Raw genomic sequence first — 249,280 nt, forward strand, 5'->3', positions numbered from 1 at the left:
TTTTGAAATAAGCTTTAAGGATACATACATAGTAGTTAGCTCTGCCTCTATTTTGTTATGTTTTTTTCTATTTTTACCTTGATTTCTGTGTTTTAAAATTGTTACATTCAAGTTTTTTAATTCCCCTAACTTGATATGATGAAAGTTATAGTCATCACTAAATTCTAACTATTTTACTCTTCGGGTTAATCCAATTTAAATTCATTTTTTACTAACTTTTTTTTTGTTAATTATGTTTCACAAAGGAATAAATTGGAAAAGAATATAACTAAGTTGTCTTGAGGGATTTTTTTATTAATAATATGTATTTTTCATTCTTTATTTATTATTATTATTTTGAAAATACAATGAAAATTTGAAGGAATGTTTTTCTGATATGTAATTTTCTCTTTATCAATTAACAACTCATTTAGGAAGAAAAAAAAATGTAAGCAGATGTATCAATGAGGTATTAAAACTCAATACACAATGTATGCACATAAACCTCCATTAATACTATTATTAATTGAACATTAAAAAAATGTTATTGTCAATATTTTGAATTATTCAATATGATAAAGTCTGTGATAAATATTTTTCTAGTAGGCAAATATTTTGTTTTGATTAAAATGACTATTTGTTTTTATTTTTGTGATTCAATGTTTTATAATATTATTTTGGGTAAAGTTAAAAATATTTAAAATCTAAAGGCATTCTACTGCAACATTAGAAATGTTTTTGTATTGGTTTATAGGATATTAACATACAATGATAATACATTATTTTATTGCAATAGTTCGTATTTATGCACTTGAGAAAAAAAATACAGCTTTATAATGAATGTATTAATTTTAGTGACATCTTTCTATTTTGATATGATAAAAAAAATGTGATTTTGATAAAAATTACTGCTGTAAATACTTGAGTAGGTAGTAAAACAGTAAACAAAGCCTATGAAATAATTATGTGATAAATTGGTGCTTTTTAGTTTATGTGTTTTAATGATTAGTATTTAGTAGCATTTTCAATGTACTAATTTTTACGGGAGTGATTTATAAAAAAAAAGTAATAATTAGTATCTGAGATAGCTTAATGTTAGCAATATTTAGTGCTATTCTATTCAAAAACTTTGTCATAAACTCACTGATATGTAATGCTACTTAAATTAGAATCTTTGTCACTGGGATTTTACTAATCTGAAAAATATATATGGTTAACTTATCAAACCATTATTGATGTTTAATGAAAGATATATATTGCTTTGAAATGAATTCATATTATATCCTTGTTTGTTTAACAATGCTATTCTTATATATATTAATTTTAAAAAGAATTAAATCATAAAAGGTTCGTTTATTAGAAAAGAAAATTAGATTCACCTCATACTTTATTTTTATGGTCTTTTTAAGCTCATTTTAACTATAATTGTATAATTGCTTTTTCTTAAATAATGAATTACTTTATTATGGAATTTAGTATTATACAAATTAGGTTTCTCTATTGAAAAGTGAAACTGATTAATACACTTCAAGTTTGAAAACAATCGTTTTACTTACAGATTGTTCAAAAATTATCACCCAAAATATGTTCTATTATGTCCTCCCAAAATATATTGACCACCCTAAGTATATTGTTCTGTAAGGACCACCCAAAGTATGTTGTTCTCTGCAATGACCACCCGAAAAATATATTCCTGTAATGACCACCCAAAATATATTATTTTGTTAAGAACTTTCAAAATATATTGTTCTGTAATGCCCTCCCCCCCCCTAAAAATATAGAAATATATATTTAGAAACCTTGAAGATGTTATAAAAAACTAGTATTTAAGTTGAGGGAAAAACCAATTAAAGCATGACAAATTAGCATTAACACTGGCAGGTGTCAAAGCCTGTTTGTTTGTTTAGTTGATACTTAATGTGTTTCTAATTATTCACTTTCAAGCACTCTCTGTTTCCTCCATAGTCAAACTAGTTTTGATGTGCATTCACTTTCTTCAATATTAATTTAAAATTTTTTGCTACTGTTTTTTTTCTTTCTCTTCCCTTCTTTCTCTAACTTAAAAATTTATTTGTAACTGTCAGCGTGATGTGTATACCATTTGTCTTCATTGTTAAAAGATTCAATAAATATATATTAAGTGCTGTTATTATGAAATATCTTGTGTAAGGGGGAGTTAAATATTATATTTTCGAGTTTAATGTCAAAATTCAATTTTCAAGCATATCAAGTTTGTCTGCATATCAAATTGGCATATTTATAATTGGAAAAATATGAATTTTTTTCCTCCAAAGACATGTAATTTATTTGAACAAAATGTGAAATATTTTTTTTTGAAATTCAAATAGAATTAAATAATATTTTTCTAATTTCTTACATCTTTAAAAGACACTAATGAATTTAAAAGATTTCTAAAATGTAACTATATTCTACAGAATTTGTATTTATTATATTCTTTATAATTTTAATTAATTTTAATTGTAAAAATAAAATGTATTTTCTTACACTTATTTATTACAGTAGAAAATTATTATGAGTCAAAATTCTTGAACCATGACATAAAATTAGTATTTTATGAAAACTTGTGCTTTAAATATCATTAAAAAATATATGCTGAATTTTTCTGTATTTATTTATTAAAATTATCTTTCAGGAATCATCAAACAAAAATTTCAGATAATTATGAAATTGTATTTTTTATTTCTTGAAATTTCTTTTAAACCAAAATAGCAATGCTACTATATTTTATTTTAAAACAAATTAACTTCACCCCCATATGGAGAGAAAATTGAAGCAGTGATAATTACGGAATATTGCTAAATCATTTAATGACAAAAAATTTCTCCAAATGAAACCTGTTAATTTTTTTATTGAATTTCCTTTGGTGACTTTAGCAATGTAATTTTTTAATTAATATCTGCAAAGAACTTAATTGCTTGCAACCAATTTTTTTGGAAAACCTATTTTTTTAAACTATTAAATGTATAAAAGTTAATTTAAATCTCTTCGTTTCTTAAAATAATATAAAATTTTGAATTCTTTTTTTTTTTTTTAAATTTAAATATCAGGAATTTTGACTCTTATTTATGTGTGCTCACCTATAATTGTAAATTATGCACTTGTGATTATCCATATCTATATAATGCCATGTATTATTGGAATAAAATTATTTAAATGAATATAAGTGAGTGTTATTGCTATATTTTATTATTAATATAATGAATAAAAAATTTTATCTGATGTTTACTTGCGTGAATGAGTTATAGATGTTTATTCCCAAGTTTTGTGATAGTCATACATGTGATTTTTAATTCACAAATAATCTGCTTTATATTGTTAATGAATTTTCTGGAGCTATTTCAGTATTATTTTTGTAAATTGCAAACTGAATCTTCCAGAAATCTGTGAATGTTGTTTAAAAGTGTAGATTTATTAGCTTGCTGTATTCACTATAGGAATTTCATTATGTCATCTGTGAAAATAACATTTGCAAATGTCTCATTCATATGAATAAGTAGAATAAATAAATTAAAATAAAGCTGTTTTATGTGTATTTTAATGTCTTAGCTGTTCTTGCTCAGTTCTGCTTGGCTATCAAAATGTGATAAAATATTCTATTAATATGCATAACTGCCAACCCAACTGGAATTTCCCGGAGCTACTGGATTTTACGCGAATATCCTGGATTATTTGTAAAAATTCTTCCGAATTTTTACTAATTAAGAAAATATCCCCATGTTTAGGGATATTTTTTTGTAAAAAATCCCTTAAAAGAGGAAAAAGGTATTCCATTGAATCTGAATCAGGGTGATTAAATCTAATTTAAGATTGATTAAATCCAATAGTTTTAAATTGCTTCCGTTCGTAAAATTTAATTTTTCTTTTAATTTTTCCGTTCGTAAATTCGCAACGAATTTAAAAAATTCAGCGATTCGGTAAGAAATGTTCGAAACACAAAACTTGATCTGGTTTAACTGAATCCGAAGCAATGACGTTTAAACCGCTCTGACTACCTTTTTCTGATTGGCTGGATTTGTTTCCTTTGAGATAATAAGGGAAAGTTACGTTTCGGAGTCTTGTAATTTTTTTAAACACTATGTAATCACAATTTTTTTGCGTCTAATACAAATTAATTACTAAATTTAAGAATTTTATTTCATACTTTATAGATTATATAAATATACATTTTAATGCATTAAGTCCATGTTTTACTTAATTTATATTTTGACCTGATTATAAAGGATTATTTTCTTGCTCAACTCTTTTATAACTGCTTGGCTATCTGAGTATGGTCAAATATTCAATTAATATTTAATATGCATTTTTTTTTAAAAAAATTTGAGCACTATTAAAATAATTTTTTGAATCTAATATAAATTAATTTCTAAATTCAAGAATTTTATTTCATATTTTATAGATTATATACATTTTAATAGAACAAGACCATGTGTTAATAATTGTTAAGAGATAAAATAATAAAATATCAATGATATATGGATTATCCCTTTTATATATAAATTTTAAGATTTCCCTTAGATATTTCAAACTTCGTACTTTATTTGTATTTTACTTTTGTTGTTTCAGTTATAACTTGATTCTTCTTAGATTAAAAAAAATTTCTTATCTCGTTTTTTATCTTTTATTCTGATCTAAATTTTGACTAGTTCAAACGATAAACAAAAGTGAAGTAAAATTTGTGAGATGGTTTGCACTATCGGCCATCAAGTTCTAAAGGTTTTTCGAGGATGGAATTATTTAGTTCCAACAATGACTAATGAATTAAGACAGTGAAGGCGGATGGAATTAAAAATAATATTCGGATTACCGCGATATACTTACAAAACTAGAAAATTTACTCTTGCCAAATTTTAATATTAATTGCTACGTTCGTTAATGACGTTTAGTCAAAGGATCTGCAAAACTTTTTAAAGTAACCACTTTTTCTAGCAATAACGTTGGCACAGACTCAAGATGAAATTTCCAAGCAAGGAAATATTTCAGTATGACAATCAGCGATGTTTTTTTTAATTTTTTATAGCAATCATAGCCATTGAGCCTCCCAATGTGAGGTGACCAGGTTCGAATCCCACGGGTGCTTTGTTACGAATTTTACTCCAGGTTCGCACCGATACAGTGCCGATAAAATATTTTCAGTGATAGACGGATCATGGATTAGAATCCCCTTGCCGTCAGGCTGACTCTGGGAAGTTTTCGTGGTTTTCCTTTCTATGCAACTCTGGTCATTTCCGTCAAAAAGTCATCCACGAGGACTAGTTTGTCCTGTGCTTGATGCAGGAGGGTCTTCTGGGTTGGGTTAAAAATTTCATGGCTACAGAGTTGAACATTAATAGATGAAAACTCAGAATTGGATCATCTGTTAAACACCGGTTATCAAATAAAATCAAAGCCATCTGTTGAAAAAAATTGTAACTAACTGCGGAACTTGAGAATTAATTTTCTTGAGTCCTAAGCGGAAGGTGACCATACACTTCTCTTTTCTTCCGTTTTTCGTTTCATTTTACAAATCTTCCGTCAATTTTAGAAAGAGAAAAAGTTTTTATTTGCAGGAACTTTTCGCCAATGTTTTTGCTTGTTAACTAAGGGAATGAGAAGGTAAAATATCCTTGAATTTATCACAAATTAATCAGCAAAAGATACCCACTTATGCCAACTATTTTTTTAGTTGATTACTTCAAAACAAATAATTAATCAAGTTTAAAAATTCATCATTTTGAAAATTTATTAAGGGTTATAAAAAAATATAATAAATTTTAAAACGCGAGAAACTTTTAAATTAAATATTAAAAAAATTAAATTAAAGACAATTTCTGTTAGCTTAAAATTGCACTAAACAGTGTGAAATAAAATAATTACATGATTTTTTGAACAGGACACTAAAAAACTGTAATAAAATTTATATTAAAATACTGAGAGACAAAGAAATAGGCTGTATCCAGCTCTTCGTAAGAAAAGCATTTAATGTATAGGCGCAGTCGAGGTGGCTCAGGGGATAGAGTGCTTGCCTAACATTTATTTTTTTATTTTATTTTCAAGATTAAAATTATGACTCTTAACATTTCGATGCGAAAAATTGCAAGTACGTTTACATAAAACAAAAATAACAATCTAATGAAAAAAGGGAAAAATTAAATTAAAAAATTACTCTTTTCTGATAATAATAATGTGCAAGTATCGTAGGTTGACTACACTTATTAACACTTTATATTGCTCTCTGCTATTAAATTTTAAGGGAGATTCAAGCTAAAATCATTGAACAGAATAATAAATATTCCTGATATTCTTCCTTCCATTCTCATATGTTTCTTGAATACGGAATTAATGATCCATGGGACCATCATTTTGTGAAGCAACTATCATTCCTACCCCAACATTCATTGCGTGCGAAATCAATGATTAAATGAAATGCATGTATGCTGCATCCCTTTTCGTTTTGCACTTTTTATTTCATTTTTGTCACTGAAAAGTATTGGAAAACAAATGGTAGAAATAAAAGTGTTATAATCAAAATAAATTCGACTTACAATGTATGGAAGTTAATTACGTTCCATTGCTTAGCTGCGATTAATTCTTAACATTTTAATATAGTAGCTCAGAGGGTAAAATTTTGTGGTTTTTTTTTTTGTTAAATATGGAGTTTTTCTTTTCTTTTTTAAAAAATAATTATTATTTAATTTACATTTTTTATTTAATTTTTGTTACTGAAAATCTGGAAAACAGTTGGAAATGCAAATGGTAAAAATAAAAGTGTTATAATCTAAATAAACTTGACTTATAATGTATAGAATTTAACTACAGTTCCATTGCTTAGCTGCATAGTAGCTCAGAGGGTAAAATTTTGTGTTTTTTTCTGTTAAATATGGAGTTTTTCTTTTCTTTTTTAAAAAATAATTATTATTTAATTTACATTTTTCATTTAATTTTTGTTACTGAAAATCTGGAAAACAGTTGGAAAGGCAAAGGGTAAAAATAAAAGTGTTATAATCTAAATAAACTTGACTTATAATGTATAGAATTTAACTACAGTTCCATTGCTTAGGTGCATAGTAGCTCAGAGGGTAAAATTTTGTGTTTTTTTTTGTTAAATATGGAGCATTTCTTTTCCTTTTTAAAAATTAATTTTTATTTAATTTACATTTTTTATTTAATTTTTGTTACTGAAAATCTGGAAAACAGTTGGAAAGGCAAAGGGTAAAAATAAAAGTGTTATAATCTAAATAAACTTGACTTATAATGTATAGAATTTAACTACAGTTCCATTGCTTAGGTGCATAGTAGCTCAGAGGGTAAAATTTTGTGTTTTTTTTTTGTTAAATATGGAGCATTTCTTTTCTTTTTTAAAAATTAATTTTTATTTAATTTACATTTTTTATTTAATTTTTGTTACTGAAAATCTGGAAAACAGTTGGAAATGCAAATGGTAAAAATAAAAGTGTTATAATCTAAATAAACTTGACTTATAATGTATAGAATTTAACTACAGTTCCATTGCTTAGCTGCATAGTAGCTCAGAGGGTAAAATTTTGAGTTTTTTTTTTTTTTTTTTTTTGCTAAATATGGAGTATTTCTTTTCTTTTTTAAAAATTAATTTTTATTTAATTTACATTTTTTATTTAATTTTTGCTACTGAAAATCTGGAAAACAGTTGGAAAGGCAAATGGTAAAAATAAAAGTGTTATAATCTAAATAAACTTGACTTATAATGTATAGAATTTAACTACAGTTCCATTGCTTAGCTGCATAGTAGCTCAGAGGGTAAAATTTTGTGTTTTTTTCTGTTAAATATGGAGTTTTTCTTTTCTTTTTTAAAAAATAATTATTATTTAATTTACATTTTTTATTTAATTTTTGTTACTGAAAATCTGGAAAACAGTTGGAAATGCAAATGGTAAAAATAAAAGTGTTATAATCTAAATAAACTTGACTTATAATGTATAGAATTTAACTACAGTTCCATTGCTTAGCTGCATAGTAGCTCAGAGGGTAAAATTTTGAGTTTTTTTTGTTTTTTTTTTTGCTAAATATGGAGTATTTCTTTTCTTTTTTAAAAATTAATTTTTATTTAATTTACATTTTTTATTTAATTTTTGCTACTGAAAATCTGGAAAACAGTTAGAAAGGCAAATGGTAAAAATAAAAGTGTTATAATCTAAATAAACTTGACTTATAATGTATAGAATTTAACTACAGTTCCATTACTTAGCTACGATTAATTCTTAACATTTTAATATAGTGACTCAGAGGGTAAAAAATTTTTTTTCGTTAAATATGGATTTTTTTCTTTTTTTTAAAGAAGAAGTAAAACATTTTCAGAATTTTTGAAAAATTTAATAAAATTTTTAATAAATAATAAAATAATTAATAAAATTTTTTGAAAAACAGCGTTCTTATGGCATTTTAAGTAATATAATAATTAATATAATATTTAATGAAATTTTTGAAAAACAACGTTCTTATGGCATTATAAGTAATATAGTAATTAATATAATATTTAATAATGTTTTTGAAAAACAACATTCTTATCGAATTGAGAAATAACACATTCGCCATGAGAAAATAAATCTGAATGTATTTTCACCATAGAAGAAACTTCGGATAAATTATTACAAACGGGGTCAACTTTGTACTAAATCTGCTAAATGAAACTAATTTTTTTTTGTTTTCAATTTTTTACTGTGTGAGATTATTATTTTTGCTTCACAATAGCTTTTATTTGCATCAATATGTTAAGAGTCGTATTCCATATTTTGATTGTTTAAAAAAAATTTTTCAAGAGAAAAGGCAAAAGATCTGCAATTTGTGATCATGTTTTCCGGGAAAAAATTTACTCGCAAATTGTGGATTCGTGCGTGGTGAGCACCAGGGCTAAAGAGAATAGAAGGGCTAGTTCACTCCGCTCTTAGAGCTGAAGCTACGATTTCCCTCCTTATGACGTCACTGTGTCCACAGATCTCGGAGATCGCAAGCAAAGATATGATAACTTTGCATCTTTCTCTTTGTAAAAATAAGTTATACTTTTTCTGGTTATTAGCCTTCAAACTTTACGTAATTAACACATTATTTCCGTTCATAAACATAGTTATAAAAAACTTTATTGGTTATTATATTAAAAAAAATACCATTTTAAACTTATAAAAATGTTTTGCCAGTTGGTGAAAATGACACGATAAATACTTTATTTTAACTATTAAGAAAAATGAAGGCATATATCGAAATTTTTTTTATCTACATATTCTTTTATAACGATAAGTTAAGTTAAATATAGAATCCCTGATTTTAAAATACGTCGTTAATAGCAATTTGTTCTTACTTAATCATTAGGAAACATCGACCTTAAAAGCTAATTACTGAAACAAAATAATAATTTAGGTTTATAATGACATTAGAAATTTTACAATTGTTTATAGACATTTAAATTTACGATGATATAATTTATAGATATTTAAATTGAAGAGAATATAATTTTTTAAAAAAATCATAAATATTTAGAATAACTACATTAAAAAATATGTAATGAAATTAGGAGAATTTCAACTATATACTATATATTTTATTTATACTTTTTATTTACATTTTAATTTTCTTTGACTTTATCCATTTTTTAATTCTTTTCACCTGCCTTTCCTTATGAAGTAACGAGGCGGTTTCTATTTAGATAATGAATTTTTATAAAAGTTCTTTACGACAGAATAAACGTATTGCTGTTTTATATTAACTGTGTCATTTCAGAATCCATTCTTTACATAGTTGTTTATTTACTTTAGGGAACACGAGAAAAATTATACTTTTTCCTTTTGTTTTTGTATCAGAATTTTTGCAAGTTGCAATCGCGCAAACTGGCATTTCGATAATAGTTTTAAATTCTTGTAAATTCACTGCAAAAACTGAGGAAAGTCATTATAGAAAATAACAAATGTCTTAGAATATCTCGCAAAAAGAAATGATCCAATATTAGTTAGAGCTAGTAAGGCCAAACGCTCCGTTCTTGAAGTAAAAGTGCGAGCTTTGCGCCAAAGTGACGTCACTAGAGTGACGTCGGAGGATCGGCGCGGCGAGATATACTTCAAAGGAGTGAACCAGCCCTTCTATTCTCTTTTTCCGAATTAAAAAAAAAAATAATAATGAACTTAAAATTTATTTTACTAGGATAGGCTCCACCATATGCTCGCTGCTCTCGCCATCTCCTGTATTCGAATCTTCTTCATTGTTTATTTTTTCTTGAACTTCAATATTTCCCCCACTAACACAGAAAATTTTGGTTTTATTATATACAGTACAATTATTTTAGCTTTATGAACGAACATTTTGCTAACATGTTAATCGCAACGAACTAGACAATTACCTCTGTATTTGAAGAGATTTGATAATTATCAGGAGGCAACCATTATTTTTTTTAAATAGAGAGATAATATAATATTTTATGATATATTACAAAATTGCAAATTTCAAAAAGAAAAAAAAAATTAATTAATTATTAATTTTTTCAATTTTAATCATTGCATTTCTTTTCTAAGTCAAATACATATGATATATGTTCGCAATTATTAAATTACTATTTGAGAAATCACATTTCAAAAAATACCTATCATTACGAGGCTCAGATGTAGAAGTATCATGCGTTGGTATCTCCTTGCCATTGGGCTAATCGAGAAAAGCTTTCGTGGTTTGCCTCTTTATATAACTCAAATGCGTATAGTTCCATAAATAAGTCCTTCACGAATACTACTTTGTTCGAAAGCATGATCTAAGAGTTCCCCGTCTTCTGGATGGGGTTCAAATTCACAAGGCTGGCAGTCGAACATTGATAATCGTACACCCAAAAATGGATCAGCTGTACAATGAAGTTATATAAAATAAAATCGCTACTTATAACAAAATAAATATATACTTGTATGTTTCTGAACTGGATATAGAGTGATTTACTATTTTTGTAAATCTTCTTTTTGAGCACAACAGCCTTTTACAGGTCTTGGCTGCCTCAACAGCACGTAATACGTTTTGTAAATACATTTAAAAAAAATAAATCTCCGGTTTTTTTTTCCATTTATTATTTTAAAATATTTTATCGATTAGAGTCTAAATTATCAGGTTTGAAAATAACATGTAAGATGACACACTTTTTTTTAAAACTTGTTTTAAATATTAGTGATAAATTTGTATTATACTTGTTTTGGAATTTATAGTATTTACAAGTATTTATCACGTATCTTTAAAACTAAAGTTTAATACCCAAAATATCGTTTGTCAAACATATGATCTGAAACTACACTGGTTTTCAGAATAGTAAAATGTTATTAAAGAATACTTTTTAAAAAAAAATATCTTCTGATTCCGACTTATGATAATTTCTACAAGGGGCGTTAACTTTAATCTGAATAATGGAACACAACGTATAACAGAATCGTGCAAAATGACAGCCTCGAAATTTCAACAATGCATCTTTTTACGACTTATTGTAAATTTAAACAAAAATTCTATACGACCGAAATGCATTTTTCAAAAATATCGTTTGCTAGTTAAAAATTCTGAAGCTGCATTATCCCCGTTATGTTTGGCCTCCTACCCATTTACTGAATGGCAAATCTCTTTTCAGGAACAGAAAGCAATTTCTTCAAATATTTTCTCAACGCATGAAAAGGAATGAAAAATTACATTTGAAAAAAAAAGGAAAGCAAAAGTGTATGCTTCTTTTTTTTTTCTCCAACGCCAAGTGGCGCTATGGAAGGAATGGTTCCAGAAAAGGACAAACCAGTGCTAGAAGGCAAGCCTTTTGTTTCTACCATCGTTTCATTTAGCGAGGAGGGAGAGCATTGTTCCAGAAATGCAGATAGTTCCAGAGATTAATGGTGCGAGTCTTTTCTCTGCCCTCCAGTCCCCTATCATCGCCTGAAAATAACAAGAGGCGAGTTGTTTAAATGTCAAGATGGCGTCTACCGACATTTTAGTTCTCTCATGGGAAATTTCGAATAGATTTTTCCATTGTATTTCACCTAAGTTCGCTCTGCTTTATTGTATTTGGCATTTATATTGATCGTCTGCTTCTTAATCAGATAAAGCAAGTTGTTTTATCGCTTCATTAATTTGTTTGAATTTGACATTTGTTTGTTTATTTTTTGTTTTAATGAGATAAAATCTCGTTGCTACAAATAGTTTCTCCATATTAAGAATTATGATTATTACGGGAGAGACTGCTCATTAAAATGTTGATTAACTGATAAAATGATTGCATGGATTTTTCTACAGGCATTTTTTATTTATAATTAATTAGATTGATAGAAATGAGAAAAAATTAAATAAAACATCAAAAAAAATTTCTCTATTGAAATCTTTTTTTTTTATGCTTAATTAATAATTTTCTTTTGAACTCAAAGGACTTTTGAAAATTTCTCAGAACTCTTTTATTCTCCAAAAAAATCAGCACATTCAGAATTATTAAATTCATTTTTGATTTTTTTCCATCAATAACTTAAGAAATATCGCCCTTGTATAACCTAAATTTATCGAAGATTTTTAGCATGAATGCTTAAAATCTTCGTGGTAATAAAATAATATCATAGCAGGAATGCGATTTTTTTGCGAAATTTATAGTTTATTAAAAGATTAATACGAAGCTTTAATTGTTCTCCAAAGGAATGGTCTACTTTCAAAACAGAGAAATGTACGTATTTTTTTCTTACTAATAGCTCTTACCAAGAAGAAGTGAAACATTACATTATATAACTGTTTCAAAAATCTTAATTACACTGATAAGCCGATACTGAAGTATCCGATGCATTTTTATGACAATTTAAACATGCCAATTTAAAATATGCATGACATTTATCTCTGTAACCCACCGTTTTTTTTTTTTTTTTTTTTTTTTTTGCTATATTTCTTCAATCATTATCATTTCTCTATAGCTATTTACCGTTAAAGTGTATACACATATGTCATAAGCTAAGAATAGTTAGATTAAATTCCATAAAATACATACAAGGCATTTTGTTTGGAAGAAATTTCTATATATTTGTCCTATCAGTTTTCTAGAAAACTGAAAAAACGGAAGAAAAACTGGAAAATTAAAGAAACTGGCCTAGATGAAAGGAACTTAAAATAACCAATACAATTGTTTATCAATAATTAGTGTCAGAATAGATTAAATTTAAACTTATTTAATTTGATATTGTAGTAAAGAGTTAAAATGTTGAACTAGCACCTTTCAAAAAAAAAAAATAATAATAATAATCCTATTTGTTTTACATTTATGCAGAATTTTAAAATCTAAATATATTTTTTGAGAATAAGTTCTTACATTTATACTTAATAATTTTTAATTCTAAAGATTTTGAAAGTGCTTCGATAGGGATTTTGACAAAATCTACAATAAAACTTGGTTTCATAATTTGTGATAAAATTTGATAAGCATGGCAAAATTTGGTAATTTTATTATGATACCTTAGAACATGATATAAAAATAATTTATCTGGTTAAATTTGTTTTAAGTGTTCTACCTTTTACTAAATGTGTAAATAGAAATATAATTATAAGAACTATAATTTTGGAAATCTAGACTTTCCAGTTAACCGTTACCATGTGAACGAAAAAATTACCAAGTTAATGGTCTAAATACAGTATATTTTGGTTTTATTATTCAAAATTATGGTTCGTTTCCTTTTAATCAAAAATGTCATAACTCTAAAATATGCTAATTTTAGTAGATTTTTTTTTTATTTAATAGTATGAATTATATAGTTTAGTTGTATAATATACAATTTGAAAAATAATTCAAAATTTGCATTAAAAGTTTGTTTTCGCAAACTTCAAATTAAACTATGTATCAGTTATTAAAGGAGTTGTTAACTAAATTTTAATAAATATTTATTGACATTGAATTCGTGTTTAACAGCCTGAATCAAATTGATCATTAAATACATGTAACTTTTCAAGTAGTACTGTTTCCGATGCTTTTTTCTATTACCTTTTCCTGTTTTTTTCATGCAGAGCTTTTTTTTAAGGCTTTTTCTCGCGCGGTTTTTTCAAATAGTGTCACTCATTGAAAAGAACGTTTCAAGGTGTTTGTTTCTGCGTCGAAAATGTGCAGTTGTTGATCCTGTATCAAGCAAACTCCTTGAATATTAACGTATTCTAGTAATTTTTTTTAATTTCAGTGTAATATTCCCTGTGGATGCTTTTCTTGTGACAGTAAGTCAGTATTTACAGTTTGCTCCATTAGTCAGCCTTAGTTGCTATCTTTTATTTACTGATGAAGTCAAAATGAGCTGAAACTTAAACTATACCATCTAAATGAGTGAGACATTGTTTCTTATGTATTATTTTATCATGTTTCGAATGGGACCAAAAGGAGAAGTCAAAAGAATTAGAAGTTAAGAAGTTGTAGACAATAAAATGGACATTATGGAGTAAAATGTGACTATTATAGCTATTGACGCATGCGTCCTATATTCCGATCTACCCATGTAAGGTATTGCATGCCTGCCAACTTTTGATCCCTTCCATTACGATTTTTCCCAGTGGTAGTAAAATGGAATTAAAAATTCAATTGTAAGCAAAAACATACGTTGTGTTTGAAGAAATATCAGCTGACAACCATGATAGTAACGCATATTAATATATATGCCTAATTTTTTTAAGAATAGTGGTGATCAAAATCATTTAAAAATTAAGTTTATAAAAGAAAATATAGTATATATTTACTATCACTTTAAATATAAAAATAAAATTTTACGCCAAATGCGTAAAAGTTGGCAGGTATGGTATTGTTTCTTAACACTAGGTTTACGGGACGCGTCATTTTGACGCATTTCGAATTTTATTAGGAAAATTACAAAACCCGTTTGTATTTTTATTTTATCTCCTGTAATGACTTTTATCCATTGATCGAAGTAAATATATATTGAAGTCTATTTTCTTCAAAAGCGTTGAAATATTGAAATTCTCTTTGTGGTATATCTATCTCTACGGATATGCGTCAATTTGACGCGATCGTTATTTAGACAAAATTTTGAGTAAGGGTGCAAACATCACACCAATAATAAATGGGAATGTACCGACAATACTTCGACCCGTTATCGTTATCTCAAATGAAACAAGCGACTGTTATCTCAACTGTTGCCGATAGGCAATAATAGAAAGAACAAACGCAGAATGTCAGATTTTGAAAGTTTCAGTTGCTTAGTTCGAGTGTTAAGAAATAAAATACTGGAATATCTCATAAATATATATATCATACTTTCATTTTTTTCTTATAGTATATAATTACAGGGCTTTCTAAGTGTGCAGAGATGCCAACTGCTCCTGAACGCCAAAATAATTAAAAAAACGGAAAAAAAAAACCAAATTTAAAATGGTGAATTATATAAGCCTACGAAATATTTAGAAATAGTGGTGGATAGAAATCTACTAAATTGAATTTAATAAACCAAGGATCACAATTGATAAACTACCACTTTAAAATATATATTTGCTGTCCGGAGCAAGTAAGTGCTGTTATATGTATTCGTTTATGCTTCAAATTGACGCGTGTTCGTAGATATAGGTTTATAAGAAACGTCCGTAAACCTAGTGTTAAGCATTTTTTTTTCAAACTTTCATTCGATAGAGTTGATAATTTTATATTTATGTGACTAATAATGCTATTCAGACAAACGAAATATTGTTTCTCATCTGCTTTCTTAAATCTAAAAGTCATAGGACTTATTGTTTAAAAGTTCGGAGACTTTTTTACTCTATGTCTAAGTTAAAAATTATACTTTTCATATTCTTTTCTAAATTAATAATTTTAAAAACTTTTTTTGAATTAACTAAATTTACAGTAAAAAATGCATTGGAAAATTTTTTTTAATTATCTAAATACGATTATTAGGCATTTAAATAAGAATAAGTAAAAAAAATATGTATTTTTTATGCACTCTATATAAACGAAAACAAAATATTTATAGCTTCTAAATTGTCCTTCATTTGACTTTCGTCTATTCCGGTTTAGCGTTAAACAATATTCAAGAAACAATATATATCGCTCGTCTAAAAAGCAAAGTCAGACGCGTATTAGTATTGTGTAGTCTGGAAAATTCGTGTCGATTTTCGATAGGCGGAGCTCCCGAAGGTTCGCAAAATTATTCAAGTAATCGGAAAATTGTATTTTAAAATATATTTCTTAGTTTTTAAAATTATTAATTAAATTTTCTTGATCACAACGAAGATGTGAAAACTTATTGCATATATAAAAGTCAGATACCTGCACGTTTAACATTATGGGGAGAAGGTGAGACAGAGGGATGATGTAGTCGACTCCCGTATTAGTCACTGATTTTGATTATTTGCGAACTTGTACTTCCTTGTACTATCTCATTCGGATCCATACTTGTAAATGTTCGATTCGCTACTTTTTCGTTCTAGTAAATATTATATTCTATTATTCGGATTTTTTTTTTGTTGTATATAATTCATATTATTGTACTTCAATAACTCAGATTTTACTCATTCGTTGCTCATGGCAAACAACTTTTTTAACACATTGAATGCTACGGACATTGCACATTGAATGCTTTTTTAACACATTGAATTGAATGAATTATTAGAAACACATAATTCGAGTAAATTTGTTATGTTTTTATATTATTATCGTTACAAAAATGGTTTGAAGAAATTAATGCAATATAGAACACACAAAAATAGTTTCATTTATATACACAGTGATGCCAACTTGCTCCGGACGGCGAATAAATATTTTCAAGTGGTAGTTTATTGATTGTGATTCTTAGTTTAATAAATTCAATTTAGTAGATTTTTATCCACCACTATTTCTAAACAATTCGTAGGCTTGTGTATAATTTGCCACTTCTTTCATATATGTCATGCTAAGCCTTTTCAAAAACAAGCAAAATCTGTCCAATATTTGCAAATTTGGTATGTAGTTACGTAGCTGCCAACTCTTCCGGATTTTCCGGAAGATTTTATTTTCATATTTAAAGTGGTAGTAAAAATTATTTTTCTTTTCTTTTATAAACTTAATTTTTAAATGATTTTAATCACCACTATTCTTACAAAAATGAAGCACATATATTAATATGCGTTACGATCATGGTTGTCAACTTAAGTTTTTTCAAATGCAACGTATTTGTTTGCTTAAAATTGAAGTTTTAATTCCATTTTAATACCACTGGAAAAAATGATAATGGAAGGGATTAAAAGTTGGCAGGTGTGTAGTTATCTACCGTTTGTCCAGACGGGCAAGCCATGTAAAATTAGCGTGGCATTCAACGTGTTAAAAGGGCAGATGACGTGAAGCAGATACCTTGGTTTTTACCTTGAAATTTAAGCATTAAAATGCTTAATATTATTTAAATTGATGTGGTTGCGAAATTAGGAAAACTTCAAACCCAGAATGATGAGTGTCAAACGGGTGGGCATTAGAAAGAAAAAAAAAAATTTTTTTTTAATCAAACTGTCATGAAACAAAAAATAAAAATAAAACGTAACGTCACGTATAACAATTTGTTTACTTCACACATTTAAATATTTCTTTATACAGGCGCATTTTATTTGTAGAACAGCTGTAAAAACAAAACGTGATAAGATTAAGAGTCAAACGTACAAAACGCCATCTCTAGTATTTCAAAATGGAGGATCAGTTTCTGCTTTGATAAAACAGAGAGAATGTTAAAAACAGAAGGCACTTTATTACTTGCTACAATTCACACACCACGCAAATGTCGTCACCTTTATGGCGAACATTTGGAACAAAACAGCCATGAATGCATGCCCATAATTCCCCTGTTTTTCATCTTTTGGAAAACTCCTTATGGCTGACTAAATTCCCCTTTCTTTATCCGGTATTCTAAAGAACTTCTTGAAGTCGAAGAGGGACGAAAAATGGAATATATGTGACGTGTTCTGCATTTTTGTATCTTAAGAATCTTTTGTTTAAGGGACAGTTTTAGATTTTTAGAATGGAGTTCGAGTGTTAAAGATTGGTTCTCTGATTGATGATACTTCTTTTTGACCAAGTTAGAGCTAAAAATGCTATAAGGCTGCAATTTAATTTTTAGGCTTTTCTTCCTTTTCTCCTTATCTGGGGCAGAAACTATTATTTATATTTCATTCTTAGAAAGAGACTTTTTAAAGCAACTTCATGTTACTGTTTGGTTAGTATAATTTGCTTTAAATAAAAGATTTTGGATATTTTCACACGAATATCTATCTATCTATTTTTCTGGCAAAGGCGCAATCTTTGTGTCACCACGTACTATAAGAGATTATTTTTTTAATGAAATAAATCAGTAATAACTTGGCTGTATCCTTAGACAACATTATTTTAAAAATAAAAATTAAGCTTCAAGTACTTTAATCCCTTTAAGCACAGCAACTTTTGGCTGACAATTATAGATAGGCATACCTACCAACTTTTACGCATTTGGCGTAAAATTTTATTTCTATATTTAACCCTTTGCACTCGAAACTTGACTGTCAGTCACCACTGTCACCTGTAAATTACCCAAAACTCTAAATGTGAATTTTTTTTTCACCTTAACGTTTAGTTACCACTTCATTCAGTGATCTCCGGGTATTATAAGGTAAGTTTGTAAAAAAATCTTTCAAAATGTTAATGGTTGCGTCCATTTTTTTAACAGCTGAAAGAACATTGAGTGCAAAGGGTCAAAGTTGTAGTAAAATGTATGTTTTCTATTTATTCTTTGCTCTTATAAAATTAATTTATAACCTTTTTGACCACCGCTATTTTTAAAAAAAATTGAGCATGTACAACAATATCTAACACTGTTCAGGTAGTCCTCATAAGTTCTCCCAAAGCACGATGTATGTTTCTACCTAAAAATTGTCATTTAAGTTCCATCCTTGTAAGGACTCTAAGTTGGCAGGTATGGATAGGTATCATATTAGCAACTAGGAACGTAAATCATAGATATGTAAAGAGATATACTTGATCTCTATAGTGTCTAAAAATAGTGGTTGCAAAACACCGGCTGGTGTTTAGATTTACATTTTTGATGATTGCTATATTTTGGTAAAGTAAAAGCAGGGCTGAAAGCATATATATACCAAGACCGAAAAGAGCAAAAACTGGTAAGAAAGGCATTTTATTCTACCATTTTTTTCGAGAAACATTAGATTTCTGCAACTACCGAGACAATTATAGCGTACATAAGAAACTGCTTTGTTCCTGAAAATAAATAGATATTGTTGAATAGTTTGAAAAAGAGAATAGGTTTACTCCTCCCTAAAACAAATTAAAACTGAAATGGTTTTACTACCAGCTTTTCTTTTTTTCAGTCTCGCCTTCAACTATGAGTATAAGTCCTAAAATTTGTATAAATTTAATTCACACTATAGATTATTAAAAGTAAAATAAAAAATTCTTAAACTATTGTCACCATTTTTTAATTAGTGATTTCTTAATCGAAGCCAGAATATGGTATTCAGAATCAGAAAAAGAGTCAGATTACCACGTATTACTACACTAAATTAACATTAATGAAGCATAGATAACGTTACAAAAGCAAACACGCCTGCCAACTACTAAGCTTTTTGCAAAACATTTTATAGAACGATACATTTAAAAATCAAAGCTTTTCAGAATTTTCGGTAACTTGCCAACATTTAAAAGTTTCACCACGAATGAGCTGGTCCTAGTCCTAGTGTTTTGATCTTATTGGGCACCTGGGCCGCGAAGCGGCCCCTATCCCATTCATCTGGAATTTTAGAACAGTTTTGGTTGAGCAATGAGGTAAGCAGGCAATGGAGTTGCTTTTATGAATGTTTCAAGCTCTTTGCTTGAATAACTAAAAAGGAATCAAAAATAAATTGAGCAGCTTGCTCTAAACTGCGTTTGTTTGATTTTGGAGTTGTTCAGAATTGTATCAGCATGAGTAAACGTTATTTTCAGAAAGGTTGATGAAATTATTTGTTTTGATAGTTATGATATGAGGCGTCGGAGGTGAAATGTGCAGCTATTGGTCTGTAGTTTTTATCTTTGATATAATTTTCAAATTTAAAGATTTCATTAAAATTTGCTGTTTTACATTCTATGGCTTTATCGAAAAAATCTGCGTTTAGCTTGTATATATGCTGTGATAGAGTTGGTATTTTGAGGTCTGCATGTATATTGGTATTCCGGATGAACCATCTTGCACAGGTTATTTTTCTAAGGATCTTGTTTTGGCATTGGTTTAATTTCTTCAGTAGATGTACGAATGAGCTGGAACAAAGTGGCTTTGTATGTGAACTTCTAAATCATTTATATGTAGTGGTGGGGAAAATAAGTACAAGTGAATAAATAATAATAAATTGAAACATAAAAATTGTTACCACTGGAATAAATATTAGCAAAAAGCATAGAAAGTTAGCAGCCCTGAAATTAACAGTTACTTTCATTTTTCGATATCATACCTCCATTGCCTATTGGCAAATATTTTCGAAGAGGCAAGTGTCGCAAGACAGGTATCTCGCATAATACAATTACATTAAGGCATTAACATTAATTAACAGTTGAAACACCCACATTCAATTTTTGGAACATGTCTCGTTTTCAACATATTAGACACGGATAATTCAAATCTCTCATTCTTTTTACTTAGAGCTAAACATTCCTATCAACCAGAATAGAATAATAATATAAAAATATAATATTTTTTTATATGTTTTGATTTTCTTTATATGTTATGAACATAATTTGTTATTACAGAAGAAAATTTCAATTTAACTTAAATGTAAACTTGATACCATTATTTTCATAAAGGCTTTTTTTTACTATTGCGAAATGGGAATCTGGCAGGTAAATGGATAAGTAGAAGAAGACTTAATATTAACCTTGAAAACATATATATATATATATATATATATATATATATATATATATATATATATATATATATATATATATATATATATATATATATATATATATATATATATATATATATATATATATATATATATATATATATTTGATTAGATAAATTTATAGTCTATTAAAACAAAACAACATATGAAGTAAAACTTCAATATACAGGCCTGCCAACTACTACGCTCTTTGTAAATTATTTGACAGAGTGCTAGACATCTGAAAACCAATTTTTTCTGGCGCACTGTTCATATATATCTTTTAATTATAAATATATTTCCTTAGAAATATGTCTTGGTTTGTAGAAATTGCAGTAAAAATTAATTCATTTCTTCAATCGTTTTTTGAGATTTTTAAAATTTGTGGCTGCGCTTAATTAACCGGTTAGCTTATAGTGTCATATTCAAGATGATTTTTTAATCTCAAAATGACAAATAGCGGCAACGCGTTTGTATTATTGCATTTGACAAGGAAAAACACAGTGATAATTTAAGTATTTTGATGTCCATGTTTTTGAAGCTGATATTTGCAGCTGTAATGTATCTCTAATTATAAGATAAACATATTTCTATTACTTCTTAAATTTTTCATAAATCAATGATATTTAATGGTGAACAAATTTCTTATAATTTAAATTTATTAAAGTATAAATACCCTTGCTATACCTTTATGAAATATATTTTATGAAAATGCAGAAATACCGCAATAGTTGGACTGTTTAAATATTAAAAGAAAATATCCTGCAAAATATGTTACATAATAAAATTTAAATTCTCAAATTTTATGCTTCTTGATTTTTTGGCAGTGGTAGTTAACTAGTAACTGATTTAATTAATATATGCAGATATAGTGTTAAAGCAACGCCTCCTGTAACTGAAAGCCTCCACACGGTTTCTTATATGTAGTCCGATCAGACCACTGTGAAAGTTATCCACTTTACGATCGAGTCATTTAATACAAAATTTAGATCAAATAAGAAAGTGGTAGTAAATATATGACTAAAAATTTGTTTTATTTATGAATATTATTGGTTTACCTTACTCACTTGTCAACCACTACATATTCAATTCTCAAATATATATGATAAATCTCACTCAATTACTTTTATGGAAGGTTTTGGGTTCATGCGCACAACTGGTTCACTACTTATAAAAGACTGTGTGGAGGCTTCTTGATGTAGGAGGTGATGGTAAAAGATATTGAACCGCAGCTAAAGGTTCAATAAATTCCCTCTGTTATCGGATAATGTGGTCTTAAGATATATTTTATTTTTCAACCACGAAAACCTCCCACGATTAGCAAGGAGACTCTAACCCATGATCCGTCTACCTCTGAGGATATTTTACGTTAGCATTGTGCCCAGTGCGAGCATGAAACCAAGGAAAAAACTATTCTTAATTTAGTAACTTTTCTGCTGATTAATTTCTCATAGTTACAATATTACAGGATGAGAAAATCTTCCCTATGCGACATTTGAAATTTATTTATACCAAATCATTATACTGAAGCTTGCTGGGTATTGAGCTGAGCTAAGTCTTGGAGTCTTCAAGCTTATCAAGAAGGAGCTCAGAAAATAAACACTTCCTTTCGAATTTTCTGTTACGGCAATAATATAAGGGAGATTCACGCTTAACCCATTTCCCTCATTAAAAGGGGGGTCTTGTATCATCTGAAGCACAAAGGCTACGTGTTCAGAGCCCAAAAGGTGAAGAGGATTGAGTAGGGGGGAGTTGAAAGGGGGTAAACGAATTCTCGGTCGCCAAGACAACCATTCTACCCTTCTCTAGTAAATTAACTCGATTAGGAGAGCCACAACCGACTCTTCCCTGGAGCATTTTTCTCGGGAAAAGATTCCCGGAACCACCCCTACCCTACCCATCTCCAGATCCTTTTATATATCCGGACGGATTTAACGCCGCTGCTCCTGACACAATTTAGACGTGCTTCTTTAGATCTCGTCGAGGGAAATGGCCAAGGATTGAGAGTGGAGGTGGGTTGAGAATTTCCTAAAGCCAACGGACATTGACCAATTGGGAATTTTTCCTGGATCTCTTCATCGCACGATAGGGAATTGGGAAAGATACTTCTTGTAATTTTCGCGAGATATCAAAAGCCGGAACGACCTCCCGATTTCGGCCGATGTTGCTCATTTGATGAGAAAGGCTGTTGTCTTAAGGATTTATCGCTTGAGATGAAGGTTGGATTAGCAACTGTTTCCGCTGCTAATGTGGCGATATATAAGCGTCTTTTATCTGTTCCTTGAAGCAGTTAATGTCGATAACTCAAATAAATGTTGGTTTACCAGTTTTACATTCTTGAGGACATTAACAGTAAGGTTATTCCTCTCTAAGACTTACGTGGCCTTATTTTTAATATGCGTTTATCAACTGAAAGTCTGCTGTTAATCTAATAAAGTTCAGACGCGACCTAGTTTCTGACTTATGTTTATCAACAATATATTTTTAAAAAAATGGAGTTTTGAGTGATAAGCACACAACTAATTGCATTCATTCTTTAAACGGGGTTCTAAAAATTTTTACTTTTGCATGTTTGTTGAAATGAGGTTTTTAGCTTTTTGGCTTAATCATCACCTTCTACATCAGAAATCCTCCATACGGTTCTTATAAGTAGTCTGCGCAGATTATTTAAAAAGCAGAGATGCCAACTGCTCCGAACACGACAAAACAATTAAAAAAACGGTAAATAACAACAAAGTAAATTTTGAAAATATTTGACTATTTTTGCTTGCTTTTTAAAAGGTGTAGCATGACATAAGTTTTATAAGGTGGTGAATAATATAAGCCTGTGAATTATTTAGAAATAGTGATGGATAAAAATCTACTGAATTGAATTTATTAAATCAAAAATAACAATTGATAAACTACCACTTTAAAATATATATTTGCTGTCCGGAGCAAGTTGGCATCTCCGAAAAAGCGAACCACTTGTGCGCATGAACCCAAATTCTATTTTAAAAGTACTTGAGAGAAATTTATCATATATATTTGAGAGTTGAATCTGTAGTGGTTGACAAGTAAATAAAACAAACCAATTATATTCATAAATTAAAATTTTTTTAGACATATATGTGCTACCACTTCCTAATTTTTAATAGATTTAATATTAAATGGTTCTTTCACTAATTGGTTTACCTTCATAGTGGTCTGATCGAACTACCTACGAAAAACCGTGTGGAGGCATAATCGTATAGTTATATTCTGTTGATAATTCCAAAAATCCTTATTGCTAATTTGAAATTAGAAAGAAATTCATTTGAAATTGGATTTTATAGTTGCTTTTATGTATTATTTTGTGTTCTTAGACTAGCACATTCCGTGATATTTTCGGAGGAAAAGTTTCCGTTTTAAATCAAAATTTGATTGAGTAGGATTATTTTTTTAATGATTTGAACTGATTTAAAGTAATTCATATTGAATATGATTTTTATCATTGAATCATTCAAGAAAATTTGGATTACTGGGTATGGTATGTTAAACCAGACATATAAGCTCAATTGATTTTTTTAATCAGTAATTCTTTATTTCATAACTTCTGTTGTGGTTCAGCAAAATATTGGTATTCACCATAATATCTTATTTAGTTTTGAATAAAAAATTTAACATGAAACGAAATTAAGGTAAAAGACTTTTTTAAAAGACTCTTTAGGGGTAGTTGATAGAAATAAAAAGTTTATCAGTTAGAGTGCAACATAAATACAAATTTAAAAAGAAGAAATCACAGCTACCAACTTTAACGTTTTCTGCTAATTTTTTTAAAATATTAGTTATTGAAATGCATATCAAACGCATTAACGTTATTAGCAATTATGAAAATTTTGTGAGGTTTATCGTACCTGAAAACTAGTTTCGGGATATAATAATTAGTTTTAAAATCATTTGTGTTGTGATGGATAGATAAAATAATTTTAAATCAAATTTTTTAAAGCATGGAATGATTGAAAGCATGAAATTTGTTACCTCCTGAATATATAGTCAGTAAAAATCGCTAAAGATGGCAGGTAAGAAAGCACTTAATACATCATTGCAAGCATATCATTGCTATCTAAAACTTAGGGCGTTAATGGGTTAAAATGTTAGGTCTCCCGTAAAATACTGTCCACGAAAGAACACGCTCCATTATACAAGGAAATAATTGTATATATATATATATATATATATATATATATATATATATATATATATATATATATATATATATATATATATATATATATATATATATATATATATATATATATATATATATATATATATATATATAACGTCGTTGCCGAGTGGAAGGATTAAAACGGGTCATAGGTCGGGAAGGAGGGTACAAAATTTATTTATTAATTATTAGACAAGAGCAGTCATGAGAATGAGTGAAAGTGCACACGAAAAGTTGCGCTCCTTGGTTACATGTTAGGGAAAATCTTGCAAAGTAAAATCCGTAAAATGTCTTAATTTAGGGAAAGAGGGAAATCTTAGTAGTTGCTATTGGTTTATGAAAGAGATCGCGCGTTTCCCACACAAAGCAAGGGAAAAATGTCCTGCTCTTAATTAAATGCATACTTGAGCCAAAAATAGATTTAAGAACAGGATGTGGCTTTTAAAAGTGTGAGAAAGTATTTCGATTAGAATAATAATTAGGATGAAGTTTTATAGCAAAGAAACTAACATAAAAAGATTAATTGAAGCTTTTTATGTTACATCCCCCTTCGCCAAAATTGTTTAATTAGAATCCAAAAATTTTGAAATTATCCAATTGCAAAATCTTCCCTATGGTAGAAGTACAAATAAAATAACCAAATTTGTAATGGTAACAATATATAAAAGTAATATGAATTATAAAACATTTACATATGTTCTCATTGTAAAAAATTTAACACAATCAAAAATCTGTAGTAGCATTATCAGCAATTTTAAAATTTTCATTTTCAACAGTTTTTTTTTTTTTTTTTACTTAACAGTTTTTTCAGTTTCAAAAATCTTTTGTTTAAAAATCACAACACAGCTTTTTCACTATAAGAAGTATTCTTCATAAAAACACTATTTAAGTTAATTCTTCAATCATGATAAAAGTTATAAGCATCTTTTAAAAATGTGTAAGTTAAAATGTAAGACACAAAATGCAAAAGACAGTTTTACAGGAAAAATTTCAATCTGAAATTAGATTTGAGTATTGTTTACCTTGTCTGAAAAAAAAATGACACAGTGGTTGTTATTCTGAAGTCCAAGATTTCAATATTGTCTTTATTTCACTTTATTTACCTTTCATTTTTTGTCACTTTAATAGCAAAATATTTGAATTTTTTTTTTTCAAAATCACCTGAAGTTAGGAATTTATTAATTTTCTTGGATTTGCACAATTCTGTCAACATATTTTTGACAATGTTACGCACCATTATCATATTTAGTCTCAAGAATATTAGAAAACACAAGATCATTTTCAATTCTGCTATTTGAATTTTTTTATTTTATTTTTTTTTTTTTATGTCCAAAATTTGCCTTCTGTAACATTTTTTCTTCTCCTTTTCTCTTTTATTTTTCTTTCTTTCTATTTCCTCTATATTTATTTATACTTTTTCTTAATTGGTATTTTTATTGCAATTATTAACCCGGATTTCAGGAAATGTGTAAAGACAAATTGCTTTTATAATCAGAAAAGATGATCAGTCTTCTCAGATTTTACATTACAACCCGTTTAACACAATTTATCGCTAATTGAAATCCAAAACAAAGCTTTCAAATTTAATATGGTATTAAGGTAAATCAGTTTTTAATTTTTGACTGATCTAGCTATTTTCCTTATTTTTAATCTGAAGTGCAAGTTTGGTTAATTTGCAAATTACCTTTTATTAATTTATTTTTTTACATTCATATCTTCCTTTTTTTGGACATAATTTTTTTTTTTTCAAAAATTTTAGTTCGGACATTTTTTAAAGTAATTTTTGTGCAGAGATCTTAATTAGTAATTTAATTTGTCACAATTGTGTGTTAGAAAATTCAAATATTTTATTTCTATTTCTAACGTGTTTTTTGAAGTGAATTTGGTTACTAAATTTTTCAATTTGTGTTTGATTATTTTCCTATCTGTATGCTGGAATTAAAGTTCAGAAATAAAGAAACGATTTGTTTATGGAAATTACTGAGCTAGAACAAAGCTTTAAACTAATTACCAACGTTGGAATAAAGCATTAATGTCTGGTTGTACTTCAATTTAAATTCTAACAACAAGTATTTTATTCATTTTTCCAAACTATTTGTATTAGTTTTAACATTTCTTGATTTAATTTTTGCCACACCGTAATTGCATTCATATATCAATATCTATACCAAAAATCAATTTTTAATAATTATTGCAGTTGAATTTAGAAGAGAATTTTTTTTTTAAATGTTTTAATTGCATTTTTATCTTCACCCTAAGCACTAGAGTAAAACAAAAACATAAATTCTACTACTCAAAAAATCATAGAAGCTGTAACACATAAAACAATAAATTTGAAAATAATTTCTCGAAACAATTCTTATGACAATCAATTCACTGAAAATAAATATTTCAAGAAAAAAAATTTCAACAGTAAACACGATTAATATATAAAAAATAATTTTTCAATTGAAACATCAAAATGAAAAAAAAATTTAAATAATAATCAATAAAAATTCAAAAAATTGTTTTATGAGAATTGTAAAAAAAAATAAACACAAAAGGATACATGAAAAATTTCGAATTAGTCCAAGATATTTTGAAAATCACAACATCAGAGATGAGAGTGCGTTGAAATTCCGTGAACACAATTCCAAAACCAAAGACGAGAGCTGCTAGGGAAAAAATTTGTTTCTTCGTTAAGATGAATCGTAAATTAACACTAATAGTGACGGAGAAATTGAAGCTTATTTTTCTTTTGAATGTCGAACATTTAAGGAGACCATCGTAAATTATTCCGGGGTGTGAAAACAATTCATCGACGATAAGATCCAGCTCAGCACTTAAGAGTGGTAAAATCAACGCTTTCTCAAAGGGATAGGGTTTCAATAAAACATTTTAATTATCAGGAATTCGATGCAGTTATTCTTTTTAGTCCAAGGAAGGAAATTGAAGCTCAGCTTTCTAGTAGTCTCAGGAACGTAGACAAAATATGCAGCTTAGACATATGGAAAACCGATGATCGTTTTGTTCCACTGTGCGTAGGTATCATTTATAATAAACAAAAAGTTTTGAAGAGTTTATTTTTTTTTTGATGAAGATACTGGGTGAATTAATTATTGTCTTAAGTTGAAGAAGAATTTGACTGCTTATTTACCAAATGTCCATTTGAAAAAATGATTTGAAGTTATTCCATATTTTTGATGTACCCTCTTCCGAAGTTGATTTATTTAATTTCAAATGAGAGATATTCCATATCGTTGATGTACCGTACCCCGTTCCCGACCGTTCAATCCTGGCGACTTATAACGTCGTTGCCGAGTGGAAGGATTAAAACAGGTCATAGGTCGGGAAGGAGGGTACAAAATTTATTTATTAATTATTAATTATTATAAAAATAATAAATATCTATTAATATTTATTAATCATATCAAACGCATTAACGTTATTAGCAATTATGAAAATTTTGTGAGGTTTATCGTACCTGAAAACTAGTTTCGGGATATAATAATTAGTTTTAAAATCATTTGTGTTGTGATGGATAGATAAAATAATTTTAAATCAAATTTTTTAAAGCATGGAATGATTGAAAGCATGAAATTTGTTACCTCCTGAATATATAGTCAGTAAAAATCGCTAAAGATGGCAGGTAAGAAAGCACTTAATACATCATTGCAAGCATATCATTGCTATCTAAAACTTAGGGCGTTAATGGGTTAAAATGTTAGGTCTCCCGTAAAATACTGTCCACGAAAGAACACGCTCCATTATACAAGGAAATATATATATATATATATATATATATATATATATATATATATATATATATATATATATATATATATATATATATATATATATATATATATATATATATATATATATAACGTCGTTGCCGAGTGGAAGGATTAAAACGGGTCATAGGTCGGGAAGGAGGGTACAAAATTTATTTATTAATTATTAGACAAGAGCAGTCATGAGAATGAGTGAAAGTGCACACGAAAAGTTGCGCTCCTTGGTTACATGTTAGGGAAAATCTTGCAAAGTAAAATCCGTAAAATGTCTTAATTTAGGGAAAGAGGGAAATCTTAGTAGTTGCTATTGGTTTATGAAAGAGATCGCGCGTTTCCCACACAAAGCAAGGGAAAAATGTCCTGCTCTTAATTAAATGCATACTTGAGCCAAAAATAGATTTAAGAACAGGATGTGGCTTTTAAAAGTGTGAGAAAGTATTTCGATTAGAATAATATTTAGGATGAAGTTTTATAGCAAAGAAACTAACATAAAAAGATTAATTGAAGCTTTTTATGTTACATATATATATATATATATATATATATATATATATATATATATATATATATATATATATATATATATATATATATATATATATATATATATATATATATATTAAATATATATGAGTGTGTGTGTGTGGTAAGGCACTTACCCTTAAATGAATATATCAGATGTATCGTTTAGTTCTATCGGATACAAGTTTGCATTTGCTCTTTTGTGTCATATATACTGCGTCTCTTTAAGCAAGAACATTACCATTGAATTAAAAATTAAATGCCATACTACCTTCTTTCATAAAAGAATTTTTTGCACTTCTGTAAATGGAGGCTTGTACTTAGGAGGACGTCCCGCAGTGAACTGATTGTTAAGACACGGTTCCCAGCAAATCAACCGAAGTCAAGCATCACTGGCTGCGGTTAGTGTGCGGGTGGGTGGCCACTTGGATTAGTCTGCGTAGGGACCGAAGATGTGCGGTATTGGTTTTCGTTAAACTGTTCTACCGTAAAGGGCGCGACTTCGCGTGAAGGTCATCGGGCAACCGGTCCCCTCTGCAGAGGATCAAAATTGTGATGGCATGTTTTCGGATCATCCTCAGGAATGTTTCCCAGACCTTCGCCAATAGCCCATCGTGCAGCTCTAGTGAGATGTAAATGAACTACAAAGTACTTCTGAGGACAGAACTTTCCGGCAGAATATATATATATATATATATATATATATATATATATATAATTAAACAGCTATACAAAACCAGATTTATCATAAGACCTGAGAGTCACCGGCATAGGGCCCCCGAAATGTTTCAAGTCATTTCTTTCTTTTAATTGCTAATGAATTGTCTAATCGAATAATGAGTAAACAAAAATTGCGCTAAATATAAGTTCAAATTTACTAATATATAGTAATTTACTCATGTTACAAATAATTTAAAGGAACTTCATAAATACTGAGCAAGTAAATTTAGTGGGAGACATTTTTAGATCTGGCCCTACAGGTGTTTGAAAGAGCAGATAGTCTACGAACAGGGTTGAAAGTTTTTATATATGTCAGGACGGGGCTGGAATAGCCTGGTTGGTAGGGCACTGCGTCCTTGTCCAACAGGACGTGGATTCGATCCCCTCCAGACGAAGACTCCCTGTGTAGTAATGGTGAGTGATGCACGCTAAATCGGTCCGGGTCACAGAGTCATTCAAGTTCCCATAACAAATCAATATCTCTGAGGCTACTGATCCAGTAGCTCCCTTGTCTTCAGGATTGGGATCAAAATTACAAGGATACGGAGTTGAACATTGGTAGTCGTAAGCTCAGAATTGGATCAGCTATTCAACGACGGTTATAAAATATATATATCAAGAAGGAAATGAGCAAAAAGAGGTAAAAAAAATTTCAATTTAGTTAATTTATTTTCGGGAGGAATAAAATACCCATGACTACCAATTTTTTTTAACAGTTATAACAAATATATAAATATCATCAGATATAAACATAACACATTATTACAGCATATATATTTCATATATGGATCCAGCGAGGACAGATACTGTCCTGGCAGGAGATTAGTAATACAAAGTATGTAATTTAATTAAGATTTCTGCCTACTTAAAACCACCAATTTCTGTCCTAGCAGGAGTTTAGTAATACAAAGTATGTTATGTAGATAAGATTTCTGCCTCCTTAAAACCACCAATTAATAATTTGGTTTGTCTCCTAGTTTTCTTTATTTCGCATGTTACTTTTAGGCCCGACTACGAAAGATTTTTTTATGACCTGAAAAATGTTATTAGTTTTAAAAGTTTCTGTTTCAGTTAACTACCACTGGAAAAACTTCGCAAAAAACCTCAAAATTGATTATTCTGTTGCCTACCACATTAGTTTTTAAAAAGTGTTGCGTTACGAGTTCAGTTTCAAGTCTAAATATTAAAATTAATGTATTATGCGTTTTTTTTGTTAATATATTATAGCAATTTTTTGTTTTCAGAATAAATCTTAAAAATGAAACACTCATGTTACCACTCTTTAGTTTTATTAAAGAAAGAAACCCTCCTTTTAAAAGGAGGCTAAGTACAAATGGGTTAAAACTTCTCATTTTAATTTGCATTTGTATAACCCCACGATTGGTGCTCGACTTTTCTCATTTCTTCATTTTCAAACAAGTATTGCTGACTTGAATGGCAACAACTCTTTTTTCCCATAATCCACCATTATCATTGAAAGAGGGTAGATGAAATGCTGAGTCAGAATGGTTCGTTTCTGGACTCAAGTGGTTACCTTACGGCTTCCGGATTCCACCCCCCTTTCCTTTCTCACCCCATTTTTGTCCCCCGATTGTTTCTGCTGTTGATTCCCTAACTTCAACTTCCACTTTTTTTTTTCTTCTCCTAGAATTTACATTCGAAGCGGCAGATTTTTCCCTCTGCAGTTCGGCAATAAAATAAAGCGTCAGGGAAATCGAATCGGAGGCGGGTGTCAATGGGGAATATATTATTTGTCAAAGTGAAGACTTTGCCTTAATGTTTTGGACTAAGCCCAAATGCTACACCTCTTTTTTATTTTACTTGAACATGTTTTATTTTTCAGCTGCTCTTGTTCTCAATTTGTTCTTCGCCTGAATTGCTTTGATACCTCATGGTCTAAGAAACTGATTTTATGAAATTTCTACCTCTCGAGAAAATCCCAATCCTTTTCTTTCCCTCTACGACGTACATTCGTAAATATTGAAAAGTATGATTTGGCGGAGTTGAGTGAAAAAAATTGCGTTCGTAAATTTCTTTCTTCCATTGCTTTTCAGAATGGGGTTATTGATCAATCTTAGGAAAGGAAAAGAAATCATGTTTTATTGCAGATTTATGCATTTTGTTGTGTGGCGTTTGAGTTCTTTGGAAGAGTACTTCCAATTTGCATGTGCACATATAAAACATGAATAAATAACGTTTTCAAGCATAAATTCTATTTTAGAATTGATAAATTCAAGTCAAAAACTAGGTTAAAAGTTTTGAAAATTAATGTCAAGAGTATGAAAGAGGTATTATTTACTGTTGTAGGAATTGTTTTGTTCCGATTTATGCATTGTTTTAAAAATATTAAATATTATTATAAATATTATTATAAATATTAAATATTTTTTTCAATAAATAATGTTTTCAAGCATTTATGAATTGACAAATTCAAGTCGAAAACCAGGTAAAAAGTTTTGAATATTAATGACAAGAGAAAGAAAAATGTATTAATTACTGTTGAAAGAATTGTTTTGTTCCGATATATCCAATGTTTTAAAAACTATTAAATATTTATTTTATATATAAGAATAATGTTTTCATGCGTAAATTCTACTTTAAAATTGATAAATTCAAGTAAGCTAGGTTACATGTTTTGGAAATTAATGTCAAGTGAATAAAATAGGTACATTTACTGCTGAAGGAATTGTTTTGTTCCGATATATTCAATGTCTTAAATGTTAAATATTTTTGTAAATAAACAATATTTTAAATTTAAATTCAATTATGATAAATTCAAATCGAAAACTAGGTTAAAAGTTTTGAAAATTAATGAAGAAAAATGAAAAAAATTATTATTTACTGTTGAAAGAATTGTTTTGTTCCGATATATACATTTTTTAAAAAAATAAATATTTTTTTCGACAATTATTTGACTTAATATTCTCGAACATTGAGACCATGTAATGTACTCTTATAGGGATACCAACTGCTCTGCTTACTGCAAAAGTATTATTATTATCAATAATTTGTTAGAGAATTAAACGAAAATTTTGCAAGATTTCCACAATTTCGTTACTTTAGCATATCATCCAACTGCTACGGAATTTCCGTAGTTTAAGAAATCTTCTTTTCAGACGGTAGCAAAATTAATGTCTTAATATTTAAAAAAAATTAATTTTAGCGTAACTTGTCCACTATTACTTATAAAAGTGCAGGCCATATGGCTAGATTCTTAAGTTCTGATAAAAGTTTTATGAGAGATCCATTTGCTTTAAAAATTTCTACTTTGGTTCGCTACCACTAGAAAGAATTATTTTCAAAATCTTCATAAGTTGGAGGGTATGCTTTAGTAAAAAATTGCTTTTAATATAATACTTCGAATTTTTTAAATTTAGTGGTGGAGATATTACAATATAAACGAAAAATACTATGTCAATATAGTTGTAACTTGATTACCGCTGTCAAATATTTTTTTTACAAAGCCGAGCAAGTTGGCATCTCTGCTTTGATGATAATGACCTGACTTGTTTTATGAACTGGTACCTGGGCATCACCTCCTACATCAAAAAGCCTCCACACGGTTTCTTATAAGTAGTCTGCGCAGACTATTTAAGAAGCGAGCCGGTTGTGCGCATGAACCCGATTTCTGTTTTAAAGGCCTGTTTACACGGTCAAATTTCTTGAATCCGAGAAATTGGACGGATTTCTCTGTCCAAGAAATTGGATGATTCGTTGACACTATCCAAGTTCTTGAATGTCGCTGATTCGTTGAAAGAAAAACTTGCGCATGCGCTTTGTTCATATTCAACATTATAAAATAATACTTACATACGTTTAAAATTACTAAATAAATTCAAATAAAATCATAATAACTCAAATAAACCTCAACAGATCAATTTATTTGGACTAAAATCTATGAAAACCCACAACAAAATGACACAATTTGCTGCCAGCTTGTTGACGTCACAAAACCTAAGACGCTGATTGGTTAAGGGAGAAAAAACTTGGATGGAAAGTAGAACATGCTCTACTATCGTCCAAGAAGTTGGACCAAGTTCTTGGATGTTTGTTTACACGATCCAAGCTCAAAGCAAAACAAGTTTCCATCGATATCAATCAATCTCTGTCCAAGAAATTGGATCGTCTAAACAGGCCTTAAAAGTCCTAGTGTTTTGGTTTTATTAGGCACCTGGGTCGCGAAGCGACCCCTATCCCATTCATGTTTTAAAAGTGACTGAGAGAAATTTCTCATATGTATTTGAGAATTGAATCTGTAGTGGTAGACAAGTAAATAAGACAAACCATTCATATTCATTGATTAAACAAAGTTTTAAACATATATTTGCTACCACTTTCTTATTTTTACTAGATTTTCTATTAAAAGGCTCATTCGTAAACTGGTTTATCTTCATAATGGTCTGATCGGACTACCTGTAAAAAACCGTGTGGAGGCTTTCAGTTGTATCTGTCTTTGATGATATCATAGCAGGGGTGCTAACTTACACAGCCTTGACAAATCATTCTTGTGTTAGTAAAATTCGTGTTTGAATTTAAAATTCACGATTAATCAACACGTTGAATGCACACGCTAATTTTACATGGCTTGCCCGTCAGGCCAAATGGTAAATAACTACTAACTAAATTTTCAAATATTAGACAGATTGTGCTAGTTTTTTAAAAGGTTTAGCATGACATATCTGAAAAAAAGTGGTGAATTTTTTAAGCCACAAATTGTTTAGAAATAACCACTATTTCTAAATAATTCACCACTTTATAGTACTTATGTCATGCTATACCTTTTAAAAAGCAGGCAAAAATAGTCAAGTATTTGCAAAATTTACTTTGAAGTTATTTACCATTTTTTTTAATTATTTTGGCGCTTCTGGAGCAGTTGGCATCTCAGAATAAAGTCTCTTTCCATGGATAAAAAGCACTGTATATCAAAATTGTCCACCAAAAGAAAAGACACTATTCTAAAGTGTGTGTTTTTACATAAAAGAATTGAAGAAGTTTTTTGGCGTTTTTTTTTTTTAATCTGTGCGTTAAGGGGTTAATAAACACATTCTAATAACCCGTCTATGTAACAAAAGTAATAAAATCGTCTTTATAAAACAGCGGTTCATTTCTGTAAAAAGAAAAAAAAGTGGTACCACGAGTGCTTCATTATTATGATTTATTTTGAAGAAACAAAATAGTTCTGTCAGTCATAGTATTTAACACTAGGTTTACTGGATGCGTCATTTTGACGCATTTCGAATTTCATAAGGAAAATTGCAAAACCCGTTTGCATTTTTATTTTATTTCTTGTTATGACTTTTATCCATTGATCGAGGTAAATATATATTGAAGTCTATATTCTTCAAAAGCGTTGAAATATTGAAATTCTCTTTGTGGTATATCTATATTAACGGGTACGCGTCAATTTGACGCGATCGTAATTTAGGCAAAATTTTGAATAAACATGCAAACATCACGTCAATAATAAATAGGAATGTACCGCCAATACTTCGATTCGTTATCCGATATCGTTATCTCAAATGAAACAAGCGATAAACAACTGTTAATATAATAGAAGGAACAAACGTATAATAATAATAGAAAGAACAAACTCAGAATATCAATTGATGTTAGAGTGTCAGATTTTGAAGGCTTCAGTTGCTTAGTTCAAGTATTGAAAAATAAAGTACTAGAATATTTCATAAATATGTATCTCATATTTTAATTTTTTTTTCTTATAGAACATGATAACATTACTTTCTAAGTGCAGAGATGCCAACTGCTCCGGACATGTCAAAATAATTTATTAAAAAAAAAGGTAAATAACTACTACGTAAATTTTGTAAATATAAAGTGGTGAATAATATAAGCCTACGAATTATTTGGAAATAGTGGTGGATAAGAATCTACTAAATATAATTTATTAAACCAAGAATCACAACTGATAAACTGCCACTTTAAAATATATATTTGCTGTCGGAGCAAGTTGGCATCTCTGCTTGGGTGAAAGCGAGACGGAAAAGAAGGAAAACTGGTAGAGTAAAACATTTAAGCTTAACTAGTTTTCGGGAGGAGTAAAATTATTCTTTTTCTTTTAAACTATTTAACAATATCTCGTTACTTTAGGAAAAAAGTAATTCCATATGTATGCTATATATATACAGAGATGCCAACTTGCACCGGACAGCAAACATATATTTTAAAGTGGTAGTTTATCAATTGTGATTCCTGGTTTAATAAATTCAATTCAGTAGATTTTTATCCACCACTATTTCTAAATAATTCGTAGGCTTATATAATTCACCACTTTAATGTAATTATGTCACGCTATACCTCTTAAAAAGCAAGCTAGAATAGTCAAATATTTGCAAAATTTACTTTGTAGTTATTTACCGTTTTTTAATTATTTTGGCGTGTCCGGAGCTGTTGGCATCTCTGTATATAAAAAAAATCTCGTTTCAGTTGTAAGGAAGTTACAGACATTTAGATTTTTGTCGAAAAAAAATTGCTAGAATGAAATGTCTTTCGTACCAGTTTTTGCTCCTTTCCGTCTGGGTATATACCGACTTTCAGTCCCGCATCTATGTTGTAAACAATATCTCAGAGCCACCTAATTTGGATGAATGGGTTAAAGCCGCTTCGCGGCTGTGTACCCAGATTTGAACTATTTCTACCATCTATGTTGTGCTGTAATTTGTATTCTTTCATGCGCCAATTTAAGGGAATTCTTAGAGATAGGTATATAAGAAACGTCCGTAAACCTAATGCTAATATATTTATATTTGGGTCTAAAATTAAAGCACGGTGTGTTTTTAAAGCTAAAGTGGTGGTAGCAAAAAAAAAAGAAAAAAATCCATTTGTAAAAACAGATAATAAGTATTCTTTTTGAGGTTTATTAAAAAAACATAATATTTCAATAACCTGTTAATTTCCTGCTAAAATATTAATAATATCTAAAAAAAAAAATTTAAAAGAAAAACGTTCTGAAAGGTGATAATATGCTTTTGTTTGTGTCAAATGAATCTTTCTTTCTGCTACCTACCACTTAAGCTTTAAATAAGCATTACACTTTAACTTAACATCCGTTTTTTTTTCTTTTTGAAAAAAGAAGAATTCTTTTAAGAGAACGCTAAGAACATTTAGGCTAATTCCATTTAAATTTTTGAATTTTCGTAAGTTAAAATTCCACTCATGGAAACTTGTCTATTGCATTAAGTAAATGAAATCGTACTTCTACTAATTAAATAAATACTAAATCATTATCTAAATATAAAAAAAGGTAAAACAGAGAATATAAAAACTAAAAAATATCAAGAAAACCTTAGAATAATACCAAGAATAATCGAAAAAATATTGCACTTAGGTCTTCAAAAGGCTATCATTAGTACTCCCCTTAATCGCTTTATTGAATTTTTGGTTTATTAACTTCAACAAAGAACAAAAGATATTTTCGTATTTTTCTTAGAACACATTGTTTTCACCATTCGTTGACTATGTACTAATTACATTTTTCGCAGAAATTAAATTATGCTTGTTCCATAAAAATTAGCGATTCTTAGAGTAATTGAAGAAAAGAAAAGCAAATCGTTTCCAAGTTATTGTCGATACTTCCTTCAGAACCTTATTTTCGAAATAAAAATAAAGAGAAAAACATTTTTAATTTGCATAGCACTTTAGGGGAATGGAATAATTGTTATTTGCGCAGACGATAACTGAGTGAATTTCCACTTCAAAAGATAATGAAAAACAAAATTGGCGAGGCGGCTTATTCACTAATGGTCCATTGTTTTACAGATTGGAGATAAATTAATTGAAAACATAAAAATGACTTTCTTTTTGTCATTGGCGAGTTCAAAATTGAATTTTGAAAGAGAGGGTATGTATAATTGTTTGGGGCGGAAAAAGGTCATTTCATTTATAAATTTAATTTAAAACTTTGACACTTGGATCGTTAATTACAATTTTAATTAAAATCTTCTAAAGCTTTAGCAATAATTATTAATTAAAAAATCTTAATATAAATGAAATGATTTTGAGTATCGCTTATTTAGGAAAAAAATTTAATGAAAAAGGCTTCACACAAATGAAGTGAGAAATAAAAATCTTTTTAAATTAATAATTAAATGAAACGAAGAAGGATTTAGAAAACATAGGGTGTTTAAAAAATTCTGCTTAAATATTTTGACCTTTTTTTCTTAACTTTAAAAACCGATTTCTTTTGGAATAGAAAAATAAGCGTTTCATTCTAATTATAACGTGTGATATTGTGTAATTAAACGGTGTTATTATTATCGTTATATTGATAACTCTTATATCGTTACTACACTGTTCATTGTCATATTGAACTAAAGATACTTCGGTGAACACAAGCTTTAATTGTCACACAAAAAAAAGGAAGAACTTAGTGGAAGACCCAGGTGAGAGTTTTAGGGTAATTAATAAATCAGAGAAAATAACATAAAGTAGTTGCATAAATATGGGTACAATAATTGTTTTTGCTTTGACTTTAATCTTAACATAACTAATTCACGTCAGTATTGAGTATATTTACATTATTTTCTTTAAAATTAGGCAGTGGTCAAGAAAATGCGGCTACGAATTATTAGCCCCAAATTCTAATAAATCTATAATAAAATAGTTCCGATACCACTTTTTTTTTCTTATTCTGATTATTGCTTCTGTAAAAATAAAACTTACCACAACATCTTTCTATGCCTTTATGTAAAAATTGTGTTAATATGTAAAAAAAACTTATTCTAATGGTATCTAACTTTAATGCCTTTTAGAAAAACTTGTTCTAAGCTATGGTTTAGTGTATTATTTTTTGTTTTGAAAATTTCAGTTGTCAACTTCCAAATTCAACAAAATGTTTAACAACAATAAAAAGGCAGAGAACTACAAATTAAAACATTCGGTTAATTTTGCTATATTTTTAAATAAGCCTTTGAATCATTTAGGAGTAGTGGTGAGTAAAACCCTATAAATTGAATCTACTGAACTAAGAATTTTACATTAAAAAACAACCACTTGAAAATATTTATCCTCTTTCCAGAGCTAGTTGTTACCTCTGAAATTCGATTTAAAGGTATTTCCACACCACAACACGTAAATGATTCAAAAGGTCATATGAAAAAAAAAACATTTTTCCTTGCTCTTCTTTGTTGAGGCTTCTAAAATGGTTGAAAATTACCAAAACTTCTGATGGTTTTAGTTTTTAATTGTCTACCACAGTGATTCTCAACCACTGTGCCGCGGCACTTTTGTGTGCCACCAAATATTAGAAATGATACAATAAAAATTATAATGCTTTTTTTATTATGAGTAAAGTTTAAATTAAAAAAAAAGTGTGTGTGTGTATTTATATACTTTTTATAATTTTTCCACGCTTTAACCGCGTGAACATCTTTCGATTGTCTTGTCTCTGACAATCTTAAAATAAGATGGAAGTGTTTAAATTGTATATGACACACAATTTTAAAAAATGTTGTAGGAGCTAATCATTAAAGTAAGCTATGCAATTAACAAACGTCTATGCAATTAATAAACAAATTAACGAAGAATATTTAAAAAAAACAAATATATAAAAAAGCAAATTAACAATGGATCACTAACAAAAATTAAGCTAACAATTAATTATTAGCAAAAAAACTAGTTAACAAGAAATCACAAAAAATAACTGTTAATAATTATAGAAAACAAGATAACAATTAATAACTAGCAAAAAAATAAATAACTGTTACTAACTAATAAAAAATTGGTCGAAAGAAATAATTAATCCCTTAATAAATGTGCTTTTGTAGTACATATAATTTTTTTCACATTCAAAATTATTATCACAAACTATTTAACACAGTATAAAATAGGTAAGTAAACAACTTTTAATCTAATTTTTTTCATTGTGTGCCGTCAAATTTCGAAATCGTTAAAAGTGTGCCTCAACAAAAAAAAAGGTTGAGTATCACTGGTCTACCACTTAAAAAAACATTTTGTGAAAAGCGAAATAATACAGCAGCCTTGTAACCTAGTTCTTCCACTTAACACTTCAATTGCGTGTGAGTACAAATGGTGATAGTTTAAAGAATTGCATACCTGCCAACTTCTACGCATTTGGCGTAAAATTTTATTTCTATATTTAAAGTGGTAGCAAATTTTATGTTTTCTATATATTCCTAGCATTTATAAACTTAATTTATAATTTAATTGACCACCACTATTTTTTAAAAAAAATTAAATATATTTATAAATATGTAATACTGTTGTAGTAGTTTCATTTATATGCAGAACGCCTGCACGCTCCCTGACCCCCTTTCCTCCCTTATTGTTAACTCACTATTCGATGAAAGTGTAGATAGCCCTGCGGGCTAGGAGCACTGAAATTTAAATTTTAAATCGGTAAATCGGTAGTAGTCCGCTGAAGCTTCTTTAAAATACAGCATATGTTTCTGCATGAAATTGCAGTTTAAATTACATTTTACTACCACTAGGGAAAATTATCCTCGAAAGGATTAAAAGTTGGCAGGTATGGAATTGGCTTCAAATTTGCGAAAGAATTAGAGCCAATAATTAATTTTGGTTATGAAAATGAATTCAAAAACGCACATTCTCTGAATAAACATACATGTTTCTTCTCTGACATGTTTCTTCTTGATAATCTGAATCTAAGGAAGTAGAGATTTGTGATTGCTTGTTAGCAGTGTTTTTATTTTTAAAAAATGAACTGGTAAGTACCAGAGGGAAATATTTCCGTGATAAAACAAATATTTACTACCATTTTTTGTCATCCTTTTTTCTAACGTATTGATCGCTTATTGTTGCTCAGCATAAAATGGGAAAAGAAATCACAAACCACTAAAGTAAAAAAAACAACATTCCCACGGTCTGGAATTTTTTTAAAAGTGGTAGCAAAAGTGAGGTAAATCTAGATGTTTTGAATTATTAATAACATTTTACTTAAATGAAAAATACAAGGGTGCAAAGAAATACCTCATGATAACTTCGTAATTCTATAACGAAAGATAAATTTAAGCAATTTTTAGTAGTCTCGAAAACATTAGATACCACTCTTTTTATTTACTTTCTCCAGGTCGTGGAAGCCCTGAATGAGAACGAAGTTTCGATCACCTGATTTGAAAAATAAATGAAAAAATTTTAGGATTAAAAAAAGTAAATATTCCTTTCAGAATACACAGATAACATAATGCAATAGATTTTAATTTTATTCCAATTTTAAATCTTTCGAATATTTCATTTTTATAATAAAAAATGAAAATTTCCAGCTCTGGACTTTTTTCATTAAATTTAACAAAACTCTATAAAGTGTAAATAGAATTCATGTTTTCTAATATTTTTGAATTATAATTCCAAACAATAAACACATTTTAATCATTGATATTGCATTAAAATAGCTCAGATTTTTCAATTGTTTACTGCAAATACTCTTCCTGCAATGTTTTTCTACAATAATAAGAGGATTTGTTGAAACTATTTTAACTCCGCAAAATTTTTCAATTATGTTCTTTTAAATAATTTTCAAATAGGTTTAATTTTCTGCTATAATACATTCCTTTTGAAATCTTCTAACAATTTAATGGAAAGCGAGAAAATAATTATTCATTATAAATTTAATCCTATTTTTTTTTGATAATTTAGCTTTTACCTGAATGATGTATACACAACCTTTATTTAAAAATATTTAAACAAACATTATATTTAAATTATTTCGCTTGGGGAGTATATTTTCTTTAAAGTGAGATACAATTTTCATCACTCTCGAGATGTTATCATTTTAAATTGAAAAGAATTCATTAAATATTTATCTTTGAGTAAGCTTTGAAAACGACACGATTCTAATTAGAAATTAAATTCTTCAGATATTAAGCTTAAAATTGTGAATAATTAATATTTCATTAATTTGTGATCAAAGAAACAATTTCAACATTTAATATTTTCTTTATCGCCGTTTTATTATTAAAATTTGGAAGTAGTAATGATTAAAATGAATTAAAACTGTTGTTTAAAAACTGTTAAAACTGATTAAAACTGTCTATCTAACTAACTACTGTTAAAACTGATTAAAATGAATTAAAACTGTCGCTTAAAAACCGCTAAAAATGATTGAAATGAAATAAAACTGTTGAAACTGTTTACCTAACTAACTACTGTTAAAACTGATTAAAATAAAATAAACTATTAAAACTGTTTACCTAACTGACTACAGTTAAAACTGATTAAAATGAATTAAAACTGATGTTTGAAAACTGATGTTTGAAAACTGTTAAAACTGATTAAAGTGAAATAAAACTGTTAAAACTGATTAAAACTGTTTATCTAACTATTAGTTTATTATAATTTTACTAGGAGGCTCCGGCCCCTGCTCGCTAACGCTGGCCAACCCCCGAGAATTGCTACGCAATCCTATGTGGTTCACGCCGTGAACCATGGCTCGCTGCGCTCGCTCGCCAATGAACACAATGTTCTAGCACAAAGACATAGTATATTATCATCAAAGACATAGTATTTTATCATCAAAGACATAGCATTGTACTTATGTAGAAGAATTCTACCAATGTTCTTATTGGCTTTTAAAAAAGTATATTAGCTATTTAGATTGCACATGGTGAAAAAATCAAAATGTTAGCTAAATGAGAAACATATTAGCGAAATAAATTATCAAATATTGCAGTTACTCACCTAAATTCAACTAAATGTGTATAATAAATTAGTTAATGCTAGAAATTCTGCAAGTTTTAGAAAAAAAAATTTATTATTTAAAAATATAAACTTTAAACCCTAACTTTTCCTTGTGAGATAATAACCCTCAAAAAGTCTTTCATTTTCAAGAACACAAAAATTTGTTTTATCGCCAAATGAAATATTTTTTGGTGATCAGCATTATTGAAATCAATTTCTATATTAATTAACATTTGTGATAAAGTACATAACATTTTAGAACAAAATAAGGATGTTTTACATACAATAAATTAAAATGCATGCCTTTTAGCATTACCCGAGAAATACCACGTGGAGGTCGCCATGCTGCATTTCTAATCGGGGAGTTTTGATTTTGGCACTTCCCCTTGACTACTGCCAATACTTAATATTGCACTTGATCTCTGCAATCTATGTCTTCCATAACATTCCTCAACACTTTCTTGGGCTCTTCGAACACGTTTCATTACGTTTAAAAGCCCTAGCAGCTTCACTAATATTCTGCATTTTAAAGCGTGAAAATTCAATGCATAAATAAACGCGAAATAAAAAAAAATTCAATGCATTCAATACAAGCACTTAGACGTTTTTTAGACGTTTAGGTAGCTCCCAGTAGAAAAATATCAATTCAACAGCGGCCTTTTAAAGCATTCTCACTTCAATTAATTAATTAATTCCTAATTGAGTTTAAATTAAATATTATCATGTTTTTAGGGCATGAATCTGAATTGAACAACCTGATAATGCTCACTCTGGTTATTTTTTCCGTTTTTAAAAGCGCTATATGTTGAGCCACCTCATGTGACATTTGCCATGTGACATTTTTAGCAGCAATCATTGGTCAATTTTCCAACGTTGCCATTCGGGAAGTTGTAATGAGGCTTTTTTTTGGTGCCGTGTAAGAGAAATATATATATAGATTGGTGTAACTATTTTATTAGAAAAGACACAATTGTCATAATCGATACCATTTACGAGATCAAGAAAAAAGTACCTCATGTTGATACTGATAAAAAAAAGAAATAATATACATGCCTTCCAACTGCTGAGCTTTTCGCAAAACATTTTAATGAGCGATAGAGATTTAAAAACCAAAGCTTTCAGAATTTTTGGCAATTTAGACAGCATTTTAAAAGCTTCATCACGAGAGAGATGCATATTAATTTTTAAATCATTTATATATAGTGGTGTGAAAAATAAGTTTAAATAAATTAAAAATAATTCATTAAAACATAAACCTTAGCTATCACTAGAATATATTTTAACACGTTGAATGCCACGCAAATTTTACATGACTTGCTCGTCTGGCCAAACTATAAATAACTTCAAATTAAATTTGCAAATATTAGACAGATTTTTTTTAGCTTTTTTAAAATGGTTTAAATTAGCTTGACATGCATAAAAAAAGTGGTGAATTATATAAGCGTTCGAATTGTTTTGAAATAGTGGTGGATAAAAATCTATTAAATTGAATTTTTTAAATCAAGAATCACACTTATTAAACTACCACTTGAAAATATTTATTCGCTGTCCGGAGCACGTTTGCATCTTTGTGTATATAAATAAAATTGTTTTTGTGTGTTCTATATTGCATTAATTTCTTCAAACCATTTTAGTAACGATAATAATATAAAAAAAGGTAAAAATGTACGCGAATTATGTGTTTCTAATAAACTTGGCTTCACCGATCACCGGTGACCCTGTGGCTCTACGAACAAACTCAGTGCCGGTCACCGGTGACCGCCATGGCATTCAACGTGTTAAAATCAAAAATAGCAAGTTGGTAGTCCTGAACATATTAAAAATTTAAAAAAACACGCAGCAATGCGTTACTTATACTAATTCTGAAATCTTTGGTCTTTAAATGTCTACCACTGTATAAAATATTTCACAAAAAATGTGCCTACTTGTTGGCGGCAAGCTTGTATTAACAGGATACGTTTTTTGTAAAATATTTTACAGAGTGGTAGGCAATTAAACTCTAAAGCCTTCAGAATTGTTGATAATTTTGCCAACATTTTAAAAGCCTCAACACCAAAGAGCTGTGTGCTGGAATTTCAGTATTCGTCTGTACTTGTTATCCTATGTTCAAAAGTCATAAAGGAATTAATATCTTACGCTGGTTACAGTAGTAGTGGTGTTTTATATGAACTTTTAAATAATTTAAACTTAGTGGCGAGGAATATAATTTAAAATCAAATTTACAAAATAAAGAAATCATAAACTTAGTTGCCACTGGAAAGAATTTTCCTCAAAAGCGGAGACAGTTGGCAGCCCTGTATCAATACAAAATACGTAAAATAAGATTTTTCTTGTCTCTCAACTCCATGCACATCATGACTCGATTTTGTCTCGTTCATGCCTAGGCACAACAGGCCATTTATTTACAGGAAACTACTAGCTGAAAAAAGTGGCAGTACATATATGATTATACCAGCGGTTCCCAAAAGGTGTTCCGCGGAATCCTAGGGCCCAGAGGAAGGATCACAGGGGTACCAAGAGTTAGAATATTTATATCCAATCAATAATTTATAATTATTTTTTTAGTATTTCGGTTGTTTATTCGGAATTAATTGTTGCTAACGAATAAAAAGTATTAAAATTAAAAATATATATATATATATATTTTAACACCAATATATTTAATATAGCTGCCAACTCCTATTTTCCCCGAAGGTTTTATCTTTATATTTAAAGTGGTGGCAAAACTCATGATATCCTATTAAACTTTTTGAGTTATAATAAGAATTATATAAATGAGTTTGACCACCAATGAGTACTTATAAATAATTATAACAACTAAACAAAAGCATAATGGTCTCCAAGAAAACGAATTTCAACTTGGCCAAAGTATAAATATATTTTGGGTCAAATAATTTATCGGTAATTGTGTTACTACAGTTTGTTGTTGTTGTAGTTCAGTTACGTCGCACTGAAGCTGACAATGGGCTATCGGCGACGATCTGGCGAGGAACATCACTGAGGATTTTCCAAAGACATGCCCTCACAATTTTGATCCTCTGCAGAGACTTTCAAATTAAGCTTTCATTTCTTTAATAAATAGATTGCAGCTCTAAAAATAAAGAACATTTCGGGAGCATGATTCACATGCATTGGTACAGAAGAATTCAAGTGGGCACTTGAGCATCGGTAGTTGTAGGGCGTATACGGTTCCTCGTTAAATTAAAGTAAAGCTCGTAAGGCGTTCAAGTTAAGCTTCTTAAAGCTTAACCAAGCATTTGTTTTTTAAATTTTACTCGTAAGACCCGGTATCTCTTTATATTAGGTTTCGGAATAAGATAATTCAGCTGTACAAACTACATGAAATTTTCAATACAGCACTATGTGAAAACTCCAATAATGATTTAAACTATTAGGACTGAACTTTTTATATCAGAACTAATTTTTCTCATAGCATTAACACTCAATTTATAATTTTTTATGTAAACCCTCATTATTGGATAACAAACATTATTAAAAATAAAATTACATACATCTCTTTGAGTGATAAATATATTTAGAGCTCTAATTTGAACTCGCAGTTAAAAGAAAAGTCAATAATATTGCAAGCAAAGAGTCGATAAGTTTGTAAATCATATTTCATAAATGTATTGTTTATTATTTGAAGCAAAAATTATGGGGTAACATTATATTTCTTAAAGTCATTAAAAATTCAGATTTCAATTTGAAAAATAACAATCGAGTTTTCTGATTGCCAAAGTAAAGTATTGCACTTAATTCAAAGAAAATAGAAAGCGCAAATATTTTTATAACATCAAAAGGAAATGGAATTTTGATAAGCGCATTAGGAAGTATGTTTATTAGTAGCTAAAATGTATCTCTATAGATCTCAGAAACATGCGAAAATTGTTTTCATAGAGGTAGAAAAAAAGGAAGCATAGATTAAAAGCATTTGAAAGCTGCACTTTAGATACCATTGATGCCGTTATCGTGCATGCGTTGCTATCACAGAAATTACAATAAAGTTACAATGCAAATTGTAATCAAAAGGGAAAAATTTGAATGTATCCAAACACCACGTGTACCAATTTAAAATTCGAATATTTATAAAGTGTTGAAATCACGCAAACCTCTCACTTTGGGCAAATCTTTGTACCTCATCAACATGAGAGCACGTTTAAATCTTTCTCAATACCCTAAATATGCAAATTATGGTGAAGAGACGGGGGGGATATCTTGAATGGGGGGCGGAAAAGAGTTTCGTGAAGAGAAACAAACCCAAACGAAACCACTCTAGTTGCTAATGGCATCTGTGTTTCCCTCATTCACCCACCCACTCATTTACCCACCATCCCCGGGTCCCACGCATTGCCAAAACTGCTAATCTGCTCAAATATTTAAATCGGTTTCGTCTGCGCGTTTGTGATAAATAATGGAGCGTGGCAGGGGTGGTGGAGCTTTGGGGGTGGAGCAATGGTGGAGCTTAACGCCTTACATCTCGAAAAGCAATAATTGAAGTTCATTCTTAACTTAACAACCTGCTCCGAAAGGCATTTCCTATTATCTGCCTGTCAGCCAATTTGAATAGAAAAGAGCATTTTTGAGAACATAGGAAGGAAGTTAGGCTTACTGCATCTTCTGGAATCAGAATTCATCACGTCCACCATCTTTGGTCACAACTGTCTCTGTTGGACTTTGCTAATTTTAATTAATTACTAATACTACTTTTCCAATTTTAGTCATTTACAATTTAATTTCTAAAAAATGTAAGTTGTATTGCGCATTCAAATAATTAAGGTATAAGTATTTTATATTACGCATGATAACAACACGATTCTCTTTTTAACATCTTTTGATCTAAGATATGAAAAATAGTCCTGGAAATATTTATTAACTAAGTTAGTAAAATTTTGGAAAGTACACAATTTGACAAAAATTCTATAATTCGACTTCAATTTACGTAATTAATTTAGTCTTATCACATTCATATGCTGGCAAAGATAGCCTATAGGTCCTTGTGAAATTAAAAAAAAACGACTAAAATAAATAACAGTAGGGCATCTCAAAGATACATCAAAAGTTACGTCGGGAATCGAATTAGTTACCTCTACGCGACAGGTTTTTTTTTTGGCGAAATTGGTCAGCCACAGAGGCTTCAAATGACCATTCTATGTATGACTATGCAGCGATCAAAACTTGAAAATTGTATAGATAAAACTAAAGTGAAAGTTAACTTTATAAATTTTTAGTAGTTATGACATATGTTTTGATTTATTTATTTTAATTTTAAAGTCTTAGGTTATCCTATATTTCTTATATTCTATTCAGTCTATAGAAGTTAAAAGTTGCGTTTCGTATGTAATTATTCTACTCATCAACTCAATTATTCTACTCGTTGCTAAAGATTTTTACTAGTGGCAACAAAGTTTATAGTTTAATGTATGGTACTTAGTTTTAAAACTTTTATTTAAAATATTGTCCACTTTCAGTGCATATGAATGATTCATAAGTTCATATAAAATGTTGGTTTGCAATAGGATTTTCGTCATTAGATTTTTATTTTGTTGGTACAATTATTTGAAATTCTAAAAGCTTTAATTTTTCATTTCCTATCGTATTATTAACCCAGAGTTGCCACGGGCGCCTAAAAATGCAAAAAGTGCTGACTAATAAAATTAAAAACTTTTAATAGCACATTTTTTCAGCTTACTATTGCATACCTGCCAACTTGTGCGGTCGTTGAAAAAGATTAGGATAGTAGTTTAGGATTATTTTTTAACTCTTTAGGAACGTAGAAAAAATGATTAACACGTTGAACGCCGCGTTAATTTTACATGGCTTGCCCATCTGACCACAGTAAATAACTACAAACTAAATTTGCAAGTATTAGACGGATTTTGCTATTTTGTTAGAAGGTTTATCATGATATATCTAACAAAAGTGGTGAATTATATAAGTCTACGAATTATGCAGAAGTAGTGGTGGATAAAGATCTACTCAATTGAATTTATTAAACCAAGAATCACAATTGATAAACTACCACTTTAAAATATATATTTGCCGTCTGGAGCAAGTTGGCATCTCTGAATATGTATGGCACCCCCAATCTATAACATAACTCTTAATCGATAAAATAACTTCTTTAATTAAATTTTGAATAAATTTTCTGCAATTCCATAAAAGAGTGTAAATTTTATAGTACTTCACTATATCAAGTTATACGGTGTCAGTCAGCTGTTTTTTGCGGTCTATGTTAATGGTCTGCGTCAGCAAGTGGTGGCAGACACAGCCTAAATGTAATTTCAGTGTCAGCCACCGGTGATTGACGCGGCCTAAATGTAATTTCAGTGTCAGCCACTGGTGGTTGACGCGACCTAAATAGAAAGTCCAGTGTCAGCCACCGATGGCTGAAGCGGTGCTCAATTTCCTTAACCCCTTGGGGACGGGTGATTCATAAAAGCATTCGTATAAAATCAGTTTCAGGATGTAAATAAATAAAAAGCGGTAGTAACTTAAATGTCGGCGTTGCTAATTTGACAGACTTACTTTGACTTTACTTTATTTACTGTTAGTTCAATAATATATATAATCAATGCTAGTTCAAAGTATAACTAAATAATTTTATTTTGAACTAAGTAATGGTGAGTTAAATAAAGCAAACAATTATGACCCCGCTCACAAATAAATTGCTAAAGAACTACTTTGGTTACCAGTTTTATCTTTTTACCCTGATTGATACGGTTTTATGCATAATTACCCCACCACAAATGTTCTTTAAAGTGAAGATTTGGGATAATTATGACCACCGACTATTGCGCATTCTAGAACTGCAGTTGCAGGCCTGCCAACTACTACGCTTCGTGTAAAATTTTTTATAGAGTGGTAGCAGTCTAAAGCTTTCAGAATATTTGAAAGTTTTACCAACATTTTAATAGCCTCAACAAATAGCGTTGTACATGAACTTTTAAATCATTTATATGTAGTAGTGTGGAAAATAGTTTTTAATGAATAAAAAATAAAAAATTCAAACCTAAACATAGCTACCACTAAAATAAATTTTTACAAAATGCGAAGAAAGTTGACAGCACTGCAGTTTACCCACTGTCATACCCTCCAAGAATCTAAACTCGTACTTCTTCCTTATTTTATGTATATGGGAGAACTTTTGATTAAATCCTAGTTCTTCTGTATATAATAAAAACTAGGGTTTGAAAAATAATGTGAGTTTTTCTTAACACTACTCCAAATTTTTTTAATAATTTTTTTAAATAAAAATTGTGGTCAATCTCTAGAATTATGATAAAAAAGCACAATGACTGAAGATTTTACATTTCTTAAAACTTTTTTTTAACAAGAATGTATCTATATGAAACTTATATTAGAATATTAGTCCTCTCTTGGCTTGCCATATTTGAAAGCGTTACAAATCGAATTTGCTTTAACGTGTGATCTAACCAGATGATTATGTTCTCGCTTGTTATTAGGATAACCAAGTCTGGCTCTTGACAAAAAACATTCTACAAGTTTCTGTTTTCATTAAATGCTAAAAATATTAAGCGGCTATTTCCTTCACACTGATTAGCAGCAGGATTACTGATTTTAGGATGGCATATTTTAAATCACAGAAAGGATGCAAAACTCTGATCTCTTAAAATTTGAATTAGAAAAAAATATTTTGTGAAAAATGGGAGAAATAGAGCTAATGTATTAGGCAAGACATAATCCAATTTTTTTACTCACTTTTTTTTTAATTGTGTGACTTTTACTTGGCATACTGATGTAAAAAAAGTAAAGGCCTTCCCGCTATAGGCCTTCGTTGGCCAGGAGGCTCATGGAAGTTATAAAGTTTCACAATTTTAAGACCAACCACTAGATGGTAGCAATGTGTTCAGCACTGCTCGCAGCTCAGTGACATATTTCCTAACATACGCAACAACACTAAGTTGAAGATATATGTACAAATATTGTTGCGAAAATATTTAACTGAAATGTTACATAAAGATATTATTATCTAAATATTATTTAAAATAGCCAATATGTGATGTAGCCCTTTGATTTAATATCTTTCAAAAGTTGCGAAAGGGACACCTGAAATTCTTCCAAATAAATCTATGACCTAATTTTATTGGTTCTCTTAGTGATGATATAGGACACTCTCAGAGGTAATTATGTCTCAATATTTTCTTGATGACATATATCACCTCACGTATAGTAGCTGTCAAGGAAAAGTGACGCATATTGAAATAATATTGATAAGCTCCCTCAGATATTGTTCTTATGGATAAATTATTTTGGTGTGTTAACACTTCTATAACTGATCCCGCGCCAGCGAGAGATGAAATTCTCCCTTCCATTTAATGCCGATAAAACAGATCATTTGCATACTATCATCCTACTTTTTGCAGAAAGCATGATTTTTTCTGCCGAGAATAACACATTATTTATTGAAATAAATTTATGTTGAATTATGAAATCTAAAATAGTTTCTAAAATAAGAGAATTTATCTTTATCGATCATCATTCTTCAGTGATAGACACAGCATAAAACTTGAACTCAGCTGGTAGAGAACGCGTTGAAATGTTAAACGTTGCTTTAAGAACTACAATTGGTTCCCCCAAAACTGAAATAAATATTTATAAAAATATAATAAATTAGCTTTACGCTAGTGTTGTTTTACATATCTTTTTCAATCCATAACCTTTTACACTCTGAGTACTTCAAAATGATGTTTGAACTAATGTAAGCACTAAATCATTTAAAATACATAGTACAGTATTTTTTTAAATATAATTTTTAAAATAATTATCGATTTAAACACAGAGTACGGAGTACCTAACTCGAAAGACTATCTTCTTTTTTTTTAATCAAAATTGAATGAAATAAAATAAGCAAAGAGGGAGGTTTTTTGAATTATGTGGCTACTTATTATTAAGATATAAAATTTTTAAATTTTAACTTACTGTTGATACTGACATCGGCGAGCAGAGGGTTAAAATATCCTTAACTAAGATTTAAAAAAAAAATAGTAGAAAAAGTAAATACGTTTATATTTCACGCGTACGACAGCTCATACCTGGCAACTCTTCCGGATTTTCCCGAAGATTTTATTTTCATATTTAAAGTGGTAGTAAATATATACTATTTTTTCTTTTATAAATTTAATTTTTAAATGATTTTGATCACCACTATTCTTACAAAAATTAAGCACATATATCAATATGCGTTACTATCATGGTTGTCAACTTAAGTTTTCTCAAATACAACGTATTTCTTTGCTTAAAATTGAAGTTTTAATTCCATTTTAATACCACTGGGAAAAATTATAATTGAAAGGAATAAAAGTTGGCAGGTATAACAGCTAACTAAAGCGCTTTTTGTAAACCATTTTATAAAGCGGTAAAGTACTAAAAACTAAGGCATTCATAATTTTAGTAATTTTGCTAACGTTTCTGAACCACGTATGTACAGAATTAACGTATCGTCTTATAAGAGCTTTTAAATTATTTCCATGAAGTGGTGTGGAAAATAGCTTTAAATCAAATTTACATAACAAAGAAAATACGTTAAAACTTAGACTTAACTACCACTGGAAGAAATTATCTCAAAAAACCTAAAAAATTGGCAGACTTGTATACAAAACGCACTCAATATTTATTAAACAAAAACACGCCCGGATATTTTTTCGTAACTATTACCTGTTACAATTTTTTAAACGTATTGTGATGTACATTACATACTTACTAAGTCTTAAAAGTTTAAGAACGAATTTAAATTTTTTAATTGTGGAGTAGATGCTATGTGGTTGAATGGTTGTACAACGCTCATAATCACCTGGAAAAAATTGAAAAGTGGTAGTAATGTTAATATATTTTTTTATTTTACTATGCTTGTAAGCTTTCAGAATATTATATTTTCTGTAAGCAAATATAGATCTGAGGAGGTGGCAGACATGAAATTTTATTTTAATAGTGAGAGTTTTAAGAAATTTTCAGCTTCTTAATAACAAAATTAATACTAGCTATTAATTTTTTCCCAGTGTGTACTAACCTTGTTGTAAATCCTGTTCAAAGTGTATAATTATTTGTATAATCCTTTTATTTTTCAACTGAAAATTGCACAACTGCCTTTGATGGTGAGGTTGCTGCTATTCGTGTAGCTCTGTCGCAACTGCACTGTGATCTGAACAGTTTTGTTAAGACAGTTATCTTTTGTGACTCAAATGCGGCAATTTTTTCTGTGAATTCACACACTACTCCTGCCTCCTTTAACATTCTTGAGTGTAAAAAGCTCTTACAGGGTCTGTTCGGGCTTTCTAAGGAAATTGTTTTGCAATGGATCCTGGGTTTTTGCGGTGCGGCTGATAATAAGTTAGCAGACCATCTTGCAAAACAGAAAGCTGTCCCTCTCACCAATGCCAAGCGCCTAATCTAGAAAGAGATGATGGTTCTCACTTTAAACCAATACACAGAGAAAAATTCTGGTCTCAAAGATCTTCTTGTGTGGCCAAGACGTAGGGCAGTTGCTGAGTTTCGACTGACTACCGGACACGATTGCCTCCTCAAACATCTCCACCGAATTCATGCTGCTCAAGCCCCTTTCTGTACCCTCTGTGACCTTCAAGCGGAGATAGATGCAGACCACCTTTGTCTTTGTCCAGCACTGGGGGATTGTGTGACCGTTACTGGCGCGCAAGAAACTTATTGAGTTCATAGACTTTTCTTTCCACGTTTGTTTATTTTTGTTGTTCCTCCCTTTGTGGTGAGTGGTCTTTTGTAACCTTGGCCATTGGAAATTTAAAAAAAACCAACTACAATGTATTATTTCAAAAAGAAAGCAAATTTGTAAGCAAATTTTGCCCATCCGGACCTCCACATGCTGCAATAGTATCGTGTCCACAGTAGTATAAATATGTTAATCCTAAATGTGTCGATTTAACCGAAATTGTGATGTCATCTTCGCCTAAGTTGTTCTTCTCTACCATTGAAGCACTTGTGTGGCTTGGTCTGGGATGCCACAGGCGACTATTTTTGTAAAAAGTGTAAGAAACTCAATTTTCTTTTATTCATTTATTATCTCTTTAATTATTCAATCGTATCAACCACTATGATTTACATTTCCTATTATTCATATACACACATTTTCGTATTTACTTTCAATAAACTGAAAGGATTAGCTGGAAAAAGTTGCTAATTTTAATTTCTTTTAATAAAATTTTGAAATTTATTAGTCAGCACTTTTTACAAAAATAGTCGCCTGTGGCATCCCAGCTTGGTAGACAATGCACCCTAACGCCTTTGCAAGACAGAAAATTTGAATTAAAAAATTTAGATTTGAAAAGCCAAGGGAATCGTGAAAATTGCAGGCCACACAATTAATGACCGATCTTATACACTTCAAAAGTATGTGGAAGGTACAGGGATGCCAACTGCTCCGGACACGCCGAAATAATTATAAAAACGGTAAGTAACTACAAAGTAAATTTTGCAATATTTAACTATTTCTATTTGCTTTTTAATAGGTACAGCATGACATAAGTATTAGCTAGATCATGTAATTTGGCAAGGTACCTGCCCGCGCAAGCGGGCACTAGACCTCTGATCTGTGTTATGCCCTAGGGCGACTGAGACTAATGGCATTGGAAACATAAGTATTATAAAATGGTGAATTATATAAGCCTGCGAATTATTTAGAAATAGTGGTGGATAACAATCTACTAAATTGAATTTATTAAACCAAGAGTCACAATTGATAAACTACCACTTTAAATTATATATTTGCTGTCCGGAGCAAGTTGGTATCTCCGTGCCAACCGCTCCTCTTTCTGCAAAACATTAAATAAATTGGTAGCGATTTAAAAATTTAAACTTGTCATTTAAATATTACAAGCTTGCGGTTTCGCCACGAGAGGAATTATTCGTTCGTTCGTTCGTACGTCGTTGACGAACTTAGCATAAGAAGCTTGAAAAGTCTTTTCGAGATTTACTACACCAAGTTGTGTTTTAGATAATAATTTTAATTTTCGATACATAGTGGTAGAAAAAATATTTAAATTGAATATTTTAAATTAAAATAACTTTAATTTGGTACAACTAGTAAATATGTTTTTGAAAAGCAGATCAAGTTGGCACCTCTGTATACCTGCCAAATTTCACTCTTTCCGAGAATGGGTTTTCATAGTGGTTGTAATACAATTAACAAAACACAATCTGACTCAAAATTATATTTACATTTTGATCCCGTTGAAATTCGCTTGCTCAAGGATTATTATGCTTTTATATATTTATTGTAATTATCTATATGTAGTGGTGGTCAAACTCATTTATAATTATCATTAATATCTCAAAATAAAATCCCCCAGGAATTTTGTTTAATGATCAGGTTATTGTAAACTTAATGTTAATATCGGGGGTGACACAATTATCTAAAATTGCAAAAAGTAGTACAAATTCAATTTACTTTTATTTATCTCTCTGATAAATAAATCGTAACTACCAATATAACTTACATATCAAATTATTCATACTTAAACAAAATCGCGCCTAGTGCCTAAATGCGTAAAAAACCATAATAAATGTGATAAAAGACGTTGGAAAGGCGGTGGAGAACAACTACATTCTGAAATTGGAAGATTTTTGATTATTTTGCCAACTTTTTAATAGGATCAACACGGCTTAACTATGACAAAGTGGCGTACCACGTAAACTTTTTATTTATTTAGAAGTAGTGGCGAGTAAAAATCGAATTTACTAAGCCAAAAATCATAGATTAAAAGATTACCAATAAAAAATATTTATCTGCTGTGTGGAGCAAATTAACATTTCCATAAATTATTCAAAAAGGATCAATTACCCTTAATACATACAAAACATACAACTTTTAAAACAACGTTTAAAAACATACAACTTTTAATTTTATCTGAAATTGTATATTTTTTTATTATAAATTTGACATAATACCAAAGTAATTTTTACATAATTCTGTTATATGCAGCCAGAGATGCCAACTTTCTCCGAACAGCAAATATATATTTTAAAGTGGTTATAAATTTTAATAATTATTTATTACACAGATTTTATACACTGATATAGATTTTGCACTATTTCAAACAAAGTAATTTTAAATTAAAAAATACGAAATTTGAAAGAAACCGGACAAGAAATATCTAAATAACTGAAATAAAAAAAAACAATTATTTTTTTAAAATTTAATTTCTTTGAAACTACTAAACTGTCTTTCATTATTTCAAATCGACTATTTCGTTCAAATGTTTTTGGGTATTTAAAATTACATTATTTAAAATGTCAAAATTTGTATACCCTACAATTCAAATTTTTTTTATAACCATTATGAAATCAGATTATTTTTTTTTAAATTTATTTTCTTATGTAGAATTGTCGTTGAATGAATGAGTTTTACAATTGTGTGGAACAAGTTTTCAATTCGAAAGAGATGAACAGGGAATTAACATTAAGGGGCCAAAACTTTCAATCGCACTTCTGACTAAGCAATTGGGACCATACGTTCTAACACCATATCTGAGTGGCTTATATCTAATTTCACTGAGAAATAAAGGCATTTTTATTCAAACAAAGTACGGTTATGTGTCTGTCTCAGTAACAAAATTAATAGTCTGCACTAATCAATTATGTCCCAAGCCATCTTTTAGAATCATACTTAATATTAGACACCGCTAACGTAAGTCAGCATATTTTAAGAGAACATTAGACCCGGAGCAGAAGACCTGATGCAGAGCACGTTGAAAGATTTGGATATTAATAAATATTTAACTAATATAGTGGTAACAAAAAATAATTTTAATTTATATTTTAACAACATAAACAGAGATGTCAACTTGCTTCATTTTGCGAAGTAGTATTTTTTAGCGGTAACGAAATTTAAGATATTTTTAATTTGGTTATATTTAGATATTTTTAGATTTAGGTTTTAATTTAGATATTTTTAATTTTTTATGTTTCCACCACTAAATATCAAAAATTATAAGAATCATATGACATGCGACCTAAATGCAATAATTATTTCGTTACTGATTTTCTAAGTAGGCGTAAAAATGCTTATTTTACAAGTTATACTATTTAATTCGCTACCTCTTCATTAAAATTTTTCCACAGAGCGGAGCAGTTGGCATCCCTGCATAAATAATGAATCTGTAAATGTTTATAATAAGATTTTTATATCTTTTAATGTTTTCATAGTCATAATAACAAAGGTTAAATTACTGTTTATAAAATATTAAAAACAGTTGCCGAAATTTTTTGGTAAATATTACAGATAATTCGATTTCGTTTCGATAGTTTTTTTTTTGCTACTAGAAAGAAATTTAAAAATAACTTGCATTCAAGTTTTTCTTATTTTTAATTTTTCGCTCTTGCAGTTGGAAAAGCTGAACATTATATATTAATATACAAATACATAATTTTTGATAAAATTAAGAGGCAAAGCTTTTTAATTAAATTAGTAATTACAGAAGAAAAATTCCATTTAATTTATATGCAAACCTGCAACTATTCCTTTAATACAGGCAATCTTTCCTCCACTACCATGTGAGAATCCGGATGAGAAACGGCTATACGATTAAAAAACGTCATGTGCAAATGGTGAATACAGTTTTCCGCTTTTCATTATTAGTTGTTTTATTGAAGTTATACTTCTTATGCGACTTCCAACAAAACCTTGTTGGAAGTTAAAGCGTTAAACGTTTAGCGCTACATTTTTATTGGCCGGGAAATCACGTGGTCGGATCCAGTTTTCCCTCATTCATTTCCATATTGTTTTGGTTCTCACTAGCATGAAAATAATAAAAGTCATAAAAGTATTGTTTTTCTATAAATATTTTTTTATTTTGTTTTGATACACATATAATTTAATAGGATAGTATTTTTTATTTTCAAATTTAGTGGATAACAATTGTAAAAAATGAGTGAAAACAATCCCACGGACAATGCAACGAATTTAAGGTTATGTTAAGGTACGTCTCTTGTGAATATCAATAGATTATTAGGTTGTCTCTTCTGAAATTACATTATGACGCATTCACATACATTATTAATACAAATACATTTTCCAGGGCGAGACGATGAGGCAACCACAAGCACTGGTTCAAGAGGTCTACGAGGTAAAAATGCACAATATTACCGTGATTACAGAGCACGGAAGCGAGCGGAGCAGGAAAAAGAGTCATTGAATAGAACTAGTGATCCTTCTACGACTGCTGATTCTTCTACAATTAACGTCGCAGGTTGCGAAGTTTAACTTCTTCCGCGCGGAGGGACTCCATGCACTATTTTTTTTAGAGGATGTGCACCTTTAACCAATTTACGCCAACGACCATTTAAAAGGGCGTTTATTTTTCACGAAAATTAAAGCAAAGTGATAGTACACGTGCTTAAATATTTGGATTTATAACGCCAAATTAACGGAATATGTAATACACAGGGCTACCAACTACTACCAGAGATGCCAACTTTGCTCCGGACAGCAAATATATATTTTAAAGTGGTAGTTTATCAATTGTGATTCTTGGCTTAATAAATTCAATTCAGTAGATTTTTATCCACCACTATTTCTAAATAATTCGTAGGGTTATATCATTCACTACTTTTTTGTACTTATGTCATTTCCTTAGGGATATGACGTAGCCCTAGCACAGTGGTCGGCAAAGTGCGGCTCCTTAAGTACGACTCTGGCACTAATATCCACGGAAGGCGCAATAATATTTTCATTTAAAAAAAACTTGGTAGGAAAAAAATTACATCTTATTTTGATAAATTAAAATTCTTCTATAAATCGAGAACATGTATAATTTTTTGTTTGAGTTAAAAGATAGATAGGTAATTAAAATTTTATATTGTTGTAAAAATATGCAACGAACATCAAGTTTAATTTTATTAGTTTTCGTAAACGTAATTCAAACTTTTATTTCATGGTAGACGTTACGTCTCATCTAAATCAGCTTAATCGTAAACTGCAAGGTAAAGGAAACTTAATATTTTCGATGTTAGAAGAAGTAATAACATTCGAAAACAAATTATCCATTTTTGCTTAGGATTTTGAAAGGGAAACATTGTTTCATTTTCCGAGCCTGCTGAAGCATCTCTAAGAAAATAATTCCTCTATTGATAAACACCATTTTAAAACAATAATTTTAAATATGAGGGAAGCATTTCTCAGCAGGTTTACACCAGAGCAACTTTAAAAACACCAGAGCAACTTTAGCATTTGTCAAAAATCCTTTTAATGTTACGATAACCAAGTTGAAATGTTCTTCTTTTGAAATTGACATTGGTAGCTTTGAAATACAATTGCTGGATTTAAAAAACAAGAAGATATGGAGCTATAAATTGAATTTGGATTGGAAATATTGGAGAAGAAAAAATTTGATCTTAGTTCACAACACAAGTGGTCTGCTTTGGAAGGAGGAAGACCTGGAGAAGGAAGACATGATCATTTTCAACGCTTGGAATAGTATTTCTGTCTCTTACAATCAGCTGAAAAAGTTCGCGTTTGCTGTTCTTTCCCTTTTCGGTTCTACATATATATACAAACAATTTTTTTCAAGCATGAACATTATCAAGAGTAAACTGAGAAGTTGTCTTATTGATGAGAACTTGGAATCATGCCTAAAATTGAAAACAAAAACATACAAACCTGACTTACTCAAACTTTCCAAGGAGATCCAAGCACATTGTTCGCATTGATAAATATTTATTAAGTATGAAATTTAGTTTTATTTAGTGTACTACTTATTTAGTGTAATAAAAGTTTGTTAAACAAGCAGATTTGGCTCCCAATTTTTTTAAAAATTGTTGTAATGTTCATATTTGGCTCTTTGGCTAATAAGTTTGCCGACCACTGCCCTAGCACACGAAATACACTCTCGATTTTTGGTGCTAAGCACCACCTCTTCCCCCCATCTCCATTCCACCTCACTACTCCTCATCATCGAATTACTACTACAGATGAATCGGTTAATGCCGCTTCGCGGCAGCGCACCGAGATTTACATGATTTCTACCATTCTGTACTTATGTCATGCAATACCTTTTAAAAAGCAAGCAAAAGTAGTCAAATATTTGCAAAATTTACTTTGTAGTTACTCACCGATTTTTTAATTATGTTGGCGTGTCTGGAGCAGTTGGCATCTATATGTGCAGTCAAGCGGTTGTCTTAAAAACATGGCTGAAGGCACTCATTTAGCAAGACGGAAAAGAGTAAAAACTGGTGAAGGACATTTCATTCTAGTATTTTTTTTCAAGAAAAATAAAATATCTGTAACTATCAATATTTCTTTTATAATTTTAGAATATATATAAAACTGCTTCTTTTCTGAGATAGAGTAGATATTGTTGCATAGTTTATAAAAAGAATAATTAAAATCCTCCCGAAAACTAGCAATAACTGAAGTGGTTTTACTACCAGTCCTTCCTCTTTTCCGTCTCGCTTTCACCCCTGGTTGTGATGAGATGATTATGTAATTTAAAAACGTAATTTATACAATTTAAAATTAGCTACTTTGTTTACCATATTTTTTTTTTGTATTGGAGTTGAGCATTGGTTTTTAAGGTATAGAATGGGTTTGTTTTAAATATGAATGAGTTGAAATGTAAGTCATAGTGATAGTTAGGGAATAAGAAATGAACAGAAATTGTTTGAGCTTCTATCACTTTTGACATTTACAGTCGCCTGTGGCATTCCTGAATAAGGTTTAGAATAGTGCGCAATAATAAAAACAGCTACCACCTTCGAAATCTTCAATCTCAATATTCAAAAGGATATCCCCGAGTATGTCAATTAATTAGAGCTAACCATGATTAAATAAGTGAAACTGATACAAAAATGTATCTTCTCTGAATAAAATTTTTTTTACTTTATAGTAGCCTGTGGCATTCCTGAATAAGGTTTAGAACAGTGCGCAATAATAATAACAGCTACCACCCACGAATTCTTCAATCTCAATAATCAAAAGGATGTCCCCGAGTATGTCAATTAATTAGAGCTAACCATAATTAAATAAATGAAACTGATACAAAAATGTACTTTCTCTGAATAAACAACTCTCTCCCCCCACGGATTTAGACTTTTGACCCTTAACCCTTTCGAGTCCACTGTCATAAATACGTGCCAGCATAAAACCGTATCAATCAGGGTAAAAAGATAAAACTGGTAATCAAAATATTTCTTTAGCAGTTTATTTGTGGGCGGAGTTATAATTGTTTGATTTATTTAATTCACCATTACTTTGTTCAAAATAAAACTATTTAGTTATACTTTGAATTATCATTGATTATATATATGATTAAAGTAACAATAATTAAAGTAAAAGCAAAGTGAGTCTGTCAAATTAAAAACGACTACATTTAAGTTACCGTTTTTTATTTAATTACGTTCTGATCTTGATTTTGTACGAATGTTTTTCTGAATCACCCGTCCCAAAGGGGTTAAAATATAGAAAGTAACCACTTCTGGAACCAAAATAGATCAGTTATAGAGTGATTGAAAGTTTGGCTTCCTTAATGTTGATTTATTTTCTTTGGGTATTTTGTTACAACTTGAAAAGCTATTATTTTAAGAAAAGTTTTGTCCACATTTATAAAATTCTCACAAAGATAATATCTATATAAAATATAAATTTTAATAATTCACGGATTTTATACACCGATATAGATTTTGCACTAGTTCAAACAAAGTAATTTTGAATTAAAAAATACAAAATTTGAAAGAAATCGGACAAGAAGTATCCAAATAATTGAAATAAAAAAATAGGTACTTTTTTTAAATTTAATTTCTTTAAAACTGCTTAACTGTCTTTCATTATTTTAAATCGATTTATTTCGTTCAAATGTTTCTGGGTATTTAAAATTACATTATTTAAAATGATATCAAAATTTGTATACCCTACAATTCAAAATTTTTTTATAACCATTATGAAATTAGATTATTTTTTTTTAATTAATTTTTTTATGTAGGATTGTCGTTGGATGAATGAGTTTTATAATTGTGTGGAACAAGTTTTCAATTCACATCAATTTTCAATTCGAAACACAGAGATATTGAAAAAGATGAACAGGGAATTAACATAAAGGGACCAAAACTTTCAATCGCACTTCTGACTAAGCAATTGGAACCATACGTTCTAACACCATATCTGAGAGGCTTATATCTAATTTCATTGAGAAAATATATCTAATGATATATGATAAATCTAATTTCATTGATGTGTCTGTCTGTTTCAGTAACAAAATTAATAGTCTGCACTAATCAATTATCATAACTCAGGCCATATTTTTGAACTATAGACACAAAAGGACATCTTACTTAATATTAAACACCGCTAACGTAAGTCAGCATAATTTAAGAATATTACGGAAAACGACTGGCAAAATAAGGGATACTTATTGTTGAAAGATTTTGTATATTATTAAATATTTAACTAATATAGTGGTAACATAAAACAATTTTAATTTATATTTTAATAACATAAATAATGAATCTGTAAATATTAATCATAAGATTTTTATATCTTTTAATGTTTTCATAGTCATAATAACGAAGGTTAAATTACTGATTACGAAATATTAAAAACAGTTGCCGAAATGTTTTGGTAAATATTAGAGAGAATTCAATTTCGTTTCCATAGATTTTTTTTGCTTCTAGAAAGAAATTTAACAATAACTTGTAATCAAATTTTTCTTATTTTTCATTCTTCGCTCTTGCAGTTGGAAAAGCTGAACCATTATATATTATTATAAAAATGCATATTTTTTGATGAAATTAAGAGGTAAAGCGTTTAAATTAAATTAGTATTTACAGAAGAAAAATTCCATTTAATTTATATGCAAACCTGCAATCATTCCTTTAAAACAGGCAATTTTTCCTCCACTACCATGTGAAAATCCGGATGAAAAACGGCTATACGATTACAAAACTTCATGTGCAAATGGTGAATTCAGTTTTCCGCTTTTCCTTATTAGCTGTTTTATTTAGAGGAAGTGGCCTTTTAACCAATTAACGCCAGCGACCATTAAAAAGGGCGTTTATTTTTCACAAAAATTAAAGCAATGTGATAGTACACGTGCTTAATTATTTGGATTTATAACACCAAATTAGCGGACTATGTTATACACAGGGCTGCCAACTACTACCAGAGATGCCAACTTTGCTCCGGACAGCAAATATATATTTTAAAGTGGTAGTTTATCAATTGTGATTCTTGGTTTAATAAATTCAATTTAGTATATTTTTATCCACCACTATTTCTAAATAATTCAAAAGCTTATATAATTTATCACTCTAAATCTCTTACGTTATGCTATACCTTTTATAAAGCAAGCAGCAATAGTCAAATACTTGCAAATTTACTTTGAAGTTATTTACCGTATCCTGCTTACTGATATCGGCGTTTCCGTAGCAGTTGGGATCTCTGTGCTACGCTTTTTATAAAATATTTAATTGAGTGGTAGGAGATTAAAAACTAAAACTCACAGAAATATTGGTAATTTTACCAACATTTTAAAAACATCACCGCAAGAGAGTTGAAGTGAAGTAGGTTTTGATATAAGCCTTCGATTCATTTGCAATTAATGGTGTGAAAAATAACTTTAATCAAATTTATCAAAATCTTATTATCTACTAGAACAAATTATTCTAAGAAGCGTAGAAAAAGTTGGCAGGCCAGTATACAATGAAATAAATATTATTTTAAATGCTTTATACATATAATGCCGCATATGTTTCATACTGATAGATTCCTGGAAAAAATTAATTAAGTGTCCAAAGATGGCGGAATAGCAAACCACCCTTAAAAATCGCGAAGTAGCTTGATAACTGCGGCATATTTGCTAGAGGTCACGCTCCGTTAAAATTTTAGTTGCTTTTCTGGCATTTATTAAAGATCTGGCAACTATTCGCTACTTCTGTTTTGGAAAGGCGGATAATTTGCTTAAAAGATCCGCGGATGATGAATGAGGAATGCAAGAATTATTTGTTATTGGAAGGGAAGGCTTTTAAAAGAGAATTTCCCTTCATCTTTATCAAAATGACGAAATAAATCAAAAGGAATGAATAGTGAGACAGTCGATAATTAAATGCATTTTGTTCCTTATAATAAGGAGTAATTTTAACTCACCCAGACATGTTTAGTAATCACTGAATTAAGATGTATTTTCTTGATGGATTACTGCTCGAAGGGGGGTTTGTAATTATTTGCTAGCGAATTTTTAATTTTGCGAATTATTGAAATGTTTTAGATTAAGTTTTTTTTTATCTTAAAACAATTTTCGACAGAAGGGGTCGACTTTTGTTTTTATCTATTAGTGTCTACTTTGTCTTCTTAGACATGGTCCTTAGAGATCATAAAGAGTGAACAACAATTAAATTTTTTGACTAAAATGTAAATTTTTTAAGGTAAAAATAATGTGGAATGGGAAAATAAACACTAATGAATATTCACAGTATTTACTGTTTGGGAATGCATACAAAAGGGGGACCAGTTAAAAGAATGTGTAAGTAAGTGTGACTCTGTTAAAGTAGAGATCCGGCCGTCCTGGTAATTACCACTCGTGCCGGGTTGCTCTCTACCCCTGATCAGATCCCGAGGGGTTGCATGGTTCATACCCTCCAACTTATGAAGATTTTGAAAATAATTCTTTCTAGTGGTAGCAAATCAAAGTAGAAATTTTTAAAGCAAATGGATCTCTCATAAAACTTTTATCAGAACTTAAGAATCTAGCCATATGGCCTGCACTTTTATAAGTAATAGTGGACAAGTTACGCTAAAATTAATTTTTTTTAAATATTAAGACATTAATTTTGCTACCGTCTGAAAAGAAGATTTATGAAACTACGGAAATTCCGTAGCAGTTGGAGGGCATGCATGGTTTAATGATGAAAATGTGGAGTTTTTCATAAGCCCATGAATTGTTTAGAAGTAGTGGTAATTTATTAAAATAAGAATAATACATTAAAAGACTACCACTGGGAAATATTTAGAAAGAGGGTTTAATATACAATTTTAAGTAATTTGCATGTTGTGATGCGGATAATAATTTAAAATCAAATTTACGAATCAAAATAATGCATTAAACATAAACATATTTATCACAAGATGAAAGTTTTCCAAAAAAAAAGTAGAAAGTTGGCAACCCTGATCATCACTATCAGTATGATTTAATAGTATGATTTGTAATTCAAATTTACAAATCATACTATTTGCTTTTACTCGGATAAAAAAAAAGAACTGCCCTATACATAAAAGTTACAACTTTAAAAAATCAATTTAGTTACTTCATGAAAACAAGTAATAATAACATTATTTTCTTACCAGTCTTAGCTCTTTTCCGTCTTAGTGTATACAAATTTTCAGCTCTGGTAACGTATGATTTGGGGTTTCCTTGGCCGAGCGGTATCACCCGCCAAACTCTGTGCAAAGCGTGGAGGTAGCGGGTTCGAATCCAGCTGTTACCCTGGATGTATCTTCGTATCCGGATGTATCCATTCTTTTCCGTATTATGCTATTTTTCCATGTTTTTGACAAAGGCTTATAAGCCTAAATTGAGCACACCAACGTACAAATGTATGAAATTCCAATAAACCAATAAACATATGTCTAGGAAATTGCAAATGGTTGCAACATTGAAGTTACGGTGCCTTTTTTAAGATGAAATGATTGCTTTTCTAAAAATGGTAAATACAGCGGTTGAACACAATTACTGAAACACTTTTCTGCTATTATAAGCAATCTTTCTTTTATCTTCAAAATGCTTAGAAAGATTCTGTACTAACTCTATGTTGATTATCTTTATTTTATCATCAAATGTTTAGAAAGATTTTACATAACAAAATCGTAAACATTATTTGAAAGATCCTGGATGAAGGTTTTAGAAATGATGTTATTTTTGCCCATGAAAAATTCGGATCGACAGAAAGGAAAAGTTAATAATTTCTTTTGAGCTTTAACACCAGCAGTTTAAAAAAATCATTCCATAGGGTTGTAATGTAACATTATATAAGCATTTTTAATTATAGTATTATTGAAAAACAGAAGCTTTTAACTTCCCTCACACATTTTAAACGATGCAGATTTTGTATTGGTAAAAAGGATACCATTTTATAAACCTACAAGCATGATCTTTCAAATAGTGCAAGCAGTTTTGCCATGCAAAATCTTCGAAAACATTTGCTGCTAAAAAGAATGTTGACATAGAGTTAGTATATATTTGTTTTATAATTTTGTTCAACATCTGTAAATAATTTAATTAAACGTTGAGGAAAAGTAGGGACAAGAGGAGAGTTCGGCGTTATCAAAATCTTAAGAATACCTGTCGATTCAATTCTTAAGACGGCAGTTTTTAATGACGAACCCAACTGCAGTCGAAGCTGGAGTCATGCCGTTTTTTAAAGATATAATAATAGTTAGGATTATATTTTTCGCATATTTTGGGGGAAAAAACGAGATATTTTAACTACAACGGCATATTAGTTTAAGAAGTAATATTTAATTACAAAACTAAATAAGGTGCTATTGTTAAATTAAATCTAAAAGTTAAATAATTGTTCGAAAATAACCATTAAACAAAAGTATTTATTTCAAACTAAAAACTTTTGTTTATTTGTTTAAAGTAAATTAACCATCAGATTTTCTTGTTTCATAGGACGTATAGTTAATCTTGTATTGTGAACTGTGGAGACTGAAACAGGTTTCTTTAATTTGTGTTCGTAAAATTTAGATTTTCCAGCATAAAAGGAATTACCTAAAGACGAGGTAATTCCTTTTACACTGGGAAATCCGCGGTCAAGAGTCAAACTTCTCAGAAACATAGTTATACTTTTAACATTACAAGGAATATTTTCGAAATTAATATTTAAGAGATGCCAACTGCTCCGGACACGCCGAAATAATTTTTAAAAAACGGTAAACAACTACAAAGTAAATTTTGCAAATATTTGTCTATTTTTGCTTGCTTTTTTAAAGGTATAGCATGACTTAAGTGCGATATAGTGGTGAATCATATAAGCCTGTGAATTACTTAGAAATAGTGGTGGATAAAAATCTACTGAATTGAATTTATTAAACCAAGAATCACAATTGATAAACTACCACTTTAAAAAATATATTTGCTGTCCGGAGCAAGTTGGCATCTCTGTAACACTGTCGATATTAAACTCAATGATTAAAAGCTATGAAATTAATTTTTTTAAAAATACTTTTTTTTCAATTGCTTTTTAACTAAATATCGTTTTTCAACTTGGAAACACATTTCTTTAAATTTTACTTTATGATGCTTCAAATTGATCCTTGTTTTAAAGAAAATGCAAAAATGAATTATTTCCACAGTTCTTAAGTTAATATTATTTTTAAAGAAACCATTTGTTACAATTTTCATTCATAAAATTTATTAAATACGAGCTGAAACTTAGCTATGTTAAATTATTAAATTTAGCATTTTAAATTAATCGAAACAAATTTTTTGAAACAACATATCAGTGTACTATAACTGTGACTTGCATACATATTGTTTAATTTTAATGTGCATATTTGAAATCAACAATAAATTTTAAATAATTGTAATTATCTTTAATTAAATAACAAAAAAATTAATTAAAAAAGTAGTTTGAAATGAAATATTTGAATATTATTGTATTCCAAAAATGTTATCATAAATTACATCCATATTTCTACTCGTACAAATTCTCTGAAAAACTTACTTTTTACATATTAAAGCTTAAAGACAAGAAATTTGTGAGTTTTATTTGCAGTTTCGGTACAAATAAAACTATAATTGCTCTGATAAGAAATATAATAATATTTTCCTAAACAATTTTCAAAAAGATGTTGCAAAAAAATGCATCGAAACAAAGTTGCATTTAGTGAAATATTTTTTTCATAAAATTTCAAGCTGTGACTTCAGTTAGGTGTAAAAAGGAACATTAAAAATAGTAGCATTGAAAAATGAACTTCTATTGTTTTATTGCTGAAAATTATTTATCACTTTCAAATATGAAACGTTTATTGTTAGTGATAATCCGCATTTCTTTCTAAAGAGACGTTTTTACATTAAACTGCTTCTCAATATTGTTTCCAGATCGACACTTTATAATGCGCAGAAAATTTTATAGCATAAAAGTGAAATTTTCACCAATTCAATAAAAAATTTGAAAATGTGGCTTATTATTATGGATGGCCTTATTCTACTTCATAAATTCTTTTTTAAAAAAACAAGAAAAAGAAATAAAACGATATACGGAACAGATATTAATTTTTTGCATTGGACTACTAACTAACTTCATTTTTTTAACCAATTTAAAGGTGATAAAAAAACATTGGGTTATGAATGCAATAAAGATGTTTCATGAACGGTCGTTTCACGGCTGATATTAACATTTAGGTAAATTCGTTTTGTTTTATTTAGTTGCATCAATGAATTACGAATATCTATTTTGAATGATATTCGCAATTTATTGATTCACCTGTAAGCGAACAGGCATTGTGATTACGGAAAGTATAGTCAAAAAAGTATATACTTTTTAACCGATTCTTAAGTTGGCCACAGTTATGAAAATTTTGTTTCGTGAAGGTGTTGGAAATTTTTATCGATATTAATTTCACTTTAAATTTAGAAGTTTAAGTTAGTATGTTTTAACATCTGAATATACAGGGCTGGGATGCCAATTTGCTCCAGACAGCGGATAAATATTTTCGAATGGTAGTTTCTTAATGTATGATTCTTGGTTTCGTAAATTCGATTTATAGGGTTTTTACACATCACTATTTCTAAATAATTCAATAGCTTATCTGATGCTCCTCTTTGTTAAAGTAAAGCCACCACTAACAGCCAACACATAGACTACTGACCTTAAAATTCTTACCACAATTATCAAAATAAACATGATGGATGGGATAGGGAGAATTTGCCTTCGTGGTGGACTTTTTAATGGAACTAACCATCACCTCCTACATCAAAAAGCCTCCACACGGTCTTTTATAAATAGTCCGAGCAGACTGCTTAAAAAGTGAACCAGTTGTGCGCATGAACCCAAAACCTTTTATAAAAGTAATTGAGAGAAATTTATCATACATATTTGAGAATTGAATCTGTAGTGGTTGACAAGTGAATAATTCAAACCAATAATATTCATAAATAAAACAAATTTTTAGACATATATTTGCTACCACTTTCTTATTTTAACTAGATTTTGTATTAAATGACTCGTTCGGAAAGTGGATATCCTTCACTGATCGGACAACCTATAAAAAACCATAAAATATTTTTTGTTATTTTCGAGGATAAAGGGTCAGTGTATTGACCTAGGCGCCTCATTAACCCCAGGCTAAGCTAGCCACCGTGACTTCAGTTATAGGAGGCGAGGGAAACCACAAAAACCTCCCACGGTTAGCCTGACTGCAAAGGAACTCTAGCCCATGATCCGTCTACCACTAAGGATGTTTTACGTCAGCTCTGTGATCGGTGCAAGTCGGATGCCGAATTCTTATCGACCTGCCATTGCTGGAATTCGAACCCGGTTCTCCCCATTGGAAGGTGAAAGCTCTATCACTTGAACCCTCACGGCTCTGATATCGGAGTTACATATAATTGACAGATTCACCCCATATTTTATATTCATTAAATAGCCAATATAGGCCTTATGTTGGTCATATATAGGCCGATTTTGGCCCTATATAGGAAAAAATATTAAAAAATCTAGACATCCCAATATTAATCCTTCGGTCCATGTTCATATAGGTCCCATATTAGAACAATTTCTCTACATTGTTCTAATATGGGACCTGGAAAAAATTACTGCATGATTACTGAAATTTATTTGTTACCAGTTTTTACTCTTTTCCGTCTTGATATATATGTGCTTCCAGCCCTGTGCTAATATGAAATTAATCACACTTATTTAAACGAAATTGTAATATGAATTATGTAGTTAATATGCAGAGATGCCAACTTGCTCCGCTTTGTAAAATTATAGTTTCCATAGGTAGCAAAATTTAAGTTACCTTTAGTTTAGTATTTTTCCTTTTAAATAATTTTTCACCACTAAATATCAAAAATTATTAATATGATATAAAATGCAACTCTTCAGCATGAATTTACTGGTTACTCTATTCAAAAGTGGGTGTAACTTTCCCTCTCTAACGAATTTTACTATATAATTTGCTACCACTTTATTAAAATTAATCCAGAAGGCGGAGCAGTTGGCATCCCTGAATATGATTAAAACTATCTGACTTAATTATATAAAAATAAATAAAAAAACTTTTAGTGGATTTTTTTTCTTCTAAACTTAAAAATTTTTTTAAATCCCAAAGTCTGTTGATGAGAAAATGTGTTACATTCTATTAGTTGAATTCTACTTTTGATTTGTTTGAATCTCTTTCATTTTCTATCATGAATATTTATCTTGTTCGAAATTCTAATTTGTTTCAATTTTGTAATAATCTTGCTTACTAGAGAGTAAAATTTCTCGTTCATTACTATTGTTTATTTAATTAATAAAGGATACGAAATTTCTATCTCATAAAAATATTTAAACATTAAAATAAATACTTATTTATTTCTCTATTTTCTTTTCATTTAGAAAGGAATCAAAAGATTTTTGAATAATAGAATAATAATGGAATAAATTTACAGAAACAAACTAATGTATAGTTTATAAGTCAAAAAATCAATTTCCGTTATTCTGAATAATGAAATATCAAACAAAGTAGCACATCAAAAACTGTAATTTCAATGAATGATAATGAGTTTGATGAAATCTAAAATCAACGGAAACATTGTAAAAATGAAAAACATCAATAAATTTCGTTCAGTTGTATTATTTACATTATTAAGTAGTCTATAAGAAAAGATAAAGTTTGAGAATACAATTTACTTTTATGTTTTAAATTGGGTAAAAGTTTTGCATTACATTATCGTGATTTAAGATTATAATTTAAAGCTTTAACCTTTTCTATATTTCATAATTTTTCGTTTGATCTATTTAAAATTTTATTATTAAGCTAATTTTAATATCATCGATAAGAGGTTTTTTTGGATATGCTAATTTCTTTGTTTCAATAAGAAATCTTTATTAATCTTAAGCAAATGATGTTAGACTGAACAATATATCCTGATGTCATGAATTATCGATTTTTTTTTAAACTTTATATAGCAATATTTTGAATTGCTATCAAATGGACAAAAATATACATATATTATTGGATGTCATTGTGTTAGTACAACACGGGAATGAAAACAAAGCTATTATGATTTCTTAAAGTTAAAATAAATTACATCATAAGCCATCAAATGAATCCAAACAATATATGTGTTAAAAGACAAACATGTTGTAGATATAGTTTAGCTAAACTATGTGTGCTAAACTATGTGTGCACTGTGTGTGCTAAACTATGAAAACTAAAATAAAATTATTACGAATTATTAATGTTTAAATACTGGATACTTAAAGCTATCAAATGCACAAAAATATACATATATTAAAGGATGTCATTGTGTTAGTACAACACGGGAATGAAAACAAAGCTGTTATGATTTCTTAAAGTTAAAATAAATTACATCATAAGCCATCAAATGAATCCAAACAATATATGTGTTAAAAGACAAACATGTCGTAGATATAGTTTAGCTAAACTATGTGTGCTAAACTATGTGTGCACTGTGTGTGCTAAACTATGAAAACTAAAATAAAATTATTACGAATTATTAATGTTTAAATACTGGATACTTAAAGCTATCAAATGCACAAAAATATACATATATTAATGGATGTCATTGTGTTAGTACAACACGGGAATGAAAACAAAGCTGTTATGATTTCTTAAAGTTAAAATAAATTACATCATAAGCCATCAAATGAATCCAAACAATATATGTGTTAAAAGACAAACATGTTGTTGATATAGTTTAGCTAAACTATGTGTGCACTGTGTGTGCTAAACTATGAAAACTAAAATAAAATTATTACGAATTATTAATGTTTAAATACTGGATATTTAAAGCTATCAAATGCACAAAAATATACATATATTAATGGATGTCATTATGTTAGTACAACACGGGAATGAAAACAAAGCTGTTATGATTTCTTAAAGTTAAAATAAATTACATCTTAAGCCATCAAATGAATCCAAACAATATATGTGTTAAAAGACAAACATGTTGTAGATATAGTTTAGCACTGTGTGTGCTAAACTATGAAAACTAAAATAAAATTATTACGAATTATTAATGTTAAAATACTGGATACTTAGAGCTATCAAATGCACAAAAATATACATATATTGTTGGATATCATTGTGTTAGTACAACACGGGAATGAAAACAAAGCTGTTATGATTTCTTAAAGTTAAAATAAATTACATCATAAGGCATCAAATGAATCCAAACAATATATGTGTTAAAAGACAAACATGTCGTAGATATAGTTTAGCACTATGTGTGCTAAACTATGAAAACTAAAATAAAATTATTACGAATTATTAATGTTACGATACTGGATACCTAAAGCTATCAAATGCACAAAAATATACATATTTTGCTGGCCGATATTAAGTTAATATTGCATGGGAAAGAAAACAAAGTAATCAGGAATTCTCAATAAAAGAAATGATATCAAAAGTCATGAAATGAATAAAAAAATACATGTTAGAAGACTAGGTGCTGGATGAGCTAAAAGAAAATATGTTATAGAAATAGTTTAGCACTACGTGTGCTAAACTATGAAAACTAAAATAAAATTATTACGAATTAATGTTACAATACTGGATACCTAAAGCTATCAAATGTACAAAAATATGCATATATTGCTGGACGATATTGTGTTAACATTACATGGGGAAGAAAACAAAGTTATCAGGAATTCTCAAAGATAAAAGAAATGATATCAAAAGTCATGAAATGAATAAAAAAATGCATGTTAGAAGACTAGGTGCTGGATGAGTTAAAAGAAAATATGTTATAGACATAGTTTAGCACTACGTGTGCTAAACTATGAAATCTAAAATAAAATTATTACGAATTATTAATGTTACAATACTTGATTCCTAAAGCTATCAAATGTACAAAAATATACATATATTGCTGCACGATATTTTGTTAACATTACATGGGGAAGAAAACAAAGTTATCAGGGATTCTCAAAGATAAAAGAAATGATATCAAAAGTCATGAAATGAATAAAAACATACATGTTAGAAGACTATGTGTTGGATGAGTTAAAAGAAAATATGTTATAGACATAGTATAGCACTACGTGTGCTAAACTATGAAAACTAAAACAAAGTTATAACGAATTATTAATGTTACAATACTTGATACCGAAAGCTATCAAATGAACAAAAATTAGCATATATTGCTAGGTGATATTGTGTTAATATTACACGGGATATCAATTACCAAGTTATCATGAATTCTCAAAGATGAAGGAAATGATATCAAGAGTCATGAAATTAACAAAAACATACGTACTAGAAGATTATGTGCTGGATTAAGGAAATAAAAATTATCCAGAATTCTCAAGTTACAATAATTGATACCAAAAGCTGTCAAATAACCAATTTTATCCTAATAAATCCTATATATACATCAAACAAAATCAAATACACACACCAACCACTTTTATCCAATCTGTCAATTACAAATACCCCCGCCCCCTTTAATAGTGCCTGGAGCCATCATTAAAGGGAGGAAATGCCCTGGGGATGAGAATTTCATTATGCATACGACCCCCGTACTCTCCTCGTCTAATGGGGTCGAAACAGGACTTAGAGAAATCTCCATTTGCTTAACAAGAGATTGAAGCCCAAGAGCACGGATACTCAGATTCCCTTTGGGGATCAACCGCATGCATCGCATATGGGGTATCAGAACGTGCTGGTATATTCCTTGGGGGAATAGTTTGATATTCCCTGAGATACGAACCAGTTAGGCGGGGCGGCTTAAGAGGAGGATATCAGTATTTATAGGCTAGCGTTTATGCGTATAGGCTTTGGATTTGAAATTGTGTTTTTCCAAGGATAGAAGCAGGAAGTGGTTTTCTCAATGACTCCCCCTAAACAATAGAATCGGTTTCCTTGAATGTGAAATACCGTTTGTGTAATAAAGTTTATTTAGGTTTTTTTTTTACTTGCTTCTTTACTTGTTGTGGGTAGCTGGGGGCGAGTTGAGAATTAAAGTGAAATGGTAAAAAATAATGTGTGTGGATGGTATTTTTTTTGTGTAGGGAAATATAGCAATTTTCTTCAAAGAAATATCAAATTTGTGATTTGTCATTTCAGCGGGAAAATTCAGAGTTAGTGTTATACACGGTTGCCACTGGCAACTTTAAATGCAGAAAGTACTGACTAATAAAATTCAAAATTTTATCAAAAAAATTTAAAATTAAGAACTTTTTTCAACATATTTTAGCTTTAAGTATAAATAATTTGTAATAAAGTTAATTGAGTTTATTTAACGTTTATGTAATAAAGTTAATTGAGATATTTTCACTTACGATTGTGAGCACTTTGGGCCGTTTTGAGAATTAATTGTAAATTAGGAACTATTTAATTAGGAACCAGTGTAATTTACTCTCTTCTGCTTCAAGATACCCATTAGCGCACCGCTCTAAATACAGAATACTCACAACCTGGTATCCAAAGTGGTGACGAACTTTTTTCAAAATTGCTTAACATTTCCTTACGTTAATTTCAAATTTAGTTTTATAAAATCAATTTTAAAGATTTCATACCATGATAAACGAAATGAAACTATTTTGACAGATATGAATACTTTAAAATAAGTGTAGTCTTCAAAATATAGATACGGCTTTTAAATAATTTACAGGTGGCTGTGATGAGTCAAAATACATAAGGTCTGAATAAGTTATTTCAAAATTGTTTTAAAATTTGCGAAAAATATTTTAAGCGGACGAAGTAAATAATGTTCATATAAAATGACAATTTTAGTGGAAAATGTCAAATAATATTTGCTTTTATATTTACTTTTATATTATAGATAAAAATAGTTTTCTAGGATAGGATTTGAAATTCTAAAAAGGATAAAAAAAAAAAAAGAGTCTTTGGACATTTTTAAATTCGAATCCCTTGAATATCTATGATTTTATTCTTTAGGTTTAAAAATTAAAATGTTAAAAACTTGAAAACATTTATCTATATTATAAAATTTATTATGCATATTGAAAGTGAAATAAATTTTGTGACTAAGTTTTTTGAAAATGCGATACAAAAATGGTTGATTTGCATAAAGATACAATTGACAATAAAGCTATCCTGGGGCCGGGATAGCCTGGTCGGTAGGGCGCTGGGCCCATATCCAAGAGGTCGTGGGTTCGATCCTCGCCGGCCGAAGACTCCCCGTGTAGTAAATGGTGACTGATGCACGTTAAATCTGTCGAGTCTCAAAGTCCTCCATGTTCCCACAACAAATCAATACCTCTGGGGGTACTGATCCAGGAGTTTCCTTGTCTTCTGGATTCGTTCAAAATTACAAGGCTACGGAGTTGAACGTAAGTAGTCGTAAACCCATGAAATTGGGTCGGCTGTTCAACGACGGTTATAAAATAAAATAAAGCTATCCTAATGGTTTAGGTTTTATTGAACTAGAAATTATTCATATTCGATAAAAGTTTTACAACTTTATTACGCAAAAATTGTATTACAGAGAAACAAAATAGCTTGAATTAAAAAAAAATCATATACCATTTCGATAGTTTTAAAATTAAGTTGCAACCATATGTATTAGTTATTGAATAACAAATCTAATATTTTAAAAAACCCATGCGTATTAAAAAGATTTAAAAACGTTATATGCATCAAAATACAACTTTTACATTATTATAACTGCCAACCTATTTACATGATGTATATTTTAATTATAAATTCAAATACTATGCATTTATTTGTAAAATTGAAAGAGCAAATTATATTTTATTTAGATAATTCCTCTTTCAATACAAGTAACGTGTCTTATGTTTATAAGAAAATCAAAGAAAAATGACATATTGTATTGGATTACCTGATTAAAAACAAAAATACATAATTAAAAAATATATCATTTAAAAAGTCTAAAAATAAATAACAGTTGACATGTTTCAGCATTCAAAAACAGGAGCCCATTTTCAAGACGTGACTGAAAAGAAACAAAATGTGATTTGAAATATGAAACGAAAAGTTGCCAACGAAAATGGAAAAATGAAGGTGAGAAACAAAACTAGGAATACCACGGTAGACTAGAGAGAAAAAAGGATAATAAAAAAAAGAAATAAAAAAAAAACAGGAATAGCCATAGTGGTCGTGAGAGGCAAATCAGGGTAGAATGCATTTCTACTCGCTAAGAGTTGGTGAAGAACTAATATAGTTGATAAGGGAATCAGCATTCATATGAATAAAATAAGATTCCAGGGCATCAAAATGAACTGATGTGGCATAGGATGGAAATAATTTTGGCACTGTCGAAATTCAATTCATGGCCAAGATTCCAACAATGTGCATGAATTGATGATTTCTCGTATTCTTGACAACGGGCATATCTATCGCGCTCTTTAAGTCAAAATTTTAAACCGCGTCTAATTTGTCCTATATATTTAATTTTGCACTAACAAGAATAATCTAGAAGAAATTGTAGTGTACTTGCGTAGTTCACAATTCAATCCAAAATATATATTTTTAATGGATCAGGGAAAAATAAAAAATTATCTTTACAAAGTTTTACTGTACTTGCGTAAGAAATTGTATTGTATTTGCGTAAGTCCCAATTCAATTCAAAATATATATTTGTGTAAGGGTTAGAAAAAAATTACAAATTATTTTCACATTCTTGCGTAAGAAAATGGACTTGCGTAATTCTAAATTCATTCCAAAATATAGAATTTATGTATGAATCCTGCAATTTATTTTTTATTGCACTTGCGTAAGAAATTTGCATTTGCGTTATTCCCAATTCAAACCAAAATATATATGGATCAGGGAAAATAACAATTTATTTTTGCAAAATTAATAATTAATTGAAAAATATAATCTTATTAATGTTAAATTTATATACCATGTATTACTTACATTTTATATTATATGCAGTAAATAATAAAAGATGCAAACCATCGAGTTTTTGCATTCGGTTGAGTATAAGGTACGTGAGTTTTCTACTATCAAAGTACATATTTTATTTTACTTTTCATTCGAAATTGGTTTTTTTGAAATGCATGACTTGAAGTTGTGTTGGGCACAGTCTGTTAGCTTTAGATGAATTGAAAATAACGGAAAACATCTGCGAAAGTATATCTTTCTTCCTACTTTACTGAAAAAGTAAACGAAACTTGGGAAAGGGAATAAATTTAAGCCAAAATGATTGATTTTGTGCTCATTTGTTTCCTTCAAAGAAGAAAAGTTTGCTCTAATATTAAAGTAAAGTATAAAAAATATATATTTTTGTATTATATGGTTTTTATACGAGACAAAGAAATTCATTTCATGAAATTTTATTTATATACATTTATAATGATTTATGCATGCTTGTCAGAATCACACAAAATTAGAAAACAGTATCAATTAAAAAATACATTATCTATTCATCTTTATTCTTAGTTAATCTGTGAGGCAATTTTATTAACACATAGATATAGTAATGAGCCACTTATTCCATGAATATGATATTTATATAGTAAATCTTTATTTAGTATCGTTTTAAAAGTTTCCGAAACTTCTAGTTAACACGTTGAATACCGTGCTCATTTGACATGGCTTGCCCGTCTGGCCTCAATGTAAATAACTACGAACTAAATTTGCAAATATTCGACAGAATTTTCTAGTTTTTTTTTATAAGGTTTAGCATGACATATCTGAAAAAAGTGGTAAATTATGTAAGCCTACGAATTGTTTAGAAATAGTGGCGGATAAAAATCTACTAAATTGAATTTATTAAACCAACTACCATTTGAAAATATTTATTCACTGTCCGGAGCAAGTTCTGTGTATATAAAGTGTGTTCTATATTGCATAAATTTTTTCAACCATTTTAGTAACGATAATACCGTAAGAAAATTAAAAATATACTCGAATGTGTTTCTAATAATCTTAGCTTCGCTGGTCACCGGTGACCCCCGTGGAGCTACGAACAAACTCAGTGCCAGTCGCCGGTGACCCCCATGATATTCAACGTGTTAAAGATGCTCTATACGTAATTATGCAGGCTTTTCAAGGGTGACTATTTATGCAAAAAAACCAGATTAATAAAATTCTAACTTTTACTAAAAGAAATTTAGATTAGCAACTTTTTGAAGCATATATTTATTGGTTCACAATTGTAAGCATGTGCCAGGAATAATTTTGGTTTAAATATGAATAATTTGAAATGTGTGTCACAGTGATAGTAACAAATGAATAATTAAAGAGTCCATAAAAAAATTAAATGTGAATTGAGTTTCTACCACTTTTTATATTTTAAGTCTGTGGCATCCATGAATTGTGCCGATGTTCCATTATCTTTTTTTTTCTTCAAAATGTTAAAGACTAAAAACACAAATTTTGCATTCCTAGCACTTACAATTGATGAAGCTGAACACCTTTATCAACCAGAATATATTAGCCATATAAAAATATATAATTCATGATGAAATCAAACAATTGCTTTGCCCTTAAAAAATTAGTAGTTATGGAAGAAATTTTCCATTTAATATAACTGTAAACCTGCTCTCACCTTTTTCATTAAGGCACTTAACGAGCTTTATAGAAAATAGGCTGATGTTTCTGGCAACTATGTATTCTATTCCACTTATTAAAATTACAAACCGTGATAAAACACCTAGCAAAAATTAATGTCCGTAAAATTTACATGTTAGATTAATGATTAAGCATTAAGTTTTTACAAGAATCATTTGTCATAGAAAAATTATAAATTCCTGTTTTTTCTCTATATTAAAAAAATCAAATCATAAGCGCCGTTAACACTGCTTTAAACTCATCAATTTGTACTACATTTTGTTTCACTGAGAAAAACTATTAGACGTTAAAACTTGAAATTACAAAGTTGAGTAAAAATGCGTAGGGATGCGTAAAATACAATAGGATAAAAAAATAACTTTCAGTTATTAGTTCCAGAAATATTTATTTTTAAACTAGTAGTAAAAAAATACAATGTGGACTACTCTGCAGTCAGCAGAAATGCAATTACAGAGTTCAAAATTTGATGTGCTGAAAGGGCCATGTTTAATTTAACAGAAGTTTTTTCTGAAAACATAATTTGAAAGTTATTTGCAATTTAAAGATAAAAGGTAAATATCTTATCACTTTCTTTTTTGGCCCTTTCACGCCGACTGTCACAAATGCTTACCAGCATAAAACCGTATCAATCAGGGTAAAATGATAAAACTGGTAACTAAAGTATAGTTCTTTAGTAGTTTATTTGTGGGCGGGGTTATAATTGTTTGATTATTTAATTCACCATTACTTAGTCCAAAATAAAATTATTTAGTAACTGACTTTGATTACATATATGATTAACCGGTTAACGCCCAGCGTCATATATATAGGACAGTTCCTTTTTTCAAAGACATTCATTGTGGTGGGAAACTTTTTTCTGCATTTTCATTTATCTGAGTGAATTAAAAGATTCTCAGATATCACAATGATTTAGTTATTTCTGACTAGATCTAGAATTACAATGAGCAAGTACTTTTTGATCTATCAATGACTTTTTGAATGTCCTAACAGTAGAAAAAACAATTAATTTCGATAATATATTATACCACTTTTTCCATAAAACCACTTTTTTTATCATTTCAATAAATAAATTCGGTACAAAACGGGTCAAATTAACAATAATTAAAGTAAGAGGAAAGTAAGTCTGTTAAATTAGTAACGCCTACATTTAAGTTACCATTTTTAATTTAATTACATCCTGATTCTGATTTTGTACGAATGCTTTTATGAATCACCCGTCCCCAAGGGGTTAAAAGAACCTTTGCATCGCTGTAAAAGGAGGCGTGTACTTTTGCGGACAGAACGTTTTGGTGGGCCCTATATTTTTTGTCGACTTTCAAACAATGATGAATTAAAGGCAGCCACTGGGGCTGGTGAGTGGAGCGGGGTCATCTATTGGTAAAAAAACTGTTTCAAAGCAGCTTTTAGTTTTGTAACGGCTTAAGTGAGTTGGAGCAGCATAGTAAATGTTTATGCATCCTAAAATGTAAATAAATTCCATACTTTATATGGACTTTTAAAACTAGTCTCGAAGTTAAGAGAACATTTTGCGAAAAAAATAGTTGCCATTTTGTACGGTGGTTTGGAAATATATTACAAAGGATAGTATGCTAATATACCAACTCTAAAAAATATAATTCCTAATCCTTTAACTGGGTGTCCGATTCTATAGCTGAATGCCTCGATATAGTTTCCGAAGGATATTTGGGTTGAAAGTAAATATCTATCTAGACGGTAGAGTCATAACTAGTAAGACAGTCATTCCCTTCAACTAAATCATCCGTGACTACCAATATTTTTTAATAATTATAACGTTTATATAAAACTGTTTTAGATTTCAAAAAATAAAATAGTATATAAAGAGGTGCCTTAGGTGATTGCAAATGCAAAAATTGCTGAATAATTAATTCTCATTAAAAAAAAAATTAAATTCGCTAACATTTAATGGCGCAATTTGTTCATCTTACTATTGAAAGAGTTTAGCATGTTTCTTTTTCAAATAAGAAAAATTTAAAATGGAAATCATAGTAGTAGTTATGATTAATTATGATTTTTTTTGACAGTTTTAGTTGCCGTGGGAAGCTTGTCACGGGTGTTAAACTGCATTCCCGATTCTGAGTTGCGAACCACTCATGCTCATCTCAGTAGCCTTGTAATTTTGAACACAATCTAGAAGACAAGGGAACTCCTGGATCTAGTATTTGGAGAAATGCATCTTCAAAAATCACAAAAGCCTCCTACGGCTAACCTGACGCTCTTACCCATGATCCGTCTGAGGATATTTTACGTCAGCACTGTGATTGGTGCAAGCAAGATCATAACATAGATCGGAATAATCTTTTTTTTTTAGTTTTATTGTTACACACTCATTTGTAAGCTTGTGTGCTCATTAAAAAGGCAGCTTATTAGTCATTTACAAGTTGAAAAACAAGATAAATTAGAGAAGGACGTTACAAAGATTTATCTAGGTTTCCGAAATGTTTTGAATGCTCTATGCTACAGAGCGTTTGTGTAACGGCGAAATTACTCGGTCAGGGCTACAATTCTTAAAAAACAAGTACTACTAACAGTTATCAATATTTGTATTGTGACATTCAAATTATTTAATTGCGAAATATTTAAATGTAAAATAAAAATTAAGACAGAAAAAGTCAAAACTCACCAATCACAGAAAAAAAATTAGATATAATGTCATTGAAGTCAAAATAATTTTAAACTAAATGCTGTAACAAAAATATTGCTGCAACTTTAAAAAACTGGAAAAAAATCTCTGGTTAAGAAACGGAGAAGGTCTGGCTTATTAATTTAACTATATGAACGATAACTGCTACTACTCAACGATAACTGTACGTTACATCTCACGCATTAAGATGATGGATTGTTACTGTATTTTGTATAGAACTTTTACATTTGACTTAACGAAAGAGTTAATTTCAATAGATGTTAGACATTTATAAAATACAAATATAAGTTAATCTTTTAAATATTTAAAAAAATATAGCCTGTAGCTTATTAAATGGTTTGAAATATGTTTTTTTTGCACGATACTGTAAGAAATATCATCGTAAGTAACGAAACTATGACCGAAACACGAAACGCTTTTAATAAAGTTTGAAGAAATCTTGTTAAAAAATCTCCAAAAAGCACTTAAGTTATGCCTCATTTAGTGAGAAAATGTTCTTTTGATTGCTTTAAAAACTAATTTGTGAGCAGGGAGTCAGGTCTGTCAACTACTACGTATTTTAACACTTTTGAAGTCCGTGGTAAGTATATTTGCTACCACGTTTTACCACTTTCAATTTAGGTTTCCATTTTTCAATAACTTCAGCTTTCTTGAAGTGAGTTTGAATAAAATTGGTAACCATTTGTCACTTTTAAAAAATGTATAAAAGTTATAAAATACATAATTCCTTTTGAAGTTTGTAGCATATAAGAAATTTATTTTATAAATAAAGAAAAATAAAAGTAAGTAAGTTCCTAATAGGTCATGTCAAATATATTTACCACCAAAAAAATGGCATTTTATAAAGTAAATGAGTTTTTTTTTCTTAATATCAATTACTGTTCTTAAAACAATTTCAATTCCAAAAATACTTCAATTTACCTTTGCTAGAAATAAAGGGCCCATAAAAGAGTTAAAATATTTAAGAGAGTAATAGACAAATAAAAATTAAAGCTTCTTAGAACTTTCAGTAATTTTTGCAAATATTTTAAGAACCTCACCACGAGAGAGCTGAAACAATGTGGCATTCCTTATGAACTTTTGAATAATTTGCATGTAGTGGTGTGGAAAATAACTTTAAAAACAACGAATCATACATTAAAACATAAACTTAGCAACCACTAGAAGAAAATTTTCCAGAAAGCGTGGAAAGTTGGCAACTTTGTAAATGTTAGAAGAATTAGGTAGCACGTGCTGAATAAAGAAGGAAGAAAATGTGTTATGAAATTCAGTGAAAGTAGCTTTTCTGTTATAATAAGTTGGTTGAAAGAAAACAACTTTTGGTTTAATTATTTTAGAAAGTATCACGCATTAAGGCATTGGATTTTTGTTAGATTCTTATTAAATTTTTCGTATTTAATTGAATTAAATACTTAAAAAACATTTGAAAAAAAAAATGCTGTGCAAAGGAAGAGTATATTATGATACTGCAGAAAGTGTAAAAACTCATCTCTATAACTCAAATAGAGAAAGAAAGAGAAAACTGAGATTTGTATTTGAATTTTATGTTACGCTTTTTTATAAAGTTTAAATAAATCTAGGTAAAGCAATCTTCAAACAACACTGGTTATTCTTCACTAAATATAACAAGAGGAAAAAGTGTTTAGAAATTCTGTAAAAGTAGCTTTTCCTTTATAACACATCGCTTGAGAGGAAATAACTTTTGATTTTTTTTAGGGTAGTCAGTTGACCTTGATGATTACATAGAAGTTCAATTATTTTTTTTGTCCATTTTTAAACTCTTTGGATGGTATGCATCTATGCATGAAGAATTATAAAAGGCGCACTAAATATAACAGGAGGAAAAAGTGTTAAGAAATTCTGTAAAAGTAGCTTTTCCTTTATAAGACATCGCTTGAGAGAAAACAACTTTTGAGTGTTTCTTAGGGTAGTCAGTTGACCTTGATGATTAGACAAAAGTTCAATTATTCTTTTTGTCCGTTTTTAAACTCTTTGGATGGTATGCATCTATGCATGAAGAATTATAAAAGGCGCACTAAATATAACAGGAGGAAAAAGTGTTAAGAAATTCTGTAAAAGTAGCTTTTCCTTTATAAGACATCGCTTGAGAGAAAACAACTTTTGAGTGTTTCTTAGGGTAGTCAGTTGACCTTGATGATTAGACAAAAGTTCAATTATTCTTTTTGTCCGTTTTTAAACTCTTTGGATGGTATGCATCTATGCATGAAGAATTATAAAAGGCGCACTAAATATAACAGGAGGAAAAAGTGTTAAGAAATTCTGTAAAAGTAGCTTTTCCTTTATAAGACATCGCTTGAGAGAAAACAACTTTTGAGTGTTTCTTAGGGTAGTCAGTTGACCTTGATGATTAGACAAAAGTTCAATTATTCTTTTTGTCCGTTTTTAAACTCTTTGGAAGGTATGCATCTATGCATGAAGAATTATAAAAGGCGCACTAAATATAACACGAGGAAAAAGTGTTAAGAAATTCTGTAAAAGTTGCTTTTCCTTTATAACACATCGCTTGAGAGGAAATAACTTTTGATTTTTTTTAGGGTAGTCAGTTGACCTTGATGATTACATAGAAGTTCAATTATTTTTTTTGTCCATTTTTAAACTCTTTGGATGGTATGCATCTATGCATGAAGAATTATAAAAGGCGCACTAAATATAACAGGAGGAAAAAGTGTTAAGAAATTCTGTAAAAGTAGCTTTTCCTTTATAAGACATCGCTTGAGAGAAAACAACTTTTGAGTGTTTCTTAGGGTAGTCAGTTGACCTTGATGATTAGACAAAAGTTCAATTATTCTTTTTGTCCGTTTTCAAACTCTTTGGAAGGTATGCATCTATGCATGAAGAATTATAAAAGGCGCACTAAATATAACAAGAGGAAAAAGTGTTTAGAAATTCTGTAAAAGTAGCTTTTCCTTTATAACACATCGCTTGAGAGGAAATAACTTTTGATTTTTTTTAGGGTAGTCAGTTGACCTTGATGATTACATAGAAGTTCAATTATTTTTTTTGTCCATTTTTAAACTCTTTGGATGGTATGCATCTATGCATGAAGAATTATAAAAGGCGCACTAAATATAACAGGAGGAAAAAGTGTTAAGAAATTCTGTAAAAGTAGCTTTTCCTTTATAGGACATCGCTTGAGAGAAAACAACTTTTGAGTGTTTCTTAGGGTAGTCAGTTGACCTTGATGATTAGACAAAAGTTCAATTATTCTTTTTGTCCGTTTTTAAACTCTTTGGAAGGTATGCATCTATGCATGAAGAATTATAAAAGGCGCACTAAATATAACAAGAGGAAAAAGTGTTTAGAAATTCTGTAAAAGTAGCTTTTCCTTTATAACACATCGCTTGAGAGGAAATAACTTTTGATTTTTTTTAGGGTAGTCAGTTGACCTTGATGATTACATAGAAGTTCAATTATTTTTTTTGTCCATTTTTAAACTCTTTGGATGGTATGCATCTATGCATGAAGAATTATAAAAGGCGCACTAAATATAACAGGAGGAAAAAGTGTTAAGAAATTCTGTAAAAGTAGCTTTTCCTTTATAAGACATCGCTTGAGAGAAAACAACTTTTGAGTGTTTCTTAGGGTAGTCAGTTGACCTTGATGATTAGACAAAAGTTCAATTATTCTTTTTGTCCGTTTTTAAACTCTTTGGAAGGTATGCATCTATGCATGAAGAATTATAAAAGGCGCACTAAATATAACAAGAGGAAAAAGTGTTTAGAAATTCTGTAAAAGTAGCTTTTCCTTTATAACACATCGCTTGAGAGGAAATAACTTTTGATTTTTTTTAGGGTAGTCAGTTGACCTTGATGATTACATAGAAGTTCAATTATTTTTTTTGTCCATTTTTAAACTCTTTGGATGGTATGCATCTATGCATGAAGAATTATAAAAGGCGCACTAAATATAACAGGAGGAAAAAGTGTTAAGAAATTCTGTAAAAGTAGCTTTTCCTTTATAAGACATCGCTTGAGAGAAAACAACTTTTGAGTGTTTCTTAGGGTAGTCAGTTGACCTTGATGATTAGACAAAAGTTCAATTATTCTTTTTGTCCGTTTTTAAACTCTTTGGAAGGTATGCATCTATGCATGAAGAATTATAAAAGGCGCACTAAATATAACAAGAGGAAAAAGTGTTTAGAAATTCTGTAAAAGTAGCTTTTCCTTTATAACACATCGCTTGAGAGGAAATAACTTTTGATTTTTTTTAGGGTAGTCAGTTGACCTTGATGATTACATAGAAGTTCAATTATTTTTTTTGTCCATTTTTAAACTCTTTGGATGGTATGCATCTATGCATGAAGAATTATAAAAGGCGCACTAAATATAACAGGAGGAAAAAGTGTTAAGAAATTCTGTAAAAGTAGCTTTTCCTTTATAAGACATCGCTTGAGAGAAAACAACTTTTGAGTGTTTCTTAGGGTAGTCAGTTGACCTTGATGATTAGACAAAAGTTCAGTTATTCTTTTTGTCCGTTTTTAAACTCTTTGGAAGGTATGCATCTATGCATGAAGAATTATAAAAGGCGCACTAAATATAACAAGAGGAAAAAGTGTTTAGAAATTCTGTAAAAGTAGCTTTTCCTTTATAACACATCGCTTGAGAGGAAATAACTTTTGATTTTTTTTAGGGTAGTCAGTTGACCTTGATGATTACATAGAAGTTCAATTATTTTTTTTGTCCATTTTTAAACTCTTTGGATGGTATGCATCTATGCATGAAGAATTATAAAAGGCGCACTAAATATAACAGGAGGAAAAAGTGTTAAGAAATTCTGTAAAAGTAGCTTTTCCTTTATAAGACATCGCTTGAGAGAAAACAACTTTTGAGTGTTTCTTAGGGTAGTCAGTTGACCTTGATGATTAGACAAAAGTTCAATTATTCTTTTTGTCCGTTTTTAAACTCTTTGGATGGTATGCATCTATGCATGAAGAATTATAAAAGGCGCACTAAATATAACAGGAGGAAAAAGTGTTAAGAAATTCTGTAAAAGTAGCTTTTCCTTTATAAGACATCGCTTGAGAGAAAACAACTTTTGAGTGTTTCTTAGGGTAGTCAGTTGACCTTGATGATTAGACAAAAGTTCAATTATTCTTTTTGTCCGTTTTTAAACTCTTTGGATGGTATGCATCTATGCATGAAGAATTATAAAAGGCGCACTAAATATAACAGGAGGAAAAAGTGTTAAGAAATTCTGTAAAAGTAGCTTTTCCTTTATAAGACATCGCTTGAGAGAAAACAACTTTTGAGTGTTTCTTAGGGTAGTCAGTTGACCTTGATGATTAGACAAAAGTTCAATTATTCTTTTTGTCCGTTTTTAAACTCTTTGGAAGGTATGCATCTATGCATGAAGAATTATAAAAGGCGCACTAAATATAACACGAGGAAAAAGTGTTAAGAAATTCTGTAAAAGTTGCTTTTCCTTTATAAAACATCGCTTGAGAGAAAACAACTTTTGGGTCTTTCTTAGGGTAGTCAGTTGACCTTGATGATTAGACAAAAGTTCAATTATTCTTTTTGTCCGTTTTTAAACTCTTTGGATGGTATGCATCTATGCATGAAGAATTATAAAAGGCGCACTAAATATAACACGAAGAAAAAGTGTTAAGAAATTCTGTAAAAGTTGCTTTTCCTTTATAAAACATCGCTTGAGAGAAAACAACTTTTGGGTCTTTCTTAGGGTAGTCAGTTGACCTTGATGATTAGACAAAAGTTCAATTATTCTTTTTGTCCGTTTTTAAACTCTTTGGATGGTATGCATCTATGCATGAAGAATTATAAAAGGCGCACAAAATATAACACGAGGAAAAAAGTGTTAAGAAATTCTGTAAAAGTTGCTTTTCCTTTATAAAACATCGCTTGAGAGAAAACAACTTTTGGGTCTTTCTTTGGGTAGTCAGTTGACCTTGATGATTAGACAAAAGTTCAATTATTCTTTTTGTCCGTTTTTAAACTCTTTGGATGGTATGCATCTATGCATGAAGAATTATAAAAGGCGCACTAAATATAACACGAGGAAAAAGTGTTAAGAAATTCTGTAAAAGTTGCTTTTCCTTTATAAAACATCGCTTGAGAGAAAACAACTTTTGGGTCTTTCTTAGGGTAGTCAGTTGACCTTGATGATTAGACAAAAGTTCAATTATTCTTTTTGTCCGTTTTTAAACTCTTTGGATGGTATGCATCTATGCACGAAGAATTATAAAAGGCGCACTAAATATAACACGAGGAAAAAGTGTTAAGAAATTCTGTAAAAGTTGCTTTTCCTTTATAAAGCATCGCTTGAGAGAAAACAACTATTGGGTCTTTCTTAGGGTAGTCAGTTGACCTTGATGATTAGACAAAAGTTCAATTATTCTTTTTGTCCGTTTTTAAACTCTTTGGATGGTATGCATCTATGCATGAAGAATTACAAAAGGCGCACTAAATATAACACGAGGAAAAAAGTGTTAAGAAATTCTGTAAAAGTTGCTTTTCCTTTATAAAACATCGCTTGAGAGAAAACAACTTTTGGGTCTTTCTTAGGGTAGTCAGTTGACCTTGATGATTAGACAAAAATTCAATTATTCTTTTTGTCCGTTTTTAAACTCTTTGGATGGTATGCATCTATGCATGAAGAATTATAAAAGGCGCACTAAATATAACACGAAGAAAAAGTGTTAAGAAATTCTGTAAAAGTTGCTTTTCCTTTATAAAACATCGCTTGAGAGAAAACAACTTTTGGGTCTTTCTTAGAGTAGTCAGTTAACTTTGATGATTAGACAAAAGTTCAATTATTCTTTTTGTCCGTTTTTATACTCTTTGGATGGTATGCATCTATGCATGAAGAATTATAAAAGGCCCACTAAATATAACACGAGGAAAAAGTGTTAAGAAATTCTGTAAAAGTTGCTTTTCCTTTATAAAACATCGCTTGAGAGAAAACAACTTTTGGGTCTTTCTTAGGGTAGTCAGTTGACCTTGATGATTAGACAAAAGTTCAATTATTCTTTTTGTCCGTTTTTAAACTCTTTGGATGGTATGCATCTATGCATGAAGAATTATAAAAGGCGCACAAAATATAACACGAGGAAAAAAGTGTTAAGAAATTCTGTAAAAGTTGCTTTTCCTTTATAAAACATCGCTTGAGAGAAAACAACTTTTGGGTCTTTCTTAGGGTAGTCAGTTGACCTTGATGATTAGACAAAAGTTCAATTATTCTTTTTGTCCGTTTTTAAACTCTTTGGATGGTATGCATCTATGCATGAAGAATTATAAAAGGCGCACTAAATATAACACGAGGAAAAAGTGTTAAGAAATTCTGTAAAAGTTGCTTTTCCTTTATAAAACATCGCTTGAGAGAAAACAACTTTTGGGTCTTTCTTAGGGTAGTCAGTTGACCTTGATGATTAGACAAAAGTTCAATTATTCTTTTTGTCCGTTTTTAAACTCTTTGGATGGTATGCATCTATGCACGAAGAATTATAAAAGGCGCACTAAATATAACACGAGGAAAAAGTGTTAAGAAATTCTGTAAAAGTTGCTTTTCCTTTATAAAGCATCGCTTGAGAGAAAACAACTTTTGGGTCTTTCTAAGGGTAGTCAATTGACCTTGATTTTAGGACAAAAATTAATTTATTATAATGCATATTTATATTTTAACGAAATATTAATTTTATATTTATACATAATTTTACGATAAACATTTTATGATGAAAACTTTATGCGTAAATTCTACATGAAGAATAAAAGATCTGATAACAGATGACATAAATGTTACAGTAGCTTTACCTCCTGAATAAATGTTAATTAATTTCTATTTACCAATGGTGCAGATATGTTTTCCGTAATATTCTAAAAAAAATAGCATTTAGAGTTAATATTTTAAAAATATGACGCATTTATCTTTTTATATTATAAATGTATAACTCAAAACATGGTAGAGCTTGCTATAGCAAATGACAAATTCTTGATAATTTTTCTAAAATATTCTTCATTTAAAATTTAAATGATTTAAAATTATCATTTTGATGAATTCAGCAGATATAATCCTAAAAAAATATTTATTTACATGATTTTTCAGATAAATATAGAAATGATAAACTTTAACTATGTTAGTTACTTTTGTAACGTTAACTCTAACCTCTTCGTCTGAAAATTTATGTTATTTGTTTCTTACGATGCTTTAAATAAAAATTTTCATTTACAATAATAAATTATTTAATCCTTGAAGAAGTAAATGTAAATTTGATAGGAATATATTTAAATAAATTTTACGCATTAATATATACCAAAAAAATAAATAAATTAAAACTCAGTGTTAAAAGATTCAGGGATAAAATTATTTTTACAACAAACTATTTATGAAGTTAAAATATTAAAATGACAAAAAATTAATATATTTTTTTACGTGGTTTACCAAAATAAAATTTTAAATACTTAAAAAAGGAAATAAATGATATAAATGAAAAATAGCATTTGTGATAAATCATTATTTATGATTAACAAATACTGACATTTTTAAAACATTAAAATATTATCTTTGAAAAAGAAATCTAGAAAATCCTCCTCTAAAAATAGTATAAGGAAAATAATATTTCAAAATTGAAATATTATGACGAAATAAATTTATAATTCTATAAATATTGATTTTTTTTAAATATAGTAAATTAATTAAAAATTTGAATTACTTTTAAATGTGCTTATATGACAATAAATGTGTCAAATTATCAGCTAAAAATATGTTTATTTAATTTTTATATGAGATTAAAAGAACTTGTTTTTAAGAAAACATGGGGATTCAATATGGGATTAAAAAAGCAGTTTTTAAGAATTTTAAAGTGCTTATTATATTTTAAAATGAGGAAATACCAATAGTAGCTAAGTATTCTTATTTTTAGTTTTTTCTATTATTTTCGTTCAAAATAATAGAATAAAATATTTCGTTTGTTGGTAATTATAAATTAATATAATAGTTTTAATATATAATGCTCATCTATAATAACTGAAAATGAAATTGAAATGAAATTTAAGATGCTGGAGTAATAAGCTAATTTTGATACCTCAAAATTAATCTTATTATAAGAGTTTATGCGTTTGACTTCGGTAAAAAAATAATTTTAAAATTTTTATTTGATATAAATTGTATATATCATAAATAACACACGTTATTTACAATGAAAGTGCTTCTTTGTTACATCAAAAATCAATTAAAGCTCTTAACCCTAAATATATACACCTGTCATTTACAAATAACATATATACACATCAAATCTAATCGCAGCATGGTCCAACTGCTCTTTGTTGATAACGTATGTCACCTGCTAACCCAGCTCTGTATATATCATTTTCCTTATGCCGCCGATCAGTCAATCTCTGGACACTTATTAGCCAAGAATGCTCGCCAAATGGGCGCCAGGCGGATCACGAGTGTCCGACCAATCGGAGAACCACAGATGCCAAGCGACCTGTATCCTTGCAGGTTGTCACACGAACGAGATCCGTTCAGTAACAGTTCTCTTTTTACTCGCATGTGTCGTTCACAGAGCATAAAGAGAGTGGGGTGGATCGATATATCTATGAACGCTCTTTCTTTTGTGTCTTGCTTGTTAAGAGAGTAGAGATTATCAGTGATGTCTTTGAATGACTATTTCGCTGCCAACGGAGCGGTCTACCTGAGACCGGTTGGATTGCCCGATTGTTTTCCACTTCCAGGTGAGAATTTGTATTATCTTGTATAGTTAGAGAGATGTGTGATACAGGAGAATGATACACAAGATAAGAGATGATAGCTTTTGTTTTTGCTGTGTTATCAGTCAGATACAGGACGTGTGATACATAAAGCGTTGCAGTGTAATTTTTTTCTCCTAAATTTAATGCATTCTATAGTTAGTGCTGTATAGTTAGATGTGTGATACAGGAGATTGATACATGAGATAAGAGAGGATAGCTTTTGTTTTGGCTGTGTTTGTCGGATACAAGTCGTGTGATGCATAAGGCGTTGCAGTGTAGTTTTTTCTTCTAAATTTAATGCATTCAATAGTTAGTTATTATTGTATAGTTACATGTCCGATACAGGAGATTGTAATACTGATACACAAGATAAGAGATAATAGCTTTTGTTTTGACTGTGTTATCAGTCAGGTATGGATCTTGTGATACTTAAGGCATTTCAGCGTAATTTTTTATTCTAAATTTTATGTATTCAATAGCTAGTATTGTATAGTAAGATGTGTGATACAGGAGATGATAGCTTTTGTTTTGGCTGTGTTATCAGTCGCAAACAAGTATTTTGATACATAAGGCATTGCATTGAAGTTTTGTATTCTAAATTTAATGCAATATTTAATAGTTAGTAAAATATAGTTAGATGTGTGATACAGGATATTGGAATATTGATACAGAAGATAAGAGATGATCGCGTTTGTTTTGGCTGTGTTATCTGTCGAATACAAGTCGTATTTTGCACAAGTGGTTTGAAAAATAAGGCGCTTCAGTGTAATTTTGTATTCTAAATTTAATGCAACATTCAGTTTTTTTATTTAGCATAATATATTTATTTTACATTATTGTGAGGCGAACCATTTTAGATTGCAAGGATTACATTTGCAAAAACTGAGTGTACGATGGCATTTTTAGTTAGGGTATTATAAATGGTAAAAAAATTTAATCTATTTGAAGAAGACAAGATAATACATATTTGTTTTGTAAAGTGAGCTGTACAAGCTGTCTTTTGTGCAGTTTAAATAATAAATCTACTATTCCTTATAATAGTAATATCAGCAATTAACGTTTTTTAAGAAAAAAATTGGATTAAGGTAGTAGAGACAATTTCTTAAAGCAATTTGTACATATGATGTGCATAATATGTGTATTGATTCTTAGTTATTTCATTGGGAATGGTAATTAATTTGCAAGTTACAAGCATTCTTTTTCCGTGTATGTGGCAGTGTATACTTCACAGTAATGATATACACTGTAGAAAATACCGGATCAAATTATGTATCATTCATTTCCCTAGGATCATGCTACGGAACGAAAAATCTAATATACTGTGATTTTTACTGTAATAATTGCCATAAAACCACTAAATCACTCTAATTAAATAAATATTATTGTAAAAATTACGGTATGGTATTTAACTGTGAAATGGATTTTACGGATGGTGTACCCTAAGTGTCGGTACTTTATACCGTAATTTGATACAAATTTTTTTACCGCGAGTACGATATATGAAAGAAAAAAATAAAGAACACTCAAAATAAAATAAATAAATTAAGGGAAAAGGAGTATACGCATTCAATTTAAGGGTTTTGTTGGTTTAAATAAGGAATATGGAAAAGACATGTACTGAGTGGATAAAAAAAATGTGAGGTACATAATACAAGAAATGAAATTGACTATTAAGTAGGAAATAAAGACAAAGTATAAGCGGTATATAGTACAAAAAAGTGTCATATAAATAAAAATTTTTTAAAGTAAAGTATTCTAACTTAAATTTAAATATCAATGGATTTGACGCTGTTATTTAAATAACAGGGAAATTTAAATAGCAATGATTATGGATAACAGTTAGCAAATTAAACACTTGCATGCAGTCCTGCAATAAATGATTTAAATCAAGGCGAGTTTTTTTGTTTTACTTAATTTCTAAAAATAATTTTTCGAAAGAAAACAGACAAAACTTACAAATAATACAGCCTTTTTCAAAATTTTATCTTCTATACATTATTAGTTGAACGTATTCCTTCATCGTAACATTAATAAATCATTTTCGTTCAAGAAAACATTTCATATTTTGCAATTAATCTATTTTGGGAATGTAAGATTTCAATTTCTGTGTTTATACATGAGTTTTTAGTTTTTTAATTTTTCTAGTGTAGAATATTTAATAAGGTTTAAGTTGTCTACATACTTTAAAATTGAATACGCGTCTTTTTCATTCTAGTTCAAATGGATTTTCTTTCTAAAATGGAATCAACATATGAATTATCTTACTTACTGTAAAGCATTATGTTTCAGACAATATGAATACGCACATTAAAGTAAATAAGCATTGTGTTAATTTTCTTACTCTTGTTTCAAGACAGTAAGTTTATCGAGATATTTAACGCAAATTATTGTGTTATTGATGCATTATACTTTGTTTGTATAAAAGACCAAATTATATGTTCATAGCTGTCAACTCTACTGGAGTTTTTCAGTAGACTACAGGATTTTGCTAGTTTCTCCTGGTCTACTGGTTTATTAAAAATTCTTCTGGTTTTTGTGCATTTTGGAAAATTCCCTAAAATTGAGAAAGTTTCATAAAAAAAATCCCTATTGAAATAGAATTTTGACATGGATAATTGCTTGTTTGAATATTTAAATAAGTATTACTAATATATAATCTAGAAAGCTTCATTTATAGAAATCAGTTTAAAATTTTTTTTTTCTAAAATATTCCATTTATTTTCATTCAGAACTCCTTTTGTAAATTAACTAAAAAATGTTAATTATTTTTTTATGAATTAAATGCCTATAACTGTTAAAAATTATGAGTAAATATAATACACATTTCAAGCATATTCAATGCCAATCCTGACTGGAAAGTATTGCCAGTTTTCTTTTTTGATGACTTTAAAAATCCCTAAAATTCCTTATGTGTAAAATATTTAGTACATTATGTAACAATTATCATGAAACTTATATTTCCTAAAATCTACTGGATTTTTAATCTATCATTTAAAATTTATAGTTTAATTTTTAAATTAATGATTAAAAATATTCAAATTCTTTTTTTCTTATCCAAAGTATGTTGCTTCTATAGCAACAAAAATGATTTTGACCATATGCTCTAAATTTTATATAATAGACTTTTGTACGCATCTTATATGCATTTTTATTGCTATTTTTCAACGCGCATGTTAATTAGTCGAATAAGCGGCTTAAAATTTTGAAGCTTTTTAAGTTGCATAAGGCTTCATAAGACCTATTTATACCATAGTTTGGGTATATATATATATATATATATATATATATATATATATATATATATATATATATATATATATATATATATATATATATATATATATATATATATATATATATATATATATATATATATATATATATATATATATATATATATATATATATATATATATATATATATATATATATATATATATATATATATATATATATATATATATATATATATTACCTGAAACTTTACATTTATTGTTGTTCATGAAACACCATTTATCATTTTAAGTAAATAAATATTCACTGTAAGTTTTTATATTTTGATTTCCACACTAAGTTATAAAATTTTATCAAGAGAATAACTCAATAACTGTTATTATTACTTATCATAAAAATTTGAATAATAAGTTTTTTATACTACCCTAAGCCAGTTTGAATATAGATTGCATAAAAGTCTACATTTTTAAAAACCGTTATTTAAACTAACGTCATTTAGTGAATCATTTTATTGAACTAGCTGAAAGGTTTACTGCTGAAATAGAAAACATAAACCTATTTATTTTCTATCTAGCGAGGTTTTCTTTCTATAGGTACAAACAAATGTGTTAAAACTGTTCGTTTTCTGTTATGCATACAACTTCAGATTATTAGTTATTCCACAAATCTTATGCTCAAATCATTAAAAGAAACATGCTATTTTTATAATTACACAAATTTTGCTTGTTGTTTTATTTACCATAAAACAACATTGGCCTTGCGATAGGGGAAAAAAGGTACAACATATCGCGTGCACGAATAACCGGTAAATTATATCACGCGATATGAAAATATAAAACAATGACACTTTTTAACGTCATTATTGTGTTAAAATTGAAGTGCTTTTATGAATCTTGTATAATCATGCTTATCAAAAATGGAGATAACGTTTTTTCTCAATTCACCTATTTTTTGTCTGTATTTTTATTAAATTGTTAAAAAAAAAGCTTTGTTATTGATGACAAGAATATTCATTAAAAATATAATGGCATGTCTGTCCGTCTTGAGTTACAATTTTAAATGCAATAATGTGTATTTTTATGCTTAAATACAGCAGTAATGAGATTGTATTTGCAAAAAATTAAGTACATTAGTAAGTTCTATTAATGCTCCTTAAATATTCAGAGATAAATAATCATTTCAATCTATAGAATATGTAATGAAAGTCTGACCACAACAAAAACAACAAATGTAACTCAACGTAATTTTAAAGAATAAAATTTTAGTCACTCAATATTTCGCTGATATTACTGCACTTAGAAAAAATATGGTCAAAACTATCAACATATGGTAAAATTTAGCGAACTGTGCACTAAATTACGATAAAAAAAATACTGGTACCAGGGGTGCATTATCCGTAAAATCCATATTTACCATAATATTTTTTTTCGAAATATTTACAGCGATTATATTTAACGACAGTGATTTAGAGATTTTGCAGTATATATTACTGTAAAAATTAAGATGTGTCTGATTTTTAGTTCCGTAAAATTTGACGGTAAAATTTACAAGCACCCTGAATTTCGGTACTTTTCACCTTGATTTGATCCGGAATTTTTTGCAGTGTGGTTCTGAGGGAACATCCAAAAGTTCGATTATATTTTATCCCACAATTTTTACAGTAATATATATTTAATAGCAGTGATTCAGGGATTTGGCAATAAATATTACTGTATATAAAAATTAGTTCCGAAAAATTTTACGGCAAGAATATATTTCCAAAATTTGATGGTAAAATTTACTAGCACCCTGAGTGCAGTACTTTTTACTATAATTAAATCTGAAATTTTTACAGTGTGGCTCTAATGGAACATCAAAAAATTCGGTGATTTTTACTGACGCGCTTTGGTAATGATTTTGTTAAAATTAACAATGAAATAAAATTTTGAAATATTTGATGAAATTTGGTAAATGTGGTGAAATTTTGTAATTTCATCGTAATACGTTATCATAATATGGTAATTTTACCATAATATAGGGCGATAAAATCTATTTATTTGGTTAGATTTACTTTTCAGTTTTATATATTTTTGTGTAGTAATATGAAGTAATCTATGTGTCTAATACGAACGATGATAAGATTCACTGTCAACCATATTCACTAATAACCATAATTTCCAGTAGACCGTTATCATTGTACAGACAAATTATCAATTGAATGTTTTAAGTACCGTATATTTTATTAACCGGAATATTTTATAATTTTTTTTTTAAATTAGAAATTTTATTTCCTTACTGTACAGTAAATTTATCAAAATTTGTTTCTCCGTGTGCCGATAGCTTCCTGTTTCACTGATTTGAATTCAGAATTTTAACGAATTTAAATTTTAATTCTGCATAAGTTACTTAAAAATGTTGAGTAACTTTCTCAATTCATGTAAATATTAAATAAGTAATATGCCTCAACTTAAAACTGAATCATTCTAAAAATGTTAGGATAGTTCATATTAATACATAGTCTTATTTTGTCCTTTATTAATTTAAATCAAACTACAGGTGCTTCTAAATTTGGTGATAAAACTGTATTCTGGAAACTAAAACTAATTTCTTTGGGTCTTTTTTGTGAACATTGGATAGCTAAGATTAAAAGTTTTCTTACATTAAACATATTGCAATAAGTACATTCAAAATGTCCAAAATCAAATATTTGATATAAAGAAGTAAAGGTGTTTTAAAAAATGATTTAGATTCCTCTATATTATTCTTATTTTTTAATGCGTTGAAATCTAAAGAATTGTTTTAACTAAATATATTCCAATAAGTATTTAAAAGTGCATCTAAAAAAATTGATAGTTCGAAAAATCGATTTCATTAAAAGATATATTCAAACTATAATTTTCCCCATTTATAAAATGTAATTAATTCTGCATAAACTTTAGTGAATTTATAGTAAACAAATTTACTAAAGGGTGAAATTATAGATTTCTATATCTAAACATGTACAAAAATAGAAATGTAAATCTGATAATGCAAACTGTTTGGTTATTGACAATTTGAGTGACGGAAGGGAGAAGTATTTGAGTTGAGATGTGATGTGATGTAAGCTAGGTGAAAACAATATGAATTGTTTCCTTTTCTGCCGCCGTTAACTTTTTGATATTTCTTTTTAAACAATTATTTTAAATTACTCAAAGCTGCCATTTTCAGTTGGTTGTAGTTTTCCAATAAACTAATTTAGATTTCAGATATCTTTCACTCATGCAATATTATAACATTTGAAATAAAATTCTAATATCATAAAAATCTCTATGGTCAGTTTTAAACTCCATTTTATTAACTTTATTTAGTTAAAATTATATTTAACTAAAACATTGGATAAAAATATCAATAAAATTAGAAATAGAAATGAGCTCAGGTAGGACTCTTTAAAATTTAATATTTAAAAACAGTTTTTTCAATATTAAACATCATCATCATTACTCGCATGACAGCCCAGGGTGGGCTTTGGTTTTCTTTAGAAGATTTTTCCAGTCTTCTCTTCTGCAGGCAATTGTCCTCCAGCTTTCTACTTTGAATACAGCGAAGTCTTGTTCTGTTCTAAGCAAACCGTCTATCGTTAATTTTTTTTATCTGCTTCTTGGACTTTTATAAAAGGAGGAGTTATTTAAAACTTTCTAGGCTGTTCTACTTGAGTAAATTCTTACCAGTTGGTCTGCTCATCTCATGCTGTTAAGTCTGATTGATTTTATATAACCAGATTCAAAATGAAAGCTTATTTACATAACATGTAAAGGCTATTCTGTAGTTTTCAAATTGAAAGTATTTCAGGGGGACGGCACTACATAAAAAACGCTTTAAATTCTCAATATTCTTTAAAATACACTTTCGTGTTACAATATTTTAGAAAAAGGTACTATAGTGAAGAAATATTTTTGTGCAGCAATTTTTACATGAAGCACCTTAGTGTTCCAATATTTTATTAATAGCACTTTCAAACCACAATATATTGCAAAAAATATACACTGTTAGAATTTTCATTTCAAAATTACGGTAAAATAACCGGTCCATTATATTAATCGTAAAGTTTATGGTAAAGAGTATTTTCTAATCTTACTGTTTTTAAAGAGTTTAGAACTGGGATGTTTAAAAACCCTTATTGTTTTGTGTTCACGGCTTAGTGAAGAAATACTGAACGCAAAACTGTACGTTTTTTCAACCATTTACAACTAGCATAGTTTCATAAATATGAAGAAAAAAAACATATTTAACTGGCATAGTTGGTTCAATAAAATTCTGGTTGTTTGATTCCTGTAGGTCAAAGCAGTTATAAACTATTTTTTTCTCACAGTTAACAGTCTGAATTCCATGATATTTATGGTTATTTGACTGCTTTAATTGAATATGGTAAAATAAAACAAATTAAACAAATTGTTATTGAACCAGTTTTTCTTGGAAATAATATCTAAAAGTGCACTTAAGTGGCAAAAATATCAATATTCTGATATTTTGAATATGTATTGAACCTTAACATTTATGAAATAGAAATGAAAATTGTAACAACATCTAATTACTATTCAAAATACTACTGAAACATAATTAATTGCAAGTGTCTACTGAGTTAACTCATGCATACAGTTTTCCAGCATATTGGATACGCTTGAAAGCTTAGATGAAGTTAAATGTTTAATAAATATTATCTCTAACTTTAACATGGTTATTACCGACATTTTTAGAACAACATTTCTCTAGTAACTGTTCTCAATGAATTAGTCAAATGTCTTTGTATCTGTTAATTTATAGCTAGAACCGGAATATTCAATTTGCAGCAGAATAAAGACAACAAAGATTTTGAAAAAGTGTATGATGCTTTTTTGTTTAGACAAATGTGAAATTTTAGAGTAATTGAGAAATTCTTGAGTAAATAATTTAAGAATTGCTTTGATTCAAATTCGAACTAAACTTTTAAAATCTTTGGTATGTTTACTTCTGTATTTTTTTGTGCAATGTTGTATTTTGTAAAGTTTTTTTTTACAAATGGAAAAGGAAAATAAAATAAGAATTTTACTGTGTAGCATGATCTTAGTAAATTAAGTAAAAAATGGCGAACATCCCTAATAATTTACGAATTAATCAATTTTTAGGAATAAATTGCAATATATACTTAGGAATAACTTTTATATAAATAAGTGGAGCCGTGATGGCTCAGGGGTTAGAGCGTTCAAATCCCAATGAGGTGAACCGGGTTCGTATCCTAGTGATGGCAGGTCGATACGAATGCCGCATCCGGCTTGCGCCAACCGCAATGCTGATGTAAAATAACCTCAGTGGTAAGCGGGTCATGGGTAAGAGCTCCCTTGCCGTCAGGCTAACCATGGGAAGGTTTCCTGGTTTTTCTCTCCATGTGGCGCAAATGCAGGTTAATTCCATAAAAATCCTCCATGAAGGCAAATTTCTTCCAATATTTGATCCAGGAGTTTCCTTGTCTTCTGGATTGGGTTCAAAATACATTAGTAGTCGTAAGACCAAAACATTGGATTGGCTGTTCAACGGTGTTTACAATATGAAATATATAAATAAGTTGCACGGTGGATGCATAGAGATTTAAAATGATTTAAAACAATGATTTAAAAACCTTAAATGTTTCCAACTGGAAGATCTAGATCAGGGACAGAGCTATGTGGAGAAATATTGTGTGGCAGGCTAAGGCCCACCCTGTTCTGTAGTGCCAATAAAGAAGAAGTTGTACGAAGTCTTTTAGTAATTTCGAGAAAAATCAAAAAAGAAAAAAAACTGTGGTCTATCTAAGGTTTTTGTGAAAAATCTTCTCTTAATTTTTGGCTTTAAAATTAGCTTAGAAAATCTGAACTAAAAAGAAATTTTTAATGTCAGAATTCTGTTACTTAGGAATAATAATAAGAAGTTCAAGTTCTTGAAGTTCTTTCAAGAAGTTTTTTAGTTATGAATTTATAACGTCATAAACTCTGTTTTTCAAAAAAAAAAATTGTAAAAAAATAATTTCCAAAATTAAAATATTGAAAATATATTAGATATTTTCAAAAGAATCTCATTTTAATAAAAAAAAACTTTTAAATGAATCGTACAGGGACCGGAATTACTCCATAATCAATCCTTGTTTATTGTACAATTAGAAAATAAGATTCACACTGTCTATAATTTATGCATAAATACAGTTTATGTGGCGTGTAAATAATTAAATGAAGCAAAATTTAACTTTCTTCAATTTTTCTTAAAAATTAATATCTCTTTAAAAATAATATCAACAATGTACTAGCTGAAAAAAATTTTTTTTTAAAGCTAAATAGACTCTTTACTATTCCATAATCGAAAAATAAGAATCATTCTTTATAATTTATGCATACTCCTATATACACATAGTTTAAATGCAGCATATATTATTAAATAAAGTAATGTTTAACTCCTTTCAAATTTTCTTACAAACTAATATTTCAATAAAAATAATATCAGTAATATAGTAGCTGAAAAATAAATAGACTTTTCAATGATAAATAGACCATTACTATTCCATAATTGAAAAATAGGAAATAATATTTATAACTTATGCAAACTTCTATTTAAATCTTGTTTAACTGTCGCATAAATTATTAAATGAAGTAATAAACTCTCTTTAAATTTTCTCAAAAACTTTTGTCCCAATAAAAATTACATCAATAATTTACTAGCTGAAAAATAAATAGACTTTTCGAAGCTCGCTCAAATAAATGAAACATAAAACTTGATAATAATGATGCTGTGACTCCAGTAATCATAAAATACTAGTGAAAATGTTTTTCTAGAAACGCTTAACAAGGATTTCTAATCGCAGAGTCAGTCGTAAAGTCAATATTTGAACAGCGATTTTCAGTGAGTACAGCTGCATTTGAGTTAGCAAAATTTGAACTGTTTCCGAGATTTGGTGGTGATCGACTAATCATTTGCGGAAAATTACACTACTTTGTTGAATTACGTTTCATAGAAATTAGTCCTTTATTTCAATGTTTACACAAGGAGTGTAATGAAAAACTATGAACGTTTCAAAATGTAAAATTAAGCAATAGTTGAATGCTCTGTCTTACTTAACCCCATGAAGTATTTTTTTAAAAATGTATTTACTTAAGAAAGTGGTAAAAATTACTTGAAAAAATATATTTCATGTCGAGTTAATTTGCTAGAGAGTAAAAATGTAAAGTTTATAAGGGGAGAAATAAATTCTGGTATAATTTCCGTACTGTATAGTAATGAAATTTCTGGCAGAAAAATAACGGAATTTTAATACAAAAATATGCGGTATTTCAACCATTCATTTGGTAAATTTTCCCTACATAGGGTAACGATTCACCGGAAATTATTTTTTTCAAAATTTCAGTTCTTATTACTATATTTTTGGGAAAACATATAAAACTGAAAAATGAACTTAACAGAAAAAATTGTCTTCTTCATGTCATGATCTAAAATATCATGGTAAAATTGCCACATTTGCCAAATTTTATAAAATCATTCTTTTTTGATTATTTTAACAAAATATTATCAAGAGTTTTGGTATTCTCTTAGAATCAGGAAAATGATTCACCATTTATTTCATCATTCGATATTTTATACCATAATTTTTTTGTCAGTGTACTCTTCCTTTAACGTTATAAAACAAATGCCATCAAAAAATTACTTTATTATTATTGTGAAAGACTGGGGTAGTCTGGTTAGTAGGGCGCTGGATTCATGTTCGTGAGAGCGGGAGTTCAAATCCAGTCGACCGAATTCTCCCCTTTTATTAAATGGTGACAGGTGCACGTTATATCTGTTTTGGGTCACAAAGTCCTCCATGTTCCCATAATAAATTATGCCTCTAGGGGTACTAGATTGGAGATTGATCATTCCTTAGTTTAGGTCAAAACTACGATCTGTGGAAGTACTAAAGGGTTCGCCTTTAAAAAGGGTGTAACGTATGGGTGTGTCAAAAGACGAATTCTGGGCCATAGATGGAGCCATAGGAAAACACGAACAATCACACCCCCAGTGCTTTAATGTCCTAGGACAACAACAATTATCATTGTGAAATAATTGTTTTGAAACGCTTCGAAATGCATTATAATTTTAAAAATATTGTAAATTATAGAGTTAAAATTCTGGAAAGTTGTTGTTAATAGTTTATTGTGTGACAATTTTCTTATAATTTTAATTTTTTAAAAAACCAGATGAAGTATAAATGTTTACAGGCATTTTAAGGAGAGTATAAAATTAATCATGAAAGCTTTTTGATAAATTCTTTTTGGATTGGTGTGGTTTAATACATCATGAACAAACGTTGATTATTGTATATTTACTTTAATATATTACTGTATATTTAGTGTTTTAATCACATTTAAGAACCAATGCAATGATTAAACATAAATCACATTTTTAAACTAGTTTACAGAGTGAAGAAATAAAGGAGATAGTTTTTAAAAAACGAAATTTGCATTATTTAGAATTTTTATTCAGAACTTCTGGTTAACTTTATATAGTTTAAATAGACGGAATTTTCATAATTTTTATTCAAAACTTCTACTTATTTTTATATAGTTTAACTAGACAGGATTTACATAATTTTTATTCAAATTTCCGGTAAGCTTTACATAGTTTAAATTGACAAAATTTACATAATTTTATTCAAAACTTCTTATTAGCTTTATATAGCTTAAATAGACAGAATTTATGTAAATTTTTATTCAAACATTTTGGTTAACTTTATGTAGTTAGGCAGAATTTACATAATTTTATTCAAGACTTCTGATTAGCTATATATACATTTGATAGATTGTTGATCATAAAAATAAATTAAGTCATATTTTAAAATGGGGTATGTTTTATAAACGTTTTCTTTGTACCGAAGTAGAATAATAAGAGGCATATTTGGATGTATAGTTTCAATATACATTTTTATTCTATAACATCATTTTTTTTTCGTTTTTGATGTTTATAATCATAATAACTGATTTAAAAACGTTACTTCTTTTGATTTTTAGGCTTTAGAATTAGTATAATTTCATAGTTGGTCAAATTTCTACACTTCTTTCAGTAATTTAAAACAGAGCTGAGCCGCATTTTGGCCATTTTCTGTAATCTTAGGCAAAAACTAATTTAGAACCAGCAGTAATTCTTTTTTTTGATGAAAAAAATTTTTGATCTTTTTTCTTGTTAAATAACTGTCACACATTCTTTCATCTTTTTTTCTTCTTTCAGTTAAGCTATTTCATGGTGGTTTTTCCGCTTTAATCTGTTTAAAAGAAATGTTTACGTTTTATTATTTCCCCACTATTTCATTCTAATGAATAATCTTGTTACTCGAAGTATGATATGCATGAATGTATACAAATATCGTGTTACACGTAGATAATTTAGGCAGTATGATGAAATAATTTATCTTTGGTATCCAGTAAGTACCTACTATTCATAAACGATTCAAATACTATTAAAACTATTTGACTTTTGTACTATTTTTTTATATGAATAAATAAGATCTTATAAAAAAAAAGAAAAATATATATATAATTATAGAATAATATTATTTATTTTTTAAAATTTCATTATGCTATTTCTTATGATCACATTTGGGTTAACATCCAAGGATGGGCCAAACTCTTTTCCATTGAGGATTCTTCTAGGACAGCGTGATCTAGTCTGTCCATTCCTTCTCCCAATCGTTCTAAATACTGACTCAAAATAATCAAACCATTGTAGTTTTGAACAACCTTTTTTCTGACTAGCGAAGGGGTTTTCAGCAAAACTCTTCTTTATTGAATTTTTTCCCCATCCAGTCTTTTTCATTAGATTTTTTTTATAACATGTAATTACTTCTGTGGTAGCTGACTGAACCTACTTGGCATAAAATTGAATCATTTACTTAATTTCTACAACAGCTGTTCTCGTTTATATATGCTTGTTATTAAATAAACGAAAATAGAATAGTAAGTAGAATGTCTAAGATTAATTTTAAGCTTGCAAAATTATGTAGTAAACCAAGCAGAATTTTAAACACACACGTATATCTGGAACCTTCTGTGGCTAGGTCAATACATAAAATAAAAACCTACATGAAGATTAAAACAATAAATCTAAATCTAAGTTTTTGTGCCCAAAAGGTATTATTTTCAACGACACCATTCTGGAATTGAATCTTCTTTTTCAGCCAGTCTCTAACACTATAAACAAGAATATCTTCTCCACCAGGCGGATAAAATCTCCACCTCCTAAAAGGGATCCTTCAACAAAACAAAACATGTTGGATCAAGTTCTGATTGAGAGAGAATTTTGCAGATAACCCCTGAGGGGGTGTCCGCAAAAGCAGGAGAGAGAGAGAGAGAGAGCAAATCAGGATAATACCTTACACTCCGGAAAGCGTCCCTTTTCAAAAGATCCGCAGTCGGCCCGCTTACGTCAATAGACGGCCTCGCTTTATGGCCACCCACCAACCCTAGATTTTGTGTGTATGTGTTGCCATGGGATCGGGTTGCCTAGCAACCAGCTTCTTTTCTCTCTTTTACTCCAGGAGTTATTTCTTCAGTTCAATGAGAAGGATCGACAGAGCAAGATAGGTTCATCAACACTCCAGTGGTCCGCCATTGTATTCGGCTGGAATCGTTTGGCTTGTCGCCCATTAATTGCCCGCTGGGCCACCCTCCCCCTCTAACAACCCTTTCAGAGGGGGCAGTGGGGGTGGTCCAGGTGGCGAGTTGATATTCTTGATGAGGTGTGGAATTTTATGAGAGGAAAGCCTTAGTCTGATAACACTATGTGGTGGGATAAGGGTTTTAGCTAAGGGGGGTGGGGGTGAAGAGTTCTGAAGATTGTTTTATCAGCACTTTGAGGTGGTATGAGTGGGAGGATCTTAATAGTATAGAGGATTTAGTGTTACGTCGTAAAGTTCAGAGGCTATATAGAGTGGGGCTTGACGTTTTAAGCGCCAATTTTCTATTGGCTATTTTTGAAAACGTGTTGGTAACAAAGCTTCTGTCTGATAAAATCTTTTAAATGGCTAAAAGGGAAGAGGGTAGAGGAGAATTATCTTTAGCGGATATTATTTTTTTAGTCTGTTTTTTTCTCCTCATTTGTCTAAAAATGTAGAAGGAGTTTTAAAATATGATTGATGTTATCTTAAAAACTGCTGAATGTTATCTTAAAAACTGCTGAATCCATCTACGATAATCTAAATTGGCTTGTTAGATTAGTGTTATCACTCAAGAATGAAAAATTTGCCAATTTTAAGTTTTACTCCTTTAAGAGAAAATTTTGCATTAGTTTGTTTAAAAAATGTATTAACAAAAGGTTTTCGTTATTTGTTAACACAATATTTTTTGTTGGTATGAAATTAAATCTTGTGCCTTTCTGAGTCATGTACAAAAATTTTAATTTCTTAAAATAATATTAGTAAGTAAATAGAATTAAATAAACTTGAATTTGACTTAATACAAGCCTCATGTTTTATTAATTGCAAAATACTGAAGTGCTATTTAGCAAAAATCTAAAATTGAAAATTAAAAACACACCATTTTAAGTTCTTTCTCTTTTAAAAAATGCATTATTTTGTCGAAAAATGTGTTAAAAGTAGAAAAGTAAAAATTAGATTTAATGGATGTGTAAATATTATGTATTTTTCAACAATAACCTGTTATCTGTTGATTTTCTGAACAAAGCAGCATATTTTTTTAAATAAAATCAGAATTTTCAAATAAATAAATACATAAACATTAATTGCAATTAAATTTGTATATGTTATTAATTGCAATTGCTGTTCATATGGTACACTAATAGTGTATTATAATGTTATTAAATATTGTTTTAAAAACATCTAGAATAAGAAAAAATCTAAATACTGTACAAAATGGTTAAGCCGAATAAAAATTATCAATTTAGATTTTCCACTTGAAATTGGCTTTCGTGAACTGCAATCTCAGATAAAAATATACTAATATGAGATTTTATAGTCCTGAAAACGTGAATCAAAAATCATTTAAAAATTTGACTTTTGTAAAGTTAGTTTGCTGTTAAATTCTTCCAATTGAATGTTCCCCCTACATGATCTTAAAAATTATTTTATTTTCTCATAACAAGTTAAAACACACCAGTTTGTTTGTACAATTTACATTCCAGGGCGTTGTCATATTTAATACATCATATCTCAATCGATTTATTAAAGGAAATTATTATATATTTGTTTTGTTTTTTTAATAATATAACTGACTAAGGCATCTAAAATTTCTATTTATTCAGAAAATTATCCATTTTTAGGTAAACAAATGAGTGATGTTTGAAACATAGAAGGTAAATAATTAAGTAATTAAAAAATTATTAAATTAATTCTGTTATGAGTTAGGTTTCTTTCAATTTTCAAATTTAGCTATAATATGAAGTCAAAGTTTATATTTTGTGAATAATTTTTTTATTGAATGATTAGTAAACATCGACTAGAGCAAATAAACACTGATAGAAAGAATGAGAAAGGAGTTTAGCTAGAGTTTTTCGCTTTTTCAATAAGAATTGGCTCATTACCGTAACTGCAAAATTTGGAAGAATTCCTTAGCATAAACAATATCTGTGTTTTAGATTGATCGAAAAGCTCGGTGAATATGCCCTTTGAGAACCTATAAGCTATCTTCTTGCAAAGATATGAAAAAATTAAATGTAAAAGAAAACAGCCCATGATAAAAAGAATAAAGGAATAAAAAAAAAATCAGAATAAGCCTGATTGAATTTGTACTTATAACAATAGCACAGTGGTTACTGCACTGTGCTGCTATTGAGGAGCATAAGGGCTCCATCCTACCTGCGGCTTAAAGCCTACCCAGCCTTGGATCATTGAATATCAGCGTGTTTGGGAAATTAAAAGCAGTTGTTGTGTGTAAGGTTAACTACAGTGCCATCGTCATGCCATCAGTCTTAAAATTGTGAAGCCTTAACCTAAGCTTAACTCCAGGTCAATAATTGGCATTTGTGCAAGAGCTTACCCTTTTAACGCATTTGTGTCTTATATCCTTTCCAAATAATGCTTTTTTCTCTTTCTAAAAAAGCTAAAACGTGGTCTTTATTTCTTGTGAATTTTATTTTTTCAGACCTAGCCTAAATCTAACTCCAGACCTAACCTAAGCCTAACTAAGCCAGCCTTAACCTAAGCCTAACTCCAGGCTAAGAATCGGCATTTGTGCAAGGGCTTACCCTTTTAACGCATTTGTGTCTTATATCCTTTCAAAATAATGTTTTTTTTCTTTCTAAAAAAGCTAAAAAGTGGTCTTTATTTCTTGTGAATTTTATTTTTTCAGAATAAAAATAGCTATGTTTACCACAATATATTAATAATAATTTACATTTGGAAACGAAATCAAAAAGCAGTAACTTCGAAGGAAATACCTAATAAGTTTAAACCATGATGCACTAATATTTGAGAGATACTATTTGGCCTACTAATATTGATTTCCAATGTATGTATGCCTAGGTTTAAACATACACGTTACTACAACTACTTTTTACATACGGATAATTAAGTACTTTGTGATAGGACATTGTTGGAGTAATATAAAAAGTAAATATAACAAATTTATGTTCCACAAAAATATGTGAATAATCACGAACTTTTATTAGTTCCAAAATAACACGCATAAATATATCTTTACAATATCGCCAATGATTTGATATCTGTAATTGCTGTTGCGCATGATTACTTTGAGACTAACATTTTCAACTACAATCGTTGTCAAAGCGAAGGAGCATCTAAAAGGAGCAATCAAGTTACTCGTAATAGTAACGGCTCATTTTAAATGAAAGCGGTACAGAATAGCGAAATCATCCTCTTAATCTCCAAGTCCAGTTTCGACAGTCGCCAAAGTGGCAAGCGAGTACCACACAGTGTAAACAAGACTCGGAGCAAAGAGATGAAAGAGTGGGGGTAAGGGAGAAGACTCTAGGGTGGCGGTCAGCGGTCATCGTAATCCATTCCATCCCCCACTAACTCCTCTCCTGACCACAGTCCACCTGCTTTTGCCACTTCTGCTCCGTAATTGGCCTTTCTGTCACGCTTGGCCCTTACTCTCTGCTCCTTCTAGGGTTGCCAGAAAAGGATTGAAAAGGATTAAAAGTGATCGCCCTTTTGGTGTACCTATGCTCTGTTACGGGTGATAATGTCCGCAAAATATGCATTTCGTTGGGGTTAATGAGGATTATAATTTTACCCGCTCGCGCTTTTGGCGTCAGTGGATTGCCAAGTCTTTTCGATAAATTATTTTAACTATGCATGAAACATATTTCGAGAACGCCGGGTTTGATGGCGATCGCCATACTTTGGGAGGTAATAAGCACTTGATTTACGAGTTTAAAAGCTCCGATCGAGGGGGTTTATAGTCCGAGAGAGAATTTAATTTTGTATTTTTCTCAATAATTACCTTATGGAAAACTTTTCGCTCCATTAATGCAAGTAATGATGAAAAAGCATATTTGAAGCCGTTCTAATTTTTGAGATTAGCTCAAAATGTGTTTTCTTTTTTGAAACATTTTTAAGCGTGTTTTTGGGATACAACACTTGCAACTTATCCCAACATTCACTCCATTAAGCTTCAGTTCATTTTTTTTTTCGTTAACTACATTTATAGTGATAGGCTTTCATTTTTATGCTAACATTTTCAAACGAAAAATAGGAATATTAAAAATGTATATTTAGATAAGGTGAAAACATACTGTAAAATAGCATGAAATGCGAAAAAATAAGGAGTTGCTTACATCAAACAAAGCCATAATAGATTGCTGTATCTTAAACCAACTTTTGCTCTTTATTTCATAAAGAATGTAATAGCAGATTAGGAAATTTGATGAGAAATACATTTTATATTTGCCTATTGTGTTATACACTTATGTTATAAAAAAATTGGTTCAACGTACAATGTAGTGTTGTGCTTTGTATCAATGTTTGAATCTTTCAACCTTGGAATATTTCAAAGATTTATAAATAGTTATAGGAATATACAATTTTTTACATGTTTTAACTGGAAGAGTCAACCGGGTTATATATTAAAGCTAACTGGCCTTCAAAAACATCTATTGCGCATATTTTGAACCGATTTAGAAAAACTAAGGTCTCAAAAACAAGGTTTTGTTAAGGTCTCACAAAAAACTTATTTATCTTTTATTAGTTAGCATTTTTCTTTTACGAAGCAAAGTTTTGGTAATTTTCTACCTCATGTTTGTTTTTGAAAGTAAATATTCTGAGGTTTTATTTTATAATAAAATTTATTGAAAGAACAACTTAGCAATTCGAATATAAAAAAAATTCTTCATAGCTTTCTTAGTGTAACTGAAATGGTCATATCAAACACTCTTCGTGGAAAAAAAATTTGGTTACTCTACCGTACTGTAATGATATTTCTGGTAAAAAAAAATCAAAATATACGGTATTTAAACCACTCATTTAGGAATTTTTCTGTACATATTGTAGCAGTTTACGGGACATTCTTGTTTTCAAAATCGTAGTTCTTATTGCCAAGCATTTTACGAAAAATACAAAAATGAAAAGAAAATTTAATTTAAATAAATGGTTTTTATTTCATGATCTTCATGATAAAATTATCACATTTTACCTTATTTACCAAATTTTATTACATATTGTAAAACCATATTTTATCATAAATTTTACCAAAATCATTATCAGAGTGCTTTGGGAAAAATTACCGAGCGTTTTGGTGTTCCTATAGAGTTAGAAACACTTTAAATGTCACCATATTTTGGTAGTTTTAAACATTTTTTCTCTCTCAGTACTCTCAATTCTTCCATATTTTTCAATTATCTGTGAACTTATTTTCCTTGAAACATAACAGATACATAATATTTACCTTTGGAAAAATCATAAGAGTTGAATAAATTTTATAAAATTTCTTAAGAACGTAAAATTAACGAGCTAAATTTTTCTGTGATTTCTGTTGGTGATTTGAAAATAAACAAAAATGATAAACAAAATTGTTTATCATTTTTGTTTATTTTTAAATACTTGTAATACTTGTATTCTCCACTTTCACAAAATTTCCCACGAATATTTCAATTTTTAAAGCTATGCACTTCCCTAAGTTATATTTTTGTTTGGTCCATTGCATGTCAAATATCTATTATGTTATTTGTTACTCTTAGTAGCTAAACTATTACACTCTCTATCAACTGTAAGTCACGTATTTATTACGTCATTCACCCACTGTCAATCAGTTATGTATTTATTACATTATCTGTCAGTTCTCAGAATTTATTGAATATCTTTAATAGCGTTTTGTAAAATTTATGAATTGCTTATAAATTGTGCCAATTTTATGAAGTATTAATTACCAATCTATAACGTTATATATCAATTATAAGCCACTTGTTTATTACGTTACGAATCTACTATCAATCATTTATGTAATTGTTACATTATTTATCTGTTGTCAGCACTTATAACTATTGAATAACATTAAACGCATCTCATAATATTTATGAATTGCTCATAAATTGCATCAATCTTTACGTAGTGTTAATTAATAACCTATAACGTTATCCATTATTCAAATTTTTATCAATTATTCCAAACATTTAGTAAATATTTATTATTTTTTAATATTTTATTTAATACTTTTAGAAAAAGTTTTGCATTGTAAGGTATGCAATTTTTTTACATCATTTTAAGAATGTAATTTTACATGACACATTACAAAATTTGAGCAAAATCGGTCTAATAGAGTGAGAGAAATCGAATTTCAAAAAAGTCGTATGCTTAAAATTCGATTTTTCAGAAACTATTTGACCTATTTTGCTTAAATTTTGTAATTTGTAACATAAAATTAAATTTTTTGAATGATGTGAAAAATTAACATTTAAAAGTTTATTATTATTGATTTCTATAAAAATTTTATTAACTAGAATTCGTGTAAATTGGAATATCTATGCATAAATTTCCCATTAATTGAATAGTGTTTTAAAGTAATAAAAATTTCTGATTTTCCGTTCCTAGAAAATAAATTCCTTAAAATTTCTCTTTCCAGATTTTTTTTAAATTTTTTTTTATTCGGCTACTGAATCAGTATATCACCCTAAATCAATAAAAAAAACAAATATTTTAATTTGAAGTATGTGATGCTTGAAAGTGTTACATAAATAAAATATTTTAACAAAATATATATATTATCATATAAAAATGTTAAAAGTAATAAAATATTTTTTTAAATAAAACACTTGCTGACGAAATGTGTTTTACTGCATAAAATTGCATGTATTAAAAAACCATTTTGTATTTGTTTAAGAGCATAAGTAGTTTAAGTTAAATAGTTATTTTTCTTAAAATAAATATATAATTTTTCATAATATTTAATATAATATGCAATGTTAAAATTAAAGAATAATTTAAATAAGAAATATTTTCAAGAAGCAGAACAATAAACTTGTGAATAATGAAATATTCTTACATGTTTGATTTCAACAAAATCAAATTAGGAAAAGTGGATTATTCAACGAATAAAATTTTTATACAATGAACTATAAAATATTTCGATATAAATTTTAAGTAATAACGTGTTTAACTTTTCGCAGCATTTAAAATTCAAATAAAAATACTTCCTTACAAAAGAATTTATCTAAATTTTCCTATAGCAAATAAAATATCAAAAAAATCTGGAACATATTATTATTTTTTTAAAATAAATATTTCAAAACAGTTTATTTATGTACATAGAAAAGCAAATTTTACGATTTTAAACTCGTTTAAACTGAATATCTTTGTATGTAAATGTAAAATTCTAATATATGCTTTAGCGATTTTATTCCAGACAAAAATGAAAAATATACAATTTAAATGCTGCAAAACAAACAAAACCATTTATGCTCTTTACCGACTTTATTTCTTTCCTTTGAAAGATAAAAAACAACAATATAAAACATAGTTTATGTTTGTTATTTTTATTCCCTTTTTCAAATTAAATTTGCAATACGATTTAAAAGTATGTGAAATAAAACTTTCAAGAGAAAGCTTAAAAAATGTGGTAAAAATCTCGTGAACAAAGACTTTAAAAAAATGAAATAAAATATTTCAGAATCGTAGGTTTTTGTGGTAATTGACATATTGTAAGCTTACACAATTTGATTGTAATTGCATTGATAAAAGTCTTGAGAACGTAAATATTGCAACATTGATTATGAGTTTAGATGACTTTCGTTTAAAACACTCAAAGCACCTGAGTAAATATTCTGATTCAATAGTTATAATTCCCATTTCTCATCAAAGTAGCTGTAGAAATGGTATTTAAATGCGTTTAACTTCATGCATATGCTCTTTGAATTTGTTTGAAGTTAGACATTAAAAAAATATAAGATACTATAAGTCAAGAAAGATACATAACTAGAAAATATTAAATATTTATGAAAGCAATAACATAATAGAGGAATCTACATATTATTTTAAATATTAAATTTATAAATTTACGATTTTTTTTTATTTTAAAATTTTAAAAAAATATATCTTATTTGATTTTAGTGTCGCTCCAAGTTTTACGAAAAAGTCTACATTTGTATTACATCGGAGGTTGCATGTTGAATTTTTGAATGGGTAAAATTAACTTTTGTAAATAGCTTTTAAAATGTAAATAATTTTTTTAATCCACACACTTAGAAGTAGAAATATAATAAGTATGAGAAAATAAATCGCAAAATAATATTAATTCTGAAAAAATACATACATAGAAATGAGTTTTTTACAAAACGGAAAAAAAATTTGGTTTTTTTTCAGGATATTTTTTAAAAAAATCGGGTAGTAAGAACCAAAATATACAGCATTAAAACCATTCATTTCATTCATTTAGTTTTGGCAGTTTTTCCGTTTTTATAGTAACGGTTTACCTGAAATTCCGATTTTCAAAATTACAGCTTCTTATTATTGAAAATTTAGTAAAAAATAAGGTTCTGTTGCGTGAAATGGTGTTTTTTTTACGAATACTACACCATTTTCATAAATGATGCGAGTTTGTAATAGTTACTCATGACTAGTCATGAGTAAGACTAGTCATGAGTAACTATTAGGTCAGGTTTAGTCGATCTTCCGCCAGTGCCCTTTATGCTTATTCTGAAATTGGCGAAAAACGGGCATGTGAAGAAAAGCCAGAGTTTTGAGAAAATGAAAAGCTTTCGTGGTCTAATTTTTTAATTTTTAAAAACTTTCCCCAATACTGCAGTATCTGATGTAATGCAAATTTGCAAAAGATAGTAATAGGGCACTGATTTTGATATTTTTTGTCTAGTTTGAAAAATGTCATCGGATTGGCGACTTTAAAAAATATTTCATAACTTTTGAAGAATTTTAGTTATTTATTTGTTTCAAAGCACAGTTATTTCTTCATATCAAGATGGTACATACAGTTTAAAATTATAGCATTGCTTCAAGGATAAGGAGCTTAAACTGTGTATTTTTAATTCTTCTTGGCGAAAGAACTTCAAAAAACTATGTTAAGATATCATGATAGAATCAGAAAATTTTATCAAGTTTGACGGATTTTATTCCATATTAAAATAACCTTTTTTTGTTCTTAAATTTACCGAAACCATTTCCAAAACGCTTTGATAAGAATTACCGCACTTTTTGGCCATCCCATAGATCCACAAACGTGGTAAATTTGACCATATTCCTGTAGTTTGGATATTTTTTTTCTTAGTGTACTTGTAATATGTAGTGTCCCACCCCTGGTGAGGTTAGATAAAAAAAAACTTGCTCGTAAAATTGCTTAGTTAAGTTTTGGAATGCGAATCCACAACTTATATTGGCCATATTTCTTTTCTTAATCACTTAAGTGGCTTTTATAATCACTTTAATCATCAAGAAAACTACATATAGTTATCTTTTATTGCTTTTCTTTGTTTTTTAATATTATTTTCCGTATTTATAAATAATTAACTAAAACTTTTAACTTCCCTTAACATTTGTGTGTTCTTCGAAAAAACCTTTGTAATCAGATTTCCTGGGTTTTTATTCCTGGCAATGACAGATTACTCCGAATTATTTAACATTGTTTTTTTTTTAAATAAATTCTGTAAATGGTTATGTAATGGATCATGCGCTAGAGTCCCCCTGCAGTCAGGCTAACCGTGGAAGGTTTACGTGATTCTCCTCCCCATGTAACGCAAATACGGGTTAGTTCCATCAAACAATCCTCCACGAAGGTAACATTTTCCTCAATATACTTGATCCAGGAATTTTCAAAATTGGATCGGCTGTAACTATCAGCTAGCCGTTATCTCCAAATTGGGTCAGCTGTTCAACGACAGTTATTAAATAAAATGAAACAATTGCGTGGTTAGAGCCACGGTGTCTTCGGTGATAGAACGTTCTAATGAGGTGACCCAGGTTCAAATCCCAACAACGATGACTGGTTGATACGAATTCTGCCCCCGGCTCGAACCGGCTACAGTGCTGACGTAAAATATCCTCAGTGCCGGATCATTGGTTAGAGTCCCTTCCTCAACGAACTAACCATGGGAGATTTTTCTCACCGTACCGCATATGCGGGTCAGCTCCAAAAAGTTTTCCCCGAAAGATAGTTTGCCTCAATACTTGATCCAGACCTTGTCTTCTGGGTTGGGTTCAAAATTGCAAGACTGCGCAGTTAAACATTGATGGTTGTAAACTCAGAATTGGGTCGGCTATTGAACGCTGCTTGTAAATAGAATCGCATGGTCTCCAAATCATACTATGTTTAAATAAATTATTCTTTATTTATTCCATTTTCGATTCTATTCACAAACTTTCTCATCACATTATACATGTCTCAGTACATATGTTACAATTTATTAGAACAATAAAATTTACTATCACTTTGTTACGTCTGAAAAACTCCTCTCCAATACAAACGGTATATTTTACTCTATGTAAATTATTCAAATCCCTCGAAACTAATTATGTTCATTTTTATGAACATCATTAAAATCATCTTTCTCGTGGTATCATTAACCTCTATTTCACAATTCATGCAATTCAGGAGTTAACCACTCAACTCTCCTGACGCAGTTCATCACAATCTATCAAGCTGAAATTTTTCTAAAACTTCGACAAACTGTTTTGGTTTAGAGAGGTGATTAATTTGATTAGTTCTTAACCTTTAGGTTCGGGGAGGACATAATAATTGGCCGATCATTAGCGATGAATAAGTGATTACAGATTCATTTTCCTGGAGGAAATTTCCTCTCTGCCCTGCCTATCCATACACAATTAATAGGCTCCTCGCGTGAGAAGGATTGAAATATAATATATCAATAAATTTATGCTACTCATTAATTTGTTTTTACCCAGGTTTTCATATTCTAAATAATATGAAAAAGAAACATATCAATGATTTTAAGGGAGCAATTTTGATTCATGATGTTATTATATGTTCGGCATGAATTGTTTTTCGTATCCGTTAAATATTTTAAGGAATTAGAATTTGATACTAACTGATTACCGGTTCTTCTTACACTCTAAAAAATTCCAGATCAAATTATGGATTGATTAATTAATACCATTTTATCGAAAAACCGCAAAATTTTACACCGTAATTTTTCAGCGATACTTATTTAATTACAGAAATTCAGTGATTTTACAGTAAAAATTATTTTACATAAAAATTGCGCTCTAAAAATTTTTTTGTTCAGTCAAATTTTACGGTAAAAATGGATTTTATGGTAAAAATTAATGGTTACGTAAGGGTTGGCACTTATTTTTTAATAAAATTATTATTTGAATCCTAAGAATTATTGTTTCAACGAAAAATGACACACATAAATTGGAGAATGCTGAAATTTCCTGTGATTACTTAATGGCCCATGGCCCACGTTGCTAATACTAGTAAAAAATTAAATAACTAAAATTTTCTTCAAATAAATAAATGAAATAACGTTTAGAAATATCACCATGGCATTGAATAATTACTAAATGAAAAAAAAAGTTGTTTATTTATATTATTAAACTGTTTACTAAGAGCCGTATATACCGTAAAATTTCGAGATCAAATTACGGTATAAATTAGAGGCACATTACGGTATAAATTACAGGCACATTGCACAAAATCCCATCTGCCGTAATTTTGTTTAGTAGTATTTATTTAACTAAAGTGATTCAGTGATTTTCACAGTAATTATTACTAAAAAATTATGTTGTATCAGTTTTTGTGTTCCATAATATTTTTCGGTAAAAAGGGATACAGTAAAAAGAACCAGAGCCTTGAATGCCGGTACTTTAAACAGTAATTTAATGATGTTTTAAATCGTAATTTGATCAGAGCAGAATTCCCAAGGTAAAAGAATTTAGAGTTTTATTTTTTTCCTGAAATAATTTCCTCTTTCCGAATTTCCAGTTTTTTCCCACATTTATTAAAAGTTTTTGAAAGCATTGATATTATAAATATCCATAAATTTCATAACTCTTAAGAAATAACTGCATGCTGAAATCGAGAAATCAATAAATGGATGTAACTATAACATCAAGTTTATTTTTTAAAAATGCTTTTGAATAAAATTTTCTAAAAATATTTTTATTAGCATGATAAGGAAATGGATTAAAATTTCCTTATTCAAGATATTTAATCAAGTAATGTGCAATATATAATGTGTAATACATAATTACGGTATCTCAGTTTTTGTTTTATAGCATTTTCCGGTAAAAATGGATATTATAGTAATAAGATCAGACACCTTGCGTGCCGGTAATTTAATGGTGTTTTAGACTGTAATTTGATTAGAGTAAAAATGTTTAGGTACCAAAATGTAGAATTTTATTTTGTTTTCTTTCCCAAAATATTTTCCTGTTTTTGAATTTCCAAGCTTTCTATTTTTTTCACATTTATCAAAGGTTTCGGAAAGCATTGATATTACAAGTATCCATAAATTTCATAACTCTTAAAAAATAAATGCATGTAAAATCGTGAAATCAATAAATGGATGCAACTTTAACACCAAGCCTATTTTTTAAAAGTGCTTTGGTGAATAAATTTTTCTAGAAATATTTTAATTTAGCATGATAAAGAAATGGATTAAAATTTCCTTATCAAAGAGATTAAATCAAATAATGTGTAATATATAACCTTCAATTGAAATGAAAAAAAATGTATTCAACTTTTTACTGTATAATTGTTTTCGTAGTTGGAAGGCTTTAAAATTTCTATTTTGCCTACCTGCATTTAACAACAATATTTTACTTTTCTCTAATTTGCATTTTAAACTAAAAGTTACAGGGTATTCATTTAAAAAAGAAAATTTTTCAGGAAACATTTTTGTGCACACAAAAAATTTGTTAATATAATTTTTTTTAAAATTTTAGTATAGAATAACTTTTTTAAAAATTTTAATACAGAATAACTTTTTTTTAACGAGAAAATTCTTGCTAAGAGATCAAAGGCATGTTTGTTAACGTTCATGAAAAAAAAAATTTTTTTAAGTGTATTATTTTGCATATCTACGGATTAAGCATTAAAGCTAGCTTTCTAACTGTAGTTTTAAATAACTTTTATAACTATCATAATATTATATGATTTTTATTATTTTATTTTAAATCTCTGACTGCTTGCTAGAAAGCTTTTTTAAATGTACCATACTTTAAAAAATAATTTTTATTCAAAAATTATGTTTCGACATATTTATTTAAAAATAGCTAATTAAATATAAATGATCGGATTTAAATATTTTTCTTATCTTCATTTGTTTGAAATAAAAAATTTTAAACATGAACAACAACACTCTTATCATCTCAAAATGCAGCACTTTATTTTGAAGATGTCGAATTATTAATGATAAGTCGGCATTTATTTCCTTTTATAAATATCGCAATTTAAATGTTTTTATTTCTTGATCGAATTTAATCCCGGCATTATTTATATCCTACTTTAAAAGTTAAAAAAGCTTTTGAAACATCGGAAGCATATTTAACAAAATATTAATCTTAGAATTAGTTTTTAAAGACGAAATTAAATGTACCTTGATTAATTTCCAAAGTATCTTTAAGAAATAACTAAAAATAAAAATGCTGCTATGACTAATGAAACACTTGAAATTCGAGAAAGAAAACTTTAATTAAGAGGCAATGGTTAAAAAGAATTTATGAAAGCCTGTGCTGCATTCCAGTAGGAGGAATGTTTTTCCCTCTCCAAATAAAAAACAACTTAAAGTAGGGATTTTTTTCCCCTGTGTGCAAGAAGAATGTAAAATGGAATTCTGCTTTTGATGAATGAAATTAAGAGTGGAATTTCTCGCCAAAAAGTAAATAAAAGTCAAATAATATGCTGACGCTAACATAGTTGTGGCAAATCCCAGCTGTACTTTTTCTCATAATAATAAAAATAGAATTTAAAATGAAATTTCAGCTTTTTCCTTTTTTTGGTGAATTGTTTAAATACATTTGAAAGGAGTAAAGCTAAGTAAATGTTGCCTTTTAAGATGGGAAAAATTTTAAATTAAAAAATAAATAATGATAGATTTTAAAAAAATTGAGTTTGATACAAATTTAGTGATAGTCTCATTATTTTTGGTTTGAACTTTTTGACTATAATGTGAGTATTTTTTTAAAAGAAAATAATTCTGGTCCTAGTGGGCCTGGTGGCCGAATGGTCAGCGTGCCTGACAACGAAGTCTATTTTTGTGGGTTTAAATCCCATTCAGGGCATGAAAGTTTCCTTCTGTGTGTTGTTGTTCTTTGTTGTGTGAATGGTGCCCACCCTATGAACAGGTATTTGTGGCGTGGGTAATGCTGTTCGCCTCCGTGACTTAGGTCACAGGTGCCGACCGGTTAACACTAAATGAGCAGAATTTCCAGTGCCTTCCGAGGCGATGAACGAGGGCTCAATGCCGGCTATGAAATTTAAAAAAAGAAAATTTCGCAAAATTTATTTTAAACGTAATGAAGTGGCTATAAGCTAGGGCAATAACTTTAATCTTATATTCAAATTCAAAATTTTCAGAATTTTTGATGAAATTTTATGCATTTTGAAGGGTTAAAAGCTGATTTTTTCATATTTAAGGATTAGATAAAGTGCGTTTTGAAGAATCTCACACACTCTCAAAAAATATTCATCCAACTTCAAGCTTTAATGCCTTGATTCATAATAAGGTGCAAATTTTCTGCAACATTAATAAGGTGTGAAAATAGAATAATGCTTCCATTTACGTTAAATCATAGTGTGGTGCAAGCAATTTTAAGAAACACCTTATAATAATTTAAATTAGTAAAATTTTAAGGTATCAGTAAGGTTATAGTAATGATTTTATGGTCACTAATAAATTTCTTTAACATCGTATTTTTAAAGGTCAGGTAAAAAAAAAATTCTTTAATTTTAGAAAGTGTTCTTTAAAAAAGAAGCTGGAGAAAAATGGGTTAATATTCAAGTAATTAGAATATGTATATTTCTTTCTTTACTCTTAAACAATACACTCTTTGAAAGTTTCAATCACGTGAACTATAAAATTATTCAAATTTCCTGTAGCTTTAAAATTGTGTTAATTTAGACCATTGTATCGTCTTTAAAATTGATTGCACCATACTATGGTATGACTTAAGCAGGAATATGATTCTATGTTACACCTTTCTAACATTACTAAAATATTGCACCCTATTATGATCATATTTCAAATATTCATTGAAGACTTTTATTTTATTTTATATTTTAATCGGCGTTGAACAGCAAACATCAATTCTGTGGATATCAGTGCTTAATTTCGAAGCCTTGTGATTCTGATCAAAACCAAGAAGACAAGGGGTACCTTGGATTGTAACATACTTGTTTTCGTAAAAGACTTTTTAATGGAACTAATTCGTATTTGCTTCATGTGATGAGGAAAAACCAAGTAAACCTCTCACGGTTACTCTGATGGTAAGGGGATTCAAACTCATGATCCGTCTACGTTAACACTGTGGTTGGAGCTAGCAGGGAGCAGAATTCGCATCAACCAGCCATCATAGGGATTTGAACCCGGGTCACTTTATTGGAAGATGGACACCCGATCCCCTGGACCACCATGGTTCTTTATTTCCGGTGAGATCCTATAGCAGAATTTCAACCAGTCAACTCCGGGTCACTGTATTGGGATTCAACTGGCTGTCCTCTGCGCCACGACACCTCAATGCCGAAACCCGTGTTCGAACCAAGAAAGTATTCCATCGGTGCGCAGTCGAACCAATAGTTATATGAACCAGTAGTTGATTTTTTTTGTGAAGGATCTGAGAACCAATTCTTTTCTGAGGTTGTATAAGATTCTTTACAAAACATTTTCACCAAAATTTAACTTGCAACGTTAGACATAAGAAATTTTATGAATTTAAAATGAAACAAAAATGTTTTTTTAATATTCATTAGTGACTTAACAAATGGAAATAAGTACCTCAAATACCCATACCCTATCCATACAAGACACTGAATAGAAAAAAAAATTGAAAATAAGCTTTTTTCGGCAAGTTTTTATATAGCTTTATAAGCTCTCTTGGTGAAAAAATTTTGACACGTTATTCACATTATTTAAATGTTAGCTGATATTAAAAAAAAACTTGTTTGGATTTCACAAAATCTAAATCTACAGCGAGTCCATTAAGTCTTTCAAGTAAAGCAAATTTTCTACATTTAGTCATTTATAATGATTCAAAATCCTTGGCGATGGTAATTTTATTTCAATAATGAAAGAACATTTTCCCTCTTTTTGTGCTTCACTTTTGGCGTCTTAATGGTCTTCGTTTTAGATTTCTCTGGCTTAATCAGCTAATGCTAAAAATGGAAATTTACTCTCTGTGAAGTCAAGATCGAAAAGGCAAATGGCTCTTATTTTGCCATTTTCGCCATTATTATATGTTGGTGCTTAAAATTCCCCTCCCTTATTACTGGTATAGTGTCGGCTTACTATTTAAGAATTTACATTTCTATTTCTTGTAGATATATGATATAATTTTAGATACTAAATAGAACTAATTTTTATTCAAAAAACATGCATCACAGCTCTACATGCATGACAGCTCTCATTAATCATTGAGAGCAGCGTTTATTTTATTTTGTATAAATATATTTAAAAGTGTTTTATCTTCTTTTTTAAAAAAATGTGGCTAAATAGTTCGGTTGTGTATCTGGTAGGGGTTTTTCTAAAATAGTGCAACAATTAAGAAAATTCATACTGAGAAAAAAAGTATGATCGCAACTTCCAGAATATTTTAAAATTTCCGATGTTTCTCACTCAATAAGAATATTAGAAAGATCAGTAATTTTTGCCGAAGAGCTTTGTTAATGAATTTAGTAAAATAACAATAAAATGTGAACTGTTACCGGAAAAATGGAGCGGAAAAATTGCCAAATGTATGGCTTAAATGCCATGCACTTTAGTTTTATTACCAAAATTATTATTATTTTTTTATAATTTTTTAAACCAGAAATGTCATTACCAAACAGTACGATAATTTTACCAGAATTTCTTTCCTACATGCAAAATTAGATATAAGATTATTCAAGTATTGCGAAATGTTATTAAGATTTTTTTAGTTAGCTTGTTTATGATTTGCATAAATTAAAAATTGATACAAATCGTAAACATCTACTCTACTCCTCTTTTGGTCTTCGATTTCATTCAGGTCAATGGGTTCATAAATCTGATCTGACTTCGTCAGGCCAAAATGAATTTAATTGAGTTGAATTTACACAATTTTTTAGATTGTTTTGAAACGAGTCTGGATAATTTTTACATTTAAAATTAGTTTAGCATCTAAATTGAAAATAAGTTAGGATAATTTTGTATTTATTTTTACTTATCATTCAATTAAAAATAAATAGAAATTTTCCCAATTTTTCGCATTGTTTTAAAATGTGTTAATTTTTTTCATTTAATTTGAATTTACCACTTATGTAAATTCAAAACATATTTAAAATTTCACAATTGTTATGATTTTTAAGAATATGTTAAGATTAGTTTTAAATAACTCGTGCTTATTATTTGTTTAAATTTAGTATTAATCAATAAAAGCGTTAAATATATTTGAAGAGTATGTTAGATTTTTTAAATTATTTTGAATTAAGTATTTGCATAAATTCAAAATTGATTTCACTTCATGTAATTATACAAAAAGGTCAATACATGTTAGGACATTTTTTGTATAATTTAAATTTATAATTTGTGTCAATTCAAAATTAATAAAAATTACAATTTATTATTAGTAAAAATAACAGAGAAAGAAAAGAAATACCCGAAAACTTTTTTAATATTTTTAATATTCTTATAAATTATAAATATTTTCAGATTTATTTTCTAATAATGCGTATAAAGGTAGTATTTCAAATAAATAAATGAAGAATCATCTTTTCATGAACAATGTAAAGAAGTATATTTCTAATAACAATGATTATTTAAATAAACATAACAAACTTTTTGCAACTAGCTGTTTTCATGAAATAATTTTGTAACAAATATTATAAGTTCTCCTTTCATCATTAGTATCAAATTATAAGTTTTGTTTAAAAACGCAGTAAATGGATTTGATAATTTTGCATAAAAAACGCATGCTTTAACACATGAGATTTGATAATTGTTTAACAAAATACGAGATTAATTTTTTTTTAAATGATTCACAACTTCAATTTATTTATTTTTTACCTTATATTTACAGCAGTTTTAATGGTCTTGAAAATAATGTTTTTTTTATTATCATATTTCATTTTTATAATATATTATTATTTCATAAAATTGAAATTTTAATCATTAATAAAACAATCATGTACAAATTTTTCTCATTAGTTGCGCATCATACACCAGTCATTTTATTTTATAATCCTGTTTAAAGCTTTTTTAAAAAAGGGCTTTTGCAAATCTTTCATTCATTTAATTTCCAATTTCTATAATCTTAAAAGTAAATTGGATTTAATCATGTGCAATAAGTTGGGTTTGTAAAGAGGTTAACTTCTAAATATTTCAATTGAAAATATGAAAAAATTACTAAGTCTTTGAACCAAAATCTCAATTTCGCAATTGAATTCATAAAAGAAATATGTATTCAGAGTTTTTATTCAAATACAATCAAACTATTTGCTTTAATACCACCGCTTTAAAAGATTTTTTTTTATCCTCTGTCATCAAATCAAAGAAATTACTTTGGAAATTAAATTATTAATTTTATCTTCAGAAAACTTAAAGAATAAATACAACAATTTTAACTCAAAATGTATAAAAAAAGTACTTCAATTCATTTGGAATTAAAAAAGAAGAAAAATAATTCCGATTTAGTACGTCTCATTAAAAGGGGGCACTTTATTGAAATGCATCTCGATTTTTTTTCCAGTTTTTTTTATTTACTCGTTCGTTATTATTTTCAGTCAAAAATTTCTCGAGTTCTTAACATTCCACCTCCACCATCTACTTCATTTCATCATAAAACGTGCCTAGTTTTTAAATCACTTCATATTTTACCTTTCCTAGTTTTTTTTTCTGAGTTTTATTTTATATCTTCCCCAATTTCTTCATCGTCTTTCTATTTGCTTTATATACCGGTGATATTTTTTTATTTTATTTTCGTTATTATTTTTTCTTCTTCTTCTTCTTCCACCTCTACAACTCCACTCGACTCCACTCCGACTCTTGGACTCCGAGAATCCATTTTTCTCGGAGCATACAACTTTTCCACCATCCCCCTCTTCTTTCTTGTTGGTCCTTTCCCCCACCTCCCAGCTTCACATCCCTTTTTTTTCATCTCTACAGATTCCCAGTAAACTTCCCCCCAATCACTTCCACCCCTCTAAAACCATCCCCCCACTCCAGAATTCAGCAGATGGAAAAGCGTCATGCTTTCGGGATGAGAAGCGCAAGAGGCAAAAAAGAAGAAGAGGAGGATCCCGGATGAAGGATGCTGAGAAAAGGATGCTGAAGAGAACATAAAATGAGGAGAAGCAAAAAAGAATGGGGGAAAGAAAATTGTAGAAACCGCGTAATAGCGCTCGCTTCATCTTTGTTTTGGATTCATTCCTAGGGGGGGGGAGGATTGTTGGAAAGGGGGGAAGTGAGGAGGCGTTTCTCATATTAACTGCAGAAATGTAACATGATTTATACCATTCCATTATTTTTTCGCTTTATTTGTTTCTAAGCAATGGCTAATGTTGAACTAGCTTTTTAACGTTAGCCTCGGCGAATAATTATGCAAATAAAGCGAAATACGTTACTTCATTAAGTCTTCCTTAGGGTATATAAATTGATACGCGAATTATATTTATCAAGATAAGAATGAAATTCAAACATTGATTAAATATATTTTAATGATAACGTTACTTTTTTTTGAAAAAAAAAACTTATTTTGTATATAAATATGACGTATAATCGAAGTAACAAAATTTTATGTATACTTAATAATTTTTTCTGCTTATGCTAATAATTTTTTTGTTACTTTTCAATTTATACTTTTTCCTTCAATGTGCAAAAGTAGAGTATATACTTATGCCGCAATTTATAAAAAACTTTTTTTGACACTGTTTGATAAAAATCAGTGCAAGATTTTTCTATCTCAGCGTTTTTACTCTCTTAGGAACATTAATAATTACAGAATAATGAAAAAATTTTTTTACCAAATTAAAAAAACTTCATTCGTTTAAAAAATATATAGATTACAGATACAATATACAGATTTAACAGATACCTTTTTCAAGATTTGCCAGACGTGAATAAATAAAAACAAAAGTGATTTGAAACATGAAACGTATAGTTGCCTGCAAAAAATGGAAAATAAAGGTGTGAAGTAAAACTAAAAAAATAGCTTTGTTTCTAACTTTTATTTTCCATTTTACTTTTTATATTTCAAACCACTTCTGTGTCTTCACATTCATAACAGACAGGTCTTAAAATTAGGCCCCTGTTATTGAACGCTTGAAACTAACTTTTATTTCCATTCCTTATATTTTTGAAGTGAAAGAAGATTTTTAATTCACTAATATCTTTCCACTTCTGTTCTTGGGATTATTTATTTAATAAAAAAATTCTTTTTGTTTTATGAACCTTTTCTTAGGATTCAAACAAGCTAATTTCATCAGTTTTTTTTCCCACAGAATATTTACATATACAAATTAACACTGTGATAACTTTTAATGCATATCCTTGGCAAAAAAAAATTTTCAAAACGAATTATGAACTGAGAACTTTCATTTTTTTTTTTTTAAAATTTCATCAACTGCACTGCAGTGAATCTACCACCACTATATTACAATTCTAATTCACTAGTATATATCACCATTTAACTCAATTCGTTGATGGGGAACCTTATCATAGATCAGTGTTTCCCAAACTTCTGACTTTTGTGTACCCTTTCTAAATTTTTCGAAAGGCTGTGTACCACTAATAAAAAAATGAATGTATTTCTTTAAAACTATGTTTTTTTTTTCTTTCTTCGTAGAAAGTTTCGTTAATAAGTTTATTTGCATCAGTAAGAAGGATGATATTGTTTTTGCTGTGATAACAGGATAAAAGTTATGTTTTATAAAAATAATCAAAATAAGTAAAATTTATTACAAAAATTTAATACTTAATTTATTACTTTATTATAAAAAAATTGCACAAAAGTTAAAAATCACAAGTTGACACCACTAATTATTAACTGTTAACTCTGCAAAAAATAGCCAATAGAAAAATAAGTAATCGTAAATTTTCATTTCTAGCTTTGTTTTAAAATAAAATTTTTGAAATTTTCATTTGTTGCAAGATATTTTGCATAAGAACGCGTACCCCCACTAAACTGTTCCCGTACCCCTGGGGGTACGCGTACCACACTTTGGGAAACACTGTCATAGATGAAAGTTGACATGGCCTGTAACTTCTCTCATCACAAACGCCTCAATCTGACTTTTATTTACCTTTGATATTTTTCTGAAGTGAAAGAAGATTTTTAATCAACTAATATCTTTCCGCTTCTGTTTGTTGGAATTATTTACTTAATAAAAAAAATTGATTTTTGTTTTATGAACCTTTTCTTAGGATTCAAACAAGATATTTCATCAGTTTTTTTTTCACAGAATATTTACATACACAAATTTACACTGTGATCACTGTTAATACATATCCTTGGCAAAAAAAAAATTTAAAACGAATTATGAACTGAGAACTTTTCTTTTTAAAAAAAAATCCATCAAAATTTTTTTGATAACTCAAAAATTATTCCTTTTAACGCTATAACATTATCACAGCATACAACTGATATAACTGAGAACTTTTATTTTAAAAAAAAAATTTATCAAAATTTTTTCATAACTCAAAAATTATTCCTGTTAACGCTATAACATTATCACAGCATACAAGTGATATAATCTCAAATATCCCCCAAAAATTTCAAAGTGATATCAGAAGTAGTTTATTAGAAAATGAGTATCGAAAAAAGGTCAGTTTTAGCATTATTGATATTGTTTATTTTTATCTCGACCCGCCCTATTCAAGGGTAAACGAGAGTAGAACATGCATTCTACAGACAAAACATACATTAAACATACATAAAACACTTAAAATTACAACAAGAATAAATGGCTTATACAGAGAATGGAAAATGAAGCTGAAAACAACGTCAAAAAATTTTTAAGGTAAGAATAAAAAATTTTGTAACTGGAAAGCATTCTAACTCTTAAGAAAAACAAAAGGGAAATTTAGAAAATAAAATAAAAATTCTAGACTATAATAGAGAATTATTATTAATTTTTTTTTTGAAAATAAAAAAAGAAAATTATTTTTACGACTAACCTAACGACTCCTGAAAAAGCAATAGTCGCTTCATTTAGAATGTACAGTTTCGAAGTACAGTAGAATTATAGAAGGTAAAACTTATTAATGACCTAATTGGTTAAAATTTTCAATCGCAATATGCTATCAGGAGAGGATTAAATACGCTTTCAGAGACCTCATATTAGTTTTAACATAGTACCCGTCACTCAATTCCTTCATCTGTGATGAGCCCATATGGAACTCAGACAAATGGCATGATACTCTTAATAAGCCAATAAGCCTCTCGAATAAGCCAATCATATACATGTCTTTATTATATAAATGTAGCGGATGTCAAAATCATTTTCAATACCACTTATTCAAATAAAAATAAATGTATTCATTTGCTACCATATTAAATACAAAAATAAAATTATCCCGAAAATCTAACTACAATAAAATATATTCTTGCCCTGCTTATCGCAATTCTGAAAATGTCCCTTACCTGGTCCCTTCACTAAGCTCTTGAAATGGAATCTATACCATGATAGCATTATTTGCTAGTTCTGCATAAGATGTGCAAATTTCTGTAACTCATTTCTCTCCAAAGAATTCTTTTGCTTAAGAAGATTTCATTCTACGAAATTCATTCATTAATATTTTTTCGGTAGTCAAGCAAATTTTAATTTTACGTTTGAAAGTTCAGTAAAATACTCCTTTAATTTCTTTTCTGAAAAATGAAGACGTGTGTTTTATAAATCAAGTGTTATCAACATGAAATCATTCCCCAGACCTGAAACTATGACCTTACAATTTAAATTTCGTATTTTAAACTATATAATAAACAAAAAGTTTATCGAGAAAATATCATTGAGATTCCTCATTATTTATGAATCATTTTTCACTAGTTTATGCTTTTAGTTATATTTGGTTAACAATATCAGCGGGCAAAAATTAAATAAATAAACAAATAAATTAAATAAAGAAAACAATTTTACTATTTTGAAATTGAAAAATATCTTAATTATTTAATTAGGTATAGGTATAATTACAAAGTAATTAATCCAAAATTACTTTATAGAACTTTATTTAAGCGCGACCATAAATCGATACATCACTATACGAGGAGGAAAATCGTTTCCGATAAATATCATTCTCTATTATGAAGTGTCTTTTCCAAGTCTCAAACGGAAATAATTTCCGAACCCTTATCCGTCTGATGCGTTAATGTTCATTATTTGCTTAACAGTTCTATTTTCAAAAGAATTGTAATTAGTCCTTAATGGCTCGAAAATCAGGATAAGCTCGTAGTGTCATTTAATTACTACCCACTTTCATTAAAAGCTTTTAAATGGTGATGGCCATTCGGAAAGTTATCGCTTTCTAACTGAATGATAGAGCACTTCAATCTTCTTTCGACTTTTTAAGTTTATTTAGATTATTAGACACTATTGCTTTAAGTAGATTTTAAATACTATAGTTTTATAGGAATAAACAATTGTCATTTTTAAAGATATACAGATTGTTAATAGAGTATAACTGACGAAATCCATGCATCTTATTACGCATTTTACTTTTATTTAAAACGATAAACGAAGATTTTGAACATAAGATAATTAACGTTGATTTTCTGTTGTATGCTGTTATCTTTTATTTTATTTCCTAAAAAGGAAATTGGAAGTAAATATACAGAAATTGCTGTGCTTACTTTTAAAATTGTATACACATTTTAAATCATGACTATTTGAAATGATTATATCTACTTATATTCGAGAAGTAAAGAGACGTCATACGCTCTTTGAAAATTATTGTCTACGTTTTGGCTAGATATTTTCACTAATTTTGCAGAATTATTAAGTATAAATAATAATAAATATTGAATATGAAAAATAAATATTGAATATAAATGGAATAAAACTTTTTCAAAATTTAATTTTCCAAGAACATGTATTCAAAAGAATTTGTTTTAAAAATTTCCTTAAAATGTGATGTTTTTGTAGCTTTTCTATATTTCTTTGACTATTTTTGAGTTTGCAATAAAAATTTGACTACAGACCAGAAAACCAGAAACAGACTTTGATAAAAAAAAATGTCTTTTATTGCAAAAGAACGGAAAAAATAAAGCAGCAATGAACAAAAAGCATTATTCAAAATAAACAACAGAAGATTAAGTTACACAAGTTATCCAATATTACAATCTGTATGCATAAATATCTCCAAATTGTCAACCAGAATATAAAAAACTTATTATTAAAGTTACTGTGAAAAATAATGTGAAGTTAAGAAATTTAAATAAAAAGTAATTACAACTTTCAGCTAAGCGCTAAACAATAGACTTTTTTAACAATTAAATTTTGTTTTTATGAAACTTTAGATTAATTAATTATTTATTATTAATTTTTTAACTTTATGCGTTTTTTGTCTTACATTTTTCATCATTTATTGCGTATATTTGAGCAAAACAAAGCATTCCTCTCACTTATGAAAACTAAAATTTCAACTAAACGATCAATAAGTAACTAAATAAGGACATTGTGAAGTATTAAATTTAGCTAATATAATAATAGCAAAAAATATGCACATAAAAAAGCATGATTATTCAACAGTTGTATTTCAACATTATTTCATATCTAATAAATTTTAAACTATAACTAATAAAAAAGCTCCTAACAAAATTTGTCAGAAAATCGAAGAAATTCATGAAGAATAATGAAATTATTTTTCTTTTCCTTTTTGGTGAAAAAATAGATTGTTTCGCTTTTTCATAATTGAGAAAAAAGAGCAATAATTATTATTATACCTAGGTACATTTTAATTGTGATAAACAGATATAAATTTTGCTATTAAATCTAAATCTAAATTTTGCTATTAAATCTAAATTTTGCTATTAAATCTAAATTTTGCTATTCAGTATCCAATTTCATTAGATCAACTAAAACTATTATTAAAGGCCTAAAATGAAATTTTGTGGCTGTTATTTTCAGATCACCCAGATTACCAAACAGAAATTTTTATCGAAAAACCATCAAAACCCTGTATTAAATGAGATTTTATTTAAAAGAATTTAAAGAATATTTAACTCTTCTAAAGCATGCTTAAATTGATTTTGAGTTGTTTCTTTAAAAGTAATCGAATGCTTTATAGTAGAATTTATAATTTAATAAGTTTAAGTTCTTCCCAGAAAAATCATTAAAATGTAAATTATTCGTTTTTAAAAAAAAAAAAAAACTTTTTAGAAACGCATAACATCTTTTTACTCGTTTCTGGTTTCGTTCTTTATTTGTGTTTTCTTTCTTACTTCGCTCTTCAGAAAGATCCAGTTCATCTACATTAGTATTAAGGAATGATTACAAAAACATTAGCATTTGCTTAGAATAAAAAGAATATGCAAAACACGCTTAATTGGTAAACTAAAAAAAAAAGTAACACAAAATCAGGAAGTCTGGAAAAGCTGAAAAGCTTCCCTTTTTCTCTCCTACTCAATTTGCTAAGTACATGAACCTCTCACAGCGAGGATAAAACAAAATAATCGCAATCAGATTCAGTCGAAATAAAAACAAGTAAAAATAGAGCACTCGAACTACAGACACGCTTACACAAAAAAATAAACAAAAACGACCACATATCTCCCTAGATGGCGCTTCTCTGAAAACAACCCTCCGGATGGAGATAAAAGATGCGGAAAGAACGACATCACGGCAGATAGATAGAAAGAAGTAGGAAGAAGAAAAGGAAGGAGAAAGAGGATGAGGCACGTTCCAACCTCATTAGGACTCCCGGACACGAACACTCCACCCATACACCCATGCTTTCCCACCACCACCATAGGTTTGTCTATCTCCAAAAAGGGGGTGGAGATTGCTGCTATCTCAACCCCCGCTTTTCTACTCCCCAATAACCCCAACTGACGTGGCACGTGAGAAGGTCGAGTACCTCATCCCAAGCATCCTTTTGCTTTGCGCTTCTTTCATCCCTTGCTCCGCATCCTCCCTCAGCAGCCCCCTCCCTCTATCTCCAGTGGCGCGCATCTGATCTCCCCGAGTGGCAACACACTTTCTTTCTTTCATCACTTTATCCGGGGAGATGTCCATTTATATATCTTTTTTTATTTAGTTTTTTTTGTGCTGGTAGCTATTTTTTTACTTTTTTTCCGTCTAGATTTGTAGTTTGTTTTGGTCTTCTTCTTTCCCTAGAGTGACCTTACACTCAATGGTGCGCTTAGACGGCGACAAGCGACCTATTCTTTCGTCAATCTGGGGTTGGTCTCTTTTTTACTTATATTTTTTTTCCTTATCTTGGCTCTTTTTGGATGTGTGTCAAAGTTATTTGCTCTGGCGACAAATAGTGGGATTCACAATTGTTTGACTGAAATGAAAAAGCTCATCTAAGCAATCAGGATTTGTCTTTTTTGGACACTCAACTTGTTATAGATTACAGGAGTGTATTAGCTTTTTTTGTCAAAACATATGGTTCATGATGATCATCTCAAAAGCTTATTAAATAGTTATGCAGCATAAAAAACTGTACGTAATTGCATAAAACTTTTTATGTTACTTCATAAAGCAGCAACGCAAAATAATTAAAGAAAAAGAACAAGAACCAAATTATTAAAAAAGAAATTATTGACACTATGAATAAGATGCAAAAAACTGTGAAGTATAGTGAAAACTGATTTATACTATGCAATATCGTGAGATTGCTTAATTCAAGACTTATACATCAAATACTTCAAGACATAGGAAATTTTCCTAGCCTTTTACTTCATATCAAAAAATTGCAAATATTTCGGTTAAACGGCTTATGTATAAAATAAAGAAGACTGCAAAATTACATTTCATGCAGCAAAGTTTAAGTGGCATAAATTTAAATAAAAAACATCCACGTTATGTATTTACACAGAAACTTTATTGATAGGGTGGTTCCATGTAAAGTTCACTGACTAGGAAAAATCAGCTTACTTCTCCAAACGCACACGACGGTAGCTGATCATACAATGCTGAAAACTAAATTTAATTTCATAAATGCTAAAAAATGGAAAGATCATGGTGTATTGGGGTCATGAAACCAATATTTATAAAATGAAACAAATCCTTTAAACATGTAATAAATTTAATCTGTAAAATATTAGATGGTTTAACTTATCTTAATAACAGTTCACACTATAATTTTAGAGCTACGTTACATTCATTAAAACTTATGTATGACCCTTTTATTTGTCAGAGAATTTTCAATCAAATCTTTAAATTATCTCAAATCTTTCTAAGTTTAATTTCTCATATTCTTTGAACTTTTCATAATATGTATGAAAGTATCTGGCAAAAAAAAAAAAAAAAAAAACAATAAGAATAAAAATTAAAAGGCATATTTCTTTTTTGTTTTGTAAATAAAAGAAATAATTTAAATGTAAAAAAGTTTGACACACAAACATTAACTCCTTATTTTAATTTATTTTAAAAGTTTTAACTCCGGTGTTTTAATTTTGAGCAGAGAGTTTAAGTTTAGGAATAGTCTTGAAAAAGTTCAGCCATGTTTTTTATTTGCTCTAATACTTCTTAGAGCAATTATTATGAACTTTCCCACTTATGAACTTTACTATTATCTTCCCTCACACAAGTTGAATTTAAAAGAAAATCTGTGATTTTTGAGCAAAATATATTTATATTTCTTATATTTTCTAAAAAATTTCATTTTCTCCATACTTAAATTTTTAATTTTTCATAAAATTATTTTTCAGATTTGATCAATTTTAAACAAGCCGTTTACTTATTTTATGGGTCTTGAAATATATATGTACGCAAAATCTCCAATAATTATCTGAATTATCAAGTAAAAGTTTCTATCTCTGCAGTACTTATTTGGTGAGCTCATCAGAATTTTATATTTTACGCTAAACACAAATATATTTATCTATAAAACTTCAGATAATGATGAGAAGTGCTAATTTTATCTTTTCGTTTTACTTTTTTTTAATTGTTGAGCAAATTGTTTTTTTAATTGTTGTTTAAAAAGTTGCACTTGCTCTTAAACTATTTAACTTAGCTTAAGACAATTAATTAAATATTATTCTTTTGCTTTTGAATTATTTTTCTGCATCTGAATGCATAAGAATATAGACAAATCTCAAGTTTAATATACGCATGTATGAGAAAAGGTTCACTATTTAGTGTTACTAATCAACGAATTTCTCGAGAATTATAATTGTTAGTTTTTTTTCCCTTATTAATATAAGTTTAAATAAATTCTTATTTACTAAAACTTTTAGTATAATTTTTGGTGCCATGTCAACGTTTAAAACGGTGTCAAAATTTTTCAAATGAAATTTTAAATTGATTTCCAATACAAAGTCCATGATAAATTCTTAAAATTAATTGTTATTTTAACCATTCTTAAGTCAGTTCCTTAATTTGTTAAAACCTTGAATATGTAATTATTATTATTTAAATTATTAAATTTTCTGTTAAAAAATAACTAAATAAAAAAGGAGAAAAAAGCTTTATACAAATTCTCAAATACGTAGGAAAAAAAAAAGAGCAGAGTTGAATGATTTTATCAACAGAAAACTCAAACTTATGATTAGAATTCCATTTCTGTTGGGCGATAGAAGAACGTTTAATATCCTGATTTTTTAAATATATTTCATATTTATTTAGGGTACGTTTAGCATTCCCAATATACGCACAACAACACTGACAAGAAATTTGATAAATGCCTTAGCTATGTATATTACTAGTAGGGTATTTTTTAAATACCCTTCTATCTTAATTGAAATATATTTTGAAAAATTCTAATTATTTAGTTAATTACCTTTCCAGTAAATTACCATTTTCAATGCAGGGAAATCTATTCTAATTTAATATTTTACCCCCCCCCCTCCCTGGGTTTCCTTCAAACCTCCATCACATATGTTCTTGACCCTTCTTTTGTTATCTTCTCCAAACTTGACCACTTTGCACTTAAACCACTTTGCACTTCTTTATCTCTTTACCTTTCTAATATGATTTGGTGTTTAGACACTAATGAATATTCGTGTCTAGATAATAGAAACTATAGGATGTTCATATTTGTGCATGATTTGTGCTTTATTCATGTTTATTTTCTTCACTTTAGTCCTTTTTAAGTAATCAATTAGTTTAAACACTTTTTCCTTAACTCTAATTTAGATAATAACCTTTAATATAAGAGCAGGGCTACCAACTTTCTACCCTTATTGAAAAAAAAAATTTTTTTTCTTGCTGAAGATAAGGTTATTCGCCTTTTTCTTCTGTAAATTTTATTTTAAGTTATTTTCCCCACCACTACGTGTAAAAGACTAAAAAAATAATAAGGAATATTACTTTGTTCCACTCCTCTCGCTTAGTAAGGCTTTCAAAATGTTGACAAAGCTACTAAAAATGCTTAAAGTCTTAGGCTTTTACCCTTTCGAAGGTCGTGGGAAGCATACTTTCCACCACGTTTTTACCAATTTTTATTTAGGTTTCCATTTGTTAATAACTTCAGCTTCCTTGAAGTGCTTTTGAATAAAATTGGTAACCATATGTTAGTTTAGAAAAGCGCAAAAAAGTTATAAAATGCATAATACCTTTTGAAGTTAGTAACAGTTATAAAATTTTTTTATAAATAAAGAAAAATAAAATTCAATAAACTCCTAATAGGTGGTGCTAAATATATTTACCACAAAAAAATGGCATTTTAATAAACTAAATGAGCTTTTATTTCTTATATCTACTTCTATTCCTGGTGTGTAGGGTGCTGGGTCAAGAGTTCGTGGATTCGAACCCCGCAGGCCGAAGACTCCCCGTGTAGTAAATGGTGACTGATGCACGTTAAATCTGTCGAGTTGCAGAGTCCTCCATGTTCCCATAACAAATCAAAACCTCTGGGGGTACTGGATTGGAGATCGATCATTCTCTGATCCAGGTCAAAAAAATTACGATCTGTAGATGAATAAATGGATGTATGAAGGGATCCGCCCTATAAGCGGGTGTGACGTGTGTGTGGCTGAATACAAATTCTTGGCCGTAGATGGCACCACTGAAAAACAAGAAACGCACCCTCTGCCTTAAATTTGCTCGGTTTCATCAAGCAGGCTTGCTAGAGTGGCAAATGACATTAGAAACAACAACAACAACTATTCCTAAAAAATTTCAATTCCAAAAATACTTTAATTTACCTTACTAGAAATAAATGGCCCATTAAAGGGTTAATTATCTACAACTCTATAAAATATGTTGCAAAAAGCATAGGGATTAACAACCCTGTGAGGGCATTGGTCAAAATTTTACAAAATATATAAAAAATATCTTAAAATTAGCTTTCTTACTCAATAAACTAACGAAACTAAATTATGTATATCTCCAAAAATCTTTTATGACAATCTACGATATATTTAAACAAATTTTAGAAAGTAAAATTAAAAAAATTAAAGTCTTCATTAAAATCACTTTAAATGTGTATATTTGTTTACTATTTATTTATTATTATTTTGCTAAATCATTTCATATAATCTCCTAATCGAGGATCAAGCTGTAGTTCCATAAATCATCTATCGCCGTATAATACTACTCAACAGGTCTTTCAATTGATCGATATCGCTAAAATCTCAACAACGTTACGTCAAGTTGTCTTTCCACAACCGTTGCCAACATTGGAAATAAAAAAATTCGATAAGAGTCTTTTTTAAAATCAATTATCCGACAAAGCTACTTCAGGAAAAAGAATCCGGACAAGCGTTTGGGTGACGAAATATAAAAGGAAGAGAAGATATGAAATATTTTGTATCGGAGAAAGAGTGATTTATGACCGTGAGCTGCCCAACATTTCGAGTGATTGTGGTGCCGGTCGTCAGGGGGCGGGTCAATCGCAATCAATGTTCAGTCTTTTATTGCAGCTTTTCCTCCCAAACCTTTTCCAGTTCATTTATATCTTCGTCATTTGAAGAGGTCATTTCGGGTTTGGCGAAGCAGTGGTCTTTGAATTATGTCCGAGCAAGCGAAGAATAAAACTGCGTTTTGCGCGATTTATTTCTAAATTGCGTCCTTCACGAAAGGACATTTCACCATTTTAGTATTGGTTATGAAATGATTGCGGTGCGGTTCATTTTTTTAACAACAGCGGTTTTTTATTTTTATGCCGTTTTTATGGCTGTTAGTAAAGGACATTACGAACACTAATGTTTGGTGATATATTCTTGCTTAAGATAACATATGAGGTGATGCGAGAAAAAATTATTTTTATCGACTTGAGTCAGATCAGTTCATATTTTCCTCCTCAGTTTTGATATTTAAAGAGAAAAAGCATTTTTAATATATATTTTACAAACAGAAACTCTTTGTTGCTTATTATTTACTTTAAATTGCGTTTTTTTTATTACTGATTCAGTTATCATTATTTTTAACTTATTCATCTCGCCTATTTATTTTTTAGCAAATATGTTTTATGCAGAATAGGTTTTAAATTCAAATAAATCCTGAGAAAACATGTTCGTTCGAAGTTTAAATATTATTTGGAAATAATAATGTACCCTTTTGTGAAGTGTATAAAATAATAAATTAAAAATGGTCTTTATTGCGTTAGATATCCGTTAAAAGTGAAACAGAACTTGTTGACTTTATTATTTATTTGATTTGACTTGCGGTTCTTATATTTAAATTCATGCCTTAGACATTTCTCCATATATATATATACTATAATACTATACTATAAGAATATATACTATATAGGATGTATACTATATAAGAAACATTCCTCAACTCTTGCATGAAGATGCTAAAATTATGGGACAAATTTGCAGAGAAGGTCGAGCATATTATAGGGATTAAAAATTGCATAAGAACCCATGACCAGAAATGTCTTGTTACGCCGCTAGGGGCCACTTTTATACTTTTGATACTTTTGACATGATACTTTGATACTTTTTTACCCTATTGATACTTTTTCTAAGGTTTAAAACCACCTTTTAAAAAGCAAAGGTAGAAACAGTTCATATTTGAACTGTTTCTACCATTGTATCCTGTATTTTTTGCTTACAGTAAGTGAATCAGAATGGTAGCTGCTGTAAGCATAGGTTAAATTTCATGTTAATTTGATATTTTCTATTAATTATTGCCGATAATAGACTCTAAACATACTCATAAATAGCTTTTTTAATAGTATTTCAATGTTTTGTCCAGTTTGTGGCCAGATCATCAAACTACGACAAAACAACTAATACCAAACTATTTTAAATGCAATTTTCAGTAGTAATTACTAGAAAACAATAAAATTAAGATCAATAAAGTACCCATTTAAAGGCACACATAGAAACAGAAAGTAATAGAGAAGCTCCTCCTAGCGAAGATGATATTTCCGATCTATGCAATTCTTAAATCTTATGGTCTGCATTTAGAACAACCCCGTAGAATAGTGAATTCTTAGAAAACTATAAAAATAAAAAAGATCCTATTTGCAATACTACTCTGCTTATTTATTTTAATTTTACTTTAAAATTCTTCAATGTGTGTGTGTTTTTCTAACGCTTATCTTCGCATACGCCTTATATCTCATAAAACTCAAACACGTTATTTTAAAAAAAAATGTTAATCGCAAAACCCGATTTACATAAAACGGAGGCGCATTAAATGTTTGTGAAAAATTCGTTTCATGTAATTCGTCTCCTCCTACTTAGTTTCAGTTAGGAATAGGACGCAATTAGTTTTGATTCTCAGTTTGTACAAACCAGCCAATTATGATGCGAGAATTTTTCGAGCGCATTTCAATGAACTCCCTCGAGGGATTATAATTTGGAATGATTTCAAAATTCCAGACTTGGCTAAAAATCGCCTTTAAAAGGATTTGAAATCCGTTTCCTGTATTTCAAACAGATGGATTATGAAATAATTGCATCGAACCTTTCTGTATTGAAGAGAAAAGATTTCAACAGTTTTATATTTTCAGTTAGATTAAATGGTTGCGTTTTCAAAAAAAAGGAACTCATTATAATTCAATGTATTAATAAAATTTTCGTGCATTCCGTAATTCTACGCAACTTTAGAATTATAAGTATTAAAATTTTAAACATTCATTCTCTTTTTCTATTCACTATAAAAAAGAACAGAATTCTTTTAACTCTCATGATTTTTCGCACTTTCATATGATTAATTTCTTTGCCTAACAATTAAACCTTTCCCTGTATTGTTCGATATGACGGTAATGCATTCAGGTTAAAACTTCAGGCTCAAAATTCTCGGAGTATAAAATACCTAACTCCTTGACTCAAAATGAACACCATGTCCATTTTTGTATGGTTTCTTTTCTAACGCTTTAATTTAAAAAAATAATTTTGGCATTTTTTTTTTTGATTATAAACACAGTCTAAAAGTTACTAAAAATCAGCTTGTTTATCGGAAATATATTTGTACTGAAATATAAAATCCAAAAAAAAAATAGTTTAATTGTTAAAGAAATTAATAACTGTTTCTCTTAGATTTAAATAGCCATAAATAAGTGCTAATTTGAAAAATTAATGTTTGGAAGTGAGCCGTATTTGAAAGATTTCACCTTTAACACAGAAAAAGACACCGATATTTCATGCAGTATTTCATGCAAATAAATTATTAAAATGTTAAATGTAATATTTTCTGTACTTATTTTGACCTAAATTAATGCAAAGTAAAGAAAGAAAGAATGACAAATATGTTTCATAAAAATTCTGCATCAAAAGTTGAAATAAGAAATAACCAAATGATAATATATACAATATAGTTAAACAGTTCCAAAATTTAAATTTTAAATGGCAGATTATGTTACGAATATTTTCTGTCTCTTGTCTATGTAGTTACATTCTTATTCCCTTGCCTGTTAGTGCTTGCATCAATAACTTAATTCATTTATTCCAATAGTTATAAGTAAAAAAAATAGACATCTCATGCTTGATGCCGATTAATTATCGAGCAACAAGTATTGATTTGTACATGCACAAAAGTTCTTAATATGATTTGAATTCGATCATCAGAACACATTCATATGCGTAATTACGAATTCTAAACCATGGATGGCCAAACTGTAGCATCGTGGAGTTTTAGCAAAGAAACATTGAAAAATTAAATAAATTATTGAAATAATAATTACTTACATTTTATAAAAGTTTCCCTACTCATTTTAGATTGAATCTTGAAAATTTCTACAAGTAAGCAATTTTTCAAATATAAGTTACGTAACTATCAAAATGTATTTATTAACAAATATTTTCCATTATGAACACCGTGAAGTCAAATTATAATTCTAGACAAACTAATAAACACTTAGTTCTGTTAGCATTTTTTGGAGCTAATTCTAATACGGATGACTTAGTAAAACAATTTAAAAGCAGCATTATTGTTGACAATTTTCGACGCTTTATGTAAAAATTATTCCAGTGATAGTTATATTTATGTTTTAATGTATTATTTTTCATTCATTTAAACTTATTTTCCACACCATTACATATAAATGATTTAAAAGTTCATATGCAACGCCATTTTGTCTTGTTCAACTATGGGGGAATCTGTAAATGCTTCTTTCTTACAATAAGGGACTTCCAGAGGGAAAGCAAATTTTTTCTCTGTGGAAGTTCTTCCTTTACGGAAGAGTGCCCTGGGCCGATAAAATAACCCAAATAAATAAATAAAATAAAATTAAAAAATAATAAATGAATTAAATGAATAAAGAAAATGGACATTAATTTGATCTTGGTTTCTTTTTCTTTATTCTTTTCGTATTGTTTATCAGGCCACCTTAGTTAAGCAAAATTAAACCGTTTTGATAAAACATAATAATTTATGAATGCAGATCATATATTTCAATTGAAAGTTTGGGAAACTTTCTGAAATTTGCTGTTTTTATAAGAAGACGTTTCAATGTTGTTTTCATCATAAGTATAAAAAAAAAAGAAAAAACTAAAAATACCTTTCTCCCACTATTAAAAATATCGTATTACTATAAAGTTATAAAACTATCAAGCGTCAATTATGATGTGCTTATGATGCTCTTAAACTCAATATTCTTTTTCAATTTATTAAACTTGTTTATATTTTTAACTGTGTTCTTCTTATACGCTGAAAAAAGGAGAAAATAAGAATAGTGTAACTTCTCTTTTTAAGGAAAAAAAGAGAAGTTTATAAGATTTGATAACTAAAAAAATCTATGTGCAACGAAAATTATTTAATAAAAAATTATTTTTGTTAATTAAAATTTGAAAAGGCTCCAACATCAGCATTTGATCGTAGAATTAAGCTTTATATTGTGAATCATTACGTGTTTAATACCACCAGTGTTTCTTCGTTTTATTCCTTTAAATATGATTCAAGTATTACAGAATAATTCACGTATTGGTTTTATTTTCAAACTTATAAAAACAAGCCCTTTTAGTGACTTTCACATAAGATTTGCTTCTCCAAAATAACAGCACTCTAATAGAGGTTACATGGTGTGTTGAACTATAATATCATTCAAATCGACTGATTATATAATATGGTCGTAAGTTAAACCATATTATCGTACTTTTTAAGCCATATTATCGTACTTCTCAAACCATATTATCGTACTTGTTTCATTATGTAATGGTTCAAATTCAAATTCGCTGCAATTTAAATACTGTATTAAGTTAAACCATTGATTTTTCTTCGAATTTAGATTTGGTTGCTAAAATGAGACTATACAGTTTTCGAGGTTTTTAATATCAGATAAATACATGATTAATAGGCTAAAATACTTTGATTATATGTTTTATTATTACTTTATTGGATAAATGCGGTGTTTTTCCTAATGAAAATCTTCAATTTATATTTCTAGAAACCATCTAAATGATATGAATAAGTGCACATAATAAGGTTCGTAAATTAATAGTAGAGCAAGGAAAAAAGCAAACACATTATCAAAGCCTAAAGCATTGCAGGTGATAAAGATGGGGTAGAAAACATCAAAATCCGTTTAATTGTTGGTAGAAACAAGAGTTGAAAGGTGACTAGTAGTACATACATCAAAGTGTCATCGAACAATCAAACGTGTTTTGATATTTTCATTCATGTCTTCCTTAGTTACAATTCCTTTAATTTAGATACAGTTTTTTTTGTTGCTTTGTTAGTAATTCAAAACTTTTACCGTGTATATTTTTGGACTTAATTTTTTGCAAAGATTCTTAAAATATATGTTAAGAATAGTCAATATTGAATAATGTGCATACAAAAATCATAATTGAAACTTACATTTGTTCTTTTTACATAATATTAGTTTGAGCTTCTAATGAGATTGTGTTTTTAATTTTATTTTTAAATAGGATTTAAAAGAATGTATAAATGGCAGTCATATACGGTACACCCTTTATAGTAAAATTATAAACGAAACCAACATTGATTACTGTAAATTTTCCTCATTGAGAGTCGATAAAATACGCAAATCAAGCATGTCCTTTAATTCGAAATAAATTCAAGTACCATATCTGAATAAGATATCCACTTATTTGGCGAATTGGCGATGAATTCTATAGTTTGGCAACCCATCCGTGGAAGTCATGCAGATGCATCAGAGGAGGAGGAGATGAATAGGTATTAAATTGCAGAGGCGAAACAGAGAGAAAAGAGGAAGGAGTCGGCCGCCATAATGGCTCGATGGTTGGTGCTTTTTGATTGAACAAGTGCTATTGATTCCAAGCTCCACACTTCACACAACAGGGGGAAAGAGTAGAAATTCAATCATACCTTCTTTTAGGAATGTGCTCGCTTTTGCTATCTTTTTTTTCTTCTTACTTTTTCTCATTTTTATTGCTGCTACTGCTGAAAACAAATTTTTCGCTTGGCAAAGAAAATTTCTTTTTTTTAAAGTTTTCTCGCGCTTTGATTTCTTATTTATGTGTTTTTTCATATGTATTTCTTTAGATATCTTTTCGATGACAAATTTTATTACTGTTTTGTTGCGACAGATTTGAATCGAACGCTTGCTGGAAATTCGAAATCGAAATTCGTGTTTTGCTACTGGAGGGTGATGTGGAAAGTACAAATGGATTTATCTTTGCGTGAATGCTCTAATTCTTAACTACTTTAAGTTTAAATAGATCAGCATTTTACATTTTTCTATCTTGATAAATGAAAGTTTATTTTTGGATGTGAAAATTCGACAGCGTATTGGGATTATTTAGATTGATTAAATGTAGAGACAATGGCAAAAGAGCAGGGGGTGGTTATACTACTCCAAACTTATATGATAAAAAAATTTAATTTGAAGCAAAAATAGTTATGAAAATATTAAGGATACAAAACAAAATAATGAATGATCATTTGGATATCCTTGTCTAAGGGAATATTAATTCATCATATAAATATAAACTGCATAAAAGGTAAAATTCATATAGAGGCTTCCTATATTCTACCATATCTATTGATATTAAAATTCATGTTGTAGTCTATTATATTTATTTTATTTAATTCCTTTTGTTTTGAGCCTTTAAATCCTTTGACAAGGATAGGACAACAGTGTCCCTTTTATGTATTTATTTTTCTGATTACTCTAATTCAAAGCAAAAACGTATTTTTGTGTTTTAATTACAAAAATATTTTAATTGTCGCTAAAAACATCTATTAGATTATATAAATTATATTTATACTCTTTCAAAAGCATAAATTATTAAAATGCTGAATATAATATTTATCTCTTATTTTGGCCTAAATTAATGCAAAATAATAAAAAAATTATGGAGAATATATTTAATAACAATTCCATGTCAAAAAGGTTAAAATATAGACGAATTTTGCTTAAATTCTGCTCGTTTTTAATTTTCTACCACTTTATGGAATATTTTGTAAAAAGTGGAGCCTCTTGCATTCTTGATATTCTACTCTTATTCGTTGATAAATGCAGTAACTACTGAATCTATTCCATAGATCAATGTCTATAGATTCCGGTATCTAACTCCATAAACGTCATAAAGCAACAAATTCTGGGTTCCATTATCATACAATCCAATTTTCCAAGAATTATTTATTAAAAAGTCATTTTTTTTCATTTTGCATATTTTTTCTCAGCACTTTCATTGCGGCAATGACACGCCTTTGTTTCAAATTCCCCGCTCTTAAAATTCCCCCGCAGTACTAAAATTGAAACAAAACGCAAAAATAAAAACTTGTTTATTTCATTTTAAAAAAAATAATAGCCAACAGCAATTAATAACCATATTCACTAATGCAAGAATAGAACATAGCGAATATTTCTGGAGGACGAGTTGTTTCATCCGTTGCGATAAAAGAGATGAGCAACTCAATTTGATTTAGTTAGGTGAACATCCACGGATAGTTTTCTTAATTTTTTAATTCTGACAAGAGACCAAATCATGATAAACTTAATCATCAAATATTTGCATGCTTGGAATAACCCTAGGTCGCAATAATTAAAAGTAGGTGGTTGAATTTATTATTCCCCATAACAATGAATAAAAGCTTACAGTACTCACGAGTTCAAAAAAAAAGTTTTTATTTTGTAACTTGTTTTACCGTTTGTTAGACATGTTTAATTTCTTAACATTGTTTTTGATATTTACACATATGGACAGCTTTTAAAGGGTAGAGCATTTTTAGATTTAGGGAGTATAATTTAATAGATTTTTCTCACAAAAAATTGGGGAAATAAAATTACTATTTTGTATGCTCTATAAATAATAAAATGCTGCGTTACCGTCACTAAAATTCAATTTTTATGTAATTCAAAACACAAATTCTTTGTTTTTAATAAATATGGATTTTTTTAAACCTAATTTCATTAAATCAAGAATAAAATCAATAAAAGAAATACTAAAAACAAACAGATAACTTTCCTTATTACAAAAAGGACAAAATTTTAATGAAAATTAAAATTTTTTATTTAATTACTTTGAAAATATGATTCTTCTCAGAATTTACTTCGGAAAAAAAAGAAGGAAAATAATGGTGTTATGTTATGTATTGTGATCACTAGAAACTAAAATGAAATCTGTAAATGTTGCTTCCTTACAGCCATTATGCCAATGCGGTAAAAGAAACTAAAGTTAAAGTTTTGTGGTTTGCGATTAAAATTATATTTAATGGTTCTTTGTATTAGTGTTTGTTTCGATTATTTCCCTTATTTTAACTTTCCATATCATGAAATAAAAATAAGTATGTACTTAATATGTAAGTTATAAGCATGTACTTTATTTTAATATAAACATAAAAATTCAATTCTTGGCTAATTTTTTTTTTAATCAACAGTCAAAAATAATTTGCAATGCTATTCAATAAGTAAGTAAAATTTAATAAGAGAAATAATAGGCAAAGCTTAAAATTTCAAATTTTGTTTTCATGAATACATAATTTTTAAATTTATATGTATTTTTGCATCATTACCACTATTCTCGTTGATTTAATAACATTTAAATTAAAAAAAAAACAATTCTTTTATTTAGAATATAATAAGGAATCTTTACAAATAAAGCAACAAGAAGAGAATATAAATTCTTTTTTACAACCTAAAAAGGCAAGAAAAAATCGTGAACATGAAATTTTTTCTTTGTGACATACTTTAAATGTGACATACTCATTCTGACATACTCAGATAAATCTGAGCCATTTATTCAGATAAAACTATTTTTACATAAATATAACATTATTATAATGTCTCTAAAATGTATTCATAGAGATTTCATACTATAAGATTGTATTTTAGTATAAAAATTGGTGTTTATTTGTAGAATTGCTCATAGGAGCTATTCTACAAATAAACGCTAATTAGGCGGCCAAAAAAAATTAAATTTTTTTTTTTGGTTGAGGCAAGCTATTTCTACATGAATTTTCTTCTTTCTTACACCCTAAAAAAGCAAGAAAAAATATTGAACATTAAATTTTTTCTTTGTGACATACTTTAAATGACAAAATATAAATTTTAAATTTTTCCCAATTTTTTTCAATTTATGCACTTAGATTAAATTTTTTTAATTTTGTTTTTTGTACTAAAATATAATCTTATAGTAAGAAATCTCTATAAATACATTTTAGGGAGACATTATAATAATATTGTATTTATGTAAAAATCGTTTTATCTGAATAAATGGCTCAGATTTACCTGAGTATGTCAGAAAGAGTATGTCACATTTAATGTATGTCACAAAGAAAAAATTTCATGTTCACGATTTTTTCTTGCCTTTTTAGGGTGTGAAAAAGAAGAAAATTCATGTAGAAATAGTGTGCCCTCCCAAAAAAAAGTATTATTTTTTGGCCGCCTAATTGGCGTTTACTTGTAGAATTGCCTCTCTCTCTCTCTCTCTCTCTCTCTCTCTATATATATATATATATATATATATATATATATATATATATATATATATATATATATATATATATATATATATATATATATATATATATATATATATATATATATAAAAGACACCCGGTAACTGACCGGAAGCGCTTCGCGCTGTCGTGCCACAGGTCCCTGGTTCGATCCTCGGGCCGGGTAAGGTTGACTCAGCCTTTCATCCCTTCAGTGGGTCGATAAATAAGTACGAAGCATTCTTGCGAACTAAACACTGGGGGTTCCGCGTTCGGCTGACCACCTGACCGGAACATCTGCTCCTGCACCCCAGAGTCCAAGTTCAAGAAAACTGAGATGGGCACAGTAGGGCTTGGCCCTCTATGGGCTGTCACGCCACTGAGTTTAGTTTAGTTTATACATATATATAGCACAATAAAAACGGAAATAAAAAGAAAACGAAAGTAAGTTAATAGTAGATAATATCAAGCGCTAAAGCTGCTTTAAATATGATCACTATAACATAGCACGATAAAAGCAAAGAAAATTAATTTTCTTCGTTTTTTTCTTTGTTTTTATCGTGCTATATATATATATATATATATATATATATATATATATATATATATATATATATATATATATATATATATATATATATATATATATATATATATATATATATATATATATATATATATTTAATATATTTCGGTTTATTCAATAGAAAAAATATTCAAATTAGGTGAAATTTGGTTTTCTGATCACAGAAACCTACTAATTATATCATACGATTTTTTGTTCCTTATTTTTTCTTTTCCCTTATTTAATTTTTTTAAAAACACAAAATAAAAAAAAAGGAAATTTTTTATTACTCTACTTACTTTAGAGCTATTTATAATCGAGCACTTTTTTAAATCGTGTATTTTAAAAAAAACATCTTACAAACATGCTTCAACAGCAAATCTCTTACAAGCTTCTCCCAAATAACAGAAAAAAGACATTCACGTTAGAGGGAAAACACCTAATGTTTCTAAACTTAGAAACCATTTAATACAATCATAAAACGTTAAGCCGTAATCATTTAATAAAGACTATTGATCCCACAGCTTACGACTCACGCACGAGTAAGTCATCATTAAAAATGGAAAAATTAGGAGGGCCCTACCCGCGGCTAGATCGACAGCCCGGCTAAAAGATCACTAATTATTCTGCCGGCTGACACACTAAGACACGTCACGTTTGGAGTGACACAGAAAAAGAAAAATCCTTTCGGAAATAACTAAAAAAAAGGGAACTTCATCAGTGTTTGGATTACTCCCTCCGTAACCAATAGCAACGGCCCCCCTAAATTGATCATTAATTCATCGGGACACGCTTCACTACGCAACATGTAATTTCTCGGTTCTTGGCAGCTAACCGCAACCGCTGGTTTGATCTATCCCCCTACCCCCCACACCCTTTAGTACAGGGCGTAGTTGATTGTAAGAGAGAGAGTTCGACCTACACCCCCTCTTTTGTCGTTGGAGGGGGGCAGGTAAATGGGAGTGGGGAACATGGAAGTTGACGTTTGATGATGCCAGTGAATTCGTGTACCTGTTTAGGAGGCTATTATCACCTTTTTTGGAATTCCGTTGAAAGAGATTTGGGGTAAAATTGTTATTAGGTAAAAAGGAATGTATCTCTTTTTTCGATGTTATGATGTAAGGTATAAAGCCCCGGTCAGGCCAAATGTCTCTTATGGCCATTGGAACGAAAGAACTAAAAGCAAAAAGTGGAATAAAAAATAAGCGTAGTAGATTTAATTTTCATCATAGAATTAAATCTTATAAACTATTATTACAGCTGTTCCTATATTGTCTCCTGGCATAGTTGTCAGCCTAGGGCCTAGCCCAACAAATTTAGAAATTTGGCAGAAATTTTTTATTATAAACAATACTTTAATCAAAAGATTAATAATAGTAATGAAATTTTTAGCAGATAATGACTGTTTATTAAAATTTTAATGATCTCCTATTTCACATGTATAATTTTTTTTCTTCTTATTTCTTCTTAAATTCTACACTTTAAGTTAAAAGAAAAAACAATTTTTTTTTAAATATCATGTTAAGTAGAATATTTTCAAAATTAATACCGCTGACTGGACCCGTTCCTAGGATGGAGTGGAGCTGGACTAGTGTCCAAGTCCTGGGCTATATGGTTAAGGGCTTTTCATAACCCAGGTACATGCTCAGGGCCTGGTTGGGAAAAAATTATTATTACACAGGAATTCTTACAAAAAATAAAGAAAAAAAATTTGATATTACAAGCTTCAATTTCTAATCTATCACAGAATTCAATCTTATCAAATCTTTTCCCCATAAATATCTAAAAAGGTCGTAGTTTAGTCTTCCACTCCACTTTCCCTACAAAATGCAACATGTAAACAGAAAAATAGAATGAAGTACATTTAAAAGAAACAATTTTACATTCTTTAATGTCATTTTAATTACATTTTAATAATTTTAAAATTCGATACTATATTTTTGAAGATTATCCGTTAACAATTAATTAATGCTGCGTTTAAAGCACTGGAACAACTTACAGCATTTAGTAATTAATGTAAAATAATACATTAGTTTAAATAATTTTCTGCAGAAGTTTAAACACTTTATTTCTAAAAAAAAAAAATTTAATTTAAATAAAATTATAAGAATTCAAAAAAAATATTCTCAAATATCATCGAGTAAATTTAGATCTTAACAAATGAACGGATAATTAATTCACGCACACAGCATTTATGACAAAATTTAATATCCTAATAAACATTATATATATATATATATATATATATATATATATATATATATATATATATATATATATATATATATATATATATATATATATATATATATATATATATATATATATATATATATATATATATATATATATATATATATATATATATATATATATATATATATATATATATATATATATATATATATATATATATATATATATATATATATATATATATATATATATATACATATATATATATATATATATAATAAGTTTTATTTACGCGTACGCTACAAGTACGTAGAACTCATAAAATAAGTTAAAAGTATGGATAAATTATGGAAAAAATATCTTAATATATTTAAAAGGGAATAAGAAATAAATTTTTGAAATAAATATTTTTAAAAAATATTAAAAATTTTAAAAAATCAAATATTAAATAGCCGGAAAAAAATTAAGGAAAAGTCATGCTCTCATCATCAGCTCACACGATAATATCAGCAAAAAAGAGTTCTTTCTAATATTGTATTAATATAGCCATAGAAAAATATATCAGTGCAATAGAGTGAGGAGCACTAAAAAAATTGAAACGAAAATAGATAAATAGAAAATAGATAAGTAAAATATATCAAGCAAAAAGTATAAAATAAAATTCAAAATAAAACACAAAATGCAATATATATAGCTAGTAGCGAATTCATATGTACTTCCACTTACCGGCATCTATCAAAATTGATTTAAATTATATTCGTAACAAGTTTACCAGATTATAAAATATTAAAATAGAAGCATAAATTGGAGTTAATGGAATTATTTTATGGTGTGTTCTTATTGAAGCACAGAATCACGTTTGATTTGTTAGTTACCTTGTATTATCCCAAAACTGGATATGCGCAAGTTAATAATTTTATACTGGAGAAATCAAAATTCATAATTACTAAAGTTGAACCATAATGGCTCAGGGGATTGAAGGTTTGCCTTCCAATGAGGTGAACCCAGCGATCGCTTGTCGATACGAATCGTGCATCTGGCTGGCACCGACCACAGTGCTGACGTAAAATATCCTCAGTGGTAGACGGATCATGGGTTAAAATCCTCTTGCTGTTAGGCTAACAATGGAAGATTTTCATATTTTTCCTCTCCATCTAAGTACGGAGTAGGACATAAGTAGTCGTAAATCCAAAAAATTCGATCGGCTGTTCTGCTATTTTTATAAAATTAAATTAATAAATTGATATATATATATATATATATATATATATATATATATATATATATATATATATATATATATATATATATATATATATATATATATATATATATATATATATATATATATATATATATATATATATATATATATATATATATATATATATATATATATATATATATATATATATATATATATATATATATATATATATATATATATATATATATATATATATATATATATATATATATATATATATATATATAACAAAATATTTAATGGACAGATAGAAAATTAAATGATAAAACTAATTATTTACAAAGTCTGTCTTAAATTTTTTTAACTTTAAACAAACTTTACTCATATTAAATTTACAAAACTCATTTCCATTTTATTTAACTTACGAGAATATATTTTCCCACATACACTCCGTATTATAAATCTGTACAGCTTTCCACCATTTTCATCAGCCAGCAAAAAATTATCTGACATCTTCCAATATAAGCCTCTTTTACGACATGGCACAATATTATTAAGCGATTGCGATGACCCGGACAGAATCGATACGATTCTTCACTGTATCAATAGGAATCGATAGAGAGAAGAAATAGAAAAATATGTCGTCCGTGATTAATATCCGAGTTTGGAAGAGGAAGGGAAGAATATCAATTCCATTTTCGAGGTTTTGTTTCCCTCGCTTTTTCTTTGTTTTATCGATCTCAAAATCCTATATTTGGTTAAAAGTGGTATTGTTTTCTTTTCTTTTTCGTCGCCACTGGTGGAAAGATTATGAAACTTTGGAAGTTATCTTGTTTCACATGCTAGAGTTCTTTTTCTTTATTTTTTAAATTTTGTCATGACAACGCTGATATTTTTATATCCTTAATTTTGAATCTCTATTTCCAGATGTGTGCTTTTTTAACCTAAGATATCTTCCTCGCATTAAAAAAAAAGGTTTAGCAATCATATAATTATAGAGGTTTTTCAATTTTTAATAAATTTTGCCTCGTTTTAAAAATTCTCAGAAATCATGACAATTGAACCGCGATTGACAACCACTGTAAGAGTACAAAGATGTTAAGCTCAAATATTTTTCCTTTCCAAATTGAATGATAGAAATGTGTAGTCAAGATTAACAAGGTTTAATTTAATTTAATAACATTGTTCAGATCAGATTACAATAATCTTGAACGATATTTATAATTTAATACATATAAATATCTCTAACGGTGCAATAAAATAATATTTTGAAAGGATAATAACTCCCTGATTGCTCATGCACTGATAGTTTACAATACAGGGAGATCTCCTTGATCGGTTAAGTACTGATACTCCCTCACAAAAGTTTGAGGTTTATTTAAGGCTGTTTTGAAGTGTTAAAGATTGTTTAGAAGTTTATTTGAAGTTGAATTCAAAACCAACCTTAAAAAGTCAACCTTCCAAGGTTTATAATCAATGTATATAAAGTTGTTTTATTCACACTTGAGGTTGTTTTGAGGTTTACAGAAATCAACCAGGTTAAAAAGGCTGTTTTTAAAGGCGTACATGTTATTGTTTTCTGCATATCATGCAAGAATATTGAAGTGTAAATACTTTCTCCCAATTTCAACTAAAATCATTACTGATCTATATATGTGGTTGATTTTATAAGTTTTATAAGTTTGATATTGAATTTCATTGCTGATGTTATTTTTGGTATAAAACATAACCTCATTTTCCACTTCAGGTTCATTTGTTCATTTTTTGATAACCTCAAAACAATATCACAAATATCTTATTATTTTGTAAGGGAGAGATCTTCCCGATTAGTCAGCAAGTGTTAATTTATAAGACATTAAGACATTTTTAGGCCTATAAATGCATGTATTATACCCACTGTCTTAAAGCGAGCATTTTAAATCTCGAGCCGGGTTATAGAAAACACAACCAAAATTCTTTGATGAAAAACAACATTTACCCATCAAGAGGAAACCTTATAAGAAATAACTTTCACTTAGTTAAATAAATGTTTCTTAATTAAACAAGCAGCATAGTACCAGTTCTTACTCCAATCTTCAAAGATATAACCCATAACCCAAGAAATTTTGGATTAATAATTTCCCCAAATATAATTATTTCTACGAGTGTAGTGAAAAGGTATTATGCAGTATTAGTGCAGTATTAATTCACACTGCAGTGGAAAGGGTTAAGAAGTATAATTTTGGAAGTAAGTCATACAGTTGATATTATTAATCTATGTTTTCTATATCGGAGGAGATATTGCCTGAGGTTTTTTTCATATACAATTCAAAAGCATTTGGTAGTTTAATATTTTTCAAGAAATAATAGTGGATGTTAAGTTTTATAAGCATTTACATTATCACAATTTTAAAGCCCACAACTCTCAAGCATAAAATAGTTTTTGGATAATGATAAGACCAAACATTTATGCAACAAACGGAAACAGCAACTTGACAAATTACTTATCCAATTTGTTTAATAGATGATACAAACTAATTAAATACTATGAAATATAGTGATACTATTTTATTTACAAAACTGTGAAAGTAGCACAGATTAAAGTTGTTGAAGTTGAGATTGGGTTCGATAATATCGTCAAAAGATCTGTTGAGCTCTGAAATATTGCACAAAAAGCTTAACACTCCCTTCTATTTTTTTTAATGAAAATATCAACATAATACATGTATTTCGGTAGAATGCTGTAAATAAAGACTATTCCATAAATTATTCCAACTATTAAATATTTCATTTTATTTATTTCTAGTTGAATAACAACAGAATATTTAATTCCTCAATTCGTCTATGGTTGTAATATTTAATACAGAGATGCCAACTTCCTCCGGACGGCAAATAAAAATTTTAAAGTGGTAGTTTATCAATTGTGATTCTTGGTTTAATAATTTCAATTTAGTAGATTTTTATCCACCACTATTTCTAAATAATTCGTAGGCTAATGTAATTCACCACTTTTCAGAATTTACGTCATGCTATACCTTTTAAAAAAGCAATAAAAAATAATCAAATATTTGCAAAATTTACTTCATAATTATTTACCGTTTTTTTTAATTATTTTGGCTTGTCCGGAGCAGTTGGCATCTCTGTTTATATAGTAATAACGCACGTTACAGTGACTTTCAAATAAGGCTTCAAATTGAGCATTTAAAAACCATACAAAATTTATTAAATAAAATTTAATTTTTCTTTTTGAATCATTTAGAATATAGCGGATAAGTTAAGAAACATTTAACACAAAACAAGTATGAATTTCTTCTGTGCACTGATAGAAATTTTGGTGAACGTTGAATCTTAAAAATGCACAAATTTTCTGTAACCATATTGCATGGTGTCGAATTTCGTACAACTTAAATACAACTTAAATAGCTTAAACTTCATTAGATAATATTATCGTTCGACTTGAACAGGAACAAGGTTAAGTTTAACATCTTATTATGATTGCAGCAAATTTGAGTGATATTATGGTTCAAGATGCTGATATTATGGTATTGATTTTTATGAGAGAAAATAATTTGTTAAATAAAAAATTTCGTACGTTTTTTTAATGAATGAAATATTAACTATTTTCTAAATCTTTCAATTGCTTCTAACTTCTATTTTATGTGATAAATAAGTTGATTGATATTATAGCAGATATAGCTGCAATATCAACTGTTAATAAAACTGTCAATTTTTTAGGTGATAACATTTGGCTGATATTATCTTGCTAAATATCAGCAAAACGCGTAACTATGTTCAGTTCTTATCTCATTTCAAACTTAACAGAGCATAAATCAACTACAATTTATTAAAATTTCATTATTTGTCCGAAATATTGTAACGGGGAATCAGAAACACCTTAATTACTTACCTGACAATGACGTGAATGAGCTATTTACTAAAATATCCTACGTACTCTTTTTCTTGCATTAGTAATAAGTTTTAAAAATAATGTTAATTAGTAGATATGATATTAAAAAAAATTTCATGCCATAAAAATTTCATCAAAATGAAATTAATTATAATTACATAACTAAATTCAACACAATCACAGAGATGCCAACAGCTCCGAACAAGCCAAAATTATTTAAAACAACGGTAAACAACGGTAAACAAAGTAAAATTTGCAAATATTTGACTATTTTTGCTTGCTTGGTAACTTGACATAAGTACGCTAAAATGGTAAATTATTTAGAAATATTTAGAAATAGTGGTAGATAAAAATCTACTAAACTGAATTTATTAAACCAAGAATCAGAATTGATGAACTACCACTTTAAAATACATATTTGCTGTTCGGAGCAAGTTGGCATCTCTGCAATCATGAGGCCAGTTTTTAATTATTCTCATTAAACTCGTTATGCAATCCACAGTTGCAGAAAATAATAAAATCTCTTATTTCTTTAGATCATGGTACAAATGATTCTCACCAATCAAATGGTGAAAGTATTATTGGAAATCCTTAAGTTAAATACATAATTCCCTGCTTAATTAAATCCCCATCGTGCCCTCCATTCTGACAACAAAATCATAATTATAAGTAATTCCGATTTCATTCGCTTTCCAACAAAAATCCGCATTTTCTCCCAGAATTGCTTTTCTGTAGAATATTAAAACATTATTATTCAATCGTTTCGATTTAATGATTTCGGTAGCGCTCTGCTAATAAGTTTACTTATGAGCGAAATGCGCCAAGTAAGGAGAAAAATTTTAAATCCTCTTTACTCGATTTTCCTGATGCTAATTTAGTGGAGAGAGCAGTAATCTATCAATATCAGGAGTCTCTAGCAAGCGCCAGCTGATGATAATGGTATGACTTGGCTCAGAAAATATTAATTCAATGCCCCTGATTACCATGCATAACATGTTTGGGTAATATAGCGCCGTGATTCATCTATCTCCCTCTGCAGCTTGGCGATAAGTTTTTTTCTTTTGTATTTAAATATTTTAAGTTCCGCTTTTTGTGGCGAAATGCTAGGAGGTTTGCTATACAGGCATAGTAGCGCCATCTGTGAAGAGACTCAAGAACCAGTGTTTTATACAGCATTGTAAACACGCATAAAAAGGATGTCCCGATTTAAGGAACCTCTGTTTAACGAATTTTCCTTTTACCCAGATTTAATTGAAGGCAAATAATAAACCCTAAATAAAATTTTTTATTTATTTATTAATTTATTTATTTATTTATTAAACTATTTTAGCAAGTTTTTATAACAAAAAGTTTTATGTAAAAAAAGATATTTTAACATCATGAGAAAAGTTTATGAAGATTCTTTCGTTATGAGTACTTTCTTTTATTTTTCAATGACCTGTTATCGTCTTGTTTGTAAGTTCCTTGCAAATTCCCGTTTTTTTCCTTGCAAATTTCGCAAACGTAATTCAGTCTCCAAAATTTTAGCACATTTCGTACTGTAAAAATTATTATCAGAAAGTATTTCTGAGAAAAACTTAGCATCTTTGGATAAACAAGGCGGTAAAAAGGTAAAAAACTAACTTTTCGGACGTTCTAAATTTTAAAAACACCTAGTAATTAAGATTTTAAAAATGCAATTGAAAGATATATTTTCAAAAATTGAGATTTGCAATCAATTACTGGTGATGAATATTTCTTTTGTAGTTATATACAGCAATGCCAATTACTCCGCTTTCTATAAAAATTTTAATTAATTGGTTAAAGGGTAAAACTTGCAGAATGAGGATAATTACGACCACATTTTAAAAATATCACCTCGATATATTTGCAATAAAGTTGCATTTCATATGATACCTTGACTTTTTGATAGGCAGTAAGGTAGAGGTGAAAAAATTTCCTAAAATGAGAAATACTGAACTAAAAGCAACTTAAATTTCGTTACCATTAGAAAATATTTTTACAAAGTGGAGCAAGTTAGCATGTCTGGTTATATATATGTAACAACAGATGTTTGGGGACTGTTTTAAAAATTTTCTAAAATTATTTTTTATAATGACTTTATGATTTAACTTTTGAATAGAAAATTGATTTACTTAATCATCACTACATATAAAAATAAATTAATACACGAAAGTTTATAAAGGACTGTTTACCTTCTGAAAAAATTTAGATATCTTTTTGGCAACAACAGAGTTTTTCAAGGCTCATTTCCTTGCCACTTGAGAAAATCTCATTTTTTAGAAAAAACAAATGTTAGTAGTTACGAAAATCTTTCTCCCAATCTTCTTAATCTAAAATTTTAAACATAACTAATGCCTGTTTCAAAATAAGCATTTTTTTTCATTCTTTATATTTTCATGGTTTAAGGTACCACCATCAAATGCCAAGGCTCTTACTGTGGGAACATCTACTTTTTATTTTTTTTCCTGCTTCCCTTTCATAGATTAATTTAAACTCTACTAATGAACAACCAAATAAAGAGTATGATAAGCTTAGATTAATGTATATGAGATAAAAAATATTTATCAAGCATTCAAATTTTATAATGAAAATAGGCAGAATGAGAAATTTGTGACTTTTCTGCTATTCAATTTTTTGAACACAATCCTAAAAAATAGTTTTTAATTTAATTGCAAAATTTTCTTTCAGAAGTAGGTTATCTTCAATACCTGTCAAAGGCTGATTTAAAAAATTTATTGCAAGCAGTTGAATGCGTCCTCCCTGTGTGTCAGTCCCGATATCAGAGCTATAACGAGAAGAGGAACAAGCAATAAAAATAAAACTAATTAACTTTTCCGAACAAAATCTTTTATTCTACTTTGCATGTTCACATGCAATAATTCTAAGAAATTCAAAATAATATTGTCATTTGGCATAGAAGAGGCTAATGGGTTTAGAAATATTGCTTACTATAATATTAAATCTAAGATAGAGCCGGGATAGTCGATAGTGAGTAGGAGGTTGGGCTCGTGTTTGTGAGTTTCAATGCTGCAGGTCAAAGAATCTCCGAATGATTGGTATACGTTAAAACGGTCGAGGTTACAAAGTTCTCCGATTTCCCTTAACAATTACCTCTAAGGGTACTGAATTGGAGATTGATCGTTTTCTGGTTCCGGTCAAAATTACGTTCTATGGATGAATGAATGAAGTATGAATGTGTCCTCCCTGTAAAAAGGGCTGTGACATGTGAGTGGTTGAAGTCATATTCTTTGCCATACATGGCGCCTCTAAAGAAACTGAAAACGCAGCTTGTATTCGCTTGGTTTCAAAACAGCTTGCTGATATTGGCAAGTTGCATAAGTAACAAAAGCAGACCCGCGATGGATCAGGGGATAGAGCGTTCTCCTTCCAATGAGGTGAACTAGGTTCGCATGCCAGCAATAGCTGGTTAATACGAATTCCGCATCCGGCTTGCACTGACTATAGTGCTGATGCAAAATATATCAGTGGTAGACCGATTATGAGTTAGAGTCCCCTTGCCGTCAGGCTAACCGTGGGAGGTTCTTGTTTTTTCCTTTCCATGTAACACAAATGCGTGTCAGTTCCACCAAAAAGACCTCCAAGAAGGCAACTTCTCCCAATACCTGATCCATGAGTTCCCTTGTCTTCTGGATTGGTTTCAAAATTACTAGTTACGTAGTTGAACATTAGTAGTCGTAAACCAAAAAATTGGGTCGGCTGTTCAACAACGGTTATAAAATAAAATTAAAAGTAGCAACAGCAAGTGATCATTCGTCATGGTCATGAAAAAAAAGCCAATGTTTACTTGGCTATTTTTTTTACTTAACTATGAACAAATTTGCCAAGAAGCTAATTTGCAAACCATGTTTAGTTTTGATTCCAGGCTCCAGTCCTAATTTACAGCAGTTATTCATGGACTATTCACTATTTTGTAAAGAAATTTCACTCTTAATTTCAGAGATAGTTAATTCGTCATACGTACAATAAATAAGTAAAAAACTATTTAAAGGTATATGGAAAACAAACTACCTAGAATACAATTTTGGTGTAGACTTTATATTTACTCAGTTTAATGTTCTTAAGAACTTTCTGCCGGCTTGGAGATACAATGCCTCAACTAAGTTTTTATTTCATTTCGGATAAATAAAAATCACGTGTGATTTAATTAACACCAGATGGGTTATGATATTTGAGGGATAAAAAGAATGTATTTAATAAAATATTATCGAAAAAAGTATAAGCTAAATTACATTGCATTGTTAAAAAATTCAATCAATTTCTTTAATATTAAGAATTTTAATTATTCATCTGCATGAACATATCATTCATTACGCAGACATTCAACTCCTGAGTTTTACATTTTTCTTTTTCAGCCACGCATTTCAAGTTCAATCATTTTACGAGTAAAAGAAAAAGCAAACCATTAATATTAACTCCTTTGTTCTGAAATTCCTCTCTGATTAAATTCCGAGGAGAATTCCCAAGACTTGCTTCAACAATCCTTGTAGAACATTCCACCAAAGCTAAGCGCCATTTTCCTCCCAGGTCATCCAAGGAAAAGCTATCGCCAGATTGTTCTCGTCTTCCCATTTCGCGCCGAATGATCTTTCGCCAAACAAAGGATTCGTAATTAATTTTCAAGTAGTTTAAGTTCCAAAAGGAATCATCTCTAATCCAACCCTCTCAGTGGCACGAGCAGTCGTTGTTAAAGACGATCGCCAACAAAAGAGTTTCCTTTTCCGCAGAATAGAGTGCTTGCGTCTACTTAACGATCCAATGCAAAATAATTACCACACTTTTCAAGAGACGTTCACGCAGTCCAAATCATCAGCGCCAGTGTTTTCAGCTCTTCGACTTTATTCTCCTAAGTGGGCTTTAAAACGGGACGCGACCTTTCTTAATTATTCCTCCAGGACTTGCTTTTAATGTCTTTACTCCACCAAAGATTAATGTCGTGGTGCTCTTTACGAGAAAGAAGACACAGCAAAGATCCCCTTCTAGCGAAGGAGGTTCTGTCATTAGTTGGGACATTATCAAAGCTACTCACGCAGTTTGTCTTCTCTTTTGGGGATTTCTCCACTAGGTGGCTCTGGGTATGGAAGCGTGTCGTATTGGAAGGATGGTACGCAACTCACTCCCACGAGCCGTGTACGTGAAATGAACAAAATACACGTCCTTTCAGTCTTTTCCAATTAATCCAAAAATTTGGAATCCGAACTAAAATATATTGCCTTAATGAAAGACATAAGAAGACGTTTATTTGAAACTTAATGGCACATTTCAATAAACGTTAAGTGTCACATTTCTTTTCATCAAATTAAGCATTGACTAAAGAGGGACAGACCAAAACAAAATGCTACAGGAAAAGTATATTCGTTTGTAAAAACAATTTTAAAAAATAGAATATCATCACTGTTAGGGTACTCACGATGCCGATCATTTGCTTTCAGGGTACTCACGATGGTGACCTTTAGGAAACTCACGATGGCCTTTAACTCATTACACTATTTGTTGTAAAGATTTATGACACTTGCTTTTTAAAACAAAATGTTAAAGTATATTCGTTTGTACCTAATAGTAATTTGAAAAATATAATATCATGAATTTAAGTGTACTCAAAATGAAGGTCATTTCATTTAGGGCGCTTTTTCATTACACGACACGATAACGACAAAACGGATCCGATTGTCGGCGAACGACATAGGGTCAAGCAAAATACATGGTCAGCAACGGAGCGCTTTTTCACTCACCGATACGATAACGATTATGTCGTATCCGACAAGACGATAACGTTTGTCGGAATCAAATGTCGGTTAGGCAAGAAAATTTCTCCTCAAATCGTGGCGATTTTATTAGTTGTTGTGTATCTTTCCTGTTTTATCTCCTCTTTTGATATCATTATTTTATTCTTTTAATCAATTTTAATATTTTATTAGATCATGTCAAATGTAAAATTCGAAAATAAAAGTTTTATATAATTTATTCTCATGTCTAGTTATAAATTTTTAATTTCATGAAGTTGCATTTTTTACATTATAATGAGGTTGAAAGACGTAAGCAATCATAAAAGTTTCATTGGAAATTTTTATAAATTCATTATATGCTTTAATGAAGGGATGGTATTTTTTATAATAGTAATGGTTTGATAAAAAGGCAAATAAAGACCCTTATGTATTTCAAACAGAACTCGATCTAACTACTGGTTTCTGCTTGATTGAATAATATAAAGTCTGTTCCCTGATTCAACTTAAACATTTTTTTGAAACATGATAGAACGGCTTCATAAGATAAATTTGATAAAACTCATTTAAAAAATCATCTAAAAAGATTATTCTAAATGAAACTAATATTTTAATTCGATTTGAAAAAAACGTTAATACTTTAAACATTTAAAGAATTTAAGTAATGTTAAGTGATTACAGACATAATTTTAAGTGTAGATTGGCGGCACTTAAAAACCGCCAAATCTGTAGCTGCTGTGGCGTTAATACGTAAGTACCATTTCGTGCACCCAAAAACGTTTCTGCACTGCTAGCTTTTTTCTTCTAAAATAAAGTAAGAAGTTTGAGACGACGATTATCATCCGGCGTATTTAAAGTTTGCAGAAAAAAATCACAGCAGAACACAAGCAACTGCTCACTTGTTGGGTCTTTGTGCCAACTAAATTAAATGAACGCCAATTTACGATACTACCAATAATTTTATCAAAAAAATAACATATTTTATTTCTTAAACATTTTAGAACACAACAACATTTATTATGTATCTAACTCCGTTGCCAAAACGAATTCAAAACTAAAACTTATAATTTTTCGAAACACGTTCAAATAAATTATTTAAATTTTATGTCTCTACACACTCAAGCTCAAAACATTGAATGAACAAGAATTTCTACTTCTCGGACTAACGATATCGGACAAGTGAAAAAACAGTTGCTTAAACGATCCGGCAACGACATTGTCGTTCACACATTTGTCGTCCGATTTTGTCGGTATCGTGTCGTGTAATGAAAAAGCGCCCTTTAGTGTACTCACGACGATAAAAAAAAACAAATGCCATTAAGTTATTACACTATTTGTTGTAATGATATTTCCTCTTTACTTTGCGAATGGTTTATATTTAAACCGGATCCAGTCATTTGCCTGACGGTCGATTGCTTGACAACTAAAATGTCCGACTCCGTATTCCAGACATGTAATCGACATGTACGTACATTTTCCCGACTATACATATATATATATATATATATATATATATATATATATATATATATATATATATATATATATATATATATATATATATATATATATATATATATATATATATATATATATATATATATATATATATATATATATATATATATATATATATATATATATATATATATATATATATATATATATATATATATATATATATATATATATATATATATATATATATATATATATATATATATATATATATATATATATATATATATATATATATATATATATATATATATATATATATATATATATATATATATATATATATATATATATATATATATATATATATATATATATTTACTAACGGAATGCAATAAATTTACAACACTCCGAGGCATCGGAGACATGAGGTTGTGGTGCAGAACAGAGAGACCGAAGCAAACCGTACGAAATATCATGAAATACTGTGTCGCAGAAATAATGTCCCCAACCGACCTATTGGACCCCTTGTTTACCATCCCATAAGCATTTTAACTTATCAGATTTAATATTGGACCTACACCTCTCTGTTGCTAAGACTATTCTATTATTAAATTTCAAATTTGTAATCAGCTTTAATGACTTTTATTTTATTGATTTTAAATACCTATACTCTGGTTTAGATCCCTATTTTTACCCTTCTTAATAGTTTTGGTCACTGATGCTTTTATTTTTGGTGCTTTTTTTATTTACTGGATCTTGAATTTCTCTGGGTATTTTGATTTTAATTGTTGCTTTATATACCTATTTTTAAATTTGATTAATTTTTAAATTAATTTTATTGTATTTTGACTATCAATTATGCAATTTTTAAATATTTTTAACCCATTAAACCGTCCTCTTTCGAAGAGTTCTACTTTTCATGCTTTTGGACTTCAGTTGTCTTTTTTGTAACGAAATCATTTGTACTTTAATGTCATTGTTATTTTTTTTGTAACTGTATTTATTGTAGTTTTCAAATTGCATTGTATTGCATTGTAATAGTCGAGTGCCCATGTCCTGGGCGGGACGACTAATCAAGTTCTACTAATATATATATATATATATATATATATATATATATATATATATATATATATATATATATATATATATATATATATATATATATATATATATATATATATATATATATATATATATATATATATATATATATATATATATATATATATATATATATATATATATATATATATATATATATATATATATATATATATATTAAAATCCTTTGCTGTGTTCCATCAACATACAAAAAAATTTCGAATTTTTGAAATATTTCTTTAAACGTCTATAAGTAGATATATAACTAAATTCAAAAACAATTATATCATTAACAGTCACTGCTTGGGCATAAATTTCAAATTCATGATTAAAACTATAATACGATAAGCAGATTTAATGCACGAAATTAAAACAGCATTCGCTGCTTGATTCAATGACATTGTTTCCATTGTTGCGTGTTTAAGCAGGCGGACTCCATCAAATTTTCAAACGCTATTCATTGCAATTGAAACGGTATAAATATACAAATGAAACTCGTTCACGACTAATTTCAATCCATTATTCCATTCAAATCACTCTTTTGAACAGAGCAAACTAACGAACACTTCTCATTATAAAATTATTTCATTGAAATGGAAACGATAGTGAATTAGATATTAATCCTCGGAAATTATTCTATAGTGATGCCGCTGATGAAAATGATGTAATTGATGCCTGTGGTATAGAAAACGTGAACTTTACAAATTAAGTTGATGTAATCGTGATTTTAATACAACAGGTTTCAGTATTATTTAATAACTGATTTATGATGAAAAATAGTAGTATTAGATTTTCATGTTGGTTTTAAAGTAGTTGAATGTAGAGGAAGGTGTGATAAATAAAAGTAATGCAAAAGGATATTAATTAGAAAGCACTAAAATAATTGGTTAATTAGAACGTAGTGGAAGAGCATGTTAAGTACCTGGAAATATGTTAAACGTAACGTTTTTGAAGAAAATGTTAAATAAAACGTAGTGGAAGAACGTTTTAAGATGCCTTTATGTAGCATTGATGTGTATGGAATTATATACTGCAGGGCAAAACATATTTTTCCTTCACAAAACAAGTTACTTAAGGATTCAGGAGAATTAATTTTTATTTTAAAACTAACAGACGTGTTAAATAAGTTTTCCTTACTTGAAAAATTTTGCTATTTTTCAATATCACTAATTATTTTTTTCTACTAAGCTCTGCAGTTTCTATTAAAGGACGAAAATAATTAGATCGTAATGAAACGTGAAAAGTAATCTTTTGTAACATTGATGTTAATTAATCCTTATATCGTACGTAGTGCTATCATTTTTCCGTTCTTTCTTGAAGGATTTTTCAGTTCAAACTTGCCATCTTGAAGGACTATATGAGTAAAACTATTCGTGTGTTTAATGGGGAAAGAAACCTTTTATGGTTTGCCTCACGACTTAAGATTCTACATCATGTTCCACCCACTACTGAGATTATTTTGTATCAGATCTATGGTTTTTAAATGGAGAAGTATATAAATGTCATACAGCTATCGCTGAGATTTAAACCTAGGTCAAACCTGTCACAAGCGATCGCTCTATGTTTGAGCCATTCACTTCTATTGATCTTTCTACCAGAAAACTTTATTACTCATGTGTCAATGTAAAATGTTGTAAATTTCTATAAGTTAGAATCGTGGTTTTTCAGGAGATAGAGCACTTGCCTCCCAATGAGCGGACCCGGAATCGATCCCAGCGATAGTTGGTCGATTCGAATTCCACACCCGGCTCGGGGTATCTTCAGTGGTGAACGGATCATGGGTTAGAATTCCCTTGTAGTCAGACTAACCGTGGAAGGCTTTCATGGTTTTCCTCACCATGTAATGCAAATGGGGTTTAGTTGCGTTTAATAGTCGTCCACGAAGGCAAGTTTCTCCCAATACTTGATCCAGGAGTTCCCTTGTCTTCTAGATTGTGTTCAAAATTACACGGCTATGGAGTTAGTAGCCGTAAGCCCTAAATTGGGTAGACTGTTCAACGACGGTTACAAAATAAAATTTCTATAAGTTTTTCTTTTTATTTGTTTTGTAAGTAAAAGGCGTATTTTCTTATATTTATTATTATTATAATTTATGTGAGTATGCAGCCCATTAGGCAAGCATTCTAATATCAAAAAAAAGAAATTAATCTTCACTAAACTCGGTTTCTACAGGTTACTATTGAAGATATGAAACTAAAATCCATTAAATTAACCAAAATTAATAAACAATAAAAACCGTTATGTTACTTCATAGCTATATATAATTAGTAATCAATATTTCCTTATCCATGAGAATTGTTTAAAAAGTTATCAAGTTAATATTTATTTAGGATAAGTCGCCGACTAAATTTATAAACAACAGCAATATCCTGTTTATTTCATTATCAGTTCATAAAGTCATGGTGACTCCGCAAACAGAATTATACATCTATTCAACCAAAGCCATGCACAGATCATTTGATTCGAAATGCCAATCTAGCAGAAACAAGTGTGCCAGGATATATATTAGTTTGTGTTCATCGTAGAACGTATCGATTAAATGCATAATTGCGTGCAGGTTATGCTTGTAAATCGGTTGTTATGTTCATAACATAACTCCTTAACTCGTAATGATGCATGTCAACTGCTATGATATTGTCATTATAATCCACATTGCATTTCCATAAATTGCCAATCGATTTGTAATATGCAAAATATTTTATTTTTATATTTAACGTGGAATCAAAATTAAAGCTTTTATGAAGGATTATTTACTTAATGAATCTCATTTAAAATAGTTTAAGCTCTGTTAGAAAATTATCGGGAAAAATTGTTTGAAAACTATTCATTTAATTGTTATTTTACTATATTCAAACAAAACGGTCAAATAACCGTAGACAAGATTGTATTCACACTTCTATGAGAAAAACCATTTATTAACTGTTTTCAACGAATATGGTTATGCAACTAGAATTTTATCACAACTAGGGACACCTAATGAAGCCACTTAGCTCCTTGTAGATGCTTACAATCTCATGACAGACAGAACGGGGGTTCAAGTCCAAGGGTTGAAACATAATATTTCCTCCATTCCCTTCAATACGTGGAGAGTTTCTAGTGTCCTGCACTTTCCAATTTTTGATCCCGCACTATTGGAATACAATACTCTGCTAAACTAGCTCCAATGTCCAGTTAAGTTTCTTTTTTGTGATTTTGAAACCATGCTGGTTGCAAATGGTTAAAAACCATATAGTTTCATATTCATGTTTTTTAGCCATACTACTTGTAAACGGTTTCAAAACCGTAAAGGTAAAAGATGTGCGTTACCGTAAATTTTACCGTTAGTTGGATGGGCAGACTGCTGCTGGTTATTTTACCATAATTTTAAAATGAAAATTCTTACATTGTAGTACCATTGCAGAAAAATAATTTTTAGTGCCTGTTAATGTTTTTATTAGTTAAATTATTTCTCATTTTTCACTAGAAAAAAAATGTCGGTTCTGGAGGATCAGAAAAAAGTTCCATGCAATTTAAATTTTAACAAATTTACATTTTATTTCATTCATAACAATAGATTTAAAATTCAAACATTTTATATCATCCTTTAAAAGTAATCATTTAATTGTTGTTTATTTCTTTTATGCAGTGTATTTTTTATTAAAATATAAAGTTTCATAGATTTTTTTTTCTTTAATGAAAGTTACATTGAGAAACGAATCTAACGAACATCCGGAACTAATACATTACCTTTTCAAAAAGTATTTGAAATTGTAAGACTTTCAAAATTGTTTCAGCTTATATTTAAAAAAAAAATATTCTGTGGCATGCATATCGTCAAAAACTTTATATCGTCGTTACCTTAAATCGCTACTATTCAGATTTGATATAATCTTAATAAGGTGGTAAGATTTAACCAATTTTTCGTTCCATTTGAACCACAATATTCTTTATGTGAAGTTCAAGAAAAGAGCAATTTCGCAATAATATGATTTAATTTTGCAATTAAGGTTGCAGCAACTTTGAGCTATATTATAGTTCAGGTTAAAGACTTCCAAAAATTTCTAACTGCTTATTGTATAATATGAATCGTAACCTAGTTAACGATTTCTGACATTATTAACTAATTTTTAATTAATTTTGAAATATTACTTCTAAATTTTAGTATATTATAAGCAAAACAATATTCCATAAATTTAAAACTTTGATTATTTTAAAACTACGCAATTGATTTTAGTATTAAGTAAAAAATCCCGAATGTAATTTGAATTTTTTTAATATATATACATTTAGAAATAAAATATAAACTCATTTCAAAAGTATGTTTAAAAAAAAAAATAGTTTGAGCAAAAAAATGAGCTTGACGGAGACGATAAAAAAAATCGATAAAAAAAAGTAGGTTATCATCTTAAAACTTCCTGTAAAAAAATCTTCGATAAAATTTACCTGAACAAAACAACAGATTAATGGAAAATAAATTTAATCCTAATTGTTTGATAATAGCGATAAAATTCCAATAGTTCCAAAAAAGTTTTAACACTTTTTTTTTCTTGTGACAGCCTTAATATGCTCCCTAATCCTCTAATCTTTTCCGAAAAGATATTTTTTTCATCCTCACTTCACTTCACTTTACTTATATTACTCCTTTTTTTTTTTTTTTTTAGAAACTTGATTTTTATCGACCAGGATTCATTTCTTGCCGGTGATATTTTTTCAACAACATGGAAGACTCCATCAATCTAAATTTAGCAATTTAAATATCCATCAATAAACAACATTTTAAAGACAACGAAAGCTCTTTTCTCGGAAGATAAATTGTTATTCTTATTATTCACACTTTTCAAAAAGATACTCCATGATGAATAACCAGAGCATTTTTTATTTGTCTCGGCGTCTTTTTGTTCTCTTTAAAAAAGATAAAATAGCTTTAAAAAGTCTACGACTCTCTGTACGTTAATTGCTTAAAATTTGAATCTTGTTTGTAACTTAGATAAAATTTTAAAGCTGCTTTAAAACACAAACTCAATTATCCAGTTTAAATGAAAAATATTAGTTAACTCCATCAAAATTATTCACATTTCGGTTCTTACTACAAAGCTGAAATATTTGTTTACCTGCCTTTTGTTCTCAATTTACTATATACCTTTGTAAATTACTTATATACTATTATATACTTATTACTTGTATACTATTATATACCTATTACTATTATATTACTTATGCACTTATTACTCGTAAATTACTTATATTATTATATACTGATATAATTTGGCGTATTTCTACTATAATTTTTTTTCTGATAATCATTCCTTAATTTTCTTTAAAAGTGCAGACTGTTAGAAAAAATATTTTATTACTAGTGTTTATTTTTTTTTTATTAAGAAACATAACAAGTCCGTACATTCTTATATATTAGTAATATAAAGCTCCTAGTTTGAATGTGTAAAAAGGAAATAAACTAAGTACCAGCTAACTTTTTAAAAAAAAAAATAAACTGATATAATTCGCTGTTCTTATGAAGAGAAAAATAAACTAGTGGTTAAAGAACATTATAAAGCAAATGCCAGAATTTACAAAATTACTGGCGTGAAGGCATAAAGGCAAGAATTTGTTGTAACAAGATAATCACCATAAAAATAGGCGTTGATCAATTTCGCTTAAACTAAATGAATTTTTTTTAATTATTAACTCCTCCATTTTTATTTAAACAAATTTTCTGATAAATGATTGATATAAATAAATCGATATGTTATTATTATTATGTTATGATGAACACAAAAGTTTTTACTATGAAAATTAAATATTAAAATTGTAGCAATTTATTATGTAAAAACGCTGAGTATTCATTCTTTCATTTTAATTCTTCTTTCATTCTTTATTTAATTTAACTAAATATTCAGATACATACTTTCCAGATCTAGATAATTTTTTACTTAAAATTATTAAAAAAAATTCTAATTTATGTAATGGTAGTAAAATAAAAAATTTTAACTTAATATTACTACAACTTTTTAAGTTTTTGAGAATTCTATTTATTGATATGATTGATGGAAAAATTAAGCTGCCAAAAATTTAAAATAGAATAAATTAATCAGATTATTAAAAATTTATATGTTTTTTTTCTGTGAATGAAGATGAAAAGAATTTTTAATAAAAATTATCGTATAGATTATTAGTTTTTTTTTCTTAGCCCCACTATAAAATTTTTTTAAGAGAATCTGACCCCCTCCTAAACCTGTTATCCATTCCTTGGTTTATACAATAGTTTCTACCACTTTCTACATAGTTTTTTTTCCTTCATGTTATTGCGACCTGAAGCCGACGTTAACGACTTCTTTTGTACTTTAAATAAAAATTAGTGCTTTTTTATGAATTTTTTTTAAAAATTAATATGAATGAACTTTAACCTTGTATGTTTCGATGTCACCTCTGAGACCCACTCTTTTATATCTTAATAACTAGTAACCTCATTAATTTGCGAATTTTAAAAATTGTATAGGAATATTGTGCTACTTAATTTAAATGCTTTAATGTTTACGTTAGTTCAAACAACATATTAAAGTACTTGAAGTGCAGAAGGTAAATAGATAAAAAATCAAATAATGCAATATGAACTATATTACCATTTTAATGAAATAATAAGAAAATCAGGTTTTTGGGATGAATTTGGCAGCTAGGATTACCCCTGCATTTTTCCTAAATTTAGATGAAGGAGCCCCCAGACCCGAGGGTAGGTACTCCGTTTTTGAGTTTACATAAACATAAGCAGCTAGGACTATTTCTGAGCTTTTAGTATACCATTGTCAAAAAAAAAAAAGAAACCCAGGGAAAAATATTGAAGAATAAACAGTCACTTATTAATTGTTTTTCTTTCAACCCCCTTTCACGAAAAAAAAAAAATTAAGCCTTCCCCAGTGAGCCTAGGGGGGTGACATCAAAGTTAATATTAATCTCAAACATTGCATGTCATAGGGAATAGTTTTATCAGCAAGGAACCAGGAATTCTGTTGGATAAAACAAGTCACATACCCCACCCCCTTCACCCATGTCATAATGGAAAGGCACCTCCACTGTTGATAGCAGCAGCTGCCATCCCCCACTTCCTGCTCTGAGTCACAAAGCCTCCAAGGGTCAGCTGGGCGCCGCCATGCACACAATACCCAGGTCCACCCCCGCACACGAACATCATCAAACCATCAACCTTTCACTTTAACCCCTCTTTTCCCTTTTCCCAATCCTTCTCTTGCACTCATGCCACACTTCAGTGATAGTGGGCTCCTGTTTGCCATTTCATTGAAAGGCTATGAGATGGGTCTTTTTAGGTGGGGGAAAGAAAGTGGACCATATTTGGCACAGTATCGATGATTTGGCAATTTCAGCAGACATTTATTAGTCGAGCGTTTCTCTAATGGTGTTCCACAGAATAGTTAAGGGGGTTCAGAGATGATTTTTTTTTAAGCTAGATATGTTTTCAGAGATCTGTAATTTTATTTGTATATATTTAATAATCTGTTATTTATTTAATATTTCTGTATTTTTTTTAATGAAACTATTTAATAGAAATGCTTGTGAAGAAAAAAATTAAAAAGAATGTTTTTTTCTAATACCCAAATTTTTAAGTAAGAAGAAGTTTCTTTGATAACTATTCTTAACCCCTTGGGGACGGGTGATTCACAAAAGCATTCGTACAAAATCAGAATGTAAATAAATAAAAAGCGGTATCTAAAATGTAAGAGTTGCTTATTTGACAGACTTACTTTGCTTTTACTTTAATTATTGTTAGTTTTATCATATCTGTAATCAATGTTATTTCAAAGTATAACTAAATGATTTTATTTCGAACTAAGTAATGGTGGAGTAAATAAATTAAACAATTATAACCCCTCCCACAAATTAACTGCTAAAGAACTACTTTGGTTACCAGTTTCATTCGATTTTATGCTGGCATGTATTTGTGACAGTCGGCGCGAATGGGTTAAAGCTTATTTTCTTCCTTTTTCGTTTGTATATTACTGTAAATCGTATTTCAGCTCATTCATTTTCAGTTTATGCATGCATTCAAATCAAATTAAAAACTAGACCTGTGAATTCATCTGCCGGATATAAAAACCAATTTTCAGACTAATATTGATAAAACGAATTAATGAAAAAAATTTCCTCTTTCACTCATTCATTAAATATTTTCTAAATAATTAAAAAAAATTATAATTTTGTTTTTTAAAAATAATTAATAGTCTTTAATTAATATATTCACAATTGCTGATGAAATGTATCCATAAAGTTTCGGGGTTCTGACAAAAGAAGCTCGATCATTAGGGGTCCACAATCGAAAAGAATTAGGAACCACTGTATTAGTTCCCAGACAATAGTTGTTGTTCAAATATGATAAGTCAAATATAAAACATAATTTTATTCTTCGATATTGTGACAGAGAAACGATTTTTTTTATTTACATTGTGTATATAAATAGTAGAATTTAGTGATGACATTAATATTTGCAGTTTGAATTTTTGCAGTTCGTTAAATATAATTATAGCAGAGTTGCCAACTTGTATCGCTTTATGGAGAAGAAAAATTTCTGGGAGCAACAGTATAGCTAGGTGAAAACGAATATTTTAGTTTCTCCATGACAATTCAAACATTTTTGGCGAGCGTTTGGCGATTTTCCTCGTCTTCAATAAGCGTCAACAATGATTCGTGCACCATATAGTACAGATATGAAAAGCTCAGCATCACTATAGATAGGGTTAATTTATAGACTTGCCGTGATCGAATATTATAGAGTATTACTTGGTGCTCCAAATGTCGCTTATTTTGTTTGAAAATTCTAAGAGAGCAGCTGTTTTTCATAAAGGTTTGTTTAATTTTATTAATATTTTAAAAAATTTGTTCGATTTTTAAAATTTTCACAACATTTTAAGGTTCTATTGATGTATAGATTTAAAGAAATGTGCAAGTAAATTGGGAAATAAAGATGATATAAAGGAAGTCTTATTAAATAGCATTTCATTATTAGATAACCTTTTTACTTATTTTGGTGAAAAATTGTATCTGTTTTTTTTTTTAAATTATAAGTAAAATTAGTTTTTTTAAGTGGAAAAAATTTATTGTTTCATTCCAAACAAACTTTGTAAAATATTTAACTCAAGGTAATTTCAGTGATTTCAAACTTAAAAATCATCAACTACCTTATTTGTTTCCCGATCTTAACCCTAGAATTTAGGCGTATTAAAACAACTTTAAATATACTAGTTTTAAATATAATTTTTTATATATTTTTCTACAATTAGAAAATATTTTAAATAATACACTAAAAGATTCGCTTATAAATTTTTCTGCTTTGAAAAGATCACGAATATGTCTTTATGTTTTGAGTACGTACTAATTTTACATAGAAAAATGAATGATGAAATTTATTGCAAATTAAAGATTTAAGAAAAGTATTTTGCTTATTATATAAAGCTAATATTTTTTTATGGTGAAAATAAATTTCTGATTAATTAGGAAGTTCACTCATCATTAAGGAAGGTAAATATTAAAAAATAACTAAAACGAAGTAAGATTAAAATAATCAACTTGGTGATTTGCAAATTTGAGTCCAATATTTTTTTTTAAATTTTGCAGACACCCTTATCTGCAGTTCTAGATTCTACAGTATTCTGGGAGGCTTCCAAGTGTGGTCAAAAATAAACAGATCAGGTTAACCTTAAAGTGTTAATCGGCTCTCGCTTTAAGTAATCTGGGAAGCTAGGATATCTATCGGACTAAAATAAAAAAATAATCACATCACTAATGAAATATTCATTGCACACATAACTACTTCAATTACGTTTTCAGTCTATTATTGCAATATAATATACTTGATTAAAATAATTCAAATAATATACTTGATAATTGGGAGTAGGCTCTTGATCAAGGTTTCGTGATGATGATGTCCATTCTATTAAAATATAAATTATAATCAAAAACTTTATTGTGATGCTCTTTATAAACAAAAAATATAGTCTCTAAATCTAAGCAAAAAATAAATAAATGACCAATATTTTTCATTTAATTAACTTTGTTTTTTCAAACACATATGTTACACACATTAAATAATAAATGGGTAATGAAATCGATAAATACAAATAGACATGTAACATTAGTCTTCCTCTTAAGAATGACTATCTCAAAAAAATAAGTAAAGAATCAATATTTTTTATTTAATTTATTATGTCTTATTAATATTCAAGACACATGTTATACATATGTATAAATAAATAGAAAAAGAAATCGATAGATATAAATAGACATGCAACATAAGTCTTCCTCTTAAGAAAGGCCCGAAAGAGGGTAATAATAATGATCAAAGCATTTTATGAGGTCTTCAGAGAGAAAATTGAGTGCAGACTTGACCACTAACATCCTGACCTCCAGGACAGCGTGAAAAGCACCTTATTAGTACCCTAACCCCTCCTCCATTTCTCCTCCTAGGAATGTCGGGGGATAAAGTGATGAAGAACAAAGCAGGCGAGATTCCCGTTGTCATGGGAACGGGATGCGGAGAACAAATGGATTTTCTAGAAATGTGGTTGTTTGTGGATCTAAGCTCAGGATCGTTTTTCATTCTAAGCCTAAAGCACCATATCGTAGTTGTTGTTGATTCTTAAATAGTGGTCTGGGTTGTTCCCTTCTTGTTTTATAACATTGAACTTGGAGTCATTATCGAATGTTTAACTTTTATTGAATGTAGAATATTATTTATGAAAATATTTACTTTTCTAATGGTTTACAGATTTAATAAAGTTTCAAATCATTAGAATTCATATCCATATATTTTATTAATATAACTTATATTCATCCATTAGATCGATATAGTTAATATTTATATTTTAATCATTGCTATTCATTCTCATCTTTTCATATCACCCAATATTTTATCATTATAATTAATATTATTTCTAAATAATTTATATTAATATCAGTATAATTCCAATTCATTCATTATAGTTTTATTGTCCCTCCTATATATTAGAAATATTTTTTTATAATTTTAATTCATTTTTTTACACAATAGTACATATAATTATAACTCGTATTCATCTATTTTATTAATAAAAGCCATGTGTGGTTTTTATAGTTTTATTATTGTAAATCATATCCATTTATAATATACTTAATAACTGTAATTCGTATTTATTAGTGATAGTTTCATTCTATACTTTAAGTATAAGAATAAGGCAATCAAACGAACAGTGGAATTAAAATAAAAATTAAATTAAATAAGTTTAATAAAAATATAAATTAAGTTTCGTTACCATTACGGATATCGTAACAAAATATATTTTAATTAAAAACATTTTTTGTTACAAAATAAAATGTATCGGTACCCGTCATATTTTTTCATAATAATATTTTTGATTTGATTTCATACTGAAAATATAAAATTTGCATTGTGATATGCGGTTCAGCTCTTCGAATAATCAAAATAACGCAACGTCATTTCCCCCTGTGTTTAGAATTATTATAAGGATTTTGAATACTTATCGAAAAAAAGAAATAAATTATTCTTACTCATTTTTATAAAATAACAAAGGGGTATAAATAAATGTTAATGTGAGTCATGAGAATTTATAAAATAGGCATTCAAAAGTTTCATTAAATTTATGATTTACACCTTAAAAAATTATAAGTTATAATTAGACAAAATAATTAAGACGCAGGCTTCTGACTTAAATAGGAAAAAGTTGAATAAATCCAGATCTCAAAACATTTTTATTTATTATTTTTTTTGTTGAAAAATATCATAAATACGAATTTAATTTCTTCCATCAAATAATGATTTAAAACATTTTATTACTTAATTTACTAATGATCGAAAACATTTTGAAATATATTTTATTAAATTTTTATAAGCTCTATAGCTACGTATTTTTCAAATAGCGAACCCAAATAAATCATTGAATAATTCTTTAAAAATAACAATTTAGGAAAGTAAGTTTATTTTATATTAAAAAAGAATAATATTGCTGTTAACTATAAAATTTTACAAAAAAATTCAAAATATAAAACGTTTTCAATATTTTTATACCTAATAATTAGATTTATTTAAGATTTCGTATTTAAAATTAATTAATAAATAGATTCGTTAAAATTATTTGGTTTAGCGGATGTATCAACCATTATTAAAATGTTATTAAAGAATAATTATTAAAAACTATTTTGCATTAGAAAACCTTTGGTTGAAATAGGTTACAAATTGTTTTCAAAAATGTTTTAAATCACGTAATTGATACCAGGAATATAACGATAAGCGCAAAATGTAAAAAAAAGTATTTTGCAAACTGAAATTGTAAAGTTCCTCTTGACTGCACTTTTGAGAACATTCTTTCTATTTATTTAACCAAGTCCTATATTTCGAGGGTCTTGTATTTTAAGTCCTATATTTAAAGGATCCCTTTCAATAGAGTCTATTTTGTTGTTGTTGTTACTCATGCCAATACCAACATTCATGTTTGATGATGGGCTCCCTGTTCTTCAGTGGCGCCATCTATGGCCATGAATACGACTTCAACCACGCACAAGTCTGCCTGTTTTACAGAGAGGTCTCATTCATACTCTATTCTTTCATCCACAGGTTGTAATTTTGACCTAAACTGGAGAACGATAAATCCCCTATTCACCACCCACAGAAGTATTGATTTGTCATGGAAACTTGGAGGACTTTGTGCCCCGACAAATTTAACGTCAACCAATCACTATTTAATACACGAAGATTTTTCTATCGACGAGCCCAATGTTATTCAGATTATTTTCGGCCGCAGAATCAATTTTAATGAATAAGATGGAACAAAAATTATAAGAAAATAGTAATTTGTCGCTGAATAAATAAGGAAATTTCAGGCTTACATTTATCCGTAGGTTAACAAGGAGAAATATTTTCAAAATTTTTCATTAAGGGGACGCTTAAGGATTTGAATAAAATATGGGTTTATGTAGCAAAAGTGTTATTTTGTAACTTCATTCATAGGTAACCTTAATCATGAATTAGCGTTGCGTAAGCTGTCTGAACTACCTAGTAAGTATAATGCAAATGAACATTAAATTATTAGTTATTCAGAGAGATTTAGTGTAGCTGTTTTCTTTGGAATTTCGAAAAAAAATGCAGTTTTTCTTAAATATTTAATTTAACGAATAATGTGAATAACTTGTACCTATTCTCCACCTTCTAGGTCTACCCCATGGATGCAAACCGCCACCCCTTGCAATGCAACATCCCTGCAGTACTCCACAAAAACCCAGAACAATGGCTGCAGTATCACCTCTTCACCAAGTTGTACCACCTCAACCCAACATTCCATCTTACGACAACACAAATCTCGCCTTCAACTCAGCTTCTAGAACCTCCAGTTTTGCAGCAGCACTGCGAAAACTTGCCAAACAAGCTGGGGATCCTGTTACTGGTCAGTTTAACTATTCTTTAGACTACTTACTTCTTAGTAAATAGTGAAAAAATTTTATTTTATTTTCAAAATATCACTTATTCATTTGCGAAAAATATCGTCAAAAATGTCGTAAAATTGAATAAAATATTCTCTTTTTCATTTGCAAAAAATTTCGTCAAATTGTGCCAAAAGTTTACGTATTCATTTGCGAAAAATTCTGTCAAATTGTATCAAAATTTCATTTGTTCATTTGCGGAAAATTTCGTCGAAAATGTCGTCAAATTGAGTCAAAATTTCGCTTATGCATTTAAGAAAAATTTCGTCAAATTGTGTCAAAACTTCACTTATTCATTTGCGAAAAATACCGCGGGATCGAGTCAAAGTGTCACTTATTCATTTGCGAAAAATTCCGACCAATTGTGTCAAAGTTTCACATATTCATTTACGCACAATACCCTTCCTTACAACAAAAAACTTCCCTCAGATTAATAAAAATCAGAAACTAGAAATAAGACATAAATTCTTAATAATTAAAAATAAAATATAAATGTGTGTTTTCAGAACAGTACTTCATCAGGGGACACACTGCCTGCAAACACACAGGAGCCTGGCAGGCTGTGTCCCCTGATGAAGTACTGTTCGGCAAACACACATTTATATTTTATTTTTAATTTTATTTAATTATTAAGAATTTATGTCTTATTTCTAGTTTATATAATACAAATTTGGTTTCAGCTGCCTTGTGCGCTTTTCCAATTTGAATTAATGAAGTAAAGTTTCAGTGTGTTTATTTACCTCTTAGTTATCAATATTGACTTAGTAATTTGTTTCGATTTTGTGATTGGATAAAAATCAGAAATTATTACTCTAATTACCTTATTTTATGGGACCATCAATTAAAGAAACACATACCAAAAGTACCTACTAAATACATAGTAAGCATATTCACTAGCAGGGATGCTAAAGGCAACTTAAAATGTAAGAATGGTAGAAGCGCAATTTCAATAATATATATTTTTTAATTATTCTATCGTAACTACCATCATGACTTACACTATAAATTATTCACTTTTAAATAGAAAACAAATAACCAGATCGAGTCGAGTCGACTGAAAATAAATTGTTAAAACCGGTTGCTAAATAAATTTTCTTGTATCACCACTTTTGGAACAGTGAAAATACTTACTCTTGACATTGCATTCACTTGCGGGACTACGTTTAAGTCACGCTAGTGAATCTTTAAATACTACAAATAAAGTGAACTATTAGACATTAAATAACTTAAATGTGCTTGATTATAATATAACTTAAATATTTAAATTTTACTGGTAGATAAAATTTTTGAAATTTAATATAAATAAATATAGTATATTCAGATTCGTTATCATCTCCGGTTTTTGTCTGGTGTCCCCCCCCCAAGCTATTTAAATCAATTTGACGCACGAACGAATATATCACTAGGTTTACGGACATTTCTTATATACCTATCTCTACGAGCACGCGTCAATTTGACGCACGAACGAATACTTCACTAGCAGAGATGCCAACTTGCTCCGGACAGCAAATATATATTTTAAAGTGATAGTTTATCAATTGTGATTCTTGGCTTAATAAATTCAATTTAGTAGATTTTTATCCACCACTATTTCTAAATAATTCGTAGGCTTATGTCATTCAGCACTTTATAGTACTTATGTCATGCAATGCCTTTTAAAAGGCAAGCAAAAATAATAAAAAATTTGTAAAACTTACTTTAGTTATTTACCGCTTTTTTAATTATTTTGGCGTGTCCGGAGCAGTTGGCATCTCTGCACTAGGTTTACGGACGTTTCTTATATACCTATCTCAACGAGCACGCGTCAATTTGACGCATGAACGAATACATATATATACCAATAAATATTTAATAAATTCAATTTATTAGATTTTTATCCACCACTTTATCGAAATAATTTGTAGGCTTTTAAAATTCGCCACCTAATATTGTCAAAATATACTTAATAGTTATTTGGCGTTTTTTAATTATTTTGGCATGTCCGGAGCAGTTGGCACCTCTGCACATAGAAAGCAGTGTAATTATATCCTATAAGAAAAAAAAATGAAAATATGAGATATATATTTATAAAATATTCTAGTATTTTATTTTTCAATACTCTAAGCAACTGAAACCTTCAAAATCTGACACTCTGACATCAATTGACATTCTGCGTTTGTTCTTTCTATTATTGCTTATTGGCAACAGTTGTTTATCGCTTGCTTCATTTGAGATAACGAATCGAAGTATTGTCGGTACATTCTTATTTATTATTGATGTTTGCTCGTAATTTTGTCTAAATTACAATCGTGTCAAATTGACACATATCCGTAGAGCAAAACATTTTAGAGGTATACCACATAAAGAATTTCAATATTTCAACGTTTTTGAAGAAAATAGACTTCAATAAATACTTACCTCAATCAATGGATAAAATTCATTACAAGAGATAAAATAAGAATTCAAACCTAAGCCTTTTTAATAAAGAAGTATTTGGAGTTGAATAATGATTAAAATTTTTTGAAGTTTATTTATAATGTTTTAATTCCATTTACGTTACACAGAAAATTTGCCGGTCAGCGAAGTGTTAACTTCGCATGAAAGTGTTTACTAATATGTTACAAATTACATGGAATTGAGTGATTAATACGAGGATTAACACAAGTGATTAAAAATGAAATAAGTGGTAGAAACTTAATTCATTTTTATTGATTTATAATTTTTTATTAATAAATTGTATATACCACTGTGACTTACATTTTAATTTATTCATATTTACACTTTCAATAGAGCACTGAAAATTATATACAGGGTTGCCGCAAGTGACTAAAATTGCCAAACGTGGTGACTAATACAATTCTAAATTTGATTAAAAAGGATTAACATACCCGCCAATTTTTAAGCATTTGGCGCAAAATTTTATTTCGGTATTTAAAGTGGTAGTAAAATGTATGCTTTCTATATATTCCTTTCATTTATAAACTTAATTTATAATCTTTTTGACCCACCACTATTTTTACAAAAATTAATCAAATCATATACGTACCTGCCAACTTTTAATCCCTTCCATTATTACTTTTCCCAGTGGTGTTAAAATGGAATTAAAACTTCAATTTTAAGCAAACAAATACGTTGTATTTGAGAAAACTTAAGTTGACAACCATGACAGTACCGCATATTAATATATGTGCTTAATTTTTGTAAAAATAGTGGTAATCAATATCATTTAAAAATTAAGATTATAAAAGAAAAAAATAGTATATAATTACTATCACTTTAAATATGAAAATAAAATCTTCCGGAAAATCCGGAAGAGTTGGCAGGTATGCATATATAATAATATGCAATACTGATTTGGTAGTCCGCATAAGCATATTCAAAATACAGTGTATGTTTCTGCTTAAAATTGCAATTTAAATTCCATTTTACTACCACAGGGGAAAATCATCCTCGAAGGGATTAATAACAGCTACGTTTTCTTGCATTTTTATTTTGGTTACAATTGAATGAAAATGCAATTTTTAATTTTGTTTTAAAAAACAGCAGTTAAAAATGTAAGTCATAGTGGTAGTTACGATTGATTAATTAAATAGATAATAAATAAACAAACGTGAATTAAATTGCTACCACTTTTTACATTTTAGTCACCTGTAGCATACCTGAATATATTATAAAAAGTTTCCATTTTAATATCTTTTAATAAAATTTTGAATTTTATTGGTCACCACTTTTTGCATTTTAAGTGACATGCGGCAATCTTTTGAAAAACAGAAATATTTTAATTTTCTATATTAGCCTCGTGTCCATAATAATCCACATAATCCCGATTTAATTTATACGCCTGTTTGCAAAGGTGCCAACTGCCCTACTTTCTGCAGCAATTTTAATAAATTGGTAGTAAATTAAATAGTAATACTTGTAGAGTACGGAAAACTACGCTTGCTCTTTAACACTAATAATACCATAACGGGTCAAATGACCCATTTTGAATTTTTGCAATGAAAATGCGCGTATCATCTTATTACTTCTGCAAATTTGACTTTATGACTTTTTATTACTAATTAATCTACAGTTCTTGTACTATTTTTATATTTTTTTTGTTTTGTTTATGTTGAGTATACCGTTGTCAACCACATCGGGTCATTTGACCCTGTGAACCTTTTTTGTTTTATAAGCTTATCGATACATATTGTCTATCGTATTGTCTATCGTATTGTAGCAGGCCTGAAAGCGGGACGGAAAAGAGAAAATACTGGTAGAAGAACTATTTCAATATTAGATAATATTTGGGAGGAGTTAATAATCTATTCTCAACAATAACAATTTACTGTAAGGAAATTTATCACGGCGAAGAAGCAATTCAATATAAAAATTGCATCCGTTAAAAACAATTGGTAGTTATGTTGGTTATTTTTATTTCCTTTCTGACATCCATATTTCATACATTTAAGTAGAAAACATAAATTTCGGATTATTTGACCCATGGTGGAATAGGTATCTATTAAGTGTTGGTATCATTAGTGTTAAAAGTGTCAAAACGAGAAAATTGCAACAAAGTTGCTACTGATATAATACTTTTAGTTTCTGGTATGCGGAGGTGGAAAAATAAGTAAAATAAAAAATACTAAACAAGAAATTATTTAGATTCCGTTACCACTAGAAAATATATTTTCGCAATGCGAAGCAAGTAGGGCTCCCTGCAAGTGCTCCGGATCTATTCCATCTGCTATTTGGTAAATGAAATTATTACATTACAGGTTGCGAACTCACAAAATTTGATATGATATTAAATACGCAGGGATGCCAACTGCGCCGCTATCTGCGCAAGTTTTAATAAATTTTAAATTATATAAATAGGTTTTATAAATTGGTAGCGAGTTGAACTTGTAAAAATTGCAGAAGAAGGACAAGTACGCCACTCTTTAAAAGATTGACCACGATTTTTGAGCAATAAAGTTGCATCTCATTAAATACTTCGAATTTGATAAGTAGTGGTGGAAAGATTTCTAAAAACTAAGTTAAAAATAAAGTAAATTTCGTTAACATTTGAACATACTTTTTCATAAAGTGGTGCAGGATGGCATCGCTGTATATTAAATGTTATTTTATTAAATTATTACAAAGCAGAATTAATATTTTTCGCTCATAGATCTTATTTTGAATCATAAGTGGAATTTTTGGATGTGGGGAGCAATTGCGCGAGCAAATAGAATTCTTTTTTGTGCAATCAGTTTAAGGTAATAATTTAACCTTTTGGAGATTGAAAAAAAAAATTACGAAAAAAATCAAAATTTATTACGTGACATTCACGGGAGTTCGTAAGCGACAACGAGCAAGTATTAGTGAAAATTTGTAGCGAAAAAGTGCACAAGTGTTTTTCAGTCCACTTTAAAATGTAGATAGGTAAAGCTGTTATAAGAAATATTAATGCCATAACGCTATCTTTATTTATTTCAACATTTATCACTTAAATCAAACGTTGAAATTTGAAGAACATAAAATTTGTTAATTTTGTGTCAGAGCATAATAAAGCTTCACCACAAAATGGCATTTCAAAGCAACTATTAGATAATTTTCACGTAGTGATGTGAAAAATATCTGTAAATTAAATTTACAAAATGAAGAACAATACATTAAAATCTAAATTTAGCTACGATTAGAAGAAATTTTTTCCAAAGCATAGAAACTTGGCACGTCTAATCTTAATGCTAAATTCAGTTTCAAATGAAAATTTTTACTGCACCACTTAAAAGTTAATAAATTACTTTTCATCAATTTAAATTTATAGGCAGATGTCAATCAATATTAAAATACTTTTTGCTATATAATTAAGCATCAACTTGTCTTTAATTGGACTGGCAGATGCAATTAATAAAACCAGTTTTGTGACAAAACTTCATCTGTAGGTCCTCGTGACAGTGAGGAATAATTTTTTTTGTTGCATTAGAATTTTGAAAGGAATATTTTGATATCATTAATTTCAGAATTTGTAATTCGATAGCAATAGTTTTGTCTCTCAGGACCTAATCTCGCCTGCGTATCACTTATTTCAAATCTATAATTATATAGTTTTATTTTTCAGAACAAAACTTCATTTACAAATCCTGATGACGCTGAGTAGCTTTATTTTTTGTTGCATTAGAATTTTGAACGGAACTTAGATATTTTGACGTCACTTACTTCAAATCAGTTATTGGATAGAAATAGTTTTGTTTTTCAGAAAAAAGTGACCACGAGATAACTGTTATAAACTTGCATTTGATTTGATACTTTAAATTTTTTTAAAACGTAGTGGATGATAAATTACTGAATTTGAAAAATACATAACTAAAAATAGCTTAAATTTCTTTACCACTAAAAAATTATGATTTACAAAGCGGAGCAAATTAGCATCTCTGAAATCGTCATCGCTGTAAACATTTAATATAAAATGCTATTTTTTCAAGTGATTACATAGCAGAATCATACGTCGAATTTTTGGATATGGAAAGCAAGTGCGCAAATAAATAGAATCCTATTTAGTAAAGTCAGTTTAAAAGAATAATTTAACCTTTAGGAGATTGAAAAATTGTTTTATGACAGGAAACAAAAAATGTTGCAAAACATTCATGGAAGTTGTAAAGTGGCAGTGAACAAGTGACTCTAATACATAAATTTAAAGTATCATCTGTTATAATTAATCAGCATATTGATGCAATCTCTTCGAACCATTAACCTCTTCAGAACCAAAATATCCACAACTTGGAAAAAATTAAAAATGTGGTGAAGAACTTTTCTCAAAACTGCTGAAAATTTCATTAACTCAATTAATTCTATAAGATAATTTTCGAATTTTTCAACTCACAATGAACGAAATGAAATTACTTTTTAAAGCAGATATGAATACTTTTAAGTATGCATATTTTTCAAAATGTAGCTACCTCTTTAACAAAATGATAATATCAGGTCAGAAGATGTTAAGGTTGCTTGTTGCTATATCTGGGTGTTTCCCGTTAACAGTAATATCAAACAAACATTTCTTTTAGCGGTTCTGTTAATGACAACTTCATTTTAAAAACTTATTCCTATTCCATATTTTTGGATTTTCTAGAGAAACTGGAACGAAAGTCCGCTTTATATCATGTGCCTATGCACGATCATCGCTTATACCTCACCCACATCGCTTATACCTCACACAACTACATTCCAAAAGCACAAAATCTATATCTTCCAAAACAAATTATTACGTCATATGCTAAACGCATAGAGATACATGACTAACGAAAATATGCACAAAGACATAAAAGTAGACGAACTCAAGCATTGCATTGAAAAAGTGAACACATCATTTCACAGCAAAGTCATTCACTGCAACATTACTTATTTCAACAACAACTTATCGACGCAACATCCGAATGTAATCCGGCTACTTCTGTCTGTCGGACACTGTCCTAAGTACCATACACAAGCACTAAAGACGTCAGCATGACACGAGCAATCCTGCTGTCAACAACCTCATTTTCAAACTATAAACATTATATAAGCCAATTTAGATATCAGTTGCATACCTGCCAACATTCACTCTTTTCAAAAATAGATTTTCCAAGTGGTAGTAAAACAATTACCGAAAAACTATCTTCCTTAAAACTTTATTTATATTTTAACCAGGTTGAAATTCGCTATTGTAAAGACTAATATGCTTTTATATATTTGTTGTAATTATTTATATGTAGTGGTAGCCAAACTCATTTATAATTATTATAATAATTCAAAAATTATAGCGGAATAACATGAATTTCGCTACCACTTTTAATATGGAAATAAAATCTTTCGGGAAAACCGGAAGAGTTGGCAGCTATGCAATTGAATAGTACGCCGATGTACTGTTTGGTACTGCGTACGGCAACGGAAGTCCAGTAGTGGACAATAATTAGAATAGGAGAAATTGCATTTTAAAAATTAATTCAAAATGGAAACCATCGAATTCGGAATTAAGGTGGCGAAATTTTACGTTTATACAATCATTAGGTATGAGTGTTATGTTTGTTTTTTTAATGCTCATAGATATTTCTTCTGAATGTTTAATTTCTACAGATATATTCTCAATGCTTGTGGAACATACGAGTAAAGTCAAAACATTTTTCTGACTGATTCTCGCGGAAACTGAATCAGGAAAATATTTTGTTTTCTTTTTTAGTGGTTTCAAGGGGCATTTCACTTGATCTGTTAGAATAGCAATGTCAAAAAATAATTATACTTCCTACAAAAGTAAAATATTTTCCTTTTCAAAAAAAAATGTTTGGTTTACTATGGACAGGGTACTTAACAGTTTAGCTATGTTCAGATATTTCTCTTATAGATGTCGGATTTTTGTCAAATTTTGCTTAACTAACTTTGCTGCAATACGTGGTGAAATTTGCAAAAAGAGAAACATGGTGCGTCAACTTACAACAGCTTTCTTGATTACAGTATAGGGCCATTTCCTCATAATCAACTGCGATACGAAAGCGGAAAATATTATGTAATTAAAATATATATTTGGCACCATTCTCGATAAATCCACAAAGAAATCTTCTGGTTCGAATAAAGTTAAGATTCCTTTTTAAATAAGTGTTTTTCGGTCCACTCTAAAGGTAAATTTGGCAAAATAAAGTAGGTAAATTTGTTATAGAAAATATTAATGCTGTTTTTTGTGGGTTTTAACATCAACCACTTTATTTAAAAGTTGAAATTTAAAGGTTTACGTAAAAAGTTTTAATTTTGTATCAGAGCATAATAAAGCTTCGCCACAAAACAATTGGAATAAAGAGGAATTTCAAAGGAACTATTGGATCATGTACACGTAGTGATGTGAAAAATAAATAAATTTACAAAATGAAGAACAGTACATTAAAATCTTAATTATGATTAGAAGAAATTGTTCCAAAAGAGTAGAAAGGTGACTGATCTAATCCTGAAGTGTTAAATTTTATCTCAAATTAAAATTTTTACAGTACCACTTAAAAATTAATAGATTATTTTTTATAAAATTTAAATTTTTCTGACGAGTATCTTTCGGTAGATTAAATCCAATCAAGCATCATCTTGCATATAATTATGCTGGTGGATGCAATTAAGAGGAAAAAGTTTTTTTTTATGCTAGACCAAACTTCATCTACTAGTCCTGATGGTAGAGAATTTTTAACTAATCGTAGATATTTTGATGTCATTTATTTCAAATCTGTAATTGAATAGAAATAATATTTTTTAAATAATAAAACTGCGTCTACAAGTATTGATGACATTGAGGTATAATTTTTTGTTTAGTTTTTTTATGTATAAAAATACTGAACGGATCTTAGATATTTTAACGTAACTTATTTCAAATAAATACTATACCACTTAAAAGTTGATAGATTATTTTTAATAAAGTTTAAATTTGTCATTTCTGAATATGGATGAGTTATGTCTTTTTCGTGTTTTGGTCAGGCATCCACTTGCATGTATTTTTGCTTCTGGATGCGATTAAGTAGAAATAACAAACGTCCTCTACAAATCCTGATGGCACCCATGGGTGAAAGCCCTTATATAGCAAGACGGAAAAGAGAAAAACCTGGTACGTAAAACATTTCATTCCAGCATTTTTTCCGAAAAAAATGAAATATCTGTAACTATCAAGATTTCTTTTATAATTCTGGCATATATATGAAACTGCTTCTTTTCCAAGATAAAGTAGATATTGTTGAAAAATTTAAAAAAAGAATAAGTAGACTCCTCCCCAAAACTAGCTATAACTGAAATGGTTTTACTATCAGCCTTTCCTTTTTTCCGTCTCGCTTTCACCCTTGATGGCACCAAAGAACATTTTTCTTGTTGCATGAGAAATTTGAACTGAACTTAAATGTTTTGACATCGCTTATTTCAAATCAGCAATTATTTTCTCTCTACAAGCTACAGTTTTATTCAATTCAGTTATATATATCACAAACCAAGATTTAACATTCACTCAAGTATGGGCCTTTCTTCTCTGCTACGTTGGAAATGGTACGACATTTTCGATCCGTTTAGATCCTATGTTTATTCTCCTATGTGCTATTTTTTAAAAGAGCAGACAAGTGTTGTTAGATTTGAATAAAAATTTACAATCGTCAAAAAAATTATACTTTCAGACAAAAAAAAAAACACTAAACTAAAAATATCATTTAAAGAAAATTTATATCTTTCCAAACAAAGCTATTCATGGATGATTTTTTTCCAATAGGAAGTAAAATAAAAATTACGATTTCAATATTTGTCAAAAATTTAATCTAAATTCTGTTATAAAACAAATTAAAATTATTTCATTGAAATCGCAGTAAAAATCATTTTTTAAATAAAAAATATAGAACCGAAAATCAGTTAACCATTTCCGGTGCAATGTAGCCAGTCTGGCAGCACACTTATTTCAAAAATATTACCTTCCACTAAAATTGTAAAACTATTCACTTCCAAGAGTCATCGTTTCTTCGCAGCCACAAGGATGCCACAGGCGCTGAAAAATGTAAAAAAGTGGTAGAAACTATTAATTAATTTTTGCTGATTTATTTTCTCTTTAATTATTACTCAGTTGCAACTAACGCTATGACTTACATTTAAAGCCACAAAAGTTCTTTGCAGTCGCTTTCAATATCAAACTATACTATCAAAAGTTGCTGAATTTAATTTCTTTTTAAAAAAATTTGAATTGTGTTAGTCAGCCCGTGCAAATCTTCAACTACTATTCTTTCATCCCTGATAACTACTACACTTATGGCAAAATACTTTATAGCGTCTCAGACGTTTCACAACCAATGTTTTCAGAATTTTTGGTAATTTTACCAACATTTCAAAAGCTTCACCACGATAGAGCTGCTACAAAGTGGCGTTGCATATGTGCTTTTAAATCATTTATATGTAGTGATGTAGAAAATGAGAAATGAATAAAAAAAATAATACATTAAAAAATAAACTTAGCTACCACTAGAATGAATTTTTACAAAAAGCGTGGAAAGATGGTAACTCTGTTCTTTAAATAGAATTTAGTTTAAAGATTTCTGTTGACTTAGATTTTTCCATCTAAGGACTCAGTTGATAATATATATCGAACTTTGCTGCGGAAAAGTTACGCAAAATCTTAATACAACTGAAATATAATAAACAAATGAACAAGTAAAATCTGGAGTAGACGGGAGCTATTATTTAACATGTTCACGCCGGATGTTGAGCCTGAAAGCGGGACGGAAAAGAGAAAATACTGGTAGAAGAACTATTTCAATATTAAATAATATTCGGGAAGAGTTCATCTATTCTCAACATTAATAATTTACTGTAGGGAAATTTATCACGGCGAAGAAGCAATTCAATATAAAAATTGCATCCGTTAAAAACAATCGGTAGTCATGGATTTTTATTATTCCCGGAAAAAAACTAAAAAATGAAATTTATTTGTTACCAATTTTTACTCCGGTGCGCCGCCCGATGAGACAATCTAGCGTGACCCACCGGTGGGTCACCCCGGCGTGAACGTGTTAGTGGAATGTGCGTTTCAACTGAAAGAATAAGCCGTAGAAATGCACATTCGAATAAATGATAGCTACCGTTTATTTATAATTTCACTTATTTACATTTATTTATAATTTAATAAATTAATGAATAAGTAAAATCTGGTATAGGTGGTAGCTGATATTAAATGCGCATTTAAACTGCTTATTTTTTTAGTTAATGAAGTTAAATATTAAAAACAATCATGCAAAAAATAAACATTAAAATAAAAAGTGGAATATTTTAATTTTATCTTCCTTTCATAAAATGAATTTTAATTCAGAAAGTTAACAATGACCTAATTCCACTGCAGATGAATTTTTATAGCATTAATAAAAGAAATTTTCATAACGTATGAGAAAACATAAATAACAACGCATTACTCTTTTTTTTTTTTTTTAATTTTTAATGTTATTATTTCTTTTTTCAGGAGAAAAAGACTTAACCCAGATTTCACCAGTTTCATCCCCTGTTCTCAGTCAAGGATCCTTAACGCCTAAGCGAAACGTTCCAAATCCACCGCCACCACCTATGTTCCTTACAAATCACCAAGTCTCATATGCATCATCATCCCCACCTGTAGTTACAATCGCACCCAGCAGACCAGTGGCTACTCACACATCTGAAAGTCGAAAGGTGTGGTTTCATTCCTCTGACAGAATTTATAATTCTTGTACTCTCTCTCTCTCTCTCTCTCTATATATATATATATATAGGTGCTTTGTATATTCTATGACTAATTTTCTACACATCACTTTCGAAAAAAAAAGCTGTATGCAGGTCCAGCATATATATATATATATATATATATATATATATATATGGGTCATTCTCACGAAAACTGTCATTTTTCAGTTCATAAAATCCCAAAAAAGTAAGGTGAATAAAAAGCTCTGATATTTTTTATATTAATAGAAATATGTAATGGCATTATAAAGAAAGTATATATCCTATAAATTATACTTAATATTTAAATTAATTAATTTTTAAATAATTAATTTATAATTAATTAATTTTTAATAAATAATAATTAATTAATTAATTGAATAAATAAATTAATTAATTTAATAAATTAATTTATTACTTTTTTAATTTATTTTTCAAATTAATTAATCAGTAAATTAATTATTTTCACTATTTAAAAAGTGAGGGAATGACACTAATAGTGAGGGAATGATATTTTATTTTAATACATGTTTTTATCTAAGTTACATCTACCTAAAGTTTGAAAATGATAACATACTAAGTATATCTAATATTTATTATAATTTAGTCTTATATATTTAATAGTTTTTACAGGTTTGGGAAATAAAATTGGCTGGCACGATTGAACAAAAAAAAAATTAATAATATACTCATCTTGAATCATTCCCTCACTTTAGCGTCATTCCCTCACTTTATACACTAGTGAGGGAATGACGAATTCAATAAAATTTAAAAATAACAGTTAGGCCTAATTAATTTCTGAAATCAATCACATACAATTATATTCATACAAGAAAGCAACATATAATTATCCACTTTCTCGATGAAGTTGTATTTTATTTTACTCTAAAAAATGACATGAGGGAATGACAAATGTAGAAAATTTTACCTGGTTTGATTCATTCAAATTTATTCCACAGCAAAGCTTCTTTAAGTTGAAAATGGAAACATGCTGCAATTTTGTTCTATGATGCCAGTTGTTAACTTCTGAAGTTTTTATTAAAATATTTTAATTCTAAGAAGATTGCAGGTCATAAGAACATTGTTGTGAGGGAATGACGCGAAACACTGGGGACAAAGTTTAAAATCGTGCTGTGTTAATATTTTTATCAGAAATTAAATTTAAAATTGATTTTCTGAATTCTATATTTCAGTATTCTGAAATAAAGAACACGAATTTGTAAAAAAAAAATTTTATTTCAGAAACAATTTTTTTCTTTTTTTAAATCAGCAGTGGGGACAAGTGAGGGAATGACATATTGGTATATTTTAATAACCTAAAATAAATAAAAAATAAAAATTGATAATTTTATTTTTATTCTTTTGTTAGCTTGCATTCTGAAGGACACTTTCCCTGAATTTTTTTTTCGTAAGCTGTAAAACAAACATAAAATATACTGGGGACATGAAAATTACTGTTTTTGTGAGAATGACCCATATATATATATATATATATATATATATATATATATATATATATATATATATATATATATATATATATATATATATATATATATATATATATATATATATATATATATATATATATATATATATATATATATATATATATATATATATATATATATATATATGACATGATTTATTTTATGGTAGAGAATTCGAAACCAAAGTAAGGAAAAAGGGTCATTTTACCGCTAATCTCCATGTAAGTGGTTGAAGAAATAAACAGTTCCAGCAAAGAGACTGGCTTATGAGGCATTTTTCCTCTTAAATTATAAAAAATAAATAATTATGCAAAAAATTAATATAAAAAAATTCTTAATAATTAATTTTGCTTTTTTTGAAATTTTTTGAATCGTTTTCAACTTTTGTTCAACTAATTTTTTTTTTTTAAGTTTCCAGCACAGCTTTTTATCCTCAGATAACCTTCAATAAAAAAACTGGCTCACTATTTTGTCCAAAAGCGGGCGAGGGGAAAATTTAAACAGCTATCAAATCTTCCAAACTTTCTCGTGAATTCTACCCCTTTCCCTGATTTTAGGCAAAATTGGTGCTAAACACTTTTATCACTTGAAGGTGTATGGAAGTGGAAAAATGACCTATAAGTTTAAATACTTTGAAAATAAGAAATAGTAATTTAAGAAAGAAATTGTTTTTCGCTATTCAAATTTAAGGATACTATAATCCCACCTAAGTTTCAATATTTACTACAACTTTTCACCTCTCTAACTCCGCAGAAGAAATTTAATCTTTAAAACAATCATTTACCACCTCGGAGAAATCCTAAGCATTTCGCAGGAAATTCAGGATTTCGCAGGATATGCAATCGTACGAGTGCTTCTTAACATTATATAGGTGTGTCCCCAGTAAAGGAAGAGGGGTCATTGGGGAACCGGGGGAGATATTCAGATACATGAGAATATTTTACATAAGAATCATCAGGAATAAAAAAAAATCGCAACGTAAGCGATTTATAAGCTTTTCTCTTTTCTAATATTAGTTTATTTGATAATAAAGCAGTTTTTTTTATCGTGGTTTTATCGTTTCCCTGTTTTTATTTCGGGAGTAAAAAAAAGTTTTTCTTTGAGATCTATTTTTATCATTTCTGTAAGTGATTATTTTGTAAAATGGTGAAAATAACTTATTTCTAATTTAATTCGAATCCTAAAAAAAAATTTTTTTTAAAGTTTTCTAAAGTTTCATTTTTTCCAAAAAAACGGAATTGGTAACAACTCATAACCCTTTCTTTATTATTTTTGCTTCAGTAAAATTTTGTTACTTAACTCTTTTTCATTGTGAAATCCTAAATTATTCGCACAGTTTATAAGCGTTTCATTTCTTTTATCAAAACTACCATGAAAAACTGCATAGTTTTTAATTTTAGTACCATTTATATTTTATTTCATAACCGTCGTTGAACAGTCGACCCATTTCTAGGTTTACAACTATTAAAGTTCAACACCGTAGCCTTGAAATTATGAACCCAATCAAGAAGGCAAGGGAGATCCTAGATCTACTATTAGAAGAAATGTGCCTTCGTGGAGCACTTTTGATGGAACTAACAAAAAATTGCGTTACATATAGTGGAAATCCACGAAAATATCCCGCGGTTAGCCTATGATCCGTTTACCACTGAGAATATTTTAAGTCAGCACTGTAGTCGGTGCGAACCGGGGGCAGAATTCATATTGACCAGCCATCGCTGGGATTCGTACCTCGCTCGATCTCATTGGAAAGCAAGGGCTCTATCCACTGAGCCACCTCTACTCTAGTACCATTTATAGTTTTCAAAATAAATAAGTAAAAGATTTTCTGAACTTCAAATGTGCCAGAAAATTTTAACAAAAGATTGCTTACGTTAAATTAGTGCCAGTTGTTGACATTAAAACAGCTCTGGATGTTTGAAAGTACTGAATGATATGCGAAACAATTTAAAGAAAAATTGGAAATGTGCAATTTGCTGTATTCTACTAGATTAAGCATTTCCTTTTGCAAAATTTCAGTATTATTTTATAAACTTCAACAGGAGATGGTATTTTGGATAGAAAAAAAAACTATTTTATAATGTTTTCTACTTCATATCAAACCTTTCTTTCTGAAATATTTCCACGAATATCAATTAATTTCATCATCAGATAGTTGTTTCAAATGGCAATTTGCATTTTGTAGACATTATTTTAAAGGTTTTCTCACTTAATTAGTGCCATCTGTAGCCGAACGTTGTGACTACTTTTAAATTTGGTGCGAACAAAGCTTCTAAGCACAGCACAGAAAATTGTGCATTTTATCTCCGCCTGTTTTCAATAAATTGATTTTTTTTTAAATTTTGAAACATTTGGTATATATTTATCCTTCTATTGTGTATATTTTTCATAAAAATAAACAACATAACAAAATATTGATCACTACACAAAGGTTAATTTTTCCATTCACTTTGTTCTTGGTATATAATATTGTAACTAACAATATGTGATCCTTCGTAATTTTTTAGCAGGTCAATTCAAGCGGCTTAAGTAATGGACACGTACAAGATTCGATGGGGGTGAAACTAGATTCCTCAAAAAGTGGCCCTAGAAACGCTCATTCTGATAAATGGGAAGACGCAGCAAACAAAGGTTTATCATCTACCTCATCCCAAGTCAGGTATGAATTAAACTATTTTAAAGTACTTTTTTCATTAAGAGATAACTATTTGAATAACGGATTGTTCCGTTAGTAAATCTACGTAAAAAATCTGTTCCAAAGTAACAGATTAACCCACAAAAAACGTCAGTTCTTTCATTACTTGATATCACATGCCTATATTAATGTTTTCTTTAATTTTATTTTATAACCGTCGTTAAACTGCCCAATTTTGTGTTTATGACTACCAATGTTCAACTCCGTAGTTTTGTAATTGTGAACCCAATCCAGTAATCTAGGGAACTTCTGAATTAGTGCGTCCAGATGTATTGACTTGGTATGGGAACTTGAAGGACTTTGCGGCCCCGACAGATTTAATGTGTAGTCGTAATTTAATACCACGGGCATTTTTTGGCCGGTTGGATACGAACTCCCTCTCTCACGAACACGAGTCCAACGCTCTATCAACCAGAATATCCTACACTGATGTTTTATTTAATTTAATTTTATAATAGTCGTTTAACAGCAGACCCAATTTCAAGTTTATGACTACCAATGTTCAACTCTGTATAATTTTGAACCTAATCCTTATAATTTTGAAATTCCTAGTAATTTTGAAATTTCTTGTAATTTTGAACCTAATCCTGAAGACAAGGGAACTCCTGGATCAAGTATTGGGAGAAATTTGCCTTCGAGGAGGACTTCTGGTTTGAACTAACCCTCCTTTTCATCACATGGAGAATAACCAAGAAAACCCTGACGGCAAAGAGACTCCCACCCATGATCTGTCCACCACTGAGGATAGTTTTATATCAGCACTGCGGTCGGTGCAAGCCGGGGGCGGAATTCGTATCTACCAGCCATTGCTGGGAATCGAACCCAGCTTACGTCATTGAAAAGCTAACGCTCTATTCCCTGAGCCACCACGACTTTTAAACAAATGTTTATGAAAATTGCAACGAAATGAAGAAATTGACAGGAATTAATAAAATTTATTCCATATATTACTGATAATAATACAAAAAAATATGCGCAATCGTTCGGTTATTCTAATCATTTGCATGTCTTAAACTCACTTTACATTTTATGTAAGTTTGGTTTAATTTGCATAATTCTATCATTGGGTTGCAATTTTCACAAGCATTGTTGTATAATTATAACAGGAATATTAGTAAAAAAATATTCACGTTTCTTCTCTTGAAATATTACAGAAAAAAAAAACACAATCAGCGTTTTTCAGGAACTACAAAGATTGCAGTATAGTAATGCATATTTTTAAAACCTACTTAAAAACAAAATCATTTATATTGATTAGGAGCCAGAGTAAGAGTTTCTTAAACTTAAAGGTTTCTTATGTCAATTTTGACGAGGATTCTAACACTATGAGTGGTCATTATGGAACAATCAATATGAGCTGCCTTGTCTTTTACCATAAATTACCTAATTTTCTGTGAGTGGATTTTAATAAATATTCTAACAGCTTATAAGAATGGCAATTACGGTCCAATCCGTATGGGCAGCTTTATTTTTGAGCGAAAATTGCTTGAAAAGAAGATGAAGTACTGTTTTTAACCATGTAAAGTAAAGCTTTGTCTTCTTTTTTTTTTAAAAAAAACTTTATAATAAAATTCGTTTTATTTTAGACCACATGCGACAATCGCTCCTCTGCCTCGACCAGACGACTCTTTGACGTCCTCTAGGGGATTTCAACCATATCGAGGAACAGAAGAATCACGCAATACACTCCCACACCACATGTCTCTCTTTGATCCACACCCAGCTGTATCTTATCCCTACACTCCAGCATTTCTACCTCCGCCACATCTCTCTCATCCGGCATACAGGTAGGATCTATCTCCAATTATTTCATAAGGAATAATTAAATTTTTTTTATCCAAAAGTATTCACGTCTTTAGAAAATGTCATTATTTTCAAGTATTGCATCTTGAAAATAATATTTCCTGGCATTACTCTTATAAATAAAACGATCTGATGAGCCAGATTTTATTACTAGTTTAAAATTTTTTCCGATAAGAGTGAATTTTTGCTGGAATTTCCATTACAAAAAAAATATTATTCAAAATTAATGCATAAACGAAGAAAACTTCATGGTTGTATGGTTGAGGAGCAATAGTGCGATGATTGGTTGATTAGCACCTCATTTGTCCACCGATCTGAATTGTTGTAGTGTGGTGTGTGTATGGTCCAGTATTGATTTCGGCATAATTATGGATAAATTCCTAGCTGTTGTCATAAACTTATTAGTGCATAGCTCTAATACGACATTAAAAACCAAACAAATTGAAACTTTATCTACACGCATTTAAAATCAGAAAAAAAAGCCTAAAAGTTTGGTAATCCCTGCCGCCTTAAGCCATCCCGGTTTTTTAACACAGAATATCGTAGACTAGTTCTTCCTGTTGCTTAAGCTGCTAAATTTTAAAGAAACTTTAAAAAAAAAAGATTATGGAATTACTAAGTATAAAAAAGAAAGAAAGAATTGAAAATACTGTATCTGAAAAGAATGTTTCATTCTTAGCAAAAAATGTTCTCAAAACTCTCTATTCATAGATGCAATACTAGACAAAAAATAATATTCTTAGAAACATTACATTATATCTAGATTAGCGATTCCCCCAGGTTATTAGGCGGTAGCTTAAAGTTCCGTGGAATTATTACAGGGGTTCCGAAAGATTACAGGGTTCCGAAAATTATATTTGTATCCAATCAATAATTGGTAATTTATTTAATATTTCTGTTGTTTATATGATAAATTGTAGTATGGGAATAAAAAACCAGCAAAAAATTTTAAAAAAAATTTTTAGCAATAAATAATTGAATTATGAAAATTATAATCGCATATAAAAAATTAAATAATTATTTCTCAGCTGGATTTTCAATTCAAAACAAAATAATTAAATTCAAGAAGAAAAATTCTAAATAATTAATTTCAAGGAGAATAATTATTCTCAACGCTTAAAACAGATCTTGCTTTGAAAATCATGATTCAACTTATTTTATTCATTTTCAGCAAACGCATACGCCAAGGATAAATTCATAAAATTAATTATTTCATTCTTTAATTTTAATATTTTTACAACAATAAGTAGTCTTTTTCTTTGCTATGTTCACAGCCGGTAATGAATATCAAATAATGTGGATATACATTATATAATATATATAATATATATAATGTATATCCACATTATTTGAATTAGTTTATCTATGTTTGACGACATAAAAATTCAATTGGAATTTAATGGTATTTTTAGGTTTGATGACCCATTGTATCTGGAAAGGTATAGCTTGCTCCGACCTCCCGTGATGCCCTACCCACAACCAGGTATGATGGCTCCCCCAACGGCATTCTACCCTAACAACCGATATGCAGCAGATCTTATTGCTCAATCATTATCTCTAGGCTCAGCTAATAACAGTATTCTCAATCATGAGAGGTAATTTAAGTTGCTATTATTAATATAATTAAATTAATTTAATTAAATGAAATTAAATTAAATATGATTAAATTAAATATAATTAATATAATTAAAGTATGTCAAAAGATGTAAGGATCCCAATAAAGTCAGTATTCATCCTCTTCATTGTCGAAAGGCTACTGCTGTAGTAAGGGAAACAGTTTGTATATATGTATAGTAAAGTGGCTAGCTCAGCAATAGGAAACCACTTACAGCGCAATCTCTTAATAAGCTGGAGCTGTATCATTTCTATCTCAAAAATGGTAGAAAAAAAAGTAAATTAAACCATACGTGCATTTTTTTTTTTTGTTTTATGCATCCCAAAGATGACAAAATTATGAATGAAATTTGAAAAAAATATATATAGTTACTGCACGACCATATAACATCGTAATATTCAACATCGAAAATCAAGTTATTTTCTGATAATTATTTTCTCTTTCTTTCTAAGATCATTTCATCACATCAGCGCGTAAAAAAACCCAAGCAATTCAAATAAATATCGTATTTTTTAATGTAAATTTAGCAAATATTGTAACGTTCTAAAAAATGCGTATTTTAAGTATTTTTCTCTTAGCATTAATCTGCGCCTGGTGTCTTTTGCGTTAAATGAATAAGTTTATACATATTGTTTAGTATTGTATTTCATTTTTCCCCTACGTTTTACTGTGTTAGAAAAAGAAACGTAAATTCTCAGTTTCCATCATAGCCACTATACTATACTTAGACACCATTTTCATAACAATAATAATTAAGATTAATAAAAGCCATTTGATAATTAAGATGCTAAATGCAGACTTTAGAATGCCCCCTATAAATTTACCCTTGCGTCATACTTAGAAGATTATTGCTTAGTGCTATTTACTTAAGTAAGAATACCATCTTATATTAAATAAATAACCTTGATTATTCATAATAGCACTTATTTTTAATTGTGTAGGGAATTTATGCACAATTTTCATAAGCATATATCCGTCTACTATCAGAAAAATAACATTATATATTGATTATTGGTCACATTTAATAACCAATATTGGTAATACATTGGTTAACCTTTTCGATACGAGACTTAGTATATTTTATTTTCGTACACCGGTCATGAAGAGGTTCAATATAATGGTTAAACATTTACTATAATTAAAAATAATGCATATGAATACTTCCTGAATGTGCAGAATTTTTAGTATACGTGAATAACTGCTATTAAACATGCATTATTAAATTATGTATTTAGAATTAAAGTTTATAATAATAGTCTGAATCGTATCATCTGTTTTAAAGATATAAACTTTTATACAGTGTAAAAAAAATATTTCGCAAGCTAATTAGTAGTATCAAGGTAAATTGTGGAATAAAAGAAAAGCTCATTAAATCGTAACAAATTTTTTCGTTTCATCCCATGCATAATCTTAACGGGATCAAAAAAAAAAAAAAAAAAAACTAAACGAACTTGACTAGTTAAAAAAATTTAAATCATTACGAAATTTCTTTTAGGTTAAAACAAGAAGAAGAAAGGCGAATGAGGGAAAAAGAAATAGAGTTAGATCAGTCACGAAATAAAGAACAGGAACGTCAAAGAGAAAAAGAACAGAAAGATAAAGAGACAAGAGAAAGAGAGCACAAGGAGAGAGAACATAGAGAAAAAGAAAAGCGAGAAAGAGAGAAACCTTACAGAGATAAAGAGGAACATTCTGATCATAAAAAAGGATTACATAACTCCCATTACGGTTCCTCATCTTCGAAAAGAACTGAATCACCAAGTGAGAGATTAGTTGAATTTACGAACTACTAGTTCTTTTTTTTTTAAACTAAGATTATGAAAAGCGAATGACAAAAAATACATTATGTTAATAGATTTTTTTAGAAATATTTTTAGATGTTTAATTTATGATAAAGATTTTTTGTCGACAATTTCATTCAGAGATTTTTTTTCATTTCAGACTTTAGGTTTGTGAGAAGAAAAAAAAGCTATATTTCATTTTAAAAATCAAATACATTTGCAACATTAATTGAATATTAAAAAATATTTTTCCCAACAATGAAAAAAGGAGAATCTGCACGAATTGGTTGGATAGCGTTACGCAATTAAACTATAATGTTACGCAGCAATTTTATAAATCTCTTTTTTTAGATTTTTTTATAACCTTCAAATGAAATATTTTTTTTAATATTTTCTAAGTAAAATTAAAGTTATGCTTATGTAAAAGTTAGGTTATGTAAGTGAATTAAAGTTAGGTTTTTATGGAAGAAAATGCTTAAGTCGAATTTTTGATAGGCCTAGTTCTCTCTTCCTTTAAAGCATGAAACTTTATTTCAAATTATTATTGAATTCAAAGCATAATTTATTAGCTACGAAATATTCTATAATAAGCTTGATTTCACTGAAATGCAGTGTCACGTGGGGTAATCAAAGTGATGAACATTTTAGCAAACATTGCATAGAAATGATGGGGAATTTTAATTGTGAAAGCTCTAAAATAACGACATGCTAGATGTAGCAAAAACATTTTTAGATAATAGGAGATTTAGTGTTTAACTGTTTACCTGCGGGGCTTATTTTGTAGCTAAGAGGAAAGTGCATTAAGAAAAAAATGGTAGCAGATTTGCATGTAAATTAAATGGAAATTTTCTACTATTAGTTACTGATTTGGTTAAAAATCATAACAACTACATGATTTTAGAACCAAATATAGACTTTCATATTATTAATATATTTTAGCACATATTAATATTCAGTTTTTTTCTAATATAAATTCTTAGAAAGAAAGAATTAGCTACCAGTCCTTAACATTTTGAAAAAGAAACATGTGTTCCAAAAATGCAACACAGACGCTTAAAGACCTGAATAATCTGCTACTAAATTTACTTAATTTTTAGCAACTTAAATACAAATATATTTAATTTATATTTAAGTTGTACCATCTGGAAAAAATCAATAAATCCAACAAGTACTAGAAATGGTTTCATATATATTTATATAAAATATTAAACATGTTGATTTTAAATGTCTTTAACTGAACCCCCCCCCCCTCTCGTTTCCTTCATTTTCCTCTGCTCTCGATTTGAATGTCCTCACAATTTGTGAACGGCCCCTTAGACAACTTTTCGAGTATATTCGGAGGTAATGAAAAACGCATTCCTATTAAACCCCTTTTAAAAAATCATAAAATGCATTTATTTCACGATTTTTTTTCGTTAACGATTCATTATCTATATTAATTTTATTTTCTTTGATTTTAATCTCCGAAATATCTTAATTCAGGTGTAAGAAATCCACCCGCAATTCACTCGACTTCAAATCATACAACTCCATCTGCAACAATAGTAAATTCGACTCCCCTCAACCTCGTCGTTCAACCTGGTACAGAACCTCCAAAAAAGGAGGCAGAGTTATGGATGCCATGGCAGCAACCTGCGAATCAGTATCCCAAAGAAATGAATCAAGATGGCGGACATATTCTGAAACAGCCAGCTCTACGACCACCTGTAAGTGTTCAAATGTACCAACATAGATACACAAAATTTTTGCTGTTACTGATTCACTTTCAGAAACAAGTATCAGAAGTTTCTTATTATTTTGGTAAATCAGGATAGAGCTTATCTTATTAAGAATAGAGTGATGTGAAAAATGAAATTAAAATTGAAATGAAAGGATATTTCATTATTTGTCAGCTGATGAGGAAAGTGATTTATCAGTAACAACTAATGAAATTTAAAAGATAGCTTTAAATTTTATTTGTTTTAAGAGCAGCATATGATGAAAAGGGAAACTTAGTATATTTATTTGCTTTAGTATATATACTTGCTTTTTAGCAAGCAAGCTATCTGAGAGATTATCAGCATGATTTGTCCTTATTACATAACTTCTTAACATAAATTTGAAAGTTTTACTCACTTTTAAAATAGTTCTTCATCGTTTTCATACTTTTTTTACAATTATATACATATATATATTCTAATTTATGTTATTTTAGTAAAATTTTCTAATTTATGTTAAAAAGTTATGTAATAAGGACAAATCATGCTTATAATCTCTCAGAGGATAGAGCTCTTACTTGCTAAAAAGACGACCCAGGTTCGATCCCAGGAATGGCTGGTCATTTCGTATACTGCTCTTGGCTGACACTGACCACAATGCTCATGAAAAATCTTTTTAGTGGTATATGGATCTTGATTATATATCGTCCATTGTATATTGGGCTAACTATTTTATCAGTTTTCTTCTCTATGGAAGTTTCTCCTCAAAAAGCCCAGAATCATGGACTGCCCTTGTTTTTAGGATTAGTTTCTAATTTCAAGGCTGAGGATTCGATGTTGCAAAAGGGTAGTTGATCAACATCGTAGTTAAAATGCAATTGATAATAATATGTTTTGTCTTATTTTACTGTTAACAATTCCACAAACTCTATCTGAATATTCTATTCATAGCTTCGTTGTGGTACACCTAACTATTTTGTTCTTAAGCTCAAATTATTTAATAAGTAGTTCTCTTATTGTTTAAGTAATTATTCTGTTTATACTTCGGTTGTAGTTTATCTGACTATTCTCAAGTTTTAACAAGTTTTAGAAGTTCCTTAGTTGTATACCTTAATGTTTTGTACTAAAGTTTTAAATATTCTAATAGGAATTCTGTAGTTATCTAATTAAGTACTTTTTTCAAAATTTTTATTCGAAGTTTTGTTCTGGTTTACCTTACTACAAAGTTTTAAAGTTGTAACTATTCTGTAGTTTTGTTTTTATTATCACATAATTCTGTTCCTAAACTCTAATTATTCTGTTACAAATTTAGAAACTAAACTTCTTAAATATTTGCTATGAATGATGAAATTTTTCTTTCAAGTGTTTTGTTATTTGACACGAAATATACCGATACATTTTGTTAGTAGCTTTGTTTCTGCTTATTTAACTACGGTATTCTTAAGATTTAACTACTGTATTAACAGTTTTGCTGATGATTATCTAACTACTTTGTTCTGAAGTTCTAATATTTTGTTTGAATCTCTATTAGTAGTTCCGGTTTGTTTAATATAACTATTAGTGTTATTGTTATTTATAGTACGATTCCCCTATATTGTAGTATTGTATTGTAGTAGTATTGTTATTTATCTAACTATACTGTTTTATGGTTCTAACTATTTCGTTAGAAATTTAAAAACTAAACTTTTTAGAGTTGCAAATAATGAAATTTTTTTTCAAATGTTTTATTATAGACATATATTTTGCAAGTAGTTCCGTTGTTGTTTATTTAATTATTTTGTTCTTAAGGTTTAATTATTGTTTTAACTGTTCTGTTAATGATTACCTGATTATTCCGTTCTGAAGTTCTAATGTTTTTTCAAAATTTCTGTTTGTAGTTATGGTTTGTTTAACGTAACTTTTATGTTTAACCCTTTAATGGGCCATTTATATCTAGCAAAGGTAAATTAAAGTATTTTTGGAATTGAAATTGTTTTAAGAATAGTAATTTATGTAAGAAAAAAAAACTAATTTAGTTTATAAAAATTCCATTTTTTTAGTGGTAAATATATTTAACACGACCTATTAGGAACTTATTGACTTTTATTTTTCTATAAAATAAATTTTATAAATGCTGCAAACTTCAAAAGGAATTATGTATTTTATAACTTTTATACGTTTTTTTCAAACTAACAAATGGCTACCAATTTTATTCATACGCACTTCAAGAAAGCTGAAGTTATTAACAAATGGAAACCTAAATTAAAAGTGGTAAAAAAGTGGTGGTAAGTATACTTCCCACGATCTTCGAAAGGGTTAAAGTTTAAATTATTCTATAAGTAACATTTTTGCTCATCTAACTATTCTATTCTTAAGTTTAAACTAGTTTGTTTGAACTTTAAGAACATATATATCTTTTTTTTAAAATATTTCAATTTTTTAATCATTTGATAGGAAGTGCATCGACATCATCATGGAAAAGAAAATCCCACTGCCGATAAAATGAGCTTGAGATTCAGCCCTTCGATTCTGAACGAGAAGAAACACTCATCCATACCCAACATCGAGCTTCCAGTGAACGACCCAAACGGAAAGAAACACTTTGCACCCAACGACAACAAACGATCCGAACCCCCACACCATTACCCAACCGACAACCTGCCCAACAAGGAACATGCCCCGCACGAATGGCGACATGAAAAACTACAGAAAGCATGCTCCAACAATCATAGAAAAAGTCACGAATCCAAAAAAATCAAAGATAACGCTGTCCAGAATCATCAACGCAAAGTTGTGAACGGTGCGGTGTTAAAAACGCCGACTTACCAGAATGAAGGAATGCATGCTAGGTTGTTGGAATCTGAGAAGAGCAGACTGGAGATGAATGGACATTTGTTACCACCGGTGAAAACGCACACGCCTGTGAGCAATGATAGGCATGTTGTGCCATCATATAAATCTAGTCAATTGTTCAGTCCCGGAAAAGAGAGTTTTCTGCAGAATAGTTATGCAGATTGTTATAATCCTCCAGTGCTGAAAAGTAATATTGAAATTTTTCCTGTTGTGAGCAAACTGGACCTTGATGCCAAGAAATTGGAAAAAAATGATTTTAAGTTTGAGGATGATGATGAGAAGGAAGAAAAAAGGATAAAAAATTTTCTGATACTTTCAAAAGTGCCACCAACAAAATATGAGCATAATCCTCAGGTAAAATTATACATGAATATTATCATGATTTCCAACTCAATGTATTTCCTAATTATGTATTTTATATTTATTATAAATGTGTCTGAAATTATGCCAATAATGGACTATGTGAAAACTTGCGTACCTATAGTCGGCAAGCTCAGCTTTTGAAATTGTTACCAAAATAAGAAAATTCGACTTTCGTTTTTATCTTTATAGATTATCACTTTTCAATGAGAGATATACATACCTGCCAACTGGTACAGTCGTTAAAAGTAATTTTACAAAGTGGTAGTGAAACAATAATTAAGTTATGAAGAATTTTCTGAAAACAAAACTATTAAGACATCTACAAGTATAATTAGCCTACAAATAGGTCTTATCTACTCATGTGTTTAAATTATTAATTCAGCGTGGTAGTCTAAAAAAAAATTTTTTTTTTAAACTCTAGGCTTCAAGATTTAGTATTCCAAAACGCAAATGTAGCTACCACTAAGAAAATTATTTCTCAACGGCCGTACTAGTTGGTAGCTACGGAGCAACGAACAAGTTAAAATAAACGTTCTTTAGCTTCATTTCCAAACAAAAAAAATTCTAATATTACTTAATTCAAGTGCCGAGCAGCTCTGGAGTTGATAACCGGTATTCTCAAGCCTAATGTTTTTTAAAATAAGAAATCTTCGCCGGTTACGGAATTTCATGGTATTCCCTACATTGATGTCTTTTTTAAAAGTTAGATGCCGTTGCCCGGTCTTCACTACACTGATTTTTAAAAGATAAGTGCCATCACTCGGTACATACTTTCTCGGTATTTCCTATACTGATTTTTTAAAGATTAAGTACAACTGTCTAGTCCAAAGAGTTAGCCCTGTCCCAAGACTGAAGTTTTTCCCAATCTATCCTAATTAGATATTACAACACGGAATAAATATTAAGATATCAATGAATAAATTTATATAAAATTGGACCTAGTGAATGTTTTGGACATTCACCAAAGTGACTATGTGATTGTTGACATTCATTATGTAAATATTGACCTTCTCTAGATTTCCATCTTTCGGTAACAAGTAAATTGATATTCTCTTCTCTAATAGCACAATATATTATTTTTCAGAAACTGAGGTTTTTGAGATTGTTTGGATTGACGACTCATTTCAAACGAAAAAGTAAGAAATATCCTTTATTGTTTTTTAAGTTGTGTATTATACTAATCTGAGTTAAAAGTGTATTAGAGTTCGTTTATGTATAGAATATCTTCTTAGGAATAATTTAATCAGAATTTTTATATATTAATATGATTCACAAAAAAGAGCTTTTCAAGATGAGAAACAAATAACCTGAAGACATTACAAGGATACAACCAATTTTATGGCAATTATGAACTCCCTATCAAAAAGTATTTGGTGCAAAGGTGTGACCGCATGATCTGAGAGGCCTCCAATCTGAGCTCACTTTCTCTACAGTCCTGTAGTGTCATTTATTTGAAAATATTTTGATACATAAGAATAACTTAAAATATTTACATTTCTTCTTCAAATTTGCTACCACTTTATTTTTAAATAAAATACCACACAAATTTGCTTTCTGTGGTATTTTGTAGCATTAATTGCACTCTGTAGCAATTGTACACTTGTCTTGCAAACCTCCTTTTTTTTTAACTTTCTGGTTAAAATTCTTTGTGGTAAAACTTTTAATTTTAGGTATCGATAAGGTTAAATCAAAATTCTGTTAGCTTTTAAAGCTCCTTGCTGTGCTTTACAATAACCTCCACTTTTGGAGGGATGTCGAAAGAAATGTTATCACAACTTTTTGTCTTGTGGTAAATGCTACAGCCAGGGGTGTAGCCAATATATATCAAGACGGAAAAGAGTAAAAACTGGTAAAAAATAAATTTCATTTCTTACTTTTTTTCGGGAATAATAAAAATCTATAACTACTAATTGTTTTTAACGGATACAATTTTAATAACGAATTGCTTCTTCGCCGAGAAAAAATTAATTACAGTAAATTGTTTATTGTTAAGAATAGATTAACTGCTCCCGAATATTATCTAATATTGAAATAGTTTTCCTACCAGTATTTTCTCATTTCCGTCTCGCTTTCAATCCTGATGACAACAACTTGTATGTTGTGTCTGTTAGAAAGTTTCGTTTACGAATAATTAACACGCCAATGTAAAATAATGCAAAAGCTGATTTTTTTTTTAAGTGGTCAAACATTAAATACATATGTTAAATGTAGTTTAGTGGTATACTTTGGTTACACGTTTGAATATGTATGCACACAATGCTCATCAGCGCCGTATATGTTTTGTCTCTTTAAGATTACCATTGAGTTTAAGGGTATCACTTTCTCTTTTAAAAGTAGATTTTGCATTACTGTAAAAGGAGGCGTATACTGCAGCTGAAAACTTTTCTCTTGACCAAATATAAAATGCCTTTTTGTAAGCTAAATGATCTCGAGGAGGGGGCCTTGAAGATTTGAAAAAGTTAAACACTCTGAACTCTTTAAAATTTATTTTTTTACTTCCTTATTCTTTTACAAAAAGCATAGCATCTCATTCTCATAATGTTTTACTTAAACTTACTTTTGTTTCAGAAATTGAATTCGACATGTACCTGAAAAGAAGAAAAATTTTAATGGAAGACTATGAAGTTCCTCCGTTGAGTCCAGATGTAGAACCTGACAGTACAGAAAGAGCTTTAATATCTCCAGTGGAAGAACTGTATACAAGAAATGATAGATTATCAGAAAAATTATTGGCGGAAGCGACACCCGTGAAATTAGAATTTCTTTTTAAAATTGGTCTCACCCCCATCACGCTTGTGAAGAAAGAAGGTATGTTAACCAGTTAAGTGCCTCAGACGTGTATACACGTTTGACCTAATCCCTGTTTCGGCGCGTATGACGTGTATACTCGTCGTGTTAATTAAAAAATTACCATTGAACTCGAAATTCCAGTAAAATACAATAAGAATATTATTTGATGGTGTGATTTCTTTATTTGACTAACTATTTTTAATTGTTAACAATTTATTCCCAACTATTATACACGTACACACACACACACACACATATATATATATATATATATATATATATATATATATATATATATATATATTATGTATTATCACCTTCTTTCTACTATTCCCTACGTAGCAGAGAATTAATATCGCTAGAGAGAGTTTTGTAAATTCTTGGTTTGGAACATATTACTTAATTGCATAAAAATTATAGCTTGTGAAGAGAACCCGATTGCAGATTTGAATGCAGTGACGCGGAAATATATATAAGATCCATTCAAAAATTACATGCAACAGAAAATTATTCTCCAGTGTTATGTAAAGTTGACGGAAAAAATTGATAATTCTTTTTTCAGAAAAAGAACGCATTCGGCGAATGGTTGAAGAAGAGAGACTAAGAAGACATTATCGCCTGTTGGCGAAAGTAAACAAGAAAGCCTCTCCACGTCGCCTATTCGTGCCAAAGAGTGAAGCAGGTGAGAAAAGATACTTAACCCCTTGGGGACGGGTGATTCAGAGAAGCATTCGTGCAAAATCAGAATCAAATTGTAATTAAATAAAAAACGGTAACTTAAATGTAGTCGTTTCTAATTTGACAGACTTACTTTGCTTTTACTTTAATTATTGTTAGTTTAATCATATATATAATCAATGTTAATTCGAAGTATAACTAAATAGTTTTATTTTGAACAAAGTAATGGTGAATTAAATAAATCAAACAATTATAACCCCGCCCACAAATAAACTGCTAAAGAAATACTTTGATTACCAATTTTATATTTTTACCCTGATTGATACGGTTTTATGCTGTCACGTATTTGTGACAGTCGGCGCGAAAGGATTTTCAAAGGCTCCGTTGTAATATAACTGACGCTTTTTTTGCGATTAATATGCTATTTTTATAACTGTTGAGAGTTTTTAACTGTTACTCATGATTGTTAGATCAAGTTTAGCCATTCTAAAGCCAGTGATGTCTTCGCTTTGCGCAGAACGTCAACATGGAGAAAAACCACAGTTTTGTGAAAATGAGAAAAGATTGTGGTCTAATTTTTTAATACTTAAAAAATTGCTCCAATGCTGCATTACCCCGGCTCATAAAAATTTGTAAAAATTGAGAATAAGGCAGTAATTTTGAGAATTTTAATTTAGGTGGAAAAATTTCTGTTTTTTTTTTCTTTGGAGACTGAGCATCGAAAGACCACGTTTATGAAATCATTACTGATTCTAGTTCATAAACTATATTTTTTTAAAAAATATTTTACTGATTCTACCTACTTATGTTTAATAACTGATTTTGGACCAAAACTCTATTTTAACCTCTATTCATCCTTAGATGCGGATTCAAACTGGCTGATGAAACTCACCACATAGTATGGGGAAAATTTGAAATGCAGAGATGCCAACTTCTCCAGAAATGACAGATTTTAAAATGATAGAGAATTACAAACTAAAATTTACAGATTTTTCGGCGAATTTTGCAAACCATTTAAAAGGCTGACGAGAAAGAAAAAAAACGTAAATCGAATTTACTGAACCAAGAATCATACATTAAAAGACTACCATTCGAAAATATTTATGGGCTGTCTGGAGTAAGGTGGCTTCGTTCTAACTGGTCAATCGAAATATTTTGTCAGCTAAAGTCTGTTCTGGTCTGTTTGGTCTAGCTGGGCTCCTGAGACCAATAATGGCCCTTTTCCCATTCATTCTGTAATGAGAACATAAGCAAAAACAATATACAGATTACATAAAATGTAACAAATAATGGCACATGTTGTCCGTGAAAGTAGACGCCCTATTTCTTAAGTGTTGCAAAAGGTAATATATGAAAGTGGTAAGACATTTACCCTTTATGTACAGTGCACAAAAATAGAGAAAAGAAAATTGGTTGAATGGTTCGTGAGAAATCGAATTTTAAATATCTGGCTTTAAGATTATTACAACTTTTTAGAAATTCAAGAACTAATCAACCATTTTGCTCAAATTTTGTATTCTGTCATTTAAAATGATACAATATTGTATTCCTTACAACTCAATATTTTTTGGCCACTATTAAGCAAAATTAATGAAAATTAAAAAATAGTTACTAAAAAGAATTTTTTGAAGCCGTTATGACCTCCACTTTTATTCGAACCCCTGTTCTTCACAATGACAGTGCAGTAAATTAACCACTGAGCAATTACGGCTTCGACGTTGCTCACTGAGCAACATAAAGTGTTCCTTAAGCATGAGACGCACAACCTAAAATTTCGTCTAATTTTTTTAAAAAAAAGTTTAGCTTCATTCCTAAAGTTATTCCATAACAACAATTAGCGAAGCAAACAAAACAAACATAAACACAAATTCAACGAAACAAACAAAATAGCAAAAGTATTACAAAAATAAAATTTTCTTTCACTAATAAGCTCACTTAGAACTTTTTTAATAATTATTAAAATACATTTTACCAACTTTATAAGCTTGAGTCATTTTAAATTATTTTTTAGCTCAGAGATTGGACCATTTAAGGAAACTTCGAGAAATGAATGCGATTGGACTATCGAGAAACTCTTCAGAAGAGGAAGAAGAAGTGCTTGATGTAAAACCTGTATCATCTAGTCAATTAATTATGCCAAAAATTGAGCAAGGTGAGGATAAATCTTTATAAAAATAAGAAAGACTCTCAGAAAAATATTTTTATAATTAATTAAAAACTATATGAATAAAAAATGGGTTTGGTTTACAAATAGTTTAATTTTTATTTACATTGAACGAATGCCACCATATTCACTGCTTTTTAAATATTCAACTTAAAAAATTAATGCCGTCAAGGGGCATTTGATCGACTCGATTTTTTTCGTTTTAGTAACAAGGAGGGCACAAATAGAAGATTTTAAGAAATGGTTGCAAAAAAACAAAAAAATTGCTATTTACTAGGATATATTTGTAAAATAAAGAAAATATATTTATATGTTAAAACTTGTGTACTTATCGTACGGTTAAGCAATCTAGTGCAAGTGTGCCCATACCCAAAGTTCCCATTTTCCGTAAGCGCTTCCTTGTTAAAAGAAAAGAATTAAATATCTTTTAACGTCATTTTACAGATGCAGATATAATTTGTTACGAAGCTGCAACTACAGAGCTACGTCTGCCATGCTTATATAATTAGCATAAAGAAGCAGCACCAGACACTGACAGTGGAGAAAAATATAATTAATGGCTCTAAAAAGGCCTTTTTAGTTTATGAAATAGGAATTTAAAAATTTATTATTTTAATTAAAAAATTTTAGATAAAATTGCGTCACTTGTGAGAAAGTAAGCAATAGGTTGTATATATGAGTTTTAACTTAGCATTTCTGTCTCGAAAGATTTATTAAAATTTATTGCATTACAACTAAGTGCCTTTTTGAAAAAATTTGCATTTAGTGTCATTAATGTTTCAGATAGTGTGCTAAGATTAAAATCATTATGCATGGCTTTGTTTCTTGTGTAGTAAAAAAGACTACTCTTTCTTCTGAGTAATTTTGATTGGAAAGTATTAAGTTTTCTAGTTTATGTTATATTAAGATTGCACCTGGCAGGGGATACCTAGGTTAAAATTGGCTGAATATATGTAATATAAATGTAACATTTGTTTTTAAGTGGTAAGTTTGAGTAAGGATCTCTAGTAAGCACCTTAATTCGACATGTTAAGGGCTAGGGACTACACTATAAAGATGATACATATGTTACTGATACCCAGACATATATATACATGATACATATGTTAAAATTGGCTGAATGTATGTAATATAAATGTAACATTTGTTTTTAAGTGATAATTTTGAGTAAGGACTCAGTAAGCACTTTAATTCGACATGTTAAGAGTTAGGGATTACAATGTAAACATTCTTTCAGCTTTACATGTCGATAGTAAAAGCATAAAACAGTTTTTTTTTCGCTTTTTCAGAAAACTGAATACCGAGATTTATTCATATGAAGTATAGAGAATATATATAGTCATTTAATTACAGAAACTACGAGGTTTTTTAAAGTTATATTTAATCTATATTTGTAAAAAGTTCCCCAGTACAATTTGACCAAAAGTATCTGAGTGTGCATATTCAAATTTTTTTATGATCATAGCAACATACGACCGGCGCAAATCATATAAGAATGAACGCGACTAAGTGGATTTTGCAGCTTGTTTTTCCTTGAGAATCATCAGGCTTTAAACACTATTTGATGCACTAACCTAGTCTGACATTTAAATTTGGGCGACTACTATTTACATGTGCTTACTCTTTAACAAAGTAGTGCCTTGGCCATGAAAAAAATTGAGCCTGCTCATTGAGATATTTTCTACTGATAATTAATGAGTCCCACACACTATGCTTTTATTTTTAATGCCAATAAAAATTTTAGTCGGATGCTTTATGAATAGATCTCGTTCGCATTACCATTTAGTTATGGAGATTATGTGTGCAATTTTAATAAATGACACACAACCGGCACACATAATGGAGAGTATACATTATCCTTCAGTTATAGCGAGCATTTAATAGCATTTTAATTAAGAAGAGTACACAGTTATAATTATTATTATTACGCGAGCATATACTGATACTTACTTTCGCTCAACGTAGGAGAGTGTACTCGCGTTAGTGCTTGAGTAGTGTTGAATTAGTGTTAGTAGTTTTTCCTCAATAGCTAATTTATATATTTTAATAAAATTCGTAATTTTCTTTTAACATTATTCATCCTTACTGCTTATATAAAGATCTCAAACTGGAACAATTTTTGAATGTTATTAAAATTATCCTACCTATCTTTAACAGTGAGAAAATTAATATTTAAATATATTGCAGTGCCTTACCTTTGCTCGTCAGATATCAACGAGCCTGTGAACTCATTATATACCTCTTCAAGTACAGAAAATTCTGGAACATTTTCATCCCCCCACACCAAGTCTTTCAATAAATATTCTTTTAAACGGGGACACAGCTTAAAGAATGAATTCAGGTTCATTGCTCCTCAACCGGTTTGCAAAAGTAAGTTAAATTTTTTATATTTAACTTACTTTTAACTTACTTAAATTTTTTAACTTGTCTCTTTTAACTCACATTATACTTAAAAAATTGAAAAAGAAAGTGTATTCATGTAAGAAAAACAATTTACTTTGAATTTGTTTTCTCAATCAAAGTTGAGTGTGCTTTTATAGAATATATAATAGAATATTATAATTAAATAGTTTGTTCCATATCTTGAAGTAATAAAAATCATTAATTACCGGAATTAGACACTGACGATTTTATAATACAAGTATGATTATTTGGTATGTATTGATTCAAGCATATTAGCGCTACCATCTACCACTACGAAACTTCCATGCTTGAAAAATATGTATTTTTGCATCACCTCATACATCAAAAAGCCTCCACACGGTCTTCTATAGGTAGTCAACGCAGACTATTTAAAAAGTGAACCAGTTGTGCGCATGAACCCAAAATCTTTTATGAAAGTAATTGAGAAGAGTTCGTCATATATATTTAGGAATTGAATCTGTAGTGGTTGACAAATGAATAAGGCAAACCAATAATGTTCATAAATAAAACAAATTTTTAGTCATATATTTGCTACCACTTTCTTAATTTAACTAGATTTTATATTAAGTGATTCGTTCGCAATGTGGATATCCTTCACGGTGGATCCGACTACCAAAAAACACCGTGTGGAGACTTTCAGTTAGAGGAGGCGTTGATTTTTGCAATTGGTACTAAAGGTATTCAATATAAATTAGCAGTCAAAAACTTTTGTTCTAATATGGCGTAAAATAATTTTAAAAGATGAAATAATATTATGCCCATTGAATTTTAAAGTAAATTTTTTTTTAATGTAAGTATGATAATTATATAAACGCATGACTATGTTCGGTCAAAATGGGATATTTTTTAGTACAGTTAATTTCGAAACGTTATTTTTTAAGCATGTGTGAATCATGTATCATTTCTTTCATTGCAGACAATCACATAGTGAAAGCACAGGGAACTTACAAGCCCTCAGGAAGTAGTACTTCAATTGGAATACAAGTTGATACTAGTTATTTCGGCAATAATATTGATAAGTCTTTAGCTGATTTAAAAAGTTCTTTTAATTGGCCTGGTCTAGATACAATCATGGAAGCATTTTACAGACATCAGAATGGTACGTTTCTTGTTTTACTTCACTACAAAATAAATGTTTAATTAATTTTAGTATAAAAAATTTACAATATACATAAAGTGATAAAACTTATGTCAGAAGAGTGATAGAATTCTATTTCATTAATACTTCACTTTTTGATTGAAAGAATATTTTGTTACCACCATGTAATAACATCAAGGAGAAGTTAGTATCTGATCCTTGTCTGAAAGTGAGACAGAAAAGGGAAAGCACTATAAGTAGAACTATTTCAATAATAGGTCGGGAGGAGTAAATCTATTCTTAACAATAAACATTATACGGTTGTTCATTTTGATTTATAGCAAGAGGCAATTAAATTTATAAATTGTATCCTTTAAAAAATATTGGTAGTTACGTTTATTTTATTATTCCCTGAAAAAAAACTAAAAATAAAATTTATTCGTTACCAGTTTTTTCTCTTTTCCATTTTGGTAATTATTAACATTCAGTTAATAATTGATTTCTCATATAATTATTATTAATTTGTTCAAAATAAAACTATTTAGTTATACTTTGAATTAACATTGATTATATACAATGGTGGCCAAAAGTGTGGACACTTTTTGAAAGTTTCACGTTTTTCAACTTTGTGTGCTTGTAGAATATATAAATTTTCACTTAAATACAAACGATTAGATATCAAATTGAAGGTAATTTAATGTAGAATTTAATAATAAATACAGTATTACAATATCTGTATTACAAAAAAAGTTATGCAATTAATAGTAAGATCTATCTTAGATTTGCATTTTTTTTAAAGTGATACTTGCACAATCAATACTTAGTAGGATAACCCTTAATTTTAAAGACAGCTTCACTGCGTCTTTTCATCGAGTGAACGAGTGTTTGGAGTTCATCTTTCATAATCACATGGTGCCAGGAATCAATTATAGCTTCACTTAGTTGTCTTTTATTAGATGGACGTTTTTTTCGTACAAGAATTTTCAAACGTCGCCACAAATTTTCAATTGGATTGAGATCCGGGCTGTTTCCTGGACATGGTAATATATCTATGCCTTTATTTTGAAACCATGCTTTGCATACTTTTGCTGTGTGGCATGGAGCTGAATCCTGCTGAAAAATAAATGGTGCGTTGTTGGAGAAGAGATCCCTGATGGAAGGTATCAATTTTGGTTTCAGGGCAGTTTCGATGTATTTTTTTGGCATTCAGGATGCCATCAATCACTTGAATTCAGCCCACACTATCTGCAGATATACATGCCTAAATCATGACATTTGTTTGTAGTTTTTTGTAGTTGCTTCAATGCAATCAGGATAAAGCGCTTCACATACTCTACGTCTCACGTATTTTCTACCATCACTTGCAAAGAGCGATATTTTACTCTCATCCCTCCAGATTACTTGCTTCCATTGATTTTCTGACCATTTAATGTGTTCTTTTGCCGACTTAACTCGTTTTTCGCGTTGCTTTTGATTTAAATATGGTTTTTTCCTTGGAATTCTAGCTTGTAGTCCAAATCCTGATAAGCTTTTTCTTATTGTTCTTGAACTTACTGCAATAGCAGCTGCATTCATTTCACATCTAATGGCATCTGATGACATTTTTCTATCTTGAAGGCATAGACATTTAATTTTTCTATCGGTAGTAACACTTGTGCATTTTTTTCGGCCTGATTTGGCATCCTGAATGCCAAAAAGTAGATCGAAACTGTCCTGAAACCAAAATTGATACCTTCCATCAGGGATCTCTTCCCCAACAACGAACCATTTATTTTTCAGCAGGATTCAGCTCCATGCCACACAGCAAAAGTATGCAAAGCATGCTTTCAAAATAAAGGCATAGATATAGTACCATGACCAGGAAACAGCCCTGATCTCAATCCAATTGAAAATTTGTGGCGACGTTTGAAAATTCTTGTACGAAAAAAACGTCCATTCAATAAAAGACAACTAAGTGAAGCTATAATTGATTCTTGGCACCATGTGATTACGAAAGATAAACTCCAAACACTCGTTCACTCGATGAAAAGACGCTGTGAAGCTGTCTTAAAAATTAAGGGTTATCCTACTAAGTATTGATTGTGTAAGTATCACTTTAAAAAAATGCAAATCTGAGATAGATCTTACTATTAATTGCATAACTTTTTTCGTAATACAGATATTGTAATACTGTATTTATTATTAAATTCTACATTGAATTACCTTCAATTTGATATGTAAACATTTGTATTTAAGTGAAAATTAATATATTCTACAAGCACACAAAGTTGAAAAACATGAAACTTTCAAAAAGTGTCCACACTTTTGGCCACCACTGTATATCAGGGGTGGCGAACCTTTATACACCAACGTGCAATTTTCTCTAAAAAATTGCTTAGTGGTGCCGTCAAATAATTTTAATAATTGGAAAAATAATAATACTAAATAACATCAACTCAAAACTCTTTATTTGCATTGAAAAAAAAATACATTTTGCAATGTCTCAGTTATGTACGTAATTCAACTTAAAGTAACATCAGTGTGACTTCTGTTGTTGCAGATTAGATGACCAATAACTTATATTTGGGTTGTAAGATCCTAGTTTAAGCAGGATTGTTAATTTTTTCTGCTAGTTATTTATTGTTAGCTTGTTTTTTGCGGTTACTAATTGCTTTTTTAGTATTAATTTTTAATATTTTTATTAATAATTGTTTATTATTTTGTTTATTTTTTGTGAATTTTAATTTAATTGTTACATATGCTTCATAGCGTAATAACATTTGTGTAATAACAATTCATTGTGTAACAACAATTGTGATCGGTGGAGTGTCCAAAATATTGTGTCGCGTGCCATAAATGGCACGCGTGCCATTGGTTCACCATCCCTGATATATATGATTAAACTAACAATAATTAAAAGTAAAAGCAAAGTAAGTCCGTCAAATTAGCAACGCCTACATTTAAGTTACCGTTTTTTATTTAATTACAACTTGATTCTGATTTTGTAGGAAGGCTTTTTTAATTACCCGTCCCCAAGGGGTTAATTATGGTAATGCACAATTTCACGAAAGTATTGCATATTAAAAATTTATTTAAATTTTTTTTTTAAATAGTGGTGGATAAAAAGATTATATATTAAGTTTTTAAATACAACGAATATATAGAAAGTATACATTTTACTACCACTTTAAATATAGAAATAAAATTTTAAGTCAAATGCGTAAAAGTTGTCAGGTATGCTTTTTACTTCAGTTTTTTCATTTACAATACATTTTTCAGTTTTATTCTTTTTTGATTGATTGCTGCTTTTTGTTGGTCATCAGATTTACCTTTCAAGTTCAGTTTTTTAACTTATCTCAACATTTCCTAATTTTTAAATGATTATTGCTTCTTATGGGGTACCAGGTGTGCATTTTAGGTGCATGTTTCATAGTAATATTATCAGTTTCATTATAATTTTTATTTTCATTAAATTATATTTATTTTTATAAATGACTTAAGCAAAGTCAATAAAATTCTCATCTCAAGCACAGCCCAAAATGTACTTTTAAGGAAACGAAATTGCTAAAAATGTGTGTTTGTAGATATGGATAAAGCTCAAAATATGAATTTAATAAAATAGAATTCCTGAAATAAAATTGCTCAGCCTAGATTGATTATTCTAGAAACAACATGAATCTTCCATTAAAACAAAAAAGTTTTTTTTTAAATGTTCTTCTAGGTGACATGCTAGAATAAAAAATTAATCAATTAAATCGTTCTTGGCCCATCATAGCAGCTTATCCCTTAATATCATTAGCCACCATACTCTCCTGACTTGCTTCATTCTTTCAAAATTAATTCTGCCTTGAAGAGAATGAATTTAAATTCTGTTGACAGATGTTATCAGGTCAATAGCTACAGAATCTTAAAAATATAAATTTTTCAGCAAAAAAGTTTTACTTGAATCCCTGTTGAACAGGAAAGGTGGAAAGCTCTAAATAGTCGTAAATATTAGTATAAGAGAAATTAGACTCTGCTTCATTTAATGCATTTATTTCTTTAATTGGTATTTTTATAAGGAAACTTTTGCAAATGCTAATAGCTAATATATTTTTATATACATTTTGTTTTGCTTATTAAAGTGTTATTGTTGCATTCAATTTCAGAACAATCAAGCGAGAAGTCCATCTTGACAGAGAGGTGCAAGCAACTGAGACTTACTCAAGAAGAACTTAAGAAGGAAGCTGACAGCCTTAGTAGAAAGATGTCGGTAAGTTTTCCAATTACCATAGCTGCCAACTCTTCCGGTTTTCCCGGAAGATTTTATTTTCATATCTAAAGTGCTAGCGAAATTCATGTTATTTCACTAAACTTTTTGAATTATAATAATGATTTTAAATCAGTTTGACCACCACTACATATAAATAATTACAACAAATATATAAAAGCATATTTACAAAGTTGCTAACTTGCTCCGGACAGCAGATATATATTTTAAAGTGGTAGTATACAAATTCAATTTAGTAGACTTTTATCCATTACTATTTCTAAATAATTTGTAGGCTTATGGAATTCACCACTTTATAGTACTTATGTTATGCTGTACCTTTTTAATGCATGCAAAAATAGTCAAATATTTGCATAATTTACTTTGTGGTTATTTACCGTTTTTTAAATTATTTTGGCGTGTCCGGAGCAGTTGGCATCTCTGTATTTATCCCTACAATAGCGAATTTCAACCTAATCAAAATAAAAATATATTTTTGAGGAAGATAGTTTTTCGGTAATTGTTTTACTACCACTTGGAAAATCCATTCTCGAAAAGAGTGAATGTTGGCAGGTATGAATTACTGAGTCAATGATTTTGAGGATCGAAATTTAAGAACTCTTTATGCTATGTCAGAATTCATCTATTTTATTTTATAGTTTTAGAAAATTAAAATTAGCTTTCTATATTTTGAAATCGTCAAAAATGATGTCTAGATTTAAAACAACTATTTCAGAATCAATAGCACCAGTTATTTATAATCTGTTTTTTGTAACATTGACTTTTCAGTTTTAATCTGTAGAATTATTGTAGAACTGAACAAATAAGCGAGGGAAAAAAAAGAAAACATCACTAAAAACAAGTATGCATACCCTTCAACTTATGAAGATTTTGAAAATAATTCTTTCTAGTGGTAGCGAACCAAAGTAGAAATTTTTAAAGCAAATGGATCTCTCATAAAACTTTTATCAGAACTTAAGAATCTAGCCATATGGCCTGCACTTTTATAAGTAATAGTGGACAAGTTGCGCTAAAATTAATTTTTTTTAAATATTAAGACATTAATTTTGCTACCGTCTGAAAAGAAGATTTCTGAAACTACGGAAATTCCGTAGCAGTTGGAGGGTATGAGTAGGTTAAAATGATGTTTCTGTATAACAAATAATCAATTTATCAGCCTACATATTGACTTCTCAATTTCTCACTCTAAAATTATTGTTAAACCAAACAAAATGCATAAGAAACAGACATGAATAATTACAATTAAAAAGCATACAGCTTCTTCATTATTTATGCAAAGCATCATTATCAGTGTTTACTTAAATTTTTGACATTAATTCAGAAGAAAACGTCATTTTAAAAATATGTTTTTCAGTGATAAAAATTGATGCATTAGGAGACTTACATTTAGCGAATAAAAATTCGGCGTATCGTAAAGAATTTTTGAACTGCGAAATTATGGGAACATAAGCAGGGCTTGCAACTTATTAGCAGTTTCTTCGCGATAATACTTTAAAAGAATAGGCGTAATTATTATTATTCTACAATTCTTACTGTTTTATTCGCTACTAATTAATTAAAACTTTTGAATAAAGTTGAACTATCAGAGTGCATTACAAAGTAGCATTTTGTATGAACTTTTTAATCATTCGCATGTAGTGGGGGTAAAATAATATTAAATTAAATTTGCAAAACAAAGAATCATTTAGCAAAACACAAACTTATCTACCAAAATTTTCCCGAAAAACGTAGAAAATTATCAGCCCTGTTTCAAAGAGACAGAATTTCTCTGTTACACAATTGCTTAATTCATACCTGCCAACATTCACTCTTTTCGAGAATGGATTTTCCAAGTGGTAGTAAAACAATTCCCGAAAAACGATTTTCCTCAAAAATATATTTATATTTTGTCTGGGTTGGGTTTTGCTATCGCAACGACTAATATACTTTTATATATTTGTTGTAATTATTTATATGTAGTGGTGGTCAAACTGATTTAAAATTATTATTATAATTCAAAAATTTTAGTGAAATAACATGAATTTCGATAGCACTTTAAATATGAAAATAAAATCTTTCGGGAAAACCTTGAAGAGTTGCATACCTGCCAACTTTTAATCCCTTCCATTATCGTTTTTCCCAGTGGTATTAAAATGGAATTAAAACTTCAATTTTAAGCAAACAAATACGCTGCATTTGAGAAAACTTAAGTTGACAACCATGATAGTACTGCATATAAATATATGTGCTTAATTTTTGAAAGAATAGTGGTGATCAAAATCATTTAAAAATTAAGTTTATGAGAGAAAAATAATATATATTTACTACCACTTTAAATATGAAAATAAATTCTTCCGCAAAATGCGGAAGAGTAGGCAGGTATGGAGTTGGCAGCTATGTAATTTGCTTCGTTTAGGGAAGAAAAACTTTGTATTATACATAACTGCCAATTTTGTACATGTTTTGAATATATATTTCTTTTTTAGGTCAAATTTAATATTAATTTTTATTTATTTATACTTATTAATCCTTTATATAGAGTGGTAGAAAAAATGAATTCAAATGAATAAAAAATAATATATTAAAATATAAACTTACCATTGGGATAAACTTTTATAAAAAACGTTGAAAGTTGGCAGATCAGCATTTAACTCGATGTTTGAACCTCTTTTTATGAAAAGATGTAAACATGATTAATTATACTTTAATTAACAATATTTTTCTTTACTACTTAGGAATTGCTCAGATGCAAGCGAGAGCTGGACGAGGAAAGACAGCGCCATCAGCATTCGATTGATCACTTAAAACAGTGCCTTCGAATCGGCAGATAACAAAATAGTTGGATTCAGACGCATATATAAATTGTACAAGAATTTAAAAATATATCCTTCTGATGCTCCAAGAGGTTCTCTTAAATAAACGAATTCGAAACAGTGATATATTTGAAGATACGACTACAGTATTGAAGATGAGGTCACACTGTGTGTTGAATTGATTAAAGATATTTTACATATAGAATTTCAATCTATTGAATTGAGAATCAAATTCAAAGATTTGTTTTTAAAAAAAGTCATCTTTAACACTAGTCTTTTTTGTTGTTGATTTTTGTTGTTTTACTTTGCTTTTTTGTTGAGTTTACACCTAGGACCAATGATCTTTTACCCTTAAAGGGACCATGCAACAACTATTTTATCAAATGGATACTTTTTAGAGATTTTTAAGCTAGTCTTATTTTACGTGGGAAAGATGGTTGAAGAGTTTACATCGCCAACTTCTTGTATACTTCGTAATTATTGATTCTCTGTGAGTTACGTCTTTAAATGTTGTTTCGCTCATGCAAACATTATTGTCATGAAATCTTTCCTGTTGTATATCATTGTACAATCTTGTGATTTATCTTCATGTTTTGCACATTGATACATATTCTTATGCTGTTATATTTATATTTTACTTTATTTAGGTTAAAAGAAATTAAATGTGGTACATTAAACATTGACTTGTGAATTTTTTATTTAACATTCATTTGTACCTAAAAGAACACATGCAACAAGCAGCTAAACCTATTCAGCAATCAAATGAGACGAGAATGTGGAAAATCATTTTAATTCTTTAACCGCTTCCTTTACCAATTTTTTTGAAGGAAAAAAACAGCAAAAACTCAACAGATTTATTTTATTTCATTAATAAATACAAGAAACTAAAACAAAACGTAATTCAAAAGTTTTAAGCTGAATTTTTATTATTTTTTCTGTAAAAAACATTTAGTTTACCATCAGTATACTTTCCCGATTTATCTCGGAAGTTAAATATTTGTCCTTGTTTGATAGTTTTTAAAACAAGGGACAAAACAAAATGTAACAAAACATTCCAAACGCCAGTGAATTGATACGCCATTTCTTTTTACTATTTTTTCTATGTAAATTTAGTAACCATCGTATATACAATCGCACAAACATGTGTGCAGTCCTACAGACCAACAATAAAACTCCCGAACAAAACTTGGCAAACTTAGAATAGCAGCAGATTTTTTTTCTTTTTGCTTCCGGCTGAGTAAAAAGTTAATGATACAAAACGTACTGACAAATTCTGCAACGCCCGAGTTTTCTCGGGATAATAAATAATTGCAGTATATACATACCCGAGTTAACTCGGGATAATCAAGGAACTGGTTAAGCGTTAGACATTCGAACAAATAATCCTCAACTGAAGATTTAAATCAAATTTTGAACACTATAATTATTAACCTTCTTGCATTGAAATAGTTATAATACTAATTCTCTATACTGTAAAGAAGAGTGTTTTACAATGTGCAAAAAAATAATGCTGAATGACTTTTGAACTAATGATCAGATCTTCATGTTCTAGGACTTTTGAACCAATGATCAGATCTTCATGTTCTAGGAATTTTGAACTAATGATCAGATCTTCATGTTCTAGGACTTTTGAACTAATGATCAGATTTTCATGTCCTAGGACTTTTGAACTAATGATCAGATCTTCATGTTCTAGGACTTTTGAGCTAATGATCAGATCTTCATGTTCTATGACTCAATTTTAAAGGTTTAAGGAAAAGGGACCTCAAATATGCTAATTGATTAGTGCAGATGACATTTTAATTTTCAATATCAGCCACAAAATCGTACTGTCTATAAACATACCATGTTTTTATTATTCTTATTTTATTATTTTTTGATGCATTCGGATTTTTGTCGCTCAAAATATAGAAGGTAGCCGCAATCTAAGAATATGGCCCCCACAATTTGGTTAAGGAGAACAATCTAAAGTTCTGACCCCTTCATGCTAATTTTACTTTTTGCATATATTGCCATATCTTCAACGTTTATCGCTATATCTTTGCATAAATCAAAATTTAAATATGTGATATATATATATATATATATATATTTTTGGTTTCTCGGGAATAATTCGACGGATTTCGCTCAAATTTTGTATTTTGAGCTGTAAAACTACATCCTTTAAAATGATGTGCAAAATTTTATAACTTACAATTCAAACATTTTCCGACTGTTATTAAATAAAATAATAATAAATATTTACCATGTTATTTTTCGCTTGGAATTATCTTTTTGCAAACGAATTTCATAATTGGATGCAAAAATTTCTTGAATCTCTGGGAATTCCCAGCTAAAAATGAACTGCAGTTTTTTTGCAGAATTGAAGTATTTTTGTAGTTATTTTACAGTTAACTGTAGATTTTCTGTAGTTCAATCTTAACCATAAAAATACTTTAGTTATTTTGCAGTAGTTGTGAAGTTTTTTTGTAGTTCACTCTTAACCATAAAAATACTTCAGTTATTTTGCAGTAAATGTAAAGTTTTTTTGTAGTTCAATCTTAACCATAAAAATACTTTAGTTATTTTGCAGTAGTTGTGAAGTTTTTTTGTAGCTCACTCTTAACCATAAAAATACTTTAATTATTTTGCAGTAATTGTGAAGTTTTTTTTGCAGAAATTTATTCCAAATATGTTTGAGGTTATCAACTACAAAAATACTGTAGTTCAAGTGAAGTCAATTTACATAAATAATCAGATTTTAAATTTGAATTGATTGAAATTTGAATTTAATTATATCATCACTGTTTCAGAAGTATCATTTTTATATATCTGGAAAATAAATAAATAAAATAAAGTTATTATATGTATCTTCAACAGAATATTATTTGAATTTTAGTTAGAAATGAGAGTTAGTAAATTTAATTTTCTGTGTGATAAATTGATATGCCTTACCTCACTGGTTATTCATATTTTTCATTGTAATTTCATAGACCTAATCATGAAAAACCAACACTAAACAATTATTTGAAAAATTAAACATTATGAAAGAAATTTTGTTGTATATTTGTATTGATAATGCAATTGTTTAGATTTTTAAATTTTTTATAGTTATGATAAATTAATATGATAAATATTAATGTATTTCTTTCAATAAAACACCTTAAACTATAGGACGACTATAAACATAAGCTTTTAATAACTAAACATATAAATCAGATTCTGGATCTATAACTTTACTGTTAGCTAAATGAAAGAAGAAAAAAAACACATTTAGAGTTCAGAACTGAATTTTCAAGGACTATATTGATTGATGTTTCCTTTGAAGACAGAATTTCAGAACTTAATCTTAAAGAAAAAAAACTTTCTTCTTTAAGATAATAAAGCAAATATCTGAAAAAAATTTATCTGAAAATCAAAACAAAAGTTAACTTACCATATAAACTATATCTATCTTAAAACTTATACCCAACATTATTAATAAAAAAATGCAAGTCTCAGGCAGTAGTCTAAATGTCATAAAACTGTCAAGATTTTATTGTTGTAACATTTTATGAAAAATATAAATAAAAAAAATTTCCAATGCTTATTTTTCAAAGATTAACTTGAAAAAAGTGCTCTATTTATATACATATATATAAATATAACAAAATTCAAAACAATTATGTAAATTTCAAAACCATCAACATTATTTGCAAAAATCTAATGGATAACTTTATTACATAAACATACAAAAATTACAAATTCATATACAAAGAAACATGGTTGATTAAAATAAGATAAGTGGACAACGGAGTTTAAATTGAATTTCACCAATAAAATTCTTATGACTACCTTATTAAATGATGTCCAAAATGCTATTCTTGATATTTTATAATATTTTGATAATTCAGAATGTTACTTCCTGTCTTATTCAAATAACGGCTAACTTTTTCATGCTTTCCTTTTCATAGAATTACTAAAAAATTTTAAAATGAAAAAAATACATATATATAAATTGTAAAAGCATTTCAATAACTACCTGATGGGTGCTAGCACGAAGTCATAAAAAAATTTAGACATCTGCTATTTTTTTTAGAATTCTTGTTAACTTTTTTCCCTTTAAAACACTGAACTAAATGGACATTTACAATGAGTTTAAATATAAAGTGAAAATATCAATAAATTTTCATGCATAAGACAGACAGAAAAATACCATATTATAATAATTCATTCAATAATAACATTTATGGGACAATATATTAATGTACAATATATACAATAAAAGAGTTAAATAATAAAATTGCATCAGATGGACTGGAAAATACTGTGTTATAATATACTATAAATGATTCAATAACAAAGAAAATAACGTGTCATGGAAAATACATGACACATGATCACTTGTTAACAGAGAGCTTAATATTTCATAACACTTTGATTCTTGTGATTTTAAATTTATTAAAATGATGCCAAAAATTCTATACTTTACGATTCTATATCTTTTTGCACATTATTAAATAAAATAATAAATATTGACTAAAAAATTTTTTGGTATGAAATTATTTTTATATAAATGATTTTTTTAATTGAATAACAGAATATTTATATAAAACAAAATAAAATTCAAAATAATTGAGCATACTTTACAAAACCGAACTACATTGTCTGCTAAAATCTACAATGTTATTTTATTACATGAATATGCAAAAATCACTTATGTACATAACAAGATATATGATTGATTCAAATAAAATAAATGAACAATGGAGCTTTAATTAAATTTCGTCAATAACATTATGATTACTTGTTAACAGATACCTTAGCTGAGCTAAATATTTCATAACACTTTGATTCTTCAAAAGGCGGTAAAATTGTAAGATTTGTGATATTGTTGAAACACAACTTTATAAAAATTAGTATCAATACACTTCTCAAAATTTATTTTTTAAAGACTAGCTTGGAGAGAAAAATGCTCTATCTTCTTTATTTATATAAAAAAATAAAATTTAAAATAATTGAGCATACATTACAAAACCGAACTACATTGTCTGCTAAAATCTAACTTGAATACATGAATATGCAAAAATCACTTATGTACATAACAAGATATATGATTGATTCAAATAAAATATATGGACAACGGAGCTTTAATTAAATTTCGTCAATAAAATTATGATCACTTGTTAACAGAGAGCTTAATATTTCATAACACTTTGATTCTTGGGATTTTAAATTTATTAAAATGATGCCAAAAATTCTATACTTTACGTTTCTATATCTTTTTGTACATTATTAAATAAAATAATAAATGTTGACATAAATTTTTTTTGGTATGAAATTATTTTTATATAAATGATTTTTATAATTGAATAACAGAATACTTCTACAGTGAAAGGAAATTTTTAACTTTTTAATAACTTTCGATGTCGATAAGAGCCGATTTTGTATATTTTAAGACCATTATATTTTAAAATTAATATTCTGCTATATTTATTGGAATGAAGTATGTTAGGCCCTTTTCAGTTAAAGACAAAGTTGCATATTTTTTCACAATGTCAACAGGTCTAAAGGCAACTGTCTTACTTTTCTGTTGAGCATCTGCATTTGAAACAGTAAATATATTTGAACAGAGAGATCCAACATGAGGATAAGACATTAAAAATTTAGTTACGGGAATGTTCTCCCCTAAGAAGTATACTTCATCATTTAAAACAAGGATATGATGAATTTCAACACAATTTTTGTTCGACAATGCTACAACATCGTCCGCATGAATAAATTTTGAGCAATACTCCTTACAACTGAAAATGTGTCCTGAATAACTCATTCTTTTGTAAAACTGTGCATTGGATGATATAACTTTATTTCCTAATAACTTTTTAAAGGCCTTTTCTTGTGTTCTTAACAAATTTTGATATGTTGGTTTTCCAAACAATGTGCACCCATTTATATTATTGGCTTGTTTGGTTTCAGTTTTGCTTGTTCCCATCTCATCAACAAATTTAATTACCTGATGGTTTCTTATTTCCGCCTTAGATATTAGAACTCCTAAAAGTGATTTTCTGGTATAAGCAGAAGTAATTTGTAGGGGTACACACTTCGTACCATGATGTAGTTCTTTCAACTTTCCGATGCTATCTTCAAACATGAAACACGAATTGGCCCACAGAGGACCCCAAGCTTTAACAGTGTCAGGCAGGTGCAGTAAAAGATGAATGTTATATGTTTGCTCTGTTAGTCCATAAATATTTTTCACATCAGACACAAATCTTCTTAAGCAATCATCCGCTTTTGTGATGTCATTGGCTGTGATATTTGTGCCCAAGAGTAATGTTATGCCGTGAACAAAGTGAAGCCAATGCTTATATACACCATTATCCAATAGATTTTTAAGAAGTACTGGTGATGTTAAAAGGAATATTCGCCATTCCGAAGCTTTCCAGAAGGAAATATCCTTAGTTTCACGTAATCTACGTGAAGCTTCATGTGGGAGTTTAAGATCTTTAATACGTCCATCTAGTATTCTAATGCTCTTGGCACTTAAAGAATACTGACATCCCGAACTCTCAACAAAAAGACACACGAGTTGACGTGTTACACCTAGAAGCACACAGTGCATATAGTCTGGAATAAAGCCTTCTACCATATTAAAAGTTGGATACAAGCTCATTAATACAGACGCACCTTTAATACCTTTTACAGCGTTACCAATTGATAATGCTTTTTCAGCATTTTCAACACAGTTATCAAAGGTTCTTTTTGTAGCTAATTCTCCATTGAAAGGATAGATTCGGCAATGTCCTTTACCTTTTATCACCCTCTCACCTTCCTCTTCACAAAATGCACAACCAAATTGTCCATTATACTGCTTAAAATTTTGCAAAGCACAACGAGCTGGCGCATCACTACTGCATATTAATGTGAATACTTTAGTGATTTGAAACTTTTTCTCTCCATGCTTAGAATCTATCCATTTTAAGCCTTCCTTTTGCAATTTATTGAGTTCATCCACAAATGGCACAAGATACTCATTCATGATAGGTTTTTTCCTACCAAACCACAGGCCACATAACATTATGTTTCGTTTTCTTTCAAGCGGCTCAAGCTCATTAATTTTGACCTGAATAGGCCAAACATCGTACCTACTTTTTTTATAAATAGGAACTCCATCGACATTAAATTGAATGGATATATTATTTATATCCTGTAAAGCATCAATGGAACGATACATACTACCATCGACAACATCTCGGTAAGTATCACAGTTATCTTGAAATTTTGATTTAAAATCTGAAACATTATTGAGGAGATCTTCATTTTCAAGTTTCAATTGAAGTTGATGTGAAAGAGGCATGTATAGAAAAAAATTGCCATTTTTAATCAATTCATCACTATTAAATGATTCTGAACATGTTAAACACTCAGTAGAATTATGTTGACTTAGTTTACTTATGTAGCTATCACAATGAGGACAATAAAGATGCAGCTCACATGCATTACTAATTGCCGATGTACCTTTATAGAAGATATATTTCGTCTCTGGTAGATTACAAGGTGGCAATAGAGTTTTTAATAACTTGAGCAATCCATCGACACAAGATTTTGAAAGGTTGAATTTGATGGAGTAAGCTAAAATGCTCACAAATGCTTCTAAATTTGTCACATCTGCTGATTCATAAATCGGTTTATAACAATTTTTAATAAGATTTTCAAAATCATCTTTTGGTGGAAAAATATCTTCAGATGATGTTTCTTCTTCAGTATCTGATTTGTCAGATAAAGTGCTATTATTTAAACTAGATTCACTACTTATTGCTTCAGTCTCAATCTCACATATTTCTGATTCTTGACTTGTTTCAACATTACTTGTGCTTGGCACGTTGAAATTTTTATCCTGAATATCATTCACACCGAACAGCATATTCGATCTGTATCGACTGAATGTTCTGATTGGTAAGGATTCATTTTTCCATAAATACTGCTTATATTTTTTTGACATTATTAATACCAAATAATTTGTGAAACCTCCTTTCACTGAAGTGATATATTTGTTTTTCAAAAAGCGACAGTTATCATTCATGAAAAATGTAAACAATTCTATAAAAACCCTGAGTTACGGTTGCAGTTGCTCAATTTCCTCGCGATGCAAGAAATGAATTGTAAAAAAAAAAAAGAGAAACTGATAATTGGGTATACAAATCACGGCAATCAGGTTCTTAATATCTCTTTGAGTGAAAATTGTTTTTTTATACTTGTTTTTAAAAACTGAATTTCAAGAGGCTAATAAAATAGAAAAACAACAGCATAAATTATTTTTTCAATATTACGGGTAGGTAACAAAATTAGTCTAACAGACGTTGGCAGTGCTCTTCTCATGTTTACTAAAATATTTTGTATTCGATATTAGCAACGTGATAGATAAGTGCTAGCAATTGTATTACTCGAACTTAAAATGGAAGTGAAAAAGAAAATGCTTGTACTGGTATATTTTTATGAAGAGAACCAGTATTCAATTTTAAAATTAAGAAAAGCTGTCGATCCATCTGAACTTCGGGCAATGGATTTGGAAAGATGGGATACAAAGAGATCCATCGAAACAAAATGGAACAATGAGTTATATCCCTCTTATTTCCTACAATTTGGAGGTAAGTTATTAATATATTATTCATTAATCTATCTTTTGCTTGCCATGTATTCTTAAAGGGGATATTTTCTTATCGAGATCTGTCATACTAACTGCAAGGTGCGGAATAAAATTTACACTACAAATAATTTTAAAAAAATAAGTAAACGTAAAAGTATGATTTTTTTTTTTTTTGTTAAATATTTTCTCTGCTACTCCTGTTACGTCTCCAGGATTTTTTTTTTAAAGCATGTGCCACAAAGTGGCCACAAGTTACATCCTTTGAGGTGGTCCCCTTCTGTAGTTTTTTTTTTTTTTTTTAGTTTGTTGCAGACTGCACCCTGAAGTTGCAAAGACTAGGTTATTGTTCCACCACAGAACACGATACGGAAATCTCCCTCATCTCTTCTGTACCTTATATTCATTATTTTGAGTAACATGAGCAGAAATAAAATAAAAGATGTTTATTAATTTAATTTTATGCTTGATAAATTTCAGAGAATGAAAAAGCAATGGAGCTACTAATTGATGATCTGGTTGGTGGGCGTATGGCATTGGAGGATATTCCTATCCTTCAAAGTATTAAATCTCCCTCTGAATCTCAAGCTGAATCAACCTGTTTTACGGCGAATGAACAGGAAGCTGATGCTCCCCTGAATGAAGTGCCACAACCTAAGAAGTAACTATATTTTTTATGTATTTATTTCTGTATACATTATTGCTACTGTTCCCTCGTACATAATCATGGCGACATTGTCGCAGAATATTACAAAGTTCTTGCAGAAAGAATTTCCTTTTAAGAAGTAAAGAATTTTGGTTTTTCAGAAGTAGTCAGCATTTTGCTTTTCACCTTGCAATTTACGATAGACAATGTTGTTGCGTCTTTCCATCAGGTTAGCCACCCATCTATCTATAGCTTTCACTATTCAAGAAGGTTTTTTTTTTTTTTGTACTTAAACAACATTTTTGTTACTTTAAATTTAGTTAGTAATATGTATATTTGATATTATTAAAAGTATCTTGCAGAAAGATATTAGTGCTAGAGAGGTTTGTCGCAGAAAGCCCAAAAGAATTCTGCCACAGGGCGACGCTGTTAAGCTTTTTGCCTTACATTTTACAAATAAATTTTTAGAACTGCAAGCTAAATAATTTTATTAGTTTGTCTACAGCAGGAACTCGCCCGCCACAAATTTTGAGACCATCTATTGCTATGAAAACAAGAATAGCCAGTCCTGTTTAGTTTGTAGTTCTGGTGTTTAAATTAGCTTAGATCATTTTTTTAATCTGAAATTTTCTTTTACTTAATATGTTTTGTTCCTTTTTAGGCTGAAGTTGATGGCATCGAGTAATAAGAGCAATCGGGAAAAAAATATCATTTCTAAAATTAAAAGTGATATTTCCAGATGTGTTGAAGTTGAATGCACTACCTGCAAATCTCTGAAAACGGAAAATTTAGTTTTAAAGAAACAAATTATGGATCTTGCTGGAGATATGAAAACCAAAGAAGAAGCTGTGGAAAATTTCAGGATAAAATATAAAAAACTTAAAGCTAAGTATAAGCAACAAAAAGAGCAAAAGACTGAGGTGGAACTGAAGGAAAACCTTGCTAAAATTGGGGAATCTCTGCTTGTTGACAAGCATAGGCTTGCCATTTGCCGAATTAATGACTATTCAAAGTATACGTGTGATGTACTCGATGTTGTGTTTGGCAGAGAGTGTTTGTCAAAAAGCGTGATCAGAGGTATAAAAGGCTCTTCAAAAGAGGTCCTTAATCCCGGATATGTAGCTGATATCGTAGGCCACGTAGCTTTAAAATTTGATGTCAATCCATCTCTTGTGCGGGCCACTATTCGAAATAAGTTAAATTCATGCTCAAAAGCTGCTCTTATAAAAAATAAATAAATAATTAAATAAATAATTAAATAAATAAATAATTAAAATCTTGTTTGTTCTATTTATTTAACACTACAATATAGTTCAGAGTATATTTGTTTCAGTATGTTTAAAGCAGTTTTGCACTTATAGTAATGTTCAAAATACTTTAGCACTTGTGAAATAGTCAACCAGCAGGATATTTTACACGTAAGTATCATCCAAACTTTACTATTGATCTGAAAAGTTTTTTCTTGATGTCTACAGAATTTTTCTGAAGAAATGTGAGTTTGCTCTGTTTAACCAATTCCCCCCCCCCTCTTAGAAAGTTTATGCTGATAACACAAATTTTCTCACTGAAATATATATTGTTTGGGAAAAGTGTTCTAGAAGTATAAATATATTATTTATGTGTTTCTGAAGAATGTGTATACGCATTAAAATTTTTACAGATTTCAATTCTAATAAAAAAATATGGATAAAAATAATTTAGTCATATGGATTACCTAATCATTTTAAGATTAGATGTGATTGAATAATATTGGTATAATCACCATATGTTATGAATTTTAAATAAATTTTGACTAATGCATGTTGATTACGAAACAATATCATAACTAAGTTGCATTATTTCTTTATAAATTTATTCAAAACAAATCTATATTATCAGTTTTTTGTGTTACATTCAGCACAAGAAACATTGTCTCTATATTGTTTGCAATAGTAATGATTTTATTTTTTTGCCGAAATATATCTATTGCCTACATTTAAAACTTGACGAAATGCAATATTTTAGTATATAAAAAATAGCTGTTTATTGATACAAATTGGAAATTATTCATTTTTTTATTTTAAATTGATTTTCATGTTTTCCTCTGGAAAATTCCAAGGTTCCCGGGAGAGGTTTGTGACAAAATTTTAATTTTATTTTTAAAAAAGATGTTTGTGGTCTTTATTTTAACATTTATTAAGTTACCTAACTAATATTTTCAATTCATCTCCTAGGCTCTTTTTTTTAAAAAATAAAGAAAATTTGTAAACTTATTAGTTTTGACTTAGCAAAAAATATTTTTTCTTAATGCTTACAAAATCGCACCATATGTTACGAGTTTTAAATTAATTTTCACAAATACATGGTGATTAAAAAACATATTTCATTACTAATTCGCATTATTTCTTTACAAATTTATTCAAAGTGAATCCATTTATCAGTTTATTGTGCTACGACATTTAGCGCAATTAGCATTGTCTCTAGTTTATGTGCAAAATTAATGATTTTAATTTCTTTTTTTTATTTATTTATTTGCCAAAATATATCCATTGCTAGTTTGAAAACTCTACATTTAATACTTTACAATGCAATATTTTAGTGTTTAAAGTAGTTTTTCATTTATACAAATTGGAAATTAAAGAAATTTTTTTAAAATTTACTAGTTTTAACTTAGCTAAAAGTATACTTTTTCTTAATGTTTACCATGAATGTTGATTATGCAATTAAAAACAAATTGCAAAGGTTCTTTAAAAAAACTGCAGTTTGAAGACTGCGGTGATTTGGCCCATAGCACTACAGAATTTTTGAAGTCGAAGAACTACAAAATTACTGCAGTTTGTAAACTGCAGTAATTTTGCAGTAGTATCAACTGCAAAATTACTGCAGTAATTTTGAAGTCAAACTGCAAAATTACTGCAGTAATTTTGAAGTTGATACTACTGCAAAATTACTGCAGTTTACAAACTGCAGTAATTTTGTAGTTCTTCGACTTCAAAAATTCTGTAGTGCTATGAGCCAAATCACCGCAGTCTTCAAACTGCAGTTTTTCTTTAAATTTACTGCAGTTTATTTTTAGCTGGGTTTCTCCGGAAATTAAAGCAAATGCGGGTTAGTTCTATCAAAAAGTCCCCGACGAAGGCATATTTTTCCCAATATGTTGATCCAGGAGTTCCCTTGTCTTCTGGATTGGAATCAAAATTACAAGGCTACTGAGTTGAACACTAGTAATTGTAAACCCGAAAATTAGGTTGACTGTTCAACAACGGTTATAAAATAAAAATAGTAACTTCTATATGTTAAAATTTCATTGAATTCATACTTCAAGGCTTAGCTGATTTCGAAATTTAGTATTCAAATTACGCGAACATACATTTTATTCACAGAATTACCACAAGAAAACTCGATTCTCTACAGAATTTACACAACTTACCTATGAGAACGTGCAAGATGCTACACAAGAGTGAGGGAGATTTCCGTATTGTGATCTGTGGTGGAATAATTGCCGTGTCTCGGCAACTTACGCTCAGCGGCCAGTGAAAAGCTAAAAGAAACGTCACAGAACGGTACCAACTCGAAAGTTATAATTCGTAGGCAATAGGCAAACATCTACATGTTTTTTTTTCTTTTTTAAAAATGCTAGTTTAAAATCTATTTGGCACCTTGGCGATTATAATTTGCGCTACCTACCTCTGTGGGCACGACAGAAAGAGTGCAAAATTACTCCAATATTTCTAATATTTTGCGAATTGCGATCATTGAAATCTGCTTTACAGATCAGCTATTCATTGATGGCAACAAAATAAAATTATTTCATCACTGATCTGATTATTTTGTCGAAGTAATGCGAGAAAAGAACTATGTATTTATGTTGATGTTAAATGTTCGTTTCTTCACACAAAAACAGAGACCAGAAATTTTAGTTAAACTTTATAAATACTTCTGACTTTCTGCTTTTTACAAAAATGATAAAACAAACATTTTCACTACGCCGGCTCAATATCCATATCCAGTAGATCTGTCTTGAAGTCGGCTGGTCTCACTTTCATTTCTACGAATTTTAATGGCTCTGTCATGCCTTTCCAAGTGCGCCACACAATACCTTCACTGTTCTTCTCTGAAAGATTTTTGTATAAACCGTTGAGATTAGAATCTGCACAATCTGCGTACCACCATCCACCTTTATGCTCATTTGCGCACAGTCGAGTGCTGTTATCATTGTCTCGATCGATGGTTGAAAACTGCTGATTACCATGAGCCCGAGCTAGTGAGTCACCTAAAATGAAAATTCAAAACACATTTAATATAAGAGCAGTTAACATGCTATCAGTAAGGGATTCAATTATTTCCTCCCAGCATCCAATGTGGAAACTAACCCGTAAAAGCTAAGCTTATTTATAAAAAGTGGATAATTTCTAGTTTCACTGCTCCATATTTTCAAAAAATATATTTCACTCAATACATTTTATAACATTCAAAGCTCCATTTCTGAAAAAAAAAATTTCGCGAACTCTCACTTACAAAAAGAAGAGTATATGCTATCTATTATCAGAGATGGCAACATGCTCCAGATGTGGGATGAAATTTTCTGGTAGTATCAAAAATTATGTTTTATTATATGGTTTAGTAAATTCGGTTTATTGAATTTTTACCTACCACTATTTGTATATAATATAATGTCTTATGACAAAGGCTACTTTCAAAGAACCAAACAGCTCCGGACACGCCAAAATAATTTAAAAACGGTAAATAACCCGAAAAGAAATTTTGCAAATATTTGACTATTTTTGCTTGCTTTTAAAAGGGTAGAGCATGCATAAGTACTGTAACGCGGTGAATTATATAAGCCTACAAATTATTTAGAAATAGTGGTGCATAAAAATCTACTAAATTGAATTTATTAAGCCAAGAATCACAATTGATAAACTACCACTTTAAAATATATTTTACTCTCTGGAGCAAGTTGGCATCTCTGTACTTTGTTACAATAATGGGGAAATTACCAAGGGTAATCCTCGACTCGGAGGTATCCACTCCTAGCTATTTACCTAAAGTTTTACTTGAAGTCTCACTACTACTTCAGATCTACTAAGGCCACTTCAGTGAAAGGATCAAAAGGGTGATCCCGGACCCAGAAGTGACCAACACCCCAAATTAGAGCTTTTTCATGCGATTAGATTAAATGTAGATTTGATCTGACCACTGCCTCTGCAATTCACCGCCAATATCCAATACCATACCCTCCAACTTATGAGGATTTTGAAAATAATTCTTTCTAGTGGTAGCAAACCAAAGAAGAAATTTTTAAAGCAAATGGATCTCTCATAAAACTTTTATCAGAACTTAAGAATCTAGCCATATGGCCTGCACTTTTATAAGTAATAGTGGACAAGTTACGCTAAAATTAATTTTTTTTAAATATTAAGACATTAATTTTACTACCGTCTGAAAAAAAGATTTCTGAAACTACGGAAATTCCGTAGCAGCTGGAGGGTATGTCCAATACCAACGACATTATTCCAGGTGCCCACGGGCACAATCACAGATGAAAGTGTGGAGTGTCCGTACTCTAGTACGGTGTACCTGTCCTTCGCGGACAGGTACACCGTACTAGAGTTCAGTTCAAGAATTTCGAGATGAACTTTTAAATATTTAGTATAATTAACAGAAAATATGAAAACTAATATGAGAAAACATAGTTCTGTTCCCTTTTTTTTGTTGAATATTTTGTAGTTCTCGAGCAATTGCACACCCACGCATATTGCCGGAGTTGAAATTATGGGCTACTAAATTCATAGATTTTCGATCCCTTTTTTTAACTTATGACTTACACGCGACATAACTTAATTGAAAATTGGCGTATTGCATAAGCTTTTAAATTATTCAGCAGTAGTGGTGAGTAAAAACCCAATAAATCGAATTTATAAAATCGCAAATCATACATTAAAAGACTACCACTCGAAAATATTCATTCGCTGTCCGGAGCAAGTTGGCGTCCTCTTTATTTAAGCATACACTTAGCTACCAGAAGAAGAAATTTTTCCTAAAAAAAAAAACCTTGCAAGCTACCAAACATCTTTACTTTACCGTTTTTTAAGATATTTTGCGGATCCGAAGCAGTTGATATCTCAGCCCACACCTATTAGAAATATTCAAGAAAATTAATCCTTTTATTAAACTGTTTGCTCACATTTGCCATATGGATTACACATTGACAAACGTCTAAAAGTTATTTAGAAATGTATCCCAACACCAAAAAGTTTCTAAAAACTTTTAAAGTTTATAAATATATCTTTTACAAATAAAGTGGTAAAAAAATAATTCTAAAATTTTTATTTACGCAACCTTGAAGATCGAATTTTCGTCGCATTTATTCAACAGCTTGATTTTGCCTAATTTGGGTGTGGGGATATCAAATCTGAATTTAGTTTTATTCCGAAAACCACTGTAAAGACGTAGGATTCTACATACAATCAAGACCAGTTAGCCTCTCAAGCTTATTTATCTCTATTGCTATAAATGCACAAAACACAAGCAGAAAAACTGTAATATGGCAAAAATACAACAATACTATCAATATTACCACTATTTTATACTCTCTCGGCTCTAGACTCTTCGTCCCTTCAAGAAGAAAAACAAACAAGATTAAAAAAAACGTTTCAAAATTTAGCATAATTAACAGAAAACATGAAAACTAATATGAGGGACTGTTCCCCCTTTTTTTTTGTTGGTTGAATATTTTGTAGTTCTCTAGCAACTGCACGCCCACGCATATAGCCGGAGTTGAAATTATGGGCTGCTAGATTGTCGATTACATTTGCTAAATTATTCAGAGATTCCAACTGCTCCGGACATGCCAAAATAACTATTAAAAAAAACGGTAAATAACTACAAAGTAAATTTTGCAAGTATTTGCGATATTTTTGAAAGCTAACAAGTCTTAAAAACATTTGTAATATTAATTTTTTATTTCTCTATGGATGTTGTGAGAAGCTAGTTTTGGGGGGTTGGTAGCTAAGTATTACGTAATACAGATTATAAAAGTATGATTTTTGTTGACTTGAATGCATTCTTCACACACTGAAAATAAAATAACTATCTTCTTTATTGTTTGATTTGGGAACTTGTAATGCCCACAATTTGCTTAACTTGAAGTTGTCCAATGTGCGATTACTTACCAGCATCTCCACTGAAGTCATAGATGTGAAGCTTGTAGAACTGACTCTCGTTGTCTATCCAAAACTGATCGTAGAATGCATAGCGGGAATTATTTTGGTGATCACTCAAATCAATGCGAAGATAATACTTCTTTTGATTAGTTAGTGCATAGATATTGTCGTTGCCTAAAAAGGAAACAATAATAAATAAATTAATAAATGCAGTTATTTCAACAACAACAACAACAAAAATTTCCACGAAATTATGGATGTTTTTTATTAAATTGTTCCACCCTCACAAGACTTCGTCGCAACACTTTACTATGCTGTCTTAGATAGCATTGCTAAAGATTGCATGGTTTTTGCACATTAACTCCCAGTTTTACTGCTCACTGACTATTAATCACATATATGATTACTTGCGATTCATTTATGAGCGATAGCGAAAGAAGAACTAACTCCCTGTATCCTGGAAAATTGAATTAGAATTCTAAATATAATTTGTTTGCACAGCAGTTTGTTCTTATATTTACTTCAAAATGTAATTACATCAATAATATCTGTGATAAGACATGAGCCAAAATATGAAAAAGTGATGATCAATACAAAGCAGTGATCAATCAAAAAAGTTTAAATCTAACAAAAGTCTTGTGGCGCCAGGCATGGTGCGTAGGCGCCAAAAGAATCAACGGGATTACAAACACACGATTGGAACTTCCCCCAGTATTTAAGAAGCTTCGAACTTTACTCAGTCTCTATCCCACACCGTCCTACTTTATTTTATGTTTCTGTTTTAGCTTCTTATGTTTCAGTTGTAGCTTGTTATGTTTCAGTTGTTAATAAATGTTTAGTTGATTTTTGTCATAGTTGTCTTCAACTTAATATGAGAGGGTTCCTCCCCCTCAGTCTCTCTAATTTCTTTCAGTCTATAACAAGGATGGGCAAACTATGGCCGACGGGCTAACTGTGGCCTGCCAGAAGGTTTTATCCGGCCCTCGGATAGAATTTTAACTTGCCAATTCATTTTCTTGTCTACTTTGTTTACAGTTATTTTTGTTATTTCTATTTTAACAAAGTACTGATGACCTTTTATTTACTCTATTTTTGTTCTACAAAACAAATTGATGAAAATAGCTAGCTCAGAAAGCTTCAATTGGTAAAACGTTGAAAGCAGAAGTTCTTTATAGAGCAGCAGTAGTTTGGCGCCCTCTGAAGCAGTTGTTTCTAAGTATGTCAAATTATGAGTTTCACTAATCATTACCAAAAGCTAGTTTCCCAAGTTTAATTCTATGCCCAGAAAGAGAGTGCTATGTTTGCTTCATTTTATATATGTAAACAAGTGTTTTCAACTATGAACCTTAGAAAAAATCATTTCAGAAGCAAACTAACAGACAAACATTTGGCCTCGTGCCTTAAAATAAATACATCTCACTTGGAACCACAATATAAAGAACTTTTAAAAATGAAATCCCATTTTCATTCATCTCATTAAATATTTAAATTAAAACTTGTATATCGTTTTTTTTTATTTTAGATGTTTTTACTTGGCCCACCAAACTTTTTTCTCTTAATTTTTGCTCTCGACCAAAAACGTTTGCCCACCCCTGGTCTATATATATATAAAAATGAATGTCTGTCTTTTTATAGACTCCTAAACCATACAATCTCGAGCGATGAAATTTGGCATACTGGTAGTTTAAAGCACGGGAAAAGTCGCTGTTGACATTAGAACCTTTCGAGCGGAATGAACGTAAAACGAATAGAATTTTCTTTTTGGTTTAGAACAAGATTGATAAAAATTAAATTACAGACGATTCCGATCTTTTATTACACGTTTTAAAGATCACATCAGTGTTGCTTTCAAGCTTATAACTTTTTTTTTTAAAAAAAAGGGTTAATTTCACGTTCTTTAATATTAAACTTTTTTTTGCTCGTTATGTCAAATTAACTCGATGATCAACGTGAACGTGAGAGTATAAACAGAGTATGTCACTAGATTAGTATTCCTGAATTTATCTGAAACCATGTTTATATTTCTTTTGTAGTTACACTTTTAAAACGTGCTTAAATAAACTGAGTAATTTAAAATGACAGTAATTGGGTATAATATGAAAAAAACACAACTACTTCGATTTAGTAGGAACAACATATGACGCAATGCTAAACGAATGGAATTTAGTTGTTGTTTATTTAGTTATTGTTATTAGTAGTTGTTGTTATTTGTTTTAGTTGTTGTTGTTTATTTAGTTTCAATAACTTTTCTTTATAATGCAATAAAATCTGCGAGCAGCTATTTAAACGATCGAACACTTCGTTTGTTTATTTGTGGCTTGAAGTTAGGCTCGCAGAAAATGCCGTTCATGGGTTAAATTTAGTAGGAACAACACAACCTGTGACGTAGGCTATATTATACCCAATTGAAGAAAAATTATGTACAGTTAAGACAAATTAATGGAGAACTAGTACTAATCCTCTTAGGAGAAATAACACAACGCCAATTTATTATTAACGATTATGATGCTTGATTAATTTTGGTAATACATCAAGCATCATTATCGTTACTAACTTAATTTTTAAAAAAAGCTACGTACATTTATGGAGAAATGTTGCAAATTTATTTATAGCAGAAGCGTGGAAAGTTTCCAAGATATTTTTGACGTCAATGTTTACAGATTGATGGTGATAGGTACCAATTGAAATTTAAAAAAAAAATATGTAAATAAACTAAATGCGAAGTTAATAAAAAAAAATGGCCCAAATTTGTTCAGGAGAAACATAAAAATCGCAATGCTATTAATGACGCTAATTATGTCTGGTTAATTTTGCACTAATAAGTATTAATTGGAATAAAAAATATATAATCTCTTTGATGAAAACCAAAGTAAATGGAGTGACGAGTAAAAAAATTACAAAACTATTATTAATTCCATTTATGCCTAATTAATCTTGGTTATAAGTCTATACTGAGTACTGTCACTAATTAAAATTTTAAGGAAAAAAGTCAAGTATTCAATGATTTATAAAGCAAAATTAATTTAGGAAAAGCTAATTCATTCTAGAAAAACGTGAAAGGTCCTGACGAAATTATTGACGCCAATGATCTTCTTTATTTAAATAAAATGGGCACCTGGGCTGCGAAGCGCCCCCATCCCATTCATCATTAAATTACATACAGTAAGGTAAAATACATTGATTTGGCAAACATTGTGGTAGCCATAAAAATGACGCCAATGACGCTTAATTAATTTTGATAATAGACTGGAATTAACGCATTAACTACTGGTATTAAGGTATTTTGAACAGTTTTAACATGCATCGAGCATAGTAATCTAGGTACAATGCATTATGTTAGCATATTTGACACCTATTAATATTGCATCAATAGTTGAAAGTTACAGATACTGCTGAATATTGTCCCTTTCGAAACAAAGTACAGTTGAAAGTCGTTTGATTGTGTACAATTTTGACAATCATGGTTTGGCAATCATGATTTGGCATCAAGCAACAGTATACCAGCCTGTTTAGAAAGTAATGGCAATCGTTTCTCAATGCTGGACAAATTGCCCCCAGGGCCTGATTATCGCCTAGGCCCAATAGGCAAGGGCCTCAAAAATTTCTAGAAATTTAGTTAATAAAAGGTGGGCTAGCTTTGTATTGGTTTAAGTATTAAATAAAAAACAGTGTTACAACAAACAGTATTAAATAAAAATCAGTGACTTGAAGCAAAAATCCCTGATTTCAATTGTTTGTGGACACCAAACTATTTTTATTTTGATATAACATTGTTTTGTTGTTTTATATGTTGCTTTAATTTATAGATACATAAAATTTATCTAAGAAAAATAATCTTCAATTGTGTGCTCTTAAAATTTCTCAAAATGTTTCTCTTGAATCACGCAGTTCAATAGATTATTTTTCAATTATTAGGACTACTCTTCAGTAATTTAATTTCAAAATATCTTGTAAGGGGCCCGGATAATTTGGTGGGCCTTGGGCCTGAATTTGTCTTGATCGGTCCGTGATTGCCCCCATCCTCTTGTGGTCACGAAATTCTGGACCTTTAGCCACTGAGACCCCCAGGCGTACAATGAGCTGCCACGGAAATATAAAAAAATTACAAAACAATTATGAAACTACAATAAGATGATTTTGATTGCTATCCTGACAAGAACATTTATTTATTTTTCAATAGGTATGTACGTTTCATACAATATTTACTTGATCTAAGCATTTTATTTAACTTTTAATGTATTGCAACTTTCTACTAAATGCAGAATTTGTATAAAATATTTACTTACCTAGCCAAAAATCTCGTCTAAGATCACCAAATCCACTCTTGTATAAGTGCCAACGTTTTAAGAAAAAGTCTGATGGTCTCTTAAAATTCCCTCTCCTTTGAATGACCTAATAATTGCAACATTGTGTGATTAAAAATTCTTCAATTTAAATCTATGAATTATGATTTATTGAAACATTTCTTTCAATATTTCACTTTATTGAAATAGATACTAAAGGGGTATTAGTTACAATACTGAAGCATTTTTTTAAATCAACACAATTTTTTATACAGCATTAATTTTTTTTATTTGTTTTAATTTTTTATTTAGTGTATCATTTACAAATTAATGACAATCATAATTTTTAATTCTTTATACCGGAGTATGATAGTTGCAAAAAATTGTTCACATATAATCCATAAATAATTTTTCAAAAAAAAATGTTCAAAAATTCAAAATTTTTAAAAAATTTTGTTTTTAGTTTTTTAATGTAATTTAAAAATAAGGCATTTAATTATTAATTTTTTTGTTGTTTTGTTTAAAATAAAAATGTATATTTTTCGAATTTAACTTCAGGATTTTTCGTAACGCAAATTTAACTAAAATTTGTAGTTATGGTTTGATTTTTGAAAATATGTAGTTGATTTTCTTTTTAATTTTTGCTTTAGTTATCTTAGAGTTTTAGTTGATCCAGTTTTCCTCTTCGTTTCTTCTTTTCATGGATAAGAAAAGGTATTAATGAATTATTTTGTTGCTTAGACATCATTAGTGCGAACGCAAAAATTGGTATTGGTCTGTCGTGCATTTCGCGCTCGGGAAGACTCGAGCTCTAAGCAATTACATATATCTCAAGCTTGGGTGAAATTGGATTAAAATTCTTTGAGTTCGGCCGTGATAGCCTGATTGGTAGGGTGTTGGACTCCTGTTAGTGAGAACGGAAGTTTAAATCCAGTCGACCGAAGAATTCCTGAGTGTTAACCCTTTCGCGCCGACTGTCACAAATACGTGACAGCATAATACCGTATCAACCAGGGTAAAATGATAAAATTGGTAATCAAAGCAATTCTTTAGCAACTTATTTGTGGGCGGAGTTATAATTGTTGGATTTATTTAATTCACCATCACTTTGTTCGAAATAAAACTATTTAGTTATACTTTGAATTAACATTGATTGTGTATATGATTCAACTAACAGTAACTAAAATAAAAGCAAAGTAAGTCTGTCAAATTAAAAACGACTACATTTAAGTTACCGTTTTTTATTTACTTACATCCTGATCCTGATTTTGTACGAATGCTTTTCTGAATCACCCGTCCCCAAGGGGTTAAATCTGATGGGGTCACAAAGTCCTCCAAGTTCCCATATTTTTTTAAAAAATCAATACTTTTGAGGGTACAGATTTAGGAGTTCACTTGTCTCATGGATTGGGTCCAAAAATTACAAGAATATGGAGTTGAACATTGGTAATCATAAACCTAAATTTGGGTCTGCTGTTCAATGAAGGTAGAGAAGACTTCTAAAAGTGCGTTCGAACTTATCTCTAATCCTTTCGTGTCACATATTTTTACAATTCAATGTGTAATGATCGCTCCGTGTTTTCTGAAAAAGAGTCATTACATTTCATTAATTACTGTAAAGATATACTTACTGTCCATCCTCCACCATTCGTTTCCATGTCACAAAACACAGTGATGCTTCCAGACATGATGCGATTTCGAGGCCAAATTTCATAGACGCCACTTCTATTCTGTCCACACTGCATTACTTCGTCACAATCCATGGGCTTAGGTGGACAACTGCAGTCCGTTCCTCCCTCTAATAACAACAAACACAAATGGGTGACAAAATAATACGAAAACTTCCATGCTAACTGTACGTAAGCAATCTTTCTTTTAGTAGGAAAATGATTTGGAATATTGTTTTTACATAGCAAAACTGTTGGAACTCCCTAAGAGATCCTGTTTTATTTTTTTTTTAATAAATGGGATATTCATTGGGTCAGTACTTTCTAGCTCTTATACCAGCAATTTTAAAATCATGCAACAGTATTGGGACGTTTATACAAGAATGCCTTAAGAGTTATAGTGGCAGTAAAAAAAACAATTAATAATTTTTAAAAATGGTATCATTTATCTCATGCAACGTTTGGATCGATCGAAACGGGGAAAACAAGTTAACTACTTCCTTCTCGCTCCCGTCAAGATGACGGGAAGAAATTTCGCCCTCTATTTCTCGTACCCGTGATATTTCTGGCCTTGTGTGTTCAAAATTAACATGACGAAAAGATCTATTTCTCATGCCCAGAATCATATTTATTTCTCAATCTGCACAATAGATGTCAGTGCCAGACAGTTATTAATGTATTTATAGATTGTTTATTTGATACTAGATGTCAGCCCCCATCAAACACGTAAGCTAAAAATGTACCCAAAAATTACATTTGAATTCATATATGGTATATACTCTTAGTTTTACATAATTTTATTAAATAAAAAAATGAGCACTTTTATGACCGTTTTCTTCAAAATTATGTGACCATTAAGGGGTTAAAAACTTCTATCTAGGTTTAATATCAGCAATAATTAAATCACCATATAGGATTGCAGTATTTACATAAGAATGCTTTTAGAATTACAGTGATTTTAAAAAAAGAAAATTTCTGTGCTCACTTTGGTCGATACAAATTTCAAAAGGACTTCATTTCTAAAAGCATCAATCATCATACTCTTAATTGAAAGAATGCCACAGGCGACTAACAATGTAGAGAGTGGTGATTAGTAAATAGCAAAATTCTATTAAACATGATTAAAATTAGCCAATTTTCCTTGCCTATTTCTTACAGTTTACTATTGAAAGTGTTGTTGTTGTTTCTATTGCCAGCTTTCCATTGCAGCACGCCTGCTTGGAAAAAGAAGCGAATTTAAGGCAGAATTGCGTTTCCTGTTTTCAGTGGCGCCATCTTCATCTCAACAAATAGCATGTCCGTTAATTAGATTGAAGCAGGCGTGATTGTGAAACAACTTTCGGAAAACAATCAGGTCATTTGTTAACCAGACAATAAAAAAACTCAAGTGTAACATGTGAATATACTAAAGCCTTACTTTCAAGGAGAAGGAAACGTCAACGTGTTGCGTGTGGAAAGAAATTTTATCAAATGAGACGAGGAAATTCCTCATCTTAAATTAGAATTTGAAGACTATGAATTATTAGAAATTAAGCAAAATACACAGCACAAAACAATTAAAGGATATTGAGGTTGTAGGTTGATCTTTTACCAGGAGAATAGTTTGAATAATAAATATATTATCGACAGACTCAGGAGGCTATATGAGATAAAAATGACATTTGTTTGTCAGAAAAAATGCTTTTTATTAAGTATTTGGGTATCAAAAGACAAAAAAGCAATTTGTGCAAATGAGAAAAACAAATAAAAAAGGTGTTTCCTTAAAAGAAAATCGTTTTTGGTAGGAGGTATAGTTTCCAAGGACAGTCAGCAACGTTGAACGCTTTTAAGGAATCGAGTCAATGAGGTTATTACTGAGAGGCTTTATAGTTCTTAGAGAATTTGTGGGGGTGGTTGGCGTCTAGCAATTCATCTGTCTAGAATGTCTCAAACATGCTCGATTGGGTTAATGTTCTGAGAATACTCTGGCCATTCCATTCGTATAATTCCTTTCTCCAAAGGGAAATCATCCACCAAGTTAGCATGATGTGGCCTGCAATTGACGTCCATAAACATGAAGTCGTCTCCAATTGCCGCAGCGTAAGGAATTACAATAGGTCTCAGGATCTCATCCCTATATCGGTGACCGGCCAGAGTCTCATTTCGAATGATATGGAGAGAGGTGCGCCCATCAATGGAGATGCCAGCATAGACCATACCACCAAATCTTACACTTTCGAGCACGAACCCGGGATTGTTTCTAGTTCTACGTTCCCCGAGATGAAAATATGCTTATTATCAGGATAAACAGAAAGAATGTACTAGTCGGGGGAAAAAAGAATATTGCGCCATTCATTTCTCCGCCAGTTCACATGTTCTGTTGCCCAGTCCTAGCTAGCGTGACGGTGCCTTTAACGTGACAGATACTATATGTCGACGAGCATACAAACCTACAACATAAAGGTGGTTTCAGACAGTGTGTGCCGAAATTGTGGTGCCAGTAACTGAGAGAAAGTCCAGAAGAGGGGCATTCACTTTTCGGTGTTTCCGAGCAGCTAGCGTTAAGTTACTGCCTTCATTGGACGTTGTTACATGTCTACACCCTTGACCTTATCTTCGACATGCATTTCTTGTCACCAAAAAACGGTTCCACATCATGGAAATCACAGTTTGTAAAATTCCAATGGCTTCTGCTCTCTGCTTGTGCTTAGCCCCCCTCTAACCAGCCAAAAACTCTCCAAACTTCTAATTCGGTTAAATGACTTCGTTGAGACGTCACATTCATCAAAATAGTTTGGTTACCAGTTTTATCTTTTTTTACCCTGATTATCGACACCCTGAGAATGCATATATGACTCGCTCGTCTCGAAGAGGTTAAATGAATTCACCAACTCAAAATTTTCCCCACTACTTTATCTTAAAGAGTTGATAGAGAAAGTACCTACCGCCATTTATACATATTTCAGTCTTGGACTTAACCAGAGGTTCCTGGCAGATTCCATTAAGTAAAAAAGCCCGAAGGTTTACTGTTCGTAACAAATTTTGGAACTTTCAGACCATTGCGTTTATTTTTTGGTTTAAAAAACGCACCATATGATTTCAGTTGACTTAAGGCAAATATATTAAAAGAGTGTGAAGAGTATGCAGTGCCTTATTTGGATGATGTGGCCATAATCCCCCATACGAACATTTAAAGCCCTTGGAGCATTTCCACATTTCAGACTTTTTCCGCAAAATGAGTGCTACTATGTTGCACTTAAAATTGTCAAAATGCCAATTTGTCCAAGCTTATTGAAAGTAACTTGGAGATTTAGTTGGGAAAAGCCAAAACATTCTTGGGGAACTAAAGGTCCAAGCCATAAAAGAATTCCCAATACCAAGATTTCAAGTCAAAATTGTTTTGAGATTACCTAAATATTATCGAACATTTATTCCAAACTTTGCTATAATTGCAGTTCCGCTTACAAACTTACTCAAGGGCGGAAATCATAAAGCAAATGTTGACTGGCATAGTTTTTGCCAAAATGCATTACAAGATTAAAGAAAGACTCTATGACAATCCTGTTTCAGATAGCCCGGACTATACAAAGCCTTTCTAGTCCGTGGGCCAAACTCATTTATCGTTCAAGTTCGTTCCGATACTTTGGGGGCAATTTTTTCTTTTGACAAAACGATTCAGAATGTTTTAGTATTTTTAATTTTATAAAGTTCTCCAAATATTATTTGGTCATAAATTAATAACAATCGATTTTATGACGCACTCTTTTTCTGTATGCTTTCGTACTCTCATCCAGTGAAATCGTCGAATTATTTTTCCTCCGCCAAGCTAACCAATCACGCATTGTCTCCTCACAGTCGCTTACAGCAATGTTTGTAAGCAAATCGTTGGTTGCATTGATGATAATTTTCTCGATTTCATTTTAATCCTTTGAATTTTTTTTAAAATTTAAATAAAGGTCTCTTTTTAGAGCCAACTATATATTGATAACGCTTCATTTTCCCGCTTTACTGTTAAATATTTGATTTTTATTCCGAAATTCGAATTGTGCAGGCGGTCGCATTGCAATACCTCTCTGACCTAATCAAAAATTCGTCTCCGATTTTAAGATACAAAAATATATACTTTGGTTAAAAATGAGAAGGAATTATTTGTCCTATTTTAATTTTAATAATATTTGCTGAGTTACAAATTTAAAGGGGATATTTATCTATAGATCCCACCGAAGAAATGAAAGTATTGTAGTTATGTTGATGAAATGTTAAAAAAAAAAAAATTTAAAACAATTTTCATTACTTTATGAAGATAAAATATTAGTTCCAAAATGTTTAAAAAATCTACATATTAACGTTAATGATCCATTATTCTTAAAAAAAATATTATTTTTGTTTCACTAACAAAGGTGCTATGGTAAGTATTGTTTCAAAAGATGGTTGTTTTGATGGCTTATTTATCCAATATCTGTGATATTAAACATTTTTGTAGAGTCAAGCGCACATCTTATATCGCTAGCATTTTAATTCTACTTAAATATTACTTCTTTTTAAACTCTGAATGGCGTATAAATTGAAAATTTTTTATTAAGATGTGCTTACTCGGAAAAAAGAAAACAAAGCTTTTTATGATTTTTTTTTTTTTGCTCTTACAAAAAAGCTATAAAAAATACTCCTCTTAAATAAATACTACTCTTAAGCTATAAAAAAACTGTTAACTAATCTAAACTAAAAATAAATCATGAAATTTAAGGAAATTTATGTATGTTTTCTCTGTAGGGTCAGCAACAAGAAATTTGACAATTTTGAATTTAATCATTGAATATTTTTTTTTGAATTGAATTTGAAAACAATAGTGTAGATTCAAAACATGATTTAAACATTTAACTTCAGATATTGGTTTAAAAAATGTGTTTAATCAATTTTCCAACTGGCACTATTTCGAAAAATAGTTAAAGAATGTCTCTACACTTAAATGTAAATAAATTATTGAATATCAAACCATAATGAAATTTCCAAATATATTAATGTCTGGAATTATACTCTCTTGCTAAATAAAAATATATTCAACAATACCTGTCTAAGGTTTTTTGGAACTCTCTGTATTTGTCTTTTGCTACACTTGCAAAAACTATTTGAAATAACACTTGAAAACATGTTTTTTCAATTAAAGCTATGAATTCTACATTCTAAATATATTTTCTCTAAATCAATATTATTATTTTCAAAATTAATGTTGTACCAAAACATTAAAATTTTAAATAATAAAAAACCAAACTTTGTTAAATTGTTCAAATAAATTATGTATCAAGATAGTTCATTGCGTAAAATATCCGGTTTTTATATAGTAAAGAAAGTTTTAAAGCTTCAGTAAAAGACAGTGTACCAAGCAACAAATTAAAAAAAAAAATCAATTCAAATTTATTGAAAATTTTACACAAATGAAATTTTTTATTTTTATGTCAAACTGAATTTCAAAATATTCATTTGTATAAAATGGTTTTTTAGCTTACTAAAATAAGTATCGTTTTAAAAAATAAGGGAGAAATATCTCCAGATTTTTGAAGAAAATCAGATTATTTTCTGAAGGGTAGCAGTTCTTAAAAAGTTGATGCAAATTTAAATTTTCAAATAGTGGATGGAGGAAAGATTTATATATTCTATAGAATTCAAGTTTTAAGTATTTTTACAAAAATAATATAAAAAAAACCTGAAAAATAATCGCAGATGCAGTATTATAACCCTTCATATTACAACTATAACTGTCATAGTCTATGTTTTACCTTTTAATAGTGAATTATCAAATAATCATGATTTAAAATGAAAAAAAAAAGATTTTAAGATCTTGAAGTAACTATAATTGTATAAAAATTTTGAAGTACATACTTATAAAAAACTGTTAAGTGTTTTAGCGCAAAAGAAGCGTGAACGAACGGGAAGCTATCGTAACATGCAGACAACTGCTTTTGTTCTGATTGGTCCATTCATTTCCAAGTGACGTCAAATTACGCTTCTCTTCGGATATTCTAGGGCAAAATACTGAATTCGTGAAAACCAAATAGTTCCTCATTGCTTTGATAACTTTCAATTAATGGCCAGTCAGATTTTGGAGAACTTTATGAATTTATGTTTCTCAGCCAAGATTGTGTTCGATTTTGGTAGAATAAAATTGCCCCTCAAATGTCGGAACGAAAATTAGTTTAGAGCTACTTTTGAGACTTCGGCCCACGGACTATTCATCATTCAGTGTGATTCTTCGAATCTTGTGATAAGTGTTGTAATGTCACAAATGATAGAAAACGAAGATCATACTATCATGCACCTGAGTAAACAATTTTCACCTAGAGATCAAAAATATAGTAGTACGATGCTGCAATTATTTTTACAGTGAAAAAATTAATATGTCACCTTGAATAAAAATGTTTCCTTGAATATTATCTATAATATGTGATAATATCCATTAGTGTGGCTAGTGAAAAAATGCTGAAACAAATCCTAGACTTTGAAGATGGGCATTAATTGTACAATCATTCAGTTATGAGAGTGTCCAACGCAAAGGAGAACAAAGACAGAATGCTGATAGTTTGAGTCGTTATCCCTTAAAACTGATCAAAACATAAATACCTTCATAAGATATCTCAGAAATAAATATTTTAAGGAAATTAAAATTATTTCTCTGTAATTTTTAAATTAGCAGCATTTGCGTAATAGTTTTAAAATTTTGGATTTTACGTGTGTTTTTAGTTTTCCCAGACCCAAAATAGTAGGGAAAGATACATTGAATTGCAAAATTTAAGGTACCAATTTTCCTGATAGAACTGGTTCTTATTTCAATGGATAGCCAATTAAGGAAATTATCTTGGGAAATAATTTTTTTTCCTTTTAAAAAAGTTTTTTCATGAGGGAAGGACGACTGTAAGAAACTAGTCACTGGATGGCGTAGCAAACGTTTTTTTATGTTGGTCTTTTTTCTGAAGAGTAGAGCCGAGAGAGAATAAAATGGTAGTAATATTGATTGTATTGTTGTAGTATTTGTGATACATTATAGGTTTTCTGTTTGTGTTTTGTGCATTTATAGCAATAGAAATAAATAATTTTGAGATGCTAACTGGTCGTGATTGTATGTAGAATTCCTACGTCTTTACAGTGGCTTTCGGAATAAAACTAAATTCAGATTTGAAATCCCAACACCCAAATTAGGCAAAATCAAGCTGTTGAATAAATGCAACGAAAATTTGATTCCCAAGATTACATAAATAAAAATTATAGAATTATTTTACTACCACTTTGTTTATAAAAAATATATTAATGAAATTTTGAAGTTACGAAATTAATGTCAATCATGTGTATCATACTACATACACAGAGATGCCAACTTGCTCCGGACAGCAAATATATATTTTGAAGTAGAGATGGGCAAAACTGCTACTTTTCAGTCACTGTTACTTCTGCTACTGGGATCCAAAAGTAACAGTGACAAATAGCAGTGACTGTTATTATTTCGATACAGAACTAATCGATATTTTATATCGATTAATCGTTTTAATTTATCAAAACTTAATATAAATTAATCGATTACATGTTTTAATAAATAATCGATATAATTAATTTTTAATGAATTTAATCGATATAATATTTCTACTGTATAATTAATCGATATAATTAGTTTTTAGTAAAATTGGTCTATATCCTCAATTTTTAATGTAGTCTATTAAAATAATTAATCTTTATACTGAGTAGTCATTTTTATGGAAAGAGATGATTTTGAATAAACAATGTATATCGTAGTACGCAATATAGTAGTATGATTTTTAATAACTAATATGGGACTTTATTTAATTTTTGTAAAATGTTAAAATAACAAAATCAAAGTTTTTATCCCAGATAAGATATTAAATAAAAACTCATAATTCTTCTCGTTACTAATATTATGATATTACAGTGAAAATCTAATCTCAAAATTTTTGTAGTTGAGTTATTGGCATTTGCAAACGATGAATGATGACAATATTTTATACTATAGAATACTGATTTCTTCATTAAATGTACAGTAAAATGCAAACTTAATCGCAAGTAAATTTTTAGTAATGTTGTCAAACAAAAAATATCACAGTATTAATGAAATTCTTCATAGCTTTTCAAAATTTTATGAAAATTTTTTCTCCTTTATAAAAGAAAAGAATGCATGGTATGAAAACAAAAATTTATTTAATTTTGTATTTATGATGAGGAATTTAGATATTTCCATAATTCTGCGTTTATTATATCCTTGGCTGGTAGCATTAATTTCGTACACCAGGATCTGTTATAAGAGCCAACAGATGGCGCCACTAAACATTTTCTTTTAAATTTTGCTGTTTGGAAAGGGAAAAAAACACTTTGTTTTAATTTTTTTAATGGATATAAAAAATTTATCTGCTTTATGCAATTATTATTCATATTTCTTTCAGTAAATTACAATTAATCAGTATTTTCGTCAGGCATGCATAGATGTGTGATTAAGAATCAACGAGTAATATTTGAACTCTAGAGTATTATAGAGGAATGCCCTATAGAGGAATGCCCTTAAATTTACTTAGTTGTATTCAAAGAGGTTAGTCTTATTTTTTGATTTGACATTTATTGATAGCGGTCTTTATCCTCTTCACGATTTTTTTACAGTTCTTAAATTAAACAAAAATTAAGATAAAAAGAAAATGTCATCAGTCTTTCTCTCCCAGTTGAATTACAATAATTTAAATGAAAACAAAATATGTTATGATCAAAATTACCTAGAAATTTACTAACTTCTCACATCTATTGGCAGAATTTTGGAAATTATATTTAATTTTAAACAAACTTTTTTTCCCAATAAAGAGTTTCTTAAACCTGACATTTTATAATTTATTTTTAAAAATTCATAAAATTATTTATAAAAAAAATATTGAAATTTGAATTTTATATATACATCTGATAACGACTTGTATTATGTAGCTTGAAAAAATTTAATAGATAATATTAGCCGCAAAATTATGATAGGTATAAATCTGCAAATAAATATTTAAAATTAACACATTCGTTCGCGTGGCATCGAACCTGAGACCCCCTACTCACAAGCGCGGAATTATACCCACTATACACTTTATTTCTCAATGAGTAGTTGCTTACAAAAGATTAAAAAGCTAATACATGCTTTTAAATAATAATAGATATTTTTTTTTTAAATCTGTACTCATAAATCGTCACTGATATGTAGTAACTTGTACTAACTTTTCGATTAAAGGCGGGGGGGGGGGAGATAAAATTTTTCTTTCTTTTCTTACCTTAAGATATAAATAAAAATGTTTGCAGTGTCTGAAAACCTGATGTAAAAAATCCAAATCTTAAAACATATCAGTTTCTTCGAATATATATCATATCAACATATATCGAACATACTTTGCTAATTTTGCGTTTTTATGAGCTGCATAATTGATATTTATGACAAAAAAATCTGTTCAATTTAAAGAAGAAAAATCAATAAAAATTTTATTTTGTTTTAAATTTCATGTATGAATATAAACTATTTGAATATATACGAATATATAATATATTCGAATTATATCTTATTTAAATATATAATATTGTATTAAGATTATTTTGAAGATTTTATTCTTATCAAACAATTTATCTAATGGTAAATTATAAAAATTATCAAAATAAAAATAGAAATCATGGCTTTTTTTTATTTCTTTTTTTTTTTTCAAACTGAAATAGAG

The 249,280-nt window shown here is 29.1% G+C and overlaps 4 protein-coding genes across 8 annotated transcripts in view; 2 read left to right on the forward strand and 2 right to left on the reverse strand.

Annotated features, from left to right (window-relative positions):
- Positions 1 to 90,527: 90,527 nt before the first annotated feature.
- On the forward strand, positions 90,528 to 217,907 carry LOC107454609 (uncharacterized). Of its 4 annotated transcripts, none has more exons than XM_043049975.3 (17): positions 90,528 to 90,790; positions 174,350 to 174,580; positions 186,544 to 186,749; positions 190,777 to 190,928; positions 192,551 to 192,751; positions 194,180 to 194,362; positions 195,878 to 196,143; positions 197,646 to 197,869; positions 200,294 to 201,046; positions 202,140 to 202,191; positions 203,624 to 203,863; positions 204,408 to 204,527; positions 206,535 to 206,675; positions 208,875 to 209,057; positions 210,028 to 210,210; positions 214,317 to 214,420; positions 217,153 to 217,907. In XM_043049975.3, the coding sequence occupies exons 1-17, from the start codon at positions 90,709 to 90,711 to the stop codon at positions 217,246 to 217,248; spliced, it is 3,417 nt and encodes a 1,138-aa protein (XP_042905909.2). In that variant the 5' UTR covers positions 90,528 to 90,708; the 3' UTR covers positions 217,249 to 217,907. The 4 variants fall into 4 exon arrangements, with proteins under 4 accessions (XP_042905909.2, XP_042905910.2, XP_087016969.1 ...); XM_043049976.3 differs by having other exon boundaries at positions 190,780 to 190,928; XM_087160843.1 differs by lacking the exon at positions 90,528 to 90,790 and adding an exon at positions 169,843 to 169,992.
- A 3,096-nt stretch (positions 217,908 to 221,003) lies between these two features.
- On the reverse strand, positions 221,004 to 225,503 carry LOC147810830 (uncharacterized). Its single transcript, XM_087160842.1, has one exon. It carries the CDS (start codon positions 225,269 to 225,271, stop codon positions 222,665 to 222,667), a length of 2,607 nt encoding a protein of 868 aa, XP_087016968.1. The 5' UTR covers positions 225,272 to 225,503; the 3' UTR covers positions 221,004 to 222,664.
- Positions 225,504 to 225,514: 11 nt separating this feature from the next.
- LOC147810831 (uncharacterized) lies at positions 225,515 to 227,716 on the forward strand. The gene is made up of 2 exons (XM_087162104.1): positions 225,515 to 226,493; positions 227,140 to 227,716. The coding sequence occupies exons 1-2, from the start codon at positions 226,327 to 226,329 to the stop codon at positions 227,714 to 227,716; spliced, it is 744 nt and encodes a 247-aa protein (XP_087018230.1). The 5' UTR covers positions 225,515 to 226,326.
- Positions 227,717 to 230,371: 2,655 nt separating this feature from the next.
- Positions 230,372 to 249,280, reverse strand: part of LOC107454610 (techylectin-5A) — a 24,282-nt gene continuing 5,373 nt past the window's right edge. For both annotated transcript variants that reach the window (XM_016071856.4, XM_016071854.4), the window contains exons 3-6: positions 239,538 to 239,704; positions 237,910 to 238,015; positions 233,633 to 233,797; positions 230,372 to 230,730 (exon numbers count right to left, since the gene is read on the reverse strand). In XM_016071856.4, coding sequence (XP_015927342.3) covers positions 230,441 to 230,730; positions 233,633 to 233,797; positions 237,910 to 238,015; positions 239,538 to 239,704 — 728 coding nt within the window. In that variant the 3' untranslated portion in view covers positions 230,372 to 230,440. The remainder of the gene's footprint in view (positions 230,731 to 233,632; positions 233,798 to 237,909; positions 238,016 to 239,537; positions 239,705 to 249,280) is intronic.

This window comes from Parasteatoda tepidariorum, chromosome 4 (genome assembly GCF_982258835.1).
Source record: "Parasteatoda tepidariorum strain Cologne lab strain chromosome 4, Ptep-v5.0, whole genome shotgun sequence".
Taxonomy (NCBI): domain Eukaryota; kingdom Metazoa; phylum Arthropoda; class Arachnida; order Araneae; family Theridiidae; genus Parasteatoda; species Parasteatoda tepidariorum.

Bases quoted from the DNA above. Each gene is read 5' to 3' on its own strand.
- LOC147810830 (XM_087160842.1), bottom strand. From the start codon at position 225,271: ATGAATGATAACTGTCGCTTTTTGAAAAACAAATATATCACTTCAGTG.
- LOC107454609 (XM_043049975.3), top strand. From the start codon at position 90,709: ATGTCTTTGAATGACTATTTCGCTGCCAACGGAGCGGTCTACCTGAGA. The intron at 190,929-192,550 runs GTATGAATTAAA...GTTTTATTTTAG, and splicing joins TCTACCTCATCCCAAGTCAG to ACCACATGCGACAATCGCTC. The intron at 204,528-206,534 runs GTGAGAAAAGAT...ATTATTTTTTAG, and splicing joins CGTGCCAAAGAGTGAAGCAG to CTCAGAGATTGGACCATTTA.
- LOC147810831 (XM_087162104.1), top strand. From the start codon at position 226,327: ATGGAGCTACTAATTGATGATCTGGTTGGTGGGCGTATGGCATTGGAG. The intron at 226,494-227,139 runs GTAACTATATTT...GTTCCTTTTTAG, and splicing joins GAAGTGCCACAACCTAAGAA to GCTGAAGTTGATGGCATCGA.